This window comes from Dermacentor andersoni, chromosome 2, assembly GCF_023375885.2.
Source record: "Dermacentor andersoni chromosome 2, qqDerAnde1_hic_scaffold, whole genome shotgun sequence".
NCBI lineage: Eukaryota > Metazoa > Arthropoda > Arachnida > Ixodida > Ixodidae > Dermacentor > Dermacentor andersoni.
This window is the reverse complement of record NC_092815.1, coordinates 98,186,756-98,475,113: the sequence shown is the minus strand read 5'-3', so window position 1 is coordinate 98,475,113 and position 288,358 is coordinate 98,186,756. Positions and strand designations below refer to the sequence as shown.

The window sequence follows — 288,358 nt, the reverse complement described above, 5'->3', positions numbered from 1 at the left end:
GTTCCATGTGCGTTATTCCTCCTAATTCATGGCAATCTAATGCATTACAAATGAAAAAGAAACATTAGACCCTGCTAACCTCTTCATGATGTCACCTATCCCTTTTGCATGTATTTCACGGAATTTATTACTCTAATAAAAACTCAAAACAATCCCTTTTTTTAACATCAGTCATTACAGATCATCACAGGTCAACCACCAACTCAAATTTGGCGTGTCCAATGGTAAGAGTAAGCATTTTGATGAATCCTTTGTCCCAAAGACAACCGAAATCACCTTCCTACCTCTGTTGTCTCACTCTAAGTACGTACCTGCATGCTTCAAGCCTGCAGTTCAAGGTGTACCTCCTCATATGTGAAATGTACCTGCTCATACAATTTAACTTTTTTTTTTACACTCCCACTTCTTTCTGTAATGCCTTACAGTTCTGAGAATATATGAATGAATGAATGAATGAATGAATGAATGAATGAAAGTACATGAAGTAATGAATGAAGTACATTTTCTCATGGTACATGAGAAAATCTGCTTTTGAGTGAGCAATGCTTGAGTGGCATATCACCATTAGCAGCACTGTTTTCTGTGCAGTGAAGATGGCTGCTGCAGTGAGTGACAGGTGATGGAAAGCGGTAAGGCCCACCATCACTTGCCACTTTCGTGACTGCTGAAGACTTCGGAAGGACTGACTGTTGGGTGTGGGGGATACGGGGTTCTCCTCCGTACTCTTGGGACAAAGGAACGACAACACAGTAGTGCAAACAATCACAGGGGCATTTATTGCACCTTTCATAGATCAATGCCGGCTAGCCGAGTTGCTATCCCCAAAACATGCCGATGGGCGCGCGACAAATCTAGAAGTCCGACTTACCGCGACCGCATTGCGAGCGAATATGTTCGCCCCATGCTGGATTCCAACGCCTGGTCGTTCGCGTGTTCGGTCACGCCAACGGTCGTGCGTTCGAAGGCGGCCACGCGAGGCGGTCTCGCAGAAGCATGGTCGCAGCGCGCGCGGAACGTCCACGCTGTTCGCCGGCCCGCCGGGAAAGAGGCAGCGCCTTGTCCCTCGGCGCCCAAGTAACCCCGCCGCGGTGCGACGGTCGCGCCATCTCTCGCACCGCGCTTGTACCACTCCGAGCGCCGCGGGCGCCAGGCCACGCGAGCCGTGCGGGAAAACAGCATATCAGGGGATGCGTGAGAGTCGCGCATCCCCACATGGGATACCTGGTCTATCATGTTGACTGGAAAACTTAGGGCAAAAAATGTTTGACACAGACACCTCATCCTCGTCTGTTCCCCGTGTCTGTGTCCAGAATTGCAGTTTTCAGTCATGTTAAAGACATGCCTGGCATATGGCGGTGTGACTGATAAAGGAGTAAAAGCCAAATTTAGAACTTGGCAACACAAGTTCAAACGTCTCAAACCAGTAACCTATGGCAGACAGTGAAAAATGCATGTCTAATCGCAGCAAATACATACTCAAACGAGTGTGCTGGAAGCTGTATAATACAAAAGGAAATAGAAAAGAAGTGTTCAAGTGGCCCTTCTTGTTTTAATGAGGCATGTTAAAAGTCTGCAGCAGCACATATCTACTTCTCCAGAAACAGTAGACAGCAATAAGGGCAACTGGAAGGTTGGAGTGAGTTTTTGGCAAGCTGAGCGAGTGTAGATTAGGCCCACCTTTTCTGAAGGTTTGTCCATGAAATCAAATGAAAAGATGTCCTCAATGCCCAAGGCAAGCATCTGAAGAACGACACCTGAAAGACTGCACCTGAAACAGTGCAGGCAAGATATACAGATATTAAAGCACAGAACAAAAAAAGATGCACAGGAAACTACAGTGCATAATACAGGCAGCACAAAAAGTAAACACAGGGTGTCTACCGAGTTGACATTTCCAAATTCAGAGTTGTCCAGGTTTTCCCTGAGTGCCTTTGCAAAATTCCTTGAGTAACACAGAACTTTGTTTCATGTCAAGACAGGCTGGCACCATGTCGCCTGATGCTGTCACTCTCTTAAGCATGCTAAAAAAAAAAAAATCTAATCCAGCTTGAATAGTTAGGAGTAGCATTTATTTTATTCAAAAGAAATCAGAAGGGAGGGATTAGTAAAATGCACAGCGAATAGTTACAGAGTAACTAAATATTTGAATATTGCAAAGTCAGTCACGCTACATTTGTTCATAGAAATGATTAAATCTCCTGCTCGAATTACATGCACAAGTTATTCATTGGCCTCAAGTATTCCAAGCAATAAAAAATATATGTCAAGGTTGCTACCGACATGCTACCCATCAAGTGTCACGTAAAACATGGTAGTGCCATCACCAAAGCGATACTCTATAACGATACGTATCACTAAGAAGCAAAATGGAAGTAATTTAGGTTATCAGAATGTTCAATTTGCCCTAAGCGTAATGTTTGTGCTCTATTCCTTTGCTACAACTGCACAGAAATGGCAAAAATAGGTCGCGTCCACAAAGGTGGATACCGTGACTGAAGGGCATACAAGCTATTTTGATCAACTGATAACAAGCTCATTGGTATGGGGCCCGAACTTTGTCACAAGTGGGATTCTCTCTCAACAGCTGGTGTGTCAACCTCAACTGTCCTGACACACTCTGAGCCCATGCAGAACGCCTCAAGTTGCATTTCACTGCTCTAAAGAGTTTATTTCGGTTAGGATGAGGGACACCTGCATCTCGGCATCAGCCAACACTTTGTTTTCTGAGCTCAAGCTCCTTGAAAGAAGCGGCGGCACGCTTCCTTTCCCATTCATTCCTCGATGCGTAGGTCCTTTCTGTTATCGTCCTCCTTCCACAGCGCGTTTGCCCCACAGGACATTTCAAGCATTCTCTTAGTCAGTTGTACAGTCAACGTCCGATTTTTCCGACTCTTTAGGGGCCGCAAAAACGTCCGAAAGATCGTGCAGTTCGATAAAATGAATACATGTCTTTTACTGTCGTTAAGGGTTCAAATCGCCACAGGCACATCCGAAAAGGCCTACCAGTACACTTTAATATTAGGCATATCGGTGCTCGTACTGTGACAGGAGACGGCGGGTGAACGCGTGTATAATTAAGGAATAGATACTGTGCCCCGTGACAATTGCCCCTTCCCAAGCTTGTTATGCTAATATTTTCGCGTATGCTTCACCGCGCAACCTACCTGTATTGAGGCGAAGCTGACTTTCAGAAACCGGCATTATGCAACGCGCCGTGCTTTCCGAGCTTCGAAGCCAATCGCGAGGACCACAGAGGCGGAGTCGGTGCCATTGCTTACAGCGGCGAATTCTTTCAATGAAGCATACGGCGCCGATCGGCAAGATGCTTAATAGCGAACGTCGAAGCAGCTAGCCCTAGCGTTTACCCTAGCTAAGGCTGCCAGTGGATTACGAGCAGTAAACAGCGCTTAACAACAGGAGAAGGAGAGCGACCCTGGAGAGGTCTGTGTCCCTCTCCTTGTCCTGTTGTTTAGCTCTGTTTACTGCTCGTAATTAAGAACCAACCAGCTCAAATGCGTACTCTTCTGCCAGCGGATCTGCGTGCGAGAGCGCCTGTTCGCGGCGGCGAGGTATGCAAAGCGGATGTACTGGTGGCTTTGATTAATGCCGTTTAGGACCCGCGGTCATGACAAAAAGTCCGTAAAATCGGACAGAGAAGCGTTCTTGCGTCCGAAGTTTCAGACATTCTTATACATTGACTCTATGGGGTACGTGGTGGTGCCGCAAAGCCGTCCGAATTACTGGGCGCCCGGAAAGTCGGTCTTTGACTGTACACTGGCAACTCCTCCAACCGACGGCACGCCGTCAAAAGACGCTTCGTTACGATCCCTCTCTGTTAGGCGAGTCAGCATTACCGCAAATTTTGTTCCCTTTCAATAAAGTTACAGCTAATTTTCCCTCATAGCAGCACAAATTCCCTGAGTTTTCCCTGAGTACTTCCAGAATATTCAAAATCGCTGAGAATTCCCAGTTTTCCCGGTTGGTAGACACCCTGGTAAACAAAGCGTGCATTTCCCTCTTGCTTGGCTTTGCTGAAGAGCAATGTGCATCTGCAAGTGTTGCCATTTGGGGCTTCCAATATCCACTGGGTTAAGCATAAATGTACAGCTAAACCTCAATACGACGAAGTTGGTAAAATCTGCAATTTGCTGCAAAATTCTTTATATTGGCATTCAATCTTTTATGAAAGTAAGTAGTCGCTAATTAATTTTTCTTACATTTGAGGGGCAGCAAAATTTCGCATTATTGAGAAAAAGCAAATTCGAATAAGAAAAAAATTCATTTTGTTGAGTTTGCGAGTCTGCAATGAAAGATACGGTTTCATGCCATGTCGACAATGTCTTCACATTTGTGGTACAAAACAAAGCCAGCCACGCTTTTGCGTCTGCTCAACCTCCGCGGGTGATAGTGTCAACCACAGTGGGACGATGCTATCATGAAAAGCACCAGCGATGGGGAGCGAATTCTTTGTATGCCTTTTGGTTCAATGCGTCTCTGAAACTTGTGATTACGCAACCTCCAGTACTGACCGGGCAGGAACAGACAACACATGATGCCGCACCATCTCGCCATGCCCACTCTTTGCACGTATGACAGGTTACCTCTAAAACAGGGTGCGCAGGCTGCGTATGTGCTTGGCTTCCCTGATCACCATGCCTGACTGCACTAAAAAAGGAGAACTGCACCAACCTTCCCCCCTCTCATGCACACTTTATCATGTCACCAGGGATGGAAGCGGCCAAGGAAGTTTTGGAGCAGCTCTGGGAGCACAGCAAATTTGGCACTTTCGAGCAGGTTTGGAGCATGAATTGTCCGTTTTGGAGCAGTAAATATTCGTTTTGGGGCAGCTTGGTAAAAGTCAATATGAGTGAAATACTGTCACATGAAGAAAAGGTGTTGCTTATTTGACTTTGCAGAACACTCTTAGGTTACGGCAGATTAGTTCTGTGGAAGCCCGCAAGGCCAGCAAAATTTATGACAGGGAAATATTGTCATCCACTCGGCTGTAGCATGAAGCTACAAAGGAAAACCATATTGGTTTCTCAGAAACCTTCATTAAATTACATACCGGATGTGCCAACTAAATGTGTCCAAGAACATAATAGCCGAAGGCTTTCAGTGAACAGCACCCACTCTATGTTCATAGGCTTGTGTTAATGCTAGTCGAGTTTTTTTTTTCATTGTGAACAAGCAAATATTATTTAATTTTAATGAACTAACATTTATTACCTTACTTATCCAATATGGCGTCCATGCAAATGCCAAATACATCGAGAAATTACTGATAACAGTGTATTTAGCTATCTAGGTCTTGTGTGGTCCTTCTTTCGGACGGAAAATAAAAAAAAGAAACATCCACATGACAACGGGTCCCCGCACCAGTAATATAAGTGGTCTCAGACGTAAATGTAGTCATCGGTTCATGGTGTATACTACAAACGTGCAAACCTGGGCCACGGCTGTATAACAGTTGTGAAAGCGAACGGACAAGATCGCGCTACTTCGATATGCGGCAAAAACTGCTGATGCGGCGAGGAAGAAGTGCGGCTGATCGTTTCCAGTGCCTCTATTTGACAAACTTTGCATAAAGATTGATGAAATCTTTTATGCACAGGAGCGTTGTCCCAACCACAGTGGGCTTTCTCTTGTTTTTATTTTTTATTTATTTAATGGGCTTTCTTTCCCATTAAAAAAGTCTTCACAAATCCTAGGTTGTTTAAATGCTGTTATCAGTCATTTTTCAATGTCATCCACAACTTTTTAATTGGCATCTCATCGATTACGTAAATTTATAACTTTAGCTAATTAAGCATATTTGTGCACAATGAACGAGGAGTATTCACAATGGCCCCCATGAACAACACCTATCAAGGTACAGTGAACGCTGTTCGTGTAGTGCCCTCAGGTAACTTTTAATTCTTGGCCACCACAGAATAACTTGGCATAATAACTTGGAATAATTCTTGGCTACCACAGAATAAATGTGAAGTTGACGTACTGGTCAGTGCACGTTCGCCAGTATTTCACATCGCTTGCCGAGAAAAAGCTATAACATATTTTTGAAAAAAATAAAGGGATAAAAATGTTCACTGGCTTTACCAATATTTTGAAAAAGCTAGATTATTCGGGATTATTTGTAGTTCCGCCACAGGTGCCATAAAGCCAGAGTAAAACAGCAACTGATATTTTGTGCATCGAGCAATGGCTCATTAACATTCTTTTACTCGATCTGCACAAGTCGCGTCGTGAACATCGTTGCCGCGAACGCCATTTCGGAGGTTTATGGTTTCGACGAACATTTAATTATTACCATAATTTGGCTGCTAAGGTTGACTAAATATGAATCTTTACATCTTTGGCTTGCATTCTGCGGCGGCAAGAGCCTGATTTTGTGTGGTGTGGCCGGGCGGAAAGTTGTGTAGCCTAAGTGCACATTTGAATGACGATTTCAATTGTAATTGGATATTTGTCACTAAGGAGTTTCATGAAAGCAAGCAGGTTGTTTGTCGGTGTGCTGCGCTACCATACCGGTAACCGGGCGCGGTGCACATGCGAAATAGATTTATAACGTCACACGCATTCTACCATTAGTCGACGCAGATGTACGAATACGGCGCCAAATCGAGTGCTAAAATGCAAAACGAAACTGATGAGCTACATATTGAGCAGACTGTACAACCTTATTCATTCAGTGCGGCTTTCCTTCTCGACTGCCCCATGAAATGAGTGCCAGTTCAAATCATCTTTAGCTGGTCCGCATATATGCAAACGTGCAACCCTTTTAGAAAACATTCATAATGCATTGTATAGCACAAGACAGTTTTGCTTTTCTTGTGGCCTAGTTACAATTATGCCACTAAACACACACTCCGAAGACGTCGACGCTGAAATGGATTGCTTAGGATTGGATTGCAGGGCTAAGCGCTAGCCAACGCATGTCTATGGCTGTGTGGTTGCTACTGAACACACAAATCCTGCTAAATTTGGCAACTTCATTTGAAATTATTATATTAAATTATATTGAAGTGTTTTGGTGCAGGTTGGCACAGCTTGATGATTTGGCTCAAGATGGAGCAATTGGCGCAGCACTTCCGTCCCTGTGTTACCGTGAGCTTGTTCCACTCCCATCTTTCCTACTGCTCTCACGGGAAGACCGCGCTCATCAAGCCACCATCCTTCTTGGCTCACCCTTGTACGCTTTCACTCGCACCCTAAGCATATAGTGCACAATAGGATCTTATCACACATTGACTTAAAATACGAAACATGACACTTCTCTGCTCCGCCGGTTGCTCTTGGTCGGGCGGTGCATGCTTTGAGACGTGTGTTCGCAAGCAGTCGCTTGTGATTCAACCATTTGACCATCTGCGTCCGCGGACATTTTTTTTATTCATTGTTTTGCTATTCCTCTGCAGTAGCAGTGAAATTTCATTATATTGAAATCCTGTATAAGCACACTTCGCTGTATTGAGGTTCTAAATACATAGTATTCTATGGACAAGAAGTTGTAAAAAGTTACATAAAGAATTTCGTTATATTGAAGTTCGTTGTATCTATGTTTAACTGTAGTTAGGAAAGAAAATTAACTTGTTTTTTCTTTCTTTCTTTTTCTTGTGCTCACCATAGGCATTTTAGACACCGGAGGGTGAAGATTTAAGCCATTGAGGATATTTCATCTATGGAAGAGACCAGTAAGCACAGACTAATGAACAAATTAATGTGAATGGCATGTGGTGGCCTACGAGCGTATTTTGCTCAAAGATGTCTGTCATGAAGGACCCGCCAAAATTAACGCACTAGTACTGCACTGCTTTTGCAGTCCACTAGAATAAGGTCTGCTATCAGTGTCCACAATACAGTTCTTTCCTCCTCTGCTGCATAACTCAGTTAGACTTTCTGGTGCTTGTTTAGTGATGCTGTTTTCGGTGTTGTTTCTGGTGCAGCTGCTTGTTTACCTTTGAAAGTGGTGCATTCAATGCTTTGAATGTTTTAAGGCTGTGATGCGCTGCCCTAAGTTGCGCCCATTGAATCTGCTTTCACATCTCCTGAACCAGGTTAAGCTAAATGACGTAAACAGTGTGCAGCACACAAATGACACTGCAAACACACACCGCAACAGTGCTGGCCTCACCTTGTGCAGACAAAGAAATAAAAAGTTAATCAGGCAGGTTCACATAAGAACTGGAGCAAAAATAACCAGTACCACCTATTAGTAGCTCATTAATGTAGACTTTACAGGCGTTTTCATAAGTATGCAAGACATATGCACACAAAGCAAATGTAAATAGCACACAGAGATCACAGAACCCCCTATAGGACACCACCAATGGTTTCAATGCATGTTGAGTAAGGTCGTACCTCTGTATTTCAGGAATGCTGTGTTCCCTCATTGCTTCATATTCCATCTTAGTGTACAGCCTGTAGCAAATGCCACTGAAAACACAGAAAGATGTATCACACAGGGAAATGCATATTTTAAATTTATTTTCCATATTTGTGGAATCTAACATCCATGGTGAAAAGCAGAGGGTTAATGCAGTCAAAGTCAAAGAAGCAAGTTAGCTTAGAAGAGCAAATTCAACAACTAAACCCTCTTTAATGATTCAAGGTTCGAACACCACTAGAAATTTGTAAATAACACACCTAATGCACAGTTTGCTTTCTCAGCACTGTTGTTATTTCACATCAAGAAGCATGCATGACAGTCGGTGGTATATCGGAAGCTGAAACAGTTGAAGGCAAAAAGGTACCTTTAGATGATGTCAAACAGGAAATAATAACTTCCTTGACATTTACTGATGAATAAAACGGCACTTCTAACAGCATATAGTCAACTAAATAACCGTTTCCAGTGCATATTTGTTAAGCTCCATACAAATATGCTGCTTCACACGGACATTCTGAATGACTTCACACAATCGGTTGCTGGACCCTCGCAGACCCCTAATGCCACCAAGATCTAACACAAATATATTTAGTTGCATGCAGCACCGTACAAAAGACATTATGATTTAACACATTGTGCACCTAACAATACTTGTATTTTATGATCTCCATGGGATGGGTACACAGCTGGAATAAGTGCACAGTTGCCAAGTAGTGCGGAAAAGGGCAGTAAATAGAGAGTGACACATAATCAAGCAACATAGTCAGCTTTGATAGTACGGTACAGTCTGTCTAAATGTACATATGCTATAAAGCAATTAATGGTTCACGAGGTCTCCAGAAGTATGCCTGCCTACCTGCACTCACGACCTGCTCTTCCAGCCCTCTGCCATGCCTGTGCCTTTGATATCTTCCTTACTTTGAGCACCTCAAGGCCTGTCCCTGGTTGGTATGTCCTAAAGAAGGAACAGAGTGCAATGTATTACAGCATAATAACTGTTTTTACAAAACAGGTGTTGCCTACATTCACTCTGAAATTATAGTATATACTGCACAGGAACATTCCTAAAGAGACTCATTGTTAAACACCAACAAACACGCAGAAAAAGAGGATGAACACGAGTGCTTGTCCTTGCCTTATTTTCTTGTGTGTGTCATTCCTTGCGCGCAACGCCTTAAATTCTAATCAATAACACATCTTTTTTTGTAGCAACACACTGTCACATGACAGCCTGCATGAATGTTATAGTGAGTGTTTCTGAGTCCCCTCAATAGGCAGCACACAACATCCTTCCCCGTGAAATCACCAAAAGTACAATCAGCCACAAAGGATTACGTGACATGCAATTTGTGAAAAAGCTGAATCCTGCGAAGCCTGGGCAAATAATCTGGAATTCAAAGCTTTAAAAAAAAAAAATTAAATTATGGGGTTTTACGTGCCAAAACCACTTTCTGATTATGAGGCACGCCGTAGTGGGGGACTCCGGAAATTTCGACCACCTGGGGTTCTTTAACGTGCACCTAAATCTAAGTACACGGGTCTTTTCGCATATCGCCCCCATCGAAATGCGGCCGCCGAGGCCGGGATTCGATCCCGCGACCTCGTGCTCAGCAGCTTAACACCATAGCCACTGAGCAACCACGGCGGTTAATTCAAAGCTTAATGTTTTGAAGGGAACAGCGCAAAAGTTGGGACAAGCGAGTGGCAAGCACATACGCAGTACTCTGTGTCTGTGTTTGCTGCTTTCTTGTATACTGATTTTTGTGTTGTTCCCTTCAAGATTTGTTGCCTTACCAACTGGCTCGGATTCAGATCAAAGTTTCAGTGTGTAGTGGGTTTTGCAAACTATAAAGTGATCCATTAAATTATAAGTGCCCTGCCTTAACAAAGCAGAAATTGACATTTGTGGTGGAACCCGCATTCCGTTGCGGCTGACTGCACATTTAAAGCATTCAATGAACTCTCCCTAACAGCTGCGCTATCCACAGCTGTATTCCACCATCAGGCACTATGCTAACTCACAGCACCTCTTAGCTGATTACCAGCTGTTGCGTTGCCACTTCCTAGAACCACTGATTTGTGCTACTATTCAGCATTTCACTCTCTCACAGTTTTATGCTCTTCCTCTAAGATATATTTAAACTAATCTGTACATAAGTGCACTACTAACTGGCTTTTGCAGGCAAAGCCAGTTGTCCAGCTTTGGTGCAATGCTGTTTTATGAAGTAATGTTCCAAAATGTGCAATTTACACTTGAGCCTCTAATGCAATAAGCATTTAGCAGCTATCACTACAGTCGGGTGCAATTTTAGAAAAAAGGGGCGTTTACTCCTCCAAGGCGGATGCACACAAGCCTCCACCAATGGGCACGCACTGTGGACTGATGCCATGAGCCGGACGGCCGGTGACCACGCCGAGGGAGAAGATGGGCAACCCCTCTTCAAACTGGGCCGAGTCGTGTCAGTCGTGTGCATCTTCCCCTCGTCATAGTGAATTCCCAAACTGTTTCTGGTGGTATACCATGCCGGAAATATTACTGCGAGCTTACGATGCACCATTTGTGCTGCATGCATTTATTCTGAGCCGTTATCTGGCAACGAAAGATTGCAGCGAGCATTGCTGACGCTGTGCTATGCTTCGTCTGAGAACAGGATTCCGCAACCACACACCGCTACAAACAAACATCCTGTGTGTTTGTTCCATGGTGTTTTGTTTTGCTCCAAAGTGAAGTAACGATGAGGAAAGGTTGCCAAAGTCTGGTGCCTACCATTAGTGATGGGTGTGTTCGTCTACTATGTCGCTGTAAAAAAGAAAGTGAAAAGGAACGAAAAAAAAAAAACCTATCGCATTCTTGAAAATAAGTTTGTAAAAACACAAAACCAAAAATATATATATATCTTAGGCTATTTAAAACCAGGAGTAGTTATTTAAAACGATGAATCAAGCATATTTTGTACCTTTCCTGCCTCAATTGTCTTCTTGCCCCAGGTTTGTAATGGTTTCGATAAATGCATTGTTTTTTTACGTACTTGTTAAATAGCAGTTGATTCTTATTAAGCTCGGAAAACGAGTAGTAGTAAATGTGCCGTGTACATGTAAACCATTGCAAAAGCCATGCCGAGCTGCTCTCTCTATACTTTTGTCCCTTGCAACGAAGCTGAAAAGCAGACGACGTGCAGTCTTGTAGAAGGAACGGGGTTATTTTCCTCTCGCGATCCAGCCTGTGCTGTAGCATTCCAATCACGAGAGTTCTACCAAACCAGTCATCGGAATACAAAAGTCTTTATTTATAGCGAGGATTGTGCATTTGAGAAGCATGGTTTCTTTGAGTGGGACTATTTTAGTCGCGGAGGCAATCGGCTGTCGTGCTTCGGTGATCTGGGCAGGGCCTTCCCTTTTTTCTAAATTTGTACCAAACTATAGTTGATGATGAAATACTGAAATTTTACTTTCGGGATAGGCCGTACAATAGCATAAGCATAAAGGAGTTTCAAGCTTGAAAATATCTGACAATTACAGTTTTATTGCCTATCCTTCAAGTACAAAGACCTAATAGATATTTCTTGCCTGTTACCTTTCCTTGACAACTCCAGTGTCGACTACATACTTGATGCCAGGAATTGTGATGGATGTTTCAGCTATGTTTGTTGAGAAGATTACTTTTCTCCATCCCTGTTTTGGAAGGAACAGATCAAGACGCAAGGGGAAAATGGTATTAACACTTTCATGCCCCGTGCAAAGCAGAATGTGTGCAACGAGTGCCGAAAGCAAGCATCCAAACAAGGTAGGGAACCTGTTCCAAATTTGCATAACTAAAGCACGATAGTGAGCACAATGCAAAGCAAACCTTTTCATGACCCCTAAAAGGATTATGATTATATAATACAAAGTAATGTTGCATACCAGCAGCCACATCTACTGACCTGGAATGAGGCCCATTCAGCATCAAAAAGGCAACACAGTGCATATGAGCTTTGCAAGCATGTACAGAGCTCACATATGTTAACAAGGATACACAAGTGCGTGGCCATCAAAACCTGCAGCACCATCTCATTACAACCACCTGTGTTATCAAAGAGAGCATACCCACGATCCATCGCCTGTGGCCAGATGGTAGTGTGCACGTGTCTACCCTTGTCAATAACGCATGTACTAGTTATCATGAGACAGTGCTGCAGCTCATGACAGCCAAAAGCTCCTGTGTTCTATTAACACACCTTAGCTGTATACATACGGTGCTGTTTTACAAAGACAGATGAAGACCATGATGATAAGACATTTCTAGCAAACATTATTTTAATGAAAATTTTGAACAATTTTTCATCCTTTCATTCAAACTTTGGACACCTTATACCAATCTCACATGTTTAATAGAGACTGAATTAACTTACACACATGGTACAAACAGGTGCCGCCCCCACAGTGTTAATAATACCAATGCTGCTGGACATGCCAGCTGAAATGAAATGGTACTGCTTACGTGTGTGTATGCAGTCAATACAATGTATTTTCTTGCGAGTGTACCAAAGGCCAACTACATAATGCACAGAAATACCTGCTAAATACATTAATAAATATCCTGCAGACACAACACTAAAAGCAAGGGGAGGTGAAGGGTAGCATGCATTTTTGAGAAGTTCACCCTAAACACACACCTTTTATGGGATACACACGCATTTTACAGTCACCGTCCGATTTTTCGGGCTCCCTATGGGCTAATAAGACGTCCGAAAAAACGAATGCATGCCTTTTACTAACCCCAAGGGCTCTAATCACCCCAGGCACTAAAGGCCTACAAATACACCTATTAGGCATATTTCTGCTTGTACTGTGATTGGAGAGGACAGGTTCACGCATGTATAATTAAGGGAAACACACAGCGTCCCGTGATAATTACCCCTTCCCACTCTTGGTATGCTTCACTGCGCAACACTGCTGTAATGCAACGTGCTGTGCTGTCCAAGCTTCGAAGCCATTGGCGAGGATTACAAAGGCGCAGTCGGCGCCATTTTTAACATCGATGAATTGTTTCAATGAAAAATATGGCACCGAACAGCAAGAAACTTGGTAGCAAATGTCGATGTAGCTAGGCTTAGCATTGCCGTTGTGGTGGCTATGACTGCCAGCGCATCTGCGTGCGAGAGCGCTGGTTTGAGGCGGCGAGAAATTCAAAATGGCGGTGGTGGTAGCTTCGATTAATAACGTTTTGGACTTGCGGTCATAGCAGAGAGTCCAGAAAATCGGACAGTGAAGGTTTCTTGCGTCCTAAATTTCACACGTCCGAATCGTCAGGCATGTCCGAAAAATCGGTTGTCTGGAGACTCGGTTGTTGACTGTATTAACGATGATTTACCTTTAGATGCGGCACATAAGCAGCAGCAAACTTGGAACAGCATGAATTGGAAAGCAATGCACTGCTTTTGTGGATCACAGTTATGTTTTCAGTCATTGATTTTGCTAATTTAACCTACTACGGGAACTTGTTCAAATAAACTTCCTTGAAGCAGGTACCCTTAGTGTCTTTTCACAACCAGAAGACTTCCGAGGGTATGATCGGAGGTTGATGGGCAAGACTTCGTGAACAGAATTTATGTTTTGTAAAACTTCACAAATATTTGTAAAATTGTAGAACGATGTCTAATTTGTAAACTTTTCGGCAAATTCAAAAGAGTTGACAGGTATGCACCACTGAACAAACAGAAGATTAGTGAGTCTGAAATACCTTTGTTGCAGGCTGAAACACCTTTAGCTGCAAACTTGAAGGAAGAGCCGCATACAAAGGCAGGGCTAGGAGGTTTTGCTCCCCTTCAAAGGAAGAAAGAAAAAAGAAGGAAGGCTACGTTACACACTGCTTCTACTAAAGCATATTTTTCGTATGCTACTATTACCTATTCCCATACAAGTGCACACAAAACACAAACCAGCAAGCTGCTCTGTGATAAAGGACAATGCTCTGCCTGGTTTGTACAAATTGGAATAAACTGAACTACATTGAGAAATCTCAGGACCTCAAAGTTGTAAGAAATCACACTTCATAAACATCACTGAATGTTGCTAGTTCTCACTATACCTGAATAACCCAAACAGTAGTTATTGAGCATGTACACACGTGATCAAAAGGAAGTGGAGGAAAATTTGGTGCCTCAATTTCTCACTGATGCGACCTGCCAAACATTCAGCGAAAACTGGGAGGTATCGCACCTTCACATGCAACTAGACTGTTGGTATGGCTATCTGGGAGTGCATTGTTCCCTTCTACCTTCTGCTATACTAGGCATGAACACTGGAAGGCGAAACTGTGAACCATTCAAATTTCTTCACGAATATGAAACACTAGTAGTATGCATAAAAGCAACAATTGCATCTTGTCAGTACAGTTATTATCAACTGTATGTTACACTAATACCCCTGTCAAGCGGGCAAGTTAAGTGCACTTACGGAGAGTGCACTCGGTTTTAAGTGCACTTTCTGAAATCTAAATGTTGCAAGCTGAGTGTACTCGCAGAAGAGTGCACTCCGGTCGGAGTGCGCTCACGGAACGCACTTTGCTGGCCGAGTACATAGCCTCGCCGCCAGCAGTTCCATTGGTACAAAATGTAATGCATAGAAAAAGGGCGCAGAAGTTAATTCTAGCTGTTGAACAGCTTTTAACAAAATAATCGGAGCATAACTCACTGATATTCTCTTTTAGCAGGATCAAATGCCGCCTCGTCGCACGCCACCATACCACCATCTTGTTCTGGATTCGCTAGGCATTTGTCTCGGCTGGCCTTGAATTGCAACTCTTATGAAAAAAAATACTTTCGTTTTTTGCGAGTTAATATAGATTACGATTGTTTTTTATTTATAATAGAAATAAAGCAATCGCTTTTTAGGAGTATTTTTTAATTTTAATCTACATCTTCAAAAAAACATGGTTTTGTCTGTCGCCATTTCTTTTAGTGCGAGTGCACTCTGTTTTCCTGTTTAGCACTGCATAGCCTAAACTATCACTCAAGATCCCGGAGTGCACTCCCCATAAGTGCACTTAACTTGCCCGCTTGACAGGGGTATAACAGAGTGCAGCTTCAAGAGACTTATTTTGTGAGCACTTTCAGGAAAGGAAGTCTTGTTTTTACACAACTACTGTATGTATGAAGGTGAAAGCTGAATAACATTTCACCTCTAATTACTTGCATGTAGCCCACACAACCATGTACATCTTACACGGCAGGACAACCCTTTTCGAAACTTTTGTTCATGGTGATGTATACAAGAAATTAGGTGTATTTTCACAGTACCTGGATCAAGCTGAAGCCTTGTTTCCCTGGCAGCTCGGACAACTGATTCAATTTCCTCTTGGCCGGTGCAAAAGACAAGGATGTCCCTGAGAGGTAAAGGGTTTTAATAATGCAGTTGCATGCCTATTACAGTGCATAAGTGCAGGAGCGCTGCAGTGCATAAATGCTCCTACAATATATCTTGATAAGCAGTTCCATGCCATAGCATTAGCAAGCTACTAATCTTGCTAGAAGACAAGATAATATTTAAATATCACTGATAAGCGTAGCATAGATTATGGTGATCAAACAAGCAATTACTAAATTTCCTTAGTTATAAGGATTCTCACAAGGTGCCCAAGCAGACAAGGAAATTTTTTGGGCATGAAGAACACCTCTGAGGTGCTGATCAGCTTGCTTCATGCACTGCACTCAAAACAAAAAAGGTTGGAGGTATCTATGAAAAACGAGCGGTTCCAATGAATATGAGCAGCTCAGTATCCTGTGCTGCTTGCAAGTTACAAAAGTTATCTCAATGGCATAACTCGCATAAATTTAATGTACATAATGGATACAAGGTGCTAAGGACTTTTGTGATATGTGGGTGTTTGATAGGGAAGCAATGAAGACCACGCACTTACCCGGGACCTTGATTTCGATGTATCTGAAACACGGTGACTAATGCAGAGAAAACATAGTCCTCCTGAGGTTTCACAGCGTACATCATCTTTGGGAAGACAGAAAGGAGTGCATTGCCTAATTTTAATGTAAGCCACATCATGCTGCTAAGCTGGGGCCATATTCTGTAAACGTTATTTTCCTTCAATTCTATTAATTTATCACCAGTCGCACCAAGTGGCCAAAGCTTACAATAGTGAAGACCTGGCATCATGCCAGTCAATGAAGAAGGGCAAAATGAATAGAAAATGAAAAGAATCCTTACATAGATTTGTGGAAATGATATATAGAGAGCCCCAATCTTTTGTCCCCTTGCTATTCTAATTGGGTGGTTACAGATTTTCAGCCATTAAGTACATCACATCATGATACAAAACATTTCTCCTTGCCATATGATAACGGAGCCAAAGTGTGTGAATGCAAAGCACGTGTGTGCCTATCGTGTAGACAAAAATGAATGCTACATAGAATTCGTGGCCTATGCATTATCACAAGAACATTTCCTTTTTTGGGGGGGAATTTCAACGTTTCAATCTTGCTAGGCACAATTTCATGGCAGATGCTTTAGAGAATGTACAGCAAACTGCACATTCTCTAAAAACTTGCAAACTACCATCAGCCCTGCAGCAATGTCCATTGAAAACATGTTGCACTTCTATGACAAAGCAGCAATAATACGACAAAAGCAAGGTTATGTCATAAAATATTACACTGAGGTGCTTCTATGATTAAATGCATGGGACAGTAAATCTTGTTACACACGTCACTCTGTTATAGGCATTGCTCCTTCTACTGACCTAAAGAAAAAACCAGGATAGCACTGGATACTATAACCATTCTTAGGGTAACAACCGCTCTCAATAACTGACACAGAACAGCTCTCCATAAGTCAATACTAAACCAAGTCAGCCATGTCAATTGCTAAAAAACAAGAATAAGCCTGCTAAACAGTTACATTGGTGATTTCATATTAGAGGAGTATATTTTACATATGGATGCTTGTAAATGTATAACAAAACGGACTGCAGCGAAACAATGTGCAGAATATAATAGGTGTAATTTTTATAGTCTGTATGGCTACCACCAAGCTTGATTTTAACTGAATCATGATTATATGACATATTAAAACTGCACACCCATTTCTGTTGTGAAAGTAATGATGTTTTCCACTAACATACACTTCAGTCACATTGTTTACACATGAAAGCAACAACTTACTTAATTTTTGGCAACAGATAATAGGAAAGCATGGTTTTACACATCATCATCATCATCATCATCATCCTGTTTCATGTTCACTGCAGGACAAAGGCCTCTCCCTACGATCTCCAATTACCCCTGTCGTGTGCCAACCGATTCCATCCAGCGTCTGCGAATTTCCTAATTTCATCACTCCACCTAGTCTTCTGCCGTCCTTGACTGTGCTTCCCTTCTCTTGGCACCGATTCTGTAACCCTAATGGTCCACCGGTTATCAGACCTCCACAATACGTGACCTGCCCAGCTCCATTTCTTTCTCTTGATGTCAATTAGAATATTGTCTATACCTTGTTAAGAACGGCCAGCTGCAGTGCATGTTTTGCCAACCAGTTGCGACTGTGGAAGCAACATCTCGGGAGCATCGCCGCCAACCTCTAGCCACGGTGTGGCGAAGTCGACTTTGTGTCGATATCAATACGCGCATCCTCCACTCTCCGTCGGTTCAGCTAGGAGCCGTTGTGATGGAATGAGTTCAGCGGGCCAACTATTGTTACCAAACTCCCCAACGCAGACCTGATCTGCTACGGGTGCGCGAGTTGCCGGGGGAACGCCGTTTTGAGCTCCTTCCCACGCCCCGACCAAGACAACGCGCTACCCGGAACGGCTCCGAGTTCTATGAAATTCGCGTGGTGTCGGTTTCGGACCGTAAACATGTGTGTGTGTGCATGTGTGTGCGTAAACTGTCCTGCGGAGAGGCGGATAGTTTGCGATGACTAAACGAACGTTCGCATCACCTTGTATCGCGGGAGGACCGAGTGTTTAAAAACTGCTGCTGTGCGGATGCTCGACACACTTCTCTTAAGCAGTCATGTTGGACTGAGACTCTCTCTGAAGCAGTCATGTTAGACTGGTGTACTTTCTCAAACAGTCATGTTAGACTGATATAAATACTGTAAATAAACCCATATTCCTCGTTCTCGATGAGAAGCAGTCCTTCCCTTCATCAACGTCCTCAGCGTAGATAAGTTGGACGACGGCATGGGCCAGCTACCTTCGAATTCATGCCGGACTCATTTCCTGACAACGGATCACGAGCGATGGGATTGAGCCCCAATCCTGACAACCTGTTTGCTCTCCGATCCAAACCTCTCTCTTTCTGTCTATTAATGTTATCCCTAGCAATCTTCGTTCCATCACTCTTTGCGCAGTCCTTAATTTGTTCTCAAGCTTCTTTGTCAGTGTTCAAGTCTCTGCCCCATATGTCAGCACTGGTAAAATGCACTGATTGTACACCTTCCTTTTCAATGATAATGGTAAGCTACCCATTCTTATTCTCCTATGAATTTCCTTCTCATGATCAGGGTTCCCTGTGATTAATTGACCTAGGTAAAGATATTCCTTCACAGACTCTAGAGGCTGACTGGCGATCCTGAACTCTTGTTCCTTTGCACAGCTATTCATCATTACCTTTGTCTTCTGTATATTAATCTTACAACCTCACTCTTACACTCTCTCTGTTAAGGTCCTCGGTCTTTTGTTGTAACTCGTCTGCATTGTTGCTGAATAGAACAATGTAATCGGTAAACTGAAAGTTGATGAGATATTCACCGTCGATCCTTACTCCTAAGCCTTCCCAGTTTAATAGCTTGAATACTTTTTCCAAGCATGCAGTGAATAGCATTGGAGAGATTGTGTCTCCCTGTCTAACCCCTTTCTTTATAGGTATCTTCCTGCTTTTCTTGTGTAGAATTAAGGTAGCTGTGGAACCTCTGTAGATATTTTCCAAGGTATCTATGCAAGTGTTCTGTACTCCTTGATTATGTAATGCCTCCATGACTGCTGGTATCTCTACTGAATCAAATGCCTTTTCATCATCTATGAAAACCATAAAGAGGGGCTTATTGTACTCTGCGGATTTCTCGATAACCTGATTAATGACATGGATGTGATCCATTGTAGAGTATCCTTTCCTAAAACCAGCCTGTTCCCTTGGTTGACTAAAGTCCAGTGCTGCCCTTATTCTATTGGAGATCATATTTGTAAATATTTTAAATAATACTGAGGGTAAGCTAAGGGGTCTATAATTTTTCAATTCTTTAACGTCTCCCTGTATGTGGATTAGTGTAATGTTTGCATTCTTCCAGTTTTCTGGGACCCTTGCAGTCGATAGACACTTCGTATAAAGAGGCGCCAGTTTTCCAAGCATTATGTCTACCCCATCTTTGATTAAATCGACTGTTATTCTATCTTCTCCTGCCACTTTCCCCCATTTCATGTCTCGCAAGGCCCTTCTAACTTCATTGCTAGTTATAGAAGGAGCCTCTGTAACTTGTTTATTACTGCTTCGAATGGAGGTATCGTGGCTGCTCTGGGTACTGTACAGGTCAGTATAGAATTCTTCCGCTGCTTTTACTACATCTTCGAGATTGCTGATCTCGTCAGGTACAGCTGGTGAGGACAACAAGTCTATGTGTGTCATAGAGTGAGGTGGTAGGCGAATAAAATCTATGCAGCTCAGATGGCTGGGAGGCGGGTCCGCAGGGTCGGCAAGAAGAGGCAAGTCAAGGCGAAGTGAGCCGGCCGAACAGTCAATGAGGGCAGAATGATGGGCAAGAGAATCCAGACCGAGAATGAGTTCGTGAGGGCAATGCTCGATGACGGTGAAGAGAACGACGGTGTGTCTCTCAATATTACCCTACTTATCTTTCAGTGCATACATCTTGGTTTGTCCTATGCCAAGTCTCCTTCTTTCTGATTTCATGCTGCATCCATTTATTACTGCTTCCTCAGTCTTTCTCACATTACAGTTTTGAATGTCCCTTATTTTCTCCTTGTTGATCCGTTTTGAGAGTTCTGCAAATTCTATGTCATCTCTTGAGTTGGACACTTTCATTCTTTGTAGTTTATTAGGTCCTTTGTTACTTGGGAGAGCTTGCCTACAGGTTGGCTTGGTGCCTTACCTCCCACTTCAATTGCTGCTTCTGAAGCCAGCCTAGTTACAGTTTCATTCATTACCTCTATGTCATCTTCATCTCTCTGTTCTAAGGCTGCATATTTGTTTGCGAGTACCGGCCTGAATTGGTCTGCTTTTACCCTTACTGAGTCTAGGTTGGCCTGTTTCTTTTTGACCAATTTTACTCTTTCTCTCTTCAAATTGAGGTAAATCCTAATCCTCCCTAACCTATGATCACTGCACTTTGGCCTACTTGACACTTCTACATCCTGCATTATGCTGGGATCAGCAGAAAGTATAAAATCAATTTCATTTTTTGTTTTACCATTGGGGATTTTCCAGGTCCACTTTTTGTTCTTCAGGTGTTCATTTTTCGCAGCTTCTTCCTTTCCATGAATTCTACTAGCATCTCTCCTCAAGTGTTCCTAGAATCTACGCCGTAGTTGCCAATTGCTTGGTCACCAGCCTGCTTTTTCCCAACTTCTGCATTGAAGTCACCAATTACTACAGCATACCGAGTTTGCACTTGTCTCATCACTAATTCAACATTTTCATAAAACTGATGCAGCTATTGCACCCTCAACTTTTGTATGTGTTTTATTGCACTTACTACAACGCACCCACACCATATTATCAGTTATAACAATTAAATATGGCTACTGGGTGTGAGCGCCGAAAGCGGGGGAAATAATTGAAACAAAGGGGGGGGGCGGAGGAGGGAATTGTCACACTCGCTTGTGTGCCCCACACTTTTGGCACACCTACCTTTGTGCGGCGCACTCCGCATGGCATGCCTTCATTGCGTTTCCCTATGCATCACCAGCCTCGTGCGTCCCTCTTGTTGTCTTCCTTCCACCACTCCAATATATGAATCGACTGTGTCCATGTCGGTGGTGTGAAAGGAAGAAGGGATAGAGGCATGTGAGAGCATTGACGCGACGAAGGCATGCTGTGCGGGGTGCATCGCACAAAGGATGGTGCAGCAACTTGGATTTCTTTACAGCGAAGCTGTTCATGTGGACCCTGTGCCGTCATTTTTGGAGTTTGCTAAAACTATCATCATGAGCAACAGCTCGAGCATTGTCGTCTTCCTCCACAACTGGCTCCGTTGCTGCTCGTCATTCCAGCATAGAATTTCACTTCTCTTCTGTCGTCGTAATGGGGAGGCCATGTTTACGAGGGCATGAATCATTGCTTATGGGGGTATGAGCCATTCATTTTCTTACGTGATGGACAGATTTAATTTTGAAGCAATTTAATTTTGAAGAATCGCAAGTGACAATGCCGGGCGGATGCTGCTAACCACGCCACCGAGCAAACTCGAGACATTGAATGCAAGCGACAACGGCGGACTGCGGGCATACTGTCACTGATGTTGTTCTCTCAGTCGCAGCCGAATATGTGTGTAACCTCATTAAGAAATACAAAGACATGAATCATCAAAACGACTGCAGCGACTGCATCTCCAGTGATGAGCCTTGCGCCCAATATACGGAGCTTTGGATTAGTGGTTCCGCACATTCCATCCCATCTATACCATGGGAAGACCAAGGGGCAGCGCAACTTGCCAGCAAAAAAAAAAAATTACTACAAAACACAGACACAAACATCAGGCAGAAATAAAAAAGAAAGAACTGGGAGAAAAAAGAAAGCACTCCTAAAGCATGCTCACCACGTGAAGCACGTAAAAGTGAAAATGAGGTGAAACAATGGTGAAACAAAAGATTTACAATATAGACTGCTTGCAAACTTTGATTTGCATGGTGAAACACTCGGCGTAACTAACACAGCTTCGCTGTTAGACCATCTTCATGGATTGGAAGAAGCGGATTCTTTTTTTCTTTCTTTTTCAGGATTTCGTGTTCCTTTTCTTTTCAGTGTAGACACCCAGAAGCCAGATGTAATTGTTACAGTCAATAAAGAAATGCGGCATGGGAACATTGCTGTAAGCGGTTTATTTTACCATAGTACAGACACAAAAATATGCGGTGGGACAGCTGCTCACTGTTACATCCGAGTATTGTTAAAACTGGTAATGCTGTAAGTGGGTTCAACTGTATTTCCTTCTGCCTAATTAAGATATTTCCACATTTGTCACCTCTGCTTCTTTCATGCCACCCAGTTATAACACTGGGATCTTCTTGGCACTTGAAACCTGATATAATTACTCCAAGTCTAAGAAAAAACGAAAAGTGTTTGCGCCATGATCAAGTGGCTTCGACTGTATTGGGAATTTTGTCTACTTTGATGTGCACATATATACAACTGCTCCAAGCATTACTATACTTCACACCCTCAACATGCGCTGATGCAAGGGCACGAAGGTAACTCAAGAGAATTAATCGCACGTTGAATGAATGTACACCCAGAGCTGGGTGGATTTGTTTTCCCAGCTTGTTTATTAAACTGCATATTATTATTTTCCTTTCTGGGTGTGCCCCCTGTAACACATTCAGCAACGGCACACATTTGCAAGATTAATGTTACTATTTATTACCCTGTAGGAACAAATGTGTGTGCCATTCATGGGCCACTCCTAGAGGTAGTGTGCTGGACTGATCCGGAAAGCAGCATTTCTTTTTAAACCCACAACTATTCATATTATGACATGATCGAGTGATCCATTAAAGAACTAACATGAAGCACTGTTGCTACTGCATGAGTATTGGCTGATGCTGTTACACACCAGAAAATGAATAGCGAATTCCATTTTCCTTTTACTTGTTGACCAACATAGATGGGGGCAAAGCACACACATAGCAGAAAAGAACTCACCTCAATAGGATGTTGTCTTCCCTCGAGCGTGTACACAGGAGCATTGTTGAAATAATGAGAAAAGTGGTCGACATCCATTGTGGCTGACATTACCACAATCTGTAAGGACAAACAAATCAGGAATAGCTTGTAGAGAAATAGGGTGAACTGAAACCTGATCATGATTACTCCAAGGCTAAGAAAAAAACCAAAAGTGTTTGCGCCATGATCGACAACACAGGTGGTTTAAAATGTACATTCCAGTATATACATTACTGCAAACCATGTCACACTAGTTTAAAGTGAAGTTTTCTTTGCCACTTCCTTCAACTTTTCCATTGCTCCTGCTGCTCTCTTGCATGCCACGTTGGAAGGTGGTTCAAAGCACGCACATACATGACAGGAGCGTGGTAGAGAGAAAAGCAATGCGAGAAGCTCATTTGGACCTTTCCATCACATTGCATGTGCACAATGCCTTCTGGAGCTCCCTGGGTATTGTCACAACACCCTCTTGACAGCTGCAATTATTCATGACACACCGCAAAGACACTGCAAAAACTGCAGTGGTTACCTTTTTACTAACATGCAACAGTCCAGAGGGGAGATAGAATGGTAGAGAGGATGGGGGAGAGGAGGCAGAGAAAGGGTAGAACCAACGCAGCCATAATATGAGTGAATGACAGCCACGCCACTCTTCGCTCACAGTTCCCATACATGGGGGGAGGACGAGAGTGGAAAAAGGCGATGTGAAGAAATTAAACGATGAAGAAATTAAACATTCGCTGTCAGCATCATTGCAAACTATCATCAATAAGCAAACTGCACAGAAAGCACAGAAAGCAAAAGCACAGAAAGATAGATTCCCACAGTGTGTGGGATCTGCATAATTTTTTCTATAACCTAAGATTGCTTTCAGTCACTTAACATTTACAATATCTTGAATGTACTGCATCAAGTACACAGCACCCCTATCTGCATGCAACGAAAGGAGTAAGCAAGATTAGCATTTAGCAAGACAGCTGAATGTGTGTGATCATGCATCACATGAAATAATGGAATTTAGAAAAAAGGTGTTCAGTTTACTTGAAATCAAAATTTTCTGCTGCCTTTGTATCCATATTGTCGCTAAGGTGTGTCAATACGAACTTATAAAGGCCGCCATTTCTTCAGAGTGCACATAACTAGTTACAATGATACAGCTGGAAGCAAACAAGTATTGCCAATATCTACAGCTAACCAATGTCTTTGTATTCACTAGCCCATTCTTGGCAGGTCCACAGAAGCAAAGACAATGCAAATCTTTAGGTGGGGCAGAGGGGACAAAATAATCCTACAGGTAATACCAGGTTGTGGTCCTCTGAGTATTCAATGCCTCTCCACTTTCCTAGTTAAAGCATGTAATTGTTTCAACTCAATAGGTGTCACTATGCGCGCAGCCTAATGCTTGATTTGAGTCTGACATGCCGAAACACAAGGTCAAATTTTAAATGTTAAGTACACAGCAACACCCTCCATGACTTTCAATGCACCTACTTACCTACATCATTACTGTCCTTAAGTACAGAGAATTGAGTAGGCCTAAAAAAAGTCAGGGCTAACCAGAGGCAGCAGACTGAAGTTGCATCACTGCTAGCAACATGCAACGGCACTTGCAGCTTCAATATTCAACGAAGAGTATACTTTGTGTTGTCCTTAAGTGCTCAGCACAAGAAAAGCTAATACTGGAAATGATCCAATAATTCCCATCTCGTGCAAACTGAATCTACCTCGTGGCATCATGTATCGAACATATGTAATATTGTCAATAATCTAATTCTTTGCTACCTTTGGTTGTTTTTTCTTTCCCATAAGATTCATTTAGCATGGCATCCGATTCCCCACTGGCTGCCTGTTCTATGCATATGATAGCAGGTGGAACATTAATGGATATAAAGATACCAATACATATTAGAGGTACACTGTGGATCGCTGATATTCTAGTTAAGATAAAAGGAAATGGAGTTGAACAGGTCATGTAATGCTTACCTGTATAGATGCATTAAATGGTTCTAACAAGTTGAAAAGATTCATCCTGTGATTCGTACAGTGCTCATGAAAAAACTGAGACAACACAAATGCACATGCATTTCTTTTTCCCACTTTTTTCACTGCACAAATACCAAAATGCATACATACCAACTCTCCCAGCTTTTTATCCTTATGATGTGTTGAAAATTAACGCTTTTGTCTACAACTGGGAACTCTGACAAAAAGGCAACAGTGTTTGTATGCCTCATTTGTACTTTTCTTGAATGTGTGTCTTTCACCCTTTTGATCATCATCATCATTGTCGGCCTATTTTATGTCCACTGCAGGGCGAAGGCCTCTCCCTGCGATCTCCAATTACCCCAGTACTGCACCAACCAATTTGAGCTAGTGCTCACGAATTTCCTAATTTCCTTGCTCCACCCAGTCTTCTGCCGTCCTTGACTGCGCTTCCCTTCTCTTGGCACCGATTCTGTAACCCTAATGGTCCACCGGTTATCTAACCTCCGCATTACGTGACCTGCCCTGCTCCATTTTCTTTCTCTTAATGTCAATTAGAATATCTGCTATACCCGTTTGCTCTCTGATCCAAACCCCTCTCTTTTTGTCTCTTTAACATTATGCCTAGCATTCTTCATTCCATTGCTCTTTGCACAGTCCTTAACTTGTTCTCAAGCTTCTTTGTCAGTCTCCAAGTTTCTGCCCCATATGTCAACACTGGTAAAATACACTGATTGTACACCATTATCAGGCATCATTATTTTGCAGTCTTGCCCTGGAACTTATATATACCAAGACAGAAGTGAGAATAATTTAATACCTTATTTAAGATGGTTACCAACAAAATTTAAAATTAAATTGAATAACTTCTTAGGTTTTATGTGCCAAAGCCACGATCTGATAATGAGGCACGACACAATGGGGGACTCCAGATTAATTTAGACCACCTGGGGTTCTTTAATGTGCACCCAATGCACGGTACAAGGGTATTTTTGCATGATGGTTACTATCAACAGCTGTTGAATTTAATTACTGAAATATCCAACTGACACTGTAGTGGAGATGAATGAATGGCTTGCGTGACTTTTATGACAAGACTTCATGATAGCATGTATGACTATGCTAAATTAGTTGTATCAGTAAACTGTCCTAATCTCCCATGTTTTTCTTCAAAGTAAACATTATTCCAAAATAGTAATTCAAACATTCATATACAATATGTTCAATATGGAGCAACCTGTTGCCATGAGAACATAGTGATTATGCCGATGCTAGCATTCAGTGCCATGATGGAGCAGCGAGTGTGCCACTAACTGTTTTTCGTCGGTAAACAACAATGAAAGAAAAGCTAGCATGGTACCTTCAGTGGAGCCATGCTCAAGCGCTGCCGCTCCTTTTGAGCAGTCTTCACCACACCAAAGAGGATGTCCGTGTTCACAGTCCTCTCGTGAGCTTCATCTAGCACCACAACTGCATATCTGTAGTAATTGAAAGCCACACCAAAAATAAAGAAAGAAAGAAAGAACAGTCTCAGTTGCACAAAACATACAGAGCAGCACACAAACAAATTGTGCATGACTGTCAATCTGAAATTAAGCTTTATGTGCCTCTAGAGAATAATGGTCCTGGCTCCTTCCCGTTTTGTATTCTGTTATTGCACTTCTTCCTCCTTAATTTTCTTTTTGCGTCTGTGTTCTATCAATATCAGTGTAGTGCAGCCGGTTGATACGCAAGTTCCAAGGTGGCAATGTGATAGGTTCAAGACTGGTTGTGGTGCTTTTTCTTTTTACATTTTATTTTGCTGACATCATGTGGTCATAATCTCGCCAGGGAGCCACTGTAGCGATGACGATAACATATGCTGCTGCCACTAATGCAACTGGAATGTCCCTTTGATAGCTACTGCCTCCCACCCTCCCCCAGCTACTAAATTAAGAATAAATGTGAAGGGGGTTATTTGCAATTCAGAACGATGTGCTGTGGAAGATCCATTCCTATCTTATTGTTGTAAACATGCAGCCTGAAACACTAAAACAATATCTGGTCATTGTGCCACTTACCTTTGAAGCAGAGGGTCCAATAAGGCCTCTCGTAGCAACATGCCATCGGTCAGGTACTGCAATGTATCAACAACAGTTTACTCGTAGGGGAACCCTTAAATTCTATTTGGAGGTTGCAGAACAGGAGGAACTACATCATCGGTCAAGCATGCAATCAATTGCTGCAATGCGGCCAATGATACTAGCAAGAATGAAAACCTGCATGCAATCAATCAGACGCAGCAGAAGCAAAAAATGCAGGCACCTTGATCCTGGTAGCATTGCTAGTTGTGTCGTCAAAGCGAACCGAGTAACCAACCTACAAATGACCAAGAAATGTTGGTTAAAAAAAAGTTAAGGGTTTGATGCCATTGTGCAAGGTAAGGACTTACGCACCAAGCCGCCAAGTTCGACGCCCATTTCCATGGCAACTCTGTCGGCAACTGTGACTGCAGCCACTCTTCTTGGCTATGACAAAAGACGTTTTGTACTGTCACAGTAAAGAAAGAGTAAGCAAAGTATGTAACAATGAAAGAAATTTAAAGCCACAAAAGACAGCAGAGGTTGGCTTGGACAAGTTAGCTTGATGTCGAAAAATGCCAGTACACTGTTTTGAGCAAATCACCGAAAACTCTGCTGCCAGGCTGTGTCCACACCAGTTGCACGAGCCAGCGCAATTATTGCCGTAGCAACAGCCATATAAATACCTCTGTCTATTTAGGTTCCTTGATTATGTTTAGCTTGAATTATGATTGATCCCAGACTGTTTTCAGCAGCTGATTGAGAAGCTGTAAACAACTAAGCTGTGCCAGGATCTGCGACACGACTCATAATATATATATATTGACGTTTGTCTCAACAAGTGCTTGCAAATATCTGTCAAACTGGCTATCCAGTTTATTCATAGAGAAGTGAATACGGTCTCGAAAACCCGTTATCCGGATTTGAACAAACGGATATTCAGGGCATTGGATTTAAATAACCGGTTAGGTTATTTACAATGCAATTGCAAATGATAAATTTAAAAAGGGAAGGGTAACGAGGTTAACAACGGCAGATATGGGGTTTGCACGAGTGGTTGAAAAATAACTGCAAATATTTTGGGACAAGTACAGAAGAAGAAATATCCGGCTATCCGAATATTTAGATACTATTAACTGAATAACCAACCGAATAACCAATCACTCTGGTTATCCGTTTTTCAAATTCGAATAACCAGTGAATCGAATAGTCGGATAATTGGCTTTCCTGCAAAACCGGTTTGATGCTGTACTGGTGTCAACCCTCTCTTTTTGAAAATAGGTGATTGCCCGTAATTCTTTCATTAATGCCCTTCAAACTGCATGGTTTGATCTATAACTGCAACTCGACAATGTTGCCCTATAATCTCTTATCACTGACGTACAACACTATATGCCTAACACTCCTCAGCTGCAGCTGTCACCTTGATTCATAAAAAGCAGAGGACAATTAGTTGGGATAGCCATGATGCTTTACTAATGGTTCTCAGTGATTTCTGCAATTAGGAGCTGCTTGAGTATAGCCTTTGATTTGATGCTGAAAGTACCAGCTGCGAATTTGCAGTTCAGAATTTGCCCAGGAGCATTTATGAGGCAGTTACTAATCTAACAAAGGGGCAGCACAGCCCTCTATATGCATCCAGCTTAATTACGCTGCTCAAACACAACTTGATGTACCTAGCTTCATTAGAAAACATGCAAATATTGTTCCATCATTAAAACATCACTTTAATTCATCTACATAAGATTAACTATTTTTGCTGTTTGCACTGGATTGTAATTTATGCTGACATTTATGTTAGAGATCCAAAGCTACCCATATAGGCTAAAGAACCAGACGATACTATCAACCATATTGTAGTCAGGATAAATGTTTCTTCTTCTTCGACCCCAAGAACTCAAGGCAATCCGATTCTAAGGTGAAAGAAAGTTTAAGAATGGGGTAAATGATTATTGATCACAGGTTCACTAGCACTGATGACAAAACGTAGCAAGCACACCAAATCCCATATGTACACTGACTTCAAACAGTAATCATGGTTAGGCTGCTGCTAACTTCTTTACATTGTCACTTCTCTTCAGTGACACTTAAAAGCATGAGCTGTACACCCATGCCACCAAAGAGAGCGGCGACAAAGCAGTAATTAAAAAGCAATTCACACCAAAATAAGGACTTGTCATTTTCACACATCAAAACAGAAAAAGCATAAAGATAAACAAGTGCACATGTCAATAGGCATCAGTAAAATAGACCACTATTACCACACCTGTGTAATGCCAATGATCCCTCGTTTTGTGAAGCCAGTGGCATGGAGATACTGCATCAAAGAAGCACAATGGAATTACTAACACAGACACACACGCTTGTAAGCAGAAGAAAACACTCAAGCAGTCCATCAGTCACTCAACTCAAGCCCTCTCTGACCAGGAAAATTACCTGTGGAAGCTGTGTCGTCTTTCCACAGGCAGTCTCTCCTATAAGGATGACACAGTCCTTCTGCTTCACAACCCGCACCAACTCTTTTCTCACAGGGAAGATGGGCAATGCTTTGCGCTGCTTGTGGAGGTGTGCCTTGATTCGGCGCCGTTCATCCTCTTCATCATCTTCCGCTGGACCACTGGTGTTCACAGTACTGTTCACACGTGCCACAGCTGTGTCAGCGTGGTGCTTGATCACTGTGGATGGTGTGTCTTTTGGTTTTGTTCCAGCAGCACTGTCTGAGACAAAGTTGTGGTTCCTGGTACCACACACCATGCTGGTGTCGGTGCGCTCTGCTGCACTGTCGCTGCTTAGCCTCGGCTTTTTCACATCACTGATTAAGTCTGAACTTTCTGGTCCCTCTGTGCTTGATAGTAATCTGCGCTTGCGATTTCGCCGCTTCTTTTTCTTCTGTTCCGGAGCCTGACTGACTGTCATTTTCGGCTCTGGCTCGGCAGTCGGCGCTGGAGTAGGTTTCCTGCTCTCCGTGATGACGGGGCAGTTTTTCAGGCGCTTTTTTTTCTTACTGCCACAGCGTGCTCTCCCAGCCTGATGGCATCCTTCAGACATCATCTTCTTCTGTTTGCATCGTTGAGCTTTGGTGTGGACACCCCTGAAAAGGGAGCCAAATGTTGTTACGGGTACACAATGTTTCCAGTAATGACAGCGGTTTCGACATCCAAGCAGAATTCCCAAAACTTAACAGTCCTGGCACAACGAAGAGAAGAAATGGTAATGTAAGCTAAGACACGTGTGTGTTTGCATGCCCAGTTTTTCTCTTTCAGTTTTGGCTAAATAATAGTGAATTAATAACAACAGCCTCTCTGACAAATTTGAGTAGCAGGCACCGGCAAAAGCGTACGCTTCTAGGCAACATGCTACTTTAAATTCGCAGAACTGATCCATCCCAATATTTTTACTATTCACAATTTCGTTTAACGTGCAAGTGCAGTAATTACTGACTGAATTCGTCTGACGTCGTATGCAACTGTAACAAGCAAGAAGCGGAAATAACAGGAAGAAACAGTGTTCACTGGCACATAGGCAAAATACGCAGCGTGTCCCAGGAAAGCGAATAATAAAAAGACACCGTAAGACAGGGCAGTAATAAACACGTGGAAACCTGTGCTGGTGGAGCGCTCCACACGGTCAGCATTCGTTGCAAGCCTTCGAGAGAAAAATAGCAGAAAGAGCCCGTGAAAACGACGTCAAAAGAAGCGAAGTTCACCACTACAATGCTTTTCTGCATGAGTCAGAGAGCCGATTCCGGAAACGACAGTCCCAAATGCATCGACAAATGCCTGACCGCAGCTGTGCCTGCAAGTATTCTCGAACGGCAGCGCATAGCGGGCGACTGTTTCTACGCGTGATTGCCGATTTCACATGACCCTGCTAAATATGTCTGAATAGGGGCTTACACTTCTCCTTTGAAACGCTACCGACTGACATATTTCGCTTCTGCTCGAAAGTCGTTCCGTTTTTTCTATTTCGATGGGGGCTGACATGTTTTAGGTCACGTGCTTATAAATAAAAGGCACCTATGCCACTGACGTCGCCCCAATCGCTCGTGATGCGTAGGTGATTGCGGCCGCGTTCGCTCGCTAGACGTCGCTGACGTCGCCACCGTGTTTTTTCACACAAGTGTCGTACACTTCCTTTTCTTTTAAGTGCGGTTGGATCGCGGGCGTAGATGGGGCGTAGCTTCTTTCCGCATAAATGGGACGGAGTGCTTGACATGTTCAGTCAGTTGCAGCGACAAGCTGCGAAACGTCGGTGCAGCAAGCCGCCGGGTGCGAGAGAAAGGCCGTGTCTGCTGTGCCCGGGGCACAGCAGACGAAAGGTGCCCGAAATGTCTACGTTCACCCATGACGTCACGTCCGCTATAACCCATGATGTCACATCCGCTCATTTCCATGGCGGCCGTCTTACGGAGCCGGCTGCGCTGCGAAACGGTCCGTATTCCGTGGCCACTTAGAGCGTGAGTAATTCATATTTCCACGCTATATGCATGTAATAAAGGATTGGGGCTGTGAGCAGTTTGATGCGTTACCATTAGGTACCTTGTGCGCATATTTTGCCTCCTGGCCGCGTCAAATTGCAGCCGGCATGTGGAATGGGCCGTGGCATCTTATATGGAGCTGCTCATGTGAGTGGTATTGCCTCCGTCAGGATCGTCAGTGCGTGCACAGAACCATTCAGTAGTCTGGTTCAGGAGAGAATGCGCGAAAGAAAGAGGACGTAAGAAAACACTGGCATGACGAGCTGTTCCGTCTGATCGCGTTACATCGTGCTTCTTTTCTAAGACCATCTCGCTCGAGCGAGAGGATCGTAGAACAGCATTACTACTGCTTTTTTTACAGCTGTGCTGCTGCTCATTTAATCATCACCTGCATTATTTTAATAATACAAATGACATCGCTGCGCGGAAGAGCGTCTCTTGAAGTTTCCAAACAAGAGCCAATGCCGCCGTGCTTGCTGCATACGCGCTTGCCTTTCCTAACGCAGTTAAGACGTGGCACTAGCTCTGCTACTGCGTGATACAGGGTCACTGTGATAAGAAAATTAAAAAGAACAAACGAAATTAAGGCAGAAAATGTCAAACGTTGCCAAGCGTGATAAACGGACCTGCCTCGCTAGATGAGTTGAAGAAATCGGCGTCCTGAAGTCAGCTTCGCCGCAGTAGACTAGTGTTACGCGCTGAAGCATGTCAGAACTGAAGAGTGACCGCTTTCACCGACATAAATAATATGTGTTCCTTAATGATGTACGCGTGCACCTGCCGTCTCCTGTTACATTACGTGCGCCGAGGCGCCTAAGTGTACTGGCCGGCCTTCAGCGCTATTTCGGACGTGGCTGTGATGCTTTGAACCGTTGGTTTGTCGACCTCGTAAGCCAGTTAATGTTTACACGGCCATTTTTTTTCTGAGCTGTTGATTTCTTCCATAATAGCTACGTAATTTCGTAGTTTCCTGTTCAACTGCTTTGGTCATATGCGAGTCAAGGTGTTCTCTTTAGTCGAGCGTAGTTTTCGAAAGCGAAACGACGCTTTTGCATCAGCATATAGTGCCGTCGCCCTCCTGTATTGCGGTGAATTGTAATAAAGCACATTTGTCAGTTCAGAATGTAAAGACCCTTGCCCTTCGCTTTTGTAATAATATGACTCATTTTAATGAGAACATGTATTCACTGCTAAAAACATCCACATTGAAATGGAGATATGAACACTGATGGCAGCCTGTGTGATGTTTTATCCCTTTACTTTTTTGTGTACCTGTCACGCTGCCATTATTAAATTTTCCTGTACTTCGTTAGGTGCTGACGTACATAACATTACATCACATCTTAAGAGCCACTGTGTAATTAGTGTTTAAGGACCAGTGTGATGGCTTTACTCAAGAAAGGTTTGGGTTATGTTGTTGTGAAGGTTTTTTTTGACAGGTAGCTTTCTGAGAAGAAATCAGATGTCAGGAAATAGATCTCAATGGCACAGTAATCTTGGCTGCCTTTTTCTCAAACGTGCCCTAGACATAATTGAGTGATTTGCACTTGCAACTGGACAGCAGCCTTAGCTTGGGAGACCAGTGATATGGCATATTTTATCAAACTAGGTGACACATAGCATTACCAGTCCGAATAGAGACCTGTTTAAATGTTTGTCACCTTTAACACCTACATTTTCGACCATGAATTCAGAAAAAGCTGTAGCACATTTAGAACCTAGATTTTAAATGCTGTATAAGTTGGCTTCTTGTTCACTGCAGCTGTGCTCGGCTTCTGTCCAAACGGGAGAGCACTTCTGCACAGCTTATTAGGGAATATTCTTATTTACATACCTTCTTTTTATTTATCTCGCCTACAATCACAATCAAATGTTTATGGCACATGAATGTGCTGTGCATGAATCTAACTTACAATGCCATGTTCAACAGCACAGTGCATGTAGCTTGTGTTGGTTCATTCAAGCTAAGCATTGCTACAGCCTTTAACTGTAGGTATCATGGTATGAGAGCAGAGAAATGGATATGCAAAGACAGTTGGGCACATTGAGACAACATCTTTGTTGTGTGTGAAAAGGTGACAGATACACAATATGGGGAGAACGCATGCACTTTCATATTTTCTCGCGCACAAAAAAAGCCGGAGGAATAAGGTTTCTTCACTGTGCCATAGAAACTATATGTTTGCTCTCAAAGGTAATTCTGATTCATTGGATATGTTCCTGTGCTGTGTTTATTTTCTTGAGTGTGCTTTAGTTTTTGCACGTTAATGTTTCAAACTCGTTTTTATTTTCACAGACTGAACATCCCACGTCTTGGTTTGACTTCCTGGTACAGGATACTTGCACTTAGCATGGAGTGATGAAGCAGAGCAGTGTACTTTTATTAAATGTGCAGATTTTAGCAGTATAACAGCAGTTCATGAAAAAAACATGTGTGCTGAAAATAAAGTGTTTTTACCCACATTCCTCGTCTATTTATTTATTAATACTGTCAACCCTCATAGAGGGTCATAACAGAGAGGACAATACAATTACATAAATCAAATATGGACAATGTCAATGCACGTAAAGTTGCTTAACACTTGTCAATTCACAGTTAATAAGATGTTCACGTGAATGCTGTTCAGCACACTTCTGAGATTTATCAAAATACGTACAATGAATATCAAGTCGCACATATCACTTGGCACTTCAAAACTAAATCGAAAACTCCCATAAATATGCCTCAGCAGCATTTTCAAAGTCGGTGACATCCTTTAGGCTAACAATACTATTTGGCAATTGGTTCCACATTTCTATCGCATCCAGGAAAAATGAGCATCGATGTGTATCACTGTTGGTATGGTCCGGCTTTATGACGTAGTCGTGGTTAGTTCGCGGGTATCTTTTGCCTGGAGCATGTAGATATTTGAGCTTATCAACCTTAAGTTGATCCTGCATTATTTGATAAAGCACCTTCAGCCTATATTTTTTCCTACGTACCTCAAGAAGATCGAAGTTGCAACGCTGTAACATAAGCGTGACCGATTCCTTCCTTCGGTATGTCGAACAAATAAAACGCGCCGCCAGACTCTGTATCCTTTCCAACTTCCTCTTAAGCGTCACTTGATGGGGACTCCAAACAACGCTGAATATTCTAGTATCATCCTAATGAAGGTGGTGTATGCAATAAGTTTTACATTACGCGATGCACGTTCCAGTTTTTTTTTCTAAGAAAATATAACTTTTGATAGGCAGTCATGCAGACGTTATCTATATGTTGGTTCCATGTCAATTTTGCTCATATTCCTGTATTCTCTTCAGCAAAACCACTTATATGGGGAATTGATCATGATAAGTGCTCATGAGCATTTTAAAGAACAGCCTTGAACCCTACTCATGCACTGGTAAAATGTATAGATGCAGTGAAATTGAAACAGAAGGCAAAATAGCAAACATGATGCAGTATTTGTCAGACAATTATGTCAGCAATTTTTGCATAAAATGATTTACTTAGAGCATACTAGCACTACAAAGCACCCATCTTTCTTGTTAGGCATACATTACTACAAGGTCTTTAAAGGTGGCCACAAGAGAGATGCTGGCTTTAATGAGGAACTATAGAGGTTAAAGGCAGCCATGAAAATGTATTAAGAAATTATGCAATGCATAGCATTTACTCAGTTCAGAGAGCTTCCAAAGTTGCCATAAGGCATTGATAGCTGTGGATGAGGGAACAGTTGTAGCCCTATTTGGAGCATGAGAAATGAACATTAAGATCGAAACATAAGTAACAACCCGTAATGCAATTAAAAAAGCTTGCTATACTTTTAAAAAGACAGTGAAATGAAATCAGTCACACAATTTCCTTGTCTTTTTACTTCATTTAGGTTCAATATACTTATTTTAGTAACACAAAAAAGCAGAGTGGTGAAGCACATAAGAAAAATGCTAATCTGTTTTTATATTCTGCTTTCTCTAAATTCAAAGTTCAGTAAAGTTAACTTAGAAAGCTACGGTGAAGCCATTGCTTCAGCCTGTATGGTGCATAACAGCAGCAATCGCCAGCCTAACTGCTCGGGTTTACAGTGCCTTATTTGTATTGTATACCTTCTAAGTGCTGAGCTACTGGAAGATTGATTAAGGTGACCAACATGCTGAACCAGTAGATTACTGAGTAAAATACATGGAGAAGGGTGGAAAGATAGGACAGAGAACAGGGGATGTATTCTGTGTCCATCTAGTGGAAATGTCCATTTCATCCGCTCCTGAAGTTCTGATTGGCTGGGCTAGCATATGCATGAGAAGGAGACATGCTCCCCCAGCTAATTTGCACTTCAGCAGAACAGGATATGGACATGTCCACTAGATGAATACTTACAAAGCTATTTAATAAAGTACTTCTGTAACCAACATGCCTGCTATGCCATCCTTGCTTTCAATGTCTGTCTTAGTAAAAGTCTGAAAGAACCAGGTTTGGTGCATGAAAAGTTTTCCTGAGGGTGTGTGCCTTGAAGCCCGTAGTGGTAATCACAGGAAACGGGGGTGGATCCAGAGTAGCACCAAAGGGCAAGCCTTCATCGAAACAAATATGGAGGGAAGTGACTGCATGCTCAAACTTGTCAGCTCACAAGTTTGCCAAGACCAAGTGATATCAGAAGTTGATGAAGCCTACATGGTTAATGTATAACCGCTTAGGCCAAAATTATTTAGGTACTTTTTATGAGGACTACATATTTACTGGAAATCTCAAAATAATTATGTTAGTGCAGAATACCTTCCACTAGTTGTGACGTCCTTGAAAGAATGAAAATGTTTGAGTTGTACTTGTGTGGTGCATGAAGTTACATTAAAAAAAAAAACTCAGCAATGGAAACAAAATGCAAAGAGTAGTATTCGAAATAAATTGCCACCTCTTTAGGGCTAGATGAATTCAAATAATAATAATAAGCAAATGAAGATCGGGCATACAAGATAGATGTTCCAGCTCCCACTTGAAAGCCTTGTTCACAAAGATTGTGAACAAAGCTCCAGTTGAACCAGTTCTTATTTTTCATTTTTATGGTTGGCATCTAATTTTAAACTACTTACCGTGCCTCTTTTGACAAAACCAGACAGGCTGCCGTCAAACTCTTCACTACTTCAATGCAAATAATTGGAGGTTGGCAAATACATTTTTCTAATAGGAATAGTAGGTAACGAATAGTCAAACACTGATGCATACAGTTACAGCAGGCATATTTATCTTGGAATTCAGCACCATGCTTATAGTGTCTAGTAAAAAAAGGACAGCTATCAAGGAAGATTAGGATTATTTTTAAGCAAAAGTAATTATACCTCATATACTTGAAGCAGATGTAGTGCTTCTGAAGAATCACGTCCAAACTGCACACACTAAAACATTAAGCTGGGATATTCAAAAAGACAAGTACATGTTTTGCTTGCCAAGTGACTTTTAGTGTGCTCAATTATGTAAAGTGTGCTATTATATGATTAATGTAATTTGCTAATGTAAAGAAAGAACAAGCCAAGATCTCTTGCTTCATATATATGCGCTGAATCAAGAAGGTAATTAAGTAAGAAGAACACCAGAAATAAACACAAATATTTGTGTGCTTTCTGGCATAAAATAATTCTCATGTAAGCCACATAACATGCTTTCCAAAGCATCCCCTACCTTAACTTACAGCTGCATCACATGAAGGCACTTTCTAAGAACACACATGCTTCATGATCATTCACTGTGTTAGTGACTCCCACTGAAGTAGACTGAGAACATATCTGGGCATTGCATTCAATAACTGATGTAAAGTGAAAAGACTGCTGCTTGTAGGTATGAATGAACCAAGTGAATAAGAAATATAGGTTCTCAAACTTCTAGTAGTAAGTGTGGCAGCACTTAAGAAAAACATATTGCAACTAAACATTGCAACACATGATGAGATAACTGAAATAGCTAGGGAGAGTTTAATAGACTAATAAACAGGAAACTGCAAACTCCCAACATTTCTGAATGCTTTTCTTCACATGTACTCACCTCATAAGTATGACTTCCCTTAATGCTCGAACCTCTGCCTTAATTTCATAATTTCCCATTCTCACTGCTTCACTCATGCTGATTGACATCTAGCACGAAGGTTGGCGAAAGTAGCTGAGCATGTGCATGTGTTGTGAGGCAAGCTGCCCACATCTGGTAGCCGCATGCCAATTTCTCAGAGTAGATGAAAGGGAAGCCTTGAGGGTAAGCCATAGAGAAGACCTCGGTTCAATGATAACTGAAAACACCAACATGGAAAATTTGGACTGCCCACAGAATCAGCAGAATTGACATAGCTTGGAAAAACTGAAAAGATGCATTATAATATTTATGTTACACAGGTTCCAGTCAAGTTGAAGATTTTCACTGTCTAATAAACTTATAAGACAATACATGACCAGCAATACTGTATGGAAACTAAACAATTTTAATAAAGTCACCTAGAAGTCAGGATGGAGAAGTGACTAAATTGAGGATGCTAAAATGGATGAGGTGGAGGCAGATTGTGAAGACAGGTCTTAAAAAATTAACATTCAACACACACTTAAGTTGGCAAAGATTGGACTCAATGTTCAAGAAGAAATTGACTAAGATAATTTATTGGTATACATACATGAGAGAGCAGCAACAATACAGCAGAGACAAATGTCATTCAAGAGGAAAGGACGTCAGTCTAAAAATTAACATTTGATCAGAAGAATGGTTATGCATGGGCTTAGGCTCATGTACAATTATGTATGGTACGCATGATGTCAGAGCTGCATAGCATAAGGAACTGTGGCCTTACATGCCTCGATTATGAAATGATGTGGGCCAAGAGTGGAACAAGGATAGCATCAAGAGGGGGCCTCCTCCAAAATGAGAATGGTAGGGAAACGGGACGAGAGAGATTTTCTGCGCAACAGATACAGTCACATGAGTCATAGTCATATGAGTCATAGTCATATGAGTCATAGTCATAGAAACCATGACCCAAGGAGCTGCACAACAAGGTATATAAATTCAAATCTCTATACAGTTAAACCTCAGTATAACGAAATTCTCGATATAACGAAGTATTTAAATTTTCATAACCTCTTCTCCATAGAACACCATGCATTTAGAGCATCAATATAAAGAAGTGTGTTTGTGTGCAATTTCAATATAAAGAAATATCGCTTCTGCCGCAGAGGAGTGCCAATTGAGACAATCAATGGTAACTTCCGCGGACGCAGATAGTCAAATGACTGAATTACAAGCGGCTGCTTGCAAACGCACCTCTCAAACTGCGTGCAGCGCGACAAGAACAACAGCTTGGAGCCGCATCATGTTCCGTGTAAGTTAAGTCCAAGTGCGATCAGATCCTATCGCGCCCCGCGCACTTGTGCTTTAGGTGCGAGTGAAAGTGTGCGAGGGTGAGACAAGAAAGATGGTGGCTTCATAAGTGCGGCTTCCCCACGCGAGCAATGGCAAAGTGGGGAAGGAAAGCGAGCTCGCGGTAACGCGATCAAGCGCACGCGAGGGGGCGGAGTTGAAGGGGGGGGGGGGGGGGGTAAGTTGGCGCGCGTCTCGGCCATGACTGCGAGTGGCTGTAAGCGCGGCTGAGCGCATACGCAGCCGCGCACCCTGCTCTAGAGGTAATCTGCTGCGTGTGGAAAGAGCGGGCATGCCAAGACTGGGTGGCATCATGTAAGCTGTTTTCCGGCACGTTTAGTATTGAAGGTAGCGCATATGCGCAATCTCGAGTTTTGATGACCCGTTGGAACGAGAAGCAGACGAAGCATTCGCTCCCAGCTGCCGGCGCTTTTCATGATAGCGTCGTCGCAGTGCGACCGGACGACGCTTTGGGGGCGGAGTGCACGCGAAAGCATGGCGTCACTTATAGTTCGTACCGCTGATGTGAAGATATCGCACGACCAGCTTTATTACTAAAGCCGGTCGTGAGATATCAACGTGGCATGAAACCGTATCATTCATCGCTGACTCCTAAATTCGTCAAAATAAAATGTTTTCTCATTCAAACTTGCTTTTTTTTATTGCCCAATAATTCGTAAAATTGCATGGCCCCTTTACGTGCAACAAAAATCGATCGGCGACTGTACTCATTTGCATAACAGATCGAATTTCAATACAAGGAAATTTCTATATAACGAAGCGAATTGCTGATTTTACCTACTTTGTTATATCAAGGTTTGTATAACGAAATTTCCTGTTCTCTACACGGGGGTGGCAATATGTGGGCTTGTTCGTTGATCATCATGGAACGGCATGTAGTGTAGCGCAGCAAAAACACGAACACAAGAAGAAATGAAACACAGACACAAGCGCCTAATTATGTCTGTGTTCTGCTTTTTCTTGTGTCCTTGTTTTCGTTGCATTACACTACATGACATTCAGTACTTTCACTGTCACATTCATGAGCACTGAAAACCTAGAATCAACTAATATCTTGTCTGATTTGCCATAATTAAAAAGAAAAATGTGGGTATAGTAGGTCTAATTGAGTTCTGGTGATTTTAGTATCACTGACATATAGCTTTTAAGAATGTTTAATCGTTTCTTCCGTTAAGGCAGAGTACATGCTCAACTTCTACAATAAGTGTGAACGTAGGCAAAAACGACATTTTTGGCTCTTGCATCAATTTTATGGCATGTTGCGTGATCTAATCAAGTGGTTTCAATTTGACGAAATTCTCGATTTAACAAAATAAAACCTCACATCTCAATAAAATTTATTAACTAGACTTACTGTACTTTATAACCAAAGTACTGTATAACTATAAGCAGCTACAGCTGCCACGAGTGGCGAGCAGAATTTAAAAGGAATTGCTTTAGTCAAAACACACCGAGCGCTGCTGGTAAAGTACGCGCCGCATGCATTGGGCAACTGCGGGAACCACGGTACCACACGCAGTTATTCAAAGCAGCACATAAAAGTGCCGCGGACTCAAATTGGTTAGTAAATGCATTCGGAACCAGTCTTTTGATTACTCAATTAATATATCAGCCACACACTCGCATAGCACGGCCACGTGGCAAACGCGGCCATGCGGACGCTTCACTATGCGTGGATCAGCTGGTTGCAATATTGGGGCACTCTATGGGTGCATGTTTAAAGCACAGCGTTTTTTGCTTATCGCGTGATCGTTGCGGGTGCTCCATGGCTGAGTGTATTGCATGGTACAGAATTGCCCCCAGTACCAAAAGTACACAGGTAGGGCGGTCCGTGCAGATGAAGCGTGAACGCGAGCTCAACATAACCACGTCGTCAATATTCTGTAGTGATTATTTATGCGAAAGCGTCAAATGGCCCATTGAGCAAAAAAGCCGGCGTCTGTCGTCTCAGCGAAACAGCACCTCAAATCCCATTGGCTGCGACCACGTCACGAGCGCGCCTCTATGAAACAGAGTGGGTGAAAAGGTACACCTGCTGTCGCTATAGTGCACCAGGTGTTGCGTGTGGAAATAGGGCGTCGCCGTGACACCACGTCATCCTTGCTCTCGCAAGCCGCCGCCCGGTCCGTACCTCCCCCCTCCATTGGGCTTAGCTGCTGCGCGTGCCTGCCGGCCTTGGTGGCCACTGCTGTTTCCTGGTCTCTGGTCGTGCAGCACGTCGGTGGCATGCAGTGTTGGCACCGCAGGCTGCTGCTGCTTGCTAGCTTGGGCCCAATGTAGCTCTAGGGAGCATCACTTGCAGCGTAAAACTCGAAGGACTGCTCAGCGGCGTTCGATTGGGCATTAATGCTTTCGCAATCACAACTCAGATAAGACATACTTAGCTATGCTCATATGTTTTTCTTTAGTTGCCAAATGGATGCATCATTGTTCACCATTCACAGTCTTCAATTTCAAATTAGTTGTAATATCACGCCGGCGGATGCTGCCGCCTTCACACTGTGTAGTAGATACGCAGTCATTGCCATGCATGCACTCATCATCCCAAAGTCGTTATGCCTCAATCGTGATGACTCTAGAATTGTCATCCCATCGTCGATCATGCCATCATTGTCACCGCATCAGCATCATACTGTTGCCGGCATTTGACAGATGCATTACACAGATTAGCATTACCTTTTCAGCTTCTAGAACAGAATGCACGCGGTGATCTACCGCAGTAATATTATGAGAGACACTTGGGCGGAACAATTGCTGGCCTCAATCGCCAAGCCTCCCTGTAACATCATTTATTTCAATCTCCATAATAATCCTAAATTGTGTCACAAAACTTCTACAACAAATGTCAACATGGTTGCCATAAGACCTTGTCTCTCATGAAAAACACAACTATATGGTCATGTTCACTAACTTGATCTCCTCCATTGAACTTAGTTCTTGCGTTGAATGGATGCTTTTAGCATATTAAATTCTGCTACTTTGTGCCACTGCCTCCTTCTCCTGAATAAGCTAACTTAATATTGATCCACATGCAATTACTCAAATTCACTGAATGCTTTCTTCATGACTAAACACAATTTGTATGTTAACAACTCCCCATTCACAAATCTGTCTTTTGTCACTTCTGGCATGCCACAATGCTGAGTGTTTAGGCCCTTGATTTTTCTCATTTTAGATCTTGCAAAGAACTTAACGTAGAAAACTACACTTTCTGTTGATGACTGTGTGTTTTGTCGTGAAACAAGCAAACTCTGGCAGGTTCGTTTCTGTTCAAACAGACTAAACAAATGGCCCACTGAGTAAAAAAGCCAGCGTCTGTTGTCTCAGCGAAATGGAACCTCAAATCCCATTGGTTGTGACCACATTGCGAGCGTGCCTCTACGGAGCAGATCGGGTGAAAGGGTACATCTGCCGTCGCTCTAGCGTGCCAGGTGTTGCGTGAGGGGAGAGGGCGCCGCCGCAATGCCTCGTCATCCTGGCTGCAAGCCGGCGCCCAGTCCATACCCCCCCCCCCCCCCCCTCCCCACTGGGCTTAGCTGCTGCACATGCTCAGTGGGGCAATGTCTCCACTAATGTCTCTCCGGAGTGCCATCACTAGTTAAAAACCTAACATCAGTATCCTAGCAAAAAAAAACTGATAGAAATTTCTGCAAGTCTCTTAGGAATATGTATAGGTTGTACGGGTCCTTCTAAGAGTGATATATATTCCTACCTGACCCATAGAACTCTTTACCAGACTGGCAGGCAGCAGATAGATCTCATTGTGCTGCCTACAAGACCAAATAGCATGATGTATCAGTCTTTTAAACCCAGATAGAGATCATCATATGACATACAGGAATCTGATTGAGGCACTGATAAAGCATGTTAGAAATAGCACGCATGCCGATGCCCACACGCCTGAAGAGACGTTTTTAAAATGAACTGAATATACAACCCTGAATGCATTGCCTGCCACGTGAACAGATTAACAAACACAGTTGGGATATTAGAGTATCAAATAAAAATGAAGTGTGTAAACTGTGAAATTATCATAACTTTTTACAGCTTGTATGCAGATATATTATCCTAAAAATGTTTCAACATAAATTAAAGCACACGTTTTCAAAGCACAGCAGCGTTACTTAGCCTGTGAAACTACATTGGGGAAGTTGCATGAGAAAAGTATCAGTCCATCTTTGCAGCAGGTGTGCTCCAGTTCTTTTAATACAAAATTACATTTACAAATTTTGCGAGACGGATGTGCAACATTTAATGCATATCGAAAACAGGATTACTGTCATCATCATCATCATCATTATATTTATGTCCACTGCAGGACGAAAGCCTCTACCTTTGATCTATAATTACCCCTGTCCTGCGCCAACCAATTGCAACTAGCACCCACAAATTTCCTAATTTTGGTGCACCACCTAGACTTCTGCCATCCTCTACTGCACTTCCCTTCTCTTTACCCATTCTGCCACCCTGATAGTCCAACTGTTATCTAATCTGCGCATTACATGACCTGCCCAGCGCCATTTTTTTCTCTTAATGTCTATTAGAATATCATCTATACCCGTTTGCTCTCTTGTCCAAATTGCTCTCTTTCTGTCTCCTAAAGTTATACTTAGCATTCTTCATTCCATCACTCTTTGCACGGTCCTTAACTTGTTCTCAAGCTTCTTTGTCAGTCTCCAAATCTCTGCGCCATATGTCAGCACCCGTAAAATGCACTGATTGTATACTTTCCTTTTCAATGATAATGGTAAGCTCCCAGTCAGGAGCTCACAATGTCTGCCGTATGCGATCCAGCCCATTTTTATTCTTCTGTGAATTTCCTTCTCATGGTCAGGGTTTCCTGTGATTAGTTGACCTGGGTAGACGTACACCTTCACAGACTCTAGAGGCTGACTAGCGATCTTGAACTCTTGTTCCTCTGCCGGGTTATTTATCATTATCTTTGTCTTCTGCATATTAATCTCCCACTCTTACACTCGCCCTGTTAAGGTCCTCAATCATTTGTTGTAACTCGTCCGCAGTGTTGCTGAATAGAACAATGTCATCGGCAAACCGAATGTTGCTGAGGTGTTCGCCGTTGATCCCTACTCCTAAACCTTCCCAGTTTAATAGCTTGAATACTTCTTCCAAGCACGCAGTGAATAGCATTGCAGAGATTGTGTCTACTTGTCTGGCTCCTTTCTTCATAGGTATCTTCCTACTGTTGTAATAAAGTTTATTTACAAAAGCAAAACAAAGCACTTTCAAGACTGTGGATACTAACTGTAGCTCTAACATGTCAGGCTGAGTTTGTGAATGCCATAAATTAGACACTACCAACGTGATTTCATTAAAGCTACTTTCTGGGCTAGTTGGTGCATACTTGATTTGAAAATTATGACAATGCTAATGCATCGATCCACAAAGGAACAAGGACAAGACACAAGCAACATGACTACAAACATGACTAGGGTTTATTTTACACTCCATTATCTAAAGAATAAGCAAGCAACTTCAGCCACATTTAAACAAACACATAAGAGGAACAACATAGACTGAAGTACCAACTTCACCATGCCCATTCGTGCTCACAGATGCTGGATAGAACGCCAGGTCTAATTGGCACATGCTTTTATCATATTACAATTTCATATGAAGCTATTTTCTTTAGACTATGCACTTTTGCATTCATCCCAAAAGTGCTGTGATATGTGACAGAACACAAGTGAGCTTGAGCAAAAAGAACAAACTGGCATGGCACACTGACAGGAAGCAAGGAAACAGGACAAGCATCGCTATTGGTACAAGATCTACAGCAATATATCAGAACATGACAATACAGCAATATTATTTAAGCAAAAGTGAGTACAGATCTGAGAACTTATTCAAGTAAGAACATGGATTTACCATTTTTAAAACCACACATTCATGAACAAAAACAGCTAAACATCAGTGAACATATTGCAAAATCAGAAGACACAATTCTTCACTGGGTGCTAGTTCAACCACCGCACGTCGAAATGTGTAAAAGTAGTTTAACCTGTGTAGCCTTCAGCACGTGACAGCAAAGAAGACTATCAGAGCAGGCTTCATATATAGTGTTTGGAGTGTTTGGAGTTTGGATTCAAACCGTAATACACTGTTAAAATAAAATTTCACAGTTTGCTTGTTTCATTCAGAAAAAAGATAGTGTCTTAGTCATGCCGCCACAGTTAACGGATAAACTTGCACCAGCTACATTGAGTCAAAGGAGAAAATCAAGTGAGGAAGACAGATGCACGGTGTGAAAATGATGCTGTTGTATCAAGTAGCATAACTGCTCACTTAACATTCAGCTGCTTTCCATGCCTCTGCATACACACTGAGAAGCTTTACCTCTTCACCATCTGCTAGTGAAGCACTGTTTGTTCACTGTGATCACCCACTCAAGGCAGTCACGTGGTTAAGTAGGGCCCTTCGCTACATGTAAGGACACCGTCCTGAAACTGTGCATAAGTCCCGTAAAATATTGTCCTGTTTTGGCTACTGCAACTGTTCATCAGCAGCTGCATCACTACTGCCAACATGCAGACCATGCAATTCCCCAAGCACTTAATTAACAAGAGTACAATAATGAAGAGTGGCAAATTGGGCTAGCTGGTTCATTAGGAAAACAAGAAGCTATCGCAAGAAAAAATAAACACTCTAGAATTTTGATGGCTCTGGCTTGTTTAATATATTCAAACATCAAGAAGCTGATTATTACAGAACACCATAAAGCGTGGTGCACTGTTACCAACTGTTGTTTTTTAAAGCTATAACCTGTTATTACCAGACATTCATGTACCATGGCTGAAGACATACTGTTCATCGTTGCCATGTCTTGAGCACGGGAATTAGTCTCTTTCATAAAGGTTTCGTATTGTCCATTCAAAAATATTGTTGTCTATTTCTATAAACACATAAAGGTGCATAACTTCGCTGGGTGTTACGTAAACTAGTGGCTCCTCTCTCCTGACGCAGACTGAAAGGTGCTTTGCATGGAGAATTTCAACAGGAAATAGTTTCTTGCATTTCAGAATTATACAAGAATTCGCTCCAGTAAGAATTCTACAAATGAGAGAAAACGCACCTGAGAAGCTGACAAATGCACTGTTTTTAGTCTTTATAGTTCAAGTGTACTGGAGAGAGTGGAATGTTTGTTGGTTGACGACCATTCGGTAATATTCAGTGACACCTGTTGAGTCACAGCCACGGTTGTGGACTACAGCCTGTTTTTCACTTTCATCCAAGTTCAGGCCCAGCTTTCCAGTGCCCAACGAAACTGTCTGCAGATCAGCTCCCCTCTCCTGTGCACCAAAAAAACTCACTGCTTCTGGTGAAAGATTTAAACTAGCTATAGCTGCCTGTAACTTACAAGCAAGTACATAACATTCCAATATTTGTAAAGGAACATCATTAGCTCCACTGACCAATTTCACAAGAAGTTCATTTCCGCCTTCAAATACAAATGAACAATGCGACCAATGAGGTCCTAGTTTAGCCACACTTTTAGGAAGATGCAGGATTTGGTGTACATTGTATGCCATTGTACCCAATCCATACAAAGACTGTGCTCTCACAACAAACTCCGAGAGAAGATCAGATGATCTCATTATGGTCATCTGAAGTGACGATGTCTAGTAGAAGTATATAGACACCCTCCACAAGCAAACTGGAATGTCTGACATACTTATCCGGCAAAAAGCTATGAAGGCATGGTAATGAATAATGAAGAACCCACCACTTCCATTCACTAGCTTTCCAGATTGTGAAGTCTGATAATCTTCGTGGTGTACGTGTGAACCAATTCGGTGGCTTGATTGCCAATAACCTCCTGTTTAAAGAGGCTAAACTTTGTTGTGAACCAATTTAAACATCTTTTCTCTTTTAAACATGATCACATTTTTATTCTTTTTAAGCTGTTGTATGGTGTATATTTGTTCCAACAATCTTTCCTTTCTGAATCCTGGGCTTCATATTTGATTTATATGTATTGTCTTTTGTGATAATATAAATGCATTATTTCTGACTCATTTTTTGGGCAAATGAGGAAGCTTGCTTCTCCTTGAAGCACATTATACCTATACAACACACATAGATACTGATAGACTATAGATCTGGCAAACTAATATGAATACACTATTACACTAATAAAAAGAATACACTAGTAGACTTGTACAAGCAGAATAGCACAGATACGTCCAGAATAGAACTAAAAGTAATTTTATCAGTGTATCAGTTGTATTGTTCCATAATGCAATAGAAAAAAACTGATATAATTTTTATTAGGTTGCCCTATCAGATTTTTTGCTAGTGATCTTTCAGTGTAAATGCATATCAACTTTTTGACTAATGCTAATAACTGAACCCATGGCTTTTTGTGCTGCAATTTTTCTTGGACTCCTGCTTCCCTTAAACTTATACGGTATAATATGCTTGCAAGATCAAAAAACTGGAGTATGCTTCATCAATCCGGGATATACCTACAAAAAACACAACTCTCATATTTAGTTGAAGCCATACAAAACCAACCTGTAAATTTTATTGCAGCTGCTTATTCCCATACCGTAAGCTTATCAACAATTAAAGCTTGCATTGATTGGTCAGGCTTGTCAACAAAAAAACTTACCCATTTATTTCACAAATTCTCAATTGAAACATATGTTATTACCTCCTTGTATCTCATTGAGAATGAACTACAACCTCAAGGTACAGGTGCCAACTTGCCAAACCAATCTTTACTATTCCTGTAAAAGGCAGCCTCAGAACACACACACGCACACACATATATATCAATGAGCTACAAGGAGGTAATAAAAACATGTTTCAATTGAGAATTTGTGAAATAAACAGGTAAGTTTTCTTGTTGCCTAGCAAATCAAGGCAACCTTTAATTGTTGATATGCTTGCGGTATGGGAATAAGCAGCTACAATAAAATGTACAGGTTGGTTTTGTATGGCTTCAACTAAATATGAGAGTTGTGTTTTTTGTAGGTATATCCCGGATTGATGAAGCATACTCCAGTTTTGATCTTACAAGCATATTATACAGTATAAGTTTAAGGGAAGCAGGAGTCCAAGAAAACTTGCAGCACAAAAAGCGATGTGTTCAGTTATTAGCATTACTCAAAAAGTTGATATGCATTTGCATTGGAAGATTATTAGTAATATGAATACCTATGTACAAGGTGCTTAATAAGAACAGAGTGTTTAATTTTGTAGGTAAATGTGTTAAAAAGACTAGTCATGATGTGAAAATCTCTTCATTTTACTTTTACCACCCCACCTTACCACCATTCTACCTTTACACACACACACACGTACGCACGCACGCGCACACACACACACACACACACACACACACACACACACACACACACACACACACACACACACACACACACGCATATACATACCATGGCACCCATTCCGTAACTCTAATGCTCCATACGATAGAAAATACGATAGAAAACTGGGCAAGTTGTTGAAGCTTCATGGCAGCTACTGCATGACAGATGCCGACAAAAGTAATAGAACGGGACAGGATACAGCACTATCAAATGAAGTTTTTTGAAAGAAAACAACCAATATATAACACACATCACGTGACCAACACCCGGCCCCCTAGCATATGCAGATACATACCAAAACAACCTTCACATCACCGAATGCACATGTTTTGATGGCAACACACATGTCACGGCTGATTAATCAATGTAAAAAAACAATTCCTAAGGCACAATGCAACTCAGTGGCTTTAGTTAAGATCTAACACGGCAACCTCGCTATCTTGCAGCGAGATGGATGGCTGGCTAACACTTAGTGAGCTTTTCTTTCTAATGTGATAAGCCTCCATTAATTCATGTGAGAGCTTTTCACACCTGTGTGAACAGCAGAATAGTACTTTCAAAAACTGGATGATGCCCAATGCTGCAACAATGCACAGAAAGGTGTGGATGCGCAAAAACCCTTAAAGAAACTATGGTACTTCCTTAGTCTAATGTTTAGGCACCTTCCAGTCTGACTGATATATATTTTGTAGGCTTCAAGAAAAAGGAATCGAATAAACAACATTTCGTGTGCAAGAGACAAACTGTATGCTATATTTCACTTTGCAGTCCTCCCTGCTCAGACACCCGTTGTGAAGAATGTGCTTGTTTATTGCTTCACATATTCCCTTCAGCTTATATTTAAATGAAAACCCAATCCTCTCCTGGAACTTAGAAGCCACCTTTTTCTGCCTGTGCGACAATTAATAGAGGGGATAATGGCAACTTTGTTCCGCTCTTGCTCCTTAAGCTTCTTCCACCCTGGTTGCACCTTAAGTTCCTTAATTAACGTGTTTCAATATAAAAAAGCCACTGAAACTGAATAACCTGCCTCATTAAGCCTTGTCACCAGATTCCTTACACTTTCAAGGATAAGGTGAGGATAGCTCTTGGTTGGGGCATCTCTAATTGTGTGAGTGGCAATACTGTACTTAATAAGTTTTGAATGGCTAGACCTATAATTAAGAAGGGGCTTAGAAGTTCTCGACTGATATCCCCAGCATAGGTGATCCCACATAAAAGTAAGCCTGATATAAGAAGTTGCAGCACTTATTTTTTCTGGAACTTCTAAAGTGAAGTTGAAACCTTGCTATTGTTCTCTAAATAGCTTCAGTACTTTGATGACAGCTCTGCGAAAGTTATCATTTGCTCATGAAAAACAAATAATCATCCAGGTATCTGAAAATTTTAAGAGCAAGCCCACTCAGGTTTTGATTATTTTCTGGTCAACATAACTTAAAATATTACTGAGCACTGGTGCAACACCAGAACCTATGCAGATGCCAGCATTCTGGACACATATTTTACCTTCTCACTAGACCAAAATTTACCTTAAATAGAAATCAAGAAGCTCCAGAAAGTTTGCAACAAGAATTTTACACCTTTCAGCAAATTCCAGCTAACCTGTTTGATTGTGTATGCAGTCCTTAACAAACTGCAAGAGACGCACCTGCGGCAAAGAATTGTATAGATCTTCTGCATCTATACTAAAGCCTGTCCATTTTCTCAGATTATGCTCCTGCAGGAAGTGTACAACAGTCTGAGAGCTGGCAGCAAGGAATTGGTCGTTGATTCCCAGCCTGTCAAGGTGGGTCTGCAGAAATTCTGAAACATGAAGCCATGATTTATATTCCGACACAATGGTTCTGAAATGGATTCCCTAAGCTTGTGTGTTTTGCACTGAAGAAGGCGCATAAAAGAAGACCTTTTTCCACCTTAAAATCATTTGAGACTGTTGTCAAACCAAACTGATTCAACTTCGTGACAGCTCAACATTTTATGTCAGCTATATTGGTATAAATTTCATTAAAATTTATGTCAGTGGCTGACACACCCTCCTCCGGAAAAGTGCTTTCCAACTTGACAACACAATGTCCTTTTTTGTCTCCAAGAAACCTTCAAGTTTCTGCCCCATATGTTAGCACAGGTAGAAGGCCATGATTCTATGCTTGATTGTACACAATTATATATATATATATATATATATATATATATATATATATATATATATATATATATATATATATATGTACTTTGTATTCACCATCCAGGGCCAGGGATCAAGAGAAGCCAGACACCACTGACCAATTTCTGACTAAAAGAATTAATTTTTGACCTTATACATCTTGTTTTTACTGTACATGTCCCTCACCTCCATCCAGGTTCCCAACATTTATATTTAAAAAGGGTCTGTCCTGAAAGTAATGTCAGTAAATTTATTGTGATGTGACTGTATGTCAGAGCGGTCTAACTGGTTGAAACTAGTAGTGACGGAATCCAGCTAAGCAGCGGTCCGTCACTCAGTGTGCTCCGAACATTGGAGAGTGTTGGACGGGCCTGTCCGTGAGAGCTGTTTTTTATTCTTGTGCAAGTGAAAATGCAGCGCTCATTAGAACAAAGATTTGCGATCAAGTTTTGAGTGAAACTTGGCAATACCGCTGCGGAAACTGTTACTATGCTCAAGACTGCTTATAAAGAACATGCCCTGTCAGATTGGCAAGTGTTTCGGTGGCACAAGGCCTTTTGGAAGGCCGGGAAGAGGGCGACGACAAGGACTGCGCTGGATGGCCATCCACGACCGCTACGACTGACAATGTGACACGAGCGAGGGAACTGTTGAACTCAGACCAATAATTAAGTGTTCGTTTAATGGCCGATATGTTAAACGTTCCGAAAACTCAAGTTCATGAAATTGTTACAAACGATATCGGCATGCGGAAGGCGTGCACAAAAATGGTTCCAAAAGTGCTCACTGACAACGAAAAGTCACGCCGCGTGGAAACGTGCCAAGTAAATCTCAACATGTGCAAACGTGAGCGAAAATTTTTGGACAACGTCATTACAGAAGATGAGACTTGGGTATTTGAATATGACCTGGAGACCAAAAGGCAATCATCTGAGTGGCACACACACTCGTCCCCTCCCCAGAAGAAAGTGAGGATGAGCAAATCAAAGATCGAGATCATGCTCATCGTTTTTTTTTTTTACGTCCACGGACTGGTTCATCATGAGTTTGAAGAACCTGGAACCACTGTGAACTCCAAATTTTATGTGGATGTCCTCGAAAGACTGAAACGCATGGTTCAACATATCCGGCCGGACATTTCACACAACTGGAAGTTGCACCACGATAATGTGCTGCCTTCATCGTCACCGACCACCTGGTTAAAGCAGGGGTGCCAACGATCCCCCAGCTCCCGTACAGCCCAGGCTTGGCTCCCCCCCCCCCCGACTTTTTTATGTTTCCATGCCTCAAAACACCCCTGAAAGGCAATCATTTTGGGACAGTGGACGTGATCAAAGCAGCTAGCACCACAGCATTAAAGGCCATTCTGGAGGAGTACTACCGCAACGCATTTGAGAGCTGGAAGTCTCACTGGAGCCGATGTATTGACGCAAAAGGAGAGTATTTGAAGATTTTTAAAATTTTTGTAACAACAAATTCAATAAATGATTTTTAATCGCCTTACTGACATTACTCTCAGGACAGACCCTGTACATGCACCTTGAAGGTATGTATGTGGAAAGCATTTCAACCTCTGCTTGCTTTTCTGGCATGGAATAAAATGGCCTTTTGTCTCTAAACCGCTTACTTTTAAACTATTCCATTTGGTTCATTTTTCTAACTTCTCCAGAGTTGCATTCACAACTTTCATAGTTAACCGGCTCCGTTTTCATTCTTGCTTCCTAAATTATGCCCTCCTGTCATGCATAATTTGGAAGGCCTTCTGTTAGCAATGGGTATTGTATTTCAAGACTATCAGTGCAATGTTGCATGAAGAAACCTATTCTTGGAATGAATTATTGTTCAGCTTGATATCATTATACTGCTGCATGGTTGTTATTTAACTCTGCAAGAGAATGGTCCTGCCATCCTACCAAGAGTGCATTTCATGGGTATTACTCTCTTTCTTTTGACATTAGTTTATGAGGCTCATAGATATGTATCTGTGTCAACAATAACACCTGACATCTAATTTTGTGCAACATGCACTACATTTAATCAGATAAAAGTTGCATGTTTTGTCTCTTGGACCAGTCTGCTCAATGGTAGGAGGTCGAGACCACAAATGAGAATGGTTGGCCAAGATCTGTGGTGTATGTCCCGCGTTATGCATCTGACAAGATTTCATGGTGGAAAGAAGACATATCAGACATGATGTGATCTTTCTAATTATTGTGCACAGAGTTATCAGCATGATAATATCCTTAATGCTATAAAGAGTACCTCCAGCAAGCAGTCTATATGCTTATGGCTTTTTGCTGCTTATGGCAACAAAATCCGACATCCTTTGAAACATGCTCACTTGCTGTCTGATGCACAAAATGAAGAACGCTGCCTTCTTTAAATTTATTAGCAACAAGAAAGCCACTCTGGAAGCAATTATATACATACACAGCAACACACACTAAAGCCTGCAAATGGGAGAAACACACAAACTAGGCTAACAATAAAAGAAACCTGACACCAAAAAAGCGTTACACGTTACTCAAGTATGCACATTCAACCTGAGTTAGAGAGATAGATGGTCGACTCCCGCACTCCTGTGCATGCATGTGGATATGTTAAACCTCAGCTACTCTTTCTATATCATAACTATCCCCATGTTTGTGAAATCTGGTGTACAACCGCAAGAACAATGATGGCTTGACAGGTGGTTCACCTTTCACTGAGTTCTATAAGGAGGATGCATCAACTCTTCCAGCCAATGTACACATTACCACATGAAAGCAGCAGCTTATAAACAGCACAAATTATATATTTGCCACGTGTTATTAAACTTACATCATTAAAGTACATTAGAAATGGTGCTAAGGCTGGTGCACAATATATGCATATACTTTAAGCAATCAAATAATGCAGGAGCTTGGAATATGATTGACTATTCTCGGAACTGCTTTGATAATACAAAAGTCAAGGCTTTGTTTTTGGCATCACCCACTCCAATTCGTTTTCTTTTTTTTTTTTTCAATTGAAGCTTTGGCAAGGTTTATGCCATGCGCATCGACCGTGATTTTTCCTTGTTCGTGCACGGCCATGACCATAATACAAGAAAATCGCCCCAGTAACGCAGTGGTCCCTGCCTACTTTTTCGTATACTTTACCGCAATACATTACGTATGCTTCACCGCATATCATGACTGTATTGCGGCAAAGCTAATTTTATGGAACTGACATTATGTAACGGATCTTTTGTTCTTCTGCTGCTCGCATGAGCTTAAGCTCGAAAAACCACAAAATACAGACTTGGCTTGCTGCTAGTTGATTTCTAGCTAACATTTCGAGTCGTCCACGTTGTTTACAAAAAAAAATCGGTGAAGTTTCTCGCGCTCGGACGCGCTTCAAAAAGCAGCGTGACCACCTATAATTAAGGCAGTCATAAGCGGCAACGAAATCCACACAAGATACATCAACTTCCACAAAGCTACTGGGCAACGCCATCAATAACTGGCACAGGGGCCACCCAGGAGCTGGCAAAAGCTGCGATGACATCCACACAATTAAACCACGTCGCTTTCCACAAAGCTATTGGGCAACACGATCAGTCACAGGCACAGGTGAAGTCCGCAAAACACTACATGGGCAGAACCACTACGGCCATACTCAATCACTTCGCCACAAGCTCTCACATCTATCGACATCAAACAGCTACAATCACTTCTCTACAGCCACGGAAACAGGCGAAGACCGCACGGGCAGAACGGAAGCACCGATTCAGGGCTCTCGTAGCGTTCATCGCTTTAGCGCCACCTATTTAAAAATAATATACGGAGCCAAGCCAAACCATTATTTAGCGTCTATTTGGGTGAACCTAACGCTTTTGGGCCCTAAGCGTTCGAACGACCAGGGCACTATAACGCTTAGCCCCCCTTTCCACTCCGTCGACCGGGTCGCAGGAACGGCGGCCCGAGAGAAAAGCGATGTCGATGACTTCCTGGAAGAGGACGCCAAATGGGTTCGTACCGTGTTTCGTATCAACCGCACCGCAGGAACTCAATCATTTATTAGCAGGCAACAGACATGACTCTTAGGTCGGCCCGTTTATTTCCGCGTTTTTTTCTCAGGATCCGCCGCTTGATGTCCTCCGGAAATGATACGGCGGGTATCATTGTCATTGGCGACGAAATTCTGCGCGGCGACATAAGCGACTCGAACGTGCATCACATCTGCTCGCGGCTGCGTGCTGTGGGCATCCGTGTGGAGCGGGTGTCCATCATTCCCGACGTCGTGCCCGTAATCACCGAGGAAGTGCGCAAGTTCTCCGCCTCTTACAGCTACGTATTCACATCGGGAGGCGTGGGGCCGACGCATGACGACGTCACGTACGAGAGTGTTGCCAAAGCGTTCGACGAAGACGTTTTCGTGCATCCCGAGGTGCTCGCATCTTACCAGACATTGTACGGTCCCAGGTCTGAAGCCGAAATAGCGATCAGCAAATTCGCGACCATTCCACGTTCTTCGAGAATACTCTTCGGTGACATACAGCGGCCTAATAGGGTACTGCGCTTGCCCTTGGTGTGCGCCAAGAACGTATACATGCTTCCCGGTGTGCCTCTGGCGCTTGAGGCTCTGTTTCCACTGTTCCTCAAGGATTGCGAGGACAAAGGCCATAAGATCATGTATCTTACAGAGCTGTTCATTAAGTCTGACGAGCTAAGCATAACAGCTTCTTTGAACAAGGCTGTGGAACGGTTCAAGGACAAGGTGAAGTTTGGATCCTACCCGACGTTGGACAGTAACTACTACCGCGTGCGCCTTGCTATCGAAGGCGAGAAGGAGGAAGACGTGGCCGAAGCGAAAAAGTTTCTCCTAGACAACCTGCCAGATGACTCGGTGACTCAGTTCGACCGTGATCCTTTGAACAATGCTTGGCAGAAACTGAGTACTTTGGCGGAGCGGAAGCCACACATTGCAGCAGCACTAAAAGTTATCGAGGAGGCCCTCGCGAAGTACACGTTGGAGGGAATATGCGTGGGGTTCAGTGGTGGAAAAGATTGCACTGTTATTCTTCACATGCTATACTCTCTGCTTCAGAAGCAACTGAAGCCCAGTGAAACAGTGCTGCCGAAAATCCAGTGCCTCTTTGTGCACAGTGAGCAACTGTGGCCTGAAACAATATCATTTATTCAGAACAGTGCAAAACTTTACAACTGCGAACTAACAACCATATCTGAAGGTAGCTACAAGGTTGCTTTGCAGCAGTACCTAACCTCAAAACCCGGTGTCAAGGCTTTCCTTCTAGGCAACCGATCCACAGACCCGGGCGGTGCCAAGCTCAAGTCCTTCATTCCAACGGATGAAGGGTGGCCTCAGGTGATGCGTGTCTTCCCTGTGCTGGACTGGTCATACAAGGATGTCTGGGACTTCATACGTGACCTCAGTATTCCTTACTGTTCACTCTATGACCAAGGGTACTCGTCAATTGGAGAGAACGAGGAGCCTAATCAAGTACTAATGTACTTCGACAGCCGAGGTGCCAAGCGGTTCAAGCCAGCATACATGCTGGAAGATGCGAAGCTAGAGCGCTGTGGCAGGAAGTGATTTTCAAGAAGGTGCACTACATATTGGGGAGGAGCTCTGTTGGTGAACTGGACTTTTCATGATCTTATATGGCATTATTGTATGAAATTAGGTGTGCCTTACAACTGCACCACTCATTTAGGATATCTTTATGCATGTGGTGGACATAGTGTACTAAAATGTAGGATATTTACATATGTTAATTGTTATTGTTCTTAAACTTCTTGTCCGCCCATTTCTTTCATGAGTTATTCAGCAACACACAGGATCTGTGCAGAATGACCTTTCTGAATGTTGTCTTGTGACCAAAGTCCAAAACTTTCTTTTACAAATTTTATTGGTCATGTCCATAATCTGATTTGTTAAATACAATAGGGTCAAAGCAGTGAAGAAAATTTAATGTACCAGTTTACTTAAATAATAAAGGAAAAATGAGACATCCACCCAAACGTAGCTAAGTGCTACGAAGGAAACCCATACGGGTTCCTCGATAGAAAAGCTTCGCAGTTGAATAAAAATTGGTCCGGGACTCGAACCTGGGGCAGCCGCTCTATCATCTGAGCTAACCAGGCGGCTAGCAGATGGCAGGCAAAGTCGAATTTATCAACAACTCAGAAGCAAAGGTAAGAGTTCGCCTGCCATCTGCTAGCAGCCTGGTTAGCTCAGATGGTAGAGCGGCTGCCCCGGAAAGGCGGTGGTCCCGGGTTCGAGTCCCAGACCACAACGAATTTTTCTTCAACTGCGAAGCTTTTTTTTTCGAGGAACCCGTATGGGTTTCCTCTGTAGCACTTAGCTACGTTTGGGTGGATGTCTCATTTTCCCTTTATTAATTCTCTCCACCTTGCGGGTTTCCGTAGAACTATTACGTCAGTTTACTTAATGAATAAATGAAATTTGTTTCACACTGGTACCTGAAACAGCACCTACTTGTTTTCACACAAGTTGCTTGTGTGACTTCTGCAAGCACATGAAGCCCACTTGCGATAAGTGAAGAAAAAGCAAAGACTATTTTCTGTAAGTACTGTTTTTTTTTTTTTTATGTGAATGACGTCTGCTCTACCTTTGCTGAACATGTGCACCTATATCATCAGTTGTGAGCTATAAAGCATGTCAGATGTGTAAAAGCTGCGCTACACGTGGCATTTTATTTGTGTGGGTCTCTTTGCCGATGTGTATCAGATCTGTGTTTGCAGACATGTAAACGTAAGGCTGTATAAATTAGGAAGAACCAAGAATTATAACCAGACTTTCTAGGCATGTATGGGGCTTTGCATTGAGTAAAAGTGTATGAACAGCCTTGACTCTAAACACCAGCATATTTTATTGCATAAGAAATAAATATTTGGTTTGTACTTAAAAGTTATCTATATTCACAGTATGACTGCATTCCTGGGGCAAAGATTCATGCCAGTAATCGCTGCCCAAAGGTAAACTTGGCCAGAAGTTCTAGCTAATTCTGTCATCCGAGTTTAAGAGTATCTTCTGCTGTACAAAACTTGCACAAATAAACAAGAAAAAGAATTCGTCCTGAGCAGGCATACGAGATATCGTTCATATTTGCACAGTAATCTGCAGCAGAGAATGTATGTATTTTAGGTTAAAGCTGTCTGCACATCTTGTGTCTGTCTGAGCTATCCCTATCTGTGTGTAAATGTCTCCAGCGCATTTCTTACAAATTATGTTGAACAAGAGCATCACAAGATGTCGATGCCAGGACTTGTTTGCTTTTTTTTAATTAAGTGTAATTTTGTTGTTGTTGATAAACAGTTAACGAGCCTCAAGCAAATGGTGCTGAAACTAATGCACGAAAAACTCGTGCAGGAATTCCAAGATCATATGTTGCTGCCCATCTTCTGTTGTCACTTCTGACATATCAATCCCACAGTGCTAAAGCCACTGCTTACGGTAAGACTGACCTATTTGGTATTCAAGCACTGTAATCCATCTTCAGAACAAGGCACCAACAAACAAGGAATGCAGAGAAGTAGACAAATACTGGCCCATGTTTCACTGCGTCGTTGGCAACACAGGACTAGCTGACTATAGAATGCGCTATCGCTTTGTCGTTGAAAATTTACCAATGTTACGCGTAAGTGGCCATCGGTGGCTTCCTCTATATATACCGGCTGTCCCAGTTAGCTTGGACCACGATTTCAAAAAAAAAAAAAAGACCAAGGGCTCTAAAGAAATCGTACCGACTGCATAGTAGGTGCAGTCGTGTGTAATTAAGCCAGTATTTTTTTTTTCACGAATAAAAAATCTCTTTTAGCGCACTTTTTAATTGCTTGAATCGCAAACGTGTCAATTACATAGTTGTGGGGCACCTTAAGTAACCTTGAAATCAAGCATTTATTTCGTGAAGTGTGCCTGATTGGTTTTTTTTTTTTCAAGAAAAAACAAAAGCCCGCGAAATACGAAATAGACGCGGCTTGCGCGCCACTACTCAAGCGCCTCCAAGCAACCTTTGAAAGATATACGGCTGCACTCGTTTATCGCCACATCGTATAAGCATGGTATTGGCCTCGAGCTCCACCACTGGAAAAGCTGGCGCCACCGTCGGCGTGACGTGCTATTAGGGATCACGTGGACATAGCGGCCGCGTCGGCTGCTTCGGGAGCGCCGAAGTGAGCTGAAAACGAGTTTTAAATTCCCTCGTACGCTGCAGTCCTCATTTAGTGGCGGTATTTTCCCGCGTCGAGCGTCTCCTTTACAACGCTTGAAAGCACTACAATAGGTAGTGGCTGACTTTAGAGGCGCGCAACATGGTAGGCTACTGCTCGGTGCCGCAGTGCCGGACGTACGCAACGGAGCCCAGTGTCACCCTTATTCACACGTAGCTGCAGGACAAGAAGCTGCGTCAAGCTTGGCTCGCGAAACATAAAACCGGCAAACAGTCATCGGCTACAACTCGGGTATGCAGCAAGCACAGACGCAAGGAAGATTTCTGCTACGGCGCCGGGTCTGGAATGTTCGGAAAACGCGCACTGAGACGCTCGCCCGAGTCCGCTGCCCGACTAATGTCATGACGGTTTGGTCTATGAACTTGCCGATGCTATAGATACTGGCAAGTTCACTGGAGTGGAAAGGGAGCGGTAAGAAGCACATTAAAAAAAAAAAAAGCATGGCATATGGTCATGTTTGTGTTATGAATTAATGCACTGGATTACAAAAAAAGCAGCAGCGGGAAATCACATGCAGAGAACACCGATAAACAAACAGTGCGACGCAACTCGAGAAATAATGTTGAAACGTCCAAGAATTTAGAAGAAAAAAAAAGATCGAATCGTCGCGACGGCACATCACAGTTCCCCGTAGGCGTCGAAGTCTCTACAATGAAATTATTTTGAACAGCTCTGATAGCGCCCACGCAACAATGGTTGCTCGTATACTGTCAAATGCTCATATTCTGCGGCCTAAAGCTCATGGCACGGTGCGAAAACGCGCACGCGGCGAAAGCGAAACAGTGCGGGGACAAGCATGCAGACGTGCAGTCGGTTGCTGCGAATCTGTGCGATCGCCACATTGAGGCTTCATTCTATTACGCTCCATTTAGTTATACAAACACTATTAGAACATATTTCACATAGTTTGCGCTCAACGTTTACCTACCTTTCACGCAAGAAGCCGGTTCGGGAGACTCCATCGCGGCGACCGCGCGCAGTGGCGTTCACTGTACGTATTCGGTAAAGAGATAGCGTCTGTAAACGATTCTGTGATTTCAGTTTGCCCAAGGTTATTATTTAGACAGTAAAAAACTTCTCTCGTTTCGAAAGTACTGACAGAAATGTCCGGGAGAGCTCGCGCGTGGTGTTTTCAGTGAGCGCTGACAGCAAAACCTATGAGGAGCGCGCCACGTGATCCCTCATACTACGCCAGCGAGGCGCTTCCGATAGATGGCGACTCCGTAACTCCTCGCCGCCAATACACACGACTACGGCTACTATGCGCTCGATACGATTCCTGTAGAGCTTTTGGTTCTTTTTTAAATTATTGGTCCAAGTTAACTGGGACACCCGGTGTGGGCGTGCGTATATCTGTCTATATAAACGAGAAGAAAGGGGGTTTAACCGAGGGGCCCGATTTTTATTTGTCATATCATAAGAAGCCAACAAACACTGACACCAAGGACAACATAGGGGAAATTACTTGTGCTTAATAAATGAAATAAAGAAACGATAAATTTATGGAAATTAAAGTGGATTAAAAAACAACTTGCCGTGGGTGGGAACCAAACCCACAATCTTCGCATTTCGCTTACGATGCTCTCTATATATATTATGAAGCGATCAGATGTAGATGGCGCATTCGGTGGCAAACACGCTCTAACCACTTTGTCACGCTAACCGTCCGCAAGAAAAAAACCCATCTCGTTGCCTTCCCTTGATGTACAGATGAAATACAACACCTGGAACTGCACTGATATACAGGGACAGTATAAATTACACCTATGCAACACTAAAAAGGCCAAGCTCGTTATATGAGCGGAGGATTGGTACGTCAGGAAAGGACGTGTGGTGATGTCACCTTAAGGTTCTCGCGCAGGCACCACGTGAGGTCACGGATTTTAACGGTACCTGCCACTGAGTAGTTCTGTTTATCGAGGAGCAAGGTTTACATTACGTTCTAAATTTGGCATACACTAAACCCAACAAGCTTGGAAAACTTTTCCCGTGCGAAGACGACTAAAAAAGGAAAAAAGGAGAGAGAAAAGAAAGCTTTGTGTGTGACACCACGTAGACGTACCGGTTGTTGTAGTAAAAATAAAAAAATGGAAACTTGGGCGTCCATTTTCTTCTTTCGTATACGCAGCCTTTCCCGCCATATAAATGCACTTAGAAGCTTCAAAGAATATACTTCGTTAGTATGGACTGATTTATCGCTACGCTTTAGTGTTCTTTTAAGAAAACACCGCGGACGGAGGCAACAAGAAACAAGCGCTGAAATCGCAACTCGAAAATTTGTTAAGGTAGAAACACGTTTTATTACGCGCGCACGTGAGCACTTGGGAATACGGGCACAAAAACCTGGAACGAAGCATGATGCCAAATGCTTTTGGAACTACCTCTGCGAAAGCCCGGAGTGAACATTGTAAGCCACCACCGAACTCGTGCGCAAACTGTGCGGCAGTTCCGGAAGAAATCCAACGCTCCCGTATCGCTCTGTTTTCCGCAAGATGAATGCACTCGAACATGCCCACGTCACAGTTTTCTATAACGTCTTGGCTGAGCTGGCGGCGTGCATCAGATTTTAAACAAGAATGCGTGTGCCCTTTATAACACCTTGCATGGAAGCTCGACTGTGCTGAAATATCACTACAGGTGCGATTGTCGACCTCCTCTCCGCATCCTCACATCTCCCTTGCTTGAACACTCACTTGCAGATCGGCAGTATGGCGTCTGCGAATTTGCATTTGCGCCTTCAGTATTCGGGTCGCCGGGAAGATACTTCGTACGTGAAGGAGGGCAGCTTCCGTTTTTGATGCAGGATATACTGCGTCTTATAGCCAAGTTATGTACGCAAACACCAAACAAGCATTTCGACGTTTCCCTCCCCCTTACCTCCTTTTTTTTTAAAAATGAATTTGACAAGAGAAACAAGCTGATTATATCGGATGCGAGACAGCTTGTGACGACAACCGTCCGTCGTCGCGCGAAATGCCCATCGCTCTGGCTCCGCAGTACAGTGACGTCACGCTCGTGTGCCTCATTCGACGCAGCGGTCGAGCAAAAGGTTCAGTCCGGCGGGATCCTGTACTTGCAGTTCTGGAAGAGATGAGACATCGCAAGGCGTGCAGTCAATTGTTTCGGCATCGGTTTGCGCATAGCAGGGATTCCGACATCTGTCTCTCTTGACGACGCGCGCTTCGCATTTCTGGGAAAAGGTTGCAGCACGCGGAATGTGTAACCTACGTGTCAGTTAGTGAATTCCTTCTCATATATAACACGTCCTTAGCAGCGTGCGTGTGACATACACTCCTCCTCCCCCTCCTCCTTCAAGAAAAATAAAGAAGAAAGAGTGTTGCCAGCACGCGCCAACGCCTGTGCGCGCATGTCGCTGTTGGAGGATTTCCGTAGTGCAATAAAGCATGTTAAATATATGGAAGAAACCCGCCTTGGCGGCTCAGTGGTTGTGGCGTTCTGTTTTTTTTTTTTTTGAGAAGCTGGTCATGGGTTCGATTCCAGTCGGTGGCATTTACACGGGAGCGAAATGTAGAAATACTCCTGCGCGTATAGCTTAGGTGCACGTTAAAGAATTGCAGTTGATCGCAATTAATATCAAGTTTATGTACAGTACGGCGTCTCTAGTAATCCCAGTGTTGCTTTGTGACGTTAAAATAAACCAGTCAAAAATACGAGAACTAGCGTTTTGGAGATATCTTAAACCAGATTGAATACAACCACAAACTTCGTCGACTTCGTGTCTCTTCGATTAAAAATATTCTTTTTTCACGTCACGTGAGCCAAGCTTCCTGAAGAAGTTGCGCGTCCTAGACGGATGAGACTAACGGTACATCGTTCGCAGTCGTACTGAACAGCATGAAATATTTCTCGTTATAGTTTATTGTTTAAGAGAAATTATTCATAATTTTAGGCATCTATGCTAGATCATGAGTTTTTTCTTGTTATTTCTTTTATTTGCACAAGTTACCCTAGGCATACGAGAACACCCAAGCGAAAGAGTATACAGGCCCTCCTCATGTAATATTTGTAGCAGCGGCTTTTTAAAACGTATTTACGAGTCAACGCACATAACTCTTAGTTTAATTACTTAGTAGGTGGGCAGCTTTAAAAATATTATGTCGTATAGACCACGTTTCTGGGCGTATAAACACAAGGTGGCGCACGTTCTTCAAGCTGCTGGGGCGGGACACTCAGGACAACTCACGGAGTCTTCAGTGGTTGGACCTGACGTTCAGGTGTTGGGCCTAGTGTTCAGGCGGCAAAAGGTGTAACGGCCACCCCAGCCTGTAGTTCATCCGATAAAGAATTACTCCATCCGAGAACGGTGACGGGAACGGGACATACAAAAGTAGGCACTAAGGCGCACGGGTGTCCCGCCTGAGGTGTTGTATACCCGAAAAAAGTGTTCGAGCGCTTGGAAACAACCTATATGAAGTTGTTTTCATAAAGCTACGCGGATCTTTATTATTTACAGCTTCGGAAGGAAGCCCACGAAATACTAAACAAATTACGTATAATTGCGCAGCGCGAGTGTGTATACCTCTCGAACCTGTTTTAAGAGAACGAAGCTGTCTACTGCGTACAAGCCTGCCGAAAGGCATCGCATGCACATGGAAAGATCTCAAAGCCTGCAAAACAATATTTGCGTATGAATAACCGTTGACATACACCGCAGCATATCGAAGAAGTTCGCCAATATCGAACAAAAGTTCAATATGCTACGAAAAATTTGGAGGACGCTTAAGCTTCGCCATTAAAAGTGGAACGCGATAGCCATTCAAAGACCCCCGACTGCTTTTCATGCTTCCCGGCAACTGCAGCTTATGTAACCGTAACGTTTACCGGGAAACGCTGGCGGCGAACGGTGTGCACGAAGGCAAGCTTTCTGGTAGAAACGCGGCCTCTTGCTTGGTTTGATCTCCTGCTATTGTTTCGCACTTTTTAATATTTCAGTCTGATAAGAGATAACATAAAAGATATGCGCTGTCGGTGTTTTGTTTCTATTACATTTGTTTTAGGGCTGCCCTAATCGAAATTCCGAGGAATAACTTTGTAAAAAATGAAAGATGAAGTGTGAGCAACTTTAGTGGTAGAAGAGTGGTTGGGAATGCGTGGTTCGCAATCCGAAATAATTTTTGCCGAAGCGACGTCCGTCTCTCGACGCCGGCCGCCGACGCCTGATTTTCTGTGACACGTGGCCCTAACGCTCTCGCGTTAAAAGGTGCATGGGGGCATCTATAGACGACTGCTATACATTCGATTGCACTTATCCTGCAGGGAAGCCTCGTTGATCTCCCTCTCTGTCTCCAGTGTCGTCAGCGATCACTTGGACTGAAACAGTGTCTTATGCATACTCGGTGCAGATACGAAGAAACAAAGAAGTGAGAAGAGTAGCGAACTTCGTAGTGATTACGCAGCAAAATAGCATATTGATAAAGACTGCAATGCGAGGCTCAAGGCGCTGTGACATACATTCAGCGTAAAAAGTTTTCGGACAACAGCATCTGAGAAACCATTCGATTTCCGAGCAATTTGTCATCATATATAAATATATTCAGCTAGGCTGAAAATACGAATACGAAGGTTGTGGAGACATTAAATTTTCTTTCTCTTTTTATATTTTTTTTTCTTTTTTGAGATCCCACAGTTATTAAAATGAAATCCCGTGAGTTTAGCCCGGTATAGCGCCCAATGTATCATATACAGGGTGTCGCAGCTAACTTTAACCAGAATTTAAAGATATGCGAATGCCACGTAGCTGGATAGGCACGCAAAATCCCCGCGCGATTGGCCGCTCGAGGCACTTCGCGCGCATTTGCGGGCTCCTTTCACGCTCGGAAAAACACTTTTATGTAGCACGTATTGAGCAACAGAAAGCTGTATCGGGAGTTTTTCATGTCGCACTACAATTTTATCTTTGACGCTTCTTACCTACTTATGATAAATGAGAAGTTCATCAGTTAGTTGAGACTAATTATCTAATTAAACGGAATGAAAACATATTCTGAGTATCTCCGAGCGACGGCAAACAACATTACCTTGGCTCTGTTCAGCTACGTCGCATTCGCATATTTTTAACCTCTGGCTAAAGTTATCTGGGACACCCTGTGTATGCCACGCCAAGTTTGACACCTAAATTTTTATTGATGTCCGAGGATCCTATATAGCACATAGCTATAGCGTTTTGGTTACGCTGGAACGCGTTTTCAGTTCTGTATAGCGCAGCAACCCAATTACTGATTAATGAAGCACTGTACTGACTCTGATAGGATTTCATATTGTCATTTTTTTTTTCCCTCATGTACTCTTCATCGCCAGAAACAAATGTGAACAAGTTGTTGTAATTTCCTTCGACATGCAACCGACTTAACGCCACTGCAGGGTTGTAAACGCCGACGGTAGCCATGGCAACGTTAATGCAAACACACAACCCGGCCGCCATGCATGCAGAGACGCGGCGCGCGCATACCCGGAGCATCTTGTCCACGTCCCTGGCGTCGTACATGACGTTCTCGTTGATGCGGTCCGAGAAGCACTGCATCAGGAAATGGTGCTTGTCCTCCTGCGTAATAGTAACAGCACACCGCCGGCGCCGAAAAACCGTCATTCATGGATTTACTGGCTATTCGCGTGGCTCTTTTGGCGGTCACGGAGCGCGGTGAACCGCACAGCGTTTGGACTGGTTTAGATAGGTCGCGGTTTGTTTGGAGACAGCAACGTGATTCTATCTACGATACGTGCACCGCAGCTGGAAACACTTTCGTTGTTATCGTTTATCGGTAACTTTGCGGCAAGGTTGCCGAGTGCCTCGGCGGATATACTCGGCGACGCTTGCGACTGCTTGTTATCTGCGGCTCGGTGACGACAGGATATAGATAAGGCACCTCGGAGTGGGGCAGATAATCTTAGGAAGGAAAGAAATAGCGAAGGAACGAGAATAAATTAGAAGTGAATGAAGGAAAGAATGAAATATGAAAAAAGCAAGAAAAGGGAAATTGGAAAGAATGCAGAAAGATTGAGAGGCTTTGTCTGAAAGACAAACTGTCGATATGGCGGCACAGAGAGAGCTTGACTTGCGTAAACTGTCGTAAAATGTTACGGACTAGGCAAAAGAGAAAATTCGACTGTATTTTTTTTCTTTTAGATGTATTTTCTTTGTTATTATGATTTTTTAGACGCTTATACTATGACATTTTCTCGTTAAGTTTGAAACGTTGACTGTTCTGTTTGAAGACTGGTCGCAATCCAGTGCAGCCTTAGCTCTCTCGTGCAGAGATATAGTTTTTTTCCCCTCTTTTCTTTTTGCGAGAACTGAATACTTTTGTAGCTGCAAAAAAAAGCGATAAGGCAGACTTCGCAAATACTCCCCAATAATCGGAATGAACAAGATTTCTTTCAAAACCACGTAGATTCGAGGTTCTCAGCACATGCAACCGCAATAATGGAAGGTTTTTTTTTTTTAATTTCCTGAGTAACGTTAGCCCGCAATGCGGTTTTCGTGCTCCCGAGAGAATCCAAAATTGCAACCTCCGCAAGTTCAAGTTACTCTCGACCTTCTTTTCCTTTCTTTCTTTTTTTTCCTCGGTGTCTTCCTTATCTAATTTCCGTTCAAGTGCACGAGAGACTATGCGGCTGTTGCCGCGCGGAAAAAGAGAAGGGAAGTTTCGGTAACAGGCGCAAGTGCAGACATAGAATTACTAGAGTCTGTAAGTTGAAACAATAAGGTCGAGAAATAGTCTATGGGCGTGTGAAAATATTTAGAAACTTCGAACGCGAATTTAATACTTCGGTTCGAGAATTCCACATCCGGTTCCATCGAATATTGGGCCCCGGCGGGGTTATTTCGGCTTGGTGGGTTAGTTGGTATAACGAAGCCTGTGCAACCGTTTTAACGCACGCACGCACGACGAAGGCAAGGCACCAAGCGTGGCAACCCCAATCACAGGGTGCTACAGCTTCTGCTGTCAACCTCCCCAGCAGCAGGTGTTCCACCTGTCTCGTTGCGTGTGGTTCCCTCGCCGCGTTTTCCATCCAACAGGTGGTGTTAGTACGTGAGCTGTGAACCGTTATTACTATTTTTAAAATTTTTATTTCGTTTCATCAAAAGCGGGCAAGGGTGGCTTTGTCTTGACTGCACGGCATTGTGTGCCTGTTAGAAATGGCGGCCATTAAACGCGCGCACGCGGGGCGTGAACGCACAAGACATTCACCTCTGCGCCTCTCGTGCACGCACGCGAGCCAGCTGCACGACGCTCGCTGTTTCGCGTTTCACTTTGTGCACGCGTAGTTCTTGACTCAAAAGGAAGCTGACGTGCAGCGCTTGCTTGCCTGTCTGTGCGCGCTGTTTTCGCCGCGTGAGGTATTTCCTTATGTACTAACGTCCTGCGCACGTGTACCAATTTGTTTCCTCTTTTTTCGCTCGGGTGTGCCACTCGGAAGCGACAACGATCTCCGCAAATTAAACCTAAATGTATCTGCACAGCTCGTATATATATATATATATATATATATATATATATATATATATATATATATATATATATATATATATATATATATATGGCACTAAATAGCGCTGATAGAGTCGCAAGTGTTTAGTGTCCATTTTAACGCCGGGAAATCGAAAAAAGAAGGCAGACTAAATTGGCTTGTTTCACAGAAGAAAAAAAAAAGGGGGGGGGGGGGGGTTCTCGTGGCGGCCTCATGCTGTAAGGAACTTCTCGCCAGAGCGCTGCTACGCTACCTTATATTTAGGAATTTAGTGGCGCAGTATATAAATTGAACTTATCGGGAACGAAGCTCACTTCCTTTATTATTACTTCTTTTCTTTCTCTGACGTTCGCCTCTATACTGGAATGTTGGAGAATAAATGTTTCTGAACCGTCTCCTCTCGGTTTCTTTCTTACTTTCTTTCTTTTTTTCCACGCATTTGCCTTTTTTATATTGAAATGAAAATAAAAGAAAGAGACGTAGTCACCTTATAATGGTGACGGCTACTCCTTTTCTGGCTGTAATTCGTATGAGCCCCAGTCATCACCGCGTGAACTTGCAAGGACTTCATGCTTAGGTTTGATAACATTGTACTCTGTTCGCCTCTTGCATACCGTTATATATTTTCGATGCCTGCGAGAGAACCAAGAGGGAGCGTCACTCCGGACCCTTTCGCACCGCGACACACACACACACGCACACGCGCGCGCACGCACGCACGCACGCACACACACACACACACACACACACACACACACACACACACACACACACACACACACACACACACACACACACACACACACACACACGCGCGCACGCACACGCACACGCTCACGCTCACGCTCACACTCACACTCACACTCACACACACACACACTGAATTTTATTGGAATCCCCTTCGAAACAGGACGGCGTCAAATAGTCACCCAGCCTGCTTGATTTAATCAGGTTTTACTAAATCTATGGCAATCTAGCATTTAGACTATCTGATCTCGATCTTTCGCATTTAGAACTTCTATCACTATAGTCTACCATTACGTACGCTTGCAGTGACTTCGGTTCTATCAATCTCTTCCCTTTCTTTTTTTCCACCAATGCTCTAAAGGTCTCTTAGTTATCTCGACTGCGGACCAATTAATCCTTCCACTTTCTTTGAATCCCGACGCTTCTGGAAGGTGGACACTCCCTAACGTGTCTCGCTGCAGACGAATATCTTGGCATTCCATCACGGCATGCCGAGTAGTTTTCCGGGCTCTTATTCAAGCACACACATGTATCATCCTGTGGCGCACATTTGCTTCTAACCGCTATCGACTCTCTGCGAGCGCCACTCAATGCGGACTACACATTTCTCCGTCGTAAATCTTCTCTCAGTAGTGAATTGTGCGCCCTTCGAAGGTCCTGACAGCTGCGGAGCAAGAAGACACGACCCGAAGCAGCGGACACGTTTTATTCTGTTAATAAAGAGACCTGCACATCTTACACACCGTATGTTCTGTTTCAATTCACCGTTCTCCAAGACTAAGAAAGTGCATACATGAAAAGACATCAGGTATGCGTTGTGCCGAATTTTTTTTTTTCACTGCTTTCAAGCTCTCCAAGTTTTTTATACTCGCGTGTGTCTCTCATCGTTGATGTGGAGTCGATTATTGGTGACTGAATACTGCTTGGTGATGTCAACAAGACGTGTTGTTGTCTATATAAGGACCGTCGATGGCAGGGCTTCGTCAGGTTGGCTGTGTTTCTGTGCGTATAGTTATTACAAGAAAGTATTGCGAGCGACATTCGTGTAACGTATATCATTGTATAAAGTATTGATAGTTCTCGTTATTAAACTTATGCAAGTTCGCGGTTCGTAACGACCGTGCATGCATGATTTGCGCACAAGCCACAAGGACGATTTTCCGCAGACAGGCCGTAACTATAAGTATACTGTTAAGTAAGGCGATGAACTGGCTAATTGGTGTTTGTTTATTTCAAAATGCTCCGAGAGAGACTGCAATCACGGTAAGTAACACAACCGGACACACCAGACAGGACGAGAGAGCTCAGTAACTCTCGTCCTTTCTGGTGTGTCCGTTTGTGTTACTTACCGTGATTAGCGTCGTTCAGCGGAGTTTTAAATAAACGAATTATATACTGTTAGAGCCCAGTGGGTAAACAGGTTAAGCAGCCGTGTCCACAGAAAGCCTGTCGTAGGAGGCTCCGTCACTTGCTGGAAGCAGGAAGAAAATGTGCATCCAAACGTGTTCGTTATTGCGTCGTCACGTGGCCGCCGACAACGCGTTGTTTGCAAGGGAGTGTCGTACAACTTGTCGCTCACTGTGACGGCGTCTTTGTACCAAACTTTCTCATCACCGGTCCATTGCAGCGGTGCATGCCCGAGAGAGAGAAGGAAGGCAGGGATCTTAACCAGTCAAGAGTCCGGTTGGCTACCCTGCTCTGGGGGAAAGAATAAGGGAAAGAAAGACAGAGATGGGGGTAGAGAGACGTGCACGAATAGCAGCGCTACAGAGAGGGCGCTCGCACAAGCCAGACGTTCTCAAAACACGCCGGAGGGTTGGGGATTACATATAGAGTTGCGCGCACGCAAATACGAGTGTCCTCTTCATACCTCTTTGTCCCCGCAGAAGAATCCGAACGCTTCTTCCCAGGTCTGCGTGTTCACGCTGCTGAAGCAGTAGTTGGCGTCGTTTTCCAGCTGCCGAGGAATTAAGGTATTGACGGAAAGGAAACACATATGCATGGTCCAATGTACATGTTGGAGTCTATGCTAACAGAAGATTTAGTCAAGCGACTAAATAAATACTACAATAGTAACGGTGATGCATACGATTGCGGTTACATTATATGTTCAGGACTTACGTAGGATTTTTTTAATTACGCAGAACAGGGGTGTGCGCTCAGGGGCACAACTTTGGCGGTCTGCATACTGGGTTTAAACAGGGTGTTCCAGCTAATTTTAGCCAGAGTTTAAAAATATGCAAATACCACGTAGCTGGACAGAACCAAAGTAATGTTGCTTGCCGTCGCTTGGAGATACTCAAATTATCTTTTTTATTCCGCCTAATGAGATAATTAGTCTTAATTAATCAATTTCGCGTAAAAGAAGCACGCGAATACGCGCAACGTGCCTCGAGCGGGCAGTCGCGCGGCAATTTTGCGTTCATTTGCGGGCTTCTTTCACGCTTGGAAAAACACTTTTATCTAGCACGTATTGAGAAACAGAAAACTGTATCGGGAACTTTTCGCGTCGCTCTACAATTTTTTTTCATTGACACTTTTCATCTAACTATAATATTTGAGAAATTGATTAATTATTTAAAACCAATTCTCTAATTAGGCGGAATGAAGAAATAATTTGAGTGTCTCCAAGCGACGGCAAACAACACTACCTTAATTCTGTCCAGCTACGTGGCATTCGCATATTTTAAGCCTCTGGCTAAAGTTAGCTGGGACACTCTGTATAAGCCCGTTTGCTAGTTACTTACATTCAGAGCAAGCTTCGGATACAGTATATATATACATAAATATATCAGGCGAGGACACTGTCGTAGCGTAAGCATGAAGATCAGAACTTGGGGAGAACTGATGAACTGCACAAGGCACCCCATGACGTCACTGTTTCTGGAGGTTGTAAGGTCGCGTTGATTGACAATGGATAAACGTTTTTGGTTCTGGCGTGCTTCGTCGGTACTATTTTAAAAACAACGAACGCCAAAACTCGGGGACGGAGGCAAAGAAAGCTTCAATTTGAGACACGAAAGGAACAGTGTATATATGGGGAGCGTCCGAGGGATTTATATACGGGCGTCAGTTTCGTAAATAAAGGGAGACACCGCAATGCACAGCTAGTGTAGAAAAGCGCGTAGCCAAGTATAACTGCAGTGTTAGAAAAAAGAAAAAGAGCGAGATACCGTTGACTCTCTGCTATACTCCTTCCACACTCACCGTTTCGAGCAATATACCCGCTACTTTCTACGGGTGAAAACAAATGAGACGTACACCACAATCGGAGCGCATATTATTCGGAATCTTCCGTGCCGTGTTATCGACGGTAAGGAATCCTCTGAAAACTTGTCCCCAATTGTTAACCTTGCCTCTTGACAAAAGTTACGCCACAAGAGTTGGTTACTCAAGGGACACCGCAGCCATACCTTACTTGCACCGATACTGACGCCGCATCCTGGGAAGTTCATTTGTGTAGCAGTTGTGAAGACTGGGCTAAATGGTATATGTTGTACATCTTACAAAAACAGTGCAAGCTACACTACACAAAGAAAACGGAACCGGCAGGACGAACGCTGACTAACAAATGAGAGCCTTATTTGAGAAAACATGAATTATAAAAGCTACGCGGTAAACGCATGCGCATCTTTAAGGATACCGTAAATAGGCATGTGCACCATCTTGCAATAGAAAGCTAGAAGCAGATATTGACGCGACAGGTTGTGCACTGTTCTAACAACAACATGGTTAATTGCATGAGCAAAAAAAAAAATTTTTTTAAATCCACTTTCTATTTCCCGAAGGGTCGAAAGTGGCTGGCTGACGCAGAGTTCTTTTTCCACGTGATATGCTTCGAGAATTTCACTTGTTGTTTTGTCGGAGTGGCGATGCACGATATCTCGGTCTTTTCTAGTGAGTGCGCACATCATCCGCACCGTCGACAGTGCACCGCCTGCCGACAGCGAACCGTCGACAAGTTCTCTAAAGCAAACGGACCACGCGCATATGGCGGTGCACGTATTTACGAGATATCGTGCACGGCCACTCCGACAAAACAATAGCTGAAATCATCAAAGCATTTCACAAGGAAAAAGGAAACTCCCTCTGCGTGTAAATTCTGTAGCTTGTCCCAAGTTATTCATCAGTTCCCACGGTGCGTGGGATCGTCTATTTATTTATTTATTTATTTATTTATTTAAGTGAATGTATTTCTCGCCTGTATTTCCGGAAAAGTAAATATACCATGCTGAAACAAAACAGTAAATAGCACGTGGTGAAGTAATGCTACTGCAGCAGTTCTAAGATAAGGTATTTGGCAATCCATGCTGTACATGCATGCGTTAAAGATTCCCTGGTGGTCAAAATCAATCTAAAATCCCTCACTATGCCGTGCCTCGTAATCAAATCGTGGTTTTGGCACGTAAAACCCCAGAATTCAATCCATGCTGTTTTTGTACAGCGTTTAAGAAGCACGGACGTGGAAAAAAATATACCGATAACTCAAATGTTCGTGTTTGTTCCTTTTCTTCACGAAAGTGCGACGTCGTAGCTGTACAGAGATGGTATATATTATACTGTTACAGCAGCGAAGCGTTAGCGCACTTGCATCACTGACTTGGATAAAAACAACGCCCATTGCTCAAGCTATATGTAATAGCTAATACACTCCAATAAGTGCACGGAATAGTGGTAATATCTCATGAAACGAAATAAAACAATTATCGCAATAAAATGCTTGCAGTTACCTGTAACAGTTGAACTGTCCAGCGGTCAAAGTTAATTCGATGAAAAACAAAAGATAAAAATAAAGAGAAACTAACTATGTGTCACTAACGAACCGCTTGAATAAAGACATTCAAATTCATGTGGTGGTTGTTTAAGTGCCTCGCGGCCCGGACGCCATCTGAGACGTTGAGAGCCAATATTTATTAATTTATTTGAGACTTGTATTTACCTATCGAGGCAGCACACACATCCACACAGGTATGCCTTGCAAACCTATGGATTTAATTTCAGTGTTTGAGACTATATATATATTCGCTTACATCACAGTGAGACGTTTTCTGTCGTTCCCCGAGCTTGACGGTTCCGGATTCTGTGTTTCGACATTCATCATCTGTCACGCCCGGATGTGCCTGACTTAATGGAGGATCAGATATTGAACCGGAACCGGGGCCGCTGAAGAGACCTCCTTCGCTCGACAACTCGGCGCTGAAATGGCGATGTCCACGGACGCTTCGTCGCCATCTACGCACAACGCTTCTAGAGGTCTGACATGCAAGGCTCTATCCGGACGTCCGTTGTTGCTCACACGTGTAAAATATGGTAATGTTTCGTAGTAATCGCGTCCCGTATGTCTGCGCGTCGCGCGTCTATTTGACACGCCATGTGCTCGGCAATGAAATGACGTGACAAGTGAGTAACGGACGAGGCTTTAGGCAGCGCTGTTTTTGATGATTTTGATCCTCGTCGCTCGTTCATCGCGCCGTTCGCTAGCATGTCGCCATTTTGAGAGAATGAAGAGTATTCACGTGACGTCACGAAGCGTACGTACAGTGCTTTGTTGTCCTAATCACAGCTTCCACTATGCTGCTCGGCATAAACGGATCGAGATCCACTATGCTGCTCGGGATAAACGGATCGAGATAAAGCGCAGCATTTCGCCGCGCTGGCCGTACAACAATGTCATGGCTTCGATGACGTCAGTGGGCTGGGTCCGTCATATCTGTTTCGCGCGGTAATCGCAAGCACGCGCTGGCTCGTTGTGATATCTTCGCTGGTTGGTATAGACTTCCTAACCTGAGCTAGGCGGCGCTACGGATCGTGCTATGGATGGATGGATGTTATGAGCGTCCCCTTTTGAACGGGGCGGTGGGTTGCTCGACCAAGCTCTTGCTATTATACTGCCTAATGTCTTACCTAGGTTAAACAATAAAAAAAACTATGAACTCCCACAACCAAATTTTCTGATCCCCTATTGCGAACTGAGCTTTTGTACGTCTCCGTTTTCTTGTCATTTCCCTACTTTTCTTCCACTAATCTTCCAATCGCCTCTTACTAATCCTTATTGCGGACGTGTTTACTTCTCCACTGCTCTCGCTGAACCCAAGGGCTTCAAAGAAGCCAGTGGTGCCTAAATCGACCGCTGGGTAGACGTCTTCACATTCTAATAAAACATGCTCCGTCGTTTCCCTAGCTTTACCGCAGCAAGCACATGCTTCTTCTTCCTTCTTATATCTCGCTTTATAGGTGCGTGTTCTAAGGCATCCCGATCTCGCTTCGAAAAGTAATGAGCTTCCCTTTGAGTTATCATAAATGGTTTCTTTCCTAATTTCGTTTTTTCCTCTTAAGTAGTTACTCATGGCAGGTTTCTTTTCCATTGCCGCCACCCATGAGATTAATTCAGCCTCTCTGACTTTCCGCTTGACCTTCTTTGTTGCTGTGTTGCCCACCCCACAGGCCACATACTTGCTGGTAAGCTTCCTAGTTCTTTTCCTCCACTGTGAATCAATGTTTTTCCTGTACAGATACCTCAACACTCTCCCAGCCCATTTACTTTCTTCCATACTCCTCAGTCATTCTTCATACTTAATTTTGCTGCGAGCTTCCCTCACTTCAAAACCAGTCCAGCCCATATCACCTTGCACAGCTTCATTTGTAGTCTTCCCGTGAGCGCCCAATGCGAGGTGACCCACTGACCTTTGGTTCCTATCGAGTCCTGATTGTAACCCCGATTTGAAGCAAACAACCGCATTTCCAAAAGTAAGTCCTGGAACCGTTACACCTTTCCACATACCTCGGATCACCTCGTACCTATTGTATCCCCATTACGCTCTGTGCTTCATTATGGCTGCATTTCTCTTACCCTTCACTGTTATTGCTTTTTCCTTTGTTTTCATATATATATTGCCCTCGTTTATCCATATGCCAAGGTATTTATATTTTGTTACCCGAGGTATTTCCTGGCCCTGTATCACCACTGTCTGTTCACTGTTTTCATTGAATACCATAACACCTGATTTTCTAACACAAAATTTCAAACCTACATTGTTGCGTTCCTGTCCACAGATATTAGCCAGATGTTGCAAATCACTTTGCTTGTTAGCTAGCAACACAACGTCGTCCGCATAAAATAAACCTGGAAGCTGCAGCTCTACTACTGTACCCATCTGTTTGTATGCCAGATTAAACCCGATATTACTTCCTTCTAGCGCCCTCTCCATCCTCATCGTGTACATCATAAACAGCAGTGAGGATAAAGGGCACCCCTGCCTTAGTCCTTTGTTGATATGAACTTTCTCCTCGCTTCTCATCCCTTCCCATTCAACGCAAGCGGTATTTTCTAGGTATATATCTCTCAAAAGCTGTAGACAATCGTTACCTAAGCTTTCCCCTTCCAGAATATCCCACAACATGTTGCGGTTTACGTTGTCACAGGCTCCTGTAATGTCCAAAAAGGCCATATATAACGGTCTGCTTTCAACTTTTGATATTTCAATGAGTAAGAACAAACAAGTTATCATCTAAACGCCTACCTATTCTGAAGCCATTCTGAAGTTCTCCCAAAATGCCATTATTCTCTGCCCATGCTTGAAGCTTTAATTTGATTGCCTGCATTGTTAACCTGTATATTACCGATATAATGGTCAACGGTCTATACGAGCGAATGCTATCTTTCTCCCCCTTAACTTTATAAATTAAATTAATTCTACTTTGTCGCCAACTGTCTGGTATTCGGTTATCTTTTACAGTTTTTTCTACTGCTTTCACCAGAGCTTCCTTACCTTTTGGTCCTAGTTGATTAATCAGCCTAACGGGAACCTCGCCTGGCCCTGTGGCTGTACGCTTAGGAATTTTCTCTTCGGCTTTCTTCCAGTTGAAATTTGTCAGCACCAGCTCCTTTTCCACCTGGGTCTCTTTCATGTTCTTTTTTTCTTCAAATACAACCTCGTGAATGCCTTGAAAAGATTCGGCTGTTATTTTTCGGATGTAATTTATTGCCGCTTCCCCTTCCATTTTGTTTCCATCTTCGTAGGATATGTTGTTTTATTGTTGTTGATTTCCTGCCTAATAATGTTATGTGGTTCAATAATATTCTAGGTGCGACCTTCTGTTTCTCACGTATTTCTGACAACCAACGTTCACTTTCACCTTTTAATTTTGCTTGCACCAGTATTTGAATCATAGACTTTTTCTCCCGTTATATTTCCCATTTACTGGCTACTTCATCCTACGGCAACTGCGCCTTCTTTGCCTGCCTGTGTTCTCGGGATGCTTTCTGTCGCTCGGCGATCGCTTCTCGTATCTCCCTGTTCCACCAGCTTTTCGGTTTCTTTTTTCCTTTCCAAAGAACCATGTTGTTTCTCTTTCCATATTTCTGTCGTTACTACACTTAGCAGCTCACTATATTCCCGCTCTTTATTTGGCCATTTGCCAAGTTCTTCCTCGACTCTAGTGACTATGTTTTTTATTTGTTCAGCGTTCAAATTTGGACTGGCCATTTTGCACTCCTTGCTCTCTTTCCCAACTACATATCCCATTTTCAAAATGATGCCTTTATGGTAACTCGCTATGCTGCTATACCTTTCCTCATCAATGACCATTTCTCTCAACTTATCATGAATTCCTTCTGTCATCAGACAGTAATCAATGGTTGATTGCTGGTTTCCCACTTCCCACGTGATCTGCCCTTCACACTTAGGCCCTGTATTCACGATAACGAGGTTATGTGGTCTAGCATTGACTTCCCGTTGTTGTCGGTATAGCCATCTAAATCCTGTATGTGTGCATTCATGTCACCTAATACGATAATTTGAGCACCATTCCCGAAACCCCTAATATCAGCTCCTATGCATTCCACTAACTCTTTATTCTTCTCTGTGTAATTATTTCCGGTCCACAAATAGGTAACGCCCAGGCAAGTTTTTTCCCCCACTCATTGTACCTGATAACCAAAGATGCTCTTGACATTTTGAATTTACTCTTTTCCATTTGGCTCCCTGATGGATGAGCATGCCGACTCCCCCTTCCTTTCTTTCCGACTTAGTTCTGTTGCACCCTTCCCAAACATAATTCTCAATCACTGGCGGCTCTTCCGAGTCTCTAAGGTGCGTTTCTGTAACCGCATACACCCCTATTTGTTCTCTATTTAACTGCACCTCAATCTCTGCCCACTTTTCCTTTCTTCTGCCGCCCTGCATGTTTATGTAGCCTATTGCCTGTCGAGCTCTCTTTCTTGCTTTCCTCCTCTTTCTGTTATCGACGGCGGTGCTCCTCTGAGGTTTTCCTAGGGGACCTTCTTCATTACTACCTACCCTGGCCTCCTGAGCGACCGTGGGCCCCCTAAAGAAGCAACAGCGGGACCACCAAGTCGCCAGCCCACTTCTCGTGCCAGCCTGTAATTGAAGTGGATCCCGTCTCGTTTAAAACCACGACACCTTCTCACTTCCCTGTTCACTACGACAACCTTGAAGCCTTTCTCTCGGCTCATTTTCCATATTCCATATAGCATTAACGAGAGGGTGGCATGTCTTGTTGTGAAACTTAATAAGAGGTACAAAATGAAGGTTGTACAGGTCTACGCCCCTACATCTAGTCATGATGACCAGGAAGTCGAAAAGCTTCTATGAAGACGTGGAATCGGCGATGGGTAAAGTCAAAACAAAATACACTATACTGATGGGCGACTTCAATGCCAAGGTAGGCAAGACGCAGGCTGGAGACAAGTCAGTGGGGGAATATGGCATATGCACTAGGAATAGCAGGGGAGAGTTATTAGTAGAGTTTGCGGAACAGAATAATATGCGGATAATGAATACCTTCTTCCGCAAGCGGGATAGAGGAAAATGGACGTGGAGGAGCCCGAACGGCGAGACTAGAAATGAAATTGACTTCATATTCTGCGCTAACCCTGGCATCATACAAGATGTGGACGTGCTCAGCAAGGTGCGCTGCAGTGACCATAGGATGGTAAGAGCTCGAATTAGCCTAGACCTGAGGAGGGAACGGAAGAAACTGGTACATAAGAAGCCAATCAATGAGTTAGCGGTAAGAGGGAAACTAGAGGGATTCCGGATCAAGCTACAGAACATGTATTCGGCTTTAACCCAGGAAGAGGACCATAGTGTTGAAGCAATGAACGACAATCTTATGGGGATCATTAAGGAGTGCGCAATAGAAGTCGGTGGTAACGCCGTTAAACAGGAAACCAGTAAGCTATCGCAGGAGACGAAAGATCTGATCAATGTTAAGAATGGCCGTCCAGGGTGGCAACGTGCCAGCTTTCAGCCCGCTGCACGTGTTCCAAGCCCACCAGACGGGGCGTCCTTCGGAGAACTGCGAAGGGCCGGCAGCCACGTGGCGCGCGATCAGCTCAGGAAATTGGTACTTGGCCGAGCCATCCGGGACAAAGCAGAGTTCTACGAAGCCCTCTGACGTCGGCACTGAAAGCTGGGCGGTACCGAGAACTGTCCGGCCTTTTCACCTGTGTGTGTGTGCAACACGAACATTTCCGTCCACGAGGCTCGAACGTGTGTGCCTTTGTGTGTGTGGGCCGTACTGCGGGGCGGCGGCAAGTTTACAATGACTGGACGAGCGTTTCCGCCCACTGGGACTCCGTCCACGGGGACCTCGAAGAGTGACGTCGAACGATGACGTCGAACTATGACGTCAAGCGGAGAGCTTATAAGCAGCGTTTGTCGGCTGCTAGAGGGTGCTCGTGTCGTGCTCGTGTCGTGCTCGTTGTCGGGAGCTGAGTGCTCTGTCATACTAGAAATGCACTAGTGAGCTGTGTGCTCGTAAGCTGTTTGCTGTATGTTAGTCTTGCGGGCTCCATATGGGAGTCGCGCTAGTGTGCCAATGTACCTCCTGTTATAAAATGTAAAGACTGCCATTAAATCCTGCTCGCCCAGTCCTGTCGTCCCAAGGTCCTCGCTACGACTACGACCGCTCCAATCCTAATAACTGGTTGGCAGCGGTGAGATCAGCCTACGGCTCCTAGACCAGCCTACGGCTTCTAGATCGGCCTTTCGACTCGGAGACAGCAACGGCAGCTGACGGACGTTGGCACATGGTGACCGACCGGCATCCTGATCAAGTTGGAGGCGACTTGAGATTGACCACCTCTTGCAACTGACTGGATACGGCGGGGAAGGACTGGTGATATGGTGCTGCTTCAGTGGGTAAGCGTTTGGTTTTGGCTGTAAGATTTACCAGGCTTCAATTTCTCTGTGTTTTTGAATTTGATTCGCTGGGATCTTTTACTTGTATTTTGATTTGCGTGGGTATCGCAACAAGTATTGTGTGACAGCAGAGCCAAAGCTTAAAGTAGCGACCATGGTCCTAATGTGTTTGACGAGAGCTGACCTGTTGTGGTTGTGTGAGGAGATCGAGGTAAACGTAGATGAGGACTTGAAGGAGTCAGAGATTCGTAAAACCATTCTAGAGAGTAACAATGATTTGAAATTCATAGAACAAATGGGCAAACGAATTCTAAGCAAAAAGCGGGAACAGGAATCAATTAAGCAAGAACGCCAAGAGCGTGAGCAAAAACGGCAGGAGGTTGAAAAAGAAATTGCAGCAGTAAAGAAACAGATGCATGATTTGCAGCAGCTAAACGCAGGAAGTCAACAGCGGCTTGAGAAATCTGTAGGCTGGACGCAGCAAAAGTGTGAGGAAGTAGATTGCAGATTTTAGTCGAAAGCCGAGAAAAGTAGTAGTACCTGTGAGAGTAGCAGCACGTTCATAGGTGAACTCGAAGTGCTAGCAGCTAACGAAGCCTTAGTGGCAACAGAGGCCGTTAAAGGCCAGAGTGAGAGCGACGAGGTGCTGTGCCAACAGAGGACTGTAGAGACAGCTAGGCCAGCTGCGAACAAATTGGCACAGTTACCGCGCGTGTGCGTCGCATCTCATGGTAGCGAGGTCGTTAGCGAGGTACAGAATACTACGGACTTGACAGACGCGAGCACCAATGTCGAGTCAGATCTGCGTGCAGAAGTGAAGTGCGAACTGGACGATGCAGTTGAGAATAGTTCTCGGGGTGGCGAGCTCCGTAGCTCACGAGAGAACAACTGCATTGTTCAGGGATCGGTGCGGCTCTCCGCCAGTCTAGATAGCCTAGATAGGGATGATTTAGTTGTTAATCATTCGGACTGTGCGCGTGAGACAGCGATCGATACCGACGGGCTGTGTGCAGATGCACAGCGTGAGCTGGGCAATGCAGTAGAGGGCAGTTCGCAAGAGTGCGAGTTGCATAACTCGAGTAAAGCCTGCTGCATTGTTTCCGAGTCGGTTGGGCTGTCCGCCAGTCGAGGCAAAGTGAGAGTAGATTTAAATGTAAATCACTCAGACTGTGCGGGTAAGAGACCGATCCGGGCCGACGAAATGTGTACCGGCCAGCACGAGGCACGAGAAGGCGACATGAAAGCGAGTGCGAAGAGAAAGCGCCGTAAAAAGAAGCGCGGTAAAGACCGAAAGATGGTAACTAATGTAGCGCCGCCAAAGATGGCGAGAGACCCAAGAGGGCAGGGCGCGAGGAAAAAGGTGCGGTCGTCACTGACGATGTTGACGCATCGAGAACGTTCGGGCCACCGGTCAAAGGGGGACCGAGAAGCTTGTTCTGCACGGACGCGGACAAAGGGCACGGGGCAGTCAAATTCCTCGTCGTTCCGTCGTTCTCTTCGAAGCTCAGCGTGCAGTACAAAGAAGCGCAAGGTGGCAAGACGAGACCAGGTGGGGAGTAGCGACGCGGTCAGTCGAGGTCATGTTGAAAGCGGGGCGCCAGGACGCAAATTGGCACGGGACTGTAACGTCTTGGGGGAGCTGATAGTGAGTCAGCCCTTTTGTTGTTCCTCGGCAGCCAGAATAGCTTTCAAACCGCGGCCACCTCGGGTACGGCTGAAAGTATGAGTCAGCCGGAAGTAATCGGGAACGGGAGGCCAAGAGCTTCCGTAGTAGTGTTGTTTTGTTTTATTTTTGAACATTTGCAGATTTTCGCGATTTGAGACTAGGATTTCTTTCAATATGTAAGGTATGAGCTCTGTTTATGTTTTGTTTGAGAAGCTCGAGATTTGAAAGACGCGTTTAAAGTAAACCTGTAGTCTCGCGAGGTGTTCATTAATAAGTATATAGGCTTTCTTTTTTTGTGTATGCTTGAGTAACCTGAAGGTCAAGGTTATCGTTGAGAGGCCTATCGTAACGCGCGTTTGTGTTATTTAACCTTCTTTCCTTTTAAGTGTTTTTGAATTTTCTAAGGTTAAACGCGTAGATTTTCAGTAAGTGCGTGATTTGCACTGAGAAGAGCTCTTAGGTCCATTAACGCGTGTCCTGTGCGGACGGAAGGAAGCAGAACGTTGATGACTGGGTTGCTCGTGTGTGTCGAAGGCAGCCGTATTCTGACTTCTCTAGTACGCGTGCGAAGAGCTAGTTAGTAAAAGACACATTTGTTCAAAGGTTCCTCTGTGTTGCGTAAGTTACGCAAGTGTGGTTGTTGGTTTAAGGAATGTGTCCTGTGTGGATTAAAGGAACAAATGTGAGTCAGCGTGATGAAAACTTTGTATGATGCAAGCACGTGTTCGGAATAGGGACCTCAAACTTAGCGCGTCTGTGATGACGTACCTGTGGAGTTGGCCAGACGGTTCAGTGGCAGCAGTACAGGAGATAAGTACGCCACTGTGATAGGGTAGGAACAGGCTGTTCGCGAAGTTAGGCTGCTGAAGTTATGTATGAGTATTGGTGTTTGAAAGGCTTCGGTTTAATTCTGCGTAAACCTTTACTCTTGTGCAGCGCGACGGTCGGGTTTGGTCGAACTCAGGAGGAACGTGAACGCTCGCTTTGGCGGCACGAAATTTTGGGGCAAAATTTGGGATTCCCAGTTGAGTGACTTGCATGGAAATTGTGATAGGAGGCCTGGTGGGTTAGCAGCTAATTCCGGGCGTTTGAACGCTGAGCGGTATTGTGTTGCCGGGTCGGCTCTTCTGTGCCAGTTGTTGTAAGATGGTTGAAGGCATTCCAAGTACGCAGGGGTTGCAGAGAGCAAAGCCATCGTCTTGCTCGCCAGCCATTCTCTTCCTGCCCAGCGGTTGCCAGCACTGGCCAGGCGAGATTTTCCGGGCCATGGAGGAGCTGTGAAGAATGGCCGTACGGGGTGGCAACGTGCCAGCTTTCAGCCCGCTGCACGTGTTCCAAGCCCACCAGACGGGGCGCCCTTCGGAGAACTGCGAAGGGCCGGCAGCCACGTGGCGCGCGATCAGCTCAGGAAATTGGTACTTGGCCGAGCCATCCGGGACAAAGCAGAGTTCTACGAAGCCCTCTGACGTCGGCACTGAAAGCTGGGCGGTACCGAGAACTGTCCGGCCTTTTCACCTGTGTGTGTGTGCAACACGAACATTTCCGTCCACGAGGCTCGAACGTGTGTGCCTTTGTGTGTGTGGGCCGTACTGCGGGGCGGCGGCAAGTTTACAATGACTGGACGAGCGTTTCCGCCCACTGGGACTCCGTCCACGGGGACCTCGAAGAGTGACGTCGAACGATGACGTCGAACTATGACGTCAAGCGGAGAGCTTATAAGCAGCGTTTGTCGGCTGCTAGAGGGTGCTCGTGTCGTGCTCGTGTCGTGCTCGTTGTCGGGAGCTGAGTGCTCTGTCATACTAGAAATGCACTAGTGAGCTGTGTGCTCGTAAGCTGTTTGCTGTATGTTAGTCTTGCGGGCTCCATATGGGAGTCGCGCTAGTGTGCCAATGTACCTCCTGTTATAAAATGTAAAGACTGCCATTAAATCCTGCTCGCCCAGTCCTGTCGTCCCAAGGTCCTCGCTACGACTACGACCGCTCCAATCCTAATAACTGGTTGGCAGCGGTGAGATCAGCCTACGGCTCCTAGACCAGCCTACGGCTTCTAGATCGGCCTTTCGACTCGGAGACAGCAACGGCAGCTGACGGACGTTGGCACATGGTGACCGACCGGCATCCTGATCAAGTTGGAGGCGACTTGAGATTGACCACCTCTTGCAACTGACTGGATACGGCGGGGAAGGACTGGTGATATGGTGCTGCTTCAGTGGGTAAGCGTTTGGTTTTGGCTGTAAGATTTACCAGGCTTCAATTTCTCTGTGTTTTTGAATTTGATTCGCTGGGATCTTTTACTTGTATTTTGATTTGCGTGGGTATCGCAACAAGTATTGTGTGACAGCAGAGCCAAAGCTTAAAGTAGCGACCATGGTCCTAATGTGTTTGACGAGAGCTGACCTGTTGTGGTTGTGTGAGGAGATCGAGGTAAACGTAGATGAGGACTTGAAGGAGTCAGAGATTCGTAAAACCATTCTAGAGAGTAACAATGATTTGAAATTCATAGAACAAATGGGCAAACGAATTCTAAGCAAAAAGCGGGAACAGGAATCAATTAAGCAAGAACGCCAAGAGCGTGAGCAAAAACGGCAGGAGGTTGAAAAAGAAATTGCAGCAGTAAAGAAACAGATGCATGATTTGCAGCAGCTAAACGCAGGAAGTCAACAGCGGCTTGAGAAATCTGTAGGCTGGACGCAGCAAAAGTGTGAGGAAGTAGATTGCAGATTTTAGTCGAAAGCCGAGAAAAGTAGTAGTACCTGTGAGAGTAGCAGCACGTTCATAGGTGAACTCGAAGTGCTAGCAGCTAACGAAGCCTTAGTGGCAACAGAGGCCGTTAAAGGCCAGAGTGAGAGCGACGAGGTGCTGTGCCAACAGAGGACTGTAGAGACAGCTAGGCCAGCTGCGAACAAATTGGCACAGTTACCGCGCGTGTGCGTCGCATCTCATGGTAGCGAGGTCGTTAGCGAGGTACAGAATACTACGGACTTGACAGACGCGAGCACCAATGTCGAGTCAGATCTGCGTGCAGAAGTGAAGTGCGAACTGGACGATGCAGTTGAGAATAGTTCTCGGGGTGGCGAGCTCCGTAGCTCACGAGAGAACAACTGCATTGTTCAGGGATCGGTGCGGCTCTCCGCCAGTCTAGATAGCCTAGATAGGGATGATTTAGTTGTTAATCATTCGGACTGTGCGCGTGAGACAGCGATCGATACCGACGGGCTGTGTGCAGATGCACAGCGTGAGCTGGGCAATGCAGTAGAGGGCAGTTCGCAAGAGTGCGAGTTGCATAACTCGAGTAAAGCCTGCTGCATTGTTTCCGAGTCGGTTGGGCTGTCCGCCAGTCGAGGCAAAGTGAGAGTAGATTTAAATGTAAATCACTCAGACTGTGCGGGTAAGAGACCGATCCGGGCCGACGAAATGTGTACCGGCCAGCACGAGGCACGAGAAGGCGACATGAAAGCGAGTGCGAAGAGAAAGCGCCGTAAAAAGAAGCGCGGTAAAGACCGAAAGATGGTAACTAATGTAGCGCCGCCAAAGATGGCGAGAGACCCAAGAGGGCAGGGCGCGAGGAAAAAGGTGCGGTCGTCACTGACGATGTTGACGCATCGAGAACGTTCGGGCCACCGGTCAAAGGGGGACCGAGAAGCTTGTTCTGCACGGACGCGGACAAAGGGCACGGGGCAGTCAAATTCCTCGTCGTTCCGTCGTTCTCTTCGAAGCTCAGCGTGCAGTACAAAGAAGCGCAAGGTGGCAAGACGAGACCAGGTGGGGAGTAGCGACGCGGTCAGTCGAGGTCATGTTGAAAGCGGGGCGCCAGGACGCAAATTGGCACGGGACTGTAACGTCTTGGGGGAGCTGATAGTGAGTCAGCCCTTTTGTTGTTCCTCGGCAGCCAGAATAGCTTTCAAACCGCGGCCACCTCGGGTACGGCTGAAAGTATGAGTCAGCCGGAAGTAATCGGGAACGGGAGGCCAAGAGCTTCCGTAGTAGTGTTGTTTTGTTTTATTTTTGAACATTTGCAGATTTTCGCGATTTGAGACTAGGATTTCTTTCAATATGTAAGGTATGAGCTCTGTTTATGTTTTGTTTGAGAAGCTCGAGATTTGAAAGACGCGTTTAAAGTAAACCTGTAGTCTCGCGAGGTGTTCATTAATAAGTATATAGGCTTTCTTTTTTTGTGTATGCTTGAGTAACCTGAAGGTCAAGGTTATCGTTGAGAGGCCTATCGTAACGCGCGTTTGTGTTATTTAACCTTCTTTCCTTTTAAGTGTTTTTGAATTTTCTAAGGTTAAACGCGTAGATTTTCAGTAAGTGCGTGATTTGCACTGAGAAGAGCTCTTAGGTCCATTAACGCGTGTCCTGTGCGGACGGAAGGAAGCAGAACGTTGATGACTGGGTTGCTCGTGTGTGTCGAAGGCAGCCGTATTCTGACTTCTCTAGTACGCGTGCGAAGAGCTAGTTAGTAAAAGACACATTTGTTCAAAGGTTCCTCTGTGTTGCGTAAGTTACGCAAGTGTGGTTGTTGGTTTAAGGAATGTGTCCTGTGTGGATTAAAGGAACAAATGTGAGTCAGCGTGATGAAAACTTTGTATGATGCAAGCACGTGTTCGGAATAGGGACCTCAAACTTAGCGCGTCTGTGATGACGTACCTGTGGAGTTGGCCAGACGGTTCAGTGGCAGCAGTACAGGAGATAAGTACGCCACTGTGATAGGGTAGGAACAGGCTGTTCGCGAAGTTAGGCTGCTGAAGTTATGTATGAGTATTGGTGTTTGAAAGGCTTCGGTTTAATTCTGCGTAAACCTTTACTCTTGTGCAGCGCGACGGTCGGGTTTGGTCGAACTCAGGAGGAACGTGAACGCTCGCTTTGGCGGCACGAAATTTTGGGGCAAAATTTGGGATTCCCAGTTGAGTGACTTGCATGGAAATTGTGATAGGAGGCCTGGTGGGTTAGCAGCTAATTCCGGGCGTTTGAACGCTGAGCGGTATTGTGTTGCCGGGTCGGCTCTTCTGTGCCAGTTGTTGTAAGATGGTTGAAGGCATTCCAAGTACGCAGGGGTTGCAGAGAGCAAAGCCATCGTCTTGCTCGCCAGCCATTCTCTTCCTGCCCAGCGGTTGCCAGCACTGGCCAGGCGAGATTTTCCGGGCCATGGAGGAGCTGTGAAGAATGGCCGTACGGGGTGGCAACGTGCCAGCTTTCAGCCCGCTGCACGTGTTCCAAGCCCACCAGACGGGGCGCCCTTCGGAGAACTGCGAAGGGCCGGCAGCCACGTGGCGCGCGATCAGCTCAGGAAATTGGTACTTGGCCGAGCCATCCGGGACAAAGCAGAGTTCTACGAAGCCCTCTGACGTCGGCACTGAAAGCTGGGCGGTACCGAGAACTGTCCGGCCTTTTCACCTGTGTGTGTGTGCAACACGAACATTTCCGTCCACGAGGCTCGAACGTGTGTGCCTTTGTGTGTGTGGGCCGTACTGCGGGGCGGCGGCAAGTTTACAATGACTGGACGAGCGTTTCCGCCCACTGGGACTCCGTCCACGGGGACCTCGAAGAGTGACGTCGAACGATGACGTCGAACTATGACGTCAAGCGGAGAGCTTATAAGCAGCGTTTGCCGGCTGCTAGAGGGTGCTCGTGTCGTGCTCGTTGTCGGGAGCTGAGTGCTCTGTCATACTAGAAATGCACTAGTGAGCTGTGTGCTCGTAAGCTGTTTGCTGTATGTTAGTCTTGCGGGCTCCATATGGGAGTCGCGCTGGACTGCCAATGTATCTTGCTTAAACTGTTAATATGTAAATAAATCCTGTTCACCGAGTTCCTGTCTACGACCTTCATCTCCTTCAAATGGTGGCAGCGGCGAGATAGTCCGACGACTCCTACACCTGGTTGACAGCGGTAGGATCGTCCGACGAATCTAATATCAAGAAACGCCAATGTATGAAAGCCTCTAACCCTACAGCTAGAATAGAACTGGCAGAACTTTCTAAGTTAATCAACAAGCGTAAGACAGCGGACATAAGGAACCATAATATGGATAGAATTGAACAGGCTCTCAGGAACGGAGGAAGCCTAAAAGCAGTGAAGAAGAAACTAGGAATAGGCAAGAATCAGATGTGTGCGTTAAGAGACAAAGCCGGCAATATCGTTACTAATATGGATGAGATAGTTCAAGTGGCTGAAGAGTTTTATAGAGATTTATACAGTACCAGTAACACCCACGACGATAAGGTGAGAGAGAATAGGTTAGAGGAACTTGAAATCCCACAAGTAACACCGGAAGAGGTAAAGAACGCCTTGGGAGCTATGCAAAGGGGGAAGGCAGCTGGGGAGGATCAGGTAATAGCAGATTTGTTGAAGGATGGTGGGAACACTGTCCTAGAAAGATTGGCCGCCCTATATACACAATGCCTCATGACCTCGAACGTACCGGAATCTTGGAAGAACGCTAACATAATCCTAATCCATAAGAAAGGGGACGCCAAAGACTTGAAAAATTATAGACCGATCAGCTTACTGTCCGTTGCCTACAAAGTATTTATTAAGGTAATCGCAAATAGAATCAGGAATACCTTAGATTTCTGTCAACCAAAGGACCAGGCAGGATTCCGTAAAGGCTACTCAACAATAGACCATATTCACACTATCAATCAGGTGATAGAGAAATGTGCGGAATATAACCAACCCTTATATATAGCCTTCATTGATTACGAAAAAGCATTTGATTCAGTCGAAACCTCAGCAGTCATGAAGGCACTATGGAATCAGGGTGTAGATGAGCCATATGTAAAGATACTGGAAGATATCTATAGCGGTTCCACAGCCACCGTAATCCTCCACAAAGAAAGCAACAAAATCCCAATAAAGAAAGGCGTCAGACAGGGAGATACGATATCTCCAATGCTATTCACAACATGTTTACAGGAGGTATTCAGAGACCTGGACTGGGAAGAATTGGGGATAAAAGTTGATGGAGAATACCTTAGCAACTTGCGATTCGCTGATGATATTGCCTTGCTTAGTAACTCAGGAGACCAATTGCAATGCATGCTCACTGACCTGGAGAGGCAAAGGAGAAGGGTGGGTCTGAAAATTAATCTACAGAAAACTAAAGTAATGTTTAACAGTCTCGGGAGAGAACAGAAGTTTACGATAGGTAGCGAGGCACTGGAAGTGGTAAGGGAATACATCTACTTAGGGCAGGTAGTGACCACGGATCCGGATCATGAGACTGAAATAACCAGAAGAATAAGAATGGGCTGGGGTGCGTTTGGCAGGCATTCTCAAATCATGAACAGCAGATTGCCACTATCCCTCAAGAGGAAAGTGTATAACAGCTGTGTCTTACCAGTACTCACCTACGGGGCAGAAACCTGGAGGCTTACGAAAAGGGTTCTGCTGAAATTGAGGACGACGCAGCGAGCTATGGAAAGAAGAATGATAGGTGTAGCGTTAAGGGATAAGAAAAGAGCAGATTGGGTGAGGGAACAAACGCGGGTAAATGACATCTTAGTTGAAATCAAGAAAAAGAAATGGGCATGGGCCGGACATGTAATGAGGAGGGAAGATAACCGATGGTCATTAAGGGTTACGGACTGGATTCCAAGGGAAGGGAAGCGTAGTAGGGGGCGGCAGAAAGTTAGGTGGGCGGATGACATTAAGACGTTTGCAGGGACAACATGGCCACAATTAGTACATGACCGGGGTAGTTGGAGAAGTATGGGAGAGGCCTTTGCCCTGCAGTGGGCGTAACTAGGCTGATGATGATGATGATGATGGTTCTTTGTACATGACTGTCACGTGCAGGCACCTCCGGCACCGTGCACACCACGATCTGCACCTGAGGTAATAGCTCATGCAAGTTGTCCACCCCCTTCGCCAAGCGCTGGGCTAGTCCTGTCCCTTTCCTGTTTAGGACGTCATTTAGCCCACCTGCTACTATGACAAGGTTGCGCACGTGGGCATTTTCCGCGAGATTTTCTTTCGCTCGCTCCCTGACAGAACCCAGTGTCCGCCCTGAAAATGTCCCTACCGCCACTCTTTTATCGCCTTTCACCCTCTCCACAATTGCTTCTGAGCACCTAGCCAGACTTGAGTCGCCAGCGATAATCACCCTTTCACTCTCTCCTACCTCTCCTTGCTCCCTTTGTCCTTTTCCGCGTGATTCGTACTCGACAAGGGGCATTGTCCCCTGTGCTCCTGCCTTTTCCGCGTGGCGGCCACAAGGTAGATGCCGCTCTTTCCAGCTAACCCTTCACCACGTTGCACGCATTCCACGCACTTTGCTAGCACTCCCTCTCCTGTCACGTCGGGGGACAGCGTTCCATTGTCACGCATATTCTCGTTCACAATTGCGGCCCTGTTCAGCTTTTCCTCGGCTGCTTCAAGTCTTTTTTCAATTACCTTCCGTGCATCACGCTCCCTATTTAGCTCATTTTTGAGCTCTTCCACCTGTTTGACAAGCTCTTACTAGAAAGCCTCCATTTTCTGCAGCCTAGTATCGACATCACAGTGTGTGCCGGTTGACTCGATTCCCTCTCCAATTCTCATCCCCTCACCTGCCTTGAGGGACCCCTAGCGCACTCCTTGCTTTCCCGGCTTTCTTGACATTTCCAAACCTACACAGATACAGTAAAATGCTCCCACATACATATCGCGGCATCTGCCCCTGGTGCGGCGACACACGCCCTACACTCTTTCACATCTCGTGGAGGTGCGGGGGCAAACCTCAACACTTAAAGACGCCTAGCACGTCATTTGAGCGGTGCGAGGTACAGCTGACCGGCGATACCCTGGCGGGACAAGAAGCTCTCGTCCAGCAAGTACGTCGAGCAGCCATGGCCAGTGGAGTCCTGGAATGAGGACACCACCCACTCGACCTCAAGCGCAACCACCCCGATGGTCCGAATAAATGTTTTCTCTCTCTCTCTTGCCATCTATTGCACGGATTTTTCTGATGCAAATACTATAATACAATAATAATGCAGAGCACGTGCCTTTTAGCAAAAGCCGATACGCACAGGATTCAAATCCTCAAAATGTCGCAAAGCAACTCTCACCACTGTTTCAAAAGCAATCAATGCCGCGGAGACCCAAGGTATGACACGCTCTCGCACGCGCTCAACCACGCGGCCACGCTCTCACTTTTCTACCAAAACACGCACCGTAAAACCACCAATAGCTATTAGTCTTGCCCCCTCCTAGCTACCATTTAAAGGCTACAAACACTCAACGTCCAACCCGGCTGCACGTGCTGCATGTGCACGTGTACTGACTGCACGTGTACGGACGCTGCCGAGCAGCGCCGCTCGCGGGAGCAAATGAAGAAGTCGACAGGCAGCGCGGTTGCGTACAGGCGTGTTGCGTACAGGGAGTACAGTATGCCAGATTGTGTTTCTCGTGCATCTGACCGCACGTGCCTGCAGGTCGGTGCCCCAACAGCCTCAAAAACACGAAGGGCCGACAAATGCCCATGAAGAATTCTACATATCTTGGGAACAGGTATAGTGCAAAGAAAGAGAGGAGACAGGCGTGAACCACTGCTGTTGGGAGATTCAAGAAAGTCGCGCTTGTTCGCTTTCGCATGCCAACTTGACGTTTTCGAATGCGAAATGTTAATCCGTGGCACGCAGTCAGTTGAGGGGGCGCTCGCGTGGCACTGGGGTCCATTATTAAAGGGGACACGGCGACTCGTACCCACCGTGTCCAGCGCCAGCTCCGCGCGGGTGCAGCGAGTGGCGTGATGTGATGCGATATCACTGCTTGTTAAAATCGAAAACGAAGAAAGAGGCAAACGATTCCTTAACGACTAAAAAAAGCGTGAAGAAACTCGCTCGGAAAGCCGCCTCACAAGTATACCAAGATAGATGATTTTACCATCAGGTCGCGCTACACAACGACTCTGGCGTCCCTTAGGTGTCTAAACCCAAACTGAATTTATACCCCCGTTACTCAAGCGCTTTGGAGCGCTATCGAGTCCAATCCGGATCGGGTGCTCCTACACGGGCACGTTTGAACACGATTTTGCACGATCCGGATCCAGCAGATCGTGATCGTATAGGCTGTCGTCTGCACCGTATATACTGCTGAGTGAGCTCAGCCAACTGGATCCGGATTGGTGTCATGCAACAGCTACCATTCTTGACCGCGACCGAAAAATTCGATCCGTGTTGGGCTTGATCGCGATCGAAAGTGCCCGTGTTACACCGGTGTTAAAAGAACGACCGAGAGCCAAAGCGATTCAAACCGCCGCTGCACTCCTCTCGCAACACAGCTCGCGGAGTCAAGATGCCGCATGCACAATAAGCGGCCCGCATTATTTTTTTTAAAATGGACTACCTAATCATACGCCTGTGATAAAGCGCTCACCTGCTTGCAACTTGCTACTGCAGAAGTTACAAATCACGCGCGCGCTCTCAGACACAAGAAAGCACAGTGCACGTCGCACGCGCAAGTCAGTCGACGGTCAATGTGTCGCTCAAAGCACGTAGAAGTAGAACTGCAGCGATATTCTCGTCGTCGCGAGCAAACTGTGATGACTCAGCTATAAGGCGAATCAACAACGCTGCCACGAATAATAGTTAGCATTAAGGAAAACGGCAAACGTTAGCGTCCCGACTTACTTGTTTCCGCGGACGGCGGTTATCCACTTTATCCATGCCTGCCTGCGTTCTTTTTATACCAGGAGGGTTGAAATCCGGGTCAATTGGTACATATAGTTGAAGTAAAAACAACAGTCACAAAAGGCAAGAAGAGAGGAAGAGAAAGAAAACCAGTCGTTGTGGGGTGAACCTCTCTTCTTGTCTTTTGTGACTGGTGTTGTCCTTCAACTAAATTTTTATACCATTTACACGGGAAACTGTAGAACTCGGCAGGTGGCTGCAGGCCCCAGATGTTTTTATAGCTGTAGTGGCAGTTCGCCACGCAGCAACGTACCAGGCATCTTAGCGCTACCCGACCGCCAAACCATCGCGAAACAACGGCGACGCGAGGAGCAAATTCGCAAAAATCTCGGGCTTCGCGAGCGCCTGTCACGGTCAGGGCCGCTATCTTGTAGTACACGTTCGAAAAGCCGACGTTCGATTTCGCCTCACGCGATTGTCCAGGCTGCGCCGGTATCGCGGCCTAGGCCAATCTAGTCCAATCGCGTGAGGCGAAATCAAACGTCGGCTTTTCGAACGTGTACAAGATAGCGGCACATGATGACGCCGCTTTCCACCAAGGGAAGAAGTGGCGCTGGCGTATGTCGGCATACTTGAGGTTGAGAGGATAATATCGGCCAACTTTCTGTGGCAATGAAGGAAAGGCTACTGAGGCAAAGCGCTCACAAGTAAGAGGGCTTCTGAAAAAAAAAAAAGAAAAGAAAGCTATCCCGCGTTTTCCTCCGCGTTAGTTTATGATGGGGAAGAGAAAACTTAAACACATTGTTTGCAACAGCTAAACAAGACAAAACACACCACTGAGTGTTGAAGCTGAATTATTTTGCGGCTTTTCCCTCCCGCCTCTGGGCAAACGCGAAACCGTCGCACGCGGAAGCGGCGTCTGTTCCAAGGAAGTCTGTTCCGAGAATCCGAAAGCGCTATCAAACGCTGCCGGACTACTTCGCGCGGTAACCCATGTGCTGAAGCTCGGCCCCCTTAGCTTTCACTTCACTGCCACAGAAAGTTGTCCGCGAGTATAGCAACCTGTACCTTGACCAGTGGCATTCATACATCAAGACGACAAGTTGGGCCAGTTGGTTAGGATTTATAGTAAGGTTCGTTACAGTGCAACACAAGACAAGGACAAAAGAAGGTATAAAACGACGACACGGCGCTGACTCAACTGATATTTTATTGAAGATATGTCTAACATATATATAGGTACAAGTTGATAACCATGACATGCACGAGACACAGAGATGCATCGAAGCAACTGTGACAAACTGGCGCATAATCAAAATTGAGATAGGTAACGCGGTTCCTTGTCATGAAGAGTGATAGACGGTTCGCTGATACATGCCTTGTCTCTAATCTTTATATTGTGAGCCTCGGCGATTTCCCTTGTCAGTTGGCTCGCGTGTTTCAAAATTACACTAGTTCTTATTAAATTGGGCGCGACAACCGCACGACTTGCAATGCTCCGGGAGTGTTTCGTGCATGCCATGGTTATCAACTGGCGCGCGCACACACACACATATATATATACACACACACATATATATATATATATATATACACACACACATATATATATATATATATATATATATATATATATATATATATATATATATATATATATATATATATATATATGTGTGTGTGTGTGTGTGTGTGTGTGTGTGTGTGTGTGTGTGTGTGTTAGACATCATCATCAGCCTGGTTACGCCCACTGCAGGGCAAAGGCCTCTCCCATACTTCTCCAACTATACCCGGTCATGTACTAATTGTGGCCATGTTGTCCCTGCAAATTTCTTAACCTCATCCGCCCACCTAACTTTCTGCCGCCCCCTGCTACGCTTCCCTACCGTTGGAATCCAGTCTGTAACCCTTAATGACCATCGGTTATCTTCCCTCCTCATTACATGTCCTGTCCATGCCCCATTTCTTTTTCTTGATTTCAACTAAGATGTCATTAACTCGCGTTTGCTCCCTCATCCAATGTGCTCTTTTCTTATCCTTTAACGTTACACCCATCATTCTTCTTTCCATAGCTCGTTGCGTCGTCCTCAATTTAAATAGAACCCTTTTAACAAGCCTCCAGGTTTCTGCCCCGTGCGTGAGTACTGGTAAGACACAGCTGTTAAATACTTTTCTCTTGAGGGATAATGGCAACCTGCTGTTCATGATCTGAGAATGCCTGCCAAATGCACCCCAGCCCATTTTTATTCGTCTGATTACTTTAGTCTCATGATCCGGATCCGCGGTCACTACATGCCCTAAGTAGATGTATTCCTTTACCACTTCCAGTGCCTCACTACCTATCGTAAACTGCTGTTCTCTTTCGAGACTGTTAAACATTACATTAGTTTTCTGCAGATTAATTTTTAGACCCACTCTTCTGCTTTATCTCTCCGGATATGTTAGACATATTTTCAATATCAGTTGAGAGTCAGCGCCGCGTCGTCGTTTTACACCTTCTCTTGTCCTTGTCTTGTGTTGCGCATTCATACAACCCAAGGCGGCGGCCTTCAAGAGCTCCGAACAAAATAGTGCGCGCGCACGTACGCAGAAGGTACTGATGTTTTACTGTGACGCATGCGCAGTGCGTACTCTACCGATACGTACCCCGTACTCCATGAGGTATTCCACGCAAGCCAAATACCAGATCCGCCTTGTCAAATTCTGGGTAGCCGCTGCGGATGTCAAATGGGGTGGGAAAGGAAAACATTTTGCATTACACACGGTTGGTCAAAGAATCACGGCTGGACGTGTTTCTTTCAGCCGCGTTCGCCCGCGCAACCACGTTGAACAGATAAGCTGTTAATCTGATGTTAAACGCTAAAGCGGAACTGCAGTGCTAAAATGCAAAGTTATGACATTTCTTTCGCATTTGCCTATGTTACTTCTCTATTCGCATTTTCAGTTTTTTTATTGACTTTTCGTGCTTATATGTAATCGTATTTTTTACAAGGTTTCACGTAGTTGACTTCAAAGAATTATCTAACAATGCGCAACGCGGAAATATTTCGAGTAGCTCAATGCGGCTGCGAACGTACGCCTTCGGTGGTATTCTTCTGTGACGCACCACCTAACAAAATATTTTGTTACATTTACGCTAAATATCCTGTGCGAGTGTTCTTTCGTAAGCAGTACATTCATGCATATAAGTCAGCGCTGTCAGATTCTTTGTTTCAGCCCGCGTTCGCCTTGACGCTATAGATTAAGGATGACCCGCAAGCTATAGTCCAAACGTCCGCCTTTAAGATAAGATAAGATAAAGGTGATATGCGCATCAGCCTATATATAAGCACTCTGCATGTCAACCTCCAAAGTATAATGCCATTGCGCGCACCTCCGTTGTGCGTAATCAAACAATACATAACGAAATAAAACATTTACGTATAATGTCGCCGCATACATTTTTCTAATGCACACAAACTTCTTAATCTAGTAGCTTAGGAAAATTCTTATATTTAGCCTATTCCTTCTCTCGGGCCACTGCGTATGTCCCTATTCCAGGCCAGCCCCCAGAGGTGTATTAAATGCACTTGCATATACTGCTATATATGAGAGACCCGTGCGGTGAATAAACATTGCACGAGGTTACACGCTCCATAAAACGAACATAAAGATAATTTGCGCATCTCATTTAATTCTGTATATAACTTAATTAAACCGCTTCACTATAACTTCGCTTCACATAGACGCCAACATGTGCGTTGCATGAGCGGCGCGATCTTTCACTTGAAATAATCTGATCGGTACTCGCACGCATCGGCAACTTACCGCATATCACGGGCATCACTTGATTCATGAAGTCCGGCTCCTCCGCCGATACCAGCAGAATCAGTCCTGCAGCTACCAAGCGAAATAGGAATCGCCCGAGCGGCCGTGAATGTCCCATGACCTCTTGCGGGGCTCCCGAACACTCGAGGCGATCCAGAGAAAAGGCTTTTGCTGGCTTCACTGTTTCCACCGCTGTTTGCGTTCCAGCTATTCCCGCGGCCTTCTCAGTCCAAAATTAATGAGCCTCGACCCATTATTTCGGTACCTGCATAGAGCAGACGACTGCGCTCCCGGTATCGTGCAAGCCACGTACCCGATTGGTAGGTTTGAGTCACGTGACATAACAATAATGCTCAGAGGTGGTTATGAAGTTGGTATACGACCGGAGAAGCTGACGTCCTTACGGTGCTCGCAGCGGTGCTACTGTTCACCCAACTCCGGGCCTCATTGTTAGCAGTTGCTTATATATGTTTTGCGCTTGTAGTCGCCGGAATTCCTCGCCAAGGTAAAGGCGGGGCAGTTGGCTGCTTCTGTTTTCGAACGGCGACTCAAATGCACCTTGCTACGTGCTTCCCAACCGACACAGCCTATACCGTCATAGCCCGTACACACGGCTTCAGGGTAGGGGCACTCCAGAGCCCCTTGCGCGGGAACTGGCCGAAGGTGCAGTTTGCGCAGCTGACCGGTACTCGGCTGAACAGGAATGAAGAAACGGTTGGCCCCCGACGGCCCGGCCAGCGCCGCGCGATGTTGACCGTTCGGACCGCTGCTACATCGATCACGTGCGCCGCCACTCAGTTGTGTCCGCAGTGAAAGGCTTATTTGAACACGCGGCCACAGACGCTGCGTCGGTATCCGCCCCGTCGTCCTTTACCCGTCGTCTGGGCGCTGTATGGACAGGACTCTCCAATTCTAATTGGGGGCTGGGCAGTTAACGACGATTGCATGTCCTACGGACTACGCAAGCCCACACTCGGTGTAATGCACATACTAAGCTAGAACAAAGTGTAGGCCTAAAGAACAGGAAAACACACGAGCGTAGCACAATGTTAAATTTCCACGTGTTACAGAACACATAGAAAGGCTCCGTGTCCGAGACTGGATCACTCTCGATCGCTCTATACATTTAGAGCTGTAAACCCAGATACAATGGATTTTTTATTTCTTGCTTTATTTATGTCGTATCTAGCTTTTATGACGCTAGTGGAGCCGCGTAGGCTTAAAGAATATCTGCCAAGAACGTCGACATGAAATCGCTTGACTCTGTGTTAGCAGGTCTTTCTTGAACACGACTAAAAAAAGAGAAATACAAGGTCTAACATCTCAAACCACCGGACATTGTTTCTCCAGCAACGAACATCGTCGGAGTATTGAACGCACGGCTTTCAACGCACGTCAATCATGGACACGATTTATTCGGAGAGAGGGAGAAAAAAAAGAGTAACTTAAATATCCTTACGTGATTTGAACGAGAAAGCAGTATGACTTCTCTAGTTAATTGGTTACGTCCATTATACGTGACGTCATATACTGTCACGCGTCCTTCACAACTCTACCTTAATCCACCTCGCTCTAATTTGTATTAACCTTAATCCACTTTAATGCACCTTAATCCACCTGGCTTTAAGTTGTACCAACCTGAATCCACCTTAATGCACTTTACATCACCCTCAATCACTTTAGTTCACCTTAGGTCACCTTACTCTAACTTGTTATAACTTTAATTCACTTCATTCTAATTCACCTTAATTCACTTTACTTCACACTCGTTAGCCGTAATTTCTACTAATAACGTTGTTATACGATTTACTATTTTCTGTATTACTACTGACGTCAGACAAGACGCTCATGAAGTAACAGACGATGATGACCTTTGGTACCAGCCCTTGATCACGCCGGATCTTCTGTCTCATGAAACATATAATGCTTTCGCATTAAAAAAAAAAATTACCTTAGTGCGTTTCCACTCTGTGAAGAAGGATGACCAGCGAAGCTGGTCATCACCGTATGTGGGCTCCTTAATGGCGAACTGCACCTCCGCCGCCGGTCGGCCCGGTAATGCGCCATCTTCGGGAACGGCTCACGTATGGGGAGTGCTTAACGCCAGCTTCACCTTCGCCGCGGGTGGGACTGGTATTGGACTATCTTTGGGATCGGCCCACGTTTGGGGAGTTTTGTGTCTACGCACGGACACGATCCTGGGAGACCCAGCCCTTAACAGCTTCGCTGTAAAATTGGTTACATCTCTGTATTTTATAATTATTTAATTAATTAATGACGACGAGCACGGGAGCATTGGCACGAGCGCGTTCGCGCGGTAGCGCCGAGGGGCGCCAACGAGCCAGCTGTGGAGGAAGACGACACTGAAGCCAATCGTGATGATGATAGTTTTGTGTTCGACACGGACACGATCCTGGGGACAGTAGCCCTTAACAGCTTCGCTGTAATGGGTTTTGAGGAAAACCAATGAGACAAGCGCTAACTGGACCTTATGCTAAAGTTACACGCCGCACAGACGGCAGGAATTGATCTCGGCTTGTGACAAAGTTGCTGTTTTAACCTTATTATGGCCAACCACAGTTGCATTTATACTTACCTCTGTGACACAAAGGTATTGCTTATTAATATTTACCATGTTCGATGATTAATTTACCTATATTTCTTCGATAAGTTATCAAATTAGAAAATATAAATAGCAAAAACACAAATTCAAGATAATTGTTCATATTATTCAAAATTTAACCTACTTATGCTTCACGTCTACCTTTTACTTTAGGTATTTTTAATATTAAGTTCATATTACTATTCCTGACTATGCAAGACTGACTCCCTTATATACACTATTTTATTTCATTTATTATCGGTTTCTTTCTCATCTTCGATTATCCATTCATTTTTCCCTGTTTTTTTTTTAAATCGTATTACCATACGGCTCGTGACCTAATTCCCCACGGTGGATTTGTGCCATTAAATGAGACGATGATGACCTATATATATATATGTGTGTGTGTGTGTGTGTGTGTGTGTGTGTGTGTGTGTGTGTGTGTGTGTGTGTGTGTGTGACACCAAGGAGTGAGTGAGTGAAGAAACTTTATTGCAGGTCCGGCGAGGACGCGAACTCGTCGGGACCGGCAGGTCTAGCCCACCGGCCCGGTCGTGGGCACGCCGGACAGCCAAGATTTCCTTTTCTAGAGCGGAGCTACGCAGAAGCGAGTCCCACTAGTCCTTGATGAACTTGGGGTATGTCGACCCGCACTCCCAGAGCATGCGCGCTAGAGTGGAGGTCTGGCCGCAGAACGGGCAGGCGTCGTCGCGATACACGTCGGGGTAAGCCTCGTGGAGAACGGACAGACACGGATATGTGCTGGTCTGTAGAAGTCTAAGCGAAATGGCTTGCGCCCTAGTCAACTAGGGGTGAGCAGGTGGAAAGACCCTTCTGGACATGTAGAAATATTTACTAATCTCGTTGTGAGTAGCGGGAGCGTCCCTGTGACCGTAGTGAGTAGGGGAGTCGGCGCTCCTTATAGAGGAAGCGCGGTCGGTGAGGTCACGCGCAGCCTCGTGAGCAGACTCATTGAGGTTCGGGGGAGCACCCTCGACCGACCCTACGTGAGTGGGAAACCAGTGAATTGAATGGTTTGTAGAGCATACGGACTCGAGCTGCTAAGAAGACGAGCAGCTTGCTTGGCGATGCAACCCTTTTGAAAAGCCCTAACTGTCGTTTTCGAATCGCTATAGGTCTCGGACCCACGACCGTCTAGCAGGGCGAGGGCGATCGCGGCTTGCTCGGCAACTCCGGGGTCTGAAGTGCGAATGGAAGCGCTATTGGAAATCTTGCCGCTGGAGTCGATCACAACGACGGCAAAGATCTTCCCATCGCTGTACTCCGCGGTGACACCAAGGACAGCATAGGGAAAGTTAACTCGATTAAGAACTGCAGTTAAAGTAATGATAAATAACTATAACTGAAAGTGGATGAAAAATCCACTGGCCGCAGATAGAATACGATCCCACGTTATCCCATTACGCGTGCGATGTTATCTACTATAGAACTACCCTGGGAATGTTAGCCAGCGCCACCATTCGCGGCCTTGGCGGCGAACGTCGAACATCCCTTCTGCCGCAGGCGTCACGTAGTACGTGAACTTTCTTATTTTTTTTTTTTTGGGGGGGGGGGGGGGTGAAGGCAACTGGTCAATAAATCAACGCATGCTACCTGAATGCGTCAAAGCTGCCGGGTATACGAGGCCCTCGCTATGCAATGAACGAGAAGAAAGGAAACCGAAGGGCCCAATTTTAATTAGTCATATCATAAGAAGCCAAAGAACATTGCAATGACACCAAGGACATCATAGAGGAAATTATCTGCACTATTTAATTGAATTAAAGAAATGATAAATGGAAATGAAAGTGGATGAAGAAACAAGATATTTCGAAGTGTGAAATTTTTTCAAGACGTGCAGATTTTGCGCCATTTTTCCTAAATATTTTGCAATGTTTTGGCATTTTATTTTCAGAAATTGGCAAAATTTCACGACGACTTAAATCGGCACCAGAGGACGCTCGTGGTGATGACGAATTACCTCGTGATCGGCAGTTAAAAGGTTAAAGCAGTCCGACGCCTCTTCACCGGAAACGCGACTATATACTATGTGCTAATTTTTCCGGGCTTAAATCATAATTATGAGGCATCGAACTCTGCGTGCATACATGATACGTTCGGCATTACAGGTTTTAATTAATAACCCTGCAGTTGTGTGTTGTAACGTCACCGGTGGGTCGATCCCGGAGGCTGTTTAATCAAAGGCGTGGATTGGCCAATGCACCTGTCCACGGCGCGTGTCATCGCAAGAGTTGTAACACGACAGAAACAACAAGTATGACCCAAATATTTGCGGCGCTTTAAGCAAGCGCTTTGCTCGTCGAACTGCAGTCGTGCTGTTGCGCTACGCTGGTGTACAATGTTGTGACTTTGGAAGTCAAGTAACGGAGTATTTCAGTCGGCGAGAAGCGAATAAATTTTATGCAGTATTTACAACAGTTTCCAAACATATATATATATATATATATATATATATATATATATATATATATATATATATATATATATATATATATATATATATATAGCGTACGTATAGCTGTCAAACTGCTGTCAGAGCCGACCAGACCGATTGCACAGTGGCGGAATATTCCAACGTCAAAACTTAAAAAAAGAAACTAGTCCTAGCCAAAAACATACATAGTTTTGTTTTATTGATGAACATGCATTGACTGTTTACTAAATATTCACAGCATTTGCATCTGTAAGAATGCTTTTAACAAGCTTTCTACTATATATAGTCGCAGCCAGACTGATGTGCGCCATGAATGACCGGACATTGTTCGCTATCATTCACCTAATGCCGACAAATTTTTTTGTTATACTTTGGCTCTGTAATGTGTCGCTGGTGCGAGTATGAAATATAAAATATCAGTCGGCGAGTTTATCTGTATTCCTTCGTAATAAGCTTTGCCCTAATCAAGGCGAAAAATGAAAAAAAGAAACGATAATAAAATTGCTGATGTATGTATGCGGCAAGCGTAAACAAGTTCTAAAAGTCAGGCATGTTACGATAAAATGGGTAAATGTTGGCCGATATATAGGTAGCGTCTGTATGTGCAGAACACAGTCGTATGGGGTTGGATGGCAGCATCAAGTTGTGGATAACCATGGGTGGAAGTTCGTGCAGATGATGGATAATCATAGAATGACTGGGCGTCATAGCACCATCGTATATTATGGTCGCCCAGAGTAGCAAATGCCGTCAACCTGCGAGTTGTTGATGGCACCCTTGCATTGGCGGATGTTACGGTTGCAAACACTTGCTGCACACAGCGCATAGTCGCTGATCAAGAGATTGCGTAGACTGGCTTCTCATTTGTAACATCTTTATTGTCTCATTGAACCAGAAGTTGAAGACAAACGTACACCGTACATACGCTGGCACGTAAACACGATTCTCAAGTCGCTTAATTCGAAACGCTACAGGAAATGATGATCGTTGACCTTTCCGCTGCGTGGTGGTTATCTATCACCGACGCTGCACGAAAATAAGTATATATGTATATACAGCGCGCAAAGCAGCGCAATCCAGCGAGCTAAAGCCTTGCAGCCGCGTCAGTGCCGCCAGACACGGTATTATGTACACTTTTCTTTTCGCAGGCCGCAAAGCATAAGGCACTCGATAAGTTTCAAAAGGTCACACATACTGTCCACGATTCTGGCGTATTCACCCGTGAAGGTTCGGCAGTCGCTTCCACGATTTTCAGGCGTATGTCACGGTGTATAGACGCGCGACTGAATTATAAATTGAGCTCAGGTCGACAAGTGCTTTTTCCAGCGAAACACACAGAAACAGAGAGTAATACCATGCTCGTCTACCGCACCGAACTAATCGGTTACAACTGATTCGCGAGCGACAAGGATCATTTAATAAACTATACCCCATTTGACATATAGCGAGAGCGGTGGACGACGACAGTTCGATTCGGGTTCAAGCGCACACACGTCGGGACGGACGCATGAAGCAACCCACTTCGTATCTAGTCGCAATGTCTCTCGATGCACGCAAAGTATGTGCTACGAGGTATTTGTTAGCGGTAGCGTGACTGCATTCTCCGAAGGCTCGATGTGTAAAACTGCGTTACAGGTACATACCGCTGTACCACGTGCCACGGTGCCTGTGGAAATTTAATAAGCGTTGAATTTATAGGAGTGCGCGGCATCCTTAGCATGCCCATAAATATAGTATTCCGCCCACCATCTTTAAAAAAGGATCCGTAACGCGTTTTGTACCGCCTTCACTTTCTAGCTTGCATACCGACGTTGACTGCATGCGTGTTCGATATGAACTGTTTCGAGCGAGCGATTGAACGGGTTTGGTTGTTCAGCATAATCTTCCGCCGCAATTCATCCGGGGCCGAACAGTTTCGTCCAGAAAGACGGACGTCGACGGCTCGTCGATCAAAATACTCTTTTCATTTCGCAGTGAACAGGCAACGGCATGTATCGCTACCAGAGATCGCGAATACTGTTGAGAAGGGCGCTTCATTGTAGCGTCCGCAGTTGGTCAAACGTGATGTTGTTGCGCGCAAACTCGAGATATTTAACACTGAGCACGCTGAACTTGACTAAAAGCGTCCGCAATTCATTAAAGGCACCTCGAGCCACTTCCAAAAGAGCTAGTGGCACGACAAAAAAAAAGTAAATAAAGTAAGAGTTCAGTTTAAGAATACCAGGAGTCGAACACTGAAATGAACCCCTTCCCCCGCGCAGGGCAGCGTACCGTACGTGCGTCCGGTTAACCTCCCTACCTTTTCTCCCTTCTTTTCCTCCTGCTTGATAAATATTTCATGGCACAGACGCAATTAGAGCGTGCCATGTTCGAAATTGTGCGCCAAAAGCAGGTCGTATGCTGCTCGTACGATAATGTATGCACTACCGTCTCTAAGCCACAGTAGGTGCTTTTCTGTAGTTATCTCCGATGCACATGCATTGTTTTCTAAGTCTCTCTCTCCCTCTCTCTCTCTCTCTCCCTCTCTCTCTCTCTCTCTCTCCAATATTGGCCGTATTTCTTCAAAATATTGCAGAAGGTGTAAAAAAAAAGAAACGGGTACCCTCTTTGAAAAGAAAAGGAAAAGAAGAAAGCTTATTTGTGCTTTATATACTCTACGTGTGCATTCAGTGCACCATAGTTGCTTTCCCATAGACTGAAAGATCTGGAAACCCGCTCTTGTGCAGTCATGTCGTATATACAGTCGGTGTTTGACGCGTTTGTCATATCTGCAGATAAATCATGCAGCGATCATTTTTACGTGGCGCCATCCTTACAGAAATGGTGCGTGGTAATACACGGCCACCAAAGCGTCCACAGGCGGCATAGAACATTTTTCGAAGGTAACATTTGGCATCGCAATATATCTGATGCCGATTATCATTAAATCAACACTTTTCAGGTAAATCTACGTAACTATAGAGTGACGACGTTGTTCAAGGACAGAAAGAGTAGAGCGACAGCACTCTCGAACAGTCCCGTGACGATAAGTCAGTCCAGCAACGCCGCGTGCGCGCCTGATCAGTTGGCGAGCTGAGAGCACCGGTCTCGGGGCGGGTATACGCGACAGCTTCGCGACATTTGGCACATCTTCGAAATAACGATGAAATCACACTGAAAGATGAAAAAACAAAGCGAAAATCAAAGCTAAGCGTGACTGCGCAGAGTTTGCTTCTAGCACCACAACGAACGCCCCAAACTGAGCGAGGAATGCAACTTAATTTTTCAAGCGACCCTCGCAAGAGACGACTGGCTAAGCGATATAAGGCCGCAAATATCGTATTAACTGCGCAAGGCTTGAATAGACCTTCTGGCGTATATCAGGTGGTAATGCCTCTTACAGTAAGAGTAATAGTGATCATAAAGTTTATCGATATTTATAGATATACACAAAGGCAAGTTCACTAAAGGTACTTCAGATATTACGCAAGTGTCCAAAAATATCCCCCAATACTCTGTCCGATCAGGTCGCCGGAAGTGTTAGCACTTAATGTTAAGCAATATGAAAAGCGCATCCAACGACAACACGTCTCGGCGTATGTTTACAACACACCTTGGAAACGGTGCCGAGATTTGTTACCCTGGATTGACTGGATGTGGTGATGATCGCACATCGGACAAAATGACCCTGCACCAAATGCTCGTCTATCGCTCTGTGCTGCACTACTGATGCTTGCTTCCAGTCACGAACTAGGAATTTACGCTGTGCGCATTCTATAGTTCAGCGCACGTAGGAAGTAGAACAGCAGGCTACGAGAACAATAGCCGAAACTTATACCACTGTAAAGGCCCGAGAGGGGTATATACAAATATAGCATATAGTATTTTGTATCTCACTGCATGCAGTCCGTAAACTAACAGCTTTAACACTATCGACTGCACGTTGGCGCGCCTACGCTTGAGCGCCTGATTTCTTTTTTCTTGTTTTGCCTTTTTCGTGCGAGAGACAATCGATTCAGGAGCGACTGCATCGTTCCATACAATCAGGCCGTGATTACAGGATCCCAGACTTATGCAGCTACAAACGACTAAGAGATGCGGTCAGCCTGGATGGGTACCAAACAAGAGCGCACTCTCCTCCGAAAGGATGGCGACAGGTGAGAGACGAATCACAAGAACGTGTCAATAGTGTAACTACGAAGGGACTGAGTATTCTAAGATAGCAGGAACGTTATGCTGCAAGGCCACTGCCTTACACTTTGTACACTTGGTGGCTTCATCTATCCACGTGCCACGAGATTCTCTAATATGACCCGATATTACGTTATTTAACACCACCAATAAACATAGTCATCATGCTCATCACGTCCCAAGGGTTGGTAACGGGTGTGCGTATATTGAAGTATAATGACAAGTAAACACAAATGGGGCTTGCGCTCAGGAACAAAAAAAATCAAGACTATTTCCGAAGGAAGCAGCAATCTGCGACCCTGCTACCCTATACGTCTTTTTCCACATTTGTTCAACGTGACTGCAAACGTACAGTCACGAACGAATAAAATGTGATAACATAAGACCTTCGCTTATTGTTTACTGCGCACTGCAGCTTATACATAACAAGGGAAATAACGAATGAAACGCGATATCAATATTAATTACGGGTTTTGCTCCTAAACCTTGTCGCGTGGGGGGCGCCGAATACATAGTAAACGGCTCGGGTTATACCATGTGGGCTTGTTCAGATCCCATCAGCATTTGGGTTGCCACGGCCTGGACTCGAATCACGACATTGTATTGAGCAACGGAACGCCATAGCTGCAGCAGTGTCGCTGCGGGTATTCTGGAATTACAGTGCTGGGCTCGCAGCACAACGAAGGCCCCGCGACGTTATAGCGTTACCGCGTTTCATTTCTCGGCTCTCGCGTATCTATACGCATAAGGTTGAATGGGCTGCCCCGGTCCGCTTTCTTCTCCTAAAGCTATAGAATATCGCCTGATCGCGTCAGATCCATGATCCGCGTGCTGTTTCCATTATCGTGCTTTTCGTCTTCAGTTGCACTATCGTCAAATTCGCTTCACGTCGCGCGTCTTATGTGGCTTTCGACGAGACGACGTAACTCATGCTCATGCGTGCGCCTGCGGAACGAACTTCTGTAGCAACGTGATTACCCTCTCTCAGTGTTTTCGAGATTCGAGACGCAGAGGGGAGCTGGAGCCCGTAGATCCCATTACTAATTCTTGTTCATGGCGTCAACGAGATCTGGTCGTAAAGGTTGGTTGACAGTCTGAGAAGCGCCGCACGAAATCTGGATGAGAGAAAAGGGCGGGCTCAGGAACGCCTGAACGACACGCAAACACCCAAGACACTCAGGAATGCAGTGATCGATCCACAGTCTGAGGCGCGAGTACGTAATTTGCACTGCGGTTGAATGCTCGACCTCAGGAAAGAAGCCATGATGAGGATCACGACTCCGCAAGATGTATGGCTGCGGGAGTGTTGTGCTGAAAGCAACGGCACGCAAGAACCATCCGCACCTGAACCAGGTACATAACCATCGCAAGAATGGCGTGCAATCTGTGTCAAAAAAGTGAGCAGCCGCGACACTACGCGCGTTACCGAAGCAGTGATGAAAGCAGCATAACGATCGAGGCTTCCACTGCCCCCAGGTTCCATCAGTCACGGACTCCCGTTGGTCTCCTAAGCATGCACCACAGGGGATAGGCCCACCACAAGGCTTTGCTACAGCTCGCGTAAAACGCGCAGCATCGCGGTCGCTGTTAACCCGGGCCGTGTTCTTTCAAATTTCAGTGCGCAGAGTTGCGCTGCTATTGCTAACGTCGCCGGACACGGGGACAGGCGCACAAGTAGGTTATACTGCCTGCCAGCCATTGAATGACATAAAATTTTAAAAACTCTACACCTGCAGAACCGCCACTTAATGCCAAAACTCTACGAGGAGGGTACACGCGTTTCTCGAGGGCATTAAATACGCGACTCATTCCTCACCTTCTTTGCCAACTAGGTGCGTCTTTCTGGCGAACCGTGATTGCTCGACATGGAGCAATCGCGAACCTCAAATTCCACGAGAAACATTATCGTCTGTGCTCTCGGCTGTATATACGCCTCCTATATGAAGCTACATATATCAGATGAGAGGAAAATGACGTACACCGTTACGACGCGGTTGAAGTTCTCGCAATTTGTACTACTCGTTTGTTTCGCGCGGCGCTGGGCTTATCAACAGACCAACGGGACGCAGAAGGCTGTGGAACACAAACGGAAAGCGAACAGCGGACACGGGCAAACACTTCACCGTCCCGTAAGAGGACTTCAAGACAAACTAAACACAAACCAAAACACAACGCCTTTTTCTATGAACATACCGAAAGATATTTAAATGAGAGATTCTTTTCGAACGCGATATGGCTGCTTCGAGTTCAGCTGGGTATACAATCACACGCAAAAGAAGAAGCGTGTCGAGTCCGTATACTGAGGGGTCGCCGCTGACGCGTCACTGCCAGCTTTCGATACGTCACAAGAGCAAAGAGTCGGTTTGGCATGGTGGCGGCACCAGATTACCGAGTCCTTCGTTGCTTCGCGTTCGTTCACTTTTTGTTCATTCCAGCGAGTCGTGGGTCTGCAGCACGGCCCTACCACCGTCACAAGTCTCGCTGGCTCTGGTGCCGCCTTTTCCGACAGCAGCTTGACTCGGCGCTGTCGTCGTCGTCGTTGCCGCCGCGGCCGCGTTCTGTCCCAGCAGCTGGGAGAACAGCGTGGTGCCGCGATGCATGCTCGACTTGTTTCGGCCTTCGTGCAACGCCACCCGATTCCGGCAGAAGCGCAGTGTCTCGCACGCCAAGTCGCCCACCGTCCAGTGACGCTCATCTACCTTGAAGCTCACCTGGGACAGCTGCAAGAGCCGCGAAGGAGTGAGCGAGTGAGTGAGCGCAACACCCGGCATTAAGCACCGTTACCCATAAAACTTAACGAAACACGACGAAAAAGTATAATTTCCTAGCAGCACAAGCGTTCACCTACAGACTATTCCACGTTGTGCGACAAGGCAGTTTTCGAGGTTGTCTGCATGTTCCGAAAGGTTTTGTGAGTAACACGCCAAAGCGTTGATCCTTTATTTAGCATTTCATTGCAAGATATAACAGCATACGTAAGTCAACCACAATAAAAAGAAGACAATGCGAGCGAGCGCAAGTTTAAGATAAGCACAGTAAAACAACGAGAGAGAAAATAATCGTCAAGCGCGAGCTTCGCATGTGGTGTCGCATGATCGCGCGGAGTCACGTGTAGTCCGGCGCTCCTTCGGCTGTAGCCAGAGACGCTTGCTTATATATTGACAGGCAACGTTAGGTTACATGCCGCGAATGCCAACACCCCATAGCTACACCTTTTGACCCCAATGGCAAACTCTGGGCAGATTAGAACGCGCACGTGAACTGTTCATCTTCATTTGGTCCAGAACCTATACGTTCCCTACTAGCATACCCACACATATACTCCTTACTGAACGCGCTTGACATAAGTCTTGATCTCATTCAAATAAAACTTACTGATTGACAGTTTGCCTGTCCGCTTTCTAAAACGCTCTGACAAGTTGCTGAGGCGTTGCCATTTCTGCTTGGCGCTTACTTTGCATACTTATACAGAAAGCTCACGCGCTTTTAACGCTTAGCTATGATGGTAACGGCAAAGGCAAGCTATAGCAACGGCGCGCCAAAACAACTTCACACAGGTGAAGGACAGGAATAATGTGCAAGCTACGAGAGAGCGTAACGTGCCAAGCGTTTTGTGAGGTCTCTGGCTGCCCGCCGTCACGTGTATAAAGTCCGGCGTTCTTTTGGCTGAAGCCGGCCGACGCGTCTGCCAAATAGTGGTTGCCGCTAATTAGGCGTCATTTCGTTTACTTGCCGTCGTGTGGTCTTATTGACTTGCATCGGCCTGATCAACATGCATGCAGTATAAATCTGTGCCAGACCACATGGCGCCAGGCGACGTCTTTGACTTCACCTCAGAAGAAGACTTAACGTTTGACGCTTAAAGGGTAAGAAGGATGCGGCATTGATGTGCTCGTGACTGAGTAGCGCGACGGGACCATAACGCAGAAAAAGGAGGCGACAACACACCTGGTGTCGTGTGTTGTTGCTTTCCGCTTTCTTGCCTGCGTCCTGGTCCAGTCGCACTGCTTGAGCAATGAACGTGCACCATCTGTTTCATTGCTGTGCCTCTCTCACGCGCGACTGATGGTTTGTGTATTCACATGCGAAAAGTGGCCGGCACTGCGGCAGAGCCACGTATACCTGCTCGAGACTGGGCTGGCCGCCGGTGTAGATGACGAGGCCGGGCACCCCGGCGACGCTGGCGGCAATCCACTGAACGAGCGCTTCGAGCTGCGGGTCTCCGGACGGGTCGAGGCAGTCACGCGCCCACCGGCACGTGGCCACGGGGCGCAAGCCAGACGCCGACAAGCGCATCGGGAATGACGATGGCGACGGTTGCGGCTCTTCCTGCAGGAGAGCATTGGGAGAGGGAAAAAACGGTCGCTTTTACCGATTAGTGTAACTGAGGCTTACTTACACGACTGGCTGCGCGGTATCCTACACACGTGCGACCTCTGTTCTGACAACCTGTGCACCGGCATTGTCGGTGCATGAATGTTGCAGCTCGCGCTGCACCTTCCGAAGGAAATAAGCTGCTCTGTCTCATTGAACAACAGCGAATTGAATGAATGAATGAATGAATGAATGAATGAATGAATGAATGAATGAATGAATGAATGAATGAATGAATGAAGAGCTCTCAGTGCAGGGCGCCGCTGGCGAACTTTTCCAGAAGCTTTTCGATGTAGTGTACCAGAAAGCGTTGATCGTGCTGGGTTCTGGGGAGAATGAGCCAGGCGGGTGCAGGGGGTAACTCAAGGCAAGAGACGGAGCCGTACTGGAGATTAAACTGCTACCTCAATCAAGATGGCCGCTGTTGGCTGTACAAAAACGCGCCTTGAGCATACGACGCCGCCTTTTCTTATGTGTCTGAGGCGGTAATCCTTGGCGCAAGTTCTGCCATGTCCTGGCTGGTTGACTCTAACGAGTCTCAGCCTCTCAGACAGGCTGAAAGGTGCGAACATGGCTGAATTGAACGTTTAGGGCAGAATTCAAAAGTGTCTAAATATGGCCAAAGCGTGGACTACCTAAAAGAACTACACTATATGCAGTATACCGGGTTTCTTTTTTTTCAGAAGGTCTAAAATTAAAAAAAAAATTACCTGTGGCAGATAGCACGATTCTAACCCCTGATCTAAATTTTACTCGGTGCGGTGGCTATTACTTTGACGAGAAATCAAGATACCTAACTAATCAATTAACACAATTAACCTAACTCATTTATTTATCTTACGGCACATATATAAATCTAAGAATTATAAGCCAGCGTGTCAGCAAGGCGTATCCAATTGGAACGAATTCTCTGGACTGCACCAGTTTCGAGATATTAATTTTCAATGTAAACGTCCCACGAAATGTATTGGTGTTCCAGCTACTTTTGCGCTTCAATGCATAAAACAGCGTTTTCGTAAAAGAGTCTCCCCTTGGAAGCCTTGCGCGCGACGGAAGACGGCGCGCTTCCTCCCCGCTTCCCTCCCTTGCGTGCGCAAGAATGAGCCGCGATCGCCGGCTCACCCTCGTAGCTTTTCACTCGCACATACAGCATACGTCGCGCGGCTACGATTTTGCTTGCAGATGCACAGAAGGGCACATACGTACATAAGAATAAAGAAAAGATAGATTACGCTTGTCCTGTATGTCCCGAATTTCTTCAAAGAAGTGTTGGCCACCATAGTTGAAACATGAAAAAAATATGCAGGCGAAGAGTGCGCAACTCCTGCAAGCTCCAAAGAGGAGGTGCGCGCGAAGAAATAGCAGGGACAGGATAGACACAGTTTCCTTAATATTTTTTCTAATAGAAAAATGGAAGGTTAACACCGAGGTGAACAACTGTGAAACGTGTGCCTTGGCTTATTATGCTTGGGCGCGTCATCGGTGCGACCTGTCTGTAAGGACAGTGCCTACATGTGTTTCTCGGAGAGTGCTTATGAACTGTATGGTAATCTCGCAGAGAAGGGTGCATTGGAAACTGTGTAGCGATTGTGTGGACACGTGCGAACGTATGTGTCCACCTATTCAGCGTAAACATTCGCTAGCTGTATACTTGTGACACGCGAATGCTTATACGACACCCATTTCTTGTGCCGCCACGAATGCTTCTGAAGGACCGAGGTCACACACACACACAACACACACACACACACACAAGAAGAGAAAGGAATGACTAGCGGCAACCGAAAGTGAAATCGTACATGTATGCCTAAACTTCAATAAAATAAAGGAAGCTACTATACTGCTCTCCCTGCATTTCTGTGTATTTAAACCCTTCTGCGCTTACGTTAAGGAAATTCTACCGCAGCGAAATACAGCGCTTCTCCGGATTCCGCAACCGTGGTCACACAAAGCTGGACCAACGGGAGAAATTCGCTATATAGCAAGTAATGAAGCTTTGGCGCTGAAGTGCAAGGATGGGGAAAGGAAAAAGCGCTCAAGCGCCAGTAACAACTGAGGAACCACGAGAAACAAGTTGCCACAGGGCAACAGACGAAATCAGTTGGGGCGAACTGCTGGGCAATGTTTAGGTGATATATGCTCTGTAAGCGCACTTCGCAGATAAAGCGGCAGTGACAGCACAGGCACATGACCTCCAGAGAGTTCATGCAGTGGACAAACGACGCGGCGTGCACGCTCACCGAGTCCTGCGGAGGCCCTTCCTCAACAGACACGAAGCTCTCGCGCCTCCTCTCCGCGCTGTCGCCGCTGGCCGTGTCGAAGTCCTGCTGGTCTTCGTCCTGCTCTGCGGGCTCGCTCTCGACGTCGTCCTCTTCGGAAGTGCCGGCCGACAGATCGGGCGACACCGGCCGGAAGGAGTGCGCCTTGATGAACTCGGTGTCCTGCCGCGTCAGGCCGACTGCGCAGGATTCCGCGTGGCTCGTTTCCTCGGAGGTCTTCTTGCACCTGTTGGAAGATGGACAGAGCCAGAGCTGTTACAGCGTGCGCTTCGACGTCGCTCGGGTTGTTTGAGCGTGACGCTTCGCTTGTGGCCGAATGTCGAAGAGCGAATTTGAACGCGTTCTGGTGAGGCGAGTGATGACGCAGCATGCACAGTCACCGTGGTTAACGCCTGCAGCACGCAAAGGTGCGTGGCATAGGTATACTACGAATCACAAGTGTCGTGAGGGACGCTCACCTTAATGATAACTTGTTCGATCGTCTGGCCTGCTGCGCTAGATGCTGGGCGACGATTTACTGCATACAAAGTGCGCATGTGCCTTTCTGTGGGTGTAAACGTGTCACAAATGTCGTGTGTCGTCAACGTATCTTACGACAGAGATGAAAGGCACTCGATTTATTTTCACGCGAACGACAGCTGTTCGATAACTGCGACCGGCCATTGCTGAGGGCGCACTAACCCGACACAAGTCAGAGGCATGCCGGGCTACGCCAGCGATGACACAGGCTGAGTTGCTCACAAGTATTGTTAAGAACGGCCAGCTGCAGTGCTCGTTGTCGTGCTCGAGATGTACTAGTGAGCTGCGTGCTCGTCGTCGTGAGCTGCGTGCTCGTTGTCGTGCTCGAAATGTACTCGTGAGCTGTGTGCTCGTAAGCTGTTTGCAGTATGTTAGTCTTGCGGGCTCCATATGGGAGTCACGCTAGACTGTCGATATATGTCTTGTCTAAGATGTAAATAATGTAAATAAATCCTGTTCACCGAGTTCCTCTCTACGACCTTCAACTCCTTCAAATGGCGGCAGCGGCGAGATCGTCCGACGACTCTGGTTGACAGCGGTGGGATCGTCCGACAACTCTTACAGTATATACTGTTTCCTTCTTTTCTTGGCGAGCGTGTAGTCGTGCGAGCGCTTGCGCATCGTCTGCTGCATTTCGTCGTCACTGGCAGCCGGTTCGCAACCTTGGCAGAACGTTTGAACGCAGGCATACTGAGAGTACCTGCACGCTTCAGCTACGCCGGTCGCCTTTTATATTATGTATACGCACGCGGCACGTCGTCTACTGTTTATACACTCGCTTCACATATGCTGCGCGCCGCTTCTGACATGACGTCATACACCACGCCGTCACTCGCATCGTCTCCGCACTTGCGTCGCTGTACCGGTTGGCGCCATTACACCCGCAACCAGCACTCCGTGCCCCGCACCGTTCTATGCGCGCGTCTCATATCTGTTTCTTGCTGGGTCTTGAGATGTCCGCGTCACTAATAACTGTATAAGATACGCTTCACAGTTAAAAATTAGGCTCGTTTATTGATTGGACATGACGGAAAATGTGGTGCCTATTGACTGAGCGAGCGCTAGCCAGGTATAATCATCGTCGTTTGAAGAAGCCTTGCCTGCGGGCCGGCGAGAAAAGAAAGACGAAGAGAAAGGGCTCCACACGAATTATTAAAGTGCTCTCCACATCCCCGCACGGTTCATTAAAACGCTTCTTCCAAACGCAGCTCCTGTGTACTGCCATACTAGTCTCTACGCACACCTCTCGTCCAACTCGTGTGCCGGGTTTCCTTATAGTGCCATAAACCTACTGTGACCCAGCTAACGTTAGCCAAGCTATTGAACGAAAGAGGTTTAAAAAAGAAAGACGTGGCGCAACATACAATTATAAGACTTGCAATGTTCAGTCGTTAGCTGGGACACCCTATATGTTCGAATGTGAATGTTACAAGGCGCAGCGTCGTTCTGAAGCTCATAGGTTCTTAGCGTATGCGGTAAAAGAACCTGACAACGGTGTATACCTGAACTTGGCCTTGAAAGGAACTGGCAGGTTTGGGTTGACGCCGTCGAAGGAGTACGCCTTGGGCATGCCCTGGCCCGTGGTCATGACCAGCGTCTGTCGCCGCCCGGGCGAAGACGTCATGACCAGCTCGGAGGCGATGGACAGCGCCGGGAGCTCGCGCGCCGAGCCCTTGGTCGGCAGCAGGACGTGCAGCGTGGGCTCGGAGTTGGCCGCGCGCACGGCGCACACGGGGGCCTGGGGCCGCGAGAAGCCCAGCTCGGGGTCCTCGTCGATGTCGTCCATGTCGCTGCTGCCGCTCGAGTAGCTGGCGCGCAGGCTGCGGCTCAGCCGGCGAGCAAGCCGCCGGCCCCGACGGCGGATGCGACGCCGGAAGTCCTCGTACCTGCCAGTGGCACAGGAGAGGAATGGCGATGAAGACAGGGTGCAGGATATATATATATATATATATATATATATATATATATATATATATATATATATATATTAAGAACGGCCAGCTACAGTGCAAGTTTGCCACCCAGTTACGACTATGGCGGCAACAATCCGGGAGCGTCGCCGCCAACCTCTAGCCACAGCGTGACTAAAACGACTTTGTGTCGGGGAACAATACGCGCATCCTCCACTCTCCGTCGCTTCAGCTAGGATGCGTTCGATGAAGCAGGCTTTGTGCTGAAACCGCCGCCAACCTCTAGCCTCATCGCCGTTGTGACGGAATGAGTTCGGCCTGCCAACTATTGTTACCAAACTCCCCAACGCGGACCTGATCTGCTACGGGTGCGCGAGTTGCCGCGGGAACGCCGTTTTGCGCTCCTTCCCACGCACCCGACCAAGACGCAAGACAACGCGCTACCCGGAAGCGTATTTCCAACTGCTCGTAGGTACAACGGGGCGTGGAACTTGCGGAGACGACGGACGTTTGCGCGCATGCGCGAGTGAGAGCGGGTGCGAGAGAGGAAATGTGGGGAGTTTTGATTCTTGAAAATACGACTCTGCCTAGGTACTACGGAGGAGTCCCTTGGGGCGCGGCGTATGCGCTTGTCCCTAGGCGCGCCGTGCCGGCAGAAGTCGCGGGGCGCGGTTGTGCTGAACTTAGCATCGCAAGTTGGCGGCTAGACGCAATCATATTTAATCGATCATGTTTTTACTAATGAAAACAACGTGTCATTATTTCGCATTATTGGCGGCGCCTCCAGGACACCAAAGCGGCAACGGGGATATCAAAGCTAGAAGCCGGACTGGTCCGTGGGTTGGGGCTCGCAGAGGCCTGCGCGTGCCAGGGGAGTATCGGCCGATAAAACATCGGCCGATACTCCCCTGGCTTTTATCGGCCGATAAAACATCGGCTGTCCGCTATCGCGGACAGCCAATGTTTTATGCGAACACCCCCAGGCACGCTTCGGCCTCTGCGGCCCCAACCCACGGGCCGCCCGGCTTCCAGCTTTGATCCCCCCGCTACCGCTTGGGTGCCCCGGAGATCCTGCGCCGCCTGCTTTAATATAACCTCAGGTGCTCTCCTGAGGCCTCCGTTTGCCGGTTACATGTGCCCTCCTGGAGCAGTGCTTGTAAAAAATCCGATCTATCGTCGCGACGAAAAATTCGCCCCGTGACTTATAAAACACCAGTCAGCACATTGTCCCTTCAGACACAGCGATCACCAAGCGGCGTCCGCGCCCACTGCCTCACCGCGCGGGCAGCCAGCGGCGGAGCGTATAAACCAACTCGATCGAACTCCGCAATGCCGGCATGTCAGGGGACAAACGAATACAACGCAATCTAAGAAACCTCCTCCGTAGTGCCTAGGCTGAGTCATATATTCAAGGAGCAAAAGCCCCCAGATTTTCTCTCTCGCGCCCGCTCTTACTCGCGCCTGCGCAGAAACGTCGAGCTCCGTCAAAAGTGGCACGCCCCGTTGTAGCTGCTAGCGGATGAAAATACGCTACCCGGAACGGCTCCGAGTTCTATGAAATTCGTGTGGTGTCGGTTTCGGACCGTAAACACGTGTGTGTGTGCATGTGTGTGTGTAAACCGTCCTGCGGAGAGGCGGCTAGTTTGCGATGACTAAACGAACGTTCGCATCACCTTGTATCGCGGGAGGACCGAGTGTTTAAAAACTGCTGTTGTGCGGATGCTCGACACACTTTTCTTAAGCAGTCATGTTGGACTGAGGCTCTCTCTCAAGCAGTCATGTTAGACTGATGTACTTTCTCAAACAGTCATGTTAGACTGATATAAATACTGTAAATAAACCCATATTCCTCGTTCTCGATGAGAAACAGTGCTTCCCTTCATCAACGTCCTCAGCGTGGATAAGTTGGACGACGGCATGGGCCAGCTACCTTCGAATTCATGCCGGACTCCAATCTTCACAACGGATCACGAGCGATGGGATTGAGCCCCCAATCCTGACAACAGACAGACAGACAGACAGACAGACAGACAGACAGACAGACAGATAGATAGATAGAGACAGACAGACAGACAGACAGATAGACAGATAGAGACAGACAGACAGACAGAGACAGACAGACAGAGACAGACAGACAGAGACAGACAGACAGACAGACAGACAGAGACAGACAGACAGACAGAGACAGACAGACAGACAGAGACAGACAGACAGACAGAGACAGACAGACAGAGACAGACAGAGACAGACAGACAGAGACAGACAGAGACAGACAGACAGAGACAGACAGACAGAGACAGACAGACAGAGACAGACAGAGACAGACAGACAGACAGAGACAGACAGAGACAGACAGAGACAGAGACAGAGACAGAGACAGACAGACAGACAGACAGACAGACAGACAGACAGACAGACAGACAGACAGACAGACAGACAGACAGACAGACAGACAGACAGACAGACAGACAGACAGACAGACAGACAGACAGATAGATAGATAGATAGATAGATAGATAGATAGATAGATAGATAGATAGATAGATAGATAGATAGATAGATAGATAGATAGATAGATAGATAGATAAAAGCAAGAGAAAACAGGACGGAAAAGGTAAGGATGCCGACCAGGACAAACGTCCGCCGACTGGCTGTTCTGGCTGGGAGGGCAGATTTTAATAATAATAATAACAATCTTTATTTCACTCATGAAGTGAGGGAGTGCGGGAAAAAAAGCTGACAAGTCAGCTTGACTAGTTCCCAGCTTCCCGGAGTACAATATAGAAGAAACAGAACACTTCTCGCATGGCAACATAAAAACCACAAACAGATTAAGGCTTATTGAGAACTTACGGTAAAAAAAGCTATGTAGATTCTATGCGCTGTAGGAGTAGCTTTAAGCAATGCTTTCTTGATGTTCGCGAGGAACATTGATTTTTTCTTAGCGACAATTTTCAAGTATAGAACGCACGACCAAGTTGAAAAAATTTTCACCGGGAAGCGGCTCGTTCGACATAAACTTGTGGCGCTCGAACGTACGGATCCTACGAACGACGACGAAGGAATGACCACAAAGGTATGATGACAATGGGATGACGACGACATCATGCAAGACAGGAAATTGGATACGGCGTGGAGAGACCTTCGATCTGCAGTGGGCATAAAGAAAGTAGTAAAAGAATATGACGATGATAAGAAATTGCAGAGAAAAGCACACGGCGATAAGCACCGCGTGAACACAGTCTTTCACATCTTTCGTCTTCTGCTAATCTTTTCTGACATTTCCCTTTCTCCCAGTACAAGAGAGCTAACCAGACACTCGTCCTGTCTGGCCTCCCTGTTTTTTCAATTGCTCTCTCTCCCCCCTTCTTCGAGTGCAGAGTATACGGCCGAAGCGCGCTGGTTCAGGTCTACCTCTCCGCCTTCTTTTAAGTAAGCGCTTTCTACAATTACCGCTTTGATTTAAATTGTATCTTTTCCCTTCCAGACAAGACCAAACTGCGCACCCTCTTCTAGCATGCCGCGACCTCCTCGCCGTGTCACATACAGTCGTCGGTGCTCGTCGTCATGCGTCACGACAAGGACCACGCGTTGCTCACCTTTCGTGCTTGCTCAGCGAGAAGGCGATGTAGTCTTCGTCGTCGCTCCGGTAGTCGAGTACGAAACCGGCCGAGCTGGCCGAGTCGTCCCTGCTCAGGCGTTGAGACACCGACGAGAAGGCACTCGACCCTCCGCCGCCGCTCGTGTGCGAGCGTAGCGAACGCTCTCGGCGCGACTTGAGGCAGCGCGGACGAGTCTCGCCCGGGAGGTCGACGCCGTGTCCCTCCGGGCCTGCGGTACAACACGCGAGGAATAAAATTCAGTTCCTTTCTTTCGCTCTGTGAAGAAGGATGACGAGCTAAGCTGTGTATGTGGGCCCCTTAATGGCGAACTGCACCTCCGTCGCGGGTCGGCCCGGTATTGCACTATCTTTGGGATCGCCCCACGTATGGGAAGTGCCTAATGCTTGCTTCACCTCCGTCTCGGGTCGGCCTGGCATTGCACTATCTTCGGGATTGGTCCACGTATGGGTAATTTTGTGTCTGCACACAGACATAACCCTAGGGGGAACTAGCCCTTAACAGCCCTTCGCTGTAAAAAATTTGGAACACGCTTAAGCTTCGCTTTTAAGAGTGGAACGCGATGGCGTTCAGAGATCCTTGACTGCTTCTTACGCTTCCCGGCAGCTGCAGCTTATGTAACCGTAATGTTTACCGGGAAACGCTGGCGGCGAATTCCATACACGAAGGTGAGCGGGCGAACTTTCTGGTAGAAACGCGGCCTCTTGCGTGGGCCGCGGATGAGTGGAGGCAAGCGCCATCTGAATGGTGTTACAAGGAGCTGAGCGCAGCGCGCCTCTCTGCGAATGTTAGAAACGCTGGTAAAGTGGTTTATGTTTGAGTACCCGCATAACATAATTGTTTTCTGGTATATTCTAATTACGATCCGACGCTTTCATGTCTGTAGGTCGTGGTTAGTTGTACTTTACGATTTTTCGGACGCATCTTACTTTGAGGAATTCAATTACTTCAGTAACGCCTCGGTCCCACGCGGAGGGCCTGCGTGGTTGTGGTTCGGAATGGTTTTTCGCCAAACGACGTCCGACGCAAGACGCATACACCTGATTTTGCGCGACACGAGGGCCTTAACGCTATCGCGTTAAAACGGCTACATACACGAACTTGATGCACCGGGCGTGTTTGTCACAATTTAACACATCGAGAACGTATACATATTGGTCGACCACGGGCAAAAAATTTCAGCAGACACTTAGACTGATTACGTGTGGGAATGCGAAAACATAATCGCTCAGGTGAAGTGTTTTCGATTGATGTTTCTGACATGCAATAAAGTTGTTTCTGCTGAATAGGTGTGTGTGTGTGTTTGCATGTACGTTGGCCACAGGCTGGAAACATTCAAACCATTTTGCTGCAGAACGATTAATTTTATGTTATGGTAGGTCTGTTGCGACTATCTCCTCCTCTTTTGTGTTCCCTTGCATCGTCTTCTGGGGCTTACTTAATCCGTGGGCGACCATGTTTCACAGCTGCCGCGTAGGTAGACGCTTCCGTGTGCATCGCAGAAGACACAGCACCGATGAAATCCGAAGAGCAAGTGACGCGTGGGAGGCAGTAACGTGTCGTGTGCACTGACGCACGCACTATACACAACTTCAGTCAACCGTAACAATAGAGCCACCGTGGCGTTGTTAGTCGTTTTGTTGTTACGTCCTTTTCTTTACTGAAAGCGCATTTTTCGAATGAATTTTTGACTGACGCGTAAGAAACTTTATAGCGATCTGGTTGATGTTTTCTTGCCGCACCCTGTTTACCGTACGATGTATAACTTAGGACCTGAACGCAATGTGATGAAACGCGTTAAAAAAAAATGCCGGTTAGATCTTCAGCGAAAACCTTTTTTCAATTGCATTCGGGCACTCTCCTTGTGAAGCCATGACTACAAAGCAAGGGCTTCTTTGTTCCATGGTCTGTTAACTGCATCACATGCAAGAAACCTGAAACCATAGAGCACATCTTCTTGGATTGCCATGACTCCGTTTTCTTGTGGGATGTTCTTAAACGAACTCTGAAGAAAGAACTGCCGTTAAGTCCTTTCGGTATTCGGTTCTTACCATGCGCAGACACAGGGGGAGTGCCGGCTGACTTGACAATGCTTTTGTGTATGAGTAGCGCGTGGAAAACGCGTATGGATGTCAGGAATGCCCACGTAGATGAAAGGTCTGCGAGGGAACACCTCAGTGAAAGTCTTAGGTACATGCGTGATGCCCTCAAGCACATGACTGAACCGCCAGAGTGGTTTCAGGAGTTGGACACTTTGGTGCCATTGATATCCTCTTTGAGGGCCTTTTAAATATGTACAGTCTCTCGAAATGATGTAATATTATGTTTCTGCACCAAGTGACCTACTTTGTACGCGTTTGCGTGTTGTTGTAATGAAGGTAATAAAAAAAAGAAAGCCACCGTGGCGTCGAGGGAGCGTGCTCGTCTCGCACCCCGAAGGCCTGGGTTCGATTCCCACTCAGACCGTAATTTTGTTTTTGAAGGCATTTAGTTTGTTTAGAGAATACCAGCTGACAAATTTGACGTCAGTCTGAGCATTTTTTGACGTGTTTTTGTTCTGTTGTTGGTACCATTTTTCGGTCACGCCGACGACGACAACACCTGATTTTTCGCGTAGTAGAGCATACAATGCTTTCGCATTAAAATACGTTTGTTTTCTTAGCAGACTTCGGTGCAGACCGCAGCTTCTCTGGAGTCGCAATCTGGCCAAACAGGCTGCTGCCACATCGAGGAGACAAGCGTCTGTAACAACCGTCACCACCTCAGTTAAGCGGCATTTTTAAAGCGATAGCGTTAAGGACACCTTGTCGCATAAACTCCGGTGTCGGTGCCTTGCGCCGCATGTCGTTTAGCGAAAAATAATTCCGAACCACAACCACGCAGGCGTGGCGCAGAGGCGTTACTGAACTAATTGAATTCCTCAAAGTAAGGTGCGTCAGGAAAATCGTAAAGTACGACCTATAGACATGATAGCGTCGAATCGCAGTTTGAATGTACCCGAAAACATAATTCTGTTACGCGGAAGCCCAAACATAAACCACTTTTCCAGCGTTTCTACCATTCATAGAGCGGCCCGCTGCGCTCGGTTCCTTGCAAGAGCACCATCCAGATGGCGTTCGCCTCCGCGCATCCGTAAAATACTTCGATGTCCTCCCCGCCCGCCGCATTCCGGCCAACACAAGAGGCTGCGTTTCTGCCAGGAAGGTCGGCCGCTCACCTTAGTGCATAGCGTTCGCCGGCAGCATTTGCCAGTAAACATTACGGTTACACAAGCTGCAGTTGCCGGGAATCTTGAGAAGCAGTCAGGGATCTTTGAAAGCTATAGCGTTCCACTTTTAAAGGCGGAGCTTAAGCGTTTTCCAAATTTTTTACGAATGTATTCAAATTTATTTGTCAGCGTATACGTTTTAGCTGTGTAGCACGACTGGTGCCATCTAGAGGGTCTTACATATTTGCGAGCTATTTGAATTTGCTATTTCTTCGCTCGCCATTAGATTTAGCGGCCTGGTTTAGAGGGCCAGACCGGAAGTCTTTCGGGACCTAAGTTTAAACATAAAAACGGCCCATTTTAATGAGGTAGGAGGAAACCCTTTCCGTTTTGCATACAGCTTGCCAAGACATTCATGATCGGATCAAACTGACCTTTTAACTTGGAAGCTCGAGCCTTAGTCGCTCTTGTACCAAAATCGCCAAAGACCAATCCTATTCGCCTATGTCGCAATTCCATTCTCATTTTACCTTGGGAAAATAGACTACGTTTGTCGACTTATTTCAGGTCGTACAGTTGAGATTGGACACCCGTGCGTTTTATTTGGCAGTTGTGCTTCTTTTCTTTATCATGCGTTCAGACAAATATAGATGAAATTGACACGCACATTGAGAGATGAGTAAAAAGCACTACGTACGAACAAGATCTCTTATTGACTATTTTGGGTAGGCACAAACAGCACTTATAAAGCTATTCTAAACATTTGCAGTGAATAAAATATATAGTACGCTTCTTCCGGGGACAGTCGCACAGTTAACCGACTAACGTGGGAGCCCGGTACTAATAAGCTACACTGCTGGCTTATGTAAGCACACTAAACAAGTGTTCAGGCAACTATTCGCAGTTTAAGCGTATTCTGTTCCAAGAGCCACAATAGGAATGTTCACTGCGTTTTCACGCGTCTGTTCTGGTATTGGAACAAAAAGGCTTGAGAGCTGTAATGCATAACTATATGCATATTTTCGTCAGATTTCGAGTGGCCTGAGAACGATAACGATGGTTAAATATTCTCGCACCGCGTTTGTTAGCAGCCAGCGTAAATGTCACGACAACGACCGCATCGTGCACTGCGTTCTGCTAGATTTATCTCTCCGCTAGTGCTTCTCCTCACCTCGCCAACTGCGAATGGACCGGTTCACTGTCGATGAAAGAATTGTATGGAGGCCGAAAACAGCAGATATGCGCGTCTATATTCAGCCTAACTGTCCTGCCACCTCACATTATGCGTCACGAGGCTGTAGTAAACTGTGGCATTACCACTTTCTCCGCATGAGTACACTGCAGCAGGCACTCCTACCTACTAAGACTGATAAAGAAATATACACTCACTGTCCTCTACGCTTTCGTCCGCAGTGTGGTAGACGTCGTCGCACGACTTTTGAGACGGAAGCCGCGGCAGCGATAGGGTCGCCGACGGAGACCCGTACGGCGTGGCCGAAGACCCAGACACCGTCCTGCGGTGACCTCGTGCCGGAGCGCTCTCTTCCGCCGCTGGCTGCTGCTGCTCCGCAAGCGTCCACACTTCCGTCTCCCTCGACGCCGCGGCGTCCGGACATCGCGGCGACGGTGGCGGCCGCTCGACGCCCGGTGACTCGAGCTCGACGCTCTCTTGCCTGCGCCACACGTCGTCCTCGGGCCCAGACTCGATCGAGAGCTGCACGCGAGGCGAAGAGACCGGAGGGGACGTCAGCACTTTCACCGGCGCGAGCTTGCCGCACGCCTGTCTGGCGTTGCTCAGTGCAGAAAACTCGCAGTGCGGCAACGCTATCGGAGCCGCGCCTCCGCCGCCGCTGCTCTGCCTTCTCTGGTCCAGGAGACACTCGGCCGCGGGCCGGAAGGCAGACCTGCGGGACGTCAGTGGAGACAGGTTGACCGGACGAAAGACCATAGCCGCTTGGGAACCGCTGCCGCGTCGCTCGGGTCTCGGAGAAGGATGCCTCTGGGCGCACAGGACAGCCTGCGTCAGAAGTGGCGCCGACGACGACGAAGGTGTCGACGGCTGGCTCGCGGAGATCCTGTTAAGTATATTCTCTAGGCTTTTGTTCCTCTCCATGGACCCCTTGGAACTGGAGCCACCCAGAGAACGCAGGCTCCTCTTCGTGGCAGGTGGAGGAGGCTTAGTCGCCAAGGGCCTCGCAATGTTAGGAACTGGGGCAGCAGCTGAGCTCGTCAACGATGGCGGTGCGTTCGAAGTTTTGGCATTCGTATCTGCAGGTGGAGGTGGACGAGTGCTGCCGGGTTTCGGCGGGGTCGGGCTCGGACTCCTGGAGCTCAGTACTTTGAAGAACTTTCGAGGTGACCATTGCGGAGGCACTGGCGGTTCGGGTTTGGCGGTCTGTGCTGCCGCCTTCGTTCGTAGTGCCCCCAATACACAGGCTAATGTGGGTGCTTGACTCTCCGACTGTTGACCCCGCTTGATCGTGCACTGCAGGTCAGCTTTGTCAACTGAAACGGTGGCCGTATTCGTTCCCAAACGGTCTGCGAGCGGTGGCTTGCACTCTACGAAGTGTTCGTGGCCACGCAGGCCCTGCAGATTGTCTGGCGGGGAGTCAGGGGCGTGCGCGCTGCTCCGGGAGGACGACGTCTTGGAAGAGGACAGCGAGTGGAAACAGGGTGGATCGTGGCCGGCAGCGCTCGAGCTCGAACTCTGGCCCACAGGTGAGGGTCTACGCTGGGTGAGGGCCTGTCTGAAGGCCACGAGACACTTGTTGAACTCGCGGAGCAGGAACGCGTCCTCGAACTGCGCCACCGGCCGAGAGGAATGGTCCTTGAAGTCCAGAAGGCACACGGAGCACTCGGAAGGGCTGAATACCTGCGGCGGGAACAGGCGCGACGAGAACTGGTTCAGTGAGCCAACACAGCTGGTAAACGAGAAACTACACATAGTGGCCTCAATCCGCGCACTATTGTCAAAGTGTCAAATGTGTGAACTTGTAGAGATATTCCCTTTTGTCGCAGCGGCATAGCCTACTATATAGGCGTAGAAGTATACGCGGGCTCTGAAACTGAGCTTGCCTCGATGACTTCAGCTCATTAGGGCATAACAGTCGGGAAGTTATAAGCTGTGCGAGCGGAGAGGCACGTGTGCTGCCCTGCAGTATAACGGAGAACACTTCGCGATCACTGATCTTGATTGCGGGAAGCTATTTAGTAATACTTTTAAGCCCACCGCTGACGTATTACATAAAACAGTGTGCGGCCAGTCACTATAAGCACTGTACACAGAATGATTTATTCTCAGCCGTGCTTGATGACAATACTAATGCGGCAGTCAACGCAAGCACGGGACAAGCACTAGAAGGCTAATGCCAGTGCCACCCATTAGGATATTCACTGTGTCGCATTTGTCTTCGTTGTTTGGCGTATTAAGGCGAAAGCCTGAAGTGGCTCATACCCCCGATGGCCTTGAAAAAAGAAATGCGTCGTTCAGTCCAATGGTACAAAAACTATCATCAGCAATGGCTCATACCCCTCTAAGCAGGCAAAAAATGCATTGCCTCCTCCCTCTCGCAATGTAGAGGCTACGAGCACTCAAAGCGAAGCCCACAGAGCATACATTCATTGGAATCACGTATACAACGCATAGAAATGCGGCGTCTAGTCGAGTGGAACAAAAAAAAAAAAAAAAACTATGTGACCTTCTCAATTGCTCATACCCCCTTAATATAAATGCTTCATACCTCCGTTAGGCTGAGGCTACAAGCGCTCAGCAAAGTGAAGCGAACAGTGCATAAATTCATTGAAATCACGCATACAATACACAGAACAGCATACGTTTCACTCCCCTGCTGAGAGGACGCAACGTAAAGTCTCGAAGAGAAATTTCGTTGGCGCGAGTCTGACCCCGCTATACATGAGCGCGCGAAGCCGCAGCTCAGCGTTGAAAATGAGCCGAAGCCGAACTGCGAAAGCAGCAACGCGACGATGCGAGACGGCGCATCAACAAGTGTGCAGCAGGCTTTCGCTTTCGCGTGTTATAGTAGTGCAACGTGCTACCGAATTTTTACGTCACTATATACAGCTGCAACTGTAGCCAACTTTCTTAGTATATTTCGGGCCGTACGTCGCGGCCTCTGTATATAGGAATCAGGTTCACACTCGGCGTACCGGTTCGCCGCTGACCCGTGGCCTCGGGTCGAGTGGCAACAGGCCGTCCACGGTGAGCGCTTCGTTGTCGCCCAGGAGCTCGACGAAGAGCAGCGCGGCCAGCACCTCGGGACAGCTGAGGAACACCGAGCACTCCTGGAATCGGGATAGAAGAATGTTCTTTGCGAGGCAGTCATAGAGGCAAGCTATATATGTGCGAGTGCAGAACTCTAAAAAAAAAAACATAAGATTTCATGCATTGTGCTATTCAAGATAATGTACAGTCTACTAGACTAGCACCATGTTTTTGTAATCGCTTTGTATATGCAAAATTATGTTTTCCCTGAATGAGCTGCCCCACAAATATCGCACCACTGAAGGCGAGACACTTACGCCCATTTAAAGGTTATGCTAACCCCCATGCCCTTGCGCGATGGCCTAGTCGCGATGTATAGTGAAGCGTAAACTAATAATTAGGTGTGTGACGTGCCCAGACACACATTTCGTCTATAATGCTGACGAAACTAGTAAACCGCTGCAACACGTCTAAAGTACGAGTGTGCGTGCGTGTTTGTGTGTCATTTGCTGCTTGTTTCCCATGCATCTGATCTTGCGTTCGTGGCTCCAACAAGTTGTTTTTTTAGAAAATCGTTTTCAGGAGCTCCGTTTTCCCGGAAATCAGTGCGCAGTCGCCTGCGCCCGAGACGGCGAGTATGGCGCGCTATAAATACACCACGAAGTTCAACGGGTATAGTCGATAGAGCGTCGCGATTTGATTGATACAGTCGAGTTGTCCTGCATGATTAACGACAGTGCGAGCTCGTGCTTCAACTTACACAAACTCGCATAAGCTGTTCAAGCGGGGACGATGCGTCGCTTTCATCTGTTCGTTTCACAACATTTTATTACAACTCACGTCTCTCAAAATGAAATAAAGATATAGTATGCATGCTCGAAATGCATAGGCGCCCACGAATGCGAACGCGCACAAAGTACTCGTCTGTAGCGCCGAACACGTATTATAATCGAACGCACTTATATAGAAATCAGTCGAAGTAATCGATTTTCTTTAGCTCTTACTGCGGAATAATAGTAATAAAATAATCTACCATTTACACGTTCAAAGCAATCTTACTAACTTATCGGCGCAAGGTTTCGAAAGATACGTACCATTGTGCAATTGCTTCCGAGAAAATCACTTCCGGCGTTGGCGCTAGATGGATAGCACTGCAAGAAACGGAAATGTTGAAGGGGACAGCGAAAGTGGCGTGAGATCAGTGCAACCTCGGTCATTACGAACTTCTGCCAGTTCGCTACAGGCATATCTACTATAGTTGGTGGACGTGCCGAAAAGGTCGCGTCAGAATCGTAGGACAGTCTGGCAGTTAACATCGCCGATACATACCACAAATAGCAACGTATATATAGAGCAAATGCTTTCTCAAGCTTTCGCTCAGACTTAAGTATGTTTTAGATACGTTCTCAACTACATGTGTTCTCTACTACAGAGTTCCTGCGCGGTCTCCATGCATGCATGCGTCCGCGATCGCCACAGGTATTTTATTGCGTTTGTCATACCTTGAGCAGGATCGGTTCGGCGTCCTCGATCAGTCCTCTGGTGCGGACCATGAGCGGGCATAGGGGACAGTCGCTGCACATCCACTCAGGCAGCGACATCTGGTTCTTGGGGGCAGTCACCTGCTGGCCGCCGGCGAGAGCGGAAGTCTCGTGAGCACGCGCGAATCTGCGGATTGTCTCTACAAGCGTTTACTTCGATCCTATTGGTACACAGCCAGCCCTCTTGAGTGACGCAGCTGAGGCAACTCCTAGTTTTATCACTGATTCTCTTTGTCGTTTCTACAGTATGTAGGTGACTTTTGCGCCTATACCTACGACGTCATCAGCTGTAATCAAGACTTGAACGGGCGAGTCCAGTAAGCAGACCAGCAGCAAGTCCAGACACAATTTCTGTTATCCCGCAACACACAGACGCTTTCCGCGGCAGTTCGTGAATTTTGGATAACTGCGCACTGTATACCTGCAGCCTTTGGGCAAGGAAGATAGAGGGGCACGAAGGGCCTTGCCAGGTATACGCCCGTCCTGTTTAATTCATATCCTACACTGGGGAAGGGTGGACGATGAAAAGACGCGAGAAGGAGAAACGAAAAGACGCGTGTCGTCGAGAGAGAGAGAGAGAGAGAGAGAGGACGATTTAATAAAAAGAAAGGAAGAGAAGTTGGTCTGGAGATCGTATCGCTAGTCTGCTACTCGTCGCAGGGATAAGGGGATTTGGGAGAAGACAGGAAAAGAGACGTAGATGGCAGGTGACTATAGTGCAATGGTGCTATGTGCAATGGCAGGTGATGCTATAGTGCAATGAGCTATATACACGTTGTCCAATACGCGGTATGTGCATTATGCACACACAGAACGTTCTTGCGCTAACACATTTCGCACACTACATATGCTCTACAGAGGAGCGTCTAAGCCAGTTTCACATAAAACGTCCTGTCGAATTCTATTTCTGCGTAGAATGTCGCACTTGTGCAGCTGCTGGTGCTATAAAGGCGGACGAGAATGGAAGTTCGGGTCTTAATGTCCAGAGCTTTTTAGCAGTGCGCATGCAATGGGAGGCCGCGGCTAGACGTTCCGTAGAAAGCTGAGGTCGCGCGTGCGCAGAGGCTTCGTTCTGTAGCCCGTATACAGAAACTGTATTCGCTATTTTCTCTAACGTCGTCTGCAATGAAATCTTACGCCTGTGCTGCGAGAATGACTGCAGCGGAAAGCTCCCAATTTTGTGCAACTTAAGTTTAAGGCGCACCCAAACCTCAGTACACTGGCCTTGCTCGGAAACTTCTTTCTTTAAGCCTTTATCGCATCGAAATGCGGCTTCCGTAACCGGGATCCGGAAGTGGGACTTCGTGCTCTACAGCAGAGTACGATATCAAGCCATCTGCAGATACCATTTGTTGTCATAGTGCTTCCTCCACGTAAGCGCTGGGCGTCCTGCCACGGTTACTTGGAGCCACGGGCTTTACTTGCAACGCTTTGTACTTTCTTTCGCGGTAACGTATGCGTCTGCCGAAGAACTCGTGCGATAGAATCTACGGATCTATTTAACAGGCACGTTGGCATGCGTATCCGCCTTTAGCTGGTCCCGCGGCGTATCTCGGGCGATCATTTCGAACCTGCCTGCAGAAGTACACGGTGCCCTCCGGTTCATCCTGGTAGGTGCAGTCGAAGTAGGCGAACAGGCTCCGCAGCTTTTCGCAGTGGCACGGTCTGCGAAAGAAAGAGAAAAAAAAAAGTAATCATCGGCAAAGGCACATGGAAGTGTCACTTCATTAGTAGGCAGTATCGCGCACCGATGTTTTTTGCGGCTTGAAGAAATTGAAAAAAAAAAAAAAAAACCTGCCATGGTGCAACCTCCTAGACAGATATGGACAAGTAGGTAGATAGACAGGCCGATATATATATCTGGGGTTTTACGTGCCAAAACAACGATTTGATTACAGGGACCGCCGTACCGAAGGACTCCCGATTGATTTCGACCGTTAGGGGATTTTTAAGGCGCCCCCAATGCACTCGACACGGGCGTTTTTGCATTCATCCCCCGTCGAAATGCGGCCGCCGCGTCCAGCAGGATTTGATCCCACGACTTCGTGCTTAGCAGCGCAACACCATAGCCACTAAGCCATCGCGGCGGGTATAAAAAGTTAGAGATAAGATACATTATATACATTAGATTAGATAAGATACATTATATACATTAGATTAGACAAGATGCATTAATATAGATACATTAAATTAGACAAGATGCATTAATATAGATACATTAGATTAGACGAGATACATTGATATAGATACATTAGATTAGACAAGATACATTGATATAGATACATTAGATTAGATAAGATACATTAGATTAGATAGATGAAATACATTGGACGCACGCACACACACACACACACACACACAAAACGAAAAGTAAGGACGTTAAGTTAGAGTTGTAGCCTGGTTTGGTACCCTCCGCGACCGAGTGCAAACACGGATAGAGAAAGAAGTGAGTCAATCCGCCGGACGGCGTCCACGGCAAAACGCGCGCCACACTCACGTGCCGAGGAAGGGAAACAGCTCGGAGCAGTTGAAGTCGAGCAGCGTCGGGTGGGTCCGCGAAGTGCGCTTGGGGAAGGTGGAGAAGAACGAGTTGGCCAGCAGCGAGGCGACGAACGGACGGCTCAGCGCGAACATGCCCTCTGCGAGAGAAGGGGGAGAAGCAGCGCCACAGTCGGTGCACGTTGAACGGAAGTTGTGGCGGCGATTGCAACGGGGAGCGACCGCGGACATTTTTTGTGCAGAGGTGAGCTCCGAAAACTCGGAAGCGCGTGCGCAAGAGGAGAGGGTTTACCCTGCACGACTTCGGGTTCTTGACACCCGTCGTTCTCACGACGCATTGCAGCTCAGGTTAAAGGGGCTTTGAGCAGCACTTTGTGTGCTGCAGTGCAGACCGCTTCGTTGTCTTTTATAGGGAAGTCGTGTAAGAGATGCGCACATTTCGCTTCATTGACAGTGCTGTGCGATGAACTTGTCGACGACGACGATTGGCACGCGAGCTGCCGTTCTCTGGCCCACGCTTTAATTTCTGCCATATCGTGCGATATGTGGTTGCGGCTTAAATAATAAATAATGCTTAACATTTTTCATAATCTTACTTTATTAATGGATTTTTATGTGACCGCACCCCTTCCCCACAACCAACTGTCCTATAACCACTGGCGTTGCGTTCAGTTCCCCGTGGTGGGTGAGCGCAGTCATCCGAAGAAAAAGCAGGCAAACAGAAACTAAATTGTGTATTATTCACTGTCGGAGTAAATGAGTTCAGATCCGAAGGTTAGGTTTCAACCATTCTGGGTTCCTTGGCATGCACCGAAACCTAAGCACTCAACCGTTTTTGTGTTTCGTCGGCATCGGAAAGAGGGCGGAATTCGACCTCCAGCTCAGCTGTAATATACGCTTCGATTTTACTTTCCTTTTGACGCTATTTGTTGCTTGCGCTTATGTCACCGTTAAAGTCACCGTACAGCTGCCGCGCCATCTGCTTGTTTGTTTGTTTGTTTTCGTGTGAAGATAGAGCGCGCAAAGTGTACAAGAGGGACTAATACAGTGAATTGTGTATTTTTGTTGACTTCAAGAGAAATCCGTATCCGACCCGGCGCCAAGATACTCATTTTTTATTTACGCGAATAATAATAATAATAATAATAATAACAATAATAATAATAACAATAATAATAATAATAAGGGGGTGCGCTAAACGCTGAGAATACCCATGTGTTACTGTTCAGCCTTATAGTTTCATTTCGTTTTTCTAACTGGTAACCACGTTTGCCTCTGCTGCTCCGTCCTTTCTCCACGCAAAGCACTCACAGACGCATCTGGAAGTCCAGGGGAACGCAAGCGCAAACAAACAAACAAGCTTTCCGCGTATAATGCGCACAAGTTGAGGGACTATACCTTGTCGGAAGACAAAAAAAAAGAGCTGCGAGCGTGTGCCTTTGTGACGCTGTTATTTCGCTATAGAGAGAGCAGCGATTCTGAGCAATCTGCTCCGTACATTTGCCTGAGAGAGAGTGAACGGGGCGGGAAAAAAAACGGAAAGCCAGGGAGCGCTCGTTACGAGGCCAGCGAGCACGCACATCGGTGTTCATATATACCGCTGAACGCAAACAAACGGGAGCTACTTGAACGGCGCCTAAATGGCCGGCCCCGCTGGCAGCGGCCCAAGCAACACACGAGGCCCACCGGACAACGGGCGTTACACGCGTGTCTTTGGATACGGCGCCACCGAACTGCTGACGGGGCAGGGACCTTCGTGTTTTGACGCTGTCCATCGATCACTGAACCCGTGGACGCGTTCGCTCGCACGTCACAACCACCAGTTTGGTTAACCTCGTTCTGAAACAAAAAGAAAAGGGCACGGGCGTTTGTCCACCGCGGCTATAGGCACAACTAGAAAAGTAAATATTCGAGACGAAAGCCGCAACGAACATACAAGGTGTGTTTTCGTATTCTTTTTCTGTTCTTCTTTTATAGAATTCTTCGGGAAATAATCTGACGGCAAATTATTGCCTTTTTATTTCAATATGACATTACTGCAAGAGGTGATCACCTTTAATTCAAGTCGGCTATGATTCGTTAGGGGGAAAAATGATGCTGCCACAACAAAAACCAAACTGACGTTGCCGATTTTTGAAAGACGTGAAACAAGTTGAAATGCTCGCGTTATTTACAAACGACAATATAAATACACGCACATGACGTTAAAGAAAGGTTTGTCCCGGGCCCAATAGGAAGGTCAGCGATAAACCGCTCTTTACCAAACACACATAATGTAGCCTCAGCTTCTACTGAAGTCAGCTCACGGAATAAAAAGCATCAGCGAGGGTCATAAGGCAGATGCGGTCCATTTACAATAGTATGCAATGTATGATAGGCTATGTCGGCACTCAACAAATATGTTCGAATTCCTTCCATAACTTTCTGTGCGGAGTTTACAGAAATCTAGAAACGCTACCGTAAATACTCCAGAGCAGTCGGTTTAGCTGATATTTTATTACACGGCCCAATAAATGCTTCTGTATTAATATTGCCGTTCTGAAAACACTTCGCTGTGATTTGTATCAGAAACAGTTTGCAGAGTTTATTTCCCCATGTGTAACCACATTCGCAACAAAGGCGCCCCACGTATACGATAAATAAAACTGCATGTATGCGCCACGTTTAACCTTAGGCGATGAATCAGAATCCACGTCGCGCTCGTCATTGATATGCACCGTGTAGTATATAAGTGCGTATCTACTATATAAAAAGGACTGTATTTATAAAAAGGACGCTGAACTACCATGAAAGCGCGACATTTGAATTAGACGACTGCCTTGTCGTCGACTTCATAAACTATGCAAAATCAACAAAAGGCAGATTTAACGCGCAGCAAAAGCAAGTCTGTCTGCTCCAATCCTCCTAGCTATGCCAACATGGCCATTGCAGTTTGGTCTGTTGTGCTAGCTATATATCAAAAAAGTGGTTCCTGCTATGCATAGGGCTTTAGAGTTACACGTGACAGGCGTAGTTCTGCATGTTATGTTCTCCTTTAGCTATTTCATTTTTCTGCGCCTTTTCGGCGCGTTACAGCGAACTGCTTTTTAAGCAAGAAATGTTTTTAGCTACCATTGTCGGTGACCTTCAAGTGACCTTGAGCCAAAAGCCAGAACCGTTATATGGGCACTCAGACGAGGACATCCGGGAAAGTTGCGAGAACAAAACGAGATCATCCAGGCAACCAGTCAAGACCGCATTACGTACGCTAGTTACTTCCCAAGCAAGCTACAAAAAAGATTGCTTCTGAGTTCTTCCTAACGTTTGTTGACAATATCACTCAAGCTGTAACTTCTAGTACGCTTAAGTTTTATTTGTCATTTCCAATAGCGGCGATCAAAAGGAAGATACAGGGCATTATACACTTGATTGTCATCTTTGGGCGCTGAGTGCTCTTTTCAACGCCAGCGGTCCGTGAGTTCCGCGGCGCGCCGGCAGCGTCCGGAACGCCGCGAATGGCCGTTTGACCGAGACGATACTTGCAATGAGGTTCCGCCTGCGACAGGAAACTATTGCGTCCATATGGACCAGTGCCCAGTATGGCGTGGTGCGGTGTCATGTGGTGGGGTGTGCGGTTGCGAACATGTACTACACCCGTCTTAAGACTGTGGCTAGTATCACCTCCAACCAATCTGCTTTGCCAGTAGCCATTTCATGCTCGCATCTACACTCGATTACAGGAGAGCCAGCAATTCTTTTGCTGCAAGGAATTCATCACCTCATGTCGTCTTTTCGTTCATTCAACAGTATAACCTCGTGGGAAAGCGTAATTACTGCCTGCATTCATAAATCAAGAGAGCTAAATCAAACCAAATCTGTCAAGGACGGTGGCTAGCTCTCTAGGCTGAGCGAATGGCACGTTTCCACAAGCGAATCTGTTGCCTCGCACCGGCGAAATTTTGTCTGTTGTAGCTCTGTTTTCGCAGGTTGGCTGTTCTCGCCCCGCCGCCTGGTTCTGCCACACACACACAAAAAAAAAAAAACAAGCAAGCAAGCAAGTAAACAAATAAACCCCGAAAGTGTGCTAGGTTCTAGGCCACTGAAGATGCTATGCTGTATATGCGTGCGTACAGTCACTTAGATGCGCAATTCGCTCGCAGAGTGCTCTGTGCGGCGCACGCTTTTCTTTTTCTCATTTTGTTACCTTGCTGCTGGAGGCAGTAGAGGAAGCCGCCGGTCGGCCGCAGCTCGCGCAGCCGCATCGCGTAGGTGATGAGCGCGGGCAGCGTGGACTCGAAGAACCTGCGGCTCTCGTCGGCCGAGAGGGACTTGAGGAATCGCTTGAGAAGGTCCAGGCGGATCTCCTCCCGCGGGGGGTCCTCCGGGTCCAGGCCCACGCTGCGAAGGGTGGAGGCTATTACAGTGGCAGAAAGTGCCCCACATACTATAGTGGTCGTTCATCGCGCCCGCTTTGTCGTCCCCCTCAATTAAGGACGCTGCTGAACTGGGAACAACGTGCTGTCGACTGACTGCACTGTGACAGCCAAGCAACAACGAATATTTGAACGCGTGGCGTAAACAGCGCCTGAGCGGTGTATGTGTGTTATTGAATGCTTCCAGCGATTTTGATAAGAAAAAAGGAAGGGAACAGGAAAGAAAAAAAAATCAGTGCTCTTCAACTATGAAGAAGGATAATCAGCGAAGCTGTACTGCGTGATAACTTCATTGATTGAATAAAGACACATAACTTCGTTGTTCTTCTCGTCTTTTATTTCTCTTACTTTGTCATCATGGTGAACATTGCTTTGTGGTCACTGTGATATACTGAAGTGGGTTGCACTTGCACACTATAGCTACGTTCTTGCCGGATGTCAGATCGACACACTACCGGTGACGCGTGGTCGGCACACTCACTTCAGCGTAACATCTCACTCCAAACCGTTCCAACATGAAGGAGATCAACCACTTTCCATAGGATCTAGTTAGGTCTACATTGAAATTTCCTACAATGTCGATGGATGCAGCGTCATTGAGCATCACCTAACCAAACATGTCCGTCAGGAACGTTTCGATGTCGCTCTTGGACGTAGCTGGAGGCACGTAGACGGTCGATACCACGGTGCCATCTTCCGTGCTGACGGCACAAACGTCGGCATAATCGCAGATGATGGCTTCGTTCATGACGGGCAGTGTGTACGGTGTGACGCCCACGTAATCATTCCTCTCGTAAATCGCGACACCGCCGGCTCATGATTCCACGCTCTTGGCTTCTGTTCTCGCTGCTGCTCCTTGAGGTCACGTTCTTCGGAGCGAACGATACGCGTCCTGTCCATAGCGCGACCAGTACGCAACTGCTGATAACGTCGCTAGGCGATGTTGACGTCACAGTAAAGAGGCGCACACATAACGTCGGACTATAAACGCGCCTTTAGCGTTTACAGTGCAACATTATCGGCTCGCGGGTGAGCGTCGCTCGACGCCGGGCACGTCAGAGACGAGCAGATATAGTATGAGAATTCTCGTTCTACATGCTCGATAGACGCACGCATTTTTTCCCCCAGAACTTAGCCATATACAGCTTCGCTGTAAAACGAGGAGGAGGAGAGGGGTTGGGTAGCGTTTCTACTGTGTACATAGCGTTAAGGGCTCCAAGCCGCAGAATATGCGGCGTCGGTGTCTCGCAACAGCGTCGAGTGACTTTTCGCGAAAAGTCATTCCGAATCACGCATTCCCAACCACTCTTGTATCACCAAAGTTGCTCATACCTTGTCTTTCATTCTCTAAATAGTTATTTCTCGGAATTTTGAGAATGACAGCCCACAAACAAATGTCATGAAAAAAAATAATAGGCACGTGTGTCCAAGTGTTTATGAAAGTGATCTGTGTTGTGTGTGCCGAAAGGAAAGAGCCACTGCAGCTCACATCCTTTGGGACTGTGCTAAGAATCCGCATGAAGCTGCAACGATGACAACGATCCCGCCGCGGCTCGAGGCCGCAACGAGGTGCTATGACCAAGATGTCCAAACACAGGCCGTCCAGCAGATCTCGGCGGCCCTCGAAAGGCAACGACCGAGCGAAACCGGAGGGAGGCTGCCACCCCAAAAGAGGGGCAGGCGCGGTCGACCAAAGGGAGTAGTGCGGCCACGGCCGAAGTAGAGGCGCCACACGCCGCGAAGACGTCATGGCCGCGTCACGGTAACGCCTCCCTAACAGGGGAAGGCTAACCGTTCTGCAGGCGTTCACAACAATGTTCCTTCACTCACTCACTCACCGACAGCGCATACCTTTTGTGTTAGATCTTCTCAGACTTGAATATTAAAAGTGCGAAAAAATAACAGGAGATCGGCCTACGCAAGAGGGCGCGCTTTTACCATGCAGGAAGCTCGCCTTCGTGCATAGCGTTCACCGCCAGCGTTTCGCGGTAAACTGCAGCTGCCGGAAAGCGTGAAAAGCAGTCAGAGATCTTTGAATGTTATGAAAGCGAAGCTCAAGCGTCCTTCAAATATTTTTTAACAGCGGAGCTGTTTATGATTTTAGTTCCGCCGTGGAGCGTTACCAGAAAACTCAGCCCAGCTGTGCGCCGCCTCGCGTTGCCTAGCAACCACCTGCGAGATCGCTGAGCCACGTAACCACCTCACCCCCCACGCGAGTAGGGCGAAGTCATGACGTCACAGGCGAGTAAAAACTCGGAACAGCCGGCGCGGCGACACACCTCTCGCCTCCTCTAGTCCGTGCGTACGTGCTGCTGCCATGCGAAGGCCGAAGAAAGTCCGGACGCCCGAAGAAGAAGCGGCTTACCAGAAAGAGCGCCGTACTGCCAAGCGAGAAGAGACGCGTCGCCAGGGAACGCCAGAGTCGACGCCTAAACGCTCGACGTCGCCGAGTAAACGATCCTGGCCTGCGACTGCACGAAAGCTTCCAGCGTCAACCCACCGAGACAACAACTTAGCAAAACCTAGCATAACCTCACAAAACCTAGAAACGACTTAGCCAAGCCTACGAACTTAGCAAAACCTAGCATAACCTCGCAAAACCTCGCGAAGGCGTTGACGACGTTGGCCCACTGTAGTCGGTGCGGTGATTTCGGCCTCAAATGCTTTACCTAAATATATCGCGAAATGAAAACACGTATCGAGATGTGCTCAAATTTTACACTAGGAAGAATCGTAATCGTCGGACACTTATTTCTTTTTCTTTCTTAAAAACATTGCAAATATTCAAAAATGTAACCTTTCCAACTGACCTAACTTTCGACATTAATTTTTCTTCGTAGTAGTGTGGTTACGCGTTGAACTTAAGTAAATTTGTTAACGACAACTAGTTGCTTATCAAATCTGCGCCGCCTTATTCCGTGTGCGACAGTCCCCTAAAGAAAGAGAGAGTACGAGAGAAAGAAGTGATAAGGGAAAGGCAGGGAGGTTAGCCAGGCCGAGCGCGGTCGGCTGCACTGAACTGGGGACTGAAAGTTTCGTTTAGATGGGCGAATATATATATAGATATATATATATATATATTCCTCACTAAGGCATTGTAAACTCGCGCCGTGGCGTAAGTTAGGCGTTCCGCTTCCAGCGGATGAAAAAACAACAAACAACTTGCCGCAGGTGGGGAACGATCCCACGTCTTCGCATTATGCGTGCGATGCTCTACCCATCTTTCATACACTTTCATTTTCCTTAATTTATGATTTCTTTAATTCAATTATTAAGTAGAAGTAATTTACCCTGCGTTGTCCTGAGTGTCTTTGTCTGTTGACTTCCTGTGGTATATATATGGAAGCCCCGTATGAGACCGTCAGAACGTGTTTAAGAGTGCAAATATAGCGCGAGCACTCACATCCTTTCCACATATAAATACAGCAAGTGCAAAGACAATTCGAACTCAGGAAAAGTAGCACCGCTATGCAGCATCGCAGCTCCGTCTATTACTCACAATAGGCGCGAAGCTGACGTGTATACAGCGAGAGCTTCGGCCTGCATCATTGGTGGTAGCACACAGGGCTAACCAAACTGAGGCTCAGTAATTTTGCAGGCCCGACTAAAAAGAGTACGCGCGAAATACATATATATACACATGTTAATGCAGTAATTGTGGCCCTGGTTTTGAGCTTTCCTTTTAATATCGTGTGTTTGCTTGGCCTCGACTATAGCACGTTGCTGAGGTACTGAACAAAAGCCCAAGAATAAGAGGCACCTTCTGCTCAGCCACCGGCTGCATAGGCTTAGACACCAGCTGCAGCCTGAGCCTGGAGATTTGCAAGTGACAACCCTGGTACATGCTTTATGAGGTGTTTGACTCGTTCGTCTACGGCGAGCATTCGACACTTTTCATGGCTGTACCCTAGTACTCAGCCAAGGCAGTGACTCGGCATATTAGGCACAAGGCACTCAGAGAGGCTAAATGAAGCGTATGATGTTTCAGGGGACTATAACCGTTGGATAACGGATAAGGGCGCGATTTCATTGCTGCAGTACTTGCTTTGCACAGATCTGCATACGTTTATGTGATACCCATTTTGTTCATTTTTTTTTTTACTGCACATATATGCTCTGCGACAAATCCCCCGGATAAAAAAAAAAGTGTTTTGATTGTGCAGGTGCGAGATTCTTCTGCCTTAGGAGCATTCACAAAAGATGCGCCCGCAAAGTTGGAAGCCGCTGCAGTGCACGGGTCACGTGATGGAAGCTGGAGGCGCGGTAAGCGCGGCGCCTACCAGCAGAGGTCGTAGATGCGCTGCATGTCGGCCACCAGCTGCTCCGGCGAGTGGGCGAACCGGAGCTGGCTCAAGTGGCGCTCCACCTCGGGCCACGTGGGCACGTCGCAGGGAAGCAGCACGTGCGCCATTCTGTCGCTCGGTGGCGCTGCCGGCGGTCACAGACACCAGCCCACCGCCGCAGCCGGCGACGTCAGCACGCTGCAGCAGTGGCCACATGGGCGGGCCACGTCACAACTCCCTCCAGCGCGGCACCTGCACAGCACGCGTCGCGGGAGGGTCAGTATGAGCTGCGACGGCTTCGGCTCGTGGGAACGGCCGTTTAGTTCGCACAGAAGCGAGGACACGAGCAGCAGCAGCGCAAAAGGCGGTGGAAAACTTCAACAAGAGGACTGCAGGCAGTCGATCAGCATAGGTCGCGCGCATTTCTCCTGAAATTCTCGATAGGGCTCTACTCGACATAGACGGAGAGCGGCAAGTAGAAAGGAACGTAGGAAAGTTAGCGCTAATAATCATGCGCGTCCCTATATCTTTAAAGAGAAGGATGCAGAGACGGTTAAACCGTATACGAGAAGATGCATACGGCATGCCACAAGCGGTAGTAAAGCACGTCCACGAAGTATATATGCAAAGTGACCGATGCTAAGTGAGAGAACGCATCGAATGTACTCGCTTCCGTAGACAGAATGTGTGCAACGCGCCCGAACGTCATCGAAAAAGAATAGTAAACATTAACATTCCAAATCAGCACACAAGCTAGGAGACAGCGGGGGTGGGGGCTTCGCATTTATTTCAACAACCTTGTTTTCTTAACGTGCACCTAAACTACGGAAACGATCCGTCTAGTTGCATTCCGTTCCTGTTGTAGCGCTGCCATCGCGGCCGCGAATCGAAACCGCGGCCTCACGCTAAGCAGCTGGACGCCACACGCACTGATGCACCTGACCCGGCGCGGTCAGGTGACGCACAGAGATACAGAAACGGAAGTCTCGAAACTACGCGCTTTCTAGTGAGTCCCCGAGACACAAAACCGGCCATACGAAAACAGCGTAACGATACGGTAGATACAGAAAACAGCAAAGAACGCCAGGCAGTAGTCTGGTTTCCGTGCCTATACGTTTTGCCCCGCGACGCTTCGCCGTTTAGGTTAGATCAAGCAAAGTTCGCAATGTTTATATTGCCGTAAGCTGCAGGGATAACCTAACCGATGATGGCTGTGGATTAGCGCGTGCTGTTTTCCATCGCTGGCGCAGTGCCCGAGTTGTCCTACCATAGGAGGAGGAAAAGGAGGAGGAGGAGACAGAAGAGGAAACGTGGGGAATTTAATAACACGTACGTCCGGCTCGCTATCTAACAAAGAAAGAAGAACGGAGGTTAACCCTTGCAGATCCGAACATCAAGTGCACTGCTGCTGCTGCTGCAAAAAAAAAAAATCATTCTTTTGATATGAAGTCGTGCTGCGTCGCGCGCGCGCGCGCGCACGCACGCACGCACGCACGCACGCACGCACGCACGCACACGCACACACTAGTGCGCTTATATAGTGTGCACGTGCGCACGACACTCATGCCAACAGGGGAAGGCACAACGTTCTCCAAGCTCCACCGCGATCAAGCCGATTGCGCGCGTTGACTGCTGCTTCTACTTCGCATCGCCTCTCTCTCTCTCTCTCTCTCTCTCTCTCTCTCTAAGAAAATGGTCTCTGGAGACTCTACAGTCCGCTGCGCAGGCGGCGCATGCGTCGTCGACAGAGATCCCACACGACAGCGCCCATGGTGTCGGGGCAAATGCGCCTAAAACAACAGTATAATTGCAAACGCAATAAAAAATGGCGACGATGAGAAAAAGGGAGGGATGGAAACACTAGCGGTGCGCACACGTAAGCCTGTTCATCACGCCCACTGTTGGTCACTGAGGCTTGCTATAGTGAACTACAGGCGTACTAGGTTTACAATTACAGCCGGAAACGGCTCCTTGCGAGCGCAGCTTATCGAATGCGATTAAGTCTGAGCACTCGGCGAATAAAGTAAACTTGGTTTGCGCCGAGAACACGTGCGTGCCCAGTCCGCTTGTCTTGTCAGAGGTTTAAACTAACGCAAGTACAGTGAGAATAGGTAGGAAATATATAGGCGGCCGCACTGTGTGGTCTGTCAGAGAATTCAGTTGAACAAAGTTCCGCCTTCAGGGAGATTACTGTGGTTCGGATATAAGACCGTCGCGTGTTGCATGCAAAATGAACAAAATTTGTAAAGCGAGCTTCTCCCCACACGTGGTCTTATTGTGAAAAACCCAGCTCTAGCGAACGTTTACGGCTGAAGGAGTAGCGCACGAAATGGAGGGGGGGGGGGGGGGGGCAGCGTTTGATAATAATTTTTAATTATGGGGTTTTACGTGCCAAAACCACTTTCTGATTATGAGGCACGCCGTAGTGGAGGACTCCGGAAATTTCGACCGCCTGGGGTTCTTTAACGTGCACCTAAATCTAAGTACACGGGTGTTTTCGCATTTCGCCCCCATCGAAATGCGGCCGCCGTGGCCGGGATTCGATCCCGCGACCTCGTGCTCAGCAGCCCAACACCATAGCCACTGAGCAACCACGGCGGGTGGCAGCGTTTGAGCTCTTTCGCGAGTGTATCACAAGTGGTTTACGTTTGCCCTTGAACGAACGAGCAAACATCACATCTGCCAACTCAATGTCGACTAGTTAAAATCCTACAGTTTCTATTCACGCGCTGCGCAGGGATTACGGTCTCTCTTTCGAAATTGTGGGATTCAAAGCGAACAGCTTTCTTTGGCTCTTTCTCTCATTTCGTGGCGGTAGGGCGTTGGGGGCCGGTGCGCGTGCTCTCGGGTTAACCGAGTTGCGCCTGAAGGTTTAGGCGCTGTTGCGGAGCGCTCGGGAAGAACAACCAACCTTTTCTCCCGCCACCCTCTCTCGCCCTATGACGAAGGAGAAGGTGGATGGTTAACGCACTCTACGCTGGCACTCGCGCCGTCGGAGAAACAAACACATACGACAAATCGGCTTACTTATAAGCCACCTATACTAGCGCTACATACGTACTGGTTAACGAGTCTTCTCTACAGAATTATGCAACGAGACAACAAACTCTACCTAAATATTCTCAGTGCAACAAATGTGCACCTTCAAGCGCATCGTTTTCTTGACAAAGTGAATGGCTTTCTAGAAGTGTTCGGCTATTCGTCTGCGTCGAAAAAACGCCGCCGATGGTTTCTGCATAATTTTACTCGCACCAGCACTTTAAGGCGCCTTTCGTCAATGTCATGCTAGGAACAGAACGCGGTGCGTTCCCTCGAGCACTGCCGATGAGTTTCACGCTGCCTTGACATCGTCGGCAGCGCGAATTTGCATACAAACACCGCTTGCAATTGTTGCGCGACTCGGCAACAACACGGATGCGCTTGACGGATTAATTGGCAACATTTTATTACTTGACTGAGTGGCGCACCTTATCAATCGTAAGATGCTTTACGGCACCTGACAAACGCCATGCGTAAGCAGTCCGGCATGATGAGCTCTCGCTAAAGATGAATCGTTGAAATATCGTTGCTGCCCTACACTACTTCGCATCATCGTCGACAGAGAACTCGATGTTCGACTGCGCGAAATGCGCGAGAACAAACCGTACGGCTTGTCAGCGGAAGTAGAGATTCTCACACGATGATGACAAGAGTTTAGTGTAGCTTTATCACTGACTAACCAGACAAGAGTTTAGTGTAGCTTTATCACTGACTAACCAGACAAGAGTTTAGTGTAGCTTTATCACTGACTAACCAGAAATTTTATCTATAAATTCAAGATCATTCACGGAAAACTGTTCGATTAGTTAGTGGAGTTAGTGGCCGCACAGAGCTACCATATATGACAAAATGGTAGTCAAGTATCGCCTTAGGAAGCTGACTGAAATGGCCATAGAACATAGACACAGTAGCGCACAAATAAACTTCAAAGATGAATTGTACTGGCGTAGAAAAAAGAAGGGTATATACTGCTATGGAAAGAACAGAGAAAAAAAATCCGGTCTATGTTGACTGGACGATATCCACCATCACGTGAATTTTAGTATAGAACGCTTGCAAAAAATTAAGGCGGTAACTTTTTCTGAGAAACCAACCAACGTCCGGGGGCCAGTATTTGAACTGGCTGAAAACAGCACTGGCTAAAAGCAGAGGCATCTATGTTTTTCGCCAAAGCCTGCCTTCCATTCCCATATTCTTCAGGCTTCCCTAGCTGCTTGTGCTCACAGGATTCGTGCAGCACGACCGTCCTATGTATATAGGTGCGAAGAAAACTCGAAGGAACCATGAGGAAGATAACAAAATCGCAAATCAGATCCACTGCGGTTTTGCAGTGGCGCTGACGCTCTGCTGTTGAGCCCGAGGTCGCGCGATCGAATCCCAGCCGCGACGGCCGCATTTAGATGGGGAGGTAAAATGCAAAGACGACCATGTATTTAGATTTAAGTACACGTTAAAGAACCCCAGGTGGCCTAGCTTAATCTGGAACACACCACAACGGCGATCCTCGATATACCTCCTGGGCAGTTTCGGGGACGTTAAACCCAGCAATTTTTCGTCCCAAACAAACGTCGAAGTATACGCAAAAGCAAGCGAAAGGGTCGTACAAGTTAAGCCCGACAGTCTGAACTACGCGTTGCACAGATGGAGCCAACGCGGCCCCGCAAGAAGCTCAAGAACTTATGCCGCTCGGAAGGGCGGAAGCCGGCGAGCTTTCCAACCGCTGAGCCTGAACAGCGATGCTCAAGGAATAAGTGCAGAAATGCGCCGTACATGTGTCGCAAGCTTCCCCAGAGATATCCGACGGACAGCAAGCCGGAAGCCTCCAAGATCAAATCTGCATGCCGTCCTAATCTTTCGCTTCGCGACGTTGCAGTCTCGTCTTTACTGTCCTCCGCCTCTCTCTCTCTCTCCCTTGCACGCGTGCACATGCACGCACACAAAGAAAGAAAGGAAGAAAGTAAGAAAGAAAGGAAGGAAGAAGAAACTACCGAACGAACGAACTACCGAACTACCGAACGAACGAACGAACGAAATAAAGAAAGAAAACAGTGTTTTTTTTTTTGTCTGTTGCTTTCATTGTGTCATGCGTTAGTTACATGCAAAAGAACATCCACAGTGAAACGCAATGTGTTTGCATAGTGCGCACAAAGCTAGCTGCCCGAAATTGTACGTAAAATTAATCTCTTGCTACGTCGATTTCCTGTACGTGTCGTGACAGTTGGCGCGTGTAAACCTTGTTACGGAAACTAATTTGCCTAATAGGTATGCTAATAACTAAGGTAAAGCGATTTCGCTGGCGCAAACTTCGCTACAGCTTACCGTACGCTGTAGGCGTTGGGGCGAATTTGTTTGCTTTAGCGACGTTCACGCAACGAGGCGAAGCGGCCGCCATTTATAGGCCCCTATATATCTGCTTGCTTAACAGCGTAAATAAATAAATATAAAAAGGGACCATGCTACTAATTCTCTTCCCTCTCCACACGTGCACAATTACGATTGCTTAACGCTCAGCGCCAACGCTCCGATACCGGAGCTGACTCTGTACTATAGACGCACACACGCGCGCGCGCACGCATGCACACACGCACACACACACACACTGGGCAAAGCACTGCGGTCGAAGACAAGGAAGGCTGGGGGAGCGCACACTGTCCGTGTGCGAAGAGAGGGAGATAATGAGAGGGCCTCTAATTAGCAAAGACACGCGCCCGAGCCCTCATTAGCACCAGGCGGGGTTGTATGGCAGGCAAGCAAGCGGGGATATATATGCGGGGCGTGCCGCCAGCGCGCTCCATGTTTGCCCGAGAAGACAAATCGTCGTGCGCCACCGTAAGGCCTAAGAGATTAGCTGCAGAAAACTTTCTGGATGCGTACGGACTGTTGTCGGGCTCGTCGCCGGCAGCCCACAGCCAGATGGATAAGAGCGCAGGCTCATGAGCCGTGGGGCCTGAGTGCTTTTCATTGCATCCAGCTTCGCCCGACTGAGTTTATCTTCTTCGTCCGCGAGCGTCCGCGAACTTTGGTGGAGACTGACGAACCTTCCGACTTCTGCCCTGGCGGAGTTTATACATGCCTCTCACTTTGCGAGCGCTTCAGCAGCACGCATGCGCGGCTGATTTCTCTCTCTTCCTCTGAGCGACAAGAGTTCTAGCTGCCGCGAATTCACGGGGAGACGCCGCGAAAGAAAGTAACGCCCCTCGATCGTGCCGTGCGTGCCTTTGGGTGCGAGCGTGTTCTTGACGATGACAGATGATGTTTGCTGGCGCCAGCGCACACGGGGTCATGAAAGAAAGGCACACACTGCAGGATCTAGCATATAACGTATATGCTTCCTATCTCTCTCTCTCTCTACTTTTTTTTTTTGCGCAGAATGGTATGTGTAATGTCTTCACACTTTCACTTGGTAATGATAAAGATGACTGTTACTGCAAAAGCGTGCAAGGCCTCCAAGTATAGTGCCTGCTCTGACGTAAGGTATCCACTCTTCTGAAGTTATCTGCATGCGGCGAACAGTGACGATGCGTTGCGTTGTCGGCCTAAGGGAGAGCACATTAATAGAAAACGCCGCATCTGTTATTTATACACATATACACAAACTTGTCCCGGTGCTACTGTTCCGAGTGATCAAGTCCGAGCATGTGCGTACTCTGGTGTGCGTTAGAGATTGCTGACCTCAACTGAACACAGCGTGTATGCAGACTAGACAACAGTAACAACAACAAAATCATGAGGCACGTGACTTTAGTTTTAACTCAAGATGTTATTAAGAAAGTGAATTACATAAATAAGAACGCCTAATGGTACTGTCAATCGCGGATAAACCTCACTGCAATATAATGGAAAACACCGTTTCTTTTGAGTTCATGCTTAGCCTTGAGAAACAATGTAGCTTTTCTGATAGCTCTTAATATTTAGCATATTTATTCTTCATATCAGAACCGCATGCCGATCCGTAGCGTGCAGTATTTGATATATGTTGATGTGTTGTGTTTATTGGCGCAAGGGCCAGATATATATATGGTCAAAGAGTGACATGCACGTAATGATGAGTTGTCAATGAATTGTCAATGAAATGGCGAAATGTACAATGAATTGCAAAGGGTAAATGTAACGTTTCTTTAAAAAAGGACCTGAAAGTAAGCCGCTGTCAACTGCATAATATATCAAAGTAATGAAATAATGACAACGATTAGTGACGATATGTGCTACGACCATAAATGTCATTAAGCGAAAGGTCAGTATTTGACATAGCATTCGTTTGGCGCTTAGACAATAAATAAATAAATAAATAAATAAATAAATAAATAAATAAATAAATAAATGGTATTGTTTATTTAACGTGCCCAGAAAAAAACCGTAAGGTCCGAGTGCTGGCGCACGGGTGAAAATAAATTACAACAGAGTTTGCTTTCGAAAGTTAACGAGACACGTAATGACGATAGTTTAGGGGACCATACCCTTCCTCTGATAAATGAGTATAAGCGAAAACTTCACGAGTCCCCGCTATTTACAGTATGTTGACAACATATCACAATGTGTAGAGAGACTCCACTGACATTGCCCCTCTGACAAGTGCTACAAGTACATTTGCCAGAAGAGAAATCTCGCTGAAAAATAAAAGAGGTAGGGGGATTTGGCTTTTCTCTGTATTAATTTCCAAAGCTTGCAAGCCGTCACTTAAAGGAACCGTGATGGCTACAGCATTTAATTTGCAATCAAAAAGTCGTGAGCAGAGGTGGACAAACGCCCTCATTTTTTTTTCGTCACCTCACTCTCACCTTCAAAACTTTTACTGCCCTCCCTCAGCTGTAAAAAAGAAAAGCTATGTGCAAGCTATATGTGCTCAGACTCACCAGAATTGTACTCAGTCGGGATGACTCGGTCTCCCTCAACCAGATCCAAAAAGTTATTCTCGGCACCCAAGGAATCACGAACTCAGACTTTCTCTAATTGAACATATCAATGACAAAAATAGCCTCATACCAAGCTAATACACAGGAAATGCAGATACATTAAAAACCGTAATAATTTAGAAAAGAGTATGCACGAAAGCTTTGATATAGAAGAAATTTCCTTATTTCTTGTTGATCGCGATGTCTTATAAGAACCACATAAATATGACGCTCGACGGATGACAGTGCTGGATTTATTCCGCCTAAGATGTGAAAAAGGGGATCTTTAAAGAATATGCAAATTCTTGTTTGTTTGTACGTGTGTGCGTGCGCGTTTGTTTCTGCGGCGCAGGAATAGACGGAAATACAGGCGCATGTAAATTTTTGGCATTCGGGATAGGTCACAGTCCTTTCTTTCTAGCACTGCACTAAATGAAGGCCTGCCTCGTAAGCAAAAGTTGCCACATATCGTCACATTCGGGCCAATTCAAAGAGCTCTTAGAAAAGCTTTGTTTGCAAAGTTTTTTTCTCGCATAGTTGGAGGATTGATTGAATAATTTTCTGTTTATTTGATGGTTCCTTGGTCTAATACGAGTAATGGAGAAGGGGGGGAAATGCGTGTCGGGAGAGCAAGGCGCGATGCGAGGAGCGGGATCTATGCGACCGGTGTATAAGCCCGGATTAGAGGTCCATCCCCGAGACCGGTCGGATCCACTCCTCGTAGCTCGGTATATGTCCTCCTGGCGAAGGTGCCTTCTCAGTACCTTAGAACGACAGAAAGCTGAGCTAGTTGGTAAGGATTCACAATGCAAAAAAGGGTAAGGCGATTCGTTCCGTTCCATCCATTCTAGAGCATGCGCAGATGAGTTTTGTGTCTTTCCTTTTTTCGCCTGAGTGCTTCCATCAGTTGATAGTCGGCGTTCGTATTGTCCACTTCTCTTGTGTCTGTCAGCCCGCCTTAACCTTTTTTGCATTATAATTTCTCAGAACCGCCTGGTGTGCCGGACATTGCCGCACATCAGGTCTTGTTTGGCGACATGGGGCAGCTGGCGTGGTCACGCTGTTGAGGGAGCCATGTTGCGTCGTCGTCAGCGTCAACATCTTGCCGACTTGCCTCTGCTCGACGTGTCGCGCAAGCCTGCCACTTGTTCTAGTACGTCTGGCGTGTGAGGGCAGAGCCAGCTATAGCATGCAGCCGGAAACGAGGCACTTGTGCAGCGCGGGGTAAACCAGGAGGCAGTGCGTGGCAGTTCGTCGGTACAACGTCTGGTACGTGCCTTTCGCATATTTTTTTTTTTTTTTTCAGAAAAATTGAATCTCGGGGTGTTGCGTGCCAAAAATCACGATATGACGAGACACGTCGCAATGAAGGGCTCTGGGCTAATTATATTGAGCATGTGGGGTTCTTTGACGTGCACCTGTTAAAAGTACGCGACTGGTTTTTTGCTTTATTATTATTATTATTATTATTATTATTATTATTATTATTATTATTATTATTATTATTATTATTATTATTATTATTATTATTATTATTATTATTGCATTTGGCCCTTATGGAAATGCAGCCGCGGCGGCCGGGATCGAACCCGCGAACTCGAGCTTAGCAGCGCAACGCCATAGACACAATGGGCTACCGCGGCGGTTCTTTCCCAAAGATTACTTGGTTAATGAGCGGTTAGAATAAAATCAACAGCTTGTGGAGACAATGCTATATACTCAAATTCGCATGCAATCACAGCATGCGAATACGAGTATAGAATCGGACGTTTCAGCTAAGATAGTTCCCGTAAAACAAAGTTGGAGACCATCAGAACCAGTCGCACCGAACGGTGAAGGATAATGCAACACAATGGCAGTTAGGACTTTCTTTCTACTCTATTTAAAACTAAATCCCCAAAAATATGCAGATCCCACGCACTGTGGGAATCGATGTAAGGGAAGCTTTGTCTGCTGTTTGCGTTCATTGACGTTATTTGGCGGTGACATATTGACTGAATCAAGGTGTGAGACCGGGCTAGTTGGTATTCCATGCTAATGTAACCAGCGCAAGAGTGGGCACGGGACATTAGTAAGGCGACAAGGACAAGCAGAGTTGGAAGTCAGCGCTTGTCCTTGTCGCCTTACTAGTGTCCCATGTCCACTCTTACGCTGGTTACATCAGCATGATATATTGACAGCATACGAAAGTCGTGACGTGATGTGAAATGTTACCTTGCCTGCTCCGCTTGTGTTTGTTGTTCCTGCTCCGTTCGACGCTTTATGCAAGCCTTCGTCTTGTCGGCACTAAGTGCACGCTTCGGCGCCATTGTAGATCACAAAACTGCCTTCTCTCTCTCTGTCTCTCGCTAACGTTCTCCGCGCCTCCTCCCTCTACTGTCGTTGCTGTTGCAGGTGAGCACGGAGACAAGCACGGCAGCTCCTGCACGTCATTTGTGAGGGGTCACGCCTAGTTAGGCGACCAGATGCGCCGCGTCGCCTAGATGCGACGCGGCGTAAATCTTTAAATCTTGACACTAGCTCCTCGGGTCGCCTTTCCTTTGTGCCACACTCATGTCATGTACTAACGCAATAGCGATAAGGGCCCCGTGTCGCGGAAAATTCGGTGTCGACGCCGCGGGCGTCCCTTGGCGAATAATCATTGTGAAGAACAACCGTGCAGGCCCTCCACGTGGTACATACCTTATTTTACATTATTTACAAAGTTATTCCTCGGAATTTTGAGAATGACAGCCCATAAACGAATGTCATGAAACAAAACATCGACAGCGCGTGCCTTTTATGTTCTTGTGACATGGCCACGTCTCGACCACGTAACGACGCGGCCGGCGTTAGTGGCGTGCGTCTCAACTACGTCTTGACGCGGCCGGCGTTAGCGGCGTGCGTCTCAACTACGTCTTGACGTGGCCGGCGTTAGCGGCGTGCAGGACAACAGCAGCAGCAGCAGTGGGAAAGTCGAAGGAAGAGGCAAAGAAAGCTTCGCATTAAAAAGAAAAAGAAAGAAAACACCGACACACTGGAGGACGAAAATGCACGGTAACACTAAATTCAATGCAGTCGTGAAAACTGCTCTTCAAGGTTTACGATGAGTTGCGACGTAAAGTATATTGGTTGGGCATTGTCCCGAGATTATACAGCTATACACTAGACGAAAACATCCTGAAGACCGTTGTCGAACACGGTTTCCTGCTTTCACAGAGAAAGCGCTCTTTTCCTTGGTTCTCGGAGTCTTCAACGAAGCTGCAAGACCGCCGACGTTTGCCGTAAATATTTTTACGTCCGCTGTCGTCGTTAGGAAGTCGCTCGAACGCCAATAGGTTTATACAGCATCAGCACAAACTCGACGAAACGACGCGTCCATTGCACGGTGCAACCATTCGCCCTAACTTGGCGCTCTCGAAACAAACTAACGAACGAACTCGTTAACTAACGCTTCTATCCGCAATCTTCGCGTCACTGGCCTATAGCCTTGCCGTTAGAAAGCAGTAAAAACCAGAGCATTATCGCCTCCGCCTTCGTTCTGCAAGCGTCGCCACTGTGCATAGCTGTAAAGGGTCCGCCACACCCATGCAGCGCTAAGCAGGGTCGAATACGGGTCTCCCAGGACGCATCGTAATCGGACGACCGTTTATGTAAGGCACCTCCCCAGCGCACATACACACAACTCAGAATAATTTCGATAATGCGAGGCAGCACTCTACGCACTATGCATTTCTGCACTATAAAGCTCCTAATGCAGTCACATTTACACTCACGTTGGGAAGGAAAAGCCCCTCGACACTGTGCGGGACTTTGTGCACCGCGGCAGCAGTCAATCCGTCCAGTGTGCACAGACTGCTGTTGTGGCTCGTAAAACGACCCCGCGCGTACAGGCGCGCTGCATTCACTCCGGGGCGCCAATGGCTCGGCAAACACAACAGCGCCGCGTCGTCGTCCTTCGAGTGAAGCAGACGGCAGCGGTGCGAGTCGGGGGGGCGTGCAGAACACAAAGCATTAAAGAAAAAGAGGAGAGAGAGAGAGAGGGTGGGAGGGTACAGTGCACAAGAGAACCAAGCGGGAACGTAGAAAAAATGAGCGCGCGAAATGCGACGCGAGACACGTCACTTAATAGCCGACCGCTGATGACGAAGGCTGTATACGGCAAGCCGCAAAATTTGCAAGCAGTATGCAGCCATTTGTTCTTCACTGACGGTAGGCGACAGAGGGAGGACGTTGACGCCGCGCACGCGCGTGCGTGTGTGTGTATGTGCGTGCCGGTACGTGCATATATGTGCCGGAGTTATCCGTGACGCGAGAAAGCAGCTGACAACCCGGTGTGAAGTGTGCGTCGGCGCAAGGTCTTCAGAAAGGAACAGCCTTGGGTTTGAACCGCCTTTCAAAAGTGAATGCCGCACGGAAGCATTGACCTTTGCGCAGACGCGGTCGCGTAGAGGTGCTTCCCGCAGGATGCATAAAGTTTAGCATGCTAACACAATGTCACGAAATATGAGCGACGCAAGTATACTGCAGGGCACCCGAGTAACATCGAACACTTCCTCTCCTTTGATGCGCATGAAGATCAAAGTGCACGCATATGTATGCAGCTGTCCCACAGCAGCCGAAATTCTGACTCAAAAATTTCAGCGTTAACGGCCGCCGAGGCCTCTGCATGGAGAATATCTATCCCGAGCAGAGGCCCTCGAAGAACAACTCCGCACAATCAGGTTTCTACTGCATAGGACCACGCCCCTTGACCATTGACAGATATGACAGACGAGGTTATTTGTTTCGAGATAGAACACAAAAGATGCCTTTATTATTCAGAGGACTCACGAAATCGCCTGCCGTCGGTTTCAGTGGTCGGGCTGTTTTCGGTCACGAAGATGCGAGGGCTGATTTCGTAAAGCACGTTATAAAGGTGATTTCATAATTCTGCTTATGCAGTCAATATGAGAACCTGAATATTCGGCATAACAAAGACGATGACTATTGCTTGCAGGATACCCTAATGTTAGACTTGCGGTATAAACGGAGAGAAATAGACGAGGCAAAGAAAGGCACGGAGGTGACTAAGGGATGGTTACGACATGGCTATATACCATCCACAAAGTAAATATGTAAGGATATGAACAGAAAAAGAACGGAAAGGAGCTCGAAGCACGTAATCTACGCGCACATTCCACAAGTATAACATACACAGCGTTGTCACAATCTATTATGCAAGCCCGTAGACACCAGGCTGAATCAGGGCATTGATTACCTCCTATGCTTACGCACTTTGCGAGCACCGACCCAGAACCTATAGGTTCGGGGACAGATAGCGACAGCCGAGTCTGCATGCCAAGCAGTTTTCGCAGCACATGCGAAAACTGCTGATACGCACCAAACCAACAGACAAGGAGGAGGCGTACGATGTCTATCTATTGCACAGTGTCATGTAGACTGTATTGTACCAATGTTCCATGTAAAACATACACGCGTACGCGTGGTCGAACGATGTATAGACCACGCCATTTCACAAGACTATATATATACTGGAGACATAAACTGCGGGTTTAACAACTTCGCACTCGAGGCTGCAAGCAAAAAAACAGAAAACAAAAAAATTTAGCCTACATCGTACACGGAAGGTACGTGGTGTTAAGCATGAAGATATTCTGCATTCAAGAATCATGAGCGTACATGTTTTATTACACGTTTTCTGCTACACGGAACGTCCGACTGCACGTAAGAGGGAGGCGACATGATGATAATATATGCAGAAAATACCCGGCACTGCAGACGTAGACGTCCTACACGCCGTGTCATCAGAAAAATTATTAATAATAAATAACAAGAGAGAAAGATAGAAGCTACACTTTTATGTCTCAAGTATAAGTACATCTATAGGACTCGCTATTATCGGCCTCCCGTTCTTCCCCGCTTACCCCTCTTTAAACTTGGACTCTTATCTCCCCCATGCTTCTGACTGAAGTTCTTTCGTTCCATACCCAATCAAAAACGTTTAACTCTTTATTTTTTAGGCTTTCTTCACTGACGATGTTTTTCTGCCATTCACTCATAACACGGCGATTATTCACTGATGTCCCATATTCTTTTGCATGAGTTGATAATCGCACAAACGGAACCCAACTACCGTGTTTGCACGATTATACCGCGCCCCCGATTCTAGCGCACCACACACACACACACACACACACACACACACACACACACCACACACACACACACACACACACACACACCACACACACCACACACACCACACACACACACACACACACACACACACACACACACACACACACCACACACCACACACACACACACACACACACACACACACACACACACACACACACACACACACATCCATGCATACATATTCGGTTTAGTTTTTGATGTTGAGTAGAATTAGTTTCGATTGTATACGCCCATCCAAATTTGAACGAAACTTTTATTTTTAAAAAGAAGGTGCTTCGTCATAATCGTGAAAGTACGATAAATGAAGACGCAGTTCTCCGATGAATAGCTTCCGCGTCCTCTCAAGAATAAGGTCTAACGAATATTTGTTGTGACATTTGTTCGCATTGGGCAATTCAGCGCACAGATCGAGAACGAAAAACGATAACGCGCAAACGCCATAAGTACGCAGGCGAATTCGCATGTCCTTTGCTCTCTTATTTAACACTCTATAACGCTCGCGCTTTTCTCATCTTTTTTTCCCCGTAAGTTTGTCTAAGAATATGCATCGCTTTTTGGAAAATTATCTTACGTGGCCAGCGATGCTATAGGAATATTATTTGGCTCATTCGTGCCAAACCGAGGTGCGTAGAGCCAATAAGTTCCAGCAGGAATGTCAAAGTCCATTTCCCTAAAGCCGGATGCTCACATTCGGCGCGAAAGCAGTGAGTATTTTGTTCACTACATGTTTGGACGTGTTACCCATTTTTAATGACGTGAGCGCATCGACTCGGAGCGGGAACAACGGTCGATATCGCGCAACCACAGCCGGGCCGCCACTCTAGGATGCAATGTACAAAGTTCGGACACAGTCTAAAGAGACGCACGAGAAAGTTCTTGCGTTTCTCGCTCTGCAATCGTAACACGTACTCACGTATAAGTGCCGAAACTGCGAAGAGAGGAGTAAAAGCTAGAGCTCGGGGCATTCTATCTAAACACATGACAAATCAGAAAGCGCTTTTCTCGGCAACCCATTCACCGAATGTGATGAGGTTTGTTGCATTTAATAGAAAAAAGTTGAAGTCTAGCGACTGTTGGAAGCGGGTTGTTTTATTCAGGCCGCCAATTCTTTGATGAAAATCGCTGAACATTGCAAAATTTAGAAGAACGAAACTATGAAGTTTACAACTATGTAGCTCAACAATGAAAAATGATATCAATATTCTGAAAGCTACATTTAATACATTCAAAGCGGACAAAAAGTGATATTATACGCCCCTGTGAATTATACTACATTGTTAATAGTACTTTTGCAAAACTCTTGTGAACAATTTGCAATGTATTCATGTACGTAAGGTGTAAGTTAATTCACTGGACTTGTTCGCTTCAGATGCTTTAATGGATACAGTTGACAGATTAGCCATATCTGGTTTTGTTGCAGAGCTATGAATCTGTAAACTTCATGCTACCATTTGTTATGTTTTTTAAGCACATATTGCGGCAATTTTTGTTTTAGGAATCAGGCCTTAAGATGCAGCTTTAGCTCGGGCCCAACTCTGACGCGGCCTATTCAAATACATGTAAAATGAAAAAAAAAAAACGTTTTTCTGAGATAACCCCTGGACCAATTTTAATGAAATTTGTTGCATTTGAGAGGGAAAGTTAAATTCTAGTGACTGTTGGAAGCTGAATTTCGATTTAGGTCCTGAATCTTGTTACAAGAATTTTCAGAAATTCCGGTCTAAAAAAAATAGAAGCACGAAGTTTACAAATTCATAGCTCTGCATCAAAAGCAGATATCGCGGTTCTGTAAGCGGCATCCATTAGATCATTGAAAGCGGACAAATTCAATATGTCATTTTAAATATTACGTCAATTTGGGACGTTGTTTACAAAGGTTCTGCAAAAGTTGTATTTCCATACTAGAATATTTTTTGAGATTCATGTATAACATCAATTTTGTCCGCTTTCGATGCACTATTATATGCAATTCATAGAAGTGTATTATCATCTTTTGTTGCTGAGTTACAGAGTTGTAAACTTCATAGTTTCGGTTTTTGAATATTTTCGATTTCTGCCAATTTTTAATAAAAAATTGACGACAAAAAAAATCGAAGCCAAAAGTTACTACATTTAAATTTTTTTTAAATACAACAAACCTAGTCAAATTCAGTGCAGTGGTTGCCGAGAAAAACGGATTCTCGTTTTACATGTATTTAGATAGGAGCACCCGAGCTAAAGCTCGAAGAATTCGTTTTTCTCGGCAACCACTGCACCAAATTTGATGAGGTTCGTTGCATTTAAAAGAAAAACTTAAAATCTAGTGATTGTTGGTTACGAATTTCTTATTTAGGTCGTAAAGTTTTTTTTATAAATTGGCAAAAAATTAGTTTTCAGAAAACGAAACTATCAAGTTTACAACACTGTAACTCATCAACGAAAAATGATAATGCAATCCTGTGAATTGCATCTAATAGAACATCTAAAGCGGACAAACTTGATATGTTATAAATTAATCTAATAAACATTTGTAATATGGAAATAGTTCTTGCAGAACCCTTGTAAACAACGTAACAAATTCACGTAAGATGTAAAATGACATAACGAATTTGTGCGCTTACAATTATCTAACGGATGCCGTTTACAGAACCACGATATCTGTTCTTGATGCAGTGCTATGAATTTGTAAACTTCGTGCTCCTATTTTTTTCAAACTTCCGCATTTTTGAAAATTCTTTCAACAAAATTCACACCCTAAATCGAAATTCCCCTTCCAACAGTCACTATAATTTAACTTTCTCTCTCAAATGCAACACATTTCATTAAAATCGCTCAAGGGGTTATCTCAGAAAAACGTTTTTGCATTTTACATGTATTTGAATAGGCTGCGTCGGAGCTGGGCCCGAGCTAAAGCTTCCTCTTAAAAAAAATACGCTTTACAGTCACTATAATTTAACTTGCTCTCTCAAACTCATCGTTTTAACGCGATAGCCTTAAGGAGCTAGTGTCGCAGAAAAGGAGCTAGTGTCGCAGAAAACTTGCAAGATGGGCTGGATGGGAATTGATCCAGGGTCTCTGGAGTGAGAGACGGAGACGCTACCACTCAGCCATGAATAATGGTTCAAGCCGGGACAAAACCGCCTCTAGTGAATGCGGTGTTGCCTTAGAAACGTGCCGTAGAAAGTTATACTGCGGTGTATATCGGTAATTATGAGCATGTAAATTACAGAAGTCGCATTTAAACGCGTAGCGAAGTACGTGTCCGCTACATTTCTTCTGCGCTTGCCGCACACGCAGAGCCATCTTGCGGCAAACACAGAAGACCCCCTCCTCGCAATGTACGGCACTGCCCCGACAGGTGGTGCGCCACTCGCCCGCTTCTCATACAAACAGGCAGGTACAGTAATAGAGCAGCAACTCCCAGGTTTATTTTATGCGGACGACATTGTGTTGCTCGCAAACAAGCAAAGTGATTTGCAACGTCTGGCTAATATCTGTGGACAGGAGGGCAACAAGTTAGGTTTGAAATTTAGTGTTAGAAAATCAGGTGTTATTGTATTCAATGAAAACAGTGAACAGACAGTGGAGATACAGGGCCAAGAAATACCTCGGGTAACAGAATATAAATACCTTGGTATATGGATAAACGAAGGCAACGGATATATGGAAACACAGGAAAAAACCATAACAGTCAAGGGGAAGAGAAATGCAGCCATAATGAAGCACAGAGCGCTATGGGGATACAATAGGTACGAGGTCCTCCGAGGTATGTGGAAAGGGGTAATGGTTCCAGGACTTACTTTTGGAAATGCGGTTGTTTGCTTTAAATCAGGGGTACAATCAGGACTCGACGGGAACCAAAGGTCAGTGGGTCGCCTCGCATTGGGCGCTCACGGGAAGACTACAAATGAAGCTGTGCAAGGGGATATGGGCTGGACTAGTTTTGAAGTGAGGGAAGCCCGCAGTAAAATTGAGTACGAAGAACGGCTGAGGAATATGGAGGAAAGTAAATGGGCTGGGAGAGTGTTCAGGTATCTGTACAGGCAAAACATTGATTCACAGTGGAGGAAAAGAACTAGGAAGCTTACCAGCAAGTATGCGGCCTGTGGGGTGGGCAACACAGCAACAAAGAAGGTCAAGCGGAAAGTCAGAGAGGCTGAATTAATCTCATGGGTGGCGGCAATGGAAAAGAAACCTGCCATGAGTAACTACTTAAGGGGAAAAAACGAAATTAGGAAAGAAACCATTTATGATAACTCAAAGGGAAGCTCATTACTTTTCGAAGCGAGATCGGGATGCCTTAGAACACGCACCTATAAAGCGAGATATAAGAATGAAGAAGAAACATGTGCTTGCTGCGGTAAAGCTAGGGAAACGACGGAACATATTTTATTAGAATGTGAGGACGTCTACCCAGCGGTCGATTTAGGCACCACTGGCCTCCTTGAAGCCCTTGGGTTCAGCGGGAGCAGTGGTAAAGCAAACAGGTCCGCAATAGACATCAGTAAGAGGCGATTGGAGGATTGGTGGAAGAAAAGTAGGGAAACGACAAAAGACGGAGACGTACAAAAGCACAGTTCGCAATAGGGTATCAGAAAATTTGGACGTGGTAGTTCATAGTGGTTTTTTTTTTTTTTTTTCATTGGTGAACATAGGTAGGATATTAGGCAGCATAGTAGTAAGAGCTTGGTGGCGCAAGCCACCGCCCCGTTCCAAAGGGGACGCTCATAACATCCATCCATCCATCCATCTCGCCTTCGTCTCGTTTGAGAGCATTGGGGATGTACGGGGACCGGTGCGAGGCGCGTCGCGGCCCGGCTGTCCGTGCCGATCACGACGTTTGGCTCGCGTAGATCGTTTCCCCCTCCGAGACACCGAGTTATTTGGTTCGTTCCGCTTGCTCAGGCGCACGTTTCCTTGCCGCGCCGAACGCTGCGTTGCTCGGTGCTCACCGCGTGGTTGGTGGGTGCAAAGTACGATGCGGGGCGCCTCGTAAGTGATCGCTGCGCCGTAGCGCATTGTCTTACACCCCTTGGTGGGTCCATGGGAACGCTGTCGCGTTCCACTCTTGAAGGCGAAGCTTAAGCGTCCTCCAATTTTTTTCAGTAAAATTGGTCCAGGGGTTGTCTCGAAAGAGCATTTCTGCGCTTTACGTGTATTTGAATAGGCGGCATCGGAGGTGGTCTCGAGCTAAAGCTTCCTCTTAAAGTGGGCAGTGATGTGCTAAAGCAGCATTGAAACACACTCTTTTTTAAACCCTTTTTGATTCATGTATATTAGCGACAATGATGACTATCATGATGATGGATGATAATTATAACGAGGGGGAGGAGGAGAAGCATTTCTGCCACTGATTGCTTGTGACGCGCTTTCACTGGGTTCTTGCCTCCAACCACGGAATTTACTTCGAAAAATTTACTAGAGAAAGCTCTGGCGCTGAAATCACTCAGCTATCATGGGTATATGATGGTTATCACATAGATTTATCTGACATTCGTGCTTGACGAGAAACGCTCTCGCGACGGTATTTATCACGCGTTATTTTTTTTCTGAATTTTTCTGAATACAGCAATGAAATTCGTCTCTGCGCACACGAATAACGATTGCGAACTGCCGTGCTTGCAGCTCCCCCCAGCACACCGTGAAGTCACACCCTTAAAAATGAATTTAAGGGTGCAAATCGGTCTAAAACTCACACCCTTAATTGCCCTCATAAAGAGTGTAAGGGTGTGAGTATTAGACTGATTTATATTTTTATACACTTTTAACGGAGTAACTTATGTTACAGAGTAGTTTTCTCTAGGAATTCTCGAAAAAAGAAAAACTGCGCGCATACAGCGACAAACTCCGCGGCCGTAAAATAAACTCCTGGGTGCGTATCTAACTAAAACGCTCTTAGGCTAAATGTACCCGTAAGAACATATTATTTATATATATATATATATATATATATATATATATATATATATATATATATATATATATATATGCCAGCCAATCGTGATATTGGACGTTACCATCGAAGGCGGCCGGCCAGCGGCGAACATCACTTGCAAAAAGCTTTGCGGATTCGGCCCCCACTGTAAAATAATTTGCATCCTTAAAAGTAAAAAAGGGTGTAAATGTGTCAAACTCACACCCTTAGGGTGTGATTTATATAACTGACACCCTCAGGGTGTGAGTTATAGATACATTTACACTCGTTTTCCCTTTTAAGGGTGTAATTTTTTTTTTTTATACAGCTAGTGCCTGCGGTGATTTGAGACTCGCTTCTTTGACCCGTTTACGCCATTTCAAACAGCCCCCGTATTCTTACGACCATTCATTAACCTTCTCGAGCACTCATTAACAATACTTTATTCAAGTGCAAGTGTTCCGAAAAAAAAAAAAAAAGAGGGCATGTCATTTAGTTTTTCTTAAGTAAAAGAAAAAAATTATTCGCCGCGTATTGCGGTAACGATAAACGCGATAGCAATCACAAATCGCACTTACCTTCAGGAGGTCATGTAGATACGTTCCCATTCAATAACTTCCTCACTTCGCCCAAACAAGATGCCATAAAAAAGAAATACAAAGAAAGAGAAAAAAAGGTCTAGCCTTTCATGAAATTTAAACAGCATTTTCTCCTATATACCAAGCACGCTTACACAATAACTTTTTTTTCAGACGTGAATTGAAAGGAGACGGTGGCGCCTTTCGGTGGCATTAAATACTCTTTTTCACTGAGCAAACAAAAAAGAAAAAAGAGAAAAGCAGCGATGTACGAGAATCTCCGATGCCCCTCAGTATTCTGTCTGCTAGCACAACGTAACTACAAGACTCACGTTTCTTTCAGCCTATTACTTCCCACGCCAGATTGCTATACTATATGCAACTTGCTTCAGAAAAAAAAAGAAGAGAGAGAGAGAGAGAGATCAGATTCAGCGAACATGCGCTGTAAACAACCTTCTGAAAGCGCCGCGCACGTGTGAAAAGTGGCGTTCACGATCAACAAGTGTAGGCTGCGCGTGACCTCAGTACCTCTATACTGTCGATGCGTAGGACGAAGGCCACCCCGCTGCTTTTGAGTCGGCAGCATGCACGTGTGCAGAGCGTGTGGACACAAAGATAAGAAGAAAACTGCTCTTTTCGTGGCTGCAGTTATAAAAGCAAGGCATCTGGGGTTTCGATCCTTTCTTTTGTTTTTTTTTTTCGAAAGTTAGGGCTTCTTAGGTGCTTTCTTTTTCTAAGGCCGTGACCAATATCCTCGAAACGTTTCTTACGTAAGAGAGTTTCATCACTGCTGCAGCGTTCGGGCGCCGACCGCTAGACACGATAGCGATAGATGCGATAACCGAACGACGACCTGGAGGATAGTCAAACGTGCAGGGGCACCGACGAAAGATACGCGTAAGTGTTGTGAACGCGAGCCCTGATTAATCGGACTTTGTTGTCTTTTCTGCGACTCTACTGCTAAAGTGAAAGCTTATCAGTGTGTTCTGTTTTCCAGCAACATCAGAATATTACGTTACGACCGCTGGTTCCTCTCTTTTCTTTTCACTGAGAAGAGCTCTGAATTGAATTAAGGGGCTTTACGTGCGAAAACCACGATTTCATTATGAGGCACGCAGTAGTGGGTGACTCCAGATTAATTTTAACCGCCGGGGGATCTTTAACGTGCCCCAATGCACGGGACACGGGCGTTTTTGCATCTCGCACCAGAACTAAATACGGCCGCGGTGGCCGGGATTTGATCCCGCGACCTCGTGCTTAGCGGCGCAACACCATAGCCGCCAAGCCACGTTGAGGAGAGCTGTGTCAGTAAACAGCGTAGAGGAAGCCTCAATCGCGCAGTTCCGTAATCAGATGTATGAAATCGTGGTATACAACGACTACTAAACTAAGTTGGTATACTTAAATATGTGGTGACAGGCGTTGAAAAAAAAAAACAGACATTTGTTAATTTATACACCCTATCCGGGAGTCCAAAATCGAATCTAAATCTTCGCATCGAGATGTCCTATAGTGCGTCGGTCTTTTGTAGTCTGGTCTTTGTCCGGAACGATGTTAACTACACTTTAAAGGTAAGCCCGCTTGATTTCTTTAGACCCGTAAGAATGTAATAATCGCTAACAAAGCCTCACGGCTCTCACTCAGCTTTGACACAAAAGTAACATTTTCTTTCTTTCTTTTTTTCTATTAATTTGCTTCATATCAGCCATTTCACGGGTACAACACGCTCAGTTAAGTGTACTTTCCATTTTTATTCTTTAATATAGTGCTTCTATGCAATTCAGTTTCAAAATTGTATCGCTGAGCATACAGTTGCGCGTATACAGTTGTCTATTGTTTCTATGTGTCATTTCTACACACATTCATGAGCAATTCATACTCTTACCATTCATATTTTACAACAATAAGTTACTGCCGGCTGTCATGGCTTAAATTTGTTCATTTTCTTATTAAACAATAATGGCGAGAAGCACATTTGAAAGTTCACGCCTGAATGTGATCCTCGTTACGAGTGCCGCGAACTTATCACTGTTGCTTCCAATGCTTCGGTAGCAGAGAATTACCCTTTTGTGTGCAAAACGAACCAACCATTGCGTTTCTACCCAACATTCGCGCTCTTCCGTTCCATTTGATGCTTGATGTTCGATGCACCAGCAGTCGCCTCCACGTTTGCTGTATACGCATAGAATAAGCAAAGATGTTGGTATAAACGTTGGAGGACGCCTTGTAAGGAAATAAGAAAAAAAAAGAAAGAACACGCAAAAGTTTAAGCGGAGGAAGAGAAGCATTGCTGAGGAAGGGTAAATGTTATCCATCCGAAAGTATAGAAGCACGACGCTACAAAGGAAACCCACACGGATTCGATCTCAGAAAGGAAGCTTAGTGCTTGAAGATCTGGGACCACGACTTTCTTTGACGTTTTGTTAAACTCGTTGAAAGATCACGTATTTTGCCTGAACTACGAAGCTTTCTTTACAAAGAACCGGTATATTGGCTTCCTTTGAAACTACGATCTTGCTTCTCTCTTGCACGGATTGCTCCTCGTGGCGGATATCCGCCGGACTTATTCGTCGCCAGTAAGTGCGTATGCAAATCTAAACGGCCTGTCGCAAACAGCACGTGCCTAACTTGCGACGCTCCGGTGCGGCAGGAGTAATTGAAACATGTCGAGATGGCCACCGCTACGTTGGGCGCAGTTAAGTGTATGCTACATTTTCGCGTGTACTACCGGCGCGATAAATTATGGCGTGCGTTTCATGTGCGCACTTTTAACGGACAGTGCATTCGGCTTCTTTTCTTTTTATTGGAACAGTGTCGTTTTTTCTATTGGAAAATATTATAGAGGCCGGAGAATATAGTTTTCATTTTCTTTCTTTCTTTTTTACTAAGTGAAGAAAAATGGCAAGGTATAGGCCTATTAGAGCCGGTTATTCCAAATGCCCCAAAGATTTATCAGGAAAGGCAAAAAAAGAAAGGAAGAAAAGGGTGAAACAAGAAAATAGCAGTCAACACTGTTCCCGCTATACCGCATTTCACGAGCGCACAACAACCCCCACAGTCATCAACATACGAAAGTATGGCTTAGACGTGATTCGGCATAAGGTCACCCCGTCAGATTTGGGGAATCGCACACGACTCGCATAAAATATAAGCGACATCCAAATTTGCACACAAGCGTAAGTGATAATCATAACTCGAAGGCTGAATTCGAACGTCCAAACTTGCAGTACACAGGGTCAGATTCCTTCCATGAGCGGATCTAACGAAAATTTAGACAGCTCAAAAGACAGTCCATCGCACATTTCACAGCAGTCGGCGGTGCCCGCACATAGGTTCGGAAATGTATACGCTATTCGCGTCGCGCGAATACAATCCAGGCCAATCCAATCCAATACAGACCTGTCGCCCTACCGCATTGGCGACATCGTTCACGAAGTGTTCGATACAGCAAGTGCGTCTTGCGCGAGTGTGATAGAGTGAGGATTATTAATAATGCCGAAGTCGCTGGAAGAAAAGGAAAATAAAGCACGCGTGGCAATAGAAAGTATATAGATGCTTCCATGTGAAGCTAATATCGGGACTTACGTCGATACACTTTTTGTCGATTACAGCGTCTTAGACTATATGAAAAAAAAAAAACATTCTAAACCTTGCACCAAAATTGATTGATGGAAATAAACTTATCGACAACTGTCGTTTACATAAGTACTTACACGCCTTATTCAGCCATGAGTACAAGGGTACAAGAAAGGCTACGAAGTTAACAGACAATAAAGTCAATGGAAGCATGAGGGAAACGAAGTTTTCTTTCTTTTTTTTTAACTGGAACAGTAAAATAAGTGAAGGCCAACCTTCTGATACGTCTCATATTAAAAATAGAGGAACAGAAAATGAAAGAAAACACAGCTCTTTTTGCCACCGACAGGAGCCCAAACTAACAACGCCCTGTCGCAATGTTGACGATGGTCCTCAACCGCCGCAATGTCGATGAGCGGCGCTGGCTAACACTCCCAGGGGAACATCAGAAGAGCATCGCCGTCGATAACAGGAAAAGGAGGAAAACAAGAACAAGAGCTCGCCATGCAATAGGCTACATAAACATGCAGGGCGGCAGAAGAAAGGAAAAGTGGGCAGAGATTGAGGAGCAGTTACATAGAGAACAAATAGGGGTGTATGCGGTTACAGAAACGCACCTTAGAGACTCAGAAGAGCCGCCAGTTATTGGGAATTATGTATGGGAAGGGTGCAACAGAACTAAGTCGGAAAGAAAGGGAGGGGGAGTCGGAATGCTCATCCATCAGGGAGCCAAATGGAAAAGAGTAAATTCACAATGTCAAGAGCATCTTTGGTTATCAGGTACAATGAGTGGGAAAGAAACTTGGCTTGGAGTTACGTATTTGTGGACCGGAATAAATTGCACAGAGAAGAATAAAGAGTTAGTGGAATGCATAAGCGCTGATATCAGGGGTTTCGGGAATGGTGCTGAGATAGTCCTATTAGGTGACATGAATGCCCACATACAGGATTTAGACGGCTATACCGACAATAACGGGAAGTCAATGCTAGACCTTTGCGAGCAACATAATCTCGTGATCGTGAATACAGGGCCTAAGTGTGAAGGACAGATCACGTGGGAAGTGGGAAACCGGCAATCGACCATTGATTACTGTCTGATGACAGAAGGAATTCATGATAAGTTGAGAGAAATGGTCATCGATGAGGAAGGGTTTAGCAGCATAGGGAGTGACCATAAACGCATCATTTTGAAAATGGGATATGTAGTTGGGAAAGAGAGCAACGAAAGCAAAATGGCCAGTCCAAATTTGAACGCTGAACAAATAGCAAATATAGTCACTAGAGTGGAGGAAGAAATTGGCAAGTTGCCAAGTAAGGGGTGGGAATATGGTGAGCTTCTAAGTGTAGTAACGACAGAAATACGGAAAGAGAAACAACATGTTCATTGGAAAGGAAAAAAGAAACCGAAAAGCTGGTGGAACAAGGAGATACGAGAAGCCATCGCCGAACGACAGAAAGCATCTCGAGAGCACAGGCAGGCAAAGAAGGCGCAGTTGCCACAGGATGAAGTAACCAGTAAATGGGAAATATACCGGGAGAAAAAGTCCATGGTTCAAATACTGGTGCAAGCAAAATTAAAAGGTGAAAGTGAACGTTGGTTGTCAGAAATACGTGAGAAAAAGAAGGCTGCACCTAGAATATTTTGGAATCACATAAAATTATTAGGCAGGAAGGCAACAACAATACAACAACATATCCTAGACGAAGATGAAAACAGACTGGAAGGAGAAGCAGCAATAAATTACATCCAAAAAGTAACAGCCGAATCTTTCCAAGGCAAGGACAAGGTTGTATTTGAAGAAAAAAAGAGCATGAAAGAGACCCAAGGGGGAAAGGAGCTAGTGCTTACAAATTTAAACTGGAAGAAAGCGGAAGAGAAAATTCCTAAGCGCACAGCCACAGGGCTAGACGAGGTTCCCGTTAGGCTGATAAATGAACTGGGACCAAAAAGTAAGGAAGCTCTCGTGAAAGCAGTTGAAAAAACTTTAAAAGATAGACGAATACCAGACAGTTGGCGACAAAGTAGAATGAATTTAATTTATAAAGGTAAGGGGGAGAAAGACAGAATTCACTCGTATAGACCGTTGACCATTACATCGGTAATATACAGGCTAGCAATGCAGGCAGTGAAATTAAAGCTTCAAGCATGGGCAGAAAATAATGGCATTTTGGGAGAGCTTCAGAATGGCTTTAGAATAGGTAGGCGTTTGGATGATAACTTGTTTGTTCTTACTCAGTGTATTGAAATATCAAAAGCAGAAAGCAGACCGTTGTATGTAGCCTTTTTGGACATTACAGGAGCATACGACAACGTAGACCGCAGCATTTTGTGGGATATTCTGGAAGGGGAAGGCTTAGGTAACGATTGTATACAGCTCTTGAGAGAGATTTACCTAGAAAATACTGTTTGCGTTGAATGGGAAGGGATGAGGAGCGCGGAGAAAGTTCATATCAACAAGGGACTGAGGCAGGGGTGCCCTTTATCCCCGCTGCTGTTTATGATGTACATGGTGAGGATGGAGAGGGCGCTAGAAGGGAGTAATATCGGGTTTAATCTCTCATACAAACAGGCAGGTACAGTAATAGAGCAGCAACTCCCAGGTTTATTTTATGCGGACGACATTGTGTTGCTCGCAAACAAGCAAAGTGATTTGCAACGTCTGGCTAATATCTGTGGACAGGAGGGCAACAAGTTAGGTTTGAAATTTAGTGTTAGAAAATCAGGTGTTATTGTATTCAATGAAAACAGTGAACAGACAGTGGAGATACAGGGCCAAGAAATACCTCGGGTAACAGAATATAAATACCTTGGTATATGGATAAACGAAGGCAACGGATATATGGAAACACAGGAAAAAACCATAACAGTCAAGGGGAAGAGAAATGCAGCCATAATGAAGCACAGAGCGCTATGGGGATACAATAGGTACGAGGTCCTCCGAGGTATGTGGAAAGGGGTAATGGTTCCAGGACTTACTTTTGGAAATGCGGTTGTTTGCTTTAAATCAGGGGTACAATCAGGACTCGACGGGAACCAAAGGTCAGTGGGTCGCCTCGCATTGGGCGCTCACGGGAAGACTACAAATGAAGCTGTGCAAGGGGATATGGGCTGGACTAGTTTTGAAGTGAGGGAAGCCCGCAGTAAAATTGAGTACGAAGAACGGCTGAGGAATATGGAGGAAAGTAAATGGGCTGGGAGAGTGTTCAGGTATCTGTACAGGCAAAACATTGATTCACAGTGGAGGAAAAGAACTAGGAAGCTTACCAGCAAGTATGCGGCCTGTGGGGTGGGCAACACAGCAACAAAGAAGGTCAAGCGGAAAGTCAGAGAGGCTGAATTAATCTCATGGGTGGCGGCAATGGAAAAGAAACCTGCCATGAGTAACTACTTAAGGGGAAAAAACGAAATTAGGAAAGAAACCATTTATGATAACTCAAAGGGAAGCTCATTACTTTTCGAAGCGAGATCGGGATGCCTTAGAACACGCACCTATAAAGCGAGATATAAGAATGAAGAAGAAACATGTGCTTGCTGCGGTAAAGCTAGGGAAACGACGGAACATATTTTATTAGAATGTGAGGACGTCTACCCAGCGGTCGATTTAGGCACCACTGGCCTCCTTGAAGCCCTTGGGTTCAGCGGGAGCAGTGGTAAAGCAAACAGGTCCGCAATAGACATCAGTAAGAGGCGATTGGAGGATTGGTGGAAGAAAAGTAGGGAAACGACAAAAGACGGAGACGTACAAAAGCACAGTTCGCAATAGGGTATCAGAAAATTTGGACGTGGTAGTTCATAGTGGGTTTTTTTTTTTTTTTTTTTTTTTTTTTTTTTTTTTTTTTCATTGGTGAACATAGGTAGGATATTAGGCAGCATAGTAGTAAGAGCTTGGTGGCGCAAGCCACCGCCCCGTTCCAAAGGGGACGCTCATAACATCCATCCATCCAGGGCTAGATTACACATGCATAGGTATTATTACACAAGAACGTTAACGGACACAACCGCCCCCTTTGCTCATTTGATATAGGGCATCGCATACGTCGTGCGTAGGTTGCACGTTTAGTTGAGCGTCCATCGGGTAAACAAAAAAGTACTCCCTTCCACTTTCATTTCCTGTGAAACAAATATCTCGGACAAACATGGTCAACGAGCCTGGGATCATAAGGCACCATATCATATTCCTGACGTGGTTCTGGGCCCCTGTCAACATTCGTGTTGACAGGGGCCCGCGTGACGCAATAAATGGACGAAGTGACACGTACACGGTGCTCAGCGATTGCAACGCAATAATTGGAATGCGTGGAGGCAGGCCCATTTTGCCGCCACGGGTGACCGCTGGGTCATCGCCGGGCTCTCCGAAATGCAGTCACAACGCGTCACAAAGCAATAAGAACCACAAAGCGTTGCTGAGGTTGCATAATGGCGGCACCATATATGTTGACTAAAATAACATGCCTGTATTTATTTTTGTTTAACAGACGTTTTGTCTCTGTCGGTTCCCCTTCGTATTCTCGCTCAAATATTTGACCCCCCCCCCCCCCCCCATAGCAGGAAGTCTGTACTACAACTACGTATAAAAACCCATAGATTAAAACTAATTCTTGCCAACGCTGTCTGGTGAAATTGATTTCAGTACCGGCAACAACAGAAATCCTGTACTCTTCAGCTTGTTCGTTTTGTTCATGTGTCGTTCTTTTCCCCTCATTTCATAATCGCCGGGGTTTATTTTGGATGTCAGACAGCCTGGCCTTCGGTCGCCTATTTTTCCAGATGCCTGGCATTTAGTAAACGACGACAAAGCCATATGTACCTTACGTAAAAGTAAAAGCCTTGCCGGGCGGCGCACACGGCCTCCGTGATGCGTGTACCCGTTTCCGCGCCTGGTATTCGGGGTACTCGCGACGCGCGTATACGCGCGGGTTATATATACGCGAGAAAAATGCCGAGCGCAGGCGTTGCTTCGGCTAGGCAGCTAGCTTGCGACACTGGGAGCGCGAATTTGCATCTCCCGTCGCAGCGCCGCTAATAGTCGCATGAGTCACGACGGACACTGTCACCACCGCCGCATGCATGCAGTCTGCGGCCTGTCGCGTGAGAAGGCGGCCAGGCGCGGACGTCGTGTACTATACCCGCAGCGACGCCCAAAGGAATGCCGGAGGCCACGTGGCCGTTGTTAAAGGGACACTAAAGACAGAAGCATTATTTGAGATGTGTTAGCAAATTACCCTTCTGAACTAATAATAATAATAATAATAACAATAACAATAACAACAACAACAATAATAATAATAATAATAATAATAATAATAATAATAATAATAATAATAATAATAATAATAATAATAATAATAATAACAATAGTGACACTTTCCGCGACAGCAGGCTCGAAAGACGGCGTCTGCCCGGGGATGGCTAAGCTTTTATCGGTGAGGACGAACGACATTGCACTCCAGCTAAAGGAGCCAAACGCTGAACATTGCAAGTTTCATGATGTTTTACTAAGCCACAACGGAACAAGTATGAGAGAACACATTGAATTCCGTGACGTCACACTGGCGCTGGGGTGTCGCAAGAAATTTTAAAAAAAGGACACTTCGAAAGGTTTTCATTTCCCATTTTTGATGATCAACCAATTACCACCAATATTAACGGCAATAATTACGTTCTGGTGTTTTACGAGCCAAAACCATGATTTGATAACGAGGCACGCCGTATAGTAGAGGGTGGAGGGGGGGGGGGGCTATACACATTAATTTTGATTACCTATAGGGTTCTTTAGCGTGCACCTAAATATAAGCACACAATCGTTTCTTTTACTTCGCCACCATCGAAATGCAGCCACCGCAGTCGGGATCAAAGCCGCGGCCTTGAGCTCGGCAGAGCAGCGCCGTATATAGCCACTGGGCTAGCGCTGCGGGTTAACGAAAATAGTCTTAAAAAGAATGCTTGATCAGTCTAAAGTGATTTAGTGTTTCTCTTTAGTATCCCTTAAAGAAAGCAGTGTTTAGACGCAGTGACAGTTAGCGTCAAAGGTTCAGGGACAGCTGGAATCTGCGATAACGTTGAATTTCCGAGCAGTCTGAGTGTGTGTGCGTGCGTATATATATATATATATATATATATATATATATATATATATATATATATATATATATATATATATATATATATATATATGTCCCTATGTCACCCCGATTAATGTATACATACTCATTATATACCCACCCTGTGGGGTACGTTGTAACAGCTGCGGCCGCTGCTGCAGCGCAAATCCGTAGTATTAAGGGAGGATGAGGGAGGAAGGGGGTCCACGTGTCTGAAATTAACTCCTGGCTATTGAGTACAGACCACCTATTGATGTGAATTCGCGAAAACGGCAGGGTAAACCGAAAAAGAAACGCTATAGTTCCGGAGTCCGGATGTCCCACTTCTTCGATCCAGCGCCCAGGCTGCATTCATTTCAGCATCTTTGACGCTGACTGCCGCGAACACAGAGCAGCGAAAGGGCTCAAGCAAATGGTCCGCGGGCCTTCCCGGAATCTCCGGGACTGACGAGCGCCAACGGAGACTTTCCGACCGTTCCGTATAGCGCGACCGGGCAACATGCCAAGTGGATCGAGCGAATGACAATTGCACCGTCGATGCTCTTCCGGGAGCCCGGCACGGACAAGCGGAGGGAAGCCTTTGTACGGGTGGCCGGGCTTGGTGACGGAGAGGATTTATCGGCGTCTTCCGTTTGAAACGCGGAATGGCAGCGTCCCGCTGTGGCCCGAGGACGAGGTCAAGCTCCTCTAACCCGCCAGCCGTGTACGAGTGTCGATACACACGTGCCGAGTGCGAGCGCCGATATGGACGATGGTCTGTGTCGATGTCCATGTCGTTCAGAGTAACTAACTGTCGCAAGCGTGCATACATCGACCTCCCTGTAAATAACACCACTGCGATTCTTCAACAGAACAGGTTTTCTGATATCTATTGTGAACTGAATTGGATTCCGGGGTTTTACACGCCAAAACCACGATTTGATTATGAGGCACAACGTAGTGGAGGACTCCGGATTGATTTTGACCACCTGGAGATCTTTAACGTGCCCCTCAGAGGACACGGGCGTTTTTTAGAGAACCTCTAGGCATATAGAGGTTATAGAAAATCTCTATGTTGCCTGTATTCCATTTAGCATACGATAGACTATTTGTGAAGTTACTCAATATTTTCCTGAACTGCATGCAAACGCAATACCGGCAGCCCCCGATAATCGCGATCTTTCAATTGTCGCAATTTTTAGATGTACATGCGCTCGCAGCGGTTTTTAATATATTATTCTTCCTTTTTGTACTCAGCCATGGTGTGCAAAAAGGAAGCATACAAGGAAGGAAGCTCGCGGTTTTCTGCAACTATAGGACATCTCCCACCTCGAGCTTTGTCTCACGAAGAAATAAAGAATTGATTGGAGGTAATCGCTAGAGGGTGTGAACGTCGCTTTTGTTCCCAACTTCAATTAGCTCCAATGATATCACCAACTGAGGAAGGTTTCACGGAAATCTCCAAGTCTGAATTATCAGATGTTTTACTAAGCTTTCCATCAGCGGCTCCGGGCCCCGATGGAATCATTTCGTCCATGTTGAAATTCTTATATAAAGAATCACCAGATTATTTATTAGTCATTATTATACCGTCGGAAGGGCACGGCTTCCGTCGGAGTGGAAAATTGTCAAGGCCATATGTTTGCTTAAAAATCCGGGTGACGGTTATGTGTTAGACAATATTAGGCCCATCGCGTTAACTTCAAATTTCGTAAAATTGATTGAAGGAGTCAAATATTCATGTGATAAATTTTCTTAATGAGCGATTGATCCATAGTCCGAAACAAATTGGTTTCAGATCACAGTGTGCTCAATATGGCAGGCTCATACTGACCTTGAAAGCCGTATTCAGTTTGCACAGCGCCAAAGGCAGTATGCGGCATTAGTCACTCTGGACATCTCAAAAGCATATGATAGTGTTTAACATGTGATATTGCTAAATCAGCTTCGGAACATTAGCTTTCCAAAATACTTTCAAGCATGGATTGCATAATTTTTTAGGAACAGAGAATTTTATTGCTTCCAAAGCGGCATCTCTTCGGCTAGGTATACGCGCAGACAAGAGGCGTTCCACACGGGGCAATACTTTCTCCAGTCTTATTTAATATTATAATGAGCTCCATTCCATGCCATCGTGATGTGCACGCTTACGTGTAGGCCGATGACAGAGTTTTTCTCGTCGGCAAATGACATTCGGAATCTTTATAACATATTACAGACATACTTGTCTGTTACAAAAAGATGGCTTGCTGCGATGCATCTCTGTCTCAACGTTGACAAATACTCGGTGCTCGCATTTCCATTGAGGAACCCCATATATATTTCTCTCTCTCATCTCAATATCATCCCAGATGTAGAGACTCAAGTATCTTGGCGTCATATATGACTGTTCCCTGTCTTGGAAGGCGCACGGTGACTATAATGCAGCAAAGGGTGTTCGTTCGGTTGGTTTGCTACGTAGGCTGAGCAACAGTCGATCAGGAATGCAAAGAAGGCTGTTATCAATATACCGCACGTATATTCGCCCGGTATTGGAGTTTGGGTGCGTATTGTAACCTGGAGCACCTGCATATAAACTTCGCCTCCTTGTTCTTCTGCAGAGGCAGGCCTTGAGACAATACTTAGGACTATCTAAACTTGTAGCGAAAGAAGTTTTATATCTGGAAGCGAGGATCCCTTCTCTTGTAACGCTGTTTCGATTGTTAACTGTACAATCATATTTAAGGCTATATAAATCCCCCTATAAGGCGTTCACAAACATTTTTTACCTCGCAACCGGATTTTTTTTTGTTTTTTTTTTTTTGCTTTTACTGGCCCCGATTTCAAACACACCTCAAGTTATTTTTATACAAGCTCTCCTAGATCAGTTAAAGGTCCAAATCCGTAAGGCGACTCCTGTTTGTTGCAAAACCAATTACACTAAAGTTCAGCTGCATGATATTTTCCCTAAAAATGCAAAGGCACTATCTTACCGCATGCTAAGCTCCATCTTAAGTGAGTAATTTTTGCATATACAGATTAAGACAGTGCTGCCGACGTTTCCCAATGGGAACAAAAGTGTGGAATCGAAATACTTTCTCCTATTTTCGATTGTTAGTTTTCTCTTCGCCTCACAGACTTCGTGCCGGTTTCTCTAGCAGAATTTTTAGCTGTATTTCTAACCTTTCGTATACTAAATACATCAACACGTTCCCCATCGATAGTTACGGATTCTTTGTCTCTGTGCTCCTCTCTGACTGCTTCTGATGACTTCCAGGTTTTGCGAGCTTTCAAATCGTTCTGCCTCCTGATTTAGCTTTGATCCGATTGGTTTGGGTACCAGGACATAAAAGCAGATTTCTAAACAAAATGGCAGATTTGTTGACGAATGGGTGCCTGAATGGCCCAGTTATTGAAATCCTACCGGCATCAGCTTACATCATATATATATAGGGGCGAGATTTCGGAGGCAATGACCCTGCGTGAATTTCAAGCCCCGTCTTTAACAAACTACAGATTTGCAGCACTTGTCAGATTATTGGGGTAGTAAACTCTGTCAAACGCGAGCACTAGAAGTCGCAATCACTAGACTGCACTGCCGAATTCCATTTCTAAATTTTTACCTAGACAGAGCTGGTCTGGCTCCCTGACCGAACTGTCCCTCTTGCGGGGAACATGAAACAATAGATAATTTTCTCATTGATTATCAAAGATATCCTGAATTGCGAAAAAGAACATTAGAAACGCCGTTCCGCCTTCTTCGATTAGACTTAAATGTCCAAAATTTACTATCTTGACCCTTGGGCACAGCGACACGAAGGTTGGCGATGCCATCCGGGATTTTATTGCAGGGTCAGAAAGATTTGGACAATAAAATCAAAACATAAGGTTTTGTTCTATACCTAAAAAATCCATTATATTAGCTCTATTTTTGTTATATTAGCTCTATTTATTCCTACGTTCCATTAAAATCATAAGCTATACCCAATCTACCTCTTACTTCCCATATACCTGTTCAATTTTGTTTACAGTTACTTCATAATTCCTTTTTTCTTATTGTTATATGGAACTCCCCGGTTCTTGGCCAATCCCCCAGAGTGGGTATGTGCCACTAACGTCTAGGGAGCTCTACATCTACTTCAGGCTGGTAAGGATTAGTCAAGCAGTTTCGTCGATACACGTTTATTTAATCCCCTCTTCCTTTGTTTTCTTTTTACGAAGTCGCGTTGAAAAACGTTTACCCCACGCAAGCTAAAGTCGGGCCCACGGAAATCAGCGATGAGTATACGTACGACCAATGATTAAAGCAAAAAAAGAAAACAATGAAAAGCGAAGAAGAATATGCGTACCGGTGGGACACTCGGCTCATGGTCATCCACGAATAGTACGCTAATGAAACCCACAACACAAGAAAGATTGTGCGCCTGTGTTGTCTTGCGTTTTCATTCGGCATAATTCACGGGTGAAGAAAAAAATGGAGAAGGAAGCGCTGGGACTCGTGTCGAAAGCTCTCTATGAATAATTGGCGCCATCGAAAACTGCAACGAACAGGAGTGGCACCGCGTATGGATCCTGAAGAAGCACTTCGGACGACGAGTCATTTTCTTTGCTTCTTTTTTCTTAAACCCCCAGTTAAATTCCTTTCTTCGAACCATTACAGAAAGGGCCTGACTGCAAGCGGCGGCGTTTTGTCGATCGCTTTCCAGTCGAAAGGGCGGTTTCGTTATTTGCCGCGCTGAAACAGCTCACACACCCTTGACCCTAATGCATCCAACGGCGTCGCGGCGATAAAAAAAAAAAAAAAAAAAAGAAATGCGCGCGATGATAGGAGAGCTTCATCATCCTCTTGTGCCTCGGAAACAAAAGCAGGTGACGTCGTTCCTTAATGTCAACAGATCCGCCGAGTGGCTATGGCGTTGCGCTGCGTAGGTCGAGGGTTCGATCCCGGCCGCGGCGGCCGAATTTCGACGGGGGAGGAATGCCGTCCGCGTACAGAAAAAAAAAAAAAGAAAAAGCACCCGCGTAAATGCAAAGCGCCCGCGATAGACAGATAAATATAAAGACAGGCTTCCGATGAATGTAACCTAGAAAACTAAAGTTGACATCAAGGCAGTGGCTAGCTTTCACGTCTCGAAGCTATACAAGACGATCACAGCGGAGGCCATACATCGAAAGAGGACTCCGGGTCAACTTGATCGGCTGGCGTTCTTCAGTGGACATCGAAATTCAGCACGTAGTCATGCTTTTGCACTGGTCCCCCTTTAAAACAAGGCCGCCGAGAATTCGGGAAGTGAGCCCCTGCCTGGTCTCGCGCTCAGCGACAAAATGCCGTGGCCGTATGAAGCCACCACGGCGCGCGTGGAGCACATGAACGCGAGCGCACACACGCACACAAAGGAGCGAATTACACGATATAAGAATAAATAAATTCTGGGGTTTCACGTGCCAAAATTACGATCTGATTACGAGGCACGCCGTATAGTGGGGAACTCCAGAATAATTTTGACAACTTCGCATTCTCAAGATGGCCCCAAGGGACGATGCATGGGCGTTTTTACGCTACGCCCCCTTCGAAATGCGGCCACAGCAGCCGGGACTTGATACCGCGACCTTAGCAGCGCAACACCATACACGACCGCTAAGCCACCGAGGCGGGTGGAGCGAATTTCAACGTCATTTGCTTAGTTCAGTTGCGACTGCAGGCATCAATGAGAACTTGAGAGGCTACAGAGAGCGTGACTTCACGTTACATGGATTACATTTGAATATGGTTCACCAATCCGGAACGCGTTTCGAAGTTCGAAGTTGTAAAGAATGCTTTTACAAAAGACCTGCTATACTGGTTAGATGCCGGTTAGATGTTACTACTACGTGCAGCTTCTCGAAGAAAGAAAAATTGCATAAAATAACTCTTTGTGTTCTTAATGCGACTGTGGCCAAGCCAACAGTGCCGGTAGGAGCTATGCAAGGCTAGAACGTATCAATCTAGCACCACCACCGAGACCCAGTTAATGGACGGGCTCGTGCAACTTTGTCAAGGCTGCTCGAGCCGTGACCCTGCGAATTGTCGACTTGCTCGGTGGCCAGAGGCGAGCGCACAATTTATTTATTTATTTATTTATACTGCAGCCCATTTTGGGCTATAGCATGAGTGGCGATAACATCATGTCCAATGCAGACGAAAAAATGGACACGGGAAAAGAATGAACGTTTCCGGGCAAGGCATTCCAATGTTCAATCGTTCAGGGAAGAAAAAAACTATGTGCATCAGTTCTGGGTTGCAATGGCAAGATATTTAGGTTGTGGGAGCTACGTGAAGGTCCAGAAAACTTAATGTATTTATTTAAGCGGGTATACGGCGTGGAGAGTTAATTACAGGTACACAGCTCAAAGGTCGTGCACATCTGCGCGCGCGAGTGCCCCGGGAAACGCGTGCATGAAGTCGTCGCTCTTGCGTCGCGAAAACTCGGCGTCCGCCTTCTCGGGTCCACTTGCCTCGACGCGGATCACGCGGTGGGAGACGGCGCTCCCCGCCGAGCCTTTGAAACCGTGCTTGGGCATCGATCACAAAGAAGCAGCGACGAGAGTCGTTCGTTTCCCCGCCGCTGACAGTACGCAGGCGCGAACTCACAGCGGGACTCGTCTATCTTGTGCCTGCTGCCACACGGATAGAGAAACCCCAAGTATACGCACAGCTCAGTCCCCGCACGTTCCGAATGGCAGCGGGACAGAGACGAGGGAAAGAAATTCAGGGGTCACGAACAATCAGCAGCCGCGAGCTATGAACAGGGCCACGACGACGAGAAGCGGCTCGTCTGAAGTGCTCATGCTCCAGTCCACCCTTGATCGAGGGTGGACTGGAGTTGGATTGACACACACACACACACACACACACACACACACACACACACACACACACACACACACACACACACACACACACACACACACACACACACACACACACACACACACACACACACACACACGCGCACACACGCACACACACGCACACACACACGCACACACGCACACACACACACACACACACACACACACGCACACGCACACGCACGCACACACACACACACGCGCGCACACACACGCACACGGGTGGAAGGGGAGGAGCGGGGGAGGAGTAATACATACGTACGGGCTGTGTCTATTGCAGTCATTACAAATGCCTTGTCTTCGTATAATGAAGCGTTCACATCCACAGCCGTTCCTGTCGGAAGAGTGCAGTCATACTGTCATTATTGTGAACGACAGACGATTGCTGTTTGCGCGCGAAATACTTGTGTACGTCTGCGAAACAAAGCCCAAATTCATTTCATTGCTGCGGTAGTGAAAGTCGCGACGGGTGCTGGGTAGATCACTTTACGAGTAAGTAAACGGTTCGTTGTTGCAAGCATATTGCGACTTCTACGCACCAACTTTGAATTTTTCAGCATGCAACGTGTGATATTCATGAATCGAAAAATGTATCGGTGTGCCTTATGTTAAAAGAAGGAAAATATGTTTCGCGTCGGTAGAGTTCGCACAGGTCTGTCTACATTGAAACCGACGACAGTGTCACGTAGAGTACAAATAGTGCCATAGCATCTCGGGAATATCTCGATCTGCAGCAGGTCTAAAAGCGAAATGTTTTTACCATTATAGCCGCAGTATTCATGTATATACCACGGGAACGCGCAGGAAGACCGCACTCAACGACAACTTTACGGTACCTTCGATAGGTTTCTATGCCACCCTCGAACTCGGTTTGGAGGGTGGTATAGGTTATGCGCATCTTTTGTTTGACTCCAATCCCTCTCGTAGCTAGCACGTTCGGCTGGCTTTGGAGTCAAAGAAATCCTGCATTCAGTCACCATCTCATATCTCGAAGAGACGTGACCATGCATTGAAACTCCGTGGGTTTCTTGTTAAATGTGACGTCTTCCGGCTTTTTTTACTTATTTTTATTTCGCTCCATAAGTCAATGGAATGCTCTTTCGCCTGATATTGTTGGTATTGAAAACAATGACACCTTTTACCACGCTTTATGCCTGTGATATTACTGGCATTTGTATTCTTGTTATGTACCCCAACTGTTACACGCTTATGCTCACTGTGGCGAAGCAGGCATGTATAAGTAAATAAATAAATAAATAAATAAATAAATAAATAAATTAAAGAAGTTTCACCCAGAAAACCGCACTGCATCCGCGCTTTCGAAACCAATGTTGAAACGTGGCCTCCGGAAATCACGGATGAAATAAGTACGCCTAAGCCATGACGTCACGGAAAGGGACGTACCTGAGTGGCAGGCATATCTATACGTATTCTTTGAGCTGGACACTGCTGATTGATTAAAAACACGTTTTATTATTACTTCTGCGCAATTATCTTGTTACGGCGACTATAAGGCTGGGAAAAGAAAAGGGGGACAGCGCTGTCACTTGAGCGACTACAGGCCGCGACACGTGGTACAGCGCTGTCGTTGCAATTTGGCGAACAGCTGGCAGGGTTTCACATCCACAACCCCTGCATCTACGCTCATGCAGCCGGAGAGTGGGAGCCTGATCAGCATTACAGGTGACAACTCCCGTCGTAAAAAACGTGGCCGAAAGGAGCTCAAACGGCAGAGCTTGTTTTTTACGGGATGCGGAAACGAAGAGTCGGGAAGGTGCCTAACAAAAACGTGTCCGAGTTTCGTGATGTCCGAGGAGACGCTTGCTTCCTCACGCTAGCAGAAATCCATACGGCGAGGGAGGCCATTCACAACGCATAATATTCAGCTCATCGGCCAAATGAAAGTGGGTCAAGGAGACGAGGGGCGCACTTTCGAATTCAAGCGATCACGAGGAGTCGTAGAAGTAGAGAAATAGAATCAATAGCGCCCCTTACATGAATATTTCAGCGCCCGGTCTTGCACTGGTATACTCGAAGTTGCTGTCTTCAATGACATACGATAAAGTGGAAACGTGCGTTATTTCAAACACTTGTCGGTAACAAACCAAAACTGAGCATTGAAAAGAAAAAGAGAAAGTAGTCACAAATATATATATACACATATATATATATATATATATATATATATATATATATATATATATATATATATATATATATATATATATATGAAGCTGTAAATCTTTCTATGGTTCTGCGCGTCAGCACGTGCGCCTGTCGGCAACGAACGCGGTCAGCAACTTGGTTGTGCGAGAGGAAGTGTCCTCAGCTGGAGAAAGTCTGAGTACGAAAACGGGAAGCGAAAGAGCCAAAGAAACCAATTCACTTTTATTGCAACAGCAATTATATGGACACTGCAGGCGCATTTCTACCGTCGCCGTCGCCGTGAGGTTCCGTATGAATGAAAGCGTGTGAGGGTGAGCTGGCGAACGAGGCGAGGCAGAAGGGGCATTCTTCTCAGGCGGCTGCTACGGTGCCTCGATGTCCTCCTCGCCCGCCGTTCCGTATACAGAGTGGACACAACCGCGGCGTCTACTACGTCGTTGGCCACACGAATCGCGGGCGCCATAGTAGACGCCTTTGGCGGACGCCGTAGAGACGCGTTGCCGGCGCTCGTGTGTCTTGAAAGCGGTCTGCGACGTGGCTAAAGTGCGCGCCCGCGTGGGCCTCACCTTCAAAGCGATCTGCAATGTTTGCAGAGTGCGCGTAGTGCCGGTAGCTTCGTATGCACGGAGGTCATTTGCACGGAGGTCAGATGCACGGAGGTCAATTGTCTCGCGGCTGCTGCCGCGATTCCTAACTGCAGCGTCACGGCCGCTCAATGGAACACAAGTGCGTTTCCATTGAGCGGCCGTGGCAGCGTTTTCACAGACAGTTTCCGCTGTCATCGAGCGATGTGTGTTCATGTTTACCTGTGCGCGCGTGACACCATGCTAGTTAATTTAGTTAAAACACGTTGACGGGCTAGTTGGTTTGAATCCATGATAGCATGTGTAAGCGCGACTGAACAAGGACGTAGAAAGAAGCAGACACACAAAGCCCCTAGCGCTGTCTCCACGTGTCTGTTTCTTTCTGCGAACTTGTTGAGCCACGCTTACGCATTCTGTCATTGTTAATTTAGTAAGTAAGTGAATGTTTACAAGTTTATACGACCGATAAAACTACTATCTTTACTTCTTACAGCTATTTACTAATTTGCCATCGCAATCGGTGCTTCGCCTTTCCGGCGGAACTGCGAATTTTTTTAAAGAAATCACGCGCTTGGCGGCGTATATTTGTTGCTGGTGAGGATATTCAGGCAGCGTTTGTTGTTTTGTTGCGTAATATATAGAACAGAGCCGGTGATCAGCGCATCTGTAGCTGATTGTACAGATCGCTGTACCTATATACGTCGACTCGTACGTGTGCTGCCCTGTGTTGAGCCGTGGGCTCTAGGAGGAGCTGGCCATGCCGGGCGATGACGTATTTCCGCGAAATGGGAGTCTGTGGGCTGTGTTGCAATTTTAGCGTTCTGTCGCTAGATTTAGCGACTTCATTGTCTGTTTAGCGACAGATCTTTCAATTTAGCGACTGGCAACATTTTTTTAGCGACGTGACAGAACAAGTGGCGACGTTTTAGCGACTTCGAAGTTAGGAAAGTTGCGTAAAAAAAGCCTTCTAGAAAGCACTTGTTCAAAAGCTACATGTGAGCGGCCGAACGGCTGTATAACGCGTATAGGGCGCTGTAACCACGATGAAACAATGGTTGCCTTCACAAAATGCTCGCAAAATCTATGTTAATTTCTTTTACGTAACCGATTTGATTGGGTCCTAATGCTCCGTGTCCTGCACTTTCACGAGATGCATTCGATTAGTGGACATTTACAAATTTTATTGTGATACTTGGAATGCATCAGATAAATAACAAAAAATAAATTCTGGGCTTTTACGTGCCAGAACCACAATATGATAATGAGACACACCGTGTGACGGGATTCCGGATTAATTTGGACTCCCTGGGCTTCTTTGACGTGCTCCTAATGCAGGGGCGCTTTTGCATTTCTCCTCCATCGAAATGTGGTCCCGCGGCCGGGATTTGATCCCGCGCCTATAGGGCTTAGCAACGCAACGCCAAAGCCGCTACGTCACCACGGCGGGTAATAATAGCAAGATAGATCGACTGTATAAATGTGTAGACATTGTAGAAAGGTGTATACATAGGAGCGGCTTGGCTCATTCACACGAGCCTGGACACACTGCTTCATCACATATCCATGGGTTTTGGACAAGTCAGTGCTGTCAGCACTGCGAAGAGCTTTCATGTAGACTAAGGGGCAGAAGCGTAGTATTTGGCCTGCAGCACAAAGGACTCGTAATTGTCATCGTCGGGTTAACGTGCGACGTTGTGCGTCTTGCACAATTTTGCTATCTTTTCAGGAGCGCCGAGAATGAGAAAATTTTCATGTGGACTAAGTGCCTTTGCGGGCTATAAAAATCTGATTGCTCGTGTTCTTTTGAACCACGCTGCATTTGGAACCCCGCAATCCGAAGGTAAGCACGAATTTGAGCTGTCATCGTCCATTGTTCCGTAAGTATACAGTAAAGTAATAGCCCACTACACAATGCTGGTAAATTCGCTGTTTGTTCTTCCCTCACAAACGGACCCTATAGACAAACGTGAGATGTTGCGATAAATGCATTGCATCATGCTAGTGTATATTAATGTGTTCCAAAACGCCTACGTTGACTAAAATTTACTCAAAAGGTTTAGCGACACCTTTAGCGGCTTTGCAGCAAGAATTTAGGGGATTTTAGTGACTTTCCCGTCTCACTTTACCGAAGAGCTTCAGAAAATTATGGCAACCCTGTCTGCGGGAGACTTCAAGAAAAAACGCTTCTGCGGTAAAAAAAAGCTGCACGCACAAACGTGCGGCACAAGCGCTTAGAGAAATCTGCACGCAATTAGCAGTCACTGTGGTTAGGGGTGGTAAAGATGCGTTAGCAGGAGAACACCATTCCTTTCGAATGCTGTATCTGCATTCAAAGCGAGGTCCAGCAAGTGCAAGCATCTGCCGCGCGGCCACTTCAGGAACACCTTGAAAAAGCCGCGCCAAAAAGCCGCCATTTGCTTATGCCGTCTTTTGCGCTGTTCCCTTCACAGATGCTGTCTTACCAATCAGCGCGGATTCAGGGTCTAGTCTAACAAAGAAATTGCCAAGTTTGACATTCACACTCGCACGAAAATCGAACTGGCAGTATAAAGCACAACACGATCATGATACGAAGGTGCCCGAATTAACTAAGAAAGGAGTGCAGAAGAGTAACTAAAGGTTAAGCAAGCATAGCTCAAAGACATTGCCTGATGCCGCTCTCAAAGAAGGATGAACAAACTTCACTTCCTACGGCTCTGAATTAATTTACTGGTACAGCAGCAGATTATCACAAGAGTGTCCGTCATCTCGTTCATGTTTGCGTTGAGCCCTCTCAAGAACGACTTCTTTGAGAAGCAGCGTCATCGTCCGCTACAAGAGTGCCTGTTGTGGTCTCCGAAATACACGCACAGACGCCGCCCCTCTCAGTCTTTGCAATGCATCGCGCAATAACGCGCACAAATTGCCAGACGCTAGAGCTGCACGGTAGCTACACGGGTATCGCGTTTTCGGATTGATCCATTCAAACCGAAGAAAATGAAACACTCGCCGGTAAAAAAAAAAATATTGATTCGGATTTAACAACAACAAACATGTATCCGTTGCTCACCGACCAACAACCGTTTCAAAGTTATCTCTCGGGGCAAGACGTGCCATCATGTTATCGGAACTTTCTCGAACGCTAACGCGTCGATCATGTGGCGAAATAACTTCGTCTAATCAGACGGCGTGCGCGAGCCCCAGCGATTATGCTGGGATGCATGCGATGACTTGTGTATAAATAGCCGACGCACTCGGTTAATCCGTAGATCAATATTTTCGACGACAGACGATCGTGCTCGCCGCTATCGAGCTGATTGTTTTCTCTGGACACAAATTCGACCAATAAAGAGTTGGACTAGTGACTTACAGTTTTGGTACTGTCTGATACTTCCCCGTCACTGCAAGTGATATCTAGTGAAAGTGAGGTGTATCCAGTACGTCTCGCATGCCAAGCGAGAGCTCTAACATCTGAGCTACAACGCCCAACAAGCACCGACAACTTTTCTGAACAGCAACGAGCTGACCCGAATCTAAAAAAAAAAAAAAAAAGCCTCGTCATGTAGTTGGAAGGCTAGACCAACGCTGTCACTATGGTATTTAATCTTCGATTGTCTTTCGTTTTCTCTGCAAAACGACGCCCCCGTAAAGAATAACTTCTCGCCAGTCCACGCTAATCACCTTCTCGCTGTGCCCCCAACACCGCGGCCAGAGTTTCTTCACGCCCTGCATGATGATTCAACGACAGGGCAACTCGGGCTCTCGTGTGCGTGCACGAGGATACAAGAGAAGTATTACCGGCCCCGTCTGACAGCCTACATTGGCCATTACGTCAAGATATGCCGAGTCTGTCAGCGACGCAAGAAAGCAACGACAAGGCCAGCGTGATTGCTACAGCAAATCGAACATCTTTGCCGACAGCTCCAGCAGATCGGGATGACCTTATTGGGGGCCCTTTCCAACATCAACATTCGAGAATAAGCGGATCGTCGTGGCCATAAGCGACGGTGCCTTACCCGCTTCGCTGAAACAAAAGCTCTGCCCGAGGCAGAAGAGGCGAAATACTTCATTGAGAACATCCTGCTACGACACGGTGTCCCGCAAGTTCCATTCACCGACCGAGGAACGGCGTTTACAAGACAGCTTATACTCAAGCGATCTTGCGATACAGTCAGACAAGTCACCGGAGAGCAACGACCTATACCACCCGCAGACGAATGGTCTTACTAAATGCCTCGTAAACAAGGCTCTCGCCGACATGCAATGTACGCCCCTGAGCCAAAGTTTCCGGACCAGTGATTGTGCGTTATATTACAGCCCATTTAATTCCCAATATGTGTGTAACTTGAAATTGAGGACCGCCGTCAAAACGTGACATTGAGATCTTTCCACTGCACTCGTCAATTTCAGAATGCGTCTGAATTAGTAGTAAAATCAGCTTTTTCGACGAGCCTGCTGTCCGTACACTTTTGCTCACGGGTGTACATCAACGTCGAGCACAAGACGTGGGATGCCATTCTTCCGTATATATGCATAACATTTGCCTACAACACAGCTCTACAGTAAACAACGCAGGTGACGCCATTCTAGCTGGCTTACGTAAGAGACCCTGCAACCACGTTTGACGCCACGTTACCGAGCATAAGCGGCGATCAAGCGCGCCGAAGAAACCCGACAGCTAATCTGCCTGCGCGTCAAGAACCAGCGAAGGATCGACAGTCGACACTGCAATCTTCGACGACGCTACGTGGAATACCAGCCCAGCGACCGTGTTTGGGCTTTAACACCAATGAGTCGACGCAGATTTGGTGAAAAACTTCGGCGTCAATATTTGGGGCTGTACAAAATACCCCGGTGACTTGATGCTTTGCTTTACGTCGATGTCTGCTTTGATTCACGATAATCGGCGGGCATGTTGTCGGCGAATGTAATTTCTTCAGCGTTTAGTCGAACACGAGAGTGGCGAGTTGATCTTAAACGTTACCTTGCGTGCACCACTGTTGTTTGTCTGTTTAGTCCACAGAAGACGCAGGGAGATGTGTTTGCTTGAGGCGTTGTTGTGCGTCATTGTTCATAATATGCGATAGTTGAGCGCTATCATTGCCTCACGTGGCACATCGCATCGTGGCAGAAGTGTTATGAGAATTGAAGTATGAGGCTGTGCGTAATTCAATTATTATAATTGTATGTGTACAGACATTCGCGGTCTGCACCATGTTTTGCTGCGTAGCGAAGACGCTCCTGTTCCGCGCGACGCTTCTTTCGGGCCCCGAGTGCCCTCGACGCTGAGTGGACGCTTTGGGGCCATTTTGCTGGCGCGTGTTCACGTGCTCCTTCTGCAGACGTGATCAGCACGCTGTTGAAACGCCAGCTCCAAGTGCTCTGTTCAGGCTATGGATGATTGTACTGTTTACACTATCACAGCCCTGCACGCGACCTCCACAGCCCAGCACCTGTACTTTTGTCACATAGGAAAGCAAGCACAGCACGTGCCATATGCACAGACTACGCACCCCGGCCCGCGGCGGCGCCGGCCGGGATGGATGGATGGATGTTATGACCGTCCCCTTTGGAACGAGGCGGTGGGTGGGGTCTCGAAGCTCTTGCTATTTTACTGCCTAATGTCCTACCTATAACAAAAAAGGAAAAAAAACCAACGATGAATTCCCATAACCAAAGTTTCTGACCCCCTACTGTGAACCATTAATGTGCGCCTCCGTTGTTTGTCGTTTCCCCACTTTTCTTCCACCAATCTTCCTATCGCATCTTACTATTCTCTACTGCGGACACGTTTACTTTTCCACTGATCTCGCTGAACCCAAGGGCTTCAAGGAGGCCAGTGATTCCTAAATCGACCGCTGCGCAGATATCTTCACATTCTAATAAAACATGCTGCATCGTTTGCCTAGCTTTATCGCAGCGAAGCACGCGCTTCTTCCTTCTTATATCTCGCTTTATAAGTGCGTGTTCTAAGGCATCCCGATCTCGCTTCGACAGGTACTGAGCTCTCTTTGAGCTATCATAAATTGTTTCTTTCCCGATTTCGTTTTTACCTCTTATGTAGTTACTCATGACAGGTTTCTTTTCCATTGCCGCCACCTATGAGATTATCTGTCTGACCTTCCGCTTGACGTTCTTTGTTGCTGATGCGCGGAGACAAGCGCCATCTGATTGTGTGGCAAGAAACCCAGCGGCACGCGCAGCAAGACCATCACAGCGCCTGGAGAGTCGGGAGAAGAGATAAAAAAGCTTCGCTTAAAAAAAAAAAAACGTAATCTAGCGATTCCACGGCGAAGTTGCAGCGAGTGCAGCTGCAGTCGCTTCAACATGTTGGCTACCGATGAAATGTTCATAATCTGATAAAGTAAAGCGAGAGGCTAAGCGGTGAATGCGCTCCGTCTTTGCAATATTGATAGCACGGAAAGAGCCCCAAACTATTGCAGCGTACTCGAGGACTGGGCGAATTAGGAGACCTCAACGCTTGGCCTGGTGTTTCTCCCAACCAGGCCACATGGGAAATTGCCGCGAAGTGTATACATTCACCTGTCGATGCTCGATCATGGCTCTATCAGTCACGTTCCCCTTTATCCGGCGCATTTCACTGTTACGAATACACCATGCACCATGACGTCGCTTGATTATTGATCGCTTCTAATATACAGGTGATACATCGATACATTCAGTTACGGATCGATACATACAGTTACGCATCCATTCATCCGCGTCCGACAGAACAATCCGGCCGCCGCCGTCTCCTGAAGATTAACCAGTGAGCTCGTGTACAAAAGGCAGACCTCCGTAGCCGCTGTTTACTTTTCCCGTAAAAGTAAACACCTGCAGCTGCATGCAGTCGGTATACTATAGAAGTCTGAGGGCGCGGTATCCAATCCCGCGCCTCGGCAGCCGCATTTCGATAGGGGTGAATATGCAAGAACGCCCGTGTACACACTGCATCGAGTGCGCATTAAAGAACCCCAGGTGGTTAAAATTTAACCAGGAGAAACGATATCGCAATAAATATTTGCGCATAAACCGTCGACGATGAGTGCCAATGTAAGAATAACGGAACGCTTCTGTTTGCTTTAGTAAAGGAACGACGCGCCTCAAGGCGTACATTTGCTACAGTGAGGACATTTGGCGAATCAGTTGTGCGGAAACCTGTAAGGTGGAGAAAGGTTTATGAAAGGTAAAAATGTAACCCACCCGAATGTAGCGCGAAGCTACACAGAAAACACATACGGGTTTCTCAGAGAGAAAGCTACGCAGTTGAGTAAGAAATCGTCCTGGTGCACCCGGGACAACGCCTTTGCGGGGTGGTCGCCTTACCACCTGAGCTAACAAAAAGGCTAGCAGATTGCAGCGCGACGGCGAATTAATCGACAACTTTGTTATACCTATACGTACATATATCTATATTGACAGCGTATTTGTTTATCGTTTACCGGTGATTCCGTTTGACCGGCTAACAAATATTAAACGTTATCGCTCATCGCAAGACGCGCCTTTCTGTACCTGAAGTTTCTCTTAATGTTATCACTGGTTCTATTCGTTTTCTTGTCAGCGAACTTTGTGTAACCAGGTTCTACACACATGAAACAGTTGCACCCTTTGGGGTGTATATTTGTCCCACAACAATAATCGTTATATGCCTTGTTTGCGTTCCCTTCCTTGAAAACTCGGTGCCAGCTACTTTCCTGTCGAGAATGCTGTGTCACTCTGATAACGCGCAAGCCGTTCGTGACTGGGAAGTACCGGGCTTTCAGCGTTAAAGAAAGGAAACGCGGGTAAAACAGATGATTATCGTTGTGGGACGAGATAAGCCCTAAAGGGTGGAATTTTTTAAGAGTGTAGGATATCTATCCGTCTACGACGCGCCCGGCGTGAAATGACGCTCGCCCGCGCGCCGATAATGTCGAACTATAAACGCTAAAGGCGCGTTATGTGTGCGCTGTTACGTTCGACCTGCTGGCGATCTTCGGGGAAGCGACCGTCGGAAAGGCGCCACCATGTCTGCTGCGACGACTCGCTTTGAAATGACGAAATCTGCCTGGCCCGCTGCGATGACTCACTTTGTGTAAACAACGATGCGCCGAGTCAACAGGACATCGGTGCCACCATGGCTGCAGCGGCGACTCGTTTTGAAAGGACAACAATACGTCAGTGCCCAGCCCGACGGCGCCACCATGTCTAGGGGCGGGCGGCGGAGCAAGTATTGTGTGTACGCCGTCCCCGGCACGGTCTGTTTGGAGCAGAGGAGCTCCTGGAAGATATTTTGCGGTGCCGTCTCACGCAGCTCAGAAGTCCTCAGTCAATGGACAGACGCGGCGGCCACTGACTGCGGAGTTGATCTGGGATAAAGAGGCGCCTGCTCGGGGCAGCACCGCGTCTGCAAGAACCCACTCACCTCGGTGTGGTCAGTGAAACCTGTGCGGAAGTGAGTGTGTAAACCCTCCCCCTCAAAGGCGGGTCGGCTACGATGACTTTGGACGCTCCGAATTGGTCGACGGTGAAGTACCGTTTTCCCTCACCTAGGGATCTAGGGAGGACAGTGTATTTAAGGAGCCGTTGGCGGCTCCTCAGGGGGCATTCCTCTTTCAGTCATGTTAGACTGATGAACTGTAACGTTCTCATGTACATACTGTAAATAAATTCCATGTTCCTCGTTCTCGATGAGAACAAGTCTCTCCCTTCAACAACGTCCTCAGCGTGGATAAGTTGGACGACGGCGTGGGCCAGCTACCATCTATTTCATGCCCGACCCCAATCATTAGAGCACCTCTTTATTGTAACGTCAACATCGCCTAGCAACGTATATGTTGTGAACATTATTCATACGCTTGATATTCTCACCTGTATATACTCATCACCGTTTTGGGGCCTGGTGGTGGGGCTCTCACTCGGGAGAAAAAAGAGGAGACTGGCTGCCTAAACCTTGTCTCACAAGTGCGTGCACACACACACACACACACACACACACACAAATATATATATATATATATATATATATATATATATATATATATATATATAAGCAGACTACGACGTTTTTGTGCCCACCGTGTTTTTTTGTGTGATAGAGTAATATAAAGAGGATTGTGCTGTCCTGTGTTGATAGCAATATTTGCATGGTGATGACTTATGGTTTCCATGAAACAAGTCTGCGGGTAGGGGTGTGCGATAGTGATTTTTGAGAGTGAATTGAATGCGGATCGAATAGTGCCGTGAGCGAATCGAATATCGAATATTTTTGGAATAGTTTTCGAATAATGAATAGTCGTTATCACGATTAATATAAAACGATGTCCACATTCCAGTATTGACAAAGTTAGCAAGTTTCTGGCTTTACGTGGTACCTTATGGAGCATTGTTTATTTAAAGCACAAATGGAACATTACAAACAAACAAGTAGTTTCTTCCTATACACAGGGCTCTTCAGAAAGTGCGTAAGGTCGCTGTACAGCCTGTAAAGGATGGCTATCTAAGTGACATATGTCCTGCTCCACTGCGCAAGTTCTGATGTTTTATGTGTATACTACGCCCGCGGGGGTGAAAGTCTACCGTAGTTTCGCTCCAATTTTATGCTTATTTTGGCGCAGTTGACAAAATCGAATAGCTATTCGTCATTCGAAAGTTTCGAATATTCGCACACCACTTCAGCGATAAGATACTTGTCAAGGATCACATAGACAAATGGTCAGTCAAAGCAGTCAACGCACTACATTCCTATAAGTGTATAGCCACGCGCAGCATGCTTTTCCTTCAGCAATCTAATAATACAACCTCCGCTCCGCTTGTCTCAAAAGTTCGGAGGTGCGGATGTGCGCAGCCTGACAAAGCAATCTCTCGGGTTCTTTATATATACTACCTATCATAGACCCCCCATAGACGGGTACCTGTATATACGGGAGCGCGAGACCCCCCCCCTACGCACACTGCCCGCGCAACGGGCACCTTCTCACACACCCCGTTCGCGTTCGGCGAAAGCGTGTGTAGATGTACGTACTGTGCGTGACCTTTTCGCGCGGTGTATAAGCGCCTTTTCGAGCGTAACGCTGCGGACCTCCGGGGGGACGCAGCTGCTTTGCCGGATATACGCTCAGCATGAATTGTGCGCGTCGAGTTCGGCAGCTGTGTATGGATCCGCTTCGCCGCTCTCTTCGGACACACCTCTCGCGGGATAGCGAGCCGCACGCCTGTACGACCTTGGATGAACACACACACACACACGCACATGCACACGCACACGCACACGCACACGCACACACATGCACACGCACACACATGCACACGCACACGCACACACACACACACGCACGCACACACGCACACACACACACGCACACACGCACACACACACACGCACGCACACACACACACACACACACACACACACACACACACACACATCCATGCATACATATTCGGTTTAGTTTTTGATGTTGAGTAGAATTAGTTTCGATTGTATACGCCCATCCAAATTTGAACGAAACTTTTATTTTAAAAAAAAGGTGCTTCGTCATAATCGTGAAAGTACGATAAATGAAGACGCAGTTCTCCGATGAATAGCTTCCGCGTCCTCTCAAGAATAAGGTCTAACGAATATTTGTTGTGACATTTGTTCGCATTGGGCAATTCAGCGCACAGATCGAGAACGAAAAACGATAACGCGCAAACGCCATAAGTACGCAGGCGAATTCGCATGTCCTTTGCTCTCTTATTTAACACTCTATAACGCTCGCGCTTTTCTCGTCTTTTTTTCCCCGTAAGTTTGTCTAAGAATATGCATCGCTTTTTGGAAAATTATCTTACGTGGCCAGCGATGCTATAGGAATATTATTTGGCTCATTCGTGCCAAACCGAGGTGCGTAGAGCCAATAAGTTCCAGCAGGAATGTCAAAGTTCATTTCCCTAAAGCCGGATGCTCACATTCGGCGCGAAAGCAATGAGTATTTTGTTCACTACATGTTTGGACGTGTTACCAATTTTGAATGACGTGAGCGCATCGACTCCGAGCGGGAACAACGGTCGATATCGCGCAACCACAGCCGGGCCGCCACTCTAGGATGCAATGTACAAAGTTCGGACACAGTCTAAAGAGGCGCACGAGAAAGTTCTTGCGTTTCTCGCTCTGCAATCGTAACACGTACTCACGTATAAGTGCCGAAACTGTGAAGAGAGGAGTAAAAGCTAGAGCTCGGGGCATTCTATCTAAATACATGACAAATCAGAAAGCGCTTTTCTCGGCAACCCATTCACCGAATGTGATGAGGTTTGTTGCATTTAATAGAAAAAAGTTGAAGTCTAGCGACTGTTGGAAGCGGGTTGTTTTATTCAGGCCGCCAATTCTTTGATGAAAATCGCTGAACATCGCAAAATTTAGAAAAACGAAACTATAAAGTTTACAACTATGTAGCTCAACAATGAAAAATTATATCAATATTCTGAAAGCTACATTTAATACATTCAAAGCGGAGAAAATGTGATATTATACGCCCCTGTGAATTATACTACATTGTTAATAGTACTTTTGCAAAACTCTTGTGAACAATTTGCAATGTATTCATGCACGTAAGGTGTAATTCACTGGACTTGTTCGCTTCAGATGCTTTAATGGATACAGTTGACAGATTAGCCATATCTGGTTTTGTTGCAGAGCTATGAATCTGTAAACTTCATGCTACCATTTGTTATGTTTTTTAAGCACATATTGCGGCAATTTTTGTTTTAGGAATCAGGCCTTAAGATGCAGCTTTAGCTCGGGCCCAACTCTGACGCGGCCTATTCAAATACATGTAAAATGAAAAAAAAAAACGTTTTTCTGAGATAACCCCTGGACCAATTTTAATGAAATTTGTTGCATTTGAGAGGGAAAGTTAAATTCTAGTGACTGTTCGAAGCTGAATTTCGATTTAGGTCCTGAATCTTGTCACAAGAATTTTCAAAAATTCCGAAGTTTGAAAAAAAAATAAAGCGCGAAGTTTACAAATTCATAGCTCTGCATCAAAAGCAGATATCGCGGTTCTGTAAACGGCATCCATTAGATCATCGAAAGCGTCCTCAGCGTGGATAAGTTGGACGACGGCATGGACCAGCTACCATCTATTTCATGCCCGACCCCAACTATTACAATAGGCTTTCGCCGTTCACCTCTTAAGAGACATCTTAAAAGACCTTGCAATATTTTAGTTCCATCGCACTTTGCTTCTCAAGCTTCCTTGTTAACCTCCAAGTTTCTGCACTGCATGCGAGTACCGGTAGAATGCAATGATTGTGCACTTTTCTCTGCAACGACAGCGGTACGCTGCTGGCCATTACTTGGCAATGCGGATGCCGTATGAGCTCCGCGCCCGATGCCGCGTGCACCGCATTTTTGCGAGTATATTTGCTGACATTCGCTCTATTTTGCCGCACGAGACAAACGTCCGACTTACATTTCATTTCTCACAGCCCACTGCGTACAGCGGCAGTCACGCTGTCTCTTCGCGAAAAAGGCGTCGCACAGGGCGCAGCGCGCACGCAAATTCCTCATATAAGAAAAGTAGAAAAGAAGGAAGGCACGTTGTCGTCCCCGCATTGTCCTCGTGCATATGCCGCACTCGATCCTTTCGACTCGTGCAAGCGTTCACACACGCAACGTTCATTTTTGCTGCGCGAAGAAAAAAACATGCCCGCGATGCACGCCGACAAAGAAAGGTTTCGCGTCGCGCTCTTACAAGCACCCCCGGACACCAGAAGTAAACACGCAGTTTCAAGCAAACAAAGGAGTCGATGCGGATGCCTGCGACATAAATTCGATCGCGACTTCGAGCGCGGCCCCGCACACTTGTGGAAGCGAATTTTCTCGCGAATGCTTGTGGCGCGTGATAAAATGGGACGGCAACACGCGGGAAACAAAGGGCATAACAAAGTGTATACCTAAAGATAAAGGAAAATGAAGCGTAGAGAAAAGGAGCGTGTTGTTGGCGCTGGTTGAGAGGTCTTCGCATTCTGCGATGTGCATTCGACACGCGAGGAAAGAAGCTGCGGCGGCCTTTCAGAGGGGTTGCCATGGCTACGCCCTCGGGACGCACGTAAACAAGGACGCCGTGCGGATCCGCGAGCGCGCAGCGAGCGGCTTATACAAAACTCGTTGCGTTGTTCGCATACGTACACAGGGTCGTCCACTCGAAGAACAACAAAAAAGAAAAAAAAAACCACCATATTATAGCACTCAAACCTTATCATTATTCAAACCTTATTATTATTCAAACCTTATTAACCAGTATATTCAAAAGAAAATTGGCCGATATGACACGTAACGTAGCTAATAATGCAGATGTCTATCAATAAACCATAGATTTATAGGTCTTTATATCTAATACAGGCCGCCATTGGAATATGAACCTGGCAAAGTTTAACGCTAGAACGTTATCTAGTGAGGCGAGTCTAGCAGTGCTATTGGAGGAATTAGAGGGCAGTAAATGGGATATAATAGGGCTCAGTGAAGTTAGGAGGCCAAAAGAAGCATATACAGTGCTAAAAAGCGGGCACGTCCTGTGCTACCGGGGCTTAGCAGAGAGACGAGAACTAGGAGTCGGATTCCTGATTAATAAGAACATAGCTGGTAACATACAGGAATTCTATAGCATTAATGAGAGGGTGGCATGTCTTGTTGTGAAACTTAGTAAGATGCACAAAATGAAGGTTGTACAGGTCTACGCCCCTACATCTAGTCATGATGACCAGGAAGTCGAAAGCTTCTATGAAGACATGGAATCGGCGATGGGTAAAGTCAAAACAAGATACAGTATACTGATGGGCGATTTCAATGCCAGGGTAGGCAAGAAGCAGGCCGGAGACAAGTCAGTGGGGGAATATGGCATAGGCTCTAGGAATAGCAGAGGAGAGTTATTAGTAGAGTTTGCAGAACAGAATAATATGCGGATAATGAATACCTTTTTCCGCAAGCGGGTTGGCCGAAAGTGGACATGGAGGAGCCCGAATGGTGAGACTAGAAATTAAATCGACTTTATACTCTGCGCGAACCCTGGCATCATACAAGATGTAGACGTGCTCGGCAAGGTGCGCTGCAGTGACCATAGGATGGTAAGAACTCGAATTAGCCTTGACTTGAGGAGGGAACGGAAGAAACTGGTACATAAGAAACCAATCAATGAGTTAGCGGTAAGAGGGAAACTAGAGGAATTCCTGATCAAGCTACAGAACAGGTATTCGGCTTTAACCCAGGAAGAGGACCATAGTGTTGAAGCAATGAACGACAATCTTATGGGCATCATTAAGGAGTGCGCAATAGAAGTCGGTGGTAACGCCGTTAAACAGGAAACCAGTAAGCTATCGCAGGAGACGAAAGATCTGGTCAAGAAACGCCAATGCATGAAAGCCTCTAACCCTACAGCTAGAATAGAACTGACAGAACTTTCTAAGTTAATCAACAAGCGTAAGACAGCGGACATAAGGAACTATAATATGGATAGAATTGAACAGGCTCTCAGGAACGGAGGAAGCCTAAAAACAGTGAAGAAGAAACTAGGAATAGGCAAGAATCAGATGTGTGCGTTAAGAGACAAAGCCGGCAATATCGTTACTAATATGGATGAGATAGTTCAAGTGGCTGAAGAGTTTTATAGAGATTTATACAGTACCAGTAACAACCACGACGATAAGGTGAGAGAGAATAGTCTAGAGGAACTTGAAATCCCACAAGTAACACCGGAAGAGGTAAAGAACGCCTTGGGAGCTATGCAAAGGGGGAAGGCAGCTGGGGAGGATCAGGTAACAGCAGATTTGTTGAAGGATGGTGGGAACACTGTCCTAGAAAGGTTGGCCGCCCTATATACACAATGCCTCATGACCTCGAACGTACCGGAATCTTGGAAGAACGCTAACATAATCCTAATCCATAAGAAAGGGGACGCCAAAGACTTGAAAAATTATAGACCGATCAGCTTACTGTCCGTTGCCTACAAAGTATTTACTAAGGTAATCGCAAATAGAATCAGGAATACCTTAGACTTCTGTCAACCAAAGGACCAGGCAGGATTCCGTAAAGGCTACTCAACAATAGACCATATTCACACTATCAATCAGGTGATAGAGAAATGTGCGGAATATAACCATCCCTTATATATAGCCTTCATTGATTACGAAAAAGCATTTGATTCAGTCGAAACCTCAACAGTCATGAAGGCACTACGGAATCAGGGTGTAGATGAGGCATATGTAAAAATACTGGAAGCTATCTATAGCGGTTCCACAGCCACCGTAATCCTCCACAAAGAAAGCAACAAAATCCCAATAAAGAAAGGCGTCAGACAGGGAGATACGATATCTCCAATGCTATTCACAGCATGTTTACAGGAGGTATTCAGAGACCTGGATTGGGAGGAATTGGGGATAAGAGTTAGTGGAGAATACCCTACTAACTTGCGATTCGCTGATGATATTGCCTAGCTTAGTAACTCAGGGGACCAATTGCAATGCATGCTCACTGACCTGGAGAGGCAAAGCAGAAGGGTGGGTCTGAAAATTAATCTACAGAAAACTAAAGTAATGTTTAACAGTCTCGGAAGAGAACAGCAGTTTACGATAGGCAGCGAGGCGCTGGAAGTGGTAAGGGAATACATCTACTTAGGGCAGGTAGTGACCACGGATCCGGATCATGAGACTGAAATAACCAGAAGAATAAGAATGGGCTGGGGTGCGTTTGGCAGGCATTCTCAAATCATGAACAGCAGGTTGCCACTATCCCTCAAGAGGATAGTGTATAACAGCTGTGTCTTACCAGTACTCACCTACGGGGCAGAAACCTGGAGGCTTACGAAAAGGGTTCTGCTGAAATTGAGGACGACGCAACGAGCCATGGAAAGAAGAATGATAGGTGTAACGTTAAGGGATAAGAAAAGAGCAGATTGGGTGAGGGAACAAACGCGGGTAAACGACATCTTAGTTGAAATCAAGAAAAAGAAATGGGCATGGGCCGGACATGTAATGAGGAGGGAAGATAACCGATGGTCATTAAGGGTTACGGACTGGATTCCAAGGGAAGGGAAGCGTAGTAGGGGGCGGCAGAAAGTTAGGTGGGCGGATGACATTAAGACGTTTGCAGGGACAACATGGCCACAATTAGTAAATGACCGGGGTAGTTGGAGAAGTATGGGAGAGGCCTTTGCCCTGCAGTGGGCGTAACTAGGCTGATGATGATATCTAATTTTTAACCGCTTCTAAGAAGAGAGGAAACGTAGGAGGTACAATTCCTGTGTCATCCATTCATTTGACATTTAGCGCCCTCTTGGAATGCGCGTTCGTGCCCCTCACGAACTATCGGTTACCATTATATGATGTCGAATGCCGCAAGTAAACCTCTATATACGAGTAGGTGCGTGTTCGCGCCGTGAAGCTTTTGTGCTTAATGTGGGAATGGTCGTGGAGTCACTGGAACATTTCCTCATCTTCTGCCGATGATGTCATCCCGAAAGAAAGACACACTTGGAACAAATCTTATCGCGGATTGGCCTTCACATTTCACGTACTTCATATTTTATGTTTTGGTGCGAGCTCCCTTGGTCGTGCCCGAAATGAAATATGTGAGATTGCGCATGAGTATATATCACTGCTCAGGGAGGCTGCTGACATGTTAAACACCTTTTTCCTTATTACTAACCTCATCGTTAACATATGATTTGAAATTTTTTTTATCATTTAGCGGCTTCATCAAAAAAATGCCATGAACACATTTAAACATATTTTACTATCTATAATTAATATAATTTACATATTGGTAAAACAGACCATCAAGTTAGCGGGAAGGACGAAATTCTGTTTACAATGTGAACCTTGGCCAATCTCCCTTCGTGATTGCGTGCCTTACGTGATGAACGAAACAAACAAAAACAAACAACAACTTAGAGAGCTTCGACTCTCGTGTTCGTCCACATGGATGTTTGCACCGCCGCCCAGGATTTCATTATTGATTCCAAGTATGCCCTGTTAAATATGTTAAAAATACGACCAAAAGTCACAGATAAAAAAAATGAAGAAGAAGAAAACAACAAAGAATAGCAAGAAAAAACGGGTACGTAATGAGCAACAATCTAACAGTAACACAAAATTAAGAGAGACACACACACACAGTCGGTGACACAATGAATAACTGAGCCTGGACACCAGTCGGTGACCACATTCTATGAGGTGACATATACGGAAGGAGAGAGAGAGAGAGAGAGAGAGAGATCAATGAGAGGAAAGGCGGAAGGAGAGAGAGAAACTATGAAAAGACAGGAGATGAGTGCAGGTAGAAAGAAGGCTCAAGAGAAAGCACGAAACTCGGAACAGAAAGAAGACAACGCGTTTTGAAAGATACCAAGACGAAGAAAATGACTGCTGTATATAGACTTTGCATTCTGAGGATAGGCAAGTGTCTGCTGAAAGAGGCAGCAACGTGGAAGGGTCTATAGGTTACCTGTTATACTCTTCTGCGGGAAACGTAGTGAAACAAAACCTGGTAGGTCCGTGCATGTAATTATCCCACGAAGGAATTTATACAGAAGGAAGGCGTTGCCACTGACTGGAGTTTGGGATAATTATTTGAATAGTTGTTGGTGCGCGCGGTTGTCAGAAAATGATGTTTATAAGCATAGGAGATACCGGGATCAACATCTCCATGTACAAGGACGAAGAAATCATGTCCTCATATTTTTAACTGCTTTTTGTTTGTATAAACAGAGATGAAGATGCAACATCATGGGGTAGGTCGCCGTGTTGACGCTGCCTCCTGGATTGTTATGTCACTTCCCGGTATCAGAAACACACTATATGGCTGTTTCTCGTCGTCCGTGAGGACACAACAGCCTATGCCAGGTTAGTGTGAATTTTCTCGAAAGCTGGCGGCAAGAATATGATTACCGTATTTACTCCAACAATGCTCATTCTCTTTTTCTTTCGTGGAAGATTGATGGAAGTTGGGGGGTGCGATAATTACGCGGGGAATATTTTCCGATAGAACGTTCTCGATGCTAAATATAAAACTAAAAAATAAATTGACTAAATCGTGGTTCTTCCGCCAGCCATCGTAGACTCAATATATTGCTTGCAAGCAGCATTTACCTTTTTAACAAGAGAAGCTAGAGGTTCTACACAAGCAGGAAATGCATAGGAGAGAGAAAGAGAGAGAGAGAGAGAGAGAGAGAGGGAGAGAGAGAGAGGGAGGGGGGGGGGGGGGGGCTCTTTTAGAAAAACATTTTGGTCGAAGCGTATACAACCGCTGGCATGCTGCTCTGAGTAGCGATAGGGAATGGGATTAGAACATTCCAGAGGAGAGTGAAAAAATAAAATTGAAATAAATCTGAAATGCGCAAGTGTACATGATACTAATATTTACAGGTGAGATGATGGGTAAATTTAGATTTTTCTATATGAAATGGTGAATCTTTAGAGCTTTCCAATTAAACCAATTTCTGACAGGTATTTGAACAATAAATCCAAAACCCTCTGCTGTTTATAAGGGCCTGGAATTGGACCTAAGATGCTGGGTAGCGTTAACGGATCGTGGCAAATCATTTGCATTTGCCGCTCAAAAAATTCTCTCTCATCGCGGTATGCGGGGCATTCAACTAGTATGTTCTCCACTGCCTCTAAGCTGCCAGAGTTATCACAGCAGGAATTAGTGGTACGCCCTACGCGGTACAGGTAATTTGTTCGTGCATGCCACGTTCAGTCGAAGACGATGGTACAATGTCTCTAGGTGTCGAGGAAATGCATAGGTCATTTATTTCCATACACTAGCTGAACCTAGAGTCACTATAAATGGGCAAATGAAGTGACTGTGGCCTGGCCTATCCAGAGTCGGTGTCGACACTGACGTCGGAACAAGCAAAGGCGAATGTCGCTGCAGCAATCTTCTAGGGTGCGATCATTACTCGAGATATTAAAAAAAAATTATAATTTTGATGGTCAATATGGGGGATGAGAGCATTATGCGAGTGCGAGCATTGTGCAAGCAAATACGGTAAACCGTTTTCATACAGTTCCGCGTGCATTTGACATATCCGGGGTGACGATCGCGAGGAACGGGCGGAATGCGTGAGTCATTATAAAGCGGCACAAGAGAGAGAGAGAGAGATATAGCAAAGAGAGGAAAGGCAGGGGGGTCAACCAGACGAGCGTCCGGTTTGCTACCCTACACCGGGGGAAGGGAAAGGGGGAACAGAAAGAGGAAAGCGGGATAGAGGGAACACTGTCTGTGCACGCAGCAAAGTGCGTGGAAATTAGTCAAGTCAAAGCAAGTGCTCCCTCGATACGTTAGGCTGCCGTCAGTCTTGGGGGTTCATAGCTGGTGATGCACGTTGAAGTCACCACTGAAGACCAAGGATCCGGTGGGCGTCAGCAGTACGTTTCAGTGCGTGGCAGTATATTTTTTTAAAGCTAAACCCCAGCCGTTCTTACTTCAGTGCGAATATAATGATGCGGGTGAGCCATGATGCTTACTCAAGTGTTGCAAGTACTGAATTGAGAGCATCCAGCACTTGCACTGCACTTCGCGCTGACGGAGTGTGGAGGTTATTGAAGAGCATTCGAAAGGTATTCATCAGAGACCGGAGCATCATAACCACTTGCCGGTCTTCTTCGGGCAATTTGTCAGGAACACGCGGCACAAAACTTACATCTGTGTACATACAACTTACTAACTGCTGACACAAGTGCCGTGGCGCCTTCGAAATCGGACTTCCTCATGAGACTATCGTGTCGAGCGCTTATAGTGCCTCTCGCTCAGCTACATACGTCTCCTCACCTTCCCGCAAATGGTTGTAACCTGCGGCCCAGCCATTAGAGCGGAAAGCGTAGATGTCACCGACGCCGCTCACAACCTGGAACAAACTGTAAAGCGCTCTCTCTCTCTCTCTCTCTCTCTGTGTTTTTCCTCCTCGAGCATAGAAGATTTTCCCCCAACGCCGGCGCCAACATCATCTACACCGTTTGCTTCCGCACGCTTGTTTGTTTATCACGCAGCGCAACAAAGTCTCGCCCCTCGCTCTTCCCTGCACATATACGCGAAAGCGAGTGGCGGAGGCCGCGGCTGCGAGCACGCCCGAGCACTTCGCGTCGCTCCAGCCTTTTTGGCGTGGAGCGTTTAAAACAAACGCGCAAGCGTGCGCGCGATGCCGCCTCCTTCAAAGCCCGCCGTCCCCACATCGTCCGCATTTCCCTTCACCCTCCTACTCGTGGCACGCTCTTCCTCTTACCAAGCGGCATGCATTCTCACCGCGGAAGCAGCAGCGAACGGGAAAAGCGGGAGGGAGAGAAAGTCTTCCGCTCCAAAATAGCGCGATGCCCCCTTCGACACTCGCTCACTCGCCCGTCTCACAGTGCGCACCTTTCTTTCAGAGACGGGGGGGGGGGGTCCGTTTTTAGCGGCGCGCGAGCCAAGGGTTGCGACTCGGGGACCGGAGGAGAAGGTGCATGCACGCGACGGCGCGGCGCCTCGTCGTCGTCGCCGCCGCCGCCGGTCCGCGCGGGCGTGCGCGGCGGCGGCATTCCCCGCGGGTCCCGCCGAACCACGGGCCCGCGGCCGTGCCGACACCCGCCGCGTGCAGGAGACGCGATCCGCGTACGTCGCCCCCGCCTCAACTCTCTCGCAACATTCGGCAGTGGCGGCGGGTCGCGACCGACGCAGCATTATATTACCCAATGCCCCCCCCTCCCCCCCCCGCCCCCATCGCCATGAGTGTCTCTGTACCATGCCGTTCTTATACGAGACATGAAAGAAGGGTTTCTCACGCGCTAATCAGTTTATATACACTGGTGCCGGCGGCGCCAGCGAGGGGAGAGAAGGCAGTTGCGTAAGGTGCCTGCCACCGACCCCTTTCCTCCATTCTCTCTTTTCTCTTTAGCTTGTGTCTACGCGTAAATAAAGCAATTGTACACGGAAAATACATTCATGCGGCTGTATTTATCGACTCACGGGAGGCGAGAGAGAGAGAGATAGAGAAAGTGATTAAACCGTGCGCAGGACTGGCCACGTTCGATTGTCCACAGAGGCTGTCCATTCGTAGCGAACGCTGTCACCAAATGACGCAACCAACACTTGCGTCACACTACTCTGGCAGCGAATTTGCTCGACCAATGTACTCTGTCCGAGCGAATTACTGGGGTAACAGTCGAGAGACGATGAACGTCTCTGAAACACTCGACAGACTCATTAACTACCTGTCATCTTCTGTCGGAGGGATATCTATTAAAGCAAGTCTCTGCCGCGGATGTTGCATGCCTCCCGAGCGTCTTCCTGCCTTTCTCCGAAATCCCGCGCATCTCTGTAAATAAGTTGTAATGCGTGCAACAGCGCAGTGCGCGCAGCTACTACGTTGGCCAAACATTCCAGTATAATATCACCCCTACTTTTTCTATTTGATGTGTGCACATGCACATTACAATGCTTCCAAGACAACCCGTGGAAAAGACAATATCCAATGGCATTTATCGGAACTTTGTCAAGTAATGCTGTTTGCGCACCAAATGGTCTTGCAGCGCCGAAGAAGCTACGTAATTTTTAATCCTGTTATTTTATTATGCTGGCCGTTTCCCTTTGACCTACTGAATGAGTGATTCCTGAATTATTTTTGTATTAGACGTCGTCACTACGCGTCTATTTAAGAGCGGAAAAAGAAATGATGCTTCCCGCTGAAGTCTGCAGAAAAAGTGCGTTCTTGCCACGTGTTTTTAAGGTGAAAGCCTTGAGTGGTTCGTTGCAATGGCTCATACCCGAAAAAAGCGGCTTATAATCCAGGGAAGCAAAATATATCGTCATCAGGGATGGCTCGTACCCCCCAACAGTACAGATACAGATAAGCAAGTACAGATACAATGGCTGAATATGAATGAAGAAACGAAAGAAAGAACGAACGAAAGGAAGAACCTTTGGTAATGAACTAGGTACTCGCAGGAGTCGTTCAGGAGGTCGACCATACGTTTACATCACACTGCGGCTCGCTATGTCTCGCAAGAAGTCTGACCCCTCCGATCGTACAACTTAATGCATTAATTACTACGTGTGCAGCAGGTTTCGCCTTCACGTGTTACAGGACTGTAACATGCTGCCTAACTTTTTTTATCACTGGTGTTTAGCAGAAGCATCCGAATGAATATACAGGGTATTTTATTTTATCGATCACAGAATTTTTGAAAGTCATGTGCACCCGCGACATATAGCACAATGCTACTTCTTGAGCTAGATTACCCTGAGAGGCAGACATTATTTGGACGAAAAATTTAAGCGAATGTATGACTAATTAACAAATGTTTGTTAATTAGCTCTTACACTGGTTACTTCGCATCACATATTGCAATTTACTAATTGCAGCAGGTGACGTTTAAAGTCATCTCCACCTTTTTTTTTAAGTTTAAGTCACATCACGAATACTTTCGAGAAATGCGCTGAGGAAGTTTGCAACATGCATTGGTGTTGAGCTTTTGAGCTTGAATGTATAAAAAGGCGTACTGTTAAGTGGAACTGTGCAGTCTTATGGCAAGTTTGACTGCGCTTATCTCAAAACTGGCGCTAGCTAACTTCAAAATTCCTTACAGGTGGATGTGCCTTGTGAAATCACTGGCTTCAATTCGTGTATTGCAATGTGCGTGCTAAAGTAATTAGTTGAAAAGTTAAGTAGCGAACTTGTTAAGTAGTGAATTATGCGTATTGATTTGCAGTGTGAGTAATATATAGCTTTTCGAGTATTCCAGCTCAATGAGTAGATTTGCTCTAGATGCGACAGGCATCTATCTATATGTGTGTGTGTGCGTGCGTGTGCGTAACGCAGGAGACATGGCGGTCGTGCGAAGCTTCGTCACCACTATTGCATCGCCACTATATATATATATATATATATATATATATATATATATATATATATATATATATATATATTCTGTTAGCGCTGAAATAGAACATCCTGATATGTATACCCAGTGAGTGACATAATGAAAGCTAAAGGCTCTAAGAAACAGGTGGGCCCTAATTAAAGATAAAACGTTGCTCAAAGACGCAAGAGGAGCCACTCGGCCAAATGTATGCTATCAACTGAGAGTTCACAGCCATACAAGAGTACGTCTGTGATTTTGCCGGCACTACAAGCGCCGGCTTCCGATAATGCCTGGTGCTCCTCACACAAGAATGCGAGTACCAATGTTGACGCGACGGCAGGGGAAGTAGGACGTCTACACTCCGTAAAAGTCTACTCCGTGCCCGCCGGGCAGATCGTCCAAAAAACCAAGTCAATCACAAAATAGGCCCCTTTCCGAGTCTTTCATTCTCACTCGATCGATGAAATCCTTACACATCGCCTAACCTCCAAGACCACTTTTCTTTTTGTTAATCTGCCGTCTTTCATTCCGTTTGCCACGTCTACCGTCAATAACTTCGCCTTTATATACATCAAGTCGAATCGCTTTTTCTTTTCTACCAGATTTCCTTTTTTTGGGGGGGTTACAGGCTTTACGTTACAACCTGCCATCTCTTTAAAATTAAATTATGGAGTTTTACAGGCCATAACCACAATCTGATTACGAGGCACGCCGTAGTGGTGAGGGACTCCGGAATAATTTGGGCCACCTGGGGTTCTTTTGCGTGCACCTAAATCTAAGTACACGGATGTTTTTCGCATTTCACCCCCATCAAAATGCGGCCGCCGTGGCCGGGATTCGATCCCGCGACCACGCGCTTAGCAGCCCAACACGACAGCCACTAAGCAAACATACCGGGTTGCCGTCTTCTTTAGAAGACTGCCTATATGGTCAATAGCTTACATTAAATTAATTAAATTCTGAGGTTTTACGGGTCGAGAACCACGATCTGATCACGAGGCACGCCGTAGTGGACGGGGGCTCCGAATAAATTGTTTTAACATCCGGGGTTCTTTAAGATGCACTCACAATGAACAGTACACGTGAGCGTGTTTGCATTCAGCCCCCACCAGAATGCGGCCGCCAGGCCAGGGATCGAACAAGCTCGTTAAGTTGAACTAATTTCCGGATAGTCGGCCGCAGTGCACGCCCACTGCACAACACCGGCACTCGCCTCACATGAAAGGGCTCCGCGAACCTGACAAATGTCAAGGCTTCCCATTTCCTCTTCTTGCGCCTCGCACAATCCTCCGGAGACGAAAAATGAGATTGGGAAAAAGCTCCGGCTCGAGCCTCAAATACAAAAAAAGCCAGTCGCACGTGCCAAACCAAGGTTGAAAACGGAATGAGAACGAACTAAAAGAACTGAAATCTATAAATAATTCAGGCGCCCCAGAAAAGGTGCTCTCGAACGATAAGGTATAAGTACGGCGGTTGATCAAGGCGTCGAAGAACCTACACGCAGATTTGAACGCAATGAAAGCTGAGAATTCGAACGTGCCGCGCAGAGAGCGAATGCACGAATCGGTTCGGTGAGAACGGAGTTCCATTAATCTCGGCATAACCGAGAGAAAAAGAAAGAAGGAAAGAAAGAAAGAAAGAAGGAAAGAAAGAAAGAAAGAAATAGGAAAAGAGGAACAAGAGGACGTAACTCAACACCATGAGAGCCCGAGGATCACGAAAGTTCGGAGTGGCTTCTCCATTGTCCCGTCCGTTTTAATCAAGACACGCCGTGGCGTGTGACAGACGCCCACGTTCCCGTCCGCGTGCTCAATGCGCGATTATTATACCGCACCGCGTGTAAGGCGACGATACCCGAAGCAGGAGCCTGTAATAGGAAGATCTGCCGCGTGACAGCCGAGAAGGTCACCACTCGTCTGCAAGACCCGCGAAACGGCGGCATTCCTTTCGCTGACAGAAGAAGATCCTTTCTTCTATGCGCTAGACGCTATTTCAGAGGGGACGTTTTCTTTCTCTTTTTTTTTCATTCTCTCCCTGACATATGGAGACGTCAACGAAGAATCGGCTCACGCATGCGCACGCATCCGGGATGCGAGCTGCTTGCATCTGGAGGGCGATATTTGCTGGAACTTCAGCTTCAGAAGGAGAGCGTTTGACATATTTTCTATTGCAGCGGAATCTAAAACTTATCACGGCACGCATTGTTGACCCAGTATGGCAGAATGCATTTCGTTTGTCTTTTACTGCCACTCCTTGAGCGCACGCAGATGCAGGAATACAAAATGAACCAATTGTACAAATAAATAAATAAGTAAATAAATAAATAAATAAATAAGAGACAAGCACGTGGGACTGAGAAGTGGAGGCGATTATCGTCCGTGCTCGTCTGTCTCTTGTCAGACTTAATCTTTCATTATCCATTGAGCCCCCCCCCCCCCCAAAAAAAAAAAAAAAAGAAAGAAAGAAAAGAACGAACCAGCAAGCAAGCGTCATAGTCGTCGTCGTATATTTACGCCGAGTGCAGCACGACGGCCAGCTCCCGACGATCTCCAGTCACGCCTGTGTTGCGTCAGTCAAGCCCTTCATATATGCCTGCCTATTTCCTAGTCTCATCGCACCGTACCTAATCATCTGCCACCATCGGAGGCGTTTCCCTTCCCTAGGCGCCCACCGCATGTTAGCACAAAATGCAATCGTTTATCTGCTTCACTCATTACGCATGAGACCTGCTCAGCGCCACTTCTTCCTAATAACGGCTCAACTCTAATCTTCACCGCCTATATGCTCGTCGCATTTTTCGGGGGTTTTCTTTCTTTCTCTCTTTTGTCAGCTCGGTCGTGTGTCGGCGATCTTTTATAAATCCCTGCAGCGCACCTGCGAAAGCCGAACGAAAGATAAGACATTTACGAGTTCGCGCGCCACCATTTTTGCTAACCTGCCCTTTGTTACGCTACACTCTTAAAACGCTTGTTGCACCCTTTGGGGTGTATTTTTGTCCCACAACAATAATCGCCACCTGCCTTGCCTTCGTTTCCTTTCTTGAAAACTCGGCGCTCCCTACTTTCCTGTCGAGAATGCTGTGTCACACTGATAACGCGCAAGCCGCTCGTGACTGGAAAGTACCGGGCTCGCAGCGTTAAAGAAAGGAAACGCGGGCAAAACAGATGATGATTATTGTTGTTGTGGGGCAAGACGCGCCCCAAAGAGTAATTTTTTAAAGAGTGTACGAAGCTACCCGTCTAGCCACGATCTTGCACCAAATAGTCTCCGTCGCAGCATTACAATTCCCTGGTACACTTGAAGTCATCACGCGTTGCGCGTACAAATATATATCAGAGTCGTGCTATAATTTCAACAAACGCAAGTATGATTTCAACGTCATCCTTACTATAGCAGGTAAATCGTAACCGAGTCCGTAGACGGCAGCGCGTGCAACCAATACCTTAGCTGCAAACCTTTAAAGTTAGCTTTTTTGCACAATGATATGCGTAGAGGAGAAGCCAAGCGAACATTGCACGAGCGCAATAACGCTTGCCCCATAAGCTCGCCGGCATAATTTGCGCATGCGCGCACCTCTTTGCACGACGGATCACGCCTGAGTTATTCCGAATACCTGATTAAAAATGCGCTTCTTCAAATTGTCGGAGAAAAAGAATCACGATGTCCCTCTCTGCTGGATTACAAGCAGTTATCGAGGCACAAAACCCAAATGCATTTGACACTACCATTTATAGAACCCGGAACATTCATTCGAGTTCGAGCTGCAACTTTTGAACGCCACATGCACTTGAACTCTCTGCTCTTTCCACGAACCCACCTCTATGGCTATTAAATACGTTATACTACCGAAACTCGCCCTACTCTCGCCTTTCGCTCAGAGGAAGCCAACTTCCCATGCATTTTGCTGGAAACGTAACAATTCGCCCCTGCATTCCAGACGACAATGACCGCTGGCGTCCTGCGATTGCGAGGGCTACCAAGCGCGTGCCAAATAAGCGAAGTGTGAGCTTCGTAACAGATCACAAGCGGCGATGCGAAAATAAGAAATGCTGCGTCAGCAACAGCCAAAAGAAACAGGCAAAGAAGCATGCTTTAATTGGACGGAAAACTTCTCCAGCTTTTATTAAAGAAAGAACCTCTCTGTGGACGGCTATGTCCAGCCCCTTCATCACAGACGCATGCACACAAGCTAGTCGATATCACTAACGCGAAAACAGGGCTGGAACCTCGATGAATGGATTATTACATTTCCTGCAGCGTACCGGCTACTGATATGTGCATACTAACGCATCGCTTTCCAGTTTCGTGAAAATGACATTTGTTGTGTTGGAAATTCTCTTTATTATCTTACATTTTTTTTTCGCATCAGATTATAATTACCCTTATACAAGGTGCAGTTTACGTACATTGTAACAATGAAACATAAGTGATACGTGATATTTAAATAAAATACTAGTGATAATTCAGCCATCTATAGATATGGGCTCCTCCCTTCATCTCCTGTGCGCGCTTGCTTTGACCCCGGCAACCAGTTTCACAAAACTGCTATATTCCAGTCCAAAGCAACTCATTTGACTAAAAACAAGTTTCAAGAAATTATCAGTATAATGAAAACTTCTCTGATCTTCCAGTATTGCAATGATAGATATTTTTTTATTATACCATGTTAAATTTGACTGCACCAGTATCATTGTGTTTACCCTGTGCGGCATGCATGTATGTATAGGGGGAACATATTTTGCGCTGATGAGCAGCAAAAATGAATAGACTTTCTCGTGCTTCTATGAACAAATGGCTAAATGGTTGAGTTGTGAAGACATTGCGTGCAATAAAACTGTGCATCAGAATCATGCGACAAGCTAGACAGAATTGTGAAACATATGGCATTTGCGTACATTGCATCGCTAAGGGGGCGTGTTTTCGAAACTAGACTTCTGTTCAGAAGCCACGAATATGTGCTAATATATGCCTCCATATTTACTGATCGACCGCCACAATTGTTTAAGGAAAAAAAATCCATTTTTACTTATGCGACACAATGATTAGAGAGGAACGCAGCAGCGGAGAGAAATGTGTAGTCACCTACTCGTCGCCGCCGCGCTATTTTCTGAGCGAGCAACATTAACGCAATCTATCTGGAGCAGGCGTCCGCAAATAGTAAACCGTCCTCACCGCCGCGCCACGCGCGCTTGCTTGCGCATCCGAGACGGGCGCGCGTCTGCGCCGAAAGCTCGCAGCGGTCGCTGTATAAGTACACACGTACACAGCACGGCAGCAGCGACAAAAATGTTGACTCAACCGAGTCACCACATGCTTTGAGGACTCGGACAAGGTCGCGCACTGTACTCACCTTCGAAATCTTTGACTGTTCCTAGTGATTCGTCCCAACTGGAGCCGGGCGTCTGCACGCGTGCACTCTGCCCTCCGCGCAGAAGACAGCGTTCACTGATCGCACGATAAGTTGCAAGTGTCTCTTTGCCACTTCTCGACTCGCTTTCGGCAAGCGCGTTATGGTGTTCCGTTGACCGCCGCTGTTCACGCAAGCCCTGTGCAACATCTAGTGGAAGGCACTTTTACGAGCGCTGCGCTCCTCTGCGGCTGTGCTCTTGAGCAGGCATCCCCGGCCGCTAGATGCAACGGCGCGCGCGCGCGTTTACCGTGCCCGCCGACGACTGTGACGGTATCGCAGACAGATGGAGCAGTGGAACCCGTGGAGCAGCGGCCCGAGCAAACTGCTGATAACTCCCTCCCTCCGCTACTTCCGCCTTAGAGACGAAAGAAAAATCGAAAGCGGTGTATGAAACGGAAGTATCTCAGCGCCCTCTCAGAAGTGCTGGAAAGCGAAACTGAAACTTCAACCCACGACGTGCTTCAACCACATGACGTAACCACGAACTCACCGTGCCACATCACGACGCTATTAGGGTTATTTTTTTGTTTTTGTTTTGTTTTTACCTACACTTCGCGCAGGCTCGTGTAGACGCTTGTACTTGCGCCTGCGCACAAATGTTGGGCGATTTCTCAAATGACCGTGTTCGTACCTCTCGCCCATAGAGTTTGCAACAAAAATTAATTTTTGTAGGAAATTCTATGCTCTCACCTACTCTCGCACACCTGTTTTATGCCATGTTTTATGCTCTCTGTTTGCTCTCTGCGTTCTCCACCACTTCCGGAGGAACTCGGAAGTGGACGAAACCGAAAGTACTTCGAAGTTCATCGGGCGGGAGAAACGAAACTGAAAGTTACCAACTCGCAAGCGGATGAAACCATAGAGTTTCTTACAATAATTAGTGTATGAAACTCTATGGACGAAACAAATCTGAAAGTTATCAAAGTACCGAATCACGAGAGCAGCGCATCGAGCCCTGTTATCCGACTATAAAGAAAGCGGCGATCTCTAGGTATAACCAAAGTACGAATACGCGCAAGCGAAATGTGAAACTTGCTGAGCCGTGGTAGCGCACCCAGTCATTATGGGGGTTTGTTGATGTACTCGGCGCATTTCGGTAGCCCTCGGCCGCTAGTCAAGGTAAAAATACGGCTTCATTGGTTTGATCAAGCAAGCACACCAGCGCTATGGGCGGACTTGTGGTTTATCTACAGCTCATCATTCGCGTCGGCCGGGACAAGTGCAAGGTTACGAGTTCTTCGCCAATCAAAGACCGTTTGGCCGAACTCAGTTTCCTACAGAGGGAACTCTGGCGTGCAATCCTTCAGCCATCATGGGAATGATGGGAAGTACATGGAATTATCTGATCTTTGTGCTTAATTGTGGATTCAAACATTATTCTGGCTGCCTATTACGCCTTACATGCCTTCAATGTCGCAAATTTCAGAGCAATCTACACTTTTAGAAGTGCAGAAAATGCGACGAACACGCACAATCGCTATATACCTAATAGTTTCAATATCGGGCTTCTGTGCTGGAGGTTCTGTGCTCCAATCCTGCCGTCAGACAATTCCAATAATGTTTCTATGTTTATTACGCATTGCTTTGCTGAAAATGACAAGTTTTACGAAACCAATTGAAGCCAAAAGGACAAAGTTAGGCAAATCCATGGAGGAGGGCAAATCTACACTTCCCATAATTTCCATGCTACAGTGAACTGTACCCAGTGCACTGTAGCCATGCTGTCTGAACCAACGTTGGTCTGAACCATTGCATGCAACTCCCATAAAGACTAGTGTTCCTGTATATGCTATACAGGAACACTAATAGAGACTAGCGCCACAGACCCCTCTAGTAATTATTGAGTGAAACTCTATGGTCGAATGTGCCGATTTACCGCAGCGCTCTAGCGTCTACGACCATCTTTCACTACTCTCCGGGTAAAAAGTCTATAATTTTGACACGACTTATTGCAATACGAATTATATTCGACACTTAACACGAATTTTCTCTATCACCGTGATGTTCCGTGTAAAGACCAAGTGCCCTAATATGGTGTCCCGCGTGCTATGGGTGCAAGATTGAGCCGAGGAGGATGGTGGCTCGATGCGCGCAGTCTCTCCGCGCGCCCATGTTGGAGGTCAAATGATCAAGCGCGAGCTAGGGCAATGGCTAGGGGGACACCAGGCGAGAGCACGTCACCTCCTCCAGCTCGACCATGCTTAACGGCGCGGCTCAGCGCATGCGCCATATCCACGATGGGTGCAAAAGCTCGGCGAGCCCAGATCGCCCCATGTGCGCCTATAGCCTGTTTCATATGATGCGATTTTCGTCGCACCGGAAGTGCGATTTCCGTCGTTTGCGATGAAAATCGCAGTCGCAGTGCCGACCCCCCGATTTTCGGCTGCGACCAACCGGTTGGTCGCGTAATCTCAAGTTTCGGAGACGTTGAAGCGAGGGGCAGAACGAAGCGTTCGCCATCCGCTGTCGGCGCTCATCACGCCAGCGAGTGTTCGCGGTCATCGAATGACATTAGTTCATGCCTGCCTTTGCGCGCTACCATGCTTGTCAATTTAATTAGTAAGCGAATGTTCACAGCAATTTATACGGCCTATAACTTTTGAGCAAAACTTGGCAAAACCAGTTAACTGCGCTCACATATTAGTGGCACACTTTGCGACTAGCCAAGTTGTACGAATATGTGTGTTCCATGAAGGCCTAATACAGGTGTCATACGAGCACATTCGATCGCGATTGGGCTGATTGGCTTCTTTCTGCAGCTTGTGCACAGGAGCCAATGACAATCGATAAATTCGATCTGGATCGATCGCGGTCAGGTGTCTCATTTGTCACAGGCATTATTTCTGATTATACAACTGCTGCGCCTCCTCAATATGTTTCTGGAAGATGTAATTGGAAAAAAAAATTCACAAAGACAGCGTAATGAAGAGAACTCTTCCGATCTTGCATTAGATGCTGGCTACATTCTTGCACAACAGACAACTTAATTTCTTGGTATGCTTGGTATAAGGTAAAGGCAACAGGATATAAACTGTATGCTAACTTTCAAAGTGCACAGTTAGCAGCAAAAGAAAACAAAAGTGAAGCAGGCAGATCAATGGATAAAATTTTAATAGGTGCTCTCTCATCTTTATGCACTTACAAGTGCATAAGCACTACAGTTTGAGACGACAGCAAAAACAATTGCGCATGAATGTGCATCAACATTGGCTGCACGCCTAATAACGAGCAATCCACCTGATATGTTATATAATATACAAATAAAGAGCACTCATTCTGTGTGTACAGTATATATAATGAATTGTGGCTGCTTTGACAAGCAGACTAAGCATCAGAGAAGCTTTCATAAAAAAAAACAATATTTCTCGCATAGCATACATACATATAAACAAGGACATCTCGGCAAGTCTCATCAACAGTACTAGGTTACCAAACACATGTCATAAACTCCATATATTCAACAAAGCTCTTATATGTGTGGAGATGTACTATCTTTGTGAAGATGTTGCAGTACTCTAGCAATTCACAGAATTGAACTCGTGAATTCCCAGCTTCAGATGCTGGTATGATTTCAGAAAAACCAGCAAAGCTCAACAAACAGACAGCCATGACAAGTTCCCTCTGCTGGCTTGAGGAACATAATTTAGACATTTGAAATGCACATCAGAGCCCAGATTTTCTTTTTTTTTTTCACACATCAACACTGGCTCGCGCGTTGCCATGCTGCCACCATTTCCAGCAACGGCCTTTCAGCAGTGTATGACAAGGAACGTTAATCAACAGAAGGAATTGTTACAAAATCTGCTCCCAGGAATTAGCGGTATCTTTGAATCCAAGAAACAAACGAAATCTAGCCAAATAGACCAAAGTTTAAGATGCCCTGTGGTGTCTAAGCACTGAAGTGCAGACTGTGCATATCATGTTGACATGAAGTTCAATCTGCTAGACATCACTAACGAGAATTGTACAACTGCATCTGACTTGCACTTTCCTTTAGCGCATATTTTTAAATTGTTGTGGCAAAGACAAACAGGAGAGCTAAAGGAAATGGGGGAAGCATAAAGTAAGGAGACAATTGCAGGTAAATATAAATATTTTGTTCTTAGGTGACAAAGAAACAATAACTAACAAAAAAGCAACAAGATTGCATTATACACACATCTCTATTCATGTTGCTGCAAAGTGTATTCGCAGGCTTAAAATACAGTTAGCCAGTGGGAGTGTTTGTTAGCAACAAGAGACCTGCTAGTAAATGAATCCTAAAGAAATAAAATGCAAAAGAAACAAGCATAGTAAAGACTAAAAAAAGACATTTTAAGAGCTCTTAAATGTGATAAGGCATGAAAAAAAAACTTATTTTCCTTCTTGTTGGCAAAGTGATGGCGGGCACAAATTTTCAACCCACAAGTGGAGTTTACAATGAACAGCTGTTTTCTGCACAAATTTCTGGTACACACTGCCAGCCTGCATTTTCAAATTACATGGCTACAAATCTTAACAAGATTATACGCTTACAAATATGTCCATCAGGAAACACCTATTGCTAACACAGAAAACATCGCACATTTTCAGGTCTACCAAATCATCTCTGTGAGGGACAGACAGGCATGCATATTATAAGAGGCACTGCTCACAGATGTGTACTTGAAGTTGCCAAAGTAAAGGCAATACCTCTAACATGAGCTTTATGTAGAACAGTGAACATGCGCCCATGGTCAAGCATGGATGTACATGGACTTCAATGCTGATGGGGAAAGAAAAATTCAATTAAAACCAGGCACCTAGCCCAAGATTATTAAGACTGCACCAGTGTTGGTGCATGAATGTGCAGTTTGTGCATTTCATGTTGACACAAAAATCAAAAGAGTCAAAGATTTTTTTTTACCAGTGCGATTTAGTTTGCTTTCCATACCTTTGACAGACGCTTTTTCCGACTTAAATTCTCCTGTGCAGCTTTACTGTCCGAAATTTATTTCACTCGCATGCATTGTCCACTTGCGAACTAACATGAGATAATGTGATTTCCTTTATTTCATCCTATTCTATTCTAGTCACACATTGCTTGCAACAGCCTATTCTGGTGACAATAAAGGCAGAAAGCTGCTCAAGACTGTGACTAAGCATGAAATATAATGAAAGTGTGGTAGAAATGTTGCACCAGTTTGGCCTAGGATGAGAATACTAACACATTAAACACTACTGCTCTGCAGACTGGTCAGACGCTTACTTCTGGCTTTTAACAAACAATCGGTTTGCAAATACAGCTGCATCAAGAGAAAAAAAGTAAACATGAGCAATGGGCACATCTCTTGAGACAAGAACATGTCACGGATCAGACATATGCTTGTTTTCATTTGTGTTCATACAGTAAACAGTGCTTGTTGTCCTAGCCTTTTTTTTATTTGTTCAATTTTTCACACTACCTCAGTTAACATGCCTCGACAAACAGCTCCATCAGAATGAAAGCGTAAAAGCAGCGGAGTACGGAATCCTTCAACCCTTCAGCTGCAATTCAACCAATTTATTTGCTTATGACAACATTCAGATACTCCCTTATGACCAGAATGTCAAACGAGGGCAAGAGGTATGCGTATAGTTGCCATTCCATCAGCCTTGCAATTCAACCTACTTTGTTCTTGCAATGCAAGTTACCATCCCATTGTGATGGCAACATTTACGGCTTCCTTGGAAAGGTGTGCAGATGCAACTATCAGATGCAAAAAATGCGAAACCAAACCAAACAACAGTCTGCAAAAATTATTCAGAGACATAGGTGTCATTTCCTTATGCACCATTAGCCACTGCCAAACAAAGTTACGATTACACTTCAAATCTGCACGCATCCTTATAGCATCTGCCACAAAGCTCTGCTGTTCGTAGAGCCAATATTGCTTTGCCTGGGTCTGCATCTTCAAACCGATAAAATGCCTTAAACTTCATGAACAGACACCATATCTTTTAATTCTTATCACAAAGGCTTAGGACTACAGAAGGTAATATACAACAAATTATCCACCCTCTCTTTTCCAGGCAAAACAGCAAAAGTGCAAGAAACACAGAGAGGTTGATGGCTCTGGCAGAAATAACTTAGAGTTTAAATAAACTTCATGGTAAAGACAAAGCTTTGGGTTTTCAGTGCAACAACCAGGACTAACCCTACTCTACGACTGTGCTCTTCCATCACCTCCGAGGTGTGGCCTTCGCGAGATATTTCATAGGGCTGGCATGTAAATCATGTCTACCAAACATAATAACAATCATAACAATCAAAGCAAAGGAAAGGCTTGAAAATTTATGCAGCAACATCTTCGCAGCTCTTACCTCTCAAACTTGGAGGAGGGAACTGGCTAGTGAAGCACGCTTCAACTGATATTTGTGTAAACACGTCGGATCGACTGCCCATTGTGGCAATAAATAACAATGCCCTAGAAACCTTGGCATTACCAGTATTCACTACACACCAAAAGAAAAACCCAAAGTGTTCAATGTAAGTTAAAGAAATACAAAAACAATGCTCACAAAGGTAACAGTGGATTCAAGTCTTCAGATGCCTTCAGTAAAGGCAAGCCAGTTCCAAAAGTTGCAGTTGTGCAGAGCTGTACCATGGTAGCACTGAACCTTCAGTTTGTAAACATGATGGCAGTCAGAAAACAGTTGTCAACTTGAGATCAAACAAATCGTGTTCAATTTGGAAGTTTCCATTCTGCTGCATTTTTGCATAACTACACAGGTTTGCAAATAAGCACAAATCTGAATCCCCTTCACATACCTTCTAACAATAAACTGTGAATGCCACTGCCAATGGCACTTGATTTTTCTTGTGCTGCATTTCCTAGCGACTATAGTGCCCGTCATGCCATGCTTTCATGAATGCTGTCAGTGCTACCTGCATAAGAGGAATCGTGGAATGATGATGATTCGAGAAATAAGCATCATGCATGCACTATGAAGCCTGCATGGTGAAATAGCTAGTTAAGCACATACAGTGCCCCATCTAATAGCACGATCATATTTTATTTTATTTTCTACAGCACTGACAACACATAGAAAACAAACATAAAAGGCACTTTTAATGTCTGTTTTTCCTCACTTGTGTGTTGGCTGTGATGTAGAAAAAGTTGTGTGGATCGCCGACAAGCTTGTCTTGATGTCTTGGACAAATCAAGGAATAAGTGAAGCAGTCTAGCTGTGAACTATGCCTTAAGAAATGCCCTAAGATGTCATGGTGAAACTGAAGGTTCAATGCTATTATTATAACACCACCAACAACAGCACCTAACATTGAGAGAACCTGCTCTACACAAGCATGGCAATTGTGGAATTTCGGCATCTTATGGCCTCAGAAATTTTTGGCACAAGCTGTATGGGTGCCGAGGTAGCACAAGCACCTGTGTGCCTTGGCCACTGCAGTGGCACAAGAGAAGACGCCAAGTTACATTTGACGCCTGTTAGCTGCTTAGCACTCGCTAGTTTAGATTGTCTAGCCATGCCGACACACCACAAAGGCATCACCCAAACGCAAAAGTTGGCAAAACACTGGAGCCAGAAGAGAGCAAAGAATTTTCACAGATGGCACATGAACCGAAAGCTGCAATCCACAGTTTTGTTCGTGACCGCCGCAAAGCAGCGCTCAATACAATGCTTGGCTGCACAGGAGTCGCAGGAAATATGTTTTTGTCCAGCCAGCTCCAGTGTTCAAAAAGAAAAAGAAAAGAGAAAGTTGGTTGTGAAGAAGGCTACTAGTAGAGTCAAGTAGAGTATGCACCATATATGCCTTCAGACCGTTTCAATTCTTGCATGTCATCAAACTTTTGAGAACCCAAATGTGGGAAGAGAAAAAAGTTGTATAAAGGCGAGAAACTTGTCATTTTCGAGGAACACACTATTATACAGAGCATAACATTGTAAACCAGGCTCTTACAGCCGTGACCAAAACAAAGAAATTGACCCAAGGTCTGCTGTTCTTTCTGTACAAGTAGCTATACAAAAACAAAAATGCCAACATAACTGCCCTCACGCTTGTCAAATGTTAGCCAGCCAAAAGTTGTACCAGACAACTAATGGTCTTATCTGACAGAGGTGCACATGCACAACAAAGGCAAAATATTTTGTAAAAACAGTGTCCAACGTGTCCTCAGTACCAGACACCTACAAGCGTTCACCACACTGTGTCACACAAACAAGTTCTTCAAAGAAATAGGCATACCACCGTCAGTTATGCATATTTATATATATCTATATCTATATATGTATATATGTACACACATAAAACACACACATGCTCTACCACTGTTTGTACACACTACAAGAAATGAGACAGGGTGATGCGACATTTTGCTTTGTAGGCATTAATTGTTTCGGCTGGTCACGCTCAGCACCACAAGACTAGTGCGTCCCCCTTCTCATCTTCCCATATTGCCTGTTTTCAAAAATGAAAAGACTATTGAGCAGCAAGCAATCGCACAATCCACCAGGCCTTGCAGCAGTTGCCTTGCACCCAGATTTTCTGCACTGGACTACACCAGGAACGACTTTCTGCAGCAGCAAAGGGAAGGACTCTAGGGTCAAGTGTCTTCACACGAATGAGGGGTGTTTCGAAAGAAAGTTTTATCATTTTTTTTTAAGAGAAGATGGTGCACCAGGTGAAACAAACAATCCCCATAAGAACCCATGGCCGTTGCTGGTTCAACGACGAAAGGAGCATCAGCGGAAGATGAATGACGCATGCGCAGAGCGCCGAAGAAGAGAGAGTAGCAGCAGACCGGCTTGCTCAAAATTATTCGAGTACAAACCACAATGGCAGACAACATGTGCTGACAACGTGGTCGCCAGTGGTAGCGCATGCTGTTATCTGGGATGAATGGGCACATGGGACTAGTGTGTCCATCACCCATGAATGCCTACAGATCGCGTATGGTGAAGAGGTCATGTCTTGGGCCTTGCATTGCAGGGCACCGAGTTTTACCAGAGTGGTTTCTACAAACTGATTGCACGCTACAACAAATGTCTCAATGTCGGTGGTGACTATGTAGAATTACAGTGCAAGGTGCATAGTTCATGATGTCATGGTGTATTTTTTTTTGGCAATAAAATTTCCCTGTGAAAATAAATGACAAAACTTACTTTCGGAGCGTCCCTCATATAAATTGCGGAGCAGTCGGAACTAGCTTTGCGCCACCATCACTTTCAGTTTTGATGGTTACAATGCCACCATCGCAGAAACGGAAGGGCTTTACCAAGAAATTTGGTAACAGTTTTCCCACTTTCCTACAGCAACAAACCCTGAATCATGAAATCCTTAATGTCCTACTCATACGATGACGGTATTTGAACAATTGCAAATTCATGGTGAAACAAGGGGCGGCGGTGTCGTGTTCCTTAATCTGTTTTGCACACACACTTTCTTTGACTATAAATTTAGGCTTGGGTCAAATGAAAACACGTTGTTAAACATGGAAATGTTGATAAAGAATGGCTAAACAGTGGGCGAACAAGGGAAACCTCTGCGTTGAATAAACATTTTGAAATGATTGCTTCAGGCCGAGACTTGCCATGCTTGTAGGTTATTGATCCCTTCAAGTTTCCTTCTTCTTGTGCACTTTTTGTTTTGTAGAAAAAGAAGGAAATATTGTATTTAAGACGCTAAAAGTGAGCATCAAGTTGAGGCTGTAGAGGAGTGCCACACACAAAGTTGTCACCAGGTACACATGCTGATCCAACTTTGGTGCTCAAGCAAATTGCGGAAAGCCTGTGGCATTGCTTGCTGCTCTTACAGATGCCATAGCATCCCGAAAGAGCTAATGCAGTTAAAACATGGCCAGGCAAGACGGGCCATGCAACTTTTAATCACTTTTACAATGACTCCTCTTAACGGACCTCAATGGTTTTAAACCAAGACGATGACAGGAGAATCATGATCCAGGGATATTTCGAGCTGCACCTTTATGGCCGTATTTTCTGCCACCCAATAATGTTTGCTTTGCAGACCAACCAGTATCGAGGCAATCGCCGCACAATTTTTGCAAGTGGCAGCATGTACAACTCCATCGATGTTGAAACAAGTGTTTTGCACAACAGTCAAGGGTGTGACAGGGCATTGTAGAACAGACATGCATAAGGATCTACAGCAACAGCATTCGTTGTAGTGTTTTGCGAGTTTTCCCGACACTGGTCTCCCTTTACCAGGAGCGGGAAAAAAAAGAAAGTCAAGGGGGCACAGTCGAAGTTCAAGCAAAAACAAAGGGAATTCTTTCGTACAATAAATAACAACTACGACACAAGCAAAAACCAGGAGAATACATTTGCTTGGATATCCGAAGGCAGTGCTCGTTGTCAACTCGTGTGCACACATTGTGAGGCACTGGATGATGAGCGAGGCGGTTTGCTTGCAGGTGGTCGACAGCCGTCGGGGAATCCCCGGTGATGAAAGGGTACTTCTTTCTTGAGGGTGGCAACCTGAAAATAAAGAACAGCATAGAAGTTTAAGAGGATGGGGGAGGGCAAAGGTGAAAATCATGAAAGCAGACACAAACTGCCCATTCTTCACAAATCGTGGCCCATGTTTCTTGCACATTCCTTGCTCTCAAGACATTTTCTTCAGTGTCACCAAGCTTCAAATGTGTTTGCATTCACTGTATGCAGCTTCATAGGAAGATCACATAATTTTCATGACGAAAGTTCAAGAAACATTATGGAGAAAATGTGCAGTTGTACCTAAGTCGCAGCGCTTAAGTCTAGTGGACAGGTGAGCTCAGTGACTACCTAGCTGTCACCTTAGCGCATACAGCCACAGGCATCCAACTTGCACACACACATGTATCTCAGGCACAATCGCAAATGAAAGTAAAAGCTTGTCAAATCCAATCTCATGGGCACGTATGAATGCTAGTTGGAACAAAATTAGACTTGAACTCACAAATGTCACAGAAAAGTCACGATATATAGTAACAGAATGATGGACAGCATCTGAAAAAGCTGTTCCTTGTTTGTGTGTGTGTGTACACACACACACACACACACACACACACAGTTGAAACTCGATTTCAAAAAGTGATGACCACGGTCGAATTATTTCGTTAAATCTGGAAGTTCGTAAAATCGAGAAAGGAATTTTTTGGTCCTTCGAAATCTAAAATTGCAACATAGCGACACGCAAAAGCTACTGAGGCATTGTATTTGCCGCTAATCCAGTCATCTGTCGCATAAACCATGAAATAACGAAAGCAACCACCACCGCTCCTACCGAGGTGGAGTTGAGTCGGCTGTTCCGTGCACGGGTGCGGCATGCAGCTTCATCAATATAAAGCTAGGGATGTGACCATGGCGCGCCTAGATGTTTTAACGCGATAGCTTTAGAGCACATGCTCGAAGAAGAACCTGTCTGTGTCAAAATTAGAAAAAAATCGCCACTTTCTTTACTGATTTATGTTAGGAAAAACTTTGTTAAATCGAGTTCGACCAAGTTTATTTCGTTAATTCGGTTTCATGATAAAACTGAACCCTATGGGTACCCGTTGGGGAATGGAAATTTTTTTTGTTAGATCGAGAACTTCATAAAATCGGGTTTCGTTAGGTCCGAGTTTTAACTGTGTATAAAAATGAAACAAGTACCCCATTCTTTTTTTTTTTTTTTCCCCTTGGAATGTGATCCTCATCACTTTATGCTTCTTAGCTGACTATTCACTGCGAGATTGAACTACAGGTGGCCACTGCCGTGTTAGTGTGGACTTGAAAGAAGTGCAAACTGTCATTCAACGGGGGACTGACACTCAGCCACACAGTTCATTTCAACACTTATATGGGGTTCTTTGTGTATGCTTCACTTGTGTTCCACCTACTCTTAATAGCCTTGCACAAGCGAATTAATACTGCATTCTATGCAAATTTTGCAGTGGTTTAGAAAAGTTTATTCCTGTGCATCAAGGTACAGTGCAGTAGACTTCTATTAATTCAACTCCAATTCATCCAATTTTTCAGTTAATTCGATCTCGAACGAAGTTCCCGGTCAGTGCCCATACATTATGGGCTCAAACTTAGATTATTTCAATGTAATAATTGGCCTTCGCCAAATAATTCGAACTTGACTGATCAGCTTCGCTGCAATATAGCCACGCTATGTGCCGAAGCATACACAATTTATTGTGATGCACACCAAGAATGCAAAGGGCCCACTGTCACGGGACTTAGTACAAGTTTCTTAACTATACAGGCACGCACACAATGTCTCCAATCACAGTATGAGCACCTAGATGCCTAACAAGCATACTGGCAGCCATTCAGAGCTGTTTCTGACATTTCTGTGGCAAGTTGAGCTCTCGTTTTGCCTACCATGCATGTCTCATATATGAGACCATCAACTGGACACTTAATGGTGCCATTTTCTTCGGCCTTTCGTTTAACTTGATCTGTGGGATAATTTGACCAGTTTCATCGGTCCCGTACAAATCGAATTAACGGAAGTTGACTGTATTGAAATTGTGTAATGCATAATATTGAGCTTTAAGATGCATGGTGTTCTATGTACAAGAAGTTGTAAAAAGTTAAATACTTTGTTATATCGAAAATTTCATATCAAGCTTTAACTGTATTAAACAACTTTTGGTCCATGCAAACTTGTACACATGGAGATTGAATCCCAATTTCAGTTCTAAACAATGCTGAACTAGGGGAAAAGAAAACACAACTCTTCACTCGACAACACTTTGAATTTTATGATTTGGATGACAGAACTGAAAATTCATAATAAATCTGCATATCCTGCTTCACAACACACACTAATAACTAACTAGTGGATACTCCCATGAATACTAAGTTACAATTATCAGATGATGAGTAAAAAGCTGTTGAATTTACTACAGTATTTAGACGACTGAGCTCAGTGATTGACCGATACTGCAATATTTTTTTTTTCAACATTTAAACTTCATTTGTTTGTTGTGCATAGTATACTGAACTGCTGTATCAGTTATAACCAGTTAATTCGTTTCAACCCAATGAATAGTTTAAGGCATTGTGGTAGAAAAAATTACATGTTCAGCTCTGGTAGAACAGCACTTGTGCCACTGTTAACTATGCACTTGTGTACTTGCAAATTTCTGACTGTTACTGCACAAAACAAAGCTAAACAAGTTGCCTCTTTATCAGGAGACAACATGAGTGAAGGGTGCAAGTTATGAAGGATGCGAGTTATGAAGTATTTTTTCTGATGCACTCACCCTGTATATGCAGGTTGCCTGGAAGCACAGGAAGTCCTGCTCTCAACACCATCATCAACGTGCCAGCAGAAAGAGAGAATGTGGGCAAAATGGGCAAGGGCGGGTGGTGGAGGGGGGGGAGGGGCTGTACACTTCATTCCATACTCTATCAAAAGATTACAAACAAAGCCAGAAGACTGTATGCTCTCTGCCACCTTTAGTGGCATCACCAGTACTCGGAACCTGACAGAGGCAGACAGCAAATGCTCAAGACGAACCTGGCGATTCCACAGACGTGTTCGCTACTCTGTGCTATCACCCTCAATCAATCTTTTATGAGTCGGGTGTGAAGCACATGAAATTATGGGGCTAGTATTACATGTTATGTCTCGAGCCTTTACTGCAGCCTTCAGAAGCCTGAAGTTGTGTTACAAGTGTGTTTGGAATGTGGCTGTGCGTCTCAAATGCAACACATGCACACATAAACACTCCATTTCCAAGCATGTTTGGAGACTAAGATGTTTCTTCATAGCACGCACAATTTGACCACACTTCTTTATGCATATGTGTACTCGTGGACTACAGGTCTGCAGCTAGTGACACGCAGGTCTGCAAACGAACTTTCAATGCCTCAGAGTGCCAATTTCTGTCAAGGACCTGACAAGACAGTTAGAAAAGACAACTCTGAATATAGCAAGACAGCCCAAGCAAAGGCTCTTAAAATGAAGTGCGCAACCTTGGCCACAGTCTAGAAGAGTCTGGACAGAAGTGTACATCTAGGGGTTCTAGCTGGCAGGAGGTGACCAGGAATGAAATCTGGGGAAAAAGCGAGGCAATAACTAAGGAGGTGGAGCATGTAACTAAGGAATGAGTAAAACAGAAGGAGAGGTGGGAAGGAAGAGTTAGGAGTCTTCCATGTTGCAAGGGCTGTCAATGGAGACAACGGGCGCTAAGGGTGATCGTACACCGGAGGAGGAAGACGGATGGTGTTGGTGGAAGACCGAGGGGCACCCAGGGGAGCCACTGCTGCTCGACAGGGAGTCGCCCATGTCTTGTGGCACTGTTTGCTCGGGGCTGCTCATCGCCTCTAGGCTGCTCTGTGACAAGCTGGAGAAAGGGAAGGGGGTTGGGGGAAGCAATAAATGTGCAAATGGTTATGATGAATGTCAAGGAAACAAGCAAGTAATAAAAATGAGAACAAGAAATATGACTATATGAGTGCTCACTTACTAGTTTATTGCTCAGGAAAGCAGACATATTGCTTTGTCTACATATTTGTGCATGCCTAGCATAGTGCCATGCAATATGCTTCAGGCCCAATGATTACCCAGCAGAAATGGATGAAAGCAAGCAGGGCTTCAAAAGGGCCTTGTTGGTGTAGCCTCATTTTTCTGCTGTACTGTGGCAGGCAGAGTGATATACAAAGTCAGTGGAAGACAAGGAACAGACAACTAAGAAATTGTAATCAGCCTTTTTCACGGTGCAACGGCACTTGCACCTAGTCCTAGCGGATTAGCCGGGAAACATTTTGGAAAGGTTGAGCGCGTAGACCCATCTCAAAGGCAAGTCCCTCAAAAAAAGGAAGAGCACAGACGTGCACTGCTGCAAATGCTCGTGCCATGTACTGTATTGCGATTTCACCAGTAGCTCTACGTCGGGGCGTTGCTGAAAACGTGCATAGTATACGACTGCAACGCCATGTTTAAAATGGAAAGCGGGCAGGGCATCGTCCGGACTGCACCGTGAACCACGTAGCAGCCATGTTTCATTGACGGCTAGCAAACTTATTGAAAAACCCATGCGTTACACAAGGGCGTCATTTTGAGAACATTATGTTGCCAACAAAGTCTTGTTGCAGCGTCGGCGCTCTCTTGCTGCCACCAGCAGAAAGAGACAGAGTGGCCTGACTTCACATACCATATTTTTGCACGTATGACCCACATCAAGATCTTTAACAATTTAGCAGTCAAGTAGGAATTAGTTATATGCAAATTCCTTTTTGAAGTGTGGCTTCACGGCAAAGCGCACCACACTGCTACAAAGCCACACCTCAGGCGAGGTTCTTCATCATTCAGTTTCGTTATCTAATGGCAGTGTGTGGGTGTAGGCCAATTGGCGATTCATGATTTTGGGAAGTTACCGTAAGCAAAACATGAGACTTGAAGGGACAACACAACCGACAACACAAAGGAACAAAGGGATAAGCTGCTTCATGTTGTCCCTTTCTTCAGGTCTCGTGTTTTGCTTGCGATAACTTTCCAAAATAAAAAAAATTCTTTATCTCCTAGTTTCCCTCCCCTCTCCCCACTCCTGCGTGTTGAAGCTCCCTAGCCCCTCTTTTATGGTCGCCCATTCTCCTCCTCTCACAGGTCACCATTTCGCGTTCAATACTTTGCAAATAACGCACGCAGCGCCAGCAAACTCGTATGTCACCCGTTCCCACGGCACTCCCTCGGTCCACGCGAAGCACTTCGCGACACGGCAGTGAGCCAAATCGCCGTTGAGATTTTTGGCTCCGTCACGTCTCTGTTGCCACTGCCCATGCGAGGGCTTCGCCATCCACACTGTCATCCACTTTTGTGCGAGTGCTAGCTGCGAAGTGATCCGATTCACGTGACATGTCATTGGACTGATTCTTCCGCCATGATGTTCAGCATGTGAATCCAGCTTTGTCAGCATCACCGAAGAACGGGGTGATCGAGTCGTTAGACATAAGTACGGCGTGGACAAGTTGCGTATCTGCAAGTGGAAACTGTTTTTGCAATGATTTGAGCGTTGCTATATGCAGTTATTTCTGCCGATTGTAAGCACGGAAGTTTTAATTTTTTCCGGGCTCTTGTACTCAGGGGTGTGGGTAATACGCTGTGGTGGATTATACATGCAAAAATACGGTACTTGTTCCAGGCATGGTAACATGAACTACGAGACCGCCAAGATGCTGATGCCAACGATTGGCTGATTACTCAGCACAATGTGATCCTGAGACCATTTTATCATACAAGGCCGATAAAGATACAACCGACGAGCACAAGTTGTAGTGCAATGGGCTTTTGTGTGACAGCTTCACTGTAAAACAAGAACAGATGGGTGCTGAAGGACATGCTTCACACTTCATGGAACATCTAAGCCATACCCTATGTGAGGTACTCCATGACTGAGCTACCATGCCAGTGACAAATCAATCGCTGCTTTCAGCTGCAACCTGACTGCAGTAAAACCGTGTCAATTTGGATTGCAAGAGACCTAAAAATATGTCAGAATTAACTGAATGTTGAATTAAGGAGGGTATCAATAAAATACATCTGAAACTTGATTTAAGAAAGTGATGACCATGCTTGAATTATTTTGTTAAATCGGGAAGTTTGTAAAATCGAGTAAGGAATTTTTCGGTCCTTCGAAATCTAAAATTGTAACATAGCGACACCCAAAAGGTACTGCGGCATTGTATTTGTCACTAATCCACAGCTGCACGTGCAAAAAGTCTGCAAGGGGGGCCAAATACTGCCGCCCCTAGTGCCATCTGGTATGTAAGAACGCTAGCGACTGCCGCGTCCGTTGTACCGTGCATGGGTGTGCCGTGCAGCCTCGTCAAAATAATGCTAGGGCCGTGACTAGGGTGCCTACATGTTTTAATGCGACAGCTTTAGAGCGCACACTTGAAGAAAAATCCTGCTGCGTCAAAATTAGAAAGCAATCGCAGCTGTTTTACTCATTTATTTCTGGAAAAGCTTCCTTAAATCAGGTTTAATGCAAGCTAGTTTCGTTAATTCGGGCTGATGACAACACTGAACCTCACGGGTGCTTGCCGGGGAATGGAAATTTCTTTGTTAGATAGGGAAATCGGGAAAATGGGGTTTTGTTAGGCCAAGTTTTAACTGTAACAAACAAACGCTTATGAAGGCAACACGCTTTTATTTACTGAAAGAACAGGCAAATCCTGTTTTTATTTTGCAAAATAGTAGTGTGAAGGGTGCGATTCTCGTCATCTCGTGACTGATTAGCACTAACAGCAGCAAAGGCCTCGAGACTTTCTTCACAGTGCGGCCGCGGCGTGCATTTTCATTCAAGAAATGCATTTCACAGTCGCACGCATATCCAGACTATTTTTTCGCCGGGAGCAGTGCAACACCAAAGTCACTACACCAACACGGTGGGAAGCCATGCAATCAAAATGGGATATCAATGTTCTTTGCCCAGCAAACATAAAATGGTAAAGTATTAGTACCGTATTTACTCGAATCTAGGCTGGCCCTGATTGTAAGCCGACCCCCGAATGTCCAAAGCAAAAAAAAAAAAAAAAAAAAAAAAAAAAAAAAAAAAAAACTTGAATGTGGGCGAAACAAAGAAGTGAGGACAACATTCCCAAAATGAAAACATTTATTTAATATCAACATGCTGAGCTCACTCCACGTCATCATCGCTGCTAGCCTCGTACGCTTGCGTATGTGGGCAAGCTCGCGTCTGCATGCCCACACATGCGCAGACAGTGCGGCACGGCTCGTATGCGTTGAAATGCAGTGTGACCTCGGTGAACAGCTCCTCTCCGTTATCGCGCGCTTATCTTCATTATCGCTGTCACTGTGGCACACGTAAAAAGAGTCTCCCATTGCTCCCTCCAACAACGGATGTTTTTCTCATCGATGCTGAAGTTCTACCCGGCTTGAACGTTTGACGATGCCTCTGTGGCTAGCACAACTTTTTGTTTGAAAGCGGCACAATAGCGGCATCACCTGTTTGGTGCCATTATGGTAACACCATTCCGCATGCCTAGCTACGCCAGACGCCTAGCCACACCACTGCGGCGGCGCATGCTTCGCAGTCGGGCGCGCTACGCCGAAAAATGCTGTGGCAGCACTGCGATCGAAGTGGAGCGGGCTGCATCAAGGTCGCGTCGTTGGAAACTGCTGGAAATACTTCTGGGAAGGGTCATTCGTACTACTTCGCGCCCTAGTATATGCATTCAGGCCGCTCAAACGGTGGTCATAATTGCATATGACATATTTACGCCTTTGGAATAGATGCCTTTCATTCTCTTCTTTATTTCAAATTTTTTAATGCCGCTCGGTGAATGCGTGTGCATTGCGGCTGCAATGTCTGCTTTTATTCTACTATGTTATTGTACGGCTCCCTTTGGAGAACAAATATCTTTCTTGTTCTTCAAGCAGCATTTATCTGTCGTGTTATTTTTTCACATATAGTTTTCCATCAGTAGGGCCTTGCGAAATGCAGACGGAAAAAACATATGTAAACTTCCTGCTTGCCGCTTCAAACAAGGAAAACAAAACATATCTACCCTATCCGGCGCCCCGTACTCAGATTAACAGAAATTATTTTTATAGAAAAAGAAAAAGAAAGCTGCAGTACAACATTTCATTCACGTTTCCATCTTCATTGCGTAACAGAATGCGGAGTAATTCCTACGGGTTCTTTGAGTGTGGTCGGACCACGGGTGCCGAAAACAGTTGTAGGTAGTCATTATATATGCTATTCTTTGGCCTGTAAGCCATGTAAAATTTTTTGTCCAGCCCATGCTTAACAACAATGAAGAGAAAAAAGGTGGTGCAGTAGCCTAATTAGTGGCTACGGCATTGCACTACTAAACTCCACCTCGGGTTCAAACCAACTCGCGGAATTCGATGGGAACAAAACGGGAAAACATTCGTGCACTTCTGCTTAGGTGCACGTTAAAGAGTGGTGGGAACTAAACGGCTAGGGTGCTTCATAATCATATCGCCAGACATAAAACGCCAGAATTTTTTAAATTAAGAAAATACAAAAAAAAAGGGAAGGTAACTGCGTCCTTCGGCTTTTTTAAGGGGCGTAAACGAAATAAATTATTCTCAAGTCTGATTTCTGAGAAAAACATGTTGCGCTTATCTTATATTTCATACCTAAATTTAATGTTGTTTCCAACTGTACGTCCGTCCAACTAAGCAGCTTCTGTATTAATATAAACGGCTGCTTTCAGTTATCCGGTGCACTATCATAAGAACAATAATTAAGCAATTAAAGCGGCCTGCCTCACATACAAGTAGAGCTATTTGTAAATCTGCTGTGTTCGTTGAAGAGGGTAAGTGTGATACCGCATTGGGTACCCAGTTTTAATGGGTTGCAGACATGGTGATACTGCAAAAAAATTTTTTTCCTTGCCTGAATCAAGTTAGCAGATTCACAGGCTACCATAAAATGGGCCGTTTATATTGAATGTCAGCTGCGAACTTGTTCAGCAGAACAGATTAGCACCCGTGCGTTAATTCTCTCAGGAACTGATGTGCCTCTGTGTAACAGCCAAGACTCTCCAGCAGCACAATCATTCGGAATAAGATTCCTCATTTGCATTGGCCCCTCACCTTAGAGACTTCAAAAGTGCTATTGTGCGTTACATACGAGCGGAAACAGCTATCTGATCATTTTTAATAGTGAATTCAGAAGTCGAATACGATCTGAATAGCAAACACCACTTGATTAGGCTATTACGTTTCTACTTTGTTTCACCTGCTGGCAAGTTGAAGGAGATCGCCAGACAAGCCACAGAGATAACATTGGTAAAGACTTCTCGGTCTCCCCGATTCAGTCTGAATACATATGCAACATATTTTCCCTAACACAGATTAATGTCCAATAATTAATTGCCTTGATTCCTTTTCTCAAAATTTGTTTATTTCACCAGCTGGGGCTGGTGTAGCTTTTAAAAGATAAACACTTATTCTGGTCGGGAGTTCTCACTTTTTCAACCACTGCATTTAGAATATCTGATCATTTTTCTCTTACATGTACGTCTTTGATATGTGTGTCTATGTGCCCTTAGATTTACCTAGAAGTGCATTGGTCATCTGCATCTCTTCGCGCCCCGCAGTCAATAAACCTGTTTTTTTTTCACTATAATATTGTCTTCTTTTATCATTGTCCCTGATCAATATTCCACCAAAAAGAAGGGCACGAAAAATGACACAAAATCAACAAAATTTTCTTTTGTAGCTTCATGTTACGGATAGGCGGCTTCTGTGGCAAAAATTACGTGTTAGTTTTAGAAAACAGTGTTAAAAATAGCAGTTCACATGGCTAAGACTACAATTGGTAACGGCCAAAGAGAGTCGTAGGAGCACCAAAGCAAGTTAAACCATAAAAAATTTTACTGCACAGACTTTCTGTGAGAAAAACTGGGTGTTCGCCAGCGTCCAGGCAACGAACGCGCACTCGCTGGCAGATGACGCAGTTGACAATGACAGCAAAGTTGAAAACGTCTTGTTGTATAAGCCATGCGTAAAATATGTATATGTAGCAAAGAGGTGCCAATATAAATTAGCAGCTGAAATAAAGCACCATAATAAGAGCGTGCGCATGCAATTGGCCTCAGCTCCCGCAGCAAAATTGCAGTGTAGACCGGCTTATAACGTAAGTCGTGGGAGTTGTAAAAATCCACACTATAAGTGGTACCGCGTTATAACCAAAGCATACTTTTTTCGGCTTTTGCCTATGCCAAATAGACCACCCACATTTCAAACACAATTTATTACATATTTAACTAACACACACATGCAACACAATCACAACACAGCACAGAAACCAAGTTCTCCTGACACGTGCAGCATCAGCGGAAGAACGCTGTTATTTTCGTCTGGAGTTTTTTAACAACGCTTCGAACAATTTCGTCCTCTACAAGGCTTAAGCACTGAAGCGCTTTCTCACTCAAACTGTTCTTCGCGCAGTAAATCTTCACTTTGCTGAGGTATTCCAAAGCGTCTTTGCACGGGACATCTGGGTCTGGCGTCGGGTCGACATCGTCATCCGACTCGTCTTCGGTTGCAAGCTCCGGGCTACTGCGCACCGCTGCGACGATCGCGTCATCCGTGCCCGCTTCCTTGCAGACAGGAAGCTCAGACTCACCGGTATCGACATATTCTTGGAAGGTGTCTGTGGAGGAAACAAACTTGCTTTCAGTGAGGCCGGACCACACGTTGTCGGTGTTGACCGTCTCATCGGCAACATCGTCGCTTGGCTCATCGGTGTCAAGAGCCTAAGCATTGTGCATGAAGCCTGCTTTGTTGAAGCACCTGCCACCACGAAGCGGCAACCGCATCAATCGCACCCCTTAAATTCACTTAAAGAGGCTGCTGCTGCTGCATGCTCAGAAAAACTCTTTCGCAGATGAGTTTTTTGTAAAGTGCCTTTACAGTTGTGATGACATCCTGGTTGAGCGGCTGACATTTTGCAGTCGTGTTGGCAGGCAGAAACTAACTTGACTGCAGTCAACTTTGGCTTGATGTTGTGGGCTGTGCAGTTGTCGAGAATGAGCACGACCTGTCGCTTCTCTGCCACCATGTCTTCATCGAACTTGCAAAGCCAGCTTGTGAACATGTCTTGCGTCATCCACGCCTTTTTGTTGGATTTGTATGTCACTGGCAGGCACTCTTGCTTTTTAAAGCAACGTGGCCTTGCTGATTTTCCAATGACACACAGGCGGCGCTTGCCGCTTCCATCCATGTTAGTGCAAAACAACACAGTTATGCGCTCTTTCGAGGCCTTGCGGTCAGAGCAGGCTTTGCCTCTCAGCGCAAGAGTGCAGTTGGGCAGAAGGTTATAAAATACGCCAGCTTCGTCAGCATTGTATACGTCTCTGTCCGTATACATAAACAGCATGGTTTCCAAATTTAAGCGAAGCCAGACTTCGATGGACTTGTCGTTGATGCCACCGCTTTCACCACACACCACTTTGCAGCTGATGCCATGGCGATCCTTGAATCGCTGGATCCATCCATTTAGTCGGTTGAAGTCGTCGTGGCCTAAAAGAGCACCAAGGGACTTGGCTTTCAGTTGGAGCATGGGGCTACTCACTGGTATGTTCTGAGCCCTAACTTCATGGAACCATATGAAGAGTGCTGTGTCCACGTCTTCGTACTTCTGACGTACATATTCTCTTCCATAACAGGTGTTGTGTCGGCAGCGGCAGGCAAGCGGGGGGCCCCGACGGGCGAACGCGCGGCTAGCGCCGGCGCAGTGAAGGAGACACGGAGCTAACTGCTCCCGCTGAAAACCGGAACGAAGACTCCGCCGACCTGCGGCTGTTTATTACTTATAAAGGCTTCACCTGCTAGATGGCACCTCCCGATTGGTCCAAGCTTGTCACATGACAGAAGGGGGGTGCGCCATCTAGCTAAGCAATTACAAAACATACATGTGCGATGACACAGAGATCTGACAGGGGGCGACACTATACTACATCATCCCCCCCTGGAAACAAAGCGAGCATACAGTGAAACGCGCACACAAGACGCGCACTTAAGTCCAAAGGCAATTTCAGTTCATTCCCCCCCACGTTCGCACACGCGCACCAGTCGCACACAAAGCACGCACTTAAGTCCACAACAATTTCAGTCCGTCCCTGCCCAAGTTCACATACACGTGCACCAGTCTTGGGCACCAAAACACAGGCAGTCACTCAGTCTGACAAGGAACACGGCACAACACTCACTGCACCGCAACAAGGAGCACATTTTATACCTGTGTTAACGAAACATGTGGACTGTCTCCTAAATGTCAGAACAAGGCCCCTAGCTGTGGCATTTCGAAGACGGAAATACGCTCTACACTACATAAACAAAATCATCGAGCCACGGAGGCAGTTTTCTGTCACGATGAGGACGCGTGCGTACCTCAGAAGAACTTTGGGGGTTGCGACGCGTATCGGTCGACTTTAAAGACCCAGTCGTCCCACTACTATTTCCCTCCCCCTGGTTGGACAATTTAATGTGGTTAGCGCTCAAAGCTGGAGAGGGTTGCCCAGGAAGCTCCTCTCGAAGTCCCAACAAGTCCTGGGAGGCTACCGATTCCCCCACGGAATCAGAGACGACTGCCGACTGTGCAGACTCGGAAGTGATACAGTCAGACGAACTGCTTAACTGATGCCTATGAAAGGACGATGTCACTACAGACAAGTCATCGGAATGACTATCCAAGTTTGAATACGAGTACAAAAAGTTTCTATCACTTGTACACATTGTACTACCTGCTGGATCCTTCATCACTACGGTTAACTTAGACACATGCCACGTCTTCCCATCACTGAGTAGAAAAGTAGATGGTCCTATCTGGACCTTCACTTTAAGAGGTTTACTGTACTTAAAAAATCCTTTCCTGTTAAATCTGATTCTGACGGTGTCTCCCACCTTGATACGAGTTGCCTGAGCACCTCTACGTTTGTCTACGTACTTTTTAGTCTGCGACTGTTTCTGCAAGACCCTTTCTTGCACTTGAGACACAAGACTGTCCTGTTCTCGTAGATCTACACAGAGCCGCATGGTTCCATCCTTCTTGCGCACCACCACGAGTGGAGACACCCACTCAGTAGCCTCGACGCGCTCGATGACGTCGCAGTCCTCGAGACGTCGCAATTCATGTGTGACCTGGTCACGGAGAGCCAGGGGTAGTCGGCGCAACTTTGAAGATACTGGTTTCGCATCTTGCTGCCGATGAATTCGGTGCACAAAGTTGTTGACGAGGCCCAACTCGTCACTGGAAAGGTGATGAAAACCCGGAGGCACACCTGTGGGGCTCTGTACTGAAGGAAGCGATGGTAGACGACATGTCAACGACGTACCGTCGATCTGTATGCCCAAGCGTTGGATGGCGTCTAAACCCAGCAGTGATGTTCCTGTAGTCGTTACGTGGAACGTGACGGAGCATGACCTTTGGAAAAACTGGACAGTGGCTTGAAACAGGCCTTGAATGTCGATGCGTTGCTTGGAGAAATTTTTCAAGTCCACTGCTGTTTTTGACAGTCTGTGCTGTCGACCAAAGTGCTTTCCAAAATCCTCGGCAGTCATCAATGAGGCAGACGCTCCCGTATCCACCGGCAGTCGCATGGCGACGCCGTTCACTACGACTGGAACTTCCAAATCTTTTTTGGTTTCGAAAGCGCTTACCGTCAAGACAGACGCGGACGGCTGCCCTGCGGAAGTTGAAGACAGCGTCTCTGCGGAAGAGACGTGTTGAACAGTACGGGTTTTTCGGCAAACTGATGCAAAATGGCCCAACGTGTGGCAGGCGTTGCACCGCCGGTTCCTTGCTGGACAATTCCTGTACGTTGCAATATGCTTCGCGCTGCCACACCGGTCGCATGCACCACGGTTCCCGGAGAAGCCATGTGCGAAATGTCCGTCGTCTCGGCGGCCTCTCGGAAGAAGGCCGTGGTCTCGGCGGCCTCTCGGAAGAAGGCCGTGGTCTCGGCGGCCTCTCGGAAGAAGGCCGTGGTCTCGGCGGCCTCTCGGAAGAAGGCCGTGGTCTCGGCGGCCTCTCGGAAGAAGGCCGTGGTCTCGGCGGCCTCTCGGAAGAAGTCGGCCCTCTTGGCGGCTTCCCGGAAGAAGTCGGCCCTCTTGGCGGCTTCCCGGAAGAAGTCGGCCCTCTTGGCGGCTTCCCGGAAGAAGTCGGCCATCTTCATGGCCTCCCGGACTACGTCGGCCATCTTGACCCGTCGACGGAACGCCAAGCTGGGATGCTTCAATTCTTCGAACATTTTCGGAGCCGAACGCGCGGTTCGCTCGATGCAAGGCTTCTAACGAGCGTCCAATTTCTTCTGCCTTGTCCAGGGACAGGGTTTCGCCATGAGCCAGCAACTTTTCGCGAACGCTGACGTTCGCTACGCCATGTATTATCTGGTCTCGGACGCGCTCGTTGTAGGCTGTGCCGAAGTTGCACTGTACCGCCTTCTCCTTCAATGCGGTCACGAATTCCAGGAATCCCTCTCCCTCGAACTGCTTTCGACTGGTGAATTCGTGCCGTTCCGCCAGGACATTTGTTGACGCGGCGAACAGCCGGTCAAGCCGCTCCAAGAGTCTCGGAAACTCTGACGCTGGCGGGACCGCATCACTTGACGATGACGCTGCGCCGGTCGACTGCCTTGCTGCTTCGCTTGAAGCTGACGCTGCGCTGGTTAACTGCCTTGCTGCTTCCTGCTCCTCGTCTGCAAAGTACTTCCGTTGTCCCTCACGCCCGAGAGCGCTGACGAGCGCGGACGCTCGTCGCGCGTCCGTCCAGTCGCCACCGCCGGCCGCTTCGAGGTGGGCCTGAAAAATTTTTTTCCATCGATGCCATGGAATTAACGGTGGCCCGGGCACTTCAAGAAAGACTGGAAGGTTCGCCGTAAAAGAAGCCATGCCCGGTAGCGTGCAGGAGGCAAGCCGGAGCTCGCCGCAGGAATGGGGCAAGAACAAAGGAGCGAGTAGGCCTAGGCTCGGAAGCCTCGCGACGCCGAGTGCGTCGGCGGCGTTTGCCTGCCGTGCGGACACGGGAAGGGTCGCTTCACTTACGAAGCTCGTTGGTGTCCCGGGGCTTCGGTCGGAACCGCTGCGGGAATCCCATCTTCGTCGCCAAAAGATGTTGTGTCGGCAGCGGCAGGCAAGCGGGGGGCCCCGACGGGCGAACGCGCAGCTAGCGCCGGCGCAGAGAAGGAGACACGGAGCTAACTGCTCCCGCTGAAAACCGGAACGAAGACTCCGCCGACCTGCGGCTGTTTATTACTTATAAAGGCTTCACCTGCTAGATGGCACCTCCCGATTGGTCCAAGCTTGTCACATGACAGAAGGGGGGTGCGCCATCTAGCTAAGCAATTACAAAACATACATGTGCGATGACACAGAGATCTGACAGGGGGCGACACTATACTACAACAGGGAAGACAAATCTCGCTACAGTTGCTGCTGCAATTTGTCCTTGTTCTTGTATGTGGTAGACACGGTTGCGTCGGAAACGCCGTATTTGGCCGGCACCAACGCCTTCTCCAGCCCACTTTCTATGTCCCTTATAACGCATTCCTTCATCTCCAGCAATAAGGCGTGCCTCTTTCTCACACTGCTTGAAGACGCCGCCGAGGCCATGGTGACAAAAGCCCGACAACACACGTGCACAGAGGACAACTATGCTACGACGAGATCATGACGTGCACACACGAAATGCAACAAAGAGACTGAAAAAATAAAAAGGAGTGCGCTGTTGCCGCTATCGCTTCTACCCCACACTCTGCGCAGCGCGCACCCTGATTGGACGCTGCTATAGTGACGAAAACACTCGCCCTCCTTCCTCTAAAGTCTCCCGCCTTTCTCTCCTTTTCGTTTCGCTTTTCGCCACTGGTCTCTACGCGCATGCCCACGCTCCCCCTTCTCCGCGTTTGCACGCCTGGCAACCCTGCGGCCGTGTGCGTTGTGCTCAACGCCTCCGAGAAAAGGTCATGTTCTGTGCGCTGATTTCATGGCCGCGCGCTTAAAGGAATCGCACTATAACCAGTATTCTGCTTCGTGCACCTACTCAATAAACGGTCCGCCTATACATTGAGTTTTATGGGAGATACATTGGTGGTAAAAAAACCCACGCTATAACCGGTTCCGCGTTAAAAGCGGTTACGTTATAAATGGCCTGCACTGAACATTGAATATGCCGCAAAGCGCGTCTCTGCCCCAATCCAGTTCACTCGCAGCACCTTCACAAAATTTTTCCACACGCGGTGCCTCAGCAGGAGAGTGCTGTTCGTCCCACTCAACCATTGTCTAGTACACTCTATGGCGACGTTGCTTGTGTACTTCAGTTGGCTACTGGCGCGGCTAGTAGCAACTGCAATACTGACTTTTCCAGATGGCGCTAGCTATGTACTATAGTTATCTTCAATTACAAACTGCCGTGTTCTTTAAAATCCTCGAATCTAAGCCGACCATAGAGTTTGGTATATGATTATTTGAAAAAGACTATCGGCCTAGATTCGAATAAATGCGGTATATGACTCAGGGAAATACCAGTGTAAATTGGGGGTGTACCAGCCATATTCTACAGTGCACATTAAAGTGAGAATCCCACCTGTGGTGCAGCATGTGTGACACTGACATGTCATGTGGCCCAACGGAGAGGTTGAGTCGCTTTGATGGCACAGGCAATGAGTCTCCCTGGTCCATCTCCATGTCAACTGCACAGCACAAAAAGCCGCAATTAGCATGGCAGATAAACCATCACCAGGCAGCATGTGTATCTTTGAACGTACATGAATTTTGTCATTTTTGAACTGTTTGCAGGGTAGCACAATCAGTCACACAACCGACAAAATAATCACAAGACAATATTTACTAAAGAGCAATAATGTGAAAATCAGCCAAGTGGCAGTGACTGAGTCCAACTTGTCGATGATGGAACTTGTGGGAGTTCCAGCATTCACACTGCAGTTGCGCGACACTATTATGTTTCGGATAACCTCCAGCATCCTCTTCTCCCGGATGGGCGAGGGTGGAAGCGGGCTACCCTGGCTCACTTTTGTGGGACTCAAGCACTTGTTCATGCACGCGAGACGGGGCTTGGGAAGAACACAACGGGACATCAAAAGGTGTGTACGTTAACCACTTTGACCGGCTGTGGACCTTTGTTCACCACCTGCCGGCAGTTGCCAATCTTCGTGGCTGCTATTTTTCCCATATCATGAACGCAGATCATGTCAGGAAAATCTAGCGTTTACACTGTCCAAAACTATCGAAGAGGAAGTGGATGCAGCATCGAAGGCGTACACATGTGCTGTGTCCGAACTCTTCTTCATATAAAACCCCATTTAAGAATGTGTGCACCATCAACCGACAGTGGCTGAATGGGTTAACATGCTGGTCTCGCAACCCATAGTTCCTGGGGTTGAATCGCCAGTCTAAAATTTTATTTTCAGGTTAACATATATTTATTTATTGCCTTTATCGGAAATTTTCACTCAGGGCCAACAGACTCCAACAATGCCCACACCAAATTTTCTGCAAAACGAGCTCCTAAATGATATCGCATTAAAAAGCAACAATCTGTCTTATTCAAGGACATATCATTATCTGAACTGTCAGAAGCTAAGGTGGAAGTCAATATTACATGTCAAGGTCGCCGCTCGTGCGTTTCTGTCCATATTACCGTGATATGCACATGCATTTGTTTTGTGAATATGCGATCGTTTGCAGGTTCTATAAAGCACGGCTCGACTTGATATTTCAAATGTGTTTTAGTGCCTGGAGCATCAACTGATACGAATGGGCGGAACAGTCAGCTGTTCTCGTTGATGAAAGTAGAGCGGCTTCCAATGGATGTACAGTTAGGAGGCGTGCGAGTGAGAAGACTGAATTGGTCTTTAAGCAACACTTACTCATTCTTTGAAGATTCAAATCAGCCATGTCACTAGGAGAAAAGCTCTCCTGTTGAAAATTCACTGTTCGCGAAAATTTTTATATTGTGGTGCATATTTACACGTCATGCCTGTTTCTCTTTTCTCAGCAGTTGACTTTCACTTTACAATGTACATTAGTGTTAACACAATGCATTTTAGTGCTCGAAGTCATGAAGTTATTTAAATATAAAGCATTAGTAATGAAATGACTAAGTTCATTCTGTTCCCTAATTGTTTTAAGGAAATATGAATACTTAAAGCAAATGGAGTTAAAGGTGCATTGATTAGGTGTTCTCGAGTGCTTCTGGCGTGTTGACCTAGAACGATTCCAAGAACTTTGCATGGATGTGTCAATGGTTTTGTCATCATAAATGAATTGAAATAAAACCTTTAGTCATGCTAGTTTTGCCTTACTTTGCTGTGTTAGTAAACCAGCTTTTTTAATAATTCAGTCGATGAATCCGTTAACTTGTACTTATTATAAATGAACCTTATTACCTTCCTCTGCACTGCCTCTTACGAGTTCTTTTGTGTACGTAAATCAAACAATACTGGCGTACTCCAGCACTGGTCGAACAAGCATATTGTGGGCCAGCAGATTTGTATCTGTGGGCGCAAGACGAAAGCACTTTCTCAGAAAGACGGGTCGCTTTAGTGCTCAGCATATACATTGATTTCCACTTGAGGTTATGTTAACACGAGTTTCTGATCAGAGAGCACGTGTTAGAGTGACACCTAAACATTTACCCTGAAATACACAAGTGAGAGGTGTGTCATTAATAATGTAAGTAAAATCAGGTATCAGTTTTTTTTCTACTTACTGTTAGTGTTACTGATGTTTGGGCATTTAGAGTCATCTGCCTCTCCTGACACCAAGAAAAGGTAGAACTTTGTATATGGTGATCATCATTGCAATTAATTTTGCAGTACGAAAAACAGTCGTCAGCAAACAAACTAATGTTACCATGTAATCGGGACGGCAAGTTCTTCATGTATATTAAAAATAAAACTGGGCCCAATATATTGCCTTGGCACACTCCAGATGCAACAGGTTCTAAACTGGAAGCCTCGTTATGAATAAACACAAATTGTCAGCAGCAGAGGGCGGCACACTCACATTCACTCGCACTCATTTCAAAGGCGTGAGTGCAAGTGAGTGCCAGTGACTGTGAGTGGAGATGAGTGCGAGTGAGTATGAGTGGAGGTGAGTGCGAGTGAGCCTGAACGGAGGTGAGCGAGAGCGAGTGCCAGTGACTGTGAGTGGAGATGAGTGCGAGTGAGTATGAGTGGAGGTGAGTGCGAGTGAGTATGAGTGGAGGTGAGTGCGAGTGAGCGTGAACGGAGGTGAGTGCGAGCGAGTGCCAGTGAGTGTGAGCAGACGTGAGTGCAAGCGAGGGCCAGTGAGTGCGAGTGGAGATGAGTACGAGTGTGAGTGTAAGCGGAGGTGAATGTGAGTGAGTGCTTGAGAGTGTGAGTGGAGGTGAGCTTGAATGTGAGTGAGTGCGGGGCCTGGAAAAATTATGGTGAGTGAGTGGGAGTGAGTATTCTCCCACACTACCGACCTATGGTCAATGGCATTGCTCACCGAAACCACCGATCTACACAATTTCAAATGCTGAAATTCGAATTGAAGTTAACAGTGAATAGTACATTTTTGACTGAATATTCAAGAATATCAAATATTTGCACACACAAGACTCCCACGGCCTTCCTCAAACTGGTATGATGCTGCCTGTCTCACTCAGTAAAACAGGCTTCATGCATGGCCTACATGTGTTGAAACATGAGAGAGGCTGAAATAGAATGACCTTTCTGGATACAGCATAAGCCGCGTTTACATGAATGCGACAGTGTCGCATCGCGCCGCATTTCTAGCGCATCACATTCGTGTAAACAGCAGTAAGGCGCTAGGAAGGCACATCGCATTAATGCGCCAGGCGAGGGTAGACATACGGGCGCGAGTCAACTCTCGTGGAGCATGTAAACGCAGGATCGTCGCATTAGGAATTATGGGAAGGAATTAGCCACCAACATGGCGGCGGTCCCGGCTGCCCGCTTCGAATTGAATTTGGCGTTCCTTTTGTAAAATGCACTTCGTTCGCAGCAAACGATTGTGTAAAGGCTTTCGCTTAGTTTCAGGCCGCTTCGACAACAGAGTATTCTGGATAACCTTGTGGTGTTTTCGAGATCGCTTCTCGTTTCGAATGAGTCGAAGCCTAACGAAAGAAACATTCGAGATGTCAGCGCTGCCTATCACTAGAGTCGGGAAATAGCCGCAAAGACGGCATATGGCCTCTGAGATCCGAAGATCTCGCTGGCCAACTAAAACTGTAAAATATGTGCGTTGCTTAGCGTACGCTACACTATAGCCTATAGCGTACGCTGTAAGTTGCGTACGCTAAACTAAAACTGTCTATTTCTCGGCACTCAGCCACCAACGTGCACTCGGCCCACTACCGGAAACCAGTTACACCGGAAGTCGGCTGCACTTCCTTTATACGACACCATGTGGCGCTACGTTCTCGCGAGAGTTAATGCACTACATGTAAATGGCATCACATCGCCTTTCCCAAATGCGCTTGGAAATGCAATGCACCACTGTCGCATTCATGTAAACGGGGCTATAGACCACTTATAACACAAGTTGCCAGAGTCGCAAATTTCTGCACTATAAGCAGTGCCACACTATAACCAAAACAAAATTTTTCAATGTCTGTGTCCTTGCTAAACATGTAGACCAAGCAGATGCATGTGTCCGGGAATGGAAGCACACGAGTGGGATCTGCCCTCACTTTCGTGGGTAAGGTGGTTGCTCTACGTTCCAAGTGCCACACAGCCACTGCAAAGCATTTCATTAACTCTGCATGAAATCGCAACTCTGGCTGCTGGGGGTGTCGAGCAGCATGCCATTAAGGGAAGCTCACCCTTTATATATGTTCGTACTCGTAGACGAATACATGAAGATCTGGCACAAGATCACACACACAGGCTGAACTGACGGCAGCACGCGTGAAGTGAGATTCACGGGTGACCAGCCGGCAACTCCCGTGAAACACGTATAGCAAAAGTTTGTATGGGGGCATACTGGTAGGAAAGGTGAAATGTCATGTGTAGACAATGTACAGAACTGTTGATTTGTGGAACACAATCTGAAATGACAGCATCCCGGAGTCAAGGTCCCACACCTGATATGTGCACCTCGCAACAATGCACATCGTGACGAGCGATTGCGAAATGAACTTTTGACTGATTTCTCTGTGAAGCTAGAGCTGTAAAAACTGATTTTACCATCAAAATGGTAAAAGTCTGCCCAATAAGACATTTCCGAGACCACCATCAGGACCCAAAAGAAGTCTGCGAGTGTATTTAATTTCCGCACACAAAGAGCAACAATGCACGTGCGTTCGTTGTGAACCGAGCGCCACTGACAAACAATCTGAACAAAAGGCTTCTCCATTGCCTAGGCAACCCCCGCACACCTGCTGAGCCAGCACGTTAATGCCGCATTTCCTTTTCTCCCCCTCCATTCCTTGTTCACTCCGCCTCTTCTTCTACACATAACCCTCGTCACTCTCCCCTCGGCCAGCGCATCTCGTTGAGAAGCAAGCTCACTACTTTACATGTCTGCGGGATTTTCCAGCAATCGTATTACAAGCCGTATTTCATCTCATGCAGCTGCACTATAAATGATATGCGTATACATCGAGTTCTATGAGAAGATAAATGGGAGTCAGAAAACACCACAGTATCTTCGATACTGCGCTACAAGCAGTTATGTTATAAGTAGTCGAACTGTATGACTTTACCTGTCATGTTCATGCATATGCAGCTGATATAACCCATGCTAGTTTTTTGTGTGCTCAAATGCATAGCGACCTACAGCCAAACAGGAAATTTCTATGCTTTTTCAGCAGTGCTGCCATCTAGCAAAGACTACACCAACCTGGAATGGCACTTGATTTAGCCATGTATCTGAAAGCTGCATTTCTTGTGCTCTTCTGTTGTTGATCACCTGCACACTAAACTTTCCATCTGTCCCTTGTGATCCTTTTGTCAATCAAAGCATGTTGCAAGCACCTTACTATATTGACCTATAGAATTACTTAATCCGTTTTCAGCATTACTTAATGTTTGCCAGTACTTTTATCCCCCATAATAACACCCTGGAATTTCACTGAAAAAAAGTTGTGGGAATGCCCGCATATTCAGTTATCTTCGAAGTGGCCGCGCTCGGTTATCATGTGATGATCACGTGGTCGCTTGCAGAGAGTAGCGGGGAGAAAGCACCTTTCGACATTCCCGCTGCTTTTTGCGCCTTGACACAATACCACAGCCAAACCACCCCATTCCCTCCTTCCCCTTTCTTTGAACCGAGGAGACTCCCTTTCTATCGCTCGGGAGGGGCACAGTTCCCATGATGCGTTTTTGTCTTTCGGCGAACGAGCTTGCGACTGGCCGCACATAAACTCAACCATGAAGACCACCACACACTGTCCCCCTGCAGTGCCTGGCCTTTGTGAGCGACTGACTGCCTGCTTTTGTGAGCGAATGACCGCCCCACGGCCAGAGCATGGATCCACGCTAGGTAAGCTGAACCCTCATCAGCCTCTTGCATGTTTTTTCCAGTTTGCGGTTTTCGCCTTAGCAGTGCAGAACACTCTGCCATTGCAACTTTGTGTGATCTGTCGGTGCCATCGTTGGCGTAAGACTAAGGTGAATAAACGCCTTAAGTGAAAGACACGCCCTGTCCCCCTGGCCTGAACCTACCATGGCCGCAACTCACTGCGAACCATGGGTCAGGGGTCACAGCTCTGACAGATAGGGCTGCTACGAAAGTGCTAGCGAGCAACTGCAGCTCCACTGGCACAGCGGATACAGAGAAGGGCTAAGTTTGCATGTGCGAATTTGAGTAATGCCCCTATAAGTATGCTGAAATAAAGTATGAGAAATATAAATTGTGGCACTTTTATGTGTCAAAATCGCGATCTGATTATGAAAAGAAGTATGCTCGTCCGAGTAAATACAGTATTTCTCAAATACATACACTGAACATAGAATATACAAAATATATGACCAGCATCAATTTTAATCGGCAGAAACGCCTACAGCAAACAGAGGATTAGCAAATGGCCACATTAATCAGCTTCTGCAAACACCATTCAGTGACTGCCAGAGAACCTTGGTTGTTACTTTAAACTGTAAATGACTGCAAAATAGGTAAGCTTAAATGCAGTTACAGGACTTTATTGAGGAGCAAAAATAAAATGAAATAATATTGTGGCTTATTACCCACCGGCAGAATTCGTTTCAAGAGCATAGCGTATTTACACGATTGTAAGTCGACCTATTTTTTTTAAATTTGAAAATCTAAAGTGAGGAGGTCGACTTACAATTGAAACCAAAACGTGGCACCGCCAAGAAAGCGAGACCAACGGGAGCTACAACGTAGTTACAATTTTATGTTTGCTCTATGGCCTTACCAGTAGCTTTTCGCTATCCTGCATGTTTGTTTGCTTTTCGGAAAGGTTTTTCAGAATTTTTGAGAGTTTTACAGTGCACACAACACTCATGGAGGGGTGTCGATAATTGATGGAAGTGCCACTGTTCCATTCGTGGTGGCACCCTCAGAATGGCGGCGCTTGTGGGGAGTATTGGTAGTTCATGGAAGAGCAGACACCACTCACGTGTTTCTCTTTCCCTGCAGCTCTTAGCTTTCTCTATGCTCTTAGTTTGACCAAAGGCATTGGTTTGACGCGTTCGACTTGCTGCTGCCTACATGCTACTTCCATGCTTCCTCAGTCGCCATGAGTGCTCCAGGCCCACTAATCATTCGGCACTCGTTCACAGCAGCGTTCAAGAGGGCTGCCATCCTTTACGCCAAAGAAACAAATCACTGCGCAGCAGGCAGCAAGTTCGATGTTTCTGAACGGGTGGTGCAAGAGTGGTGACTGCAGCGTAGTTAAATTTTCACCTGTGACAGCAAGTGAGGAATTTCCCACGTGCCGAAGTCTGGAAGCTTTCCGGAGCTGTAGGCCAAGCATGCGGCGTACTTTGCTGAAATGCGTGATTGGTCCCTGCCAGTGAAGTGCGACATAGTCATGAAACAAGCCCGGATCTTCGCCTTTTAAGGACCTGCTCTGCCATGAGTATGTACGAGTGGCTGGCGGCAGAAGACTGCCAACTTACGCCAACAAGACCTGTCAAAAAAGCCTCCCTGACGGCTGCGTGTGGTTGGGTGCATTCGGCGTGGGCTGCTGTTCCACAAGATGTCGTGGTGCGGTCGTTTGCCAAATGTGGAATTTCGCTGGACGATGACACGCTCTGGGACTGTAGCAGTGATGACAGCACTAGTGAAGATGAGCAGTCCAGTGACCATGTCAGCTACTGATAAATTTTCGTTACTGAATGCGCCCTTGGGTATGCTCTTCTTTTTTTTCCCCTGGCGCACGCGATATGGGTGGGGGGGAGGTCGACTTACATTTGAGTCGACTGACAATTGTGTAAATACGGTAGTGTCACTATGCAACGGCTATATGTGATCTGCTTAAAGTATTTTCATGGCAGTGCTGGGAGAAAAAGAAAAAGATCTTTTTTTATTTACTTATCAGTAACACCACTGCTACACAAATACCATATAGACGAACTTAACAGGCAAGCCTTTTCTTAATCAAGAGCTTGCGCAAGAAGTCGGGGTGTGGCCATCACGTGCTCAAAAGTATGACATCGTTGAAGTGTCTTCTTTAGAAAATTCACTAATAAACTACCTACTGCATAGACTTGCATAGGCCAACAAAGGTAACACCAAAAAGTGCAAAACGCACTGACCCACGAGTATGCACCGGTGGCTATGGACTGACATGTACAAGCTTGGCCTGTCGCCTGTTGCGAAGGAGGACACTTTCTTGTGCATTCCAAAGGTAATATGCACGTTGCACAGCAATAAAATTTTAAAATATCTTTTCAGTATTTTTTCTTTAAATTTCTAAGTGTGGCCATTTCGGCATCCAGTCCACATAGTGCATACAACTTGCGTGAAGCTTTTTAATGCTTCAAAGTATTTTTCATAACTTCAGTATAAGGAGACATAAAGTAATGAGACAAAGTTGGTCTGCTCAAACTGGCGGCTCTAGAGATGGGTAACCAAGCCACCAGATCTCGCACTACATATACCAAACACTGCAGAAGTTTAGGTTGCGCACAGTCACAGCTGCTGTCGACTGAACGCACGAGTCCTTTATCCTGACCACTCGTTTTACTTATGCGGTAGCAGCATTGTAACTCTTCCTCGCATACGGTTTAAGAATTTGCTAACCGCTCCAATAGTGAAGCGCAAGGAGTGGTGACACTATGTCCGCAAGCCCTTCACATTTTTATCAGCAGCCACAAGACGACAGACCCTCAAGTACAATTACGAGGCATGACTGTCAAAATACTGGTATGAAATGTAACTCACATTTTCGTTTGACAGGAAATTGGCTTGGCCTAAGCGTGATGGGGCTTTGACTCCTTCCAGGGCAAAGAGAAAAAGCAAAGAACAGCAAGAAAGAGAAATAATGTCAAGGACTTCACAGCACAACATGCTGTTAACATTTCAAAAGAAGAAAAGCCAACAATGTGCTATGTGAATGCTATAAACTTGCCACGAGTATCAGTCAGCAATAAACTAGAGGTGGGCAAATATTTGAAGACTTGAATACGAACCAAATACCTCAGACTTTCACTAATTCAACTTCAGTTTTCTGTTAATTTGATCCCGACTGAGCTCTCGGCCGACACTCATGCATTTCTATAGACCTCGAACTTTCGTTACTATGATCCTAAAATTGGCCTTCGCCGGATAATTTGAACTTGACCACTCAGCTATTATGCACCTGACCCCTATGGCAACTTCAAGAGCGACCCCTTTAGGGGGCAGTGTCTGTCTTAGTGAACGCGTTGAACAGACATCATCTCCCGTCGAAAACACCTATTTTCGGCAAGCCCTAGGGAGATTTTCAAAACAACCATAGCTCAATATGTCTGATTACTGAATGTACCTAATTATAAGGCGCATCTTTTTTAAAAAGGAAACTGGCTGTAAATTGCCTGTGCTGCGCCATCTGATACGAAACAAAAACTGCCTTTGCATCACTTGTCTGCTTTGCCACATAACACATGTACTGTGGCGAAGTTGACTTTAAGAAACTAGCTGCCATTGTGCAAACACATAGTGGACTCTTTCCTATTTTTTTTGCTCAAGAATCGGGTGCGTAATATATTTCCGCTTTGTTTAGGTCATCATCATGATCAGCAGCCTGGTTACGCCCACTGCAGGGCAAAGGCCTCTGTAAGGTCGCTCTGATTGTTCGTGTTCTTAAGTGTCACGAATCGGCCACGTGCGGTGTGTATAGAGAGGGGGTTCACTCCTCCCCCCCACCCATGTCAGCGGGGCCACCGTTTCTGTATTATGTGGGGTCACGGACCGCGCGGTGTTGGATGACGCGTCGCGGCAGGCGCCAGGCGGGCGAGTGCCGATTCCGGAAAGTCGGTATTGTGCGCAGGGCGTTGGCAGTCTGCCGACGGTCACACGAGCCGCACCGACCTGCCTTGAAAGGGACAGCTGTACACGGTATCGTGGGCCTGGCGCCCGAGTGCCTGACTAATTGGAGGCGCCGGCGAGGTTAAGAAGGGCTTAGCAAACTTGACCCCGTGCCGCATATACGCAGAAGGAATCTATTCTTCTACGCGTCCGGAACGCAATCGCCAGCCGTGTTGTTGGGTGCGACTGCCTGTGGGGTGTCGAAGGTCAGCTTACAGTGCACGCGGTAGGGGTGCGGTGTACACGTGAAGAGTGCATTCGGACGGCGGCGTCTTGTAAACACGCACTCGGAGAACTTTGTCTTGTAGACAATAAGTTTGAAGGACAAGGAGGGCCATCCGTCTCCCACACGGCCAAACTTTGAGTACAGCGGCACTACGTGGTGTCGATGCCCCTGCTTCCGAGACATTTGCGGCCTAGACGCCGTTGGGATTTGAGGCGGTCTAGCGATAACTTGTTCGGGCCTGGCGTGTTTTGCTGAGCCCGTCACTAACTACGTAGAAACGAGAGGGCAACGGAGTTTTGGGGAAAAAGGAAAAGAGCTTTGTTTTCCAATATGTTTATGTTTAAGAGTAAGCCCCATCCCTCTGGGTTGTGGCTTAACAAACGGTTGACTCTGATTGGCAACTGAACCTATGGGACGGGCCAACGGCCCTACCGCCTTTTTTTCTTTGTATATTTGGGCTATAAAAATCGGGACAACATGCTGTCCCTCAGACTTGGCTGAAATCAGGATTGCTGATAGATCAGTGAGCCTCCGTACTATGTACGTTAAAACGAGTCTGGGCTCTAACAGTCATTGAGACAGTCGATGAGTGAGACTTTGTTTCTCAATTGTTCATGTTTGTAATGTATTTGTTTTACCTGCCATGTATATAGAAAAGTTCAACTATAAATATTTCTTGTACATCTGATCTGCATCATTTCCTGCCTGCGTTTGATCAACAACTGCCGATCATCGTCCGAGAAGCTTCAAGTTCCAGCGGTGAAGCGAGGACAGAGAACGAACGAAACTTTACTGCCTCTCCCATACTTCTGCAACAACCCCGGTCATGTACTAATTGTGGTCATGTCGTCCCTGCAAACTTCTTAATCTCATCCGCCCACCTAACTTTCTGCCGCCCCCTGCTTCGCTTCCCTTCCCTTGGACTCCAGTCCGTAACCCTTAATGACCATCGGTTATCTTCCCTTCTCATTACATGTCCTGCCTATGCCCATTTCTTTTTCTTGATTTCAAGTAAGATGTCATTAACTCGCGTTTGTTCCCTCACCCAATCTGCCTCACCCAATCTGCAATGTTACACCTATCATTCTTCTTTCCATAGCTCATTGTGTCGTCCTCAATTTAAGCAGAACCCTTTTCATAAGCCTCCAGGTTTCTGCCCGTACGTGAGTACTGGTAAGACACAGCTGTTGTACACTTTTCTCTTGAGGGATAATGGCAACCTGCTGTTCATTATCTGAGAATGCCTGCCAAGCGCACCCCAGCCCATTCTTATTCTTCTGATTATTTCAGTCTCATGATCCGGATCCGCAGTGACTACCTGTCCTAAGTAGATGTATTCCCTTACCACTTCCAGTGCCTCGCTACCTATCGTAAACTGCTGTTCTCTTCCGAGACTGTTAAACATTACTTTAGTTTTCTGCAGATTAATTTTTAGACCCACCCTTCTGCTTTGTCTGTCCAGGTTAGTGAGCATGCATTGCAATTGGTCCCCTGAGTTACTAAGCTAGGCAATATCATCAGCGAATCGCAAGTTAGTAGGGTATTCTCCACTAACTCTTATCCCCAATTCCTCCCAATCCAGGTCTCTGAATACCTCCTGTAAACACGCTGTGAATAGCATTGGAGAGATCGTATCTCCCTGCCTGACGCCTTTCTTTATTGGGATTTTGTTGTTTTCTTTATGGACGACTATGGTGGCTGTGGAGCCGCTATAGATATCTTTCAGTATTTTTACATACAGCTCGTCTACACCCTGATTCCGTAATGCCTCCATGACTGCTGAGGTTTCAACTGAATCAAACGCTTTCTCGTAATCAATGAAAGCTATATATAAGGGTTGGTTATATTCCACACATTTCTCTATCACCTGATTGATAGTGTGAATATGGTCTATTGTTGAGTAGCCTTTACGGAATCCTGCCTGGTCCTTTGGTTGATGGAAATCTAAGGTGTTCCTGATTCTATTTGCAATTACCTTAGTAAATACTTTGCAGGCAACGGACAGTAAGCTGATCGGTCTATAATTTTTCAAGTCTTTGGCGTCCCCTTTCTTATGGATTAGGGTTATGTTAGCATTCTTCCAAGATTCCGGTACGCTCGAATTCATGAGGCATTGCGTGTACAGTGTGGCAAGTCTTTCTAGAACAATCTGCCCATCATCATTCAACAAATCTGCTGTTACCTGATCCTCCCCAGCTGCCTTCCCCCTTTGCATAGCTCCCAAGGCTTTCTTAAATTCTTCCGGTGTTACTTGTGGGATTTCAAATTCCTCTAGACTATTCTCTCTTCCACACTGGTACTGTATAAATCTCTATAGAACTCCTCAGCCACTTGAACGATCTCATCCATATTAGTAATGATATTGCTGGCTTTGTCTCTTAACGTATACATCTGATTCTTGCCTATTCCTAGTTTCTTCTTCACTGCTTTTAGGCTTCCTCCGTTCCTGAGAGCATGTTCAATTCTATCTATATTATACTTCCTTATGTCAGCTGTCTTACGTTTGTCGATTAACTTGGAAAGTTCTGCCAGTTTTATTCTAGCTGTAGGGTTAGAGGCTTTTATACATTGGTGTTTCTTGATCAGATCTTTCGTCTCCTGCGATAGCTTACTGGCGTCCTGTCTAACGGTGTTACCACCGACTTCTATTGCACATTCCTTAATGATGCCCATAAGATTGTCGTTCATATCTTCAACACTAAGGTCGTCTTCCTGAGTTAAGGCCGAATACCTGTTCTTTAGCTTGATCCAGAATTCCTCTATTTTCCCTCTTACTGCTAACTCATTGATCGGCTTCTTATGTACCAGTTTCTTCCGTTCCCTCCTCAAGTCTAGGCTAATTCGAGTTCTTACCATCCTATGGTTACTGCAGCGCACCTTGCCGAGCACGTCCACATTTTGTATGATGCCAGGGTTTAGGTGCTTTTATGTAATTTTTATGCGAGTTTTCTGCTTTAGACACACGGAAAGTGGACACGCACTTTATTTGGGGGCATGTCAGAATTGGGCAACCACTACTGCCAAATTAATCAGCAGTGGGTATTGGCGTTTTTTCTGCATCTTGTTTAATTCGGCCTGCCAGATAATTCGATCAAGTTCATCAGTCCAGTCAGGGTTGAATTAATGGAAGTTAGCTGTACTACACCCTACCTATACATATTTAAAAGGGAACTATTCGGAATTTCCAAATATTGTACTCGACACTGTTTCGAAGGAACTATTCAGTATTTTCCAAACTAACCAGACATTTCGAAAGAACCAAATGTTAAACTCTGGCTTCTGTTCTCCGTATGCTAAACACTTATAAGTGTCGCAAGTAATCAGAAGCAAGACAATGACAAGTTTTCAAAGCAATGTCAAAACAACATGATTAATGCAAACTATTTGCGGTTTCGCGGCGGAGGCCTACAAGCTAAGATTTTTTCTTGTAGTCTTATCTTTTGTGCTGCAACCTGTGATGTTTTCCTTGCAACAGGCCCTTTTACAAATGTCTACTGCACACAAGTCCTTCAACAGCTTTCTTTTTCGTCTTAAGGGGCCCTGAACCACTTTTTATCGAAGTCACGAAATGCATCTTAAGTTAAAAATTCACTATTTCAGAAATACCTTGTTGCAAAAAGTACTTCAATGCATTCAGCAGAAGTGGAGTTATTGGCAACCAAACATCCCTGCCTCGGTGCTCCCGCTTCTTTTTCAATGCCTTGCACTGGAAAGGCTACAGCGTCTGCCGTTGGAGTTTGCCAAGGCATCTAACCAGCAGGCACCAGGAGGGAGTGTGCGTGTGTGTGGTCTGCTCTTAAGTTTCATGTGGTTCGAGGCTAGTTGAGTGTTCAAAATTAGTTGAAACTAGCGAGACCCGTCAGCTACGACACCGATAATCAGAGTGGCCAAAGGTTAATTCCTACGCGGGTGGCCACGTGTGAGCAGACATCAGTTGGCTTCTTTTGTAAGTATGTAATTATTATCGAAATTTGAAAGCAGATTTTCGTGTAATTCAGCCTGTTTATTAAACTGCGTCAATAAATATACACAGTAACAGTAGGAAGAAGTGCATTGATCCAAACACCCTTCTTGATTGATGTCAGCTATCGGCCAACAGCAGCCGCGTATGAGAATCTGCTATATTACAAAACAAAGCGTCCAGAAAAGAGTGAGCACCAGGCTTCTGTTGTAAAGAGAGCGTTTTATAGAAAGGAGACTTCGTGCTCCACTTGCAAAATTTGGCTAAGATATATACAGCAGCGTATGCTATCTGCAAACAGTTTTTTCACCAAGCCCAAGGGGTGGTTCAGGACACCTTTAAACAATTCCCGATTTGTTTTCACAACTATTTATTTCGCCTTTTTGGAAAGCTAGTTATACACCAGACATTCTTTCCTGAAACACTTGTTTGACACCAGGCTCTAAAATTGTTCAGCTATTCACCTAGTTTTTGTTCCTAACAATGAGTGGTCTTGAGTTTAAAATTGGTCCTTTGTCCCTGATAGTTAGCCGTCCTTCTTGCAATTGTCATGCAGACATGGCACATAACTATACCGAAATAAATATTCCTGCAGTAAATATATGCACACCTGTTTGACCATTCAATTTTTTTTCAATAAATATTCAATACTCGCTATCTGCATTCGAATAGTCTTCAAAGAAGTCTATAGTTGCTTGCCTCTACAATACACACAAAAGGAAAGTAAGAAGTTGCAGTATCATTTTGCAGAAAGGTGTGTCTGTGAGCTTGTTGTGACGGGTCATCGTAAAGTAACAGGGCAAATATAGGATGCAGCTTAAAGGTCAACTGCAACAAAATTACGCTTTCACTGAATTGGTTATAAACCAGCAATGTACACAACCTAAGAAACCAAGAGAAAGACTAGGGCTAATGCTCACCCAAATTTATAATTACAAACTCTAAATAGTAGCTTAGAAGATGATGCATGGACCTGGTGGTAAGTGAATGCAATGCAGACCCTACAACTGAGCACATGGGCTCATCTCCCTGTCATGCTTGCACGCCTGGGCACCTCAGTGGGTGCTGGTTCTCAGTGTTCAGAGTTTTGTGTTATTTTTGGAAAGCTGTAATTGTGGTATTTCGTCCAAGCTCTGTTACCAAAAACATTGATTTTGCCAGCTTTCTGCGACACCCCCAATCACATCTGAAATGCATTTAGATGTAAGGTTTTGCATGGAGGACGCTTCGTATCTATCAGAAGCAAGGCTTTTTATGCAGTACAAAATTTTGCTGCAGTTGCCCTTCAAGGACACAGGACACAGCATTGTGTCCTGCATTCCTAAGCTGTGTCCTGTCTGTGCTTTCTTCACCACTGTAGCACTTTGCTTCATGCTTTGCCAAACATAGGTCTCCGATTGGCCCACACTGTAAGTGACCAAGCGGTCACACCTGTTTTTTTAACTTAAAGAAGCTTATATCTCATCCCACAGAAGCAAGCACTTGCGATGCTTGAATTGCTTGAAGCTTTCCATGTGAACAATGTGCCTCAAGTGCATAACAAGTTGCACTGTTCCTGAGCAGCTTAGCCCGTGAAGAAACTGTAAATGTAATGCCTCTAGTTTCACTGCTGGAACTTGCAGGGCGATCTGGTGGAGTGGCACTAACCTCGTTGCAAATGCCTTCCTTGTAGGACTGGGGCTGGGACTAGGTGAAAACGCTTGCTTGCTTGAAGCACACATAGATGGCGAAAAGCATTGCTGCAAAATAAGAGGGAAAATGTCCCTTTGTTCATTCCTTCTTTTCTTACCTACGATGCAAGATGTGCTTACACAAACACAGACAATACTCTTTGATACGACAGTACAACTACGGAGCAGACTGACTTTAACAAGGTGCAGGAACAATAATTTGAAGAGGCTTGTTCTGCTATCCACACTTCCTGTTTCTAACCCTCCTTTCTACAGAAAAACAAACCCCAGCTGCCACTAGTCACTGCAAACACTACAGCTGCAGACAGGACACTAAAAGCACATAGGACTTGGCATGTGTTATACCTTGATAACACAGGGAATTCATGGAATCATTCGAACCCAATCGAGATTGAATTTCTCAATCATGATTGGCTCCTTTGTGCAAGCTGCAGAAGGTAGCCCATTGTGATACAGCAAGCTCAATAGCGATTGAAAGAGGCCCGTGTGACTGGTGTATTATACCAAGTGCTTTAAAGGAGCCCTGAACCACTTTTTATCGATGTGGAGAAAGACATTCGAAGTGAAGATAGGCTATTTCAGAACCACTTTGCCGCAAAAAGCTTTTCAATGCGTTCAGTAGAAGTGGAGTTATCGGCAATCAAACACGGCCTCAGCTGTGCTCCCCTTCCTCCTCCAATGCTCCAATGCGAAGGCCACGGCAGAGACGTCACCATGGCGCGCAGTTCAAATTTCCGATTTGGTGCCTATGCCACGCTATACGTAAGCCAAACGTGGCTGTCCTCACAGAGCCGCAGTGCGCTTAGCCACTGGACTCGTGGCGGCACCTCGCGGCGGCCGTGGTGTAGCCGAGCGCAGCAACCAATAGCAGCTGCGTATTGGAGTGTGCTTTATGACGAAATAGAGCACACAGAAAAGAGCGAGAAGCATGGGGTTTTTGAAACGAGAGCGTTTGAGAAAAGGTGACTTCGTGCTCCGCTTTTGAGCTCCACGGACCACATACGACAGCAGAACTTGGCTGAGATGTTCACAACAGCGTATGCTACCAGCGGATTATGTTATTTCACCAAGCCCGAGGGGTGGTTCAGGGCCCCTTTAACCATGAGATGGTTTTCAACCTCACTGTAAGCAAGCACTGTGCATGGTTTCAGAGATGACAACAATCCAATGAAAGCCAACGAGAACTGAACAAAAACTCAAAGGAATGCAAATAAGTTCCAACAGAAGCACTGTTCATCATAGAAGAGAGAAAAATAAAACTGCTGACCAGTGCTGACTGGAAAACGCATGTGGCCGGCTGCTGACTGGCTGCCTGGTGGCCTGGCTTATTGCCTGGCTTGAATTACGCAATTGCAACATGCGCGCGCCCTAAACTAGGATTCTGCCACATACCCAAAATGACTGGCTCTGAAAATAGCTGACCGTCTGTCCGCATCAAACAGGTAGCAATTGTTGCTCTCCCAAGTGCTATGGGCACCCGCATCGCACACGACTGCCCACATAGTCAGTTGACCTCACGCGAGAAACCAGTGGAAGATGAAATAAAGGCGGAGACCTTGCCAGCGCGTGTTGGCGAGGGAGAATTGCAGATGCCCGGGGGCGGGGTAAATATGTGAAGGGGGTCGGTGAGGGACCGGGGCCGCTTGCCTCCATCACCTAGACAGCTGTCACCCTGCAGAAGACAGACGGCCCCACACCTCCATCAGCAAAAAGCAGCAAGTACAATCAAAACTGCTAAGATCAAACTTAAAAATTTTGTATTATCATAGATATCAAACATCCTCTAGCATATTTCATGCGAGAGTCCGCACATCGAATTTACATAAAGCTGACAAATACAATAGAAGTTGCTCACATCAAACATGGGCATTTCAAATTATGGTCTTACCAAGCAGCAGTATTATACTCCAGCAAATCCTTTGCAAAGGTATTGTTGTGTATTGATAATGAACTGCCATCAGCTTGTGGTTGAACACACAGAACAATATCCCAGCACTTTCACGTGGCACTACCCCTACATCACAAAGGTGCTCCAAGGTTCAATCTCAGTAACAATGCTAGACATAGAAAATGCTAGGCATAGTAATTAATGTCTTCAGGTGAGGCTTTGAATTTAATCTAATGAAACTGTGGTCAGAAGTCATCAGCATGCATTCTTTCAATTTGGAGTGAAGGGAGAAAGAAAGCAAACAGAAATGAGCAAGACGGCAATTTAGCACAATGGAGTAGTGGAGGCAACACAGCCGTGGCCAGAAATGCAGAATAATCAGGGCCGTCCCGTCAAGGCCAAATTAACAGAATTGACAAACAGCAGCCTACTTTTTGTCTTCAGGCTCGAGATGCTATGTGTTGCCAAATTTGACGTTGGAGATGCGAACTGCAAGAGAGCACTTGTGCCTTAACGAAAATACAGTCACATGGCCTTACGAAAATGCTAAACCCTCCAGATTAACAGCATATCAATGACTACACAAGTTAATTGAGGTAACCATCTCTATATTTTGATAATCATTCACTGTGTCCACCACCCCCCCTGCTCATATCACTATATTGTAGCAAATGTGAGGTGCAGAGCAAATGTGAGGTGCAGAGCAAGTAGCTAGTAAGCCTAGCTACTTCAGACCACTTACCAAAGACAGGTCATCCCAGGATTGAGATATCTGTAGCTTTGACTGCACCTCCCTGGATGTGGCAGAAAAATTCAGATCGACAATGTTTCATAGAAATAACTTTTGGCATGTGGAAGCAGAGAATGTCGATAGTGCCTATGTGTGAAACATGCTAAAAAGCCTTTTTTTCAAAGCTATGGCCCACAATTTGCATCTTTAGCATCTTTGTATACAAACAACAGAAAAAAGATGAGTGAAAGAATGGATTAATGCCCTTATCACTGAAAAGGTTTTAGCCTAGGCTATGAGGTTACAGGAATTTGCATGTGCACAGGGCAAAAGAAAAAAATTTTCAAATTTTTCTGCAAACTTCATTACACCGAAAAATTTAGGCTGCACATCTAAACCTAGAAAAACATGTCAGGTGTGGGAGGAAAACTGACTATTTTGCATGTAGCGAACTTGGAAAATGCAAAGCCACCTCAGAAATTTGCATGATATTGGTAAATAACTGCTGTCAAACAACAAAAGACAAGAACCTGCTACACAAAGGCACACTGGCGGCTCCAGCAACCACCCAGACGTCCATCTTCCGGCTCCTTCTACACTTTATGCTTATTTACATCTTCTAAGCCCAGATCTAATCAGACGTGTCTTAAGATGAAAGCAATGCAAAAGAAATATTAATTACACATTGCAAAGCAAGTGGCTACATTTTGAGATTGCCGGGTTTATTATAAAATAGATGACAGAAGTCTCGTTTCATAATATTTGTTCAGCAACTACTAAATCATTTTGTAAATTTCATGCTGTGCATTTCTCCCATCTTAATGAAAAATTATTAAACTCCGGCCCTTTCTATGTATTTATGAACCCAGGCTGTTGTAAACACGACTGATGCAAGGGGTTTAAAGCCACACAGCAGCACCTGCAGTGTAACATTATAGAAGTACTAGCACAGGGCTCTGGTTTGATACGTTGGCCCTCTAGCTTTCTTAAATGTGTGCCTAAATCCACGTGCAAAAGCAATCTGCATTTCGCCCACATCAGAAACCAACTGCTACAGCTGGAGTTCTCTGCAGCCAGGGTGTAAATAGGTATCGAACACACTTCGAGACCCGGATGAAATAATTAAAGCCACAGTGAGCAAGGCATACTTTTCATGGGCAGTCTCCCTGATCATGACGTCCATGCCCTCCTCATGCTTGATTTGGCTCACACGGGATGGCACTGCAGCCAGTGGTGACTGCAAGGTGGCAAGTTAGGCATCAGATGCAGCAGTTTCCTTACTTCTTGGCGATTAAAGTTGTGCTCTTGTATAATCAAGTGAAATGCTCAAGTGTAGGACTTAGCATATTTAAATGGCGTAAGTCCAACAGCACCAGTAATAAATGTGCCCGCAGCCCACCAACAGACTTTCACCACTTAATGCCTCCATGGCAAGTTATTCCTTCTTGCTCCTTGATTAAAATATAAGTTTGATTGAGTAAGTGAGCAAAAGCATGTGAGCGAGTTAAAGGAACATTAAAGGCAAATACCAAGCCGACGGGGACTGTTAAAATACTATTCCAGAAAGCTCGCAGCACTTGTTTCGTGCCAAGAAAAAACTGTTTACGAGAAAACTGCGTCTGAAGGGTCTGCATACCTTTTGCACAATTCAAATAACCCGCCCCCCTGCATTGGGAGTGGTGATGTTGCATACACCATCACCACCCTTTACTGCTGTCAGTAAGTAAAACGGCACCCAACAGATGTTGCTACGGCTTTCTGCGCAAAACGCTTTAGCCTGACTTAATAGTTGCCTTTAGTGTCCCTTTAATTCATGGGGCTGGCATAAAGGACACTGCTGGTAGCTTGTTTAAGGGGCAGTGTGGCATGTTTTTCGAGCAGTACAAAGCAATTACTGCTGCTAAAACGTCCGTCACTTACTGTTTCTTGACATTATTGAGTGAAATCTGGGAAAATTGACAATATGTGGCGATATTGAAATTTTTAAACGTCACACCCATGCAAGAGCATGTAAACAATGGGAACGCACTTGCTGTCTCATTTGTCATGCTGCAATGAAAACAGCATTTCCTCCTCACCAAACCGTGACGCTATCACCCTGCTCTCATGCACTGTTACGGCTGGACAGATTCCCCTTCGAAAATACTTCTTTCCATGTGCCTTTTACATATTACAATACACCCAGCTTAAAATTTACTAAGTACAGAGTGTCTATCTCTCTTTTAGTAGGCATAGGGCACAAATTATTCTCCTTTCAACAATGCCACAAACACCTAAACACTGCTTACAGAAAAACCACTGGGAGCAGATCACCTGGGGAGAGAAAAAATAGAAAGTAAAAGGCAATGCCAACAAAATTGACAATGGTTATCACTCTGCGATGGAGGTTATTTATTGTGAGAAAGGTGATAATTCCTTTAGTGGGTAGCACCAAATTTAAGATAAAGCTTGCACACAGTGGCAGGTGCATAAACACGGAAGCCGCAAACCAAATGATCACAGGCTAAGCACTCGGTTTTTTTCATTGGCAAGACAATAGTGCAGTTTGCAGATAAGAGTTACAAGGTATTCAAGAGTTATTTACGAAGCCGCTTCATTTAAGACTTACCGAAGGCGAGTGGTTGGGACTGAAACTTGCGCTGAAGCGCCTCGTTCGTGGGATGCTTAGCACCAGCGGAGAGAGAGCCTCCCTGTTATACAAGCACACAACAAAAAAAGAACAGTGTCAGTTACATCTACACTGAAAGAATAATAATATTCGTCCATTAGCTATGTTTGACACGTGGGAAGCTTCACCTCTTCACCTCATCACAAAGCTATATCTGTTGCACAGCGGCTTATCAAAGCTTTACCAAAGCAAGCTCTATCATAGTTCCCTATAAAAATCACTACAGGGAACCCTTGTGCTAGCGTCTACAGCAGCTGCAAGTATGGTGGTTAGACCAGCATGATGGTTAATACATGGATTTGCCTAAACTTCTTTTTTCTGGCTCCAAACAGCTTCTTGTCTTTGCAAATTGTTCGTATTCAACAACATATTGCATTACAAATGCAATAATTCATAATGAATGTCAATGATTGACTAATTGCCTTCTCATGTTTAGAAAACTACGAGTGCTAGGAAATTTAGAAAGATAAAGCGCAATGAATAACATCACAAGAATGTTTTGAGCCCACAAGCATAAAGGTTAAAATCTATTCAGTAGTGGGTAATATAATGCTCACAGTGTCAGAGTTCCCTCTAGTAATCTTTGCAAGAAACTTTATGGGGTCGATAAAAGGAAGCAGAAGTAAAGAACCCTCCCAGGACTTTCAGTCAGTAGACCAAGAGAAAACAACCAACCCTTCAAATATCAGACACGCAGTCCTTGTGAGATTACTTATTTAAATTCAAACTTCCTGAATATAAATGTATAAAAGCATTACATATAACAGGCAGGCAAGCACTCAAATTGAGTAGTAAGGACACTGGAGCCTGGCAACAAACAATAATTTGTCATTATTTCCCTGAATTATAAGCGAAAAACAAAATGTGACAAAAAGAAGCACTTACTTAATGCAAGCACTTGCTGTCATTATCGGAACCACTATGCAGGCAATTAAAGAGTGCAAAAACACACTGAAGCCAGCGAGTCCAAGTGACCACATGTGCTCTATGTGCACCGACAGAAAAGATGGTGTGCACTGGACCTTCCTTTTAGTGACGTCAACACGCATTTTCCTGCTGGGTTCTGTGCCAAGTGCCGAGATTGATGGCATTCAATACAGCCGTGTTGCTGATGACAGGAAAACGTTTCAGGCAGCAAGCTTCCTTGGTAACATCACCGTGATCACAAAATAGAAGCCAATAAAGCATTTACCTCTACATACAGCACACTCACTTCAAATCCAGCTTGAAATAGCCACAAATTCTTGTTTAATTTATTTAATGTTAATGCAACATGACACAAAACAAAATTATCGGTTATCACATGTACATGCACTCCATCACACACTAACATGCACACGTATAGATATAAAACTATTTTTTCAACAAATTTTCAAATTTAGGACAATGTAATTTATGGAGACCTTTACTATCTGAGGATTCCAAGGGAAGGGAAGCAGGGGGCGGCAGAAAGTTAGGTGGGCGGATGACATTAAGACGTTTGCAGAGACAACATGGCCACAATTAGTACATGACCGGGGTAGTTGGAGAAGTATGGGAGAGGCCTTTGCCCTGCAGTGGGCGTAACCAGGCTGATGATGATGATGATACTATCTGATTGCCCTGAGTGACAGCCTCCAATACAGAGTAATTCAAGCATTAAGCATGTAATTAATAAAGTTCTCTTAAATTCTTAATTATTCATCTGATATAGTTGTGCATTTTATTTGCAGTGGGAAGCCCATCCCAGACATCATCTAGCTGGACAATAAAATATGAAATAGGGAAGTTCTCACATGATCTAAGCGAAAACTTATTTTATCTCGGCTGGGTCAATGAAACCAAAACTGACCAGTACAAAGGAGCACCTATGATGGTGATCCTGTTCGCTTTCGTTGATCTCGTTTAGGATCTTGTCTGGTTAATGACATCCCTTTACAAGGGAGGGCAGGAGAGCAGACAAATATTGACTGAACATCTGAAAATATATTGGTTGATTACACAGAAGCCCCATTCGCCAATTGATCGCCTTCAGGGATATCGTTAGTGCACACTTAAAGCACCCAAACAGATGGAAGTGAATATGAAGAAAGGAATGAAACAAGGCCCTCTACTGTTACTTTCAGTTAACAAAGTTTCTCGGTGCATTCACAAGTCCATAACTTCAGCAAGCACTCACGCTAGATGTTAGATCACACAAAAGCAACGATGTCCCCTGGAGTCATCAACCCAAGAGTGTGGCGACAGAAGTGTTCCTGGAGCTCACCTGAATGTGGGCGTGTTTCCCAAGACATTGATCATGGGCGCACTTGACGAACGCTTTAGGTTAGAGCCTGTGCCGAGAGGCGGTGGTGGGTCGACATCCATTCTGCTAGGTGTGTTTATTTACGCTACAGTCTTCATCGGCACCTCATGCACTTGCCTGCAGTGAACAAAAAGCAACTTGACATATTGTGCAGTGTAAACAATATCCTTGGTCGAAACTCACATGGAACCCTGGGATTGCTGCGAAATCTTACATTTTGTAAAATGTGGCCCTACTGAAGAAAGGATAGCAAGCAATCTTATTGTTTCCTAATAACTTGTTTTGGAGCTCACTGCAGTTTTTCTCAACTTTATTTATTTAAGTACAAGATTCTCTTCAACAGGACCAATTTGCATATGGAGGGAATGTTTTCACAGCCTTCACAAGGAGTCTTCATGCACTGTTTGACGAGATAGATTTTAACAGTTTGCTTTCAAAGTGCAGTTTTGATGAATGTTAGCTTTGATCAAATACATTAATTAAACAAAACCAAGAAAACATTTTTTTGTTGCTGTGACAGTCCTGACACAGCAACATTCTGCTGGAACATTTACTTTGTTTTCAAAGAGCAGTGTGTATCACGTGGTTAGTTAAGATGATGAGTAAAACAAGAACAAGGTAAAAGCGGGAGCCAATGTTTCGACAAGTGGACTCACCTTTTTCAAGGCGACATATGCTTTCCTCAGTACAGTATATAGGAAAGCATACGACGCCTTGAAAAAGACAAGTCCACTTGTCGAAATGTTGGCTTCCGCTTTTACCTTGTTCTCATTTTACTTATCGTCATGAATTTCCATCTCCCGCCTTCCCCATTTTTATGTGGTTAGTTGAGGTAATACATACAGATAATAAATAATGCAACCAAATACGGGTGCACAAAAATGAAGACGTCAAACTTTCTGGGCGGCAATGGGACAGAACACACTAGTTTTCTCCAAGTTTTGTGTTCCTCTTCCACTGCCTGTATATTAAGGATTTAATTGGTGAGGATTAACATCCCAGCCTGCAATAAGCCAGATTTTAACGTGATTACTTGCGTTAAATTCAAGAATTACATATAAGCTGTACCACTAATTACATATTCACTAAGCTTTTAAGATCATATGTACTCTTGTGCAGAAAAAGGGGGTGGAGGGGCTATTCTGTAAGTGTACACCTAGTGGACATGTCCATTTTGTCTGCTGCTGAATTTTTGATTGACTAGGTTGGGGTACACCTCAAAAGGAGACAGGCACTTTCAGCCAATCAGTACTTCCACGGCAGATGAAATGGACAGGTCCACTAGTTGGACACTTACAGAATGGCCCCCCTGAACTCATAAGTGCTTGGGTAAAACAGCAGTACTCTTTTTCCACAGTACAACTGTTTGTCATAACAGCAACAATGCAAATAACATCTTGCCAAATGTTTTCAAATGGCCATAATAATACTTCTGAGAGCACCTGAAGGACACATGCTATCATTAAAATTTATAATGTAATAACGAAAGAATAAAAGTTGCAACAAGTATGGTTCTATACCGGCCAACCTAGTTGCTAATGAAACTATGTGTGAACAGCCGTTACAATTTTACGAAGCATAAAAGTGGCCAGTGATGAAAACAAGAACAAGACAACGTGAAAATTTCGCGCTCAAGTTTTTGCCCGAGGATTTGTGACACGACTCGGGCAACACCATGTTGTCGGCACGCTCGAAATAATCGCAGCACATACACATCATCAGGGGCAGCAAACGTGGGTATTACGGGCTCGTTGAAAGACAGATACGGGCAGTCCAGCCAGCGTCACTGCACTCAGGGCACGGATAGTTGGTCTATACACACCCGAGAACAGCCCAGGGACACCGAAGCACGGTGCGCGGTTTACCGTTAACTAGGCAGACCATCCGCAGACTACTGCTACCGAGAAGCATGTTAGCTTACGTCTTGTTTGCGCACATGACCTTGGGCGAAAGAAAAACTGACAATTGTGATTCGAGCCAAACAATAATGCCTCGCCATATTGATATGTTGTCGACGAAGCCAAGCGTGCAATTTAAAATGAGCCTCTTTGCGCCACAGAGTGGGCAGTTACGGGTTTTTATTTACGTATAGTACATGGATACTACGAAAATCGGGTATACTAAAAAGAAGAAAAAGAAACGATCGGAAGACTGCGATCGAAAGACTGCAAAAGCTGCGAAGAAAGGGAGAGCCGACTTTGAACTGTGCTGAGCACACCACCTTTTCAAGGGCCACCAAACATTCGACGGTTGGGCGCTTACAATTTAACACCACAATCATGGGATGAGGTTAAGCTGCACAGAATCGCACGACAGAAACGAAGTGCACATAATAGCAGTGAAGTACGCCTGGATGACTATTCTGCTGCTGTCAGTCGTCCGCCAAGCCAGAGCGCTCCGGAGGAGAACGGCTGCGCGAGTGGAAAGCAGCGAAGTAGACATGCCCCCATCTGTTCTTTCCTCCTCGGCCGGTATCTCCGGGATCATTTAACAATTCGCGAGAGCCCATACCCAAGAAAGCGACAAGCGCAATTTAACATAAAGCTTTCCGTCTCGGTGCACAGAATGAGACGATAATTTTTTAGATGTATCGAGTTTCAAGTTGGTTCGGGAAAAGAATGCTTCGGAAGGCGAGCGCGATGGAAGCTCACGCGGTGCGCCAAAGAAGCTCTAGACAGAAACAGGCACAAAAGGTGAATAAATCCGAGAATATGTGGAACTTTCGCTCGTACTCACAGCCAACGGCCCCGTACCAAGTCCTTTTTACTTTATTGCCACACCGCACACACACGCACGCACACACGCACACAAAAAAACAAAGAACGGCAGCAACCGGACATATAACAAATGTGCTCATTGGCTACGACCGTCTCCAGCGCTGCTTAGGGCCAATGATATTCGCTGTAACAACATTATCACCGAACTGTTCATGTTCATTAGACGAGAAGCGATGCGGGCTTCCCACCGCAACACTACTTAGAGGACTGAAAGTTGCTATCTACAATGGTTACCAAATGGACCCATTTCGCACTAAACAGATAGCGCTGCCGCGATTTCCACGAACCAAGGGACTCTAGCGGCACAAGCAACAGTACTGTTAAATTCACGCACCGTGCTGACAGCCGATAGCGGCCAGAGTAAAAAAGAAAAATTTAAGCTTACCGTTCTTAGCGGGACTTCTGAGGAAACTCCCAGATTCTCAGTGAGAGTCACGACTGGCAGAAATGAGAAAAATAGCTACAGTGGTTAATAAAAAAGAAGCGTCCTTTGAATCACGTGGCTGCTCTTTTTACCCGACAGATGCCTCTCAGTACACCCCTTAAAAAAAAAAAAATCATCCCGAAGGTCTCCATTATTTCTCTATGCCTCCACTGTTCATATTAAAAGGGGGCATTGATTAACCAAAACTGGAACGAGCTAGCCGTATGCTAAAGAAGGCTAAAAAAAGAAAAAGAACTGATTATAAACACTGGCGCCATAGATGCCGGCGCTTCTACGAAACTCATTACCAAGCATCACTTGCCTGCATGAACGCATAGATGCGATAGATCTGCTTGTTTTGCAAACGCGACAGCTGAGCTAGCGCAGGCTAGCGGCGCCCTCGACGTGGTTGCACAGCTGCCTGAGCAATGCGAAAATTATGCTACGTGGTGTTTCAAGAGTAGCGCGAGTCGACTGAACCAAATAAATACCGAAACCTTTCGACTCGGAAGCATGGGTGAAGGTACGTCGCCTACAGCTTGCTCTGTCCTAACAGGATAGTTAGACGGATCCTTGTAAAAAGAATTGTGATTACAACGAGACGTCGTTGAAGTAACACTCGATGTCAGTTTTACATTCTTACTGTCAGCATGCAGTATTGTAATTTGTAGTGTACTTCAAGACGTAACGTGTACTTCAGCGTGTACTTCAACACGTAATGTGCGCAACACGCACATTATATATATATACGTAGGGTGTTGCGCACTAGAGATAGCGCAGCAGTTCATATTGATATTTTATGTGCTCTCTGTAGCTAGAACCAGAGTCCTTCCATGCTAGAACTTGTCAGATAGTGCCACCCACAATAGCACTCACCTGATGAATCGTTTTTCCGCTTATGCATATGTGAATGTTCAGTAATGTTGTATCATAATCATGTGTGTTGTCATTCACTAAAGTGATTATATGCATTGCTATGAAGAGATAGTCATAGTAAATATTATTGAATAGTAGCAAGTTATCGCTTTATTTACTGCAGGGACTGGATGTGGTACTACGTGCATTCACCAGCAGGTGCTTGTATTAGTGAATTAAGCGCTCTTTCGGTTCATTTCTAAAGGTCCATTAGCTGAGGTGTTCTACTAGTTCTGATTCATAGATACCAACTGCTATTTGTCATAGTTGAATTATGGTACGTATACACATGTGAAATGCAGTTATGCCCTATAGAGTTATGCTATGAAATCTCAAGTGAATCTGTTTCATAGGAGCACATTAAAGTCTTTCATTGGAATAGACATATAGTAATAACACACTATATTGTTTTGCTTAACATGCTAGGCACTGTGCTGCTCAGCTGTAACAACTAGCAACTTCCTACAGACCTTTCTTTTTGTACATGTAGGAACAGATAGCTGTATCCCATTGCTCATTACTATCCTACGAATGGTAAAACAGAGACTGGTGTTGATGGCTTCTTGTATAGTGAAGTGTATTTGAGCCAACAACTCTACAAGTCTTTCATGCTTACCATTAGCTTGTCAGCTCCCCAGTCTTGCACAGAAGTGTCACGTTGTGTTCTTTTTTGTGTCATAATGTGTCCAGTTTTGTGGCATTCATTGTAACAATAAAATTGTCACTTTTATATCTAAATCACACGGGTACTTTCGACCCCTATAGAGGCCGATCTGGATCGAATTTCCATATTGCGATTGGCTCCCTTCCTCAGCCTGGGGAAAAGAGCCAATCACAATTTAAAAATAAATCCAGATCAGGCTCACTAACAATTGAAGGTGCCCTGTGTGACACTGAAGTACAAGCCTTGTACAACTAGATGACAAGTCCAGGCAAAGCTCTGTGTGCCATATTTATAGGACATTTTGCACCTTAATCGGGATGGCTTTGAAGATCAAAATAAATGCACTAGTTGGTTCATGATCACTAGGACAGAGCAGTGATTGGCAGAATGAGATGGAACAGGAAGGAACACACAAACACTCTGTATTTATTGCCTTGTTGTGATGTATGTTAGCACGACTTCCTTTCAGTTAGGAGTTCATTACTGCAATAATGTATTCTTCTAACATCAAGTGTCAGCAAGCTAGACAGAATGAGGTAATACAGTGTTTGGTAGATTCTTTCATTTTTGTATGCAAATAAATAAATTGAATTCTCAGTCACTACAATATATCAACGTACCCCTCATGTAAAACCACAAATGGGGTATTTGAGGTATGGATAAATAAATAAATAAATAAATAAATAAATAAATAAATAATGGTTGGGCAAAGGACGTTACTGGAGCCAATGTTTCGACAAGGGGCTTGTCTTCATCAGTACCTTCGTCTTCATCACCCTTTGTCGCAACATCAGCTCCAGCAACATCAGTTCGACCACTGTCAATCACTTCAAGTCCTCATCTCCCTGTTAACCTGTCTTGCTTGGGCAGTCACCACAACGTTCACAGCCTGTTTCGCTGGTTCACTGATACATTCACAGCTTAGAACCAGTGGCCTTATAGCCGACCGTAATTCATCTGTGCAGAGGGGTTGCTGGAGCTGGACTGCACTGTGCAGAAGTATCACTGGGGCAAGAGGGGACCGTCCAGCTTAGTGGCGCAACTGGCATCGGAGGGGCACCACCTGACATCCATCGAGGAATCAACCACATATGCTGAGGTGAGTATGCTACGCTTTTCTTATGGGATCTTGGCTCGTGGTTATCAATTTAGTGAAAAAATTACTAGAGGGAACTGTGGCACTGTGGTCATTCAGCTACCCTGCGAATGACGTGTCATACTACATGGACTTGTCTAATCTTTGTGCTAGTGGCTTCGGACAGTCTTATGGTGTTATTTACTATGATATACCTTTCTAAATTAAAGAAAACAAATCATGGTTTTCTAAACACAGTAAGGCAAGTCTGTGAAGACATGCATAATCATTGCGAGGCATTGCATTCACAATGCGGTATGTATAAATTTTTATTATCAATATGCAAAGTCGCAAAGTTGTTCGAAGCTAAGCCAGAAGGAGGAAGTTAAGGGAAATCCACATGCTACCCTCAGTGCTCTTTGGCCACCCCTGGCCTTTGCGAAAAATAAATATATATCATTATCATCCTTGTACTACCCACTGGTGTACCGTATAGCTGGCAGATCAATTTGCATAGCTTTCAAAGGACGGCCTTTAGGGCCCCCTCTGAAAGCTATGCGAATGACAGCCTCTCATGGCTGACTTCTGTATCCATTAAGGTCTCTTTCTGTCAGTTTGTGTGTGTTTATGTTAGCGTCTGAAAAACTTAACTTGCATGTCTTGTACTGTGCAGCTGTGGATGGGAACACACCCCTCATGTCCAAGCAAGATTCGAGGCACGGATAAGACGCTGGCTTCATACATCACAGAGCATCCAGAATGCCTTGGCGGCAGTGTTCGGGCTATCTTTGGTGCACAGTTGCCATTCCTCTTCAAAGTACTCTCAGTAGGCTCACCCCTGTCCATACAAGCACATCCAACCAAGGTGGGGCTCATCTCACTAATTTGTGTGAATTGGTTGGTGGCACTGAATGTACACAAGATTAGTAAAAATCAATGTCTGTTTTACTGCAGTTGATATCAACAAATATTTAAAAGTGTGCTGATTTCTTCATTTATTCATGCTGTTTAATGTTTAAAGGCATTGGCAATAAGGGTTTCTTGAACAGTTGTTAAAAGCACGCCTAATACTGTTGTATGCAGTTTGTTTTTGTTTACATTTTGAACTTCTCATCTTTTGCTTGTGAAGCATTGTCAGTGTTATCACATTTGCCTTCTCTCTGGTATTAACATTTAGTTTCAGCTGTTGCTCCCAGTGCAGTGGCTAAGTGAATATTGTGTTCTCCAGCTGACCAAGAGATATTGGCTCAATTCTTGGCCCAAGGGCCAGATTTCACTCGGGACATAATGCAAAACATGCTCGTGAGATTTAAATGCACACCCCATGTAGCCCAAATCAATTCGGAGCCCTCCATTATGGTGCCCCTCACTGCCCACAGTATACCTTCATGACAGTAAACTTTTCAGGTCTTGGATGAGACACACTGACAGTTTCACACTGTTATCATAGCACGAATGTCAGCTTTCAGTGGGATGCACAGGGGCATCACCAGGTTATTTTTTTGTTTTTGTTGTTGGGGGCAGGATGGAGGGGGTGTTGGAGTGCACGATTCTCCATTTTTATTGGGGAGTTCAGGAAGGCATTTCATTACTGGGTACCATGGTGGTAGGAGGGGGAAAGGGGGTGAACTTGGGTCCATTCACTTCCCTTCCCCCCTTGATCCCATGTAGGCGCATCTCTGATGCTTTCTGGTTATCACATCTGTGTGATGCGTATAGAACCTTCGCAAATCGCAGGGACAGTGTGGTTTGCCTTGTGCCATTTTTCGTACAGTGTCTCCATGTTTCTTCAAACATACTACCTTTTTTATTTATAGATATTTGTGAGGATTATAAGCACAGATTTATTTTCTTTATTCAGAGGACTGTAATTGGAAGCGCAAGTTATATGCAATGGTGACAATGGTGGCACAGCGAACATGCCGCCTTGTGCATAACTCTTGCGCTTAAACAACAACTACAGGCCTGTGCATATGTTGTGCCGTGGCAGGTGCTGGCCAAGAAGCTGCATGAGGCGCATCCCAACCTGTACCCAGACACAAACCACAAGCCTGAGATTGCCATTGCCCTGACAGAGTTTGAGGCCTTCTGCAACTTCCGCCCTCTGCAAGAAATTGCGCAACTCCTGAAAGGTAATTGCGTTAGTCCTGATTGCTATATTCTCTGTCTTGCTTGAAGCAGTTCATCCCGAATTGTCTTCCTCTTCCTTGTCATATTCTGATGGATATCGCTGAGCTTTGACCGACCATGTGAGCACTAGCCTGGGCCGCTGTCCCTCAGTAATCTCCGGCACGATGAGAACAGACTCGGGCTTACAAATGGATGGCTGTCTGAAAACAAGCTCAAATAAGTGGCTTCGTTTTTTAAGAAACACCCCAAGGCAGCCAAAAGTGAATTAAAATCCAGCTTGTCTGAATTACATTCTGCTCATGATATGTTCATACTTACTTTTATAATACATTTTATATTATATTTTTTAAGAGCGCCCTGAACCACGTTTTATTAAAGTTGAGAAATGCATTTAAAAGCAAAATTGACTATTTTAAAAATACTTTGCCGCAAGAAGTACTTCAATGCGTTCAGCTGAAGTGGAGTTATTGGCAATTAAATGGTGCTTCACGGTGCTTCTGTTCCTTCTTCAGTGACTTGCACTGCAAAGTCTGCGGCGGAGTGGGGCGTGCCCGCAACGCTACACCTACTGAACATCACTGCGGTACTCAATTCAAATTTGATTTTGGATATTCACTCAGACGCCACCATTTCCGATTTTGGCGCCTACGACACACCAAATACGGTTTTCCTCAGCGAGCTGCAGTGCGCTCAGCCAGCAGACTTGTTGCAGCGCCTGCGGTGACTGTGGCACCTACACTACATAGCAGACTGCAGCTACATAGAGCTGTAGTGCATATGGCAGTGTTTGCTTTGTACATGACAGAGTTTGAGTGTGCACTCGTGCTCGTGTGCTCCAATCTGGCCATGCTAGATGGTGCGGACTGACTGTGTCCTAGTAGCCACTTTGAACGTGCACATCTTGAAGTGCTATCAATAGCTCAATACGAAGTGAAGTCTGCCAAGGCATCTAACCAGAAGCAGCCAGGATTGAGCGCATGCTGGAAAGCGTGCATGTGGTCCGACCGCCAGTTTCGCGTGGTTCAAGGCTAGTTGAGTGCTCAACACTAATTGAAATCAGCGAGACCCGACGGCTAAGGCACTGATAAGCAGGGTGGCCAAAGTTTAATTCCTACGCGGGTGGCCGGCGTTGGCAAACAATAGTCAGCTTCTTCTGGAAGTGCGTAATTATTCAACTTCGAAAGCGGATTTTTGCTTACTTAAGGTCGTTTATTAAACTGCGTCAACAAATATACACAGCAACAGTAGGAACAAGCGTGTTGGTCTAAACACCCTTCTTGATTGGTGTCATCTACTAGCCATTAGCAGCTGTGTACCAGGATCTGCCATATTACGAAATAAAGCATCCAGAAAAGAATGAGGAGCAGGCTTCTATTGAAAAGAGAGCATTTGAGAAAAAGGTGACTTCGCGCTCCATGTGCCCCGCACGACTGCAATATTTTGCAGAGATGGTTGCAGCCAGGTATGCTATCCGCGAACTGTGTTTTTCTCACCAAGCTCAAGGGGTCGTTCAGGACACCTCTAATATGCTTCATATAATATTTTCAGAAATTCGGAAGGATTGCTGAATTGAGAACGATTATGTCAATTGTTTTTAAAGGGCACCTAAACCTCTCCGGGCTAGAAAATTTGATTTACAATGGCAACTGTGTACCACTATACAATGAACATACAGCAGCAAATTTTTTTTTTTCAAGTGATGCCGTAATAGAAAAGTTTCAGGCGTTTGATGAACGACTACGTGGGCGCCGCGGGTTCTTGCTTGCCTTTGCTAATCTCTTTACTGGTGCTCTCTCCACATACTTTCACCAACTCCATGCACTGCAGCATGAGGGGATGCTCGACAGCAGCAGATGTGGGGTCTCACACATGTTTTTGGGACAAAGGAACGACAACACACTAGTGCAAACAATCACAAGAGCATTTATTGCACCTTTCATACACTAATGCCTGCTAGCCAAATTGCTATCCACAGAACATGCTCTGGGCGCGCAACAAATTTATGAAGTTGGACTCACCGCGACTGGATATTGAGCGAGTATGTTTGCCCCATGCTGGACACCAGTGCCTGGTCGTTTGCACGTACAGTCGGGTGAATGGTGGCGCATTCCAACGATCGTGTTCGTCCGTTCTGGTGTCCTGCTCCTAGGTCTCGTGAGATGGTCTCCCAGAAGCTTGGATCGGCGGCGCATGTGTGGAATGTTCACACGCTTGCTGGCCCCAAGCCAAAGAGGGAGCGCCTACTCCCTGTTGTGCCTGACTAACCCTGTCATTAGGTGGCAATAGCAGTGCAACACTTGTGCCATCTCTCGTAATATGCTGCAACCACACCGACCACCATTGGCGCTTAGCTACGGGGAGAAGCCGGAATACAGGAGATGCGAGAGCCATGCGGAGAAAACAACATCGGGAGACGTGTGATAGTTGAGCAATCCCACAAGCAAAAGCTGCAGGTTGCATTAACACACCAGGAGAAAAGCTCCTTCATTGCTCAGCCCTAATTGCGCTCTGCAAGACACCGACTGAATGGAACCTTCATAAAATGTTCAGTGGCACACAGTGGATGAGCTCTTCTTCGTTCTCAGAACACATAGCTGTTTCTCATCGTGGCGGCGCTGTTGTCCCTTGACGGTCCGCTAATCGACAGCTTTTACCCTGGTGATGTCACACGCAGCACCCTGCTGGCGTCACAATGTGCGAAAGAGGAACCTAAAAGCCCAGAGAGCAGCACAGAATCGTTTCTAAATTTGTGGCTTTCGCTACGGTACGTAGTGTTGCTATGTTTGCGTAAGATGATCATCACGGTATCCTGTACGCGATGCACACATTTATTTGAAGTATCTAAAAAAATTTCAGAAGGTCCCTTCAAGCTTATTGTTAAAAAAAAAAACAAAAAAACTTTTAAACAGAGTTATGTTACCTTGGTCACTGCTGTGTCCATTAATTAATATACACTAATATAGCACCACATTGTGTTAAGAAATGGGGGTGCCAAGTTTTAAGCCACCAGCAATATTTGCTTCAGATCAAATTTACTGATTTTAAGAAATGCATTAGTAGTCCAGGCAATGCCAGGCAGCCTCTTCAAGCAGCCTGCCGATTCGTTGAGGCCATTGGTGCCCATTAGAGTTGATGGTGACATGTAGATGGTGAATCTGGCATTTCCTTGAGCAATTTAATTTTAGGAGGGGGATGTGTTATCTTTATTTTTGCAATTGTCTCAGTGGATACATCACCTCTTAGCACAAAATAAGCAATTAGAAATTTTCAGGGCCCTAGTCTATCAGTCTGGCTAGACCGAGGAAGCAGCAGTAGCCACCAAGGCCGACAGGCCTGTGCAACAGCTAAGCCCAGTTGGGGTGAGAGACAGAGAGATACGGCCTGCTTCTAACAGTGAGGGTGACGTGGCATCGCGGTGAGGCCCTGTCCCTTCACGTAACATCTGGCTCGCTAGCGCAGCACCAGGTGTTTCCTTTCACCTGCTCTGCTGGCGAACTCGTAATGTGGCGTCACAGCCAATGGCACTTTAGGTGCAGTTTCACTGCTACAGTCTACAGGTGCATTTTTGATCAATGGGCCATTTGGCGTTTTCGCATAAAGAAAAAAAAAAGGCCGCCATTACCACTCACCAGAAGTGACGCATGGCTAAGAAACTGCAGCTCTTCTGCATCCCTTCCGAAGCTAGCCGCTGCCTGCAACTTCCTGCAGCATGCTGGAAAACCTCTGAGGCAGTGTGCTGGAGCTTACATCATAGCCACTAACTGCCAGCTGCACACGACGTAGGCTTAGGTGCTGTTCATAGGCTGCTAATAAGGAAATTAGACAATTACTGTCCCTGCAGCTTTACCAAATTTCTTCAGTAGCATATAGCACTCATTTGTAATGAATTTATTCGAAGTGAGTTTTCATTACAGTTGGCCTTTAAAATTTTTTATTAGTGTGTCGCTTTAGGAGGTGCGGAAACAAGTTTATACAAAGTACCCATAAAGTGTGGCAGGTTCATACCTCTAAAGGCCTTCGAAGGGTGTACTACATACCTAGAGCAGCAGGGTGTTGGGGGCACAATTCAATAATGACAAAACTAGCAATTATCATTAAACAAACTTAAAATAAGAAGGCAGCAGCGGTGATGTTCTTATTGATTTAGGTGCATGCAGAACCCAAAAATGTCACGAACTTAAAGGGGTGTTGTATGCATTGTGACAATAAGGTACCATGACATCACTGACATTGGAGGGTTTAATAATTTAATCCACCAAAAAATGCATATTCATTGCCAACTTCTGTGGTGTACGGTAGTGATTCTTGTTAATGAATATGACTAGTTATGCTGTTCAGTGTGATTAGTTGGGCACACAGCTTGTGAATATTTTCCTCGTACTCTTGAAACAACTGTAAAAAAGTATTGTGATGAAGTTTTGCAAGCTCTTCGTCTAGGAAGCAAGTGCAAAATCAGAGTTACTATACTCAGAACGAAATATTGTGATATGGTGCACTGACTGGGCCAACTGCCAACCATTTCAACTCGAAACATACCTTACTTCCGCCATATGTCCCCTCTTGCTCTCCCCTTTCCCAGGAACCCTATTTTTCCTTTTCTTTTTTGTTGCTTCTTTAAACTAAAGGTGGCATGACCTATGACGGGTTTTCTTTACAGGGTGGTGACAGGTTTGCCTCACAAAGGATTAAGCTGAATTAGAGTCCTTTTAAGCGTGCCTGACCTGCCTGAACCATCGGTAGCATGGCTATGCGCTCCCAATCCGATTCCAATAAAAAGCATGGGCACAGGCTGCAGCAACAAATCCACCTTAGTATGTAAGCTTTCTGTACACATTCATGAAAGCGCTGGTCTCATTAGTACCAGCGTAAGGAACGATTGGGTGAATGACACGTGATAAAGGTTGCCTTTCTTTTTTTCACTTTGTCCTTTGAATTTCGAAGTTCAAAAGCTTTTGTTCGTGTGTGCTGATTTTTGTAATTCTTTTTGCATTGAACTTGGGACTGTACTACAAAGAATCATTTGAAGTAAAATGATTTTCAGTAAAAGCTATGTCGCAGGACCCCATTAAGGTTTTTTCAAGGTCCACTTTGCAAAAAGAAATTAAGCTGCGCTGTGTGATGGTTTTTGAGTGCCTGTCTTCATGTGTGAAAAGTGCAGTACTGCCGGAGCTGCGTGAGGTGCTTGGGTCACTGGCAGAGCAACCATTGGCATCAAAGGCCGAGCTGCACGCCTGGTTCAAAGCTGTCATCACTGCGCCGGCCGAAGTCTTTCTTCCTCAACTGGAGAAACTAGCCGATAGGTTCAGGAAAAATGGTAAGGATGGCTGTGAAGCTGTGCAAAATCTTGTGAAGTGCAGGCTAAGCACTGTATATTGTAACATTGTATTTCATTTTCCATTCTTCTTACCATTCTTGCACTGAGTTACCAATATTGATGATAACAGCTGCATGCCCGAGAAGAAGAATGTAAAATGAGATGGCTAATTAAGAAATACAGCGCCAAGTATGAGTGATGCAGGGTACATAATGACTGCCAACCGATTGTCAAGAGAGGACATGGTGCAAGGAAATTAAGCATGAAAGCACTGGCCAGATTTAAGTGAAACTTAAGTAGCACATTTACACAGTTATTTGAAGCATTTGGGCCAAATTTTGTTACTCACAGCGTGTCGAACCAAACCTGAAGCTGAACCAAAAACTGTACCAGAACCGCAATCTTTGGTGGAACTGAACCCAAACTCACATGGAAAAAAATAATACCAGCTATCGGGGCACGAAACGAGTTAAGCATATAAGGCGACAATGGGTGTTCAATAATCGGCATGATTCTTCAAATAACTACTACAGTGAAACATCGTTAAACCGTAGTTGGCCGGAGCTCGGAAAAGGTATGTACTAAACAGTAGTACTGCTTAACTGAAACAGCATGAGATTGCCCACTTACCTATGAGAAATGGAACTCAGAGAGAGTGTGATGAAAGGGCAAAAACATGCAGTATTTATTCACTTCGCATGACAAAAGTTTGTTGTTTTCGTTTCATGCCGCCACGGCTTAGCAGCGACGACAGCGGCCTTGAACTTACTGAAGCTGCGAGCCAGCTTATTCAGCCAGCCCCGTCTTCTCGGCAAACACTCGCATGGCAAATTTCTCGTTGGCATTGCATATTCTCTGTGCACGGGTGCAACAGCTCTGTTGAAGTCGCAGGGTGCCTTTTTTATTGTGGGGTGCTGTTCTCATGATGGTTGCATTCATGAGGCTGACTTAACGTGCAACTTCTGCTACTGTCGGACTTGAATCGCCTGGCTGTCGTTTTCTGTGTCATTCTCATCACTGTTGTTAGGCGACACTTCTGCTAGATAGCAAAAAACCGAACCTCGTTGCCGACATCTTTTCACAGTCGCAGCAGTGCTGCCAAGCAACTTCTTTGCTGCATTCCAAATGCCACGTATCGTAGTCAACGGTAGATCCCTGTCGCGTGCCAGCGCCGACTTCATGCCGCGTTCGATAGCCGGGTTGCTTGATGGAGATGACGCACCGCAGTGATTGCGTGACGAAAAAATGGAAACACTAAGTGTTAACCGATACCTACACAATAAGCTGGTATGGTTTATGCGGATGCAAAACACTTTATGTTCAATGGCCGCTGAGTCGGGTATTTGACTTCACTACTTTAAAACGAAACTACTGTTTAAGTGGGTATGGTTTAACGAAGTTTTACTGTACTTCAATTGGTGTGCCCTACATGCACTTTGTTACCCTTCACGAGCTGCGATGTGTGTGAGAATTGGTACGGATGATAGGTAGGTATGTGCTGGTGACTACGGCCACCTCTGCAGAGACACTTGTGGTTCTGAAATCGGCCATGCCAGTTGTGTTCCACTTCTGAAAAGTTGTTTCAGGAGCTCCGCAGAATCAACATTTCTGCTGAAACTCTCCATTCAGCCATTGAGCCAGCTTGTTACTAAGCTAGATAAACATGGAGAATGGAAAATACAATGTCCTCAAGGAGAGATATTAATGATTTCAGCTGTGTGACTTAGTGTTGCACGATTGCAGTTGCTAACGAATGCTGCCACTTTCTCAATGAGCAGTAACCACAGTTGAAAACTGCACGCAAAATATGCTTTTGTTACATTTCAAGGTTCAATACATGTTTGGTGCTTAGCCGAGCAGAGTACAATGCTCTTGAAGTTGTAGAATTATTCATGGGGCACTGTGTGTGTGCTTTTGACTTCTTTATCCATCCTTAGTCAGTGCAAGACTATGCACCATGTGAAGATATGCAAGAAAGATTAATGTGTGGTTCCACACGAACCATCCTTGTTCATTGTTTAGAAGCACCACTGTTCTCACCTGCTTATAGAAAAGCAGTAAACGGAGTGGAATGTCAAATGCTGGCTTCTTCTTCTGGTACAGACTAGAAGTTTGAAGCTGTAATTTGTGTAATAGAACTTGAATTCGTGCTGTCTTTGACACTCATAGATTGCATGCCGCAGTTTGCTCACCATCAGTCCTGTAGTAAGAACTTGAAGGAAAACGAGAATTAACATACCCTGCTCCAATTAAAGCCACAAGTATGGAAGCTACACAGACCTTATGCTGACGCAAGGATGCCCGCTAATTACCTCTTGTCTCTAATATGTACATGAAAATTTTCCCGTATCTGTGTAATTCGTAAATTTCTGCCTTCTCTTGATGAAACTTGTGCATGCGCCATGTGGACAAGTCGATAGTACTCTGCAGTATATCACCATGGGGCAGTATAAAATTGACTGTGACAAACCAATATGTGAACTGGCTCAGTGTTGCGAACCGGTTCACAAAGCATTATAAGTTCTTATTTCTCTGAACCGTAATTGAACTGGAACGAAATGTGTGCTGTTTTCTTGTCGCTTCTTCTACCTAATTTGCAGTGGAGACTGTGGGAGTCCCTCATGAGCTTATCAATGTGTTCCTGCGGGTACACACCAGTTACCCAGATGATATTGGCTGCTTCGTCATCTTCTTCCTCAACTACGTGAAGCTACGGCCTGGAGAGGCCCTCTTTTTGGCTGCAAATGAGCCGCATGCCTATATCTTTGGTGGTGAGTTGCTTCTTACTTGAAGGTGTAGCTCATGATGATTGTGTGCGCGATCACGTGGTTCTGAGCCAAAGTAGTGTTAGGGATGGTTTGCTCATTTACTGGACTGAAATGGGTAGGGTTGAGCAGGGCAATTCTAGCCACCTGGGGCCATTTAATGTACACCTAAGTCTGAGTATGTAAGTTATTTTTTTTTCTGCAGGCAGTAATGGAACTTGTGACATCTCGTGGAGGTTGGTTTATTGGAGATGGTGTTATTCTAAGCTATACTAGGCTTTGGCAAATCAGTTTTGCAGAATCCCACAAGGTGGAGGAAGTATTCATAAAAGGTAAAATTGTCATCCACCCGAATGTAGCATGAAGCTACAAAGGAAACCCGTACAGGTTTCTCAGAAATAATGTTTGACAGTTGAGGAAAAATTAATCCTGGTCCCGGATTCGAACCCGGAACTTATGCCTTTCTGGGGTGGTTGCTTGACCATCTGAGCTAACCAGGAGGCTAGCAGACCGCAATGCAAGGGTGAATTAATCGAGTTGTCGCTTGCGAGTCAACTGTAGGGGTGTGCAAATAGTAATAAGAGTCGAATACGAATCAAGTAGTTTCATTAGCGAATCAAGTAATTTAAACCTCGATATAATGAAGTCAGTAAAATCGGCAGTTTCCTTCGTTATATCAAAATCTCTTTGTATTGAAATTTGACCTTTTATACTAATGAGTACAGTAGCTGATAGATTTTTCTTACGTGGAAAGGGGTTGCAGAATTTTCCGAATTATTGGGCAATCGAAAAAAGCAAATTTGAATGAGAAAGCAATTCATTTTGATAAATGTGGAATTCGGCGATGAATGACAAGGTCTCATGCCACGTCAACAATATCTTCACATCGGCGATACGAATTAAGCAAAGCCAGCCACGCTTTCGCGTGCACTTCACCCCCACGGCTGATAGTGTCACTTGCACTGATATGACGCTATCATGAAACGCAGCCGGCAGCGGGGAGCGAATGCTTCGTCTGCATCTCGCTTCTATGGGTCACCAAACTCGAGATTACGCAACCTCCAATAGTAAACGTGCAGGAAGACTGCTTACATGATGCCGTACCGTCTTGGCACTCCCACTCTTTGCACATGTGGCAGACTACCTCTAAAGCAAGGTGTGTGGCTGCATATGTGCTCAGCCACACTTACAGGCTTGCGCAACCATGGCCGAGACGCACACCAACTTATTATGCATTATAATGTGTTGTTTATTGAAGCACAAATAGAGCACTAGAAGCAAATAAGCATTTTATTCTATACTCAGGACCCACTGGCAAATGATCGCGGTGTAGCCAAAAAAGTCTGGCTCCCCGAATGACATAATGTGGTTCACTACGTAAAGCATGTTTTATGTCTACTATGACTACCGGGATGGAATTTATTGCATTTTTGCTCCAGTTTTATGCTTCATTGCATCCAGTTGGCAATTTGAAATATTCAGAAACTACTAAAAATTATTTGTACTTACGAATAGTGATTAGTTGATTCGAAAACTGAATTGAATAGGCCAACGTTTATTTGTTACTCGAGAGTCTCGAATATTTGCACACTCCTAGACAAGTAGGCGAGATAGGCTTTTATACTAAAACTAGATCATTATATGTAACACAGCTTGCAGGGCATTAGTACTTTCATGGCTGTGACAATGGTGATGCCATGAATGTAGCAGCAGGAAAGTGCTTATATAACAGCTATCACTTTAATATGCTGAAGATTTCTGTCTTATGGAGTATGTCTCATGTCCTTTCTGTGGATGTACACAGATTGCGTGGAGTGCATGGCATGCTCAGACAACGTAGTGCGAGCAGGGCTGACACCCAAGCACAAGGATGTGGAGACCCTGTGTTCCATGCTGAGCTACAACTCGGTGCCCCTGAGTCAAGTGCGCTTTCCTGCTGTATCCACGAACCTTGAAACATGTTGCTTCTCGCCTCCAATCACCGATTTTGCTGTCAACATGATCAAGGCAAGCACTGCTGTTTTGTATGCAATACCTGAATTGCATGCTCTTGCAATGGCCTCGGGGCGCAGGCCATTCCAAAGGTGGCGTGGGCCACCCTAGGAATGATTAGGAGTGCATGCTTTGAACTGACATCCAGCTTGGAGCACTAGGACATCTAGGCAGATGCTCAGCTCCAACATAGTCACAACATTTTGGAGGCTTAATTTAAAAAAATTGTACAGTAAAACCTAATTCGGAAAATCGTATAATTCGGACTTGCCCTCTGGTCCTGGCAGGAGTATGCATTATTTAATGCAATGAAACTTGCGGCAAACAGTTACTCAGTGCGAAGCTGTCGAGGATGAAGAGCACCGTCTACAGCGCGATGGGCGGCGACCTGGTGACATTGGTGAAAAAATCATTGGAATGTGTGCGCAGTAGTGAAAAGCGTCTCAGATGAAGACGCGCACCGCGGTCATGTTGTGAAGGAAGTCGCGAGGCCTTCCTTGCTGCGAGCGCTGATCAGTCACGAGATGAGAATTACAGCTTCCGCACTGCTTTTGTGCAAAATAGAAACAGTATTTGCTGATTCAGTCAGTAAATCAAAGCGTGTTGACGTAGTATGCATTTGCTTATTGTTTTCTTGATACCCTCGATAACATGCCATTCGGTTAATTCGGACATTTTCTTTTTTTTAGGTCCCGTGAAATCCAAATTAACAAGGTTTTACTGTATTTGTGCGGCCTTACCCATATTTTGAATGAGTACACAACATTTTTGTCTTTCTATGCAGCTTCATTTGGATAGTTGTCGACTCTTTAATCATGGTATGATACATCAATTCCTCAACTAAACAACATATTATGAATTATATCATCCTTTAATTTATGTATGATCTGCATCAGACTGACCTTGGAGCTTCAAACAATCAGTCATTAGGGGCAGGTGAACACCAAAGGCCATTGTAAAAGGTGGGAGTGTGCAAAAAAACGTCACATGATGAATAAAAAAATGCTTGCGGTAGACTTCTGTTAATTCGACTCTGTTCAATTGATGTTCGATCCCATACGAACATCTCGCCCAGTGCCCATGCATTTCTATGGGCCCAAGGTTTCGTTATTTCTATAGGCCTTTGCCGGATAATTCGAATTTAACCAGTCAGCACGCACTTGTTTGGCCCCTACGTTGACCTTAATAGTGACCCCTTTAGTGGCAGCGTCTGTCTCGGCGGGTATTAGGGGACAGTGATGCGTTGAACACCAGTCTTCTCCCGGCGGAAACGCCCGTTTTCGGTCTGCCCTAGGAAGATTTTTCCAGCAATAACCGTAGCTCACGATGTCTGATTATGGTATTTATCCGATTCTAACAGGCTCACCTCCCCCCCCCCCCCACCTCGTTTTTTTTGCAATAAAATTGGGCCGACAGTTGCCTGCGCATCGGGCACGATACCGAAACTGCTTTCGCGGCGTTTGTATGCTTAACCGCATAACGCTGATGTGTTGCGGCGAAGCTTATTTTAAAAACTGTGTGGCGAAACCAACTTTAAAAAACCGGCCACCATTGTGCAACACTTATGAGACCGTTACCTATTTTTCTTGCTAAAAAGTCGCTTGGGCGTTCGATTTATAATTTGTTTAGGAGCTTTAATGTAATTTCTACGTTAGTGTTCTACATTAGGCACATATAAAGTGGGTGTGCATTTGATTCGGGGGCGTGTTAGAATCTGGAAAGTACTACCAACTGAATCAGCAGTGTGTTATGGCGTTTTTTTTCTGTAGTTCGTTTAATTCGACCCGCCGGATAATTAGATAAGTTTTGTCTGACCCGTCAGGGTCGAATTAACGAAAGTCGACTGTACCATGGTGCACACTGTTTAGCTTCACTATGCATTCACAAACATAGTGGAAGCAATGGCAAACTCTTGGCTCCACCATTCTCCAATGCCTGGCCAGATAGAGAGGAGTTGCGTGTACACTTTGTTAAGCCCAATTGAGTCCACTTCTAATTGAAACTTTTGTCTCTAAGCTGCTTTGATAGCTGACCATGCTGAATCCAAAAATTAAGACTCTTGCTCTTACCTCCTGTGCTGACCATAGTTGATCCAGACTATGATTGAGAGAGTGACGCTGAGTCACATGATGCACTGTGCTCACTTTCATCTGTTGTATTAAATGACATTAACAAGCCAATCATCTGCCAGTAATGAGCAGATGATAGCCAATAGAACATAATTTTCTGCATTGCATAACCTTGTATTTCTAGAAAAATCTTTTTCTGAAAGGAGATATGAATGCAAGACTTCTTGAGCTGTAAAAGATACATGGCCATTCCAGTAACATGAGTGCAAAAGTCACCGACAGTTGGTAACATTCCTATGGCATGATAAGAGTACTTGCACACTCTCAGGCATGTGTGTTCTATACAGTAGGTTCTTTCCTTGTACAAAAGTTTTAAGCATTCAAGCCTATGTTAATTATTTAACATTCAGTATTTTATTCAACATTTGACTTTCCATTCTTGATTCAGTATTTAATAGTTACAGTTTAGTATGCGTACACTTTTAGACGAAACCCACCAGTTTCTCTGGTACACAATTGCTGCTGATGCAAGCGACCAAGTTTAGCCATGAAGACTCTTATGTTTTCTCAGTTTAGAGCCTCAGATAACTAGAACAGAAATCAAATCTGTTTGCCAACTTCCTCTTGTGAGCTGGCAGACCTCTGCTGTTCTTCAATGTCATTCAGATTTGCTACCGAGAGGGCCATTAATTGAAGTAAACACGTAGCAGTAACAGTAACGCTTAAATACGCTGTCTACCAAAAACATTTCCAACCTTCAGTTCAGATTGCAGCTTGTTAGCATTGCATACCTGCAAACTGTTCTGAATGTTTCGTATAACGCTTTCTAATTCAGGCTCTTTCTACGACTTTTTGAATGTTTCATCATGATTTACAAAACAGAAATATTGTTTGCAATAAAGTTTTGCTTGTCACAAACTTTTGTAAATCTGCTGATTGTTAAAGGATACCAAAGTGGTAGCTGCTGGAGCAAGCTTATGCTGGGCAATCACCTGAAGCAGGCAAATTTGGCAACAGCAAAGTCGCTGAACAGGTCACTGTGATGTGATGTCAGTTCCGAGTTTGCTGCTACTTGTGTTCTATGACTAGAGGTAAATCATCGTTAATAAAGTGCTTATGTATCCCACTAGAGACAAAGGACAAACTTTGAAAATTTTCACTGTTCACCCCCTCCTAGCCTCCTGTGTTGTGTCCGCCGAATTTTAATGGATTTCAGAGTTCATAGGTTGGCAGGTATGCCATTGGAGGGGACAGACCTTTAGCCACACTAGTGGAAGGTTGCAAGTTGGCCGTTTTTGTTTTTATTTATCCTTGTTTGTGATTCTCATCAGCCTATGTATCCCACTAGAGACGAAGGGCAAGCTTTTAAAATTTTCTGATCACATTTATTCATAATCACTAATCACATTTTGCCATACATAGTACATTTTTAGTCATCTCTGACAACTCAAGTCATTGCTGATGGTTTCAAGCATAGATTGGTACATTCATTTTACCATTTTCTTAATTTTTCACCATATAACATAGTATATAATGTTTAAAAACAAAGTAACAAACCTATAGAAGGGGCAAGAGGTTCTAAAGTTAGTGCACCTGGGTCATATATTTTTGCAGATTATGCCCAACACCACCTTCCTCCTAAAGGGTATCGGCTCTGCAAGCATCCTGTTGGTGATTCATGGCGAGGGCAAGATAGGGAGTGTGAAGCTGAAAAAGGGCAGCATCCTCTTCCTGGCGGCAGAAAAGGCCCGCACTATTGTCTCTGCCAGTAGTATGTGCATGTACCAGGCATTCTGCCCTGTCTGAACTATGGGGGTGCATCGTGCCATAGTGGGCTTCCTTGAGGCCCCACTAGTTGGGAGCCCCTTTCTTTGGCCTTGACAGAAGTCCTCTTCTAAGAAACTCACTCAGAAGGACTGAAATGCATAGGCAACAATGTGTGAACATGTGTCTTGTCCTGCTCAAGGCCAGAGCTGTAATGTGTCAGCTACACTACTGCTGCGATGTTGCGGCCAACTTGCCGCATTTTTCGTATGAATGGCTGTCCCACTCTGGCAAAGTGCTGCATCATATGTGGGCTTAAATTTGTGGCATACTGGAAATCCTTGTTAAGTTCTTCGTTCATATCGATGCCAAGTTCTACGCTTACAGTAAAAAAAAATGCTGCAGGACTTCATTCAAAAATGTACTATTTATTTTTATATGGGAAAGGTTCTGCTGCATACAGTAACTTATTTACTACAGCAGCCCATCATTCCTATAACTGTTTATCTAAATATTAGCTCTTGTGCTCCTTATAGTTATTGGCTCTTGGATCAATATTATACAAACAACTTTGCTACTATAACGAAGTCGTACTTACAACAGGAATTTGTTCATTATATTCAGTATTCATCATGAGTGTAGAAACAAAAGTTAACACGAGAAAAATTCCAAAGTTGGGCTGCAAAGTTATACTACACTTGTATCTAAATATAAGCACGAGTACTACATATACAATAGAACCTCGTTGATACGATCCCATTTTGTACTACAGTTAAACCTCAATATAACGAAGTCAGTAAAATCGGCAATTCGCTTCATTGTATTGAAATTCGACCTTTTATACAAATAAGTACAGTCGCCGATCGATTTTTCTTACAAATAAAAAGGGGCCGTAGACTTTTCCAAATTATTGGGCAATAAAAGAAAAGCTAACTTGAATGAGAAAACAATTCATTTTGATGAATTTGGGAGTCGGCGACAAATGATACAGTTTCATGCCACGTTGACGATATCTTTACACAACGGCGGCCTGAATTAAGCGAAGCTAGCCACGCTTTTGCGCGCACTCCACCCCCGCGGCTGATAGAGTTGCCCGCACTAAGACGACGCTATCATGAAAAGCGCCAGCAGCGGGGAGTGAATGCTTGGTTTGCCTCTTGCTCCAACGGGTCACCGAAACTCGAGATTATGCAATCTCCAATACTAAACATGCGGGAAGACAGCTTACATGATCTCACACCACCATGACACACCCACTCTTTGCACACGCGGTAGATTACCTCTGAAGCAGGATGCACGGCTGCATATGCGCTCAGCCACACATACAGCCATGTGCAGCCACGGCCGAGATGTGCGCCAGAAATTGATACGTGCATAAAATTGCCGCCCCCCCCCCTCACTTGTGCTTGATCACGTTACCGCGAGCGCACTCCCCTCCTCCTCTTTCTCTCTGCTCACATGGGAAGGTGGCACTCGTGAAGCCACCATCTTTGTTTCACCCTTGCACACTTTCACACACACGATAGGATCTTATAGCGCTTGAACTTTATATGGAACATGATACGACTCCACTTCGGCGATCGCTCTTGTTGTGGGGCGCGTCATTTGAAAGGTGCATTTGCAAGCAGCTGCTTGTAATTCAATAATTTGGCCATCTGCGTCATCAGAAGTTTCAATTTGTTGTCGCGGCGTTCCTTTGCGGCAGCAGTGAAATTTCATTGTATTGAAATCGCATACAAACACACTTCGTTATATTGAGGTACTAAATATGTGGTGTTTTATGGATAAGAGGTTATGAAAAGTAAACTACTTAGTTATATCAAGAATCTTGTTATATTGAAGTTCGTTATATCGAAGTTTAACTGTATTTCCCAGTGCCACCATTATCGTTAGAGAACACACACATACAAACAAAAAGATCCAATACAATCTTGATTCTTTTTTAAAGGGACCCTGAAATGATTTCAACGATCTTGTACAAACGTATCGAGTCGTTCGATCACGTGCTCACTCCTAGAGAACCGGTAGTAGATGACATGATGTGCCATCATGACGCAGAGCCAGTGAAGGCGGAGCTTAGCCTCGATCACTTCGCAAACGAGTTGAGGAGAAAATTCATGGCTATGAAGGAGGGTAACTTTTAATCGTCCATAGCTCTCTTAATATGAGATGCTTAACACAAATTGTGGTGTGAATGATTAACTTTAGCTGTATCCTATGCATCTACAAAATTTGTCCGCACCATTTCAGGGGCCCTTTAACAGTTAATATGTTCCTACAAATCTTCCAGCTCCAACGTTCAACACGTCACCAAACTGTGACTGATGATGTGTTTTTCAGCTGCTAGATTCTGTGTAAACATGAAAAGGTGCTAGGCGCACGTAGTTGAAAACAGTAGGCAGTTACCAAGGCAGCTTCCCTGCAGCACTTGCCTGCCCATGTCACATGAAAATGCCAGTACACCCTCAGTTTCCTCCTCCGATACCAGAAAATCTCCTCGGGAATTTTCGCACGTCGCATTCATAGCTATAGCTGCCAATCCTGTTGTGATAAGCATCTTCACCTATCTGTTTCACAGCACGTGTGGCATAGTGCCATTTGAAGTGAGTGTACTACATGCTTTTAATAGGCAATAACCCAAATGCACTGCCGTTCCCTGCTGCAGGTGGCGCAAAATGAGCATCATATTTTGCTCTGGCAGCATCGTATTCTGGCATCGTCCACCAACTTGATTTTGTTTTGATTTACCGTCGCGGTTTTAGAACACTATGCAACAGGAAAACGACAACATGCATCTCAGTATACTTAGGCCTCGCCAGCTCGAGGCATGTCGGCATCTCATACCGCAATGATTCTCACCTGTGTTGGTGCATCAAAACTTTCTACCAAAATTTTCCGCTTGAAGAAGCTGCTGCCCCAGGTCGGATTCGAGAGGCACCAACACCATAAGGTTGCTGAAGCAGCAAAAGTGACAATGTGCGTCTCTGGCTACCTAGGCCCTTTACCAGCTCCATGCCTGCTGGCGTCATATGCTGCAGCAATTTGGCATTATGTAGATGTCATATATAGTTCAGTCAACCAAACTTTTTTGTGACTATGGATCATACGTCTTCCTGACTGGTACGTTTCCTCTCACATTTTTTTCCAAAACTGTATGAATGAGGTTCTACTTATTCTTCTGCTGAAATTGGCATCAAAAAAACACAGAGCCAAAAATCTGCTTCGAGAGCAGAACAGCTAATACTGAATGAAATACTATCAGTGGAGTGGTTGCCACTATTTACACAGACTGCGTCTGCTTTTGTCTGCATCTGCTTCATAGGGGCTGCACTTTGTACCACAAAGGGCCCCTGGAAACCATTTCGATCACCGGCATTCCACAAACCAAGCCAAAGCTTTGTGCATGATAAAGCGGAAAACGATTGGTGTTATGTTAAGAGACAGGAAGAGGGCGGTATGGATTGGAGAGCAGTGTAGCCGATAGTGTATAACTGAGATTAAGAGGAATGAGTGGAGTTAGCTGGGTCGCGTAATGCACAGAGAAGATAATCGGTGGTCTGTTAGAGCAACAGAATGGGAGTGCCGGGGGAAAGAAGATGCAGTTGAGGACAGCAGAGGAACCAGGAATTTCGCAGACATGGATGAAGTCAGATTACATAAGAGAAGGGTAATCAGAGAGGCAGAGCTGTTTAGCATCCTTTAAGGCAAAGCAGCTGGTGGGAAGTTGGAATTTGTGCAACATTTAAGTGTAAACAATGGCTTTTAGTATACTTTGATGGCACCTCCAGGAGCCCAAAGGGGCAACGGGGCTACCAGAGCTGGAATCCGGACTGGTTCGTGGGTTCCATGCTCGCCGAGGCCTTCGTGTGCCAGGGGCATGCATGTGTGCCCTCCAGCACACCTCGCCTCGGCAGCTCCAACCTACAGACTGTCGTAGTTCCAGCCCCCCCACCCCACGAGACCCTGTGCCGCTGTCCACTTTATTTAATCTCAGATGCTCTCCTGCAACCTCTGTTTGCTGGTGTTGTTTTTATCTTAGCGTGCTAAATGGTCTCATAGGACGAAATAACACAGTAAATGTAAATTTCTTCCGTATACTAAATAATGACACATTCTTTACACTTAGTACTTGTGCAAATTCTCACTTACCACCGGCCGCTCCGCCATTAAAAGACGTTGACAACAACTCCGCCATTGAAGATTGCTGGCAGAGGCCTTAAAAAAAGAAAAATTTGCTTATACCGCAAGGCTGTGACACCTTTCATTTTTTTTTAAATGGTACCATTATGCATCTACCTGTACATCTTCTGAATGTCTTTGTTGGTTAGCCAATGGCATAGGCTTATTTTCTTCTTTTTAATACTGCATGCATGATATTTGAAGTTAACCTTCAACAACATCTAGACTAGGGTGTGATAAATATAGTGATAACACACATAGAACATATGTTACGGTGATAATTTAGGAAATAACTATAGAATGGAGTGTTGTCTTGCTGATTATTTTTTTATAATTTTTTAGAAATGTGAATGCCTACTATGAACTTGACTATTTTTCTTGTAGTTCATCATTTTGCACTTGACTTTTGTAATACATGCCCTTGCCAGAAAGCCACTCCCAAGGACTCTACGCAGCAATCTAGAGGGGAGCTTTTATTTAGGTATGCAATGTTTGTATTGCATCATTACTTAGTACCCTTGCTCAGGTTTTAACAAGGAGCATAGTCATGCTAATATTCTTCCAGATAAATGTTTTTTAAGTCGGGACTTCTGTGACTAGTGAAAGTAAAGGTGTGCAAGTTGTTTCATTTAATTGTGCAAGCAATTTACGTGGCATGGACTGTAAAATGTTTCATCTGACTTAACACAGTGGAGCAAAACTGTTTTATTATTGCAATAAAACTGTTAAGTGCTTTAACATTGGTGAGTGCCCTGCTGTATAATTGTCCTTGCTCATGTGCTTTTTTCACAATTTGAAAAGTGCAATAAAATGAGTTTATTGAAGCAAAGCTTTTCCCCTGGTTTTGGCATTCGTCTTCGTTTCCTCACTGTATATATTTGTGGACAGACAACCAGCACTATTGATTATGTTCTGGCTGTGGCCTTGCCAAGTAGACAACTTCGACCATTGGGTATATTTATGTGCCTGAATAGACAACTTGCTGTGGGCTCTTGTCTCGCCTACTAGTAGCCAACCGATAATTCGAGTTCAACGAGGACCGCCAGAATGACTGGATTCACACTGAATAAGTTACGGTATTCCACAAGTGTCCAAAAAGAAGTGTGCTGTATTCTCGGATGATCACTTTCGAACCCAGATGGCTTCAATTTCTCATGAATACAGCACAAAATTCATTGCCGACTAGGAGGGACATTTTTGGCTTAGTGCCATGCACGGTATTGATCTTGTGTGACTATAACGCAAGACACATTGGCGTCTGCGAGCTACAGAATTTTTGGCACAGTGCGAAGCACATTGACACATCTGGTGCAAGTAATGCGAAATATGGCAAAAATGAAAGTGTCTTTTGAAAGTGATCGGTCCCCAGGTTTGTCAACGCGTGTTCACATCCTAGACATTTGGTGGCCGTGATTTTCTTACAGTGCCATTTATGCTATCCTTTTTCACGCTTCCCCGATGGTCAGAGCAATGCTCCGCACCCGTTATCAACGGCATCAGCCAGCCATAAACAATGGATTATAAGAATGCCATGGAATCAAGCAGAAAGCATGGCTCGTAGGTTGTACGGGCTTCGCTAGTTTTGGTTTCGCGCAGTGTCGGCGACATGGGGCAACGTCTCAAAATGAAAATATCGCTATTTCTGCCTGACGTGTGATCTGTGGCCATATGAGCACACTATTATGCAGTTGGAGTTTTGGACTATCGTGCGACACGCTGTAAGGTGTCCGAAATTTCGGTCGGCATTATACATTATGCCTCATATAGTGGCAGGCCACGGGGCTGTCCGAATGATCGCTTGTTAACTTATACAACTTGGATCACTGCTTATGCATGTGTAAGGAGACCAGACGTCCCGATTTAGGTGGGACACGTCCCCATTTTACCGCCATGGTCCGCTGTCACACGTATGGTTTACGTGTGGGACGTATGCGGCGTTCTGTCCCCCTTTGGCTTCTCCAGGACACTGCGAGTTGTCCCAAAATGCCTGCAGTGTGGTGCTGAATCGGCTGTTCATTCAAAAAATTTGGAGGATGCTTAAACTTCGCCTTTAAGAGTGCAATGTGATAGCAATCAAAGATCCCTGACTGCTTCTCATGCTTCCTGGCAACCGGAGCGTACATAACCAGAATGTTTACTGGGAAATGCTGGCTGTGAGCGCTATGCACAAAGGCGGGCTTTCTGGTAGAAATGCAGCCTTTTGTGTGGGCCGCGATGTGACGGAGGCGAGTGTCAGCTGGAGGTATTGCATGGAACAGGGCGCACCGCTCCACGGCCCCCGAGACACCCGTGCGCCGGCGCGTGCAAATGGCGAACACCACAGCTGGTTTGTGAATGGTAGAAACGCTGGAAAAGGGGTTTCTTTGAGTTTTTACGCAATGGAATTGTTTTCTCATATAGTCAAATTACAATCCAAGAGCTATCATGTCTGTAGGTTGTGTGCAAGTCATAGTTTAGGAAGAAGAAATTGCGGTCACTGACCAAGTCAAGGTGAAAATAACACAGAGGTGTTTCGGGACCCGTACAGGTTCCTTGATCACAATGTCTTAGTACGGGTCCCGAAACGTCTGTGTTATTTTCACCTTGACTTGGTCAGTGACCGCAATTTCATCATCATCATGTTACCTGACCAGACGAACTTTCGTCGAACTCTTGACTACAAGTCATAGTTTACTATCTTTCCACGTATCTTAGCTTGAGAAATTCAATTAGTTCAGTAAATTTCTTGCATCACGTGGAAGGCCTGGGTATGGGTGGTTCGAAAATCTTTTCGCCGAAATGACGTCCGACGTCAACACCGTATTTCCTGTGACACAGGCTCCTTAATACTATCTATTTAACAACTCTGCTTGAAACACTTCCGGAAGTTAGCCTGCAACGCCCACAATGTTGTTATGATTCAGTAAGAAAACTGTTCGCTTGCCCTCGTGGGATTAGTCCCAATGGCGCTGTTGCTCACGAAATCGTGATTCCGATCGATCAGTCACGCGAGAGCAAGCGAACGGTTTGCTTTCCGAGCCGTTACAAGATTGCACCCCTCCTGGAACACGCAGCCCATTGTGGCTTATACATTTTCTCGATGCAGCTGCGAAGGATGTCTCAATGCATTGGTTAACGATCAGTAGCCAAGACAGCATGCACTGACCTCGCGTTCTTGATGTTGTCTTGCTTGTAAAGCATGTGGTGTTGGATGCATGCAGAATAATGTCTAAATGTAAGTTTTAATGTACTGATTTGGTTCAAAACTGGTTAACTTCACATAACCAAAACTTGAAGTAAATGTTGAGTCATGTTTCTATATCTCAACCTTTGCCCTCCTCCCGCTTTGGAGTCTGAGGAATTACATTATGCATGTACCCATTGTTGCATGGTCAATACCCCTGAATGGATGTGCCACTGTGCTTTTTGTTCTACGTACTCATGAAGATTCTTCCTCAACAAGCATCATACATCGCTTTCGTCCTCGTGACATGGACAGCTAACGGCGACAGGTGATGGGACTGTGCTCGTGTGCTATGTACCTTGATAACTCAAATGAGCAACATGTAATTTAGATTCCCACATAGTGTTGCATGGAATCTGCGCGTTGTCTCAAAACTCTTCACACAGCCGTCGGAGCGTCAGCTGCTGATTGTGATCCTGTATGGTTAAAGTGATTAAGCCATACGGCTAGTGTGAAAACGTAACTTTATTCAAACTGTTTTCCCTTTCACGCTTTGTCTGAGCAATGTTCCACCGATTGAATTGAATAGCTTTCTTTGCCTCTTTTTGTGGTTGGCAGTTGGTAGTAGGACTTACTGCTGATACAAATGGAGTGTGTACTCGCGCAACTGATCGCGACCGAGCTGCAGGGCATGTTCGTTGCTGAATGCCAACTAGTTCTTCGAGATGCACATGCACTTGCGCGTGTGCTATGGGACGTCTGAAAGTTCAGATAGTTCAGATGCTGCAGAGGAGTGGTCAGGCAGAACAGCCCCTCCTCTCCTTCTGCCAGCCTCACCCCTTGTGGTGGTTGCAAGAGGGCTCCATCGGGAGGAGGATGGCGGCATGGATGGGGGTCACCTCCCACGCAAGTACTTCCACGGCGCCGCTCCATGGAGACGACACACACATGACGAGTTGACTTATATGTAAGCCACCTATAATACTGCTACAGATATGCAGGTTAACAGCTGTGCTCTCTACCAAATTACGTAATTAAATAACGAATGTTACCTAAATATCCTCACGGTAACACAAATGCACCATCCAGCGTATCATTCTATTAACAAAGCAAATAGCTTTCTAGAAACATTCAGCTATTCGCTTACATTGACATTCATTGTTGATGCCTTCTGCATAGTTCTTTTGTCATCAGTAGTCACAAGTGGTGGGTGATAAACAGAACTGCTTGTACTCGCAAGCTCTTCCTACGACAGTGTCACCATCATTGCAAGCTGCAGTAGCTTCCCCAAGAACATGCTGAATACCAATTTGCTTGCAGATTTGTTGGTAAAGTGCCACAGTCAAAACATGTACCACTGAATTCCCAGTAAGGCCAGTATGTGCTGCAATTTTCTTTCCTGTATTATGTTACAGCTGTTTAATGGACCACGCTGGCAAGACTGAATAGCTTGGCTGAAACTTGGTCGGCTTTACCATAGAATTTCATACAGTAATTGCTAGAGGGAACTCCAACACTAGTGTATACAGGAGCTGCAATGGGGGCTGTTCATCCAGCATGGGAATCGTGGGAAGTACATAGATTTGCCTAAACTTCTCGACTTTGTAAATTTCAGGATTCGAACAAGGGGCTCCTAGCACAGAAGCCCAACATTGAAACCATTATGCCACGGAAACTTGCATCAGCAAATGACATAAAATGCCCTCGTGAAATTATAGCGGGCAAGCCAGCACCTTGAGACGCTTGGCGCGTTTCAATTTGGCCACCTTGACCAGCTGAATCGTTGCAATTAGTAGTGTTTAGTAGTAGTGTAGTAGTAGTAATTAGTAGCAGCGTGTGTGTTTCTCAGCGTCTTCTGCACTTCAAAAAGTATAAATTGCTCTGAAATTTACCACAATGAAGGCATATAAAGCACAATAAACAAAGCCAAAAGCACAAATATCGGACAAATCTATGTACTACCCATCATTCCCATACTGACTGAACGATTGCACTGCCAGAGTTCCCTCTAGTAAATTATTGCGGGAAACTATGGGCTTTTCATTAAAAGCATTTGATGATGACGAGTCGAGGGAACGCGAGCAGGGGGTGCACTAGTCTTTTATGCAGTTAGAATTCCAGAGTATTTGCACCATTATGTGCAAGCAAATGAACTAACAGAAGGCCCCAAGCACAATATATCTTATTTCGAACTTTCTTTCATTCCATGTTCTTTGGAGAGTGTGGTGTCTCACATGCATGCTAGCTTGTCGAACTATAGCACATGAATGGATGCAGCATTAGCCGTTTGAGTGTTAATTTACTTTCACATTTCTTTCTTCAACAGCTGCACATATAGAAATCAAGAAATCCCTTGCATAGGCTTACAACTGCATATAACTGCGTATGTTGCAAAACTGCAGTAACCAACCACAAAAGGCTGAAATGACCATATTTTTCAAGAAAAGGAAGTGCATTTGTCCATAAGCAGGCTGTCAATGTGTGGTCATATGAATACCTACACGCTATCAAAGCATTACCATAGAGTTCCATTTTTCTTAGTTATCTGCTGCTTCATCCATTGATTTAAATTATTTTCGGTATAAATGCTAATCTCTCTGTCAATTACACAAACGTAAACAGAGACAAAACCTTTACATGCACCGTTGGCAGTCTTCAAGTTCGTAGTACAATTTAGCAAAATTTAAATGGTCTTACCTCTGCATTCACATTTGGGCATTGACTCAAACATTTTTCTCTACTTCATCGAGTAGAGGGCGGTGCTGCCCTTAAACTAAAGCAGTTACTGCACCTCAACGATTCCTCAGGTAAAAACTCGTAACCAGGTGTTCAAATGCTTATTATAAATGGAGACAAGTTTCTCAAGCATCAAACTGTTTTGTAGTTCAGCAACCACTTCAACTGAGGCGATGGTGCCTTGCACTAGATAAAGTCAAAGTGGTTCGAGTTGAGGTCTTATGAATACGAGAGTTATTGCCCAATGCGCTACATATCATGGGATAAAAGGTGTTTCCAAGGTTTACAACTAAGAATAGAAAACAGCACCATGTGGCATATATTATTCAAGGTTAAAGATTATCATAGGTCACTTGAATTTAAAAATTTTTGTACTTTTTTAAGTTAGTGCCAT

At 45.4% G+C, this 288,358-nt stretch overlaps 7 protein-coding genes across 13 annotated transcripts in view; 2 read left to right on the top strand and 5 right to left on the bottom strand.

Annotated features, from left to right (window-relative positions):
- Positions 1-31,319, bottom strand: part of ath (ATP-dependent RNA helicase DHX33) — a 59,533-nt gene extending 28,214 nt beyond the window's left edge. The window contains exons 1-15 of one of the 2 annotated variants that reach the window (XM_050188392.2): positions 31,211-31,319; positions 29,751-30,405; positions 29,581-29,631; positions 27,690-27,761; positions 27,559-27,612; positions 27,315-27,370; positions 26,615-26,732; positions 23,251-23,349; positions 16,287-16,372; positions 15,667-15,752; positions 14,109-14,191; positions 11,961-12,058; positions 9,243-9,341; positions 8,359-8,433; positions 1,678-1,768 (exon numbers count right to left, since the gene is read on the bottom strand). In XM_050188392.2, coding sequence (XP_050044349.1) covers positions 1,678-1,768; positions 8,359-8,433; positions 9,243-9,341; positions 11,961-12,058; positions 14,109-14,191; positions 15,667-15,752; positions 16,287-16,372; positions 23,251-23,349; positions 26,615-26,732; positions 27,315-27,370; positions 27,559-27,612; positions 27,690-27,761; positions 29,581-29,631; positions 29,751-30,365 — 1,683 coding nt within the window. In that variant the 5' untranslated portion in view covers positions 30,366-30,405; positions 31,211-31,319. Of the gene's footprint in view, positions 1-1,677; positions 1,769-8,358; positions 8,434-9,242; positions 9,342-11,960; positions 12,059-14,108; positions 14,192-15,666; positions 15,753-16,286; positions 16,373-23,250; positions 23,350-26,614; positions 26,733-27,314; positions 27,371-27,558; positions 27,613-27,689; positions 27,762-29,580; positions 29,632-29,750; positions 30,406-30,915; positions 31,084-31,210 lie in introns of those variants that run through there. The other variant, XM_050188393.3, reaches the window with a different exon arrangement.
- Positions 31,320-31,421: 102 nt separating this feature from the next.
- Positions 31,422-57,161, top strand: LOC126541579 (FAD synthase-like). The gene is made up of 3 exons (XM_072286484.1): positions 31,422-31,594; positions 54,648-54,686; positions 54,796-57,161. Exons 2-3 carry the CDS (start codon positions 54,652-54,654, stop codon positions 56,270-56,272), a joined length of 1,512 nt encoding a protein of 503 aa, XP_072142585.1. The 5' UTR covers positions 31,422-31,594; positions 54,648-54,651; the 3' UTR covers positions 56,273-57,161.
- Positions 57,162-57,548: 387 nt separating this feature from the next.
- LOC126541585 (uncharacterized) lies at positions 57,549-95,997 on the bottom strand. Its single transcript, XM_050188412.2, has 5 exons — positions 95,417-95,997; positions 94,256-94,323; positions 70,040-70,126; positions 65,402-65,494; positions 57,549-62,013 (listed from the first exon to the last, which is right to left on the bottom strand). Exons 1-5 carry the CDS (start codon positions 95,532-95,534, stop codon positions 61,984-61,986), a joined length of 396 nt encoding a protein of 131 aa, XP_050044369.1. The 5' UTR covers positions 95,535-95,997; the 3' UTR covers positions 57,549-61,983.
- Positions 95,998-106,819: 10,822 nt separating this feature from the next.
- On the bottom strand, positions 106,820-206,533 carry LOC126541574 (uncharacterized). Of its 4 annotated transcripts, none has more exons than XM_050188389.2 (14): positions 205,553-206,533; positions 137,508-137,762; positions 132,999-133,192; positions 128,814-128,955; positions 127,888-127,981; positions 126,278-126,400; positions 125,870-125,926; positions 124,721-124,855; positions 121,943-123,425; positions 117,325-117,556; positions 113,318-113,701; positions 111,258-111,522; positions 108,766-108,972; positions 106,820-107,363 (listed from the first exon to the last, which is right to left on the bottom strand). In XM_050188389.2, exons 2-14 carry the CDS (start codon positions 137,636-137,638, stop codon positions 107,070-107,072), a joined length of 3,741 nt encoding a protein of 1,246 aa, XP_050044346.1. In that variant the 5' UTR covers positions 137,639-137,762; positions 205,553-206,533; the 3' UTR covers positions 106,820-107,069. The 4 variants fall into 4 exon arrangements, with proteins under 4 accessions (XP_050044346.1, XP_054932729.1, XP_054932731.1 ...); XM_055076754.2 differs by lacking the exon at positions 205,553-206,533 and adding an exon at positions 149,197-149,399; XM_055076756.2 differs by lacking the exon at positions 205,553-206,533 and adding an exon at positions 149,197-149,399 and having other exon boundaries at positions 126,278-126,397.
- A 2,173-nt stretch (positions 206,534-208,706) lies between these two features.
- LOC126541582 (PABIR family member 2) lies at positions 208,707-258,961 on the bottom strand. Of its 3 annotated transcripts, none has more exons than XM_050188409.3 (11): positions 258,734-258,961; positions 255,959-256,114; positions 253,654-253,735; positions 252,194-252,282; positions 251,058-251,109; positions 249,983-250,099; positions 248,384-248,475; positions 241,425-241,477; positions 232,648-232,753; positions 218,827-219,912; positions 208,707-216,067 (listed from the first exon to the last, which is right to left on the bottom strand). In XM_050188409.3, the coding sequence occupies exons 2-10, from the start codon at positions 256,057-256,059 to the stop codon at positions 219,708-219,710; spliced, it is 897 nt and encodes a 298-aa protein (XP_050044366.1). In that variant the 5' UTR covers positions 256,060-256,114; positions 258,734-258,961; the 3' UTR covers positions 208,707-216,067; positions 218,827-219,707. The 3 variants fall into 3 exon arrangements, with proteins under 3 accessions (XP_050044366.1, XP_054932732.1, XP_054932733.1); XM_055076757.1 differs by lacking the exon at positions 258,734-258,961 and adding an exon at positions 257,710-258,403; XM_055076758.2 differs by lacking the exon at positions 249,983-250,099.
- On the bottom strand, positions 227,834-232,340 carry LOC140216089 (uncharacterized). The gene is made up of 3 exons (XM_072286393.1): positions 232,277-232,340; positions 231,111-231,304; positions 227,834-230,867 (listed from the first exon to the last, which is right to left on the bottom strand). Exons 1-3 carry the CDS (start codon positions 232,338-232,340, stop codon positions 228,390-228,392), a joined length of 2,736 nt encoding a protein of 911 aa, XP_072142494.1. The 3' UTR covers positions 227,834-228,389.
- Positions 258,962-259,101: 140 nt separating the features above from the next.
- Positions 259,102-282,894, top strand: Mpi (mannose phosphate isomerase). Its single transcript, XM_050188407.3, has 8 exons — positions 259,102-259,721; positions 261,743-261,876; positions 262,526-262,717; positions 263,843-263,984; positions 269,141-269,296; positions 271,897-272,067; positions 273,866-274,068; positions 277,737-282,894. Exons 1-8 carry the CDS (start codon positions 259,712-259,714, stop codon positions 277,926-277,928), a joined length of 1,200 nt encoding a protein of 399 aa, XP_050044364.1. The 5' UTR covers positions 259,102-259,711; the 3' UTR covers positions 277,929-282,894.
- Positions 282,895-288,358: the final 5,464 nt, after the last annotated feature.

Bases quoted from the DNA above. Each gene is read 5' to 3' on its own strand.
- LOC126541579 (XM_072286484.1), top strand. From the start codon at position 54,652: ATGTCGATGACTTCCTGGAAGAGGACGCCAAATGG. The intron at 54,687-54,795 runs GTTCGTACCGTG...TTTTTTTCTCAG, and splicing joins TGGAAGAGGACGCCAAATGG to GATCCGCCGCTTGATGTCCT.
- LOC126541585 (XM_050188412.2), bottom strand. From the start codon at position 95,534: ATGGGACATTCACGGCCGCTCGGGCGATTCCTATTTCGCTTGGTAGCT. The intron at 94,324-95,416 runs GTAAGTTGCCGA...TGACATCCGCAG, and splicing joins AGTGATGCCCGTGATATGCG to CGGCTACCCAGAATTTGACA. The intron at 65,495-70,039 runs GTATGAAGAGGA...ACTATTACGCAG, and splicing joins TCTTCTGCGGGGACAAAGAG to GAGGACAAGCACCATTTCCT.
- LOC126541574 (XM_050188389.2), bottom strand. From the start codon at position 137,638: ATGGCGCACGTGCTGCTTCCCTGCGACGTGCCCACGTGGCCCGAGGTG. The intron at 125,927-126,277 runs GTATGACAAACG...CGTTTCTTGCAG, and splicing joins CCGAACCGATCCTGCTCAAG to TGCTATCCATCTAGCGCCAA. The intron at 107,364-108,765 runs GTATACGTGGCT...CGGCTCTTGCAG, and splicing joins GCCAGCCCAGTCTCGAGCAG to CTGTCCCAGGTGAGCTTCAA.
- LOC140216089 (XM_072286393.1), bottom strand. From the start codon at position 232,340: ATGGTTGAGTGGGACGAACAGCACTCTCCTGCTGAGGCACCGCGTGTG. The intron at 231,305-232,276 runs GTGCTGCGAGTG...AAACAGCCGCAG, and splicing joins TGTGGAAAAATTTTGTGAAG to GTCGGCGGAGTCTTCGTTCC. The intron at 230,868-231,110 runs GTAAGTGAAGCG...AAAATTTTTCAG, and splicing joins CCGGGACACCAACGAGCTTC to GCCCACCTCGAAGCGGCCGG.
- LOC126541582 (XM_050188409.3), bottom strand. From the start codon at position 256,059: ATGGATGTCGACCCACCACCGCCTCTCGGCACAGGCTCTAACCTAAAG. The intron at 253,736-255,958 runs GTGAGCTCCAGG...CTTGTATAACAG, and splicing joins GGAAACACGCCCACATTCAG to GGAGGCTCTCTCTCCGCTGG. The intron at 251,110-252,193 runs GTATGCCTTGCT...TGCCACATCCAG, and splicing joins AGGGAGACTGCCCATGAAAA to GGAGGTGCAGTCAAAGCTAC.
- Mpi (XM_050188407.3), top strand. The intron at 261,877-262,525 runs GTGAGTATGCTA...TGTACTGTGCAG, and splicing joins AATCAACCACATATGCTGAG to CTGTGGATGGGAACACACCC. The intron at 272,068-273,865 runs GTGAGTTGCTTC...GGATGTACACAG, and splicing joins GCATGCCTATATCTTTGGTG to ATTGCGTGGAGTGCATGGCA.